Consider the following 286,909-nt stretch of genomic DNA (forward strand, 5'->3'; position numbering starts at 1 on the left):
AAGGCTTTATAGATAATTAATGGAGAGTTGTGAGTCAGCCTCAACCCAAATCACCACCTCTGCCGATAAATGAGCATACTTTATCATCAATAAAGTATGGTAAGGACAATAAAAAATTAATGTTAGATGGAACATGTTCAAGACTATGAACAAATCAAAAAGTAAATATTAATTAATTGATCCATGCAACAAACACGTGTAGAAGTGCACACACACAACAGCACTTCACAACACACACACCTGGTGCTATCCAGTGAAATGAAACCTAACGTTGAACTAACGTTGAAACAGCCATGAAGTGCTGAGCGAAGTCCAAAATTTGACCCAGTTACTGATGAGCCATCAAGTCTGAAAACAGTAAGAGGTGTGTGTGTGTGTGTGTGTGTGTGTGTGTGTGTGTGTGTGTGTGTGTGTGTCTTGTTGTGTAAGTATTTACAGTCAGGAAGTTAAAGTACTGTGAGCTCTCGTCTGTCAGCTGCTCGTCACCGCCTCAGGTTCGTCAGCATGCAGTTCTCAGCTGACTGGTTTCTTGTGAAGGAATCGTAAATCACTGACTAAGCAGAGCGCGCTCAACAACATCTCCTCCCTCTGCCATTGTTAACAGGCCGAGGATCACGCTGCGCCTGCGAAGCTCCCAGTCAATACTTTAGAAAGACGTGAAAAAGAGGAAAGCATTAACATATCAAAGCCCAACATCTGACACGGCCCTGCCTGCTCCAACCTACAGTAAGTGGGGTGCAGAGGGGGGACGAGGGTTTCATCGCTGCTCGTCAGTCTGCACCCACAAGGACGAGATTAGGAGGGATATGAGGAGGCTGTGTTCAGAGAGGAGAGCTCTGCTTTCTGATTAAACCCAACACACACACACACACACACACGTTTTCAGTGTGAAAGGTCAAAGGTCAAAAGTGGAAGGTGATAAAACAGCTCAGTATCTTCACAACTTAAACATTAAAGATAAATTTGAATATTTCATATCGCACGTTCTTCACAGAACAAACATAAAATAATAATGAAACTAAATAAACAAATGGGATTCAAACATTTAAGAACCAGCACATAGAATCCAATGAGAACTTTAGCAAGAACTAAAAACTGCAGAAGAAAAACTCATCATGACACATTCATACAGATTCTTATAGCCTCGTAGTTTTGCAGTCACAGACTTGACATGATGACAGTGAACGCGTCACAGTGTGAGGGCTGATGCTGGATTCAGCCTTGAAAAGGTCAACAGACGAGTGAGGTGGTGATCTCTGATTCATAACGAAGCATCAACCTGTCACCTGTCAGCGACAACATGCAGGACCGATAAAAAACAGCCTGTTTGTATCATCAGTGTCAAACACTGCACGCTGGGACATCTCTCGTATTTGGTTTACCTTTGCAATACATCACTCATGCAGAGCAGTTCAGTGAAATGAGGGCGTTAACCGTTTTCTTTTGTATTATTGCAGCTACTTTATCATAAAGAAATGAAGAGCTGAGAGGCAGCAGGCAGGTGACAGCGTATACGGCATGCAGTTCAACAGGTGCTGTGGTAAAAGGCAGCACTGACAGGAAGAGAGATGAATGTGTGGTGTCAAATCCTCCTCTGGCTTCTGTCCGCTGTCAATGAGGTGAAGACAAGCAGAAGAGAGCAGAACAGTGAAGAGAGAAAATACAGAGGAAAGAGGAAAAAAAGATTCTTGGCCGGGATGCAGGACACACTGTATTACATCTGTATTTAATAAAAGGCACAGCAGCATTGATCCGAGTGGGGAGAATTTCTCCAAACATCCTGCAGAGCTAAAAGGCCGACGGGATCTCAGTGCTGCTCTGATTGAGGGCTTCCTGTTTTAAGCATTTAATGGGGAACTGGGGAGAAATGTAACTTCCAGGTGTCCCAGCTTGGACGCGTTCCTGCAAATAATAAAGAAACTTTTTTTTTTTTTTTTCCTGTCTGATCCCAACATTTACCTGCCACCGCTACGTTTGTAAAAACGTGATTTTTAAAGCTGCTTTGATAGATTTTGGCCACTAGGGGGAGAGGACCTCCAAACACACCCTGACAGACACACAGCGCTGACAGGTGATGAAGCAAATGACTTACACCTGCAGCACACACACAGCAACATTAACACTGCACTGCCTCCAGGTTAATGTTAGTCTAATATTTGATCTCAACAGCTCCTGAGACAAATATCTGGGATAGCTGCTGGAAGGAATAATGCATGTTTTAAATGCAAATACTAATCTAAGAATAATAACGATTCATCTGTATCTATGCTAATGTTGCTTATCCTTTCCTAGAAGCTGATAATCTGGTCTAATCTGGTACTCACTGTTCATTTTCATCAGGGTGGAGCAGATCTGTTTCTTCGTTAGCTACCATGACAACAACAGTAGCTTCTCGTCCACAGAGACAGGGGTGCCGTATAGGGGGAAAGTTAGGACAATTCCAAAAAACATGTAAACACCAATATAAAATGATTAAACCATCATCACTGAGTATATACATTTCAAATATAATCATGAAATGAATGATCTCTTTGTTTTTACGTGTTCTGGGCAGTAAAAGTTAAATAAAAATGAACTTTAGCACATTTTTAATCATCAAACAGTGAACTGCACTGCAGACTGTATGTAGACTGTATGCAGACTGTATGTAGACTGTATGCAGACTGTATGCAGACTGTATGTAGACTGTATGCAGACTGTACTGTAGACTGTATGCAGACTGTATGTAGACTGCATGCAGACTGCATGCAGACTGTATGCAGACTGTATGCAGACTGTATGTAGACTGTATGCAGACTGTATGCAGACTGTATGCAGACTGTATGTAGACTGTATGCAGACTGTATGCAGACTGTATGTATACTGTATGCATGTACAAATCAGCAGCAGTAAATATTGTGCTAGTCCTAGTATTGAACTACAAGATGCAAAACAGTTGCAAGCCTTTAATTAGAGTTCTGTAAAGCTTTTGATGGGATAGTTCAGTCCTAGAGATGTGGTGACAACAGCTGCACAGAGGGGCCCAGTTTGATTTTGTTGTCATGGGGCCCAAAGTTCCTGGCGGCGCCCCTGCACAGAGGGTCCACGTAAACATGTTGTATAAACAATATGTCAATTAAAATGAAATACTATAGGAACGCTGAGATAAAACATAATGAAAAACTGGCTCGTAGCTACACATAACTAAAATAATCGACAAACCGCAAACAAAGCAGGATTTTTGTTGTGAGTTAATAAAACGTTTCTGCATTTGGAGTAAAAGTATTTAAATGACTTACAAAGCCCGGTTTGCCCTTGAGGTGTTGATTGTGCGTCACCTCAGTTACAGATTCATTTTCTCCACAAGGTTTTCGTAACTAACTCATCCATCTCTGTCTCTCTGCGTCACCTTAAGGCCAGGAAGGTGCCTCCCTAATAAGCTTAAAGACAGATATTTGTATTATACGTGCTGATTATCTTTTAATTAGATGCGCTGGTAAAGTAAATGCTGCTGTCTTTTCACCAGCTCTCTTCACTGTGTATTAATTGTGTGTTAACTTATTAAAAATAAAATCAATAAAGTTAATTCTTATCTGTTAGGTGTGCAGTGGAACTGTGGAGTAGGCTGCACAGCTACACACCTGGCAAACATAATGTAAGAAAAATGTAAGATTGACATTTATTGTTCCTACAATATTCATATGCACTGTACAACAAATCCATAACTACAAATATGCTAAATATAAACAATAACCTACAACAATACAATTTAACTTAGCTCATAGGTGCAGTGTGTTGGAGTCAGTGACATCTAACCGTGAGGTTGAAGATGGCAACCAATTGAATACCACTCGCCTCATGTTTGCCATCCTAGTGTGAAGGAGAAACTACAGTAGTCTGTACAGAGCCAGTGTCTGATTCTTCATTCAGTTTCCTGCAGTCCAGTCACAAGAAACGAAACTTAGCCTTCGCTCTTCGTTGCACCCGGGTCAATGCAAATTAAGATCCTGGTTTTACAATGTGTGCTTATCTAATCTGTTATTTACTTTGCACCTCAGTGACTATAAACCGACATCCTGCGTCAACACTTTTGCTTCTCGAACGTCGGGGCAGTTAGGTTTCGCTTCCAGCTGATATAAATTGGCTGCAAGTCGCTCCTGTTTTCATTCGATAAGCGAAGAACTGAAGATATGGCTCCAACACTGGTGAGTCTCTGCTGCTGAGCTCTGCTGTCACTCTGCTGTCCCTTCGAGCTAATACAAGATTATATTCTTTTGAACTGGTATTCAGTATTCATGGATTACAATGCTTAACAAAGAACAGTGGCTCCTGCAGACTTTACTTTGGCTGCTTTAAAGCAACGTGTTAAACTACATAACTGAAGTAATTCTGCATTGAAACGTGTCTTTATAATTACTCTTCATGCATTAGACGGGACAGAGTGACACAATAAATACATAATACATCATACACAACTCTACATTGCTGGTATTGACTAGTTTGGGTTGTATCTGGGTACGTACCTTTGTTCCATAACCACAGCAAGTTTCTCAGTAAACTGGGCGTTCCTTTGCGTGCGTCCTGATAGGATTCATGCTCCGACACATTAATTGTTTTATATGCATAATGTCAGGTAGATAAAAGAAGAGACAGAGACAAAAATGTCCTACAGTATGTGACTACTGACGACATATAAAATATTTAGTGGACGAGATGTGTATCACATCACCTGTGTGCTCAAACAGACAGTATCTTTAAGTACTGACCATTTACACTGATAACATGTAAAATGTATTGAAATAAATTTGATCTATATTTGATTGTTTTTCTCTTTTAGTTTTCCGACGGTGCAAAACCCGGGGACCTGATCCAGATCTTCCGTGGGACCTACACGCACTGGGCTGTCTACATCGGTGGAGATGAAGTCGTCCATTTGATTCCTCCATGTTAGTGAAGTGTTACATCTACTGCATTGTTAGTTAGTTCCTCAAACACAGGGCAGCTTTTTGGAGATGATCTCAGTCTACACCTCTTTTCTTTGTCACTTTCTTCTAACTTCTTTCCCGTCTGTCTCTTCTGTAAAACACACACAGGTTCTGATTCAGACATGTTCAATAACCTGCTGATGCTCGTGGATAGCCCCAAAGCAACAGTGAGGCGTCAGAAGATCTGGGACGTGGTCCGCTCCAACCGTTTCAGAGTCAACAACCTTCTGGATGACGAGTACGAGCCTCGTCAACGGCGCGTCATCGTGAGAGAGGCGTGTTCGTTGGTGGGCTGGGAGATGCCGTACTGTCTCGCTACTAACAACTGTGAGCACTTTGTCACAAAGCTACGGTACGGCAAGCCGGAGTCTCGCCAGGTGGGTTTGATGTGAAATCTCAGTTACATAATAAAAACAATACACAGGTCTAGTACAGTCTATTTCAGTTGATAAGAAGCAGATGTGATGGTAAATAGATTGTGATTAACAAGCTGATTGAAGAACTCAGCCACCTTCACTTTGTTTTAACAACATACACTTCAACACAGCGTAATAGAGAATGCAGCATCTAACATGGCTGGGTGTGAGAACCATTCACTCCCTTTCGATAGATAAGATAAGATATGATTTTATTAAATGTCTTCACATTGCACAAAGAGTTGGAAGTTAGGAGCAGCCTCTGTGATGAACAGAGTTACCGTGGTACTAGAAAGAGAGCAGCAACAATTGAGGACTTTAATGTGAGGGTCAGTGGATCAGTGAATTCACACCAAACTCAATCATTTGAGTCGTGTTGTTGAGGGCAGAGGATTCGCTGTTTCCAATAAGAGATTGCAACAATTAAAGGACGTAAAGCAGTGACATAATTCTCCTTTATGGCTTTATCTTTGAAGCATGGTGGGCTGCAAACATAATAAACTTTGTTCTATGTTCACATTTTGTATGGTTAAAGCTTTCCCGCAGCCTCGACCTTCATCTTGCCACTCATCTGTCTCCTGCAGGTTAAAGATGCAGCTCTGATCGGAGGCGCAGCGTTAGCAGGTGTAGGCATCATAGCTTTGGGAGCCGCTCTGATCGCCTTGCTCAAAGATGACGACGAAGGAAACACGTCCGACTGACGGCAAAAAGAGAAGGAAAGATGCTGCCATTGTTTCAGTCAGTTCACCTGCCACTGACAATGTGAATAAACTATTGCACATGCACAAACTGTCAACACACAATACAGCTGTGGATCAGACAAGACGAGCTGCTGAACATGGAGTCTGTTGTTTTAGATCCAGCAGATGTTTGTATATTTTTTATTTATCACAAAAGACAGTGAAGTCATCTTACTTTAAGACAGTAAACTGTACAATCAAATGTAAATGTATAAAGTAATGTAATAAAAATATTTGTTTAGAGAACATTTTGTGTGCTAGTCATCTGTACTTTGCAGGATGTTTACATTTTTATTCATATTTTCCAGATTTAAAAAGTGTTGCGCCTCAGAATCCAAACAAACACTGGATGTGATTAATATTCCCGTTTTCCTGGCAGCAATCCTGACTGACAGAGAAGCACTGAGTGTAAAATCAGAGGGCATGATGGTGAAAAGGGAGACAGGCAGCAGCTCAGGGGAACACTGTAATGTTTTTCTTACGGCCTAGTTATGAGCTTAAAGGGTGTTTATCCGCCGTCGTGTCTGTGCCAACATTGTGCTGCATCACAATCTACCACTGTTCACATGTGGACCCCCGTTACAGCCCAGGCAGGTGGGGAAGAGCAGATCCACACGAGACTGTGTGTGTGTGTGTGTGTGGACTGACAGCTGAGTGAAGGATCACCATAACCCTGCTACACACACACACACACACACACACACACACACACACACACATTCTTCTTATGAGGCTCCTCCTCGCCCAGCTGGATGCCCATCAGACAGGCCAGTCCTGCAAAAAATAAATCTTCATTTTCTTAATAGTTTGAATTCATTGAAACATTTAAATTCTCAGTTTGTCCTAAACAGAAAAGTTGAACACGTCTGCACAGAAGCCACGTATGCATCCTTTTTTTTTGTTGAAAATCTGAAACTAAAGTTGATTTTGTAACTTTTAGAGGTTTCAACAAGTACAGACAGTACCTGCAGTAAATCACTCTGACTAATGAAATCCCCAGATTCTTCTTTGCTTCATCAATCAAATGAACGTTGAAGCTTTGTAACTAAATATGAGCGAGATATCACTTGAAAATCATTAACACCAAAATAAAAGCTGATCATATTTTTTGCAGTGTAGAAACAGGCCTTGGGGCCCATGGCCAGGCCAGTAAAGCTGCTAGCAGGTGGGGGCAGTTGGGCCCGCCTGGTCCCCAGAATCAGCACAGCACCCCACATTGTTCCTGAGGTCACCGCCTCAGAGCTCCATGAAATCCAGAGTGGGCTGCAGAGCCTCGGGCCGTGGGACCGGCTCCAGAAATAATAAAATCTCATACTCTCATACATTTTGGGAGTCAGAGAAGATGGCTTATCATGGCTGATCATTAGGCTCAGAAATAATCACCATGCATAACGAATGTGCAGCGATGTCAGATGGAGGCTCTGATAGAGAGATGTACTGACATTACGCAGCATTTTTATTTAGCCACTATTTAACCAGGAAATTCCATTCAGATCTCTTTTTCAAGGGGCTCCTCGCCAAGATGAGGACATGTTAGTGCAAAAACTGTGACAGTTGTGGAGGGGGACAGATGTGTCATGTCCAGTTGTAGAGGACAGATGTGTCATGTCCAGCTGTAGAGGACAGATGTGTCATGTCCAGCTGTTGGTAGTGTTGTAGAGGAGGTCCTCTCTGCAGAGCTGGAGGTCTTCAGGAGGTCTGTGAAGGTAGAGAGGGACGCCCCTGATCTGTAGGAGCTGGTAGGACGTTCCACCAACGGGGAACAACAGACAGAAAAGTTTGGACTGTCCTGAGAGGACAGGTGGCAGAGCCAGGAGGAGGGAACATCTGTCTGTGTGAGGACATTTATAGGAAGTTTAAATTTAATGTGGTGGACAGGTAGCCAGTGGAGCTCGACCAAGGCGACATGATTATCTATTATCCAGGTCTTTCAAAATGGATTTAAAAGCATGCAAAGAAATCAGATCAGAACTTCCTGTCTAGTCTAAGCATGTGTACTTTCCTGTTAAACATAATAAATAAATTCCCTTGATGAATACTGTCCATCACACTTTCGAGTACATAGATAGATTAATCCAAGAATTGCCTTAAGTAAACCAGCGTGTGCACCCGGGGGTAAAGCTTGCAGTCAATGACGCTTTAGAGTTCATGATGAATCTAATGAAAGACCAGCTCTCTGTCATATGCAATGTCTGAGCAGGGGACACATGAATAAACCATCCCCATAATTTCATACAGCTAAAATCTTTCTTCTAAAAGTCTTTTTTACATTAAAGGTAGATTCTGGTGGTCCATCTCTATCTTCTTTGAACTTTCACAGCTGTCGACTGTAGCATCTTTTTCTTTGGAGAGTCTAATCAAAAAGTTTTGCTAAATACAAATCAGGGCTGACTCGACGACAGTGCAGGTGGTTGCAGTAATGGAAGACTGAGTTTAGTTTCAATAAGTTATTTATCAGGGCTCTCACACTGGTGGTCATCAGATTAACACTACACTACAGCAGATCAGTGCGCCTTTCACATGATTATTTTATTATTCAGTGATAGTTTCATTAAACATTTTGCTGTTTATCAAACCATGGAAATGGCTTTTTCCAGAGATGACTTGAGTCATTGTCACTTGAGACTTGAGTGGACTGATGGGTGATAATGATAGCTAACGTTATCACTAATCAACCCATTAGTTAACCACGTATACGCTGAATCTCGATCTCCATTAAAGTGGCTGTTATCATCACGTTCTATGTTGTGACAGCACAGGGTGAAAAAAGACGTAATGGTTTGGGTCTAAATACCGGATGTGTTCAAAAACACGACCAGACAACAGAGTTGAAGACTCGGATCCTTGTGAGGACGAGAGAATAACTGACACATCTGATACCAACGTAGGTAGAAAAAGAAACAGAAAGTTGGAAAGCGTCCCAGTGGACATAAATCTGGGAGAGTGTCCTAAAAAAGCTGCCTGCCAACGCAGGAAATCACTTTCTTGCCATTTCAGCATCTGACTGCCCAGCAGCACATGTTCCACCAGCACCTGTGATTCTAAGCTGGCGATGAAGTCAGAGCCAGAACTCGATCAATAAGAAACTAATATGCTCTCTTAATTTACAATTTACATACAATGTTGCAGATTATTGCTTCTGCTCCAAGGCTGACATGTCTCCCCTGGTTAACAGGAAGATGCTTCACCATGGAGATCCCCGGTCTATAGAAGAGTTCATGCATTTTGCTGTAAAGTTACGAAACAGGACTTGCTATTGTGAGTTTTCATTGTGAACAGAGCTTAGAGGCAACACAGCACCAACATGAGTTACTACAGCCAGTAAAAGACCAGAGCAGCCTGTGATAAAAGAAGCGTGACAGGCAGCCGTGGAAGCCAAAAACCAACTACCTTTGGTGTCTGTGTCATTCAGGATATATGGTTTCCCCCTCTGCGGCCTGTCACCGCTAACTTCTCACGTTCCCCCCCAAAGGCAGGAGAGGGGGTGCATGGCCCGGGCCAGGAGTGCTGTCAGACCCCCAAACTTCTTCCATTTGGTACAAAGATGTCATTGAGCCTTGTCTTTGCACCTGCTCAAGTAGTGGAGGAGATGGCAAAGACTCTTTCTGTGTGTCTGGAGGAGGGGGAGGAGGACAACGGTCCGCCGCCTCCCTGCTGCAAAACAAGCCAAACAAACGGTGTTTAAAGCGAACTGCTGCCATGCCAGGCAAGTCAACAAATGAGGGCCAGTGAAACTTTGTTCGTCGTGTGAGGGTCTTTTCTGTGAGAGAGGGGAGGGAGAGGAATGGTGGGAGGTGGGAATCAGTACCACCGCATAAAGATGAGAGCCAAGAGGACGTGGTTTTTGGAGATGGCAGGTCGGACCACCCCAAATGTAAAGTTTTCTGGACGTGCACGCCTGCTCAGGTGGCTGAGGCAGCGAGCAACCTCACCACCTCCATCCCATCCCACCCCCTCCCAGCCCTGCTCGGGGCTCACAATGAGGAAACTGTTTGGACGAGACCAGGGCTCTGCCTCCGAGGCCGCTGACAGAGAGAGATTAGAATAACAATGGCCTGGGTTAATGATGTTTGTGCCGTTAAAGACACAAAGTCGTTACTAAAAAAGCCATTAGGCCCCGAAGTCAAAGAGAATGAAAGGAGTGTGTTTTTTCACACTGATTACTTGCAGCGAATCCTAAACAGAACAGTGATCAACACGCAGAACACCAGCGGCTCAATGTCCCGTTTCATGGTGGCGTCTCAGTATTTTTCATGCTGCTATAACTCCTTTTTAGTTTGTGAGATAGTGGCTTGTTTCTTGAATTAGCTGCAGTTCCTTTCAGGCTCCTCACCCGACTTCTTCACTCATCATGTGGAGGCAGCAGGCACAGCAGAGCTGGAGCTGGCAGAAGGGGCCAGAAAATAAAAAAAGAGAAGCCAAAGGAGGGGGTAAAAAAAGAAAAGAAAGAAAAGAGAAGAAGGCTTTGAAGAAGACTGAGCTTGCAAAGCTGTATTTTAAAGTTGGATGGCACATCAGAGGCACGAGCAGCTACAGCTCTGCCTTTTTAAGGGATATATACGCTCGTACAGCAGCGTTCTGTTTAAAGCCTGAGCAGAGACCAAACATCCACCGTGCTCGCCACGCTCCGAGGCCTAATTATCCTTTGGATCGCAAACAGTGAGCTGCTTTCAGAGGAGCAGGGATGAGCAAAGAATGGGGATATCTGAAAATAATTCAATGTGACATGAGTTCAGCTGTTATTTACATTCCCATTATAGGTTGAGACGATCATTCAGAGTGACTTAGAACACTTGAATATCTCTCGTTTCCTTCCTTGAAGCTCATGTTTAATACATGATAGGCCAAACGAAGAGCCTCCATGTCACCAAATGTCATCCTGAATGTTTTGTGTTCGGGTGTGCAGATAACTCAGTCAGTTCAGGCAGCTGGTGTTTCCTTGAAGCTCAGTAATCGTCTCCTTATAGAAAGCTCTCAGCTCACCATGGCTGCCTGCTCTCTGTCCAACAGAATGTAATTACAGTGATTGCACCACAGTCGTCGGTAATGAGACAAAGCAAAGTAGAAGTTACCTGAATGTAACTCCAGTTCATCACACTGGATCACAAAGTAGCTGCATGAGAATGTTTCTGTTTAAAGCACACACACGTTTGTGTCGTGATGTTGTGGTCGTGTCAAGGACGGTGTTAAACTATTGATCAAACCTACAGCATAGATATCCACAGCTGGACTCCCATTACAGATATAAATGCACAGATATAAATCCTGGGTATTGTCTGAAGTTTGGCTGTTGTAAATTGTGCACATGTAACTAGGACTAAGTACTTCTAGCTTCCAAACAATGCTGCAGTGGAATAAACTGAAACTCCTTCGTGTTGAGGGACTGAAGCGAGCAGTAGTGAGCAGCATAAAGGTCAAAGCAAACAATGGATGCACCACATATTCTCCTTCAAATATTTAGATTTGATTGAATTCCCAAATGTCTAACATTACACTAAATCAGCATTCAGAGTAAATAAGACAGTTTCAGAGGTCGGCTGCATGAATCCAGACAATAAGATGGAACAAACAGTCGGGCTGGGTGAAGAAACAGGAGCCAGGTGGTGAAAGAGGTTTGCGATAGAATGTATGCAAAGGAGGAAGAGAAATGTGGATGCCTGTTTCTGAAAATGATGAAGTGTGACATGTGCTCGGCCCTCGTCTGACGCTCACCGCCTCCCTCCCACAGAGGCTTGGAGAGGTGACTGGGGAGAGGGGGACTGAGGAAATGCCTGTGGCTGAGCCTCTTATTTTTCCATGGCAGCGTTATAAACATATAGAGCAATAACATCTCCTGTACGTCCCCTCTCTGCCCACAGAACTGTGGCTGGCCTCTCAAAAGCAGCACTATGTTATTACCGCCTGCGATGAATGCCTTCTGTGTGTACATACGTGTTCTTATCTGTCTTCTGCTGTGCTCCCGCGTATGTCTGTGCATGTGTTTGCTCCCGAGAAGCATGCAACATATAATAAGTGCAAATGTTTATTTCCAAAGACTTCCTGTGTAAATTCCCCCGCTGCCCCAAACACAGGTAGATTCACGGAGCCTGACACGTTGGCGTAAATATGTCACAGAAATAGACTGGAGGTAAATGGTGGAGATTGTGCGTCAGCTGAATGGCCCCGACTGTCTCGGAAACAGGAATAAATAAGTCTTTGCATGCGCAGATCTGCAGCTCAGCCTCAACCTTTAACCAGGAGTGGTGGAGCAGTAAAGCCTGACAGGTTTACCTGTTTATGTACATGAAGTTTTTATTGATTATATACAGTATAAATCACTACCATACATTCATTATTCAATATTTGTGGAACAGCAAGTTTCCAACAGTGTTGCTGTCTGTTGTTGTTGGTGGTTCAGCGTCTGTCCTTGAAGAAATATGATAATTGATTTAAATGTTTTTCCTGCAATTATTTTATTTGACTACTTTGATTACTTGGACCACTTTTAAGACTTCTGACCTCTCCTCGCACTCATCCAACAAGTTTCCACAGCTAAATGACAAAATAGCTCAACGATCTACAAACTAACATTTACGTTTTCACTTGGTTTCCAGTTTATTAGATATGGTCAAAATAATCCTGACTGCAATAAATCTTCATCTAATATTTGGTCTTTAATCACAGATATAAACGAGGTGGACAAATAGAAAGCGTGACAGTTTGCAAAATAACTTTCATGAACAGAATTTATCTTTGTGTTGCTGTAAGAGATAATATTAGATATCTTGACTTTTTATTTTATCACTTTTTTTATGCTGCACAAGGAGAAAACTTCTGGACAACGAGAAGCTAATGATATTCCATATTTTCCAAATATTTCAATATGAAATAAATGTTCTTTTTTTGTTTGTAAACAATACGACATCACCATAGCAACACATTGTCATGAATGTTTTGTTTTGCCATCGTGCTGACCAGAAGATGCTGTCCGCCTGCCTCCGTCTAACATCAGCCTGAATCTGTGTGAACGCTGCATTAGTCTGTTTCACTTGGCACCAAACCAAAGTTCCCTTTGGAGACAATTAAGTTACATTTCAAGTTGAACTCGAGGTTGAAACAGCACTTAGTGCACAAGTACCTGTAGTACTTGTTTTCAAGGCAACTATACCACAATTTGGCAAGACCCTCAAAATGATTAAAAGAGAAAAACTTTGTTAACAATTCAACTCATTTTGTAGCAGCATAAGAACAGATACTTCTGAAGATACTGAATGAGTTATTTCAAGCTTTTTTAACCAACGATCAAACAGGAAGTTTCTATGTTAGGCATCACTACACCTGTCAATACTGTATTACACCTTCAAATACTCAAACACCTGCTGATGAAATCACAGGCCTCAGTTTGTCTTTTAAACACAGATGAACTGAAAGACAGATTAATGCATCCATCCTCTTTCCCCTGGACAAAGACATGTGGAGAGAACGGATTGTAAATCTGTGAAATGCTACTTTAAGTGTATATATGTACGATGAGAGCTCAGTCATTCTCCTGCCTAAGCCTGGAAATCCCCCCGTACTATAAGCATAAGAGTACATAAGAGTACACGGAGTACAACTCTGACAAACACGGTGGGTGGCAAAAACACAAAGCAGGCTAAAAGTAGTGCATTATGGGACAGTGTATCATGTTTTCAGTCTGTAATCATACACTGTCAAATATTGTCAACATACTGTGCCGTCCGTCTGCTTCTTATTTAGTACTTGTTTGTGATTTCCAGACTGTTTTTAACAAATTAAAATACTTCAGTGTTTTTGCATTCTCCCCGCCTCATCATCTTTGTGTCTTTTTGTGTCTTTGTGAAATTAAAGTTTTTTGTCGTATGATTTATCAGTCTGTAACCAGCCGGAAAATATAATCTATAATCAGAAATACACAACAAAACAATCTAAAATTCTGTTGCTTGTCATTTGTAAGATTTATTTTTGTCTCTTGTGTTTGTCTCATGAACATACCATCCATACCATATGTGTGTTTGTGTGGGTTCCTGCTTTAAGAACTTTAAAACGACCTTTTTATTAAAAAAACACATTCGATCTGAAATGAATTGTTTGGACAGAAACTCCAAATCAGGGCTCGAGTAAGAACCCTGCACATTTTTCTTTATTTATGCATTCCACTCATCTTGAAGCGTTTTTTTTTTTTTTTGTGGATTCTCCAGTGAAATTCTTTGAACAGGATTTTGATGCTGATTTTTGATTAAGATGCACCAGCTGGGCGAGGGCAGAGCTCACAGTCTGCGTCTCGTTTCACATCCTGCCTCTCGTTATAGCAGCGTCCTCGTAAAGTTTAAAGAGTAAGAGTTGTCATGTCACACATGCACAAACAAACAGCCGAGCTGTAGACCTGAAGGACATTGAATAAAGGTGGTGGAGAACAATATATTAGTCCGTCACACCATTCTGTTCCACCTCCTCCTTTTCTGTTCAGCTCCTTTAAATTTCAGGCCTGATGTAAAACTGTATCACTTTCAGAAATGACAGCATAATTTCTGCTTTTCCACCCTTTGGGTCTCTCACTCAGAAGTCACAAACTCAAGCTGCTTTAAAAGAGTCTGCTGACAGTAGCTTCAGAGCCAGAGAGTCTTCCCTTTTCCGCAATCTCAGATTCTCATACATACATGTGAGTTTGTGAAACAGTTTTGGCGACGCACAATGAGCCCCGGGGATTATTGTCATAGCCAACCCCGATATTATAGAATTACAGTCAGACAGAGTGACTCCTGGTGCTGCGCGGACAATTACTCTGCGGCCTGGATCTCAGTGGAAAAGCTGCATTAGAGAAGAAAACCTCAGTCTATCAGATGCTAAAAAACAGGGAAGTGTTGGCAGATAATGTGTCAATACCAACCAAAGTAATCACAGCGGGGCTCAGAGGGGGTCCGACTCCGCTTTATTAGAAAGTTCCTCTCCAAGAAGAAATGCAACACCGGTGGGTTCTTTGCTAAATGCAGACAGGATTTGGCCACAGAAAGGTTTATATGAAGTGTTTGTCTTTGTTATTTGCACTATTCTAAGGCTGAGGCTTACTCTGGGCTTCCTGGGTTGGAATAAGCTTTAATGTTGTCAAAAAGCATATTTTGACTTCTTCAAAGACTTTCTCAATCTGCAGGAGCTGTCACGGTCAAACCGCACGTTCATATTAGATTTCTGAGGCAAAAACATCCAAAAGTTTGATGGATCTTTGGCGTCTTCATCCAGACACACACAGCAGTGTTGAGCTCCCTGACGTGGATGCTTCATGATCTGCACCGTCAGCTCAGACTCCACACTGAGCAGGGAGCTGCCTCCATCTTGTGGTGAGTTTTATATCCTACATGAAAAGAAACCTGAATATTTTTGAGGATAACGGGCCAGTTGGGATTTGCCACGGAAGAAACAGGCGGCTCAAGGTGGCAGTGTGCCTCCATGAGTGACTCCTTTCTAAAATATCTGAGACACCAAAGAACAGACACTGTCCTCGTTTTGCATTTGTGCTCTTTATATTTAAGAATGCTGAAGTGTTTGCAGCCCTGATTCCAAGTCATTCTGGTAATTCTACATTATGATTAATTAGAATCTAATTCATTAACTCGTCTAGTTAATTTGATCAGGATATAAATTGTAGATGTAACAAGACACTTACGGACAATATAAGTAAAAAAACATAAAAAATTATGAACATATAATATAATTCATAAAGACTAAACAGCATTCATCATGACAGCAGCAGGTGACGAGTGAGTTTGTTAACTTTACGTTAACACGTTGTTGCAGGTCACTGGTAGGTGGAGCTGTTTGTATGTGCTGGTTTCATTAACAATGCTTCACGCTTTAGGTGTTTTAAAAAAAAGATTTGTTCATGTTTTTCCCATGATGCTGTGCAGCCAAACTTTATTCAGTCCAACAGAACTTTATTCTAAACTCGAGGAGGCCCGAGCCTTCCTAATAAATATGTCAGGCTGCATTTTGGGAAGAAATTTGATGTCGTATATCATTCATATTTCTGATTTTATTCCTAAACACATGGAAGAATTGATTTTTTTGTGGCTGTTGACAGTGTTATATAATGATATGAAGAAAAAAAAACTGACTGTAATCAACTGTAAACATTCATGGTGGTATTAACTGGTACATAAATATTTCCCCTGTAGTCTTCCCATTCAGAGTTGCAACAGTGTGATAAACGATGTGACACTATACACAGTGTGGATTTAAACTCACTGAAAGCTAATTTATGAGAAATGAAATAAAATGCTGCTGTGAGGACGTTACTGAACACGTTTTGTTATTTATGCATCACTTGGGTAGGAAGGCAAACAGTCAGAATAAATACTAAATCATTAAAATGTTAATTATGTGTAATTATTTGACAGGTGCATAAACTTCACCCATGAGATGTGTGAGCTAATAAAAGGAGCTGGAGTCGATTTTATGTCAAACTTTGATTTACAGAAATCAGAAATGAATATTTATACAATACTGTTCAAGATAACAGTGACAGAAGAACATACCTTATTAATTTATGCACACATATGAAGTGACTTAGTTTTGTAATAGATTACAGTTGATTTTTATCGAGGCGATCTCTCCGTTTAAGAAATGCCTTGATGTTTTCTCCAGACAACTTAATTAGCCAGAAAACTCTTCAAAGACTGATTTCCTATTCGTGGCCTCAGGATACGTAACGATCTGAGCACGTCTGGATTGTCTGGCAGTTTTCAGATGAGACCTTTTGACAGATTACACTATAAATACATGTAATTGACTCGCAGCCTTTAGAATTTAATGCATGCAAACAAAAACAAGTTCAGATAATTCTGATGTTTCAGCTTCACAGTGCGTGTCATCATTTAGGTTCATAATCTATTATTTCATATAAGTTCCGTCATAAAACCAGATTTCAAAATAAAGTTTATTAACATGTGAACGAAGAATGAAGGATGATAACTTTGTATGTCTGTGATTGTTGGATTCATCAAGTATCTTTAAGTCAATGCATTGTCCTCACAAGTGCAATTACACATACTGTTTATGTGTGTGTGCCCCTGTGCTTCCATCTTTGTGAGGACCAAAGCGAGTTTAAGGACGCCTGTTTGAGCAAGAACTGGTTTTAGGTTTAAGATCAGTTAGTTTTGGTTAGTCTGTGTATTTGTGTCCAGAAACGTGTAACCTGTCAGTGACTCTTAATATACTGTGAAATGAAACAAACGTACAATGACATTAATATTCAATACTCAGTGTGAAGAGCTGAAATAATCAGCCAGGTAATTATCTGTAGTCACCTTCATTTTAATTAGCAGCCTGGACAGATGAAATCAAATATTAACGTCAGCTAATTGTCTGTCAGTTATTGTTGGTTCAGGCTCTTTAACTTTAATCTACAGATTCATTTAATAATCCACAAACTTTACGTGAAGATCATTTAGGCACCAATCACAATATGAAATCAATAAACGTTTCTATCTATTTATTTTGGATTCATAAATTTGGTTAATCCGTCTAAAGAATATAATATGAATGATGAAAACTTTAATACCACAGACTGACTGTTTATTCTTATTCTGGCATTACTATAACCGTTCAATCATTTCTTCAGATTTACTAGAAACTGTTTAGTTTGGTGATGAATGAAGATGAAGAGTGTTCAGGTCACTGAAGTCTGAGCTGCTGGTTTCAGTTTTAAAACTTCAAATCACCTGTCATCAGTCCCCTCATGGAGTGATGTGTTTGGGATTATTGGTGGTGGAGTCACTTCATTCTTCGCTGTGCAGCTGGTTGTTGGTTCACAGCTCTGAGCTCAGGTTTAGCACATTTAGTGAGTTAATATCAGAACAACGAGAATTCATTTGACTGAATTAACTTGTATTGAATTAAACTGATTTATATCGCCTCAATTAAACATCTATAAAGCACTCAGATACAGATACAGATCTGATTCAGATCTGATGAATACTGTTATAATGTAATAATGAGCATTTATCACTGTAATTAAGAGTCTGTGATCTGATAAAGTATCAAAGTGAGATGCAGCAGATGAAGTCACTGTGAACCTGATGATGGTTTGTTGTTTGTTGCCTCAGTTACATAATCAGCGCCCCTCGGAGAAGCAGCGAGCCCAGCAGCAGCCTGTTGTGTCTCTGCAGGAGGTTTTGCCAGGGGAAACATTTGGGAACCAGTGACCCGCTCTCTGCTGATCGAGGTGGAACATGACCACACCCCCTGTTCCTGTGTGTGTGTCTATTGGCTGCTGGGAGCGCTCTTGTCTCTGGATGTGGCTGCTGTCAAAGGGTTTATACTATTAAAACTCCCCGAACTCCTCCATCCTCCCTGACACTTGTTGCTGCTGCCTGCGCACCGCCGGGAGAGGCCACCTGAACCGCTTCAGCATTTCCTTTGGGATTTCCCGCGGGGAGTGATGAACTCCATCGACCCTCAGTCCCATCACCAGCACCACCAACACACCTCTCCGACCGTCGGCTCTCTCCCACCTAAAGGCGCCCAGGAGGCCCCGGACATGGCCGCTGTCTACTGCGACAACTTCAGCAGCATGTACCACCAGCAGAGCCTCCAGGGCGCACAGAGACCCGCCGGCTACGGCCTCGGAGATTACGCATCGTCTCCAAACCCGTACCTGTGGCTCAACGGACCGGGCGTCAACTCCTCTGCATCCTACCTGCACGGCAACAACCCGGCGTCGTTCATCCCGCCCTCCTACGGCTCTCAGCGCCAGTTCCTAACAAACTCACCTGGCTTCGGTGGGCCCGACCTGGGCTGGCTGTCCATCGCCAGCCAGGAGGAGCTGCTGAAGCTGGTCCGGCCGCCCTACTCCTACTCCGCGCTCATAGCCATGGCCATCCAGAACGCGCACGAGAAGAAGCTGACCCTGAGTCAGATTTATCAATACGTCGCCGACAACTTCCCCTTTTATAAGAAAAGCAAAGCCGGCTGGCAGAACTCGATCCGGCACAACCTGTCTCTGAACGACTGCTTCAAGAAAGTGCCGAGGGACGAGGACGATCCAGGTACCGTGAACGCACCAGAGAAAATGTTATGTGAATAATAATAATGTAGCATTCAGGTGCAGTTCACTCACCTGGAGTGAAGTTACATTAGATGTTCAAGTATGAAAAAGAGAAAAAGTTCATATAGTTCTAAAAACCCAGTAAATCACTCAGTGAGTCCGAGTCAGTGATACATGTGTCTGTTCATTTATTATTTATTATGTAGCAGCTGTACTGTACACAGCAAATTAACATGAGGCGATAAGGTGAGATACAGATATGTATGAGAGTATTTCAAAGACTGACTGTTTAATCCTAACCTCGAATGACAAAGTGTTTTTTCTTATTGTTCGCTCAGACTGCAGAAAATGTTCAGAGGAGAAAGAAAAATGAATATGAAAAATAAAAAACATTTAAAAATATGGAGTGAATGCATCGATCTGTAAAAGACTGAAACACAGTTAATTTAAAAAGAATGTTCTTTTAATCATTTTTCATTCAGACCACATGTAACTCACAGATGTAGATTTATCTGTATCAAGTCATTCATTTGTTCTCATGTGTCTTATCTTCAATTCCAGGAAAGGGGAACTACTGGACTTTGGACCCAAACTGTGAAAAGATGTTTGACAACGGAAATTTCCGCAGGAAAAGGAAAAGACGGTCAGATCCGAGCAGCGCAGGAGGAGCGGCGGCTGCAGCAGCTGGGGCCACAAAAGTGGAGGACGGCAGGCCGGTGGTGGGGGCCTCATTGAAGCCTTCAGACAGTCCTCAGCTCCTGGGGCCGTCCTCGCCAGAGATGGAGGCGATGAACGAGAACCACAAGAGCTCGTTGTCTTCATCGCCGTCCGGACTGGCCTCCGCTGCTCCGTGTTTTAATAACTTTTACAGCAGCATGTCGACGCTCAACTCGGGGGCCCCCAGCCGGCAGGGGTCCCTGGGACTGGTGAACGAGCTGTCAAACAGGAACATTACGGCCCTGAGCCCTTACCACCTCAACCACGGTGGGCAGGACACGGGGACGTCAGAGCACGGCGAGGGCTTGCATTTCAACCGTGGAGTGTACTACAACACGTTTGGCAGCGGGCAGGGCGGACAGTTCAACAGCCACTTCTACAACAGCTTCAGCGTCAACAGCTTGATCTATCCCAGGGAAGGGGCAGAGCTATAGGAGCTGATTTACCACAACTAAACACTGTTTAGGGACTCGCTGCTCGGTGAATCCCTCTGAAACACACACACACACCTGCAGAGAGGTCAGAGGGCAGCAGCCCCTCTCCGTCACTGATCAGTTCACTGGAGATTAGAACCAGACTCAACCTGACAAACACTCAACCTGCGGAAAGAAAGAAATGAGCACTTATCTTTTTACTCTTCTTTTAATCACTGTATCAAAGCTCCCTTTGCTCTTAATGCTCAAATATACCTAAAGTGAGACGACCATTGAACACTTGTGTCTTTTGTAAAACATTTCTTTGACTTTTCTTTTTTGGCAGTTTCAACATAAACTCTCAGAAACCAACTCTGTCACGTTTAAGATGTAAATGTACGTTTCAAACTCTTCCATTTGATTCCATATGTTGAAACTGTTTGACTCAAATCAGCCAAAGTTGCCTTTGTGAGACCGCCGTTACCTCAAAACGACAATCAGACATGATGAGATGAGAGCTGCCCTGCTGTATGTTCAGACAGCTCCATGCAGTAACAATTGATTTAACACGATCCGAGGAAGGGCTCGCCTTATTTTTGTATCCTTCACGTCGACTGAACCCACAGCACTTCAGCTCATGTAAACACACGGGGACTTTATAAATGTGTATTTTTGTAAATTATAAAGATAGTTTGTGACTATTTATGCTATTTATGCTCATAGGCATTGTTTACTACTGTGGTCTGAACATAGTTTGATTAAAGCAGAAGTGAATGATATCAGCTTACAAAAGGCGCCGAAAACAGTATCACTAAAACCCAGATGTCATAAATATAAATATATATTAAATACTATATATCATGGTTTCTCTCAGGATTCAGTGGGACAATCATTGAATGGCTTTTGTATCTATAATTGTCTTTTTTTTATCTTTATACAGTGCATACAGCTCACAGGCAGTTTCAACTGTGACTATTAATAAATATCATGTGGTCTCTATTGTATTGTCATGCATCATTTTCAAACAGGGCATCAGTGTATTCAGGGCGTCATTATCATCTGAATGCATACCCATCAATGTACTTTAATCTCATATTTAATTACTTCTACTCCATTTCAGCTCAATGCAGCCTCTTTCTGTCTGCATGAGTTTGTTCTTCTTTACCGTGACCTTGTTCTTCAGTTATGTCTGTGCTCTGAACTATATCCAAAGAGTCTTATACATTTTATAAATTCATAATCAGTCCATGGCACTAATTCTTCAATAGGTTTTGTGTCTCTCACACTGCATCAGTTAAACTTTTCATGACGGTGATTAAAGATCGAGTTCCCATCCAACTAAAACACAGTTAATCTCTTTTCTTCCTGTTGGATCAGTGATCAGTGTTTGATGAGTGAAGTTAATCTCAGAAGACAATCTTGATTCTGAAAAACATTTACATTTCATCTCGCTTAGTTTTTATTTTATTTCTGGTGATTCCGGTGAGTGGGAACGTTGCCAGCTTACTCTGGACGTGCCCCCAAACCGATTAATCTGTTTGTTACCGCCGAGACTTTTCTCGTTTGACCTGTGCAGGTCAAAAAAGAGAAATAATGAGGAAATGAATTAACAGCTCAAATCATTTGGAAATCACCTCCGATTAGTTCCAAGCTTCATTGCATAATTGCGGAGTTTTTTAGTGAGCACGTGGTCACCTCAACCTGAAAATGTGAAATATTCCTACAGGAAAATATATAATTCAACATTTATGGAAAATGTAATAATTTAAGGTTTAAAAGGAGCTTTTCTTTATAATTAAGATGTCTACATTGTGAAATTATTTATTTTTTAGTGCATTTATTAAACATATACAGATTACATAATCCAAAATGTTTCAGAACATTAAGACGAGTAATCTTTCTCAGCGTGTGTCACATTTTTTAAAATGTGTTTATTGATTCAGGCTTAAAAAAATAAAGAATAAATCACAGCTGTTGCACTCCGACACGTCTTCCAGTGCCACGGGCGGAGACGAAGTTTCGGCAAAAATCAAAAGAGAAAGTTCAAGTTTGGAGGCGAGCCAAGCTGCCTGCAAAGACACCGCAGTTGACAGACGTCTTGATTCAGAAAACAGTGAAACAATAGAGGTATTGTCCTCGGCCCTTCACGCCGATCCCCATGTATCAATTAGGGCCTCTGAACAGAAGTGAAGATATCCCCCTCAGACCGACGGGGCTTTAAGCATCTCTTTTGTCTCCGTTCTCCGGCAGTGTTTGCCCCAAATTGAGTGGAGGCCATCTTGCTTTGTTCTTGCTAAGAAACAACGCATCAAGAAATTCCCTCTGCAGATATTTGCCACCCATTGTGCAGATTAAGCACAATGATTTATGATTTGATGATTTATTCAGGTTTCACTCTTTCACGCATGGATTCAACGTGCTTCAGAGTTATGCCGTGAAATTGATATAATCGTATTGTCCATTATGTCCCTCCGTGAATACAAACAGTCTATAATTACAGGAATAACTGCAAAGTGAATAGCTGGTGATAAAGTGAAGGCAGCTTTGCTTCTGTCTGCAGGATCTAAATAGTTAAAGAGTTAAAAAAAAACATAATTGTCGTATCATAGTGATAAAACATTGTCAGACATATTTCCCCTCATGTCATGCACTTGTGTGGCCCATGTTTAATTAATCGATTTGACTTACTAACAATAATTTAGCTCCTCATGAACACATCTATGATCTAATGTGCAGAAGCACCCTGATACAGCGTGCACAGCACGGACCACTCTGTCGGTATAAATGTGAGTTTCCTCTCTAATGCCATCATGACTCCTGAACCACAATCTGATGACCCGGATCTGACTGCAGAGGTCAAACTCGGCTGTATGCGTCGCGCAGGCGGCCTAAAACTTTTCCACTCTGCCAGACTGCACTAGCGCTGCCTGCCGAATGAAGACCCCCACTGCCAAGTGTGAACTTCTCAATTAGAAGGGGATCCACTGACCCAGGCTCTGTTTGATCACTTTCTGTTGCACATGGAACATCAGGCACCTCGTCCTCATTTGGCACCCACACAGCTCTATTGGGTGACATTTGAAAAGCACCATTGTTGGACCGGCTGGGAAGCAGGTTGAACATGGGACCGTGGATGCTATTTCGATGGGCGACTGTATACTGTAGGCTCGTGTCCTAAAGCAACCCCTCAGGACCCCTAACCCAAACTGTACAGATAATGGACTGTGTGCTCTGATCTGCATGTTTCATGCAAAGGTCCGTGAGGGTCAGCTTCATCAACAATCTGTCTGTGCTGTTAAATAAGGACAGGCGAGGGATGTGATCATCAAACCAGGACAAGACAGATCTTCATCAGTTTGTTGTTTAGAGATTTTTACATCAAGCATATGCAGAAGACACTGAACAAAAACTTAAATAATATTCTCATGGTGAATAACCATCCAGGCAAACCTTAAATCAAGGTGGTTCAAAACGAGCCAAGAGGTAACGGTTACCCATGTGCCTCGTGGAGCTTTGTGGAGCCTGATGTTAAATTAAATTTGACATTGTAGTGTCTTTTATGCTTATTTAATTTAAATATTTGTACTATTTGTTAACCTTACAATAAGAAACTATAAATTTTCTGAATGACCCCAAATAAAATCTGACGTGGCACTGTACAGAAACATTTCTGAATGTGGCAGAAATTGAGACAATGATATATGTATATTAAAATTAGCTGTGCTGTCATTTGCTGGTGTAGTTTCCGCTGATGGGGAGCAGGGTGAAGCGGTATCATTTCCTAACAGGTGCTTCATTGTTTTGGGACACGACAGAAAGTCATATTTTTGCAAAAACAAGATGGCAGAAGCAAAGGTGTTACAGTTTGTTTTGTTGTGTTGTCGGGGCAGTGAGAACCAGTTCACCTCTGCTTGATCTGCCCCTCTGTTTACCCCCCCCACAACCCCCTCAATGTTCTGCGAGCCAGGACATGGGCGTCCAGGGCTCCGAGGTCCAGGCGGTAACAATAGTTAGAATGTGATGTCCCGAGTCCCAGTCCCACACAATGACCATGTCCATGTCGATTAGCGTGGGGTGCTGGCGGAGCCCGGTCCGGTTGGGGCTAATAGCTTATTACGCAGTGTAAAGTGACAGTGTGATCTGGAGAGGTGCCAGAGAACGGGCCCAATTAAAGGAGAAAAGAGAGGAGGAGGGTGTGTGTGTGTGTGTGTGTGTGTGGTGGGGGGGAGGACAAGGGCAGCAACGTGCATTCCTCTGAGCTTCGGTCTAGTTCGCCCATGACGGGTTCCCTGCAGACTGACACCCTCCTTCGTCAGGAAACTTTGACTATCCTGCTGCTGCTGTATCACAACACATCTGAAACAAACCACACACACACTCGCAGGCTGCGTTACCGCTGCACAGTTATGGGTAAACAACGCTGTTTACTTGTTGGTACAGTTTGAGAAATGGGACATGGAGAATATGGGACAATAATATCCTTATTTACAAAATACAGCAGAGTACAGCACAGACAGTACGGCCGCGCAGGGAAGGACATTTAGGTTTAAGCTGACACGATCAGATCACACTAATAAAGCAGAATAAGCTTTAAGGGCCGTGCTGCTTCAGTCCATTAACCACAAACCACATCGTGCACAAGTGACTTTTTTTTTACCATCCAAGCAGTCGTTGGTTTATTGGAGCAGCCGTTTCCTACCTGACGTATGCATACAGATTCTCAGTGTCTTATTAGGACTGACGGAGCTATTCGCCTTCCCTAACTTCTTGTGACGCGCTGCTCTAATGAATTATTGTGAAGCAAACGTACAGTGTGAGCGCTGATCGCTCAAAGATGAATCACATCTTCTCCCGTGAGTCATTAAGTTACTAGATGACTGTCTGAACACTCATTAACTTTTCATTCATTCTCTTCAGCAGTGACAGAAATGACTCCAGATGTTTGCACCTGTATCGTTCTTTCACTTTATTGACTTCTGTTAAATTATGTTGAAGTGAAGCTACAGATCTAAATACTGCAGCTTGGCATCATCGACCCAAAACAGGTTTGAATGCCAAGTGGGGATGCGGGCGTTCTGACATGAGCAAACCAATGATTGCGCCTGCATTGAACTCACCAGGGGATTGAAAAAAAAGTGTATCTGGAACACTGTAGTTTGGTGAAAATGTGACTTTCTGGGAAATACTGCTGGTGGAAGATGAAGTTTCTATTGGACCATAAAAACTTTGTCTCTTATTGGTTCGACCATGTACAGCAACGTCCCTGCTTTGCATTTCCTGTAATCTCTAAACTGTCTATCCAAAAATACGCCTAAAAGAATACCTGTCATAACAATGAATGTAAGGTGATCACGGCCTCCATTGTGCCTAACGAGCCTAAATACAAACGTCACAGCTACTGTTCAGGTCTGCAGGACTGTGCGATACTCAAACATCAGATTTTTGGATGACTTTGACTTTAAGATCCTGGTGATTACTCGTAGAGCTCTCTGTGTCCGGACACCTGACTCATTTATTGGCTGTGTCTTAAGGCACTTAATTATAAACTGAACAGTTGTAGTATTAAGTTTAGTATGAAGGTCTGAAAGTCCTTTTGTGCTTTTTCGACTTTTCTTACTAACTTGCCTCGGTAGTTTGTGCGCTCAAAGAGTAAAACCCCTCAGCCAAAGTTTAGACTTCACTTCATCACACAGTCTCACAGTGGAGATGCAATTCTTCCCCACTGGTCGTTAAACCGGAGTAAAGCTGTTGTAACAAAGTGTTACCAGGATTTTTTTCTCAATGGGATGTAGAGTCTGTCAGTTCGATGTTTAAGCTCCAGGAGGAACAACAACAGAAGGGGTTAATGTAATCCATTTCATTGGTGGGGGACTCTAATAACTGGTCTCTCCCTGCGTCTCCATTGGCCCGCAGAGTTTCCATTGTGCTGGCCGGTGCAGGTGTGGGACATGCTTTGTTGATCATAATCCCCCAGGCAAGGGAAGAGGCTTTGAGTGTGTTTGACGTACCCCACCGGCAGGCCCTTTGCTCCTCGGCCGCCGAGCAGCCACCGTCTCCAGCGGCCGCTCATGGGATCCGACAGGCGGAAAAATAATGAACAACACCTCAACCCGGAGCTGACCTGGCTCCAATTCACCAGCTCCACACGAGGGGTAAACGAACCACTTAATTGAGCCTTCCAGGATCAAATCGTACTCAGGACCCCCCCCAAGCCACCCCGCGATCAACCCTCCCCACACCACCACACTACTGCAACCTCCTTCCCGGACACAACCCATCAAGATGTTTTCCTCCAGCACACACTCTCAGTTTGTACACACCAAACACAGGCTGAGCGCACATAAACGTCTGATACATTTAACATTCCCTCCATGCAGTCATCTCAATTTATTATACAATACAAGCTTCAAAAGCATGGAGTGTAACTAAGTACATTTACTCAAGTACTGTGATTAGGTTTACAACTGAGGTCATTTAACTTTTCTGTGTGCAAAATGATACTTTTTATTCTCCTACATTTGTCTCTGGGCTATAGTTACTAGTTACTGTTACTTTATATGATTTTAAAAACAAACTATATGATGAGTCTATGAACTATGATGCATTCTTTATAGAATAAACAGACTGCGACCAGCTCCACCTCGACCAACTACAAGATGAATGCTGCTTACACATACACACAATATACACAATACACAATGCATGAGTGCTAATGATACAAGAAAGGAGAAGCAGAAGTCTTTGTCCTGAGCCAGTGATAAGTTTGTCTGCTCTGAGCCACTGTAGAGACACGGCGGTCCTGTTGTAAACCTCTGACTCTTATTACCGCTCATACATTTGCACATTTCTGCTCTTTTGTTTTAGAAGATGTTGTATGTATATTTATATTATTTATATGTTTTAATATAAAGTTTTTGACTTTCTGTTTATTCTGCACCGTCAAATTCACTGTAAGTGCAAACCCACTCAACAATAAATCTGATTCTGATTGTGACACGTTAACGGTGTATAGATTCAAATGTGTTTATTATGAGTTCAGCTTTGCTCTGCATGATGCGACTGAGGAGAGAACCTTCCTAAACCATTTTACATCTCTTGAACAAGTCCCAACACCTCCAGGCCGAAAATTAAGGGGTTAGACGAGGCCTGTCTGAGGAGCTAATACTTGCACACCGCCTTGGCAGGGAGGGAGCTGTATTTTATGTTGGGGATGTACAGACTTCACATTCATCACTGAGTGTCAATCTCTCATTTGTCACCAGGAGGAGATTCTGAACTGCAGGATTAATATGCAGCACAGGACAGGCACATAAATCAAACCTGAGGAAGTCTGTTGATAGGAACAGTGCTTAATTACCCCGCTGGAAACCCAAATAGTGAAGTCTTTTTTCGGGTTTTGTGTTTCGGGATATCAAAGATGTTCATGTGTGTTTGGAGGAATGCTGCAGGGGAAGGAGGGCAGGCTGGGACAGGGCTGGGAACAGGTGCATGGTGGGGTGGGAGTCCAGGGAGGAGCCCCTGTGGTTCAGCATGAGATTGACAGTGGGTGTGTGCGTGTGGTTGGATTTTGTGGTGGGAGGTCGAGGGGTCTTTACTTCCACAACGTGAAGTAGACTCGCAAGTTCCTTCACCATCTATCTATCTATCTATCTATCTATCTATCTATCTATCTATCTAGTACACACACACACACACACACACACACACACACACACACCGACCCTTCCTGCCTCCACCCTCTAATCCAGCCCCCTCTGAGCTCAGGGTCCCGGGGAAAGGTTCATCCAGAGGGCGGAATCAGCCTCCATGGCAAAGTAAGAGATGAGGGGGTGGGTGGGCATTCAGTAGGGTGGTGTGTGTGTGTGTGTGTGTGTGTGTGTGTGTGTGTGTGTGTGAAGGGTGGGGGTGTATGAGTTTTTATGTGTGTGTCTTTTGAGGAGAAGGGTTGGGGAGCGAGTGAAACAGAGCATCATTCCTGATCATTCTGGGTACGCACGATGGTAGGGTTACTGTGTGTGTGTGTGTGTGTGTGTGTGTGTGTGTGTGTGTGTGTGGAGGTTCACTGGTTCTGAGGTTCTTCACCCACATTTATCTGGGTTCACTGCTCTGAGTGTGTAGCGCTGCTGATTGTGGAGGGAAAGAAGACGTCGAAGTGGAGCGCAGTCGTCTGAAGAAACGCGACAAGTCCAAGATTTTAGAAACACAGAGCTTTCACTCAGACGGGTACTTGTAATAATAACTTTTAGGATTAGTACATCACTGGTTTATAAATTATAAGGTCAAACTAATGAAACATCTTGAATCCGACCACAGCGTGGTAATGTTCGGGTAAAGAGAGCAGCCTGTGGTTTGTTTCATCCTTCTTTTTGAATTTGGTTTGAATCAGTTTCATGTCGTCTGACTCACTGGATGTAGATTGTAGGTATAAGCCTCCCATTGGCCACGTTCTCCTCCCCTTCCGCTATCTGGATGTCATCGCTTACAAAATCCCCTTCGCTACGGGAAACAAGAACAATAACCTCGGAGCCTGAACGATGAAAGTTGACCTAACGCCGGCCTGGTCGATAACAGCATGAACCGAAACAAGCAGCAGCTGTTACCTGTTCTGTGGAAGTGTAACTTTAATAACAGTGCTTACCTTCCATGTGCAAAACAAGTTCAGCCCCCGGCACTTTGCAGGGGCACCATGCTGCATCCTGAGCGATGTGGATGGTTCAGAGTAATAAGAAAAGATGGAGGGGACTTTTCTATAGCAGATCAGACATGAAACTTACTGGAGACGGATGATTGTCTTTTATTAATTAACAGTTATACTAATTATTATTATTATTAGATAATAAAGTTCAGCATGTGAACTTCTAAAGTAGTTTGGACATTAAAGGATGATTCTCAGCTAAGCTACAGTCTGTTCACTGAAAATCAAACCACGTCTTAAAGAACCAAATGAAAATGTTTTTTATGCATTTAAAAAAGTTGCCGGCTAAAATCAGAATTCAAATGTCTGTGACATTTCAGTCAGTGTGGGTTCTCTTGCTCAAGGGCACCACAGTGATGGAAAAGAGAGTGAGTGCAAACTCTGCTCAAAGACAGAACAGGAAGGGGAGTGTGTGTGTGTGTGTGTGTGTGTGTGTGTGTGTGTGTGTGAGTGAGGGCGTGTGTGTATTGTTGACAGTTTACACAGCAGCACACTGGCAGAGCATCAAAACCATGTTTCTTTTTGTCATGATGTAAACATAACCCCCAACCCCGACGCAGCGCCAGGACAAACAGCAAAACCCCCGACGATACCCCGACGCTCCACACCTCGCACCCAGAGAGAGAGTCATAAAGTCCAGATCATACCTGTCTACAATCATAGTGAAGAACTTAAAGATGGATATTTCAGATTGTCCACTGTGAACGAACCAGGATCAGATGCTTTGTTGTTTGTGTCTCACTGGTCAAGGCTTGATCAGATTGTTCAACTTTTTGAAGGTCTCACGTTTGTCCTCATTCTTACTTGGTCTTGTATTCTGGATTTAATTTAATAAATGTAAATGTAAATATAAATGTATTTTATCTATACAGCCCTTTACAACAGTCCTTTCAGTGTACCAAAGTGTTTTACAGCAGATAATAAATACAGAGAACAATAAGTAAAAACAATAAAATACAACAAAATCGAATAAGATAAAAGTGTCATCATACTACTGGGTATTTTAAGCCATCCTAAACAGGTAGGTTTTTATCCTGGATTTAAAAAGGCCCAGGTCGGAAACAAGACGCATCTCAACGGGGAGTTTATTCCAGAGCCTGGGGGCGGCAACAGAAAAGGCTCGGTCACCCCAGTGTTTGTATTTTGACCTGGGCACTTCCAGCAAAAGTTGATTTGTAGACCTCAGAGCTCTACCAGGATTGTGGACAGTTAAAAGTTCAGATAAATACGATAATAATAATAACATAGTAGTCAAGAAATAAAGTGTAGGAAAATCAATAAACTGCAAACAGAAATCCTTCCCGCCTCATTCACTGGTACGCCCAATCAGAAAGAGGTAACTTCACATAAGGACTACACTCATCAGCTGAAGACCACACAAGACATTTCTCCAAACATGTGTTCTCTACCACGGCTTCAATCCACCCTGTGAGATGCTTATAACGTTAGGTCAGTGGTTCTTAACCTTGTTGGAGGTACCGAACCCCACCAGTTTCATATGCTCATTCACCGAACCCTTCTTTAGTAAAAAATAAAATATGATTTTTTTACTGGTGCACAAAATGAACCGTGCATTAACATCACCTTGTTCAAATAACAAAACCAACACAGTGCATGAACTCACAACAACTTACCTCAGCGTGACTTCTGCTGTTGCCTTTGAGAGACCAGTTCAGATATGCGTGGCTTCACCTTGGCAAGTGCCAGTCTCATGTCATTTTCACAGCAGAGTCTGTTCCTTTTCTTAGTTTTTATGTCCAGCATCCTCGAAAACGATTGCTCACAAAGATATGTTGTAACAAATGGTATAAAAAAATCCAGGGCGGAGGCTCCACCGAACCCCTGGGGTTCGATCGAACCCAGGTTAAGAACCACTGCGTTAGGTAGTTCAGTGCTAACATTATCATGTGTGTGTAAGTAATGTCATTCCCACCTGGAAGTTTTGTCCACCTGTCATTGTCATGACCGGGCTCCACTTTGTGCACACGTCCTCTTCTCAGTGGACAATGTGGACTTTTATCCTTGATGTGGACACAACACCAGGATCTCGCTGGCTCTTCTCTTCATATATAAATATTTCATAAAGTCATAGAGTCAGAAACAACAGCAGTTACCTGGAAAAGGATCCAACATGCAAAGAAGATTAAATCCTGTCCTGAACCTGACTGGCCCAGACATGCCATATTAATTGTGATAATATTTAATTTATTATTCATTGTAATTTTGTGATTAAGATATAATTACATATAATTTGAGTTATGATTAAAGAAACAGGTTTTTCTTTATTCTGTGTGGTTATTAGTTTTACATTATTATGATCATCATGATTATGGGTTGTATGACCAGACAGCTGCACTGAAATACAGTGTCGTAAAACTCAAAGCGACCACACTCGTATTGTTTCAGCTCCACTTTAATGTCACATTTTTCAGAGTGCAGTTTTCTTCAATGACTCATGTTGACGCGACTTGCTGTAACAGGTCATCGAATTCTCAAATTATGTTCGAATATGAAGAGGAAAGCCCAGAAATATGTTTCTGTTTCCATGAAGCCATCGGATCTGGCATCGCCGACGAGACGGTTAGAAAGCTACACAACAGGTACACAGAACTCCAATCACTTCCTTGTCATAATTTTCCAGTCCAATGGAAACACATGGTTTCATTTTGTTGAATATTTATAAGGTCTGAAGAGAATTCCACATCCCCTCTCTTCTGTTTTCACTTCAGTTCAGCAGGTTACAGCCGCTGGAGTCTTGGTGAATTTGTAGGCCACCTGATTGAAACCCACAGAGAGGAAGAGGGTTCTGGTCTGGGGGTTTGTGTGTGTGCATGTGTGTGTGCACGCCAACTGAAGAGGGGGAAGAGCTGGAAAGCCCCCGGTGCAGGTGCAATCCAGGGCCATCCGCGACGCTCCGTCAGCTTCGCGCCGGGCCAGCGAGGGGTTCAGACAGGGCAGGGGGAGGTGGAGGGTGAGAGCTTCTCACCCCGCTGGCCTTCTTCTGCGAAGCGGAGCTGGTAATTTGGACAGAAAACTGGATTTATGCCCAGCGAAGCCTGGGCAGTGAAGCAGCCCGGGGCCGGGTCTCACAGCGGGGGAGATGGGCTGAACTCAGGATGACCAATATGTTTTCCTCCTCTCTCACTGTACTGATCCACTGCTCTGTGATCAGCTTAGGCCGCCTTGACTCCTCCAGATGCTTCATCGACTCCTTTGTTAACAGTGCATACCAGAGCATACTTAAAGACTTAATACACTTGGAAAAGGATAAAAACATTTTAAATACACAATACTAAATGCTCATATCAATCAGTATCAATCATATTTAGAATAACATTACTGTCTGTAATGTTTTATTAGGATTATTAGTTTCATGATAGTAAATCATTTGCACATTTGCAACCGGTTAGAGTTAACTACTCAGCATCTGCAGTAACGTTAGTAACTTTATAAATCAGTCCACAGGCTCACAGAGAAAGCTGTGAAAGGGAAGTTACAAGCCATTCACCAATTAGCAATAAAACAGAATTCAAGCATTAAATTAACATGCAAATTTACACATTTATTACAGAAACATGATTACAAAGAAACTAAATACAGAATAAAAACATTGTTTCTAAGTGTAGATTTAGCGCAAAGTTAAATTAAAACATCTCAGAGTCTGCTCCACAGTAATGTAATGTTACAAGCAAGCAGGATTTATAATTTATGAAGGTAATAAAACAACACTGCAGATCATTCTTAGACTGGGGCTTCATTTACTTTATTTTATATTTAATATCTGCACTGAGTAACTGATTTGAGCACAACAGACCATCAGTGTATTGGCTGCAGAATTCTCAGTGGTAGCTGGTCAGTTCATTTGTCTGCAGTTAGTTGCTTCTTTGGCAGAAATCATTGAGTTTTTCATCAAGGTGATGAGGGACCAAGATCCAAATGCTGTGTCACCGAAACAATGAGCTAAAAGACCCTAAAAGGCACATCCAATCCACTGAGCGCCTCTGTTTATCCGTGTCCGTCACTAAACTGTGACTGGAGTATTTGTGTCAGCTTCAGGCTGCTGTAAACTGTGGTCTGCCAGTGTTGTTGGAATCAACAAGTCACGGATTACGTAATCCTCCTTGCTCTTTTGGTGCTTCTTTTTTTCTTCACTCGAACAGAAAAGCCGTCTCTGAGATTCACCTGCCAAGTTCTGTTAGTCAGTGTGAGGTCTGCATCTGCCAAGGCAGGCACAGCAAGGTAAGAGAAGGCAATAAAGTACCCCGTAATAGAGCATCGCAGAGGAGGAGGTAATTACAGTGAGGGCTGCCTTTTAAAGGCTTGTTTGTAATGATTCATGGTTGCACAAATGCAATTTTCATTGTCACTCCCCTCTCATCACTCACTGCTGCTCGCCTGGATCTACAGGTAACCTTCCTCTAACCCCTGCGAGGAGCATCTTTACTGCAGCAGACGAGTTAAACGGCTCAAACTCAAAAAAAACTTTCCATTCATTCAGCTAATGTTCATTCTAATGGCTTCTCCACGCAGCTTCTGGTAGCACCGTAGCTTCCAGCGTCAAAACAGCTCCGGCTGTGAATATTATTATTTGCTGCACGAGCTGGATGATTCGAATGTACGAGCCATTCACTTCCAGTGATTAACAGACTCTATCATTATTAGTATCATTTGATGAAACACACCAATAAGAGGGAGGAAAGAAAGTCATTTTATTGTGGACAGTACTTCCTGTAGCTAGGGGAAGATCTGACAAATGTCATTTAATAAAACAGAAACTTATAATAATAATAATTCATAAGTTACATGAATAACTTCCTTTTTAAAAACAGAAACACAAATTTAAGTCACAAAATACTCATAGTTCACTTTCAGGTTTTTCAGCTCTTCTCGTGGGCTTTTGACCAAATCACTTGGTCTTCCTTAGTGAATTGAACTTGCTCATGAGCTGAGAACAGGGAGATCCCCTGTAGACTTCCCAGAGAAGGGTGGGATGTGGTCAAAAGCTGTGCAGAAAAGCTAGTAAGTGAACCTTTATAATATTTTATACAGATGATATATGAGATAATACTGACTCAACAAGCCTCGCTCGGGATATTCCACAGTCATGCATTGCTGATCAAAGACTTCAGAGTAATAGTAAAAACTGTGAGAGAGTGTCTGTCCTTTTTTGAAATTCCAGAAAAGTTCATGGTCGACTTTTTGTGTGGTTTTCATGTGTTTTAGGTCCTCATGTGTGTCCCTGACTCATCTCTGATCCCTCTGTCTCTTCTTGACAACTCTATAGGCCTATTTGTCACCACAAGAAAAGCTTCTCAGCAGCCCGTGGAACCCCCCTCTTCTTCTTTAATAACCTGGGTTCGCATGAGACGTCATTCATGTTTCTGAAAACCGCTCAGGCAGGCTGGAAGAGACTCGCGGCGGAGCATGCAGCAGCACACACCGCCACCGTCTCTTCCCTCCGCATCCTGGCCCCAACCGAGACCCAGACATCAAAGGCAGGTGGAGTGAAACCATGAAATTACAGGTAAGGTGTCAATTACCCTTTGAAACCAAGCACTCTCCAAATCCAGGCAAGACCCAGCCGGTCCCTGGAATTAGAACAAATAAAGAGGAACTGAAGGGAGAATGGCAGAGAAGTGGGGAGGGGTGAGGCGGCGGTGGTGGTGGGGAGTGGAGGAGGAGGTTTTACGGGCCGTGTTGACAATATAGCATCAGTATAAAAGGTCCTAATTCAGCTTTTAAATTACAGCCCTGTCCTCCTCTACTCGCTGTGTACAACCACCGCCTGTTTGGGTGTGTGAGAGTGTCTTGTCTGGGAAATAGGAGGAGAAAGGACTGGTTGCAGGTAAAAATCTGCATCTACACAATTGTTTTTACTCACGTCGACTTTCTCCAGCAAGAGTTTTTGCTGGAAAAGCAATACTTTTCTACCCAATTACATCCCTGCTGTCACTCGCCTACCCCCAGTACCTCCTCTCCAACATCCGAGGCAAATTTCAGCATGTAATGGAGGGAAAATCCAATTTATACACCTTCTAATTTACAGGTTCTTTTTTATGAGAGACATAAAAATCTTTATATTACGTAGCGTAAGTAGCGTCAAATTATTGTTCATTATTCAGGTTTACAATCTTTTCAGAAGGGAAGTCACAAAATGAAGATTTTTTGTTTATATTTGTGAAATTATTTCACAGTTTTAAACTACTGAAACAAAAAATGCTGCAGTTAGCAGCTTTACTGCACAAGCACTGAAATATCATATTTCTCCAGTTACACCTGATTTATCATTTCCTCGTAAAGAAAACTGTCACTGTGGGAATTAATTGAATTAATTATTGTTCTCTCTTGCCCTCTCTCTCTCTGTCTTTCTCTCTGCGTGCCATGAAGCCAGTTGACAGCTCATGTGGGAAAAAAAATCCAACCACAGCTTTGGGTTACACAACCCGCCTGCCGAGCCACAGACAGCCGCGCTCGCCCGGTCCAGCCCAGACTCTGCAGAACACCCACAAAGCTTCCCCGCCCCTGGCCTGCCTTCCTCTGCCAGGTGGCCTTCACCGAGCCTGCCTCTGAACCATGTGGAAGACGGTGAGGATGACCTGGGAGGAGGGAAACTCTTCGCTGTACAAAGAATCTGTTTACGGTATATTCACGTAGATCCAGGAATATAGGATGCATCTGAAAAAAAAAAAACAATCAATATATTTATGTAAAACATCATTTAAAATATATATATATATTTTCCATTTGTATTGGGTTTTTTTTTAATTTTCTGACATGAGAAAAATATTTTACTTGTGATGATTAGTGATGACTCCTGTGTACAATTCTATTTTCCATATATTTATGTCATTGTTTTGTTTACAGCAGGGGGTCCGCTAAATTTTTGTCATAAAAATTGACAATTTTCACCAAAATAATGGTCCAAAGTCATAAAAATTGACAATTTTCACCAAAATAATGGTCCAAAGACAAACAACTCTTGACATTAAATAATAATTATGCATGACCTTTTTATCAATCATAAACACATAATATAAATGTGATATATGGTGAAAAAAAAAGCTAAATTAGGTCAATATTATTATAGGCCAGGCTTAAAATATGAATCACACGTGGGGGTCACTGTTCTGTTGGTCTCTTGTCCAAGCGGTCCTTGGGCTGAAAAAGGTTGAAGGCTGGTTTTAAATTCTTTAATTAAGCAGCTTGTTTTCATATTTCTGACAACTTTCCATTGAAATGGGTCGCTCATAGTGATGAAGACAATTATCGACCGACTCTGAATTTCCCCTCAGCTCTGCTGACATTTCAGGTCAGTGTCTGTTATGGATCATCCTTGGGGATTACTTATTATTCCGAAACCCCAACAGTCCGAAAATGTCCCACTGGACCGAATGCCCATTTGTCCAACAGCCTGTTAACCCAGAACCAAAGCCCCGCTGCTCAGATGGCCTATTTCTCTGAAAAGACTCTCCCTGGAGTATTCTGCTCCTAATATCTTTGGACAAAGTCACGTGACCTTCATCAGGTGACCTTCCACAGTTTCTTTAGGTATTAAAACTACTTGCTTAGATGTAGGTTTGGGTTAAAATAAGCATGTTAGTTACATCAGTTAAGTTACATGTAAGCTGGTGATACCGAGCATCTATTTTTGGAGCAATGGGACAAATGGGCTTTCAGACCAACAGGTCTGTCGGGAGTTTGAAATAATTGGACATCAGAAAAATGGCATGGCACCTCATTCTCACCACTCTCATAGTGTCCTTACAGCAAAACTGCTGTGATAAACCCCCAGCAGCTAGTGAACAAAGTACTCTTATGAGTACTTGAGTACTATGAGTACTATGAGTATTTCCCAGCTAGATTTTGCTCAGTTGGTGGAAACCAAAAAGTAGAGTAAACTTTGAATGTTGGCCAGAAACATGACAAACATGAGAAACAGTTATGCTGTCATATACAGGCAGTGTATTACAAGATGTTGTACTAACAATACACAATATACACAGTCCTTATCATGAACAGAATATTCTTCTCATTGACAACAGAACTTCCTTCCTTTCAAGCTCTGTGTTTTTGTTTCGTCTGCTGCCAAACTCTACGCCCCGTCTGCGCTGTATGTGGGGTCCTCTCATTTAGTTTTTTCATGCATTGTCTAACTGTCTTGTAATGTGCCAGCACCAATTAATTAAGTCAAATTCCTGGTGCACCGCTTGGACTTGGCACATCAGCGTGATCCTGACACCGAGCAACAGTAAACAGGTTAAAGTCTCGTTCAAAATCTCAATCAGCGTTTCTTTGCTTTGCTTTCTGTGTGTCGCAGACAAACTTTTGACAGTTGCTAGGGGAACCACAGAGTGCATCATGATGATGCATCTAATGAAGTGAGCAGAATGTGTCTTGCCTCTGCAGAAGAGTCAGAGGACTTGGAGGGTTGGATTACAGCAGCGTTTCCATTACTAACGTTCGGTGTTCAGACCTCCCAAACTACAGTGTATCAGGTTGCACCATTAAAACATAAGAATACTTCAGTAATGTGCAAACCATCGGCAGGAATGATTGGAGGTAGGGTGGCATCCAATCAAAAGCAATCAACTAAATAAACAAGCAGTTACCATAATGTCGCCTATAACATAACTTTGTACTGTGTGTATTATTGCATATCATGTAATACAGTTCACATGCATGGTGTGTTTCAGGGTTAATACTCTAATCTTAGAATTACTGAGAAATGTCTGATCACGTCAGCTCGTTAACATTATTTACCCATTAAGAATAATTAGACTGAGTGAGATGTAATTAAAAATCTTCATGTCATCATCAGTGTTTCCTGCAAGATTCTTCAAACCCTCGAGGGTTGTGCAGGCTCTTAAATGCATCCACACCTTTGAGAGCAATGATAGTTATTATTTATTAAGAGATTTAATCAATAGTCAGTGTGAATTTGTTGCTTTCCATCTTGACTGAGAGACTAGATAATCATTGTCCTCCATCATCACATCCATATATTCAGGACTGGCCCGACAGAGGTTGCTGTTGGAAAGTGTGAATTTTCCGTATGCACATATGAACACGTGTGTAACATGGTTATTTAGTCAAAGCTACAATCGTGGAGATGCACTGCAAGCTGTTATATACTGTACAGCTCTCTGTGGTCAAACCTGGAGAGGAGAGAGCAAAGTTTACTTTTCCCGTAATGCACTCTCAGTTCTCACGTCTCTTCTTGTGAGCAGAAGGATTGTTCATATTGACACACGGGGCGGTTGTGGCTCAGAGGTACAGCGGGTCGTCCGCTAATTGAAAGATCTGTGGTTTGATCCGTGGCTCCCTCCAGTCCGCATGTTGATACTAAACTCCAGAGCTCTGTTTCATGCGAATGTGTGTGTGTGTGTGATTATTTTACATGCCGGCTTCTGTCCATGTACATGTGTGAGCGTGTGATCGGCTGGGGCGGGAGTAAAAGATCATTTAAAAACACAAACGCTGTAGATCTCATTTGTTTTCACGAGAAGTGTAAAAATATTTTCGGGGTCATTATGAAATTGTGGCAGGACGAATTAGACTGCGGCGGGCAGTTAATTACCGAGCTTATCCGCCTAGTTAATTACCACGTTCTAGGTAATTAGTGGAAATGGGATTATTAAACAGCATTTTAAGTGTCAGCCATGTTTCACATGGGCTGTTTTACTCTAAGTGGGTCACACGTTAGCAAGCTTACACTGACAGCTCACTCAGTCACTGTTAACTCTGCCACAGAAGGGGAAATATTAGGACTGAGTTTACCTACAATTACAATCAGTTATTATAAGCATGTAGGGTGTTTACAAATCGTTCAGATAATTAATTGACTGCTTGTTTCCTAATGAATGATGCAGCATGCCTGTAAACAGGCTCACAGAGAGGGAGAGGCAGACAGAGCAGACAGCTCATCTGTCAGCGGTCTGATGACAATAATCAGTCATCTACCTTTTCGGCTGATAAACAGCTTCCCATTATTAAAGACTGCTGTGATTCATTGTGGGTTGCGGTCTGCAGTCGTCTCAGCCAAGTGTTTTATGCATGTTGTGTGTGTGGGGCATAGATCCCGGGCCAAACATCTGTCAATTCATCTTACACTTCCTAATGAACTTTTAGGCTGAGACTCTTTCATCGTCTGGTGTTTGTGCCTCGCCTTGGACACTGCTGGCTCAGTGCTGGGCAAGGGTCCTGCCCAAACTACGCTGCATATGATCAGTGGGGACATGAGTGGGTGGGGTGTCCTCCAGCTAAACATTTCAAGATTCTACACATGGTAAATTATCACTAATGGCTGCTTGAAACCAGACATAGTAAAGTTTAATTAAATCAAAGAATGTTTGGGCGTATGTCTGCTGTCACTGACAGGTTTGTCTTTACATGTCAATCACTTATTGGACCAGTTGTGGACGCGTGGGTGGTTCTGAGCTCTCCTGTTTACGTCTGCCTCACATGTTTCCACAGAGCCGAATCAAAGATGGGAATTTTTACAGGACTCACCTGTTCAAATCATATTAAGGCTTAAAGTTATGTAGAATTAAGTGTGGACGCTTTGATTGACAGGTGGGTGACATAACAGGCGTCATTGGGCCCGCCTCAGCTCCAACGTCTTTTCCCGATTCTTACATTACCCAGAGCGGTACAGACTGCCAAGATGGAACCAGAGCCACCACACCCGTTTTTGTTTTTTATTTATTTAAGAAAAGATGTCAGTGTGTCAGCACCTAATTCAATTCTAAGGTGTGTTGTAATGGTTTATTTTTAAAAGGGACCTCATTGGCTGAAATAACCTTTAGTGGGTGGAGTCACATAGCACCTGGAAAACCGAACCGAAACCCAAACTGCATCGGAGAACTCAAAATACAAATTAAGAACGTGAATGTGATTTATTTTGTATTTGTTTTCATTTAATTTAACTAATTTCAGGCTCAAGTTGTTTATCCTACAAAACTCTGCTCCTACTATGACTCCGCCCACTGACAATTAGCAGCACCCATTAGGGTTAATTAGGTTTTAAAATGTGTCTCTGCTACATTATCACACATGCATCATCTTTAACACACGAGTGAGTGTCGTGCCTTTACCTTCGCGTCAGACGGAGCTCGCCGAGCTTTCAAACGACGTGTTAACTCACCTTTGTCAGAGCCGCACAGGTAACGACAAGTGAGTGACACTTTTTGTCTGAGTCTGCCTCAGAGGGAGGAAGTGATGCAACGTCGAGCCAGGAGATTCAAAAACAACACAGAGCTGAATGAAAGAGGCCGAGATGCCTGCTCAAACGAGCCGCCCGGCGACGCTGACAGACGAGGCGCTGCAGCGAAGCAGCCGTGAAAAAAGTCTTAAGTCTCTCAGCTTGATGTCACTACTCTGGTGTCACTCTCTCACTCACACACTCACACACACACATTCAGATGTGTCTCAAAATGGCTTCGGTGTTGATATCTTACCAAAGCTTCTGGGCGAATGTGAACACGCTCCCCAGCTGCTTGCCTACGTAAGTGTCTGTGTGTGGTGGATTTCCATTTTGTGACTCAAACATAAATTATAGATCGAGATTACAAAACATCACATCACTCAAGGTTTGGTGAGTAAAATGTAGCTGACACACGTGTTACGACAGATAAAGCCAACATCATCAAGCGTTAGAACACAGTATATGAATATTTTCGCTCTCTGGAGGTCTGTTGTTGTTGCTCAGCTGGGACAAGACAGCTGGCCCCCGCGCTGTGCCCTTACATCGGATCCCCCTTATTACAGAGAATGCCAGCAGTAATGGAAATAACCTGTCGTTCTGGGCCAGGTAGCTCGACAGGCCCATAAATCAAACCGGTGTTTGGGGAGGCGGGAGAATGGGCAGAAGAGAAAAAGTAGGGTAAAGAGAAGCAGGGAGGAGTTTCCTGTGCTTGTTGACAGGCTCAAACGAGGCTTGAGCAAACAGGCTCTTCAAGGTGTGAGGAGCTCAGACAGACGAGCAGGTAGACAGGTAAGTCGGCAGACAGGTTAGAAGCAGGGAGACTGGCTGAGAAACTTTAAAGTAGTTCATGGAGATGAAAAATACCCTAGCAACAGCAGCGTAAAATGGATCCAGTCACGTTTCTCTTTTTTTTTCTTGATACTTCTCTTTCTTTACTGTGGGTGGAGTTTGACTTCATCAAAGTGGTTCAGGTGATGCTGTTCACAGAAAGCAGAGATTATTGCAAAGTGTGTGAAAATAAGTTTAGCATGCAGCATGACGGACAGCCAGAGCCCGCCCAAAACAAATCCATGCTCAGTCTGACAGGTAACAGGCTCTGCAGTTATTGATGCAACACATTTAAATGTTTTGCATACTGAAGTGAATCATTTGCACACTGCTGCATGAACGTCTGAACAGAAGTAGTTGTTGAGATGTTTCAGTCTGCACAGATCTGATCCCCATGTGTGTGTGTGTGTGTGTGTGTGTGTGAAAGCAGCCTGCATGCAGTTCACCATCCAGCTCACTAACCTCAGAGCTTTTGCAAATTGTTTGGTTGCTCATAATTAGCATACACACACACACACATACACCTCAGTGGTTTGCTTTGAAACAATTTGTCAAAGAGTCTTGTGGCATCACAATAATCAAAAGCCGATCTTGGATTTGTTTGACTCGGTCGGGATTTCGGTGATCTGCCTCTGTAAAGGGGTTAAATTCCTTGTGGTGTGTTGCTGAACAATCCTGCCACTGTTCTTCCTGCTGAGTTATGATTGGGTGACTATTATGATCTTGCAAACTAAAGGGAGGTGGAATCTCTCTGATCTCTTTGGTTTTATGTTGATTAGCTATTATGATGCGTCATCGCTGTGTAATGAGAGAACAAAATGAGTTTGAATCCTGAACTGTTTTAATCTTAGTGACACAAACTGCTGGAGACCCTGAATCACACATCTCACATTGTACCCTCAACACTACCATGCAGAAGATTCAAACAAAGTTCCCTGCACCATAATCCAAATCACCCCTCTGCACCTCCTCGCTATCGTACGTGCAGCTAAGAGAAAAGAATTTTACTCTGATTTCAAATAACGAGGCACAGAAGAAAGTTCGAACAAAGCGGCAGAGCCGTGCACTAAAAGAGTAGATGACAAAACGTACAACATAATTTATGCTGAAGCACATTTTAAATGGAAGTCAATGTTTTACTTTACGTCTCAGTGAAAAAGTGTAACGCTGAATCCAGCTGTGAGGACGATCTGGCATGTTGTGTTTGAGAGAGGGAAGCCGTTTACAGAGTCGTATTTATCACTCCCATTAGTAAAAACCACTGAGAAACCCCCGACCAGCACCGAGCACAATGGCACAATTGTTTTTCTGAGGTAAGGGAGGTTATATTAAGTGCTTTTAATATGCACATACAGTATATCTGTTACCAGTTTGGATTGCAGGAGGGCCTGTTCAGCACAGAGCCCTGGGGGGAACAGGTGGATTTTGGGTGCGTCCTCTTGCTGGGCCTGCACAAACCCACACACACCAGGAGACAGCATCGCAGAATGGATGGCATAGTTCAAATGGTTTTGATTAGCTCGTGATAATGCCTGTGTGTCCTTGATCTGCGTCATTAGCATACCTCATGAGTCGGAAAAGGGCGATTATGTTCCATCATGCCACCCATCGATGTTTTCTTTGGGCATGCACTGCGATGTGTGCTTGGCAGGGGTGCCAGTCCATTTCAACACAAAGCATTTTGTTTTAGTGCTAATTACACGGCAGGCAGAGGCAGATGGGCCCGCTTCCTCCTCCCCTCTGTGGGTGACAGTTATTGACAATCGGCCCAGTCTAGCCATAATACGCCAGAGGCAGTCAATCAACCACTTCCAACGTAAACATCGCAGGGAGAGGAGCTTCAGATTTTACCCTGACAACTGTAACTATGTTCAACAAATTAGTCCCAGAATCCCTTGTGTTTACACTCCTTGAAATGAAAGAGATTGCCTTTCCTCTGACTGACAGTAGGGATCCTTCAGATTTGGTCTTTTGTTTTCATTGCCGCAGTCGTGAATGAGCACAGCGGATGACTCCCACTCCAAGATGGCCGTCTGATTCTCCAGAACTGATGCATGTGTGTGTGTGTGTGTGTGTGTGTGTGTGGGTGGGTGAATGTGTGCGATCGCCAGAGGGTTGAACTGTATTTGCAAACGGTTCTTGGCATTTGTCGCAGCCTGTATCACGTTCCAGGTTTACTGCAGTGTCAGGTCGGCTGCCGATTACATCAAATTATCTTAAAAGTTTATTTTTTTAAACCATTTTTCCATGAACAGTTTAATCTTCTGTCACTCACTGAATATTCCCAATCTGTCATAAGGTGTGTTGGTGTTTGTGAAGCCAGGATCAAAGATCAGCAGCACAGGTCTGTTTCCTCCCGGAGGTTTAGTCGGTGTCTTTCCTCGCTGAGTGACTCTCGATGGTGTGTGAAAGCGGTTGGAGGGGTCAGCGCCTGCGAGTGACCCTCAGCTATTTCCTCGCTCCTCTGATTGTCCCACGTCTGCATCCTACACTTAGTCCCACCGGCTTCAAAGGACGGAGCCGTCACACCCGGCACATCAAAGACAGGCCGTCCACATCGATGCCACTCAAACTGTACAAGTGAGGGAATCAAACGCACCCTGTAAAAGGACCCACAGAGGTCGCGTCCCACAAAATAGACCAAATGTGACATCGACAATGTTGCATTTGAAACAAGCTGCTACAAACCTGCTAAGTGTTTTTATGGTTTTATCAGAGGGTGGACAGAGACAGGAAGACATGGACACCACAACACAAACCAGCTTCATTCATTTCATTCATTTGTTCAAACTGAACAAGTTCCTGTCTGCCTGGCATGAAGGGCCATTTATATTGAAGTGTTTAGATAAGAAACAATGCAGCAGCACGTTCAAGTGCAGGCAGAGTATTTGGAAATCACCTCAGAAGAAAGCACAATGCAGTGAAAGTCTTTATCGGTCGTCATTAAAGGTCATTAAAGTATTTGACGCTGCTGTACAGATTAGTACGAGGCCACTCAGCTATGTAAATGAAGAACTCAGGTCTACATTTCAGCTGAGCACAAACACTGATTTTGTCGTGTCGTTACGCGTCCAAAGAGGACACTGATCACCACAGTTTACCGTAAACACAGACTTACTGCAGTATTGACAGCTCACACAATGCTTCAGACGACAGAAGGTGAAAAGAAGAAAGAGTTCAACTGTTTACACTCAAGTAATGTTTTTAAAATTAAAACACAGAGTCAGATTTTTTATTTAATGTTACAATCTCAGCAGATAAATGAGCAAAAAATCAAACTACAGTCAAACAGATTGTGTCTTGACTGCAGCACAGCCCGTCTAATAACGTCCTGGTTAAAGCGGCTCTGCATCTATTTATCAGTGCATTCAAAGGAACAGTGTGCAGGATTTAGTGGCTACAGCTTGTAGCAGCTTCACCCTCTGCTTGCTGGTTTGATGGACACCAAATGTGTGGAAAAACATGAACGGCCCGATCAGCAGAAACATGGTGGACTCTGTGGAAGTGTTATATTGTATTTTCAGGTGATTATTCTGTTTCTATATTCTGCTACTCTCACTCACTGGACCTGTAAATGAAGTTGGGGCCCTCAAAGATGCAGAGCAGTGTACTAAAGCCTGTGTGGACACGTGACAGGTCTCTTACCCCAAATTCCACCGGACGCGGATGCACCGCGTTGTGTGTCGCCTCAGTGATATGTGGCCGATCTAGTCAATCCCAGAATCGGCTTCTGCTCGGCTCCGTGTTCAATACGACAGACGATGGAGCAGAGAGCAGCTGGAACTGACAGGAAGCCAGACACAGACACAGCATAGAGAATCCAGTGGATTGTTATGACAGATTAGTTTTCTATTATTTTGTTTTTATTATTTTTATTTATTTAAATTCCGGATCCACTCCGGCACATTTTAAAATTTGTCCTCTAAAAAGTGATGATTGGAAATCTAGTGATGTGTGTGTGACTTAGTATATTAATTAGTTAATACAAATTCTGAGAAAACTATATGAAACTATGATGTGTGTGTAGTTTTGGATGGAGCACAAAGACTGTGGCGGGGCCACCATGAACACCTGACAATAGGTGTTTTATTGTAAGGTAACACCAACATTATATAGGGTGCATTCATATCACTTGAGGATTTGGCAGACATTCATGCCATATATAATTCGACTTGCAGCTTTCTCTGTAAACCCTTTATCTTCTCTGTAATCTGGTCCTTAAACCCAAAAGCCCAAAAATCCGAAAGCAGGACAAGAAAATAAAAGGAGGCAAAGAAACGAGGAGGGAGACAGACGGAGGAGAAACAGTGACTCGATCAACAGCTGCCACGATTAAAGCATTGACAGCTTCCAATAGATTCATCTTGCTTAGCACTGACAGCGGCTTTAAACTCTGAGAATACCTCCAGGCTGAGATGCACACACATGTTCACCCAAACACAGTGGAGGTGTCAGGCTGTCAGAGCTGTTTCTGGCCTCAGATCTCACGCTTTAGTAAAACACCGGTTTTCTCGCTTCGCTCTCAGGAGTTTGGAAGTTGCTCACATGAGTTGGAGTGCAGGTGGTCCGATATTCTGCCAAAGTGATCTGAATCTGAATCTGCGTAAATTACAGCGTCTGAAAACCTCACTTTCACGACATGTTCAGACGAGATCTCTCTCTCTCTCTCTCTTTGTCTGTGTGCTCATGTTTTCTTTGTTTCCCTCCTTTTTTTTGTCTTTCTACTTTTGCTCCGTCTCTTTCTGTCTTCTCTCTACACTCCTTATTTTTCTGCAGTCTTTCAGAGAAATAGTCCAAGTTATGTAAATCATTCAGATTCAAATAAAATGTTTTGAAAGTTGAAAGTTTTATTTCCAACTTTATTTCCACATTGAGGACATTTCTTTATGAAATATTGCTGTTGCCTTTGGAAACATTTCACTGTAACTTGCCAAAATATGGATAGTTTCTTTCTTTTATTATTATTTTATCAATTTCAAATCAAATCAATTTTATTTGTATAGCCCAAAGTCACAAAGTACATTTGCCTCAGAGGGCTTTACAATCTGTACAGTTTTATATTAGTTTTAAAATATAATTTCTTAAATTAAAACAAGAATAGATCGAATAGAAAAGATACTTTTAAACCCTCGTGGGGAAATTCTTTTTTTCACTTTCAAGTTTTTTTTACCTGCATATTTACCTGAAATACAACCACACACACACACACAAAGGGCTCATAGACACGCAAATGTGGTGAGAGATCGTGGACTGATTGGTTTGGGGGTTCAGTGCCTTGCTCAAGGGCACCAGGAGGTGAACTGACACCTCTCCAGCTACCAGTCCACCTTATTGGACTTAACCCTTAACCCTAACCCACCCTCCGGTTCCCAAGCCAAATCCCTACAGAGTGAGCTACTGCTGCCCCTAATAAATAAAATGTTAACATCATTAATGGTTAGTTTATCTGTGACTGTCCCAGATATTCAACAATGAACACAACATGTTTTATTTCTATGAATCTGTGCTTTTAGTTTCTAAAGCAGAAGATGTGTTTGGACAGAGAAATAAAGGTGGGAAATTTTTTTCTCAACCTTTTTCTGTTCCCAAGTCAAATCTTGGACCTTGACATATTTCCCTGCAACCTCTGGGATTCGTTTTTTATTCCCTCGGGGTAATTACAGACACATCTCGTCTTATTTTCTTAATGAACGTGCTCTGGACTCACTCGTTATGGGAATGTGAGCAGCCGGTTTTCAGGTTTGTGGGACTGTCGCATGTTCTCACCCCGCTCTCTGGATGTACAAACAAACTGAGCGCTGTGCGCAGATGGGGACAAAAGGCAGGCTTATGGGCGAGGCGAGGAGGAGTCAGGTGGATCAAGGAGAGATGTGGGAAAGGTGGAATCTCCCGGCGATCCTCCTGGGACCACCACCAGGAAGAGAACTGTCAGATTTACAGGATTCAGTGTTCTCCTGGGAAACAAGGAGGCTTTGACGCACTCATGTACAGTGCAAGCGTTCACACACATTCACTGGGGAAAAAATGGAATAACCAACAGTACGTAGATGCTTTTAAACTTTTTGCCATTCCTGAGAAAACGAGTTGATGGATTTCACACAAGTTCACTTCCACGACTCCTTGAAGATCTGGCTGGAATAGCCGACACGCTGCAGGCATATGATTATGCAAATGCACAAACACACACATTCATGCAAACAAAGTCAGATTACAGGATTCACCTGTGATGGGAAAATGGTACAAAACTCACTCACACATGCACATGAGCGTGCCTAGGATGCTAAAGTTACACGTATGAATTCAAAGAACATTCTCAGGTGAACATTTGAATTTTTAATTTGTATTCTGGCTTCAGGTGCATGAATATTTTTAAGCTGCCGTACATGTGAGTCATGTTCACTCGTGTCAGGTTCCTTTCTTCTTCTTTAAATTTGTTTTAATTCTATTTTGTCACATATATCAGTCTCTCATATTCTGTCTGGATGATTGCATTATTAATATATTGTATTTTTTGTCCTGTTCCTGAAGATTTATCATTGTTCTTCCAGCACAATAATTATGTTTTACAGTTTCCCACTTGGACAAAAACAAATAAACACGCACACCTTCAAAAAAAGAAGTTGCCTGTGTTTTCCAAGCTGAAAATACAGGCTGTCATGTTTTCCAAATGGCTGTGGGAGAGGTATGAGCGTGAGGATGGCAGGTCTGTGGGACCCCGGCCTGAAGTAAGAAGAGAGATTAGAGAGATTACAGTTAAAGAGCATCTCGTCCTGTGGAGCCCCTTCTAAACACCAGCTCCCATCAGATGGGCCTGGACTGATGGAGGAAACAGCAGAGATTATACCCGTTTAACAGTAATCCCCCCTCATCTGGAGCAACGCCAGCGCGGAGCAGAAGACCACCACTCGACTGGAGAGACAAAGAGAGACGCAGAGGGAGACAGACAGAGGTGGAGAGTCCACATCTTCAACCAGATTCAAACTTTTACAACAGTTAATAATAGTTTCTGTTGTTCAGCATGTTAAAGCTGAATGTTACATTTCTCTTCACCTCTAACAGAACATGTTTGAAAGTTTGCTTTGTGGAGTTTTCACATGATCTGACTGAAGGGTGTGAGAATGAAGGATGGTGTGTGTGTTATGTGGATTTGTAGATGGATAACTGAAGCAGTCACAGGCCTGAGCCGTCGCTCAAAGGGAAAAACCGAGATCCTGATTGTGCTTCTGTTTCTAAAGACCAGCATGTAGGTTTTAGTGGCATCTAGTGGTTTAGTTGCTGATTGCAGCTCCCTCACCTCATCCTCTCCTTCTTATTGTTGTTTGAACATGTGGCATCTGATAAAAGTCTCATTCTGAAGTAACGAAAACATAAAGATTCTTATTTTTTCTAAATCTAAATCTGACACACCTGACCTTTAATATTGAAGGTGCTGGCATCTTTCTGTGTGTGTGTTCCTGTTAATCTGACAGCAGAACCTGAGAGTCCTGGTTCACCTGTGAAATGTCAAACGTGCAGACTGGAGCCGAACATGGCTGTGGCCCATCAGTACGCTCTGTAATGCAGCTGCTGATCCTTACAACAGGAAATGTAACTGTAACATGACTGAAGTCTAAAATGAATCATTGATACTCGTATATGAGGCTGCACGTGGAGTGAAGCTTTATTTATTTACTGACAAATACTGTGTGTCAAAATGTTTCACTTAAATATGTGTTTCTGTGTGACGGATAACTCTCTACACAAGTGAGTCATGCTGAGGAGCAGTTAGAAAAACATCCTGGATTATTAATCGGAGCAGATTTAAGACTGGAAGAAATATATTCAGATTATGGATCGAACCTTTAATGGGGATCAGACAGTGTTCTTACATTCTTACTGTTTATTTTTCTATCTCATTTTCTTTCAGATGCAGAGAGTTGGTTTAAAATCACAGAATGAAAAACAAAAGTCTTCAACAGGCCGAGACCGAGCAGAGATCAGGGACGTAAACAGACAAACCGAATGATTGATCGATGGATTGAAAGCCTGCCAGACAGACTGACAGACCCGCTGACTCAGTGTCTGAGAATGAGAGTCAGAGGCTGGAATGAGAGAGCGAGGGAGAGAGAGACATGGAGAGAGAGAGAGAGAGAGAGAGAGAGAGAGAGAGAGAGAGCAATGAAACATTTAGGAAACATAAAGTGGAAAATGACTCGGTTAACTCTGATAACTGGTTCAGTGCCAGACCACACACATGGATGAACAGATATGGATGGCTGCACACACACACACACACAAACACATGTAACAGATAAACATACACACACACACACACACACACACACACACACGCACACACACTGCATACCTGGCTGGGTGGGCTTGGTTGCTTGAGGCTACAGTTGCAGTTGTAACTCGTCTCCGTAGCAACAACAACGCTCAGGTGACAATCAGATGTCTGATACAGAGCAGCAGAGCAATTATAAGACTAATTATCAACACATGCAGTCATTTCTCCTGCTGTGCTCCAGCTGCGGCTGCACACAGTGAGAATATAACATGGATAAACTCATAATATCCCGGTCAGCTGGTGAAGATGCTGGATCTTCCATTTTACAGCAGATTTCTGCAGCTGAATGAACTCATCATCATCACGGTGGATACAGATGTCTTTGTCAGTTTGAACATATAATTTCTAACCATTATATTCTTCCTAACTTGTAATTGTGAGTTTATGAGTCATGACTTAATTGTCGAGGAGTTGGAAAATGTTATAAAGAGATAACTCGTATTATTTCCCCACTTTACAGTAATGTGACCACATGATCACTGTTAGGTCAGACCCCTGAGTCATTAGCAGAGGAAGAGCTTAGTAACTTTAATTTTCATAATTGGTCCTATTTCTGGGAAAATAGCTGTACTGATATAAATCTGCCATCAATATACTGTAACACTTTTTAACACAGCAACATGTTTGTACTCATTCAACAGCATCAAAACGTTTTTATGATCTATAAGTCAGTGTTGGGTGTTAAAGCAGCAGTTAACTTCTTCATGAACATTAATGAGCTTGTTTGTTTTTCCTGAAATATGCACATTCATGTTTGTACCTGCAGAGGGCAGTGCAGGTCTACAATTAGGAAGTGTCAGAGCTCAGAAACACACGCCACAACTTCCTTTACCTCAGGATACTTAATTAACTTAACTTAACTTAACTTAACTTAACTTACCTTAACTTAACTTAACTTAACTTAACTTAACTTAACTTAACTTACTTAATCCACAAAATACACCACACACCTGACAATAAGCTTTATCTGACCTTGTAACTGTTTATTAAGTCAACAAACTAAAACCTGTCTGAAAGTAACAGAAATAACATAAAATTATATTATATAAATATTATTTCAAATCATACTAAATTAGGGATCCATAAAATAAGGCATGAACAAGTTTCAGATATTTTACCACAATGTGTTTCTAAAAATATATAATTTATTTTTGTTCTTTGTAGCCACGCTGAAGTCCGAACACTAAAAACAATCCTACAGTTCCTTTACATCGGGGGTCTTCAACCGGGAGTCCATGACCCGTAGGGGGTCCGCAGAGGTACTACAGGGGTCTGCCAACTTTTTTCTCATATTAATTGACAATTTTCACCAAAATCATGGAGGCTGTGACGGTGCAGATAACTGAGAAACTCCGAATGGATGAATCAGTGGACAAAGACGCACAGCTCTTGTCATTAAATAACCAATAATAATTATGCATGAACTTTTTTATCAGTCATAAACACATATAGGCTAATAACCCAGTATATGTGAATACGGTGAAATAAAAGTTGAATATAAAAGTTATTTTAGGCCAGTTTTAAAATGTGACACATTTTTAAAAATGTAATTACATGTGGGGTCTTTGTTCTGTTTGAGTCCTTGGGCTGAGAAACATTGAAGACCCCTGCTGTACATTCAGATTAGTGACAAGCTGCATAAAGTCAGAACAGTTACATTCATATCACACTGACCCTGAAGATTTTTTTAAGATTTGGACACATTTGTGCTTCCGAACATGTGACCTTCTGATTACAGGCTTGTCTCCAACCCCCCCAGAAACATGTGTTTATGTCTTTCTCATGCTTAATTACTGATGTGGGCTGTAAAGCTACAACATGTTCATTAGGAGCACAGAGGAGGATTTTTTTTGAAAGTGTTATCATTAGAGCAAAGCAACACAGAGGCTTATCACATGTATCTATACACAGTCCACTGAAAGGCTCAGGTACAAGCTGCACAATGTGAAAAACAACCTATATAAAGTAATCGCCAGGTGCGTCAGACCTCTACTGAAACAAAACAGCATTGGTATACCTCCCTGGATAAAATATGACTTCTAAATCTCCTGGAAGGCCTTCCTCCCCCCTGCACCAGCACCTCCACCCCAAATCTAATCAGCCTAACAGAAATTTTCCCAAAGCGAGGGCAATACTTCTTTACAAGTTCCCAGAAGGATTATTCTGTCCAAACAGCAGCCGAGGAGCCAAAGAGTTTCAGTTAAACAAACATTTCTCAGAGCTGCTCTGGAAGCAGAGACAAATCCTCAGGTTGAGCTCTGTGCAAGGAGCAGAGTTTGTCTGGACAAGTAACATCAAACTGGTGCCAGGTTAAAAGACAAAAGGTAAAGACAGGTGGAAGTAAGGGTGTAATATTTAATTCAAGACATAGAGGGAATTGTGCGCGGCACTACAATTATAGTCTTTACCGATGTGAGCGCTTAGACGCTGCCTATAAAACCCTTTGGCGAGTGACATCCTGACCTGAAACAGACGTGTTAGCAGTTGTGCCTCAGCTGAGTTGAGAGCTTTATGAGTTGAATCATCTCTGACACAGAGAATAATTAGATACTGTTGCACGTCAGCATCACGTTTGAAGAATATGTTTCATCTGGCTCTGTGTGTTCCTCGTGGCTTCAGATGAGGAGGATGAGGTTCCCTCTCTGAGATGTTCCGAGGTCCCGGTGTTAGAAGTTATCAATCCTTTGTCACCTTCCCAACAAAGCCAACAAAGCCACATACAGTGTCTCTGCTCAGGTGCTGCTGCCTCTGCCACAGTCAGACTGCTACAACACAGATACTTGCTTTTATCTTTTTATGATGTGTGTATGTATACTGGTGTATTTTATCTTCACTGTCCTTATCTCCGATTGTCTTCCCCTTACCGTCTTCTTCAACCTTTATTTTGTCTGGCTCTCTGTGTATCCTGTTTGTGGTGCTATATAAATAAATTTATTATAGTATTATCATTATTATACCATGTTGCTCTGCACCTCCATGACTTTTAGAATGAAAGAACAGATTAAGATAATCTAATAAAACTGTCCTCTGCACAACTCCCACATTTGTTTTAGTACACCGTCAAAGATGTTTCATCCTTTAATGCAGCATATATGTTATAGATTTAAATCCCATGTATTCATATTGCATTGCTGCAGTGCGTTTTGCAGAAGAATACTAAGAGGAACCATGAATGGATGCTGAAATGTTTAATAAACACGATTTTTCCCTTTTTGTAAAACTATGCTCTTCTATCCTCGTGACACTCTTAGTGTTTTTGAGTTTGTACAATGTAATATTTGAGCATGAGCTTTTTGTTGGATGATATTTTGTGACCTGCTGTGATTGCAAAATATGCCGAATGTACTTACTTCTTCCAGATTGGCTGTAATTTATGTTTTCCTGCTGGATTTACGGGAAGAAGACTTCTTCTTCTTCTGGGAGTTTGTTTAAGTACACAAGGTCACGTTATGTAACTGTAATTTAAGTCGATGAACCACATAAAAGTGTGTTTTTCATCCCCAAAGTGAGTGATGTCTAAAAATGAATGAATGTGTTGAGTTGTCTGCAATTAAAGACAATCTGACAAGGATCACAGCTGTCAAAAAAAATATATGAAGTATCAGAATTTGGGCTGAAGAAAGTATCTATCACAGTAAAGCTGCCAGTGAACTTTTGGTTGCTTTCCTGTGTTTTATTCCAGGAAACGGGAGGGTTGTAAAACTCCCACTTGTGTCTTGCACCATCTCCTCTTGATTTGTGATTCCTTTCTTTCGAGTGGGAGCCTTTATAACTCCACATTTGCTGCTTTTCGCTCAGTTGAGCCGACATCATGGTGTCAGAGAAGGACGTTCTGGTGGCTGCTGCTCTCGTCTTTGCCCTCATTTCACACAGTAAGTTTATGTTGACATTGTTTGCTTCGATTCATCTGTTTAGATTGTGTTTAGGTGCATGCATGTTCTTTAAATGTTACAGTATACTTTATTATTTGCTGCATGACACATAGCTGACTTACCAATAACTTTTGAAATGCTAAAATGCCCTTCAACCCTCTCACACTCTTTGTGTGTATGTTCCTGAGTCTTTCTTTGGTGGCCCGTGTGTTTTGATGATTTCAGGTGAGGGAATAATCGGCGGCAGAGAGGCAGCGCCACACTCTCGGCCCTACATGGCCTCCATCCAGGTGCAAGAAGGAGAGAATCTGAAACACGAGTGTGGAGGGTCTGTGATTGCAGATCAGTGGGTGATGACTGCAACACATTGTCTGCTATCAGGGTGAGGCAGCCGGCCTACAACCATGATGAATGTGGTTTGTTATGTGGGAGAGAGAAAGTGAAAGATAACGAATGATGTTTTCCGTATGACATATACATATTATTATTTATTCAGTTGTCTTGAACTATTTCTTGAACAACTCTTCATAATTAATGTATTAATTATGTAGGACTATGTGTCATTTTTGTAAAGTGTTGGATACCTTATAATGTAGAACAAAACACGTCCGCCCCTTTTTCAGTGATTCTAAGGTTTTTACTTTAGCCAATCATGGGTGGCTGTTCAGGCCCCAGAGGGTTGATAAGAGGAAATATGTGTTGTCATATAACAGAATATTCAACATTACAGTATTAATGTGCTCTTTTCACAGGTCAGCAGGAAGGAAAGTAGTGCTGGGTGTCCATTCTCTGAGTGAACCTGAAGAGACAAAGCAGACGTTTGATATTTTGGAATATTACAATCACCCAGACTTCAATGTGTTGAATTATGATAATGACATAGCTTTAATTAAGGTAAATGTATATGTTTATGTGTAAATTTATGATCTTGTTCTTTTTGTGGGGCACAAAACCAACAACAGCGTTCTAAGATTTAGAGCTGAAGCCTGTCAAAAAGTAACTCTTGGTGTGATTTTTGCAGTTGGATCGTCCATTCAATGCATCTGAGGCTGTTGCAGCCGTGGAATACCTGCGGACAGGTGGCACAAACCCCGCCCTGGGTGTAGAAGTTGAGGCAGCCGGCTGGGGATCCCTCAATAACTTGGGGTCCAGACCAGACAAGCTCAAAGAGGTGGTCATAGAAGTGTTCAGCTCAAGTCGGTGCAAGCGCAGCGACTACTATGGCAAACTGTTCACCACCAACATGATGTGTGCACATAAATTATGCCCAGAGCCGTGCAATCAACCGCAGAAGAAAGAAGACACGTGTGACGTAAGATTTAGTTCTCTCTCTTTTACTTAATATAAATGGGACAGACTCCTCAACAGCAGTCACTGATCTGTGTCCAGGTCATTTATAATGTTAACATGCTAACTTGTGTTTCATCATATGTAGGATTAAATACTGCACCCTCATGTTCTCTGCTTGTATTTTGCTCTCAGGGTGACTCTGGAGGTCCTCTGCTCTACAACGGCACTGTAGTGGGGATCACCTCCTACGGAGGGAAGAAGTGTGGCCAAATTAGAAAGCCTGGAATTTACACCATTGTGTCCCATTACACTGAGTGGATTGACAACACCATGGCCCTGCAGCAGCCCGATGCAGCACCAGACCAGAGCAGTTAAATCACAACCATGTTAGTGCCATGTTAGTCCTGCTTCTATTCAGTCACTGCTGCTAATGTGTTTATATGCTGTGTGTGTGTAAGTGTTCCTTTCTCATTTTCAGCTAATGCATGGCTCTAGAGATTGATCTCCAGTTTAACAAATAACCACTTGTACAAAGTCAGATTAGCCTAGAATCATATATTTCATATATATCATATCACTTTATAAATGAATGAATAAAATACGACTGATCACACTCAGATGTCACGACTGTCTTGTTTAGTATCTTGTGCAACGAGTATCAGCTGCAGTACAAAAAGAAAGAGAGATGAAACATCAACACAGAAGGTTTCTTAAAGTGTGAGTACAAAGATGAACTGTACATAACAAATAAAAACATTATTCATGTGTTATAGTTTTAATAACCTTTAATAAGTCATCCGAAACAGAAACCATTTAAGAGTTACACAATAACCAAAATCTAAACAACTTTAACATTAGTCTTGTTTTCGAGCAGTTCTTTGAGTTTGCTGACAGCGTTCCAGGAGGTAATTGTTATGCAATCAAGATATCAACAAGTAAATCTCATGAGCTTGTCAGACAAGGTCTCTGCAGCTGAGCTTCTTTTCCTCGTCTCTCTGCTCAGCACAGACAAACAAAGTATGTGTGTGTTCTGCTCTTCACCACCACCACCATTACGAATTTGTTTTATTCACAAAATGTAATAATCATGTATGATTTGCTAACCAACCTTGATTGGCTGTGTTGGTTGGGCATAAATTTCCTGAGAGTTGAATGTCTGTTATAAATATATAGAAAGCTAATTCCCTCTGAAGTCGAGCGTGTGGCGATTTTCTTCAAACAAACCATAAAAAATATATAAAAGACATTTAAAACATATGCAACATAAGTCATAATTCCCACAGGTCTGATCCCACTTGGTTGAATAAACTCTTCTCTAACAAAAATAAATTCATGATATTAAATTCAGGTCTGTTGCATTAATTGTGTTCACCCCCTGCCTGTGAGTATACAGTACAAATCAAGCATCTCTCAGTAAAGAGTTCACTTCCAAAGCTCCGTCCTTCCCCTCCTCAATCACTTTCTTCCTCTCCTGGAGCTCCTGCACAGAAAATCTCTTCACTGCGTGGGGGCGGCCTCCATGTGAAGCGACCAGTTTGTTGATTCCTGAGAGGAGGTCTTTCACCTGAGGATAGCTCAGAGCATTCTGGGACGTTGTGACATTCAGCTCATAATAACGGCTCCCACACTTCTGGATGAGACCCTGCAGGGCTGCATGGGCCCCGGCCACATAGTCGTTGATCTTTTGAGGCCTGTGCTGGTTGCCATCAAAGCGAACGAAGAGGACGACTGCGTGCTCGGCGAAGTCTCGTCCAAAGCTCTTCAGCAGGTACCCGAGCATTTCACACTCCCCCTGGGTGAAGCGTCCCATTTGGAGCACCAGCAGGTAGACATGAGGTCCAGGTAAGGACAAAGCCAAGCAGTCCTTAACCAGCTCCAGATATTCCACCCCGTCCTCGTCCCACAGCTCAGGAGTATCCACCAGGATGAGTTTCCTTCCTGCTGCAAACACCTCCTTTCTCTCACAAGACAAGGTGGACTGAGGGGGTTCATGACCAGACTCATTAATTGAGTATTGATTACCCGCTCTCTCTAGAATTAGATTCAGAGCAGAAGACTTCCCACTGCCAGAGAGACCCAGCAGGATCAGTGATATCTTGTTTGTGTCATCATCTTAAAGCCAAAAAAGAAAGAAACTGATTGTGAGAAAGCATTTTCAGAAAGATCCAAGCATGAAATATTTAAACAGAAGGCAGAAAGCACCTGTAAACAGACATCTGGCCATACTTATTACTGAATTTACAACCTTTAATGTGTCATTTGATGTTAAAGGGTGAGTATTTATTTTACCATTTTGTATGACATGTAAGACTGAATATTAGATACTGATTATGAGTGATGAATGTTCAGATCAATGTGTAACTCTATCACCCCCTAGTGATGAAGTTGCTGCATCCAAATGTCTCAAAGTTTTGTTTTAAAGTAATGTTTGGAGTACAGGAAAGAGATGGATCTGCTTTAAATTCAGATTTTAAAATATGGATTGATTGATTTTATTCATGTGGCCTTAGACAAAAAATCTCCTTATCATCTCAACAAATCACCTTCAGACAACCAGAACAATCAGGCTTACCATCAGTGGCACTCATCTGGAGGTGCAGCATGGCTCTGTGGCTTATCACAGCTTCCTCCAGGCCCTCTCTTTTTGTCTCATATTGTTTTTTTTCAGCTGCTTCCTTCTTCCTTTCCTCAGCATGTTTTGCCTTCAGCTCCTCCATTTCTTTAGCTCGCCTCTCCTCGTGTAGTTTAACCAGCTCCTCGAAGGCCTGCTCCTTCTCGGCGGCCTCCTGCACCTTCTGTCTCAGAATGCTCATGGCTGAGTCTTCTGTGTTCCTTTTTCTGGCCTTGGCCAGCATGTTTTCCGTGTAGCCGGTCACACCGTTCTCACTCAGCATGTAGTCGACCATCTCGAGCAGAGCTTGCAGTTTGTCGCCTGCTGCAGATGATGGGATTCGGCAGTATCTTCCATCACACATGTTTATCAAATCCAGTAGGCTGTCATCCAGTGTGTCAGCAATATTTCCATCTTCCAAAGAAAGCACCACCAGGTATTTTAAAGCTTCAGCTCCAAAGTGTGCCTGCAGTATCTCTATCATTCTTCTTTCCCTCTTTGTGTAATATCCACCTTGGATCAGCAGCAGAAATGTACTGATTCCATCTGTGCAAGACTTAAAGCAGCCTTCTAGTGCCTGGCTGATGCCTTCCTCTGTCATGTCTTGTTTTAAATCTGCATAGTGCAAGCTGATCAAGCGGCCATCCACTGTCAAGTCGCAGACTTGAATTGATCCCAGAGAACTAAAGGTTAACTGGGAGTGTTTCTCCTCAGAGGTATGCTGTGGCAGAGATTTCAAAGAGAACCATTGCTCCACTGTGGATATGACCACCATCAGCTGCTTCGTGGTAGTTAAGCTGCCTGCCAAACAACAGAGCAATGACTTGTGAACATTATCGCCAAGTAATAATAAGAGTTTGTGTAACTGTTCTAATATTTGTGATAAACTAACTGCAACCCAGCTACAAAGCATTGAATATGTAAGAAAACAGACATTTGACTTACTGTGTGACATGTCTTTGCAGGTGCTCTCACAAGCACAAGAGATCCTTGTCAGCTCAAGACAGCAGCAGAAACTGGATCATCTGGCTCTCAAATAAACTGAGCTGCTTCCTGATCACAGCCTTTCACATGTCACCGGCAGCTTTGTTGTCAAGGAAGTGCATTCCACAGCCCAACCTGTAATGAACGAGATGCTAATCACATGCATCTTACCTGTTCTTCATGTCATGCTTGAGCTGTGTGAAAAAGGCTTCCCTTTCCCCCACAAGCACAAATACGTTTGTGCACTTGAAATCAATTCTGCAGCATGTATCCATGCTAACAACATAAAGCTCACATAAAGTCACATTAAAGTGATTCCCTGGAGACTTACCCTGACATAAACCAACCACTACAAGTCTAACACCAAGCCTAACTCTCACCTTAACCAGAAACCACATTCACTTTAATGGTAATCTTACAGGAACCAGCCTTCATATAATGTGACCGTGAAGATATTTCTGTCCCCATATGTTTGTGTTGATTTGTTCTGTACACGTGACATCTATTGCGCGTCTGTCTGTCCTGGGAGAGGGATCCCTCCTCTGTGGCTCTTCCTGAGGTTTCTTCCACCTTTTTTCCCTGTTAAAGGTTTTTGTGGGCAAGTTTTTCCTCACTGGAACCGAGGGTCTAAGGACAGAGGGGGGCACTCCCTGTACAGATTGTAAAGCCTCAGAGGAAAATGGACTTTGTGACTTTGGGCTATACAAATAAAATCTGATCTGATTTGATTTGATTTGATTTGATAATGTGAATACAGTATTTTTGTTCTTGTTTGTTTTGTTTTTTGTTTTTTGTTGTTGTTGTTTTTAAGTTTATGTTCTACCTTAGTACTTGTTTTGTAAATCTGCACATTCTTAAATCTGCACATTCTACTTTAGTACTTTTTGTAAATATGTACACTTGTGTTTTCCCTCCTTGATTCTATTTTTCGCTGCTGTAAACAAGTGAATTTCCTCGTTGTGGGATAAATAAAGTATTATCCAATCTAATCTATTTCAAAAGGTCATATCAGAGGTGAACATTTTAAACTGAACCATGATGGAAATGTGCAAACTCTTAGTCTGTTGGCCTGGTTTCCTTTTCCTACATGACCCTATCCAGCTGCTGCCCTCTGCACAATAAAGCCAGTCTGATGGGCATCCTGTGATTGTTTGTGTGAATGCTGAATCAGCCTCGCTGCAGATAGACAGCACAGTATATCTGACATGCAAGATAAAATGTGGACATAAAGGGAACATTTGCAATAATTTTTAGTATGTTAAATCATTTATTTAACAGTGTCACAGTATGTGAAGGATCCCTTCATGCACACAGCTGACATTACTGACGGATTGCACCATCTCCAAAACAAGGCGGCACTACAGCGTGACACGGGGGGAACCGTAAAACAAACATACATTCCGTTTTGTTAATCGGATGATTTCTGCCAATATATAAATATATAAAAATGCCATATATGCTAAATATTCTGGAAATAGTAATAATAATTTAGATTGTTTACTGTTACCACCCCTCAGATTATCATTCTTCTGTCCCGCCCCCCCCCTGCTCATGAGATGGTTCGCTCCGTTGCTATGCTATCTTGTGTGGACGTTCTCCGGGTGATGGAGAAGATGTAGCTGATCCTTAACGGACAAACACGGTGAACACGGTGGACACGGTGTCCGGTTTGAACCGTTTCGAGCTGTGACTGTAACAAAACACAATGTCCGGTATCAGGAGAGTGAACGGGAAGCTATCGGGAGTGAACCCGGCTGTCAGGTAACCGGCAACGTCGAGTTATGTCGCTGCAGCTAGGCCGGCGGAGCTAACGCGGCTAACGTTAGCTCCAGCCGTTACTCGCTCAAACGTCGTTAATTAACGGTAACTGTAACGGTGACGGTAACTGTAACGTTAGCGAAGTGTGTATCCGGCTACACACCGTGACTCTGCTGACGCTGGTTCAGCTACGTCGGTGTTGTAGCTTGAAAGCCCAAAAAAACCCAACATAAAACATAAAGCGAACGTTACTTAACGTTAATGGAACGTTCAGGACTTTAAACTGAGCTAGTTCATAATTAACGTTTGTTAATTATCTCATAACTGATTCCAACCGATGAAACGGCTGTAAAACTTTATTACCAGGACCTGTCCTCACCAGGTGTTCAGATTATATATCTGACAATCATCGTACATATTTAGATAGATTAGATTAGATAGATACTTTATTTATTTACCACACCACGGGGAAATTCAGTTAAACAGACAGAAGTATCTATAACTGCACAATAACCACGAAAACAAACCATAACAAGTACCGAGGATAAAAGTGGCCTGATATATAAAAAAGAGTATTGTACTGTAAAAGTGACCATAGTGTGAGAAATACTGCAAAGAAAGTGACCATGATATAAATAATATTACAAAAATAAGTGACCATGATATAAATAGTATTACAAAAATAAGTGACCATGATATAAATAAGAACTGCAAGGTATAAGTGGAATAAAATTAAAATAAAAAAGAAACAAAAATTGCAATTTTATTATTTTATTTAATCCATTTATTCTCACTTGTAAACTGCAGCTGAAGTTTGACACACATGAAATAGTTCAGATGTCCTGATCATACAAACTCAAGCTCAACATGCATCTACATAGAGAGACAGACAGACAGACAGATAGATAGATAGATAGATAGATAGATAGATAGATAGATAGATAGATAGATAGATAGATAGATAGATAGATCCAGAAGCAGCATGCAAACATACACTATGGAATATAACTAACCTATAACACAGTATCCACACGTTAAGAGTAACCTGAAATAGATCTAAATTGAAATATGCACAGAGAAATTAAACATGTGCATAGGATTTAAATATGCAAATGTGCAGAGGAGTTAAAAATGTGCAGGAGTTAAACATTTGCATAGAAGATAAATGTATAACTGTGTTAAGAAGTGAACCCGTTCTGAACATCTATACAAAAACTATATAACAAGTAGAAAGTGACTGTGATAGTTATTAACGTTTCTGAGGTTAAAGTTAATAACTGTGATTCCATGTATGTTTTTATTGTTCCGTTTCCAGTTGCTGTCGCCTGCGGCAGGTCCAGTCTCTGCTCTGTGAGGGCGGCACTGCCTCGCCCGATGGCATCCTGTGCTCTCTCGGTATGTCCACGTTGTTATTTTTAACCTTTATTTCTTCATGTGAGCCGCACACATGCGACGGACAGATGCTGAATAAAACAATTTATGTGGTCGTTCCGACACAGCTGAGGAATATTAATGTTGTCCGTGTGTTTCAGGGATTGACAGCAGATATAACGAGGGCTGCACGGAGCTGGCCAAATACCTGTTCTATGGACTGTATGGAAGAAATCAGCTGAATCTGGAACATGCCCTGCTTGAGGAGTTCCCTGAAGAAATGCTGGACGGTGAGTTCTGAATCATATTATTATTATTGTGCCTGCTTTAGTTTCTACTTTCTCTGACACATCACTTGTCTGCTCTTCAGATGTGATCTTGCTGATCAAGGCGGAGTGTGTTCATCTGTACTGCAACCCAATGAACTACAGTTACCTTCTGCCCTACGTGTCCCACTGGAGGAACCTGCATCTCTACTGCATGACCGAGGCAGAGGTTAAAAGCCCCAGGCCTATCATTCCTGTTAAATACACTTTCTGTATGCGTAAAATAGAAGTAGGGACTTTATCACGATTATTTAGGCATGTTGACTGACAACCTGGCTGCAGTTTTAACCCTTGCAGGTTACTATCAACCATTTAAATATTACACCTTATTTGCACTGGCTGTACAGTGAACGCATCAATATCACCGTATGTTCTAGTTTTTAGTGTACCTGCAACATGTGCACAGGTGGCTCTGTCTTTTTCAGCACTAGTTAACAGATCTGTATCATTGCTAAAATTTCTAAATATGACCATGTGTATCGTGATTGTTATGCCTCTCTAATTTTCCCTCCTCCACTCACAGTATGAAGACGAGGAAGCAGCAGAGGAATTCAAAATCTCCAGTTTTGTTACAATGGTGCAGGACTGCTATCGTATCGGAGTACCCTACAGCGCCCAGGGTACATGTCATCGCATTTTAATCTCCACATTACACACGTGTTAAAGAGTTGGTCACACTACATGTCAGTAAGCCAGAATACAATGTAGTTACACTAGTTTCATCAACTTGACAGCGTGCGTTCACTGAGTAATTACACCAGCAACACAAGTAGTGATACCTGCTCTGCTGTTATTTTTAGGACACGTCCAGAGGTTTGATATGTTTATGGTGGAAAAGTGGCCCCTCATTCAAGCGTTTGCCCTGGAAGGCATCGGCGGAGGAAGCTTTTTTACCATGAAATACAAGGTAACTCTTGTTACAAAGTTAAAATATAACTCATGTAAAGCTGTTAGTGTACTGTACTGTACTTTGCTTTTCCAGCTAATGGACATGAGTGAGAAGCTGTGGCAGGTTTACAGCAGACTCGACCCAGTCTCACTGGATACTGTCTTCACTGAGGTAACACTGAGTTTCTTTCTTCATCAGCTGTTCAGACTTTGACTCTGTCACTTCTAGACTTGTTTTAGTCACTCATAAACGATGATGGCTGATGAAAAGTCATATTTAGTATATGAACATGACTGTTACATCCTCTGACCTTGGTGATGTTTGCTGTATTTTTAGGACTTGGTTAACTTTGAGAAGCAGTGGAGTAGCTTCTTCTCCAGTATGGACCTGGAGAGCCACCTCTCCATCTTGGAACTCTCTGAAGCACAAGCAGGAGAAGTACGTTATTATTACGTTATCAGTTATATTTCTACCAAATGAAAACGGTCTCAGAACAATAAGAATCATATTCTGATGTAGTAATTATTAACTGTGTGTTTAACGTGTGTCCTCATCAATCCACAGGCATTCCGCACTTATTACTCTCACGGACTGATCTCAAGCAACATCACAGATAAAAGGTATTCTTTATTGTCAACAATGTCTAAATAGTGAAATCATGTTCACTTACAGTCTCATACTATTGTTTAATCAAATGTTTGTTTTTCTTTATTTCAGTAAAAGTCAGCAGCCCTTTGTGTTGTTTGGGAAGCATTCTTCTCTCGAGGATTTGGAGAGTTATTCCTTCAACTTTCCCTCAGAGAGTCATCAGGTCCGCAACACAGGGCCACGAGGTTCTACAGCCAGACACATGGTGAGATTAAAAAAAAAAAAACATTGACGTAGCTAACACCATAAACTACTTTAGTTACTGTAGCATCAGTATTAATGTCTGGGAACCTGCCAACATTAAGCACTGAATCAGGGCTACAGGTCCCAATTTCTTTTACTCAGGGGGGCAAAGTCATGACATACTCGTTGCCTACATTGGAATATCTCAGCAAAAACAAAACTTTTGCATTTAGGTTAAAGAGCAGAACTGGCCTGCAGCACCACCTAAAGTAATCTGACATAATCATTGAACAGTGACGTGCAGATCATCGTGCTAGGAAACATGTCTCCTTAAATATGAGACTTAGGTTCATTTTGCATTACTTGTCTGTGTCTTTTGTGAAGTAGAAACACGGGATTGAATGTAACACTCAGAAGAACCTTATTTTGTTCACTAGGTTCTGCAATGTGTGGCTCCCAAAGGACCTCTAGCCTGCTCTCGAACCTATTTCTTTGGGACCACCCACACTCCATACATTGGTGAGGTTTTACTTTGTGACTTACGATGTTTAATATTGATCTACTGCATTGATCTGAGTGTTTACCTTTTTATTACCTTGGTGTTACATTGCAGGGATCTTAATAATCCAGAGCTTAAAGCGGTGTTTACTAACCCTCTGTCAGAAATGCCAGTGTGTCATGGAGTTAAATGCAGGCACAGAGCAGTCTTAGCTGCTCTGGGTTTAAGTGCAATATGAGAAAGCCTGATTTGTTTCATGAGTATCTAATTTGTTTACACTTGCTGTGTTTCGCCCACAGGAAATGAAAAGAACGCTGTGCAGAAGAAAACACAAGTTTTGTAAGTGATTTCATTTTGGATCTCATAATTATTATTTTCCCTGTGAGCTGTTGTAGCCATTGTTAATTGTTTTAAAAAAAGTCTGAATCAAAGACTTTTTTTTTTTTTCAGACTTTTGTCGGAGATTTATTCAGCTGCTGTTCAAGCTGTCCTTTCAGGAATCAAATGCTACTCCTGTACCACAAGCGCTACCAAGGTAAAAAGAAAAGAACTATTTTAAAATTCATCTTTCAGCGTGTACTGTAGCACTGTTACTCATTAATAAATGTTTATTATTGAAGGCTAAGGATGTGGCAGAGAACACCTTTCTTTTGGCTTTGGACTCGATGAATTTGAGTCAGTATCGCAGTTCTCTCAGGTAAGATTGATTCTGGCTTTCAGTCAGGCCTGAAATGAAATGTGTCGTTTGAATCGGTTTGATTGTGTGTTTTCTCTCCTCAGGTCCAAATGTGAATTCAACATTCAAGCAGTGAATAAGCAAGGACGGTAAGTGGTAACTAGTCCTCTTTGGTGATTTGCAAGTGATTTCTTGACACACCTCCTTGATTTATTATTATTTATGATTTCAGGATCATTCCTCTGACTGATGAAGAAAGCCGCTATGTTGTGAAAACAGTACGTGAGATGAGCATTTTTCTTTTTTTTGTTTGACCAAAGAAAGAATTTTTCCTTGTACAGTTTTCCTTTTTTATCTGAACTAACTGTACGTGTTTGGTTTTCAGGCCTCCATGACCATCCATGACATTCCAGACCTGCAGTGGGACGGCGGGGATCTGGGCTCAGTGGTCTTCTCTGAATCCTTCTTGGAGTCCAGCATCAACATTCAACAGAAAGGTACAATATTGATTAGATTAAGTCTAATTAGAATGGATTGCTGATTGATTACAGAGAGGAAATTTGATTTAAATAATAAGCAGGACGAATCCACAGGTCAGTTTTGAAGCAACAGAGCACTAGTCTGAAAATAGACTATTTCCTGCCCTGAGCATCATATTGGTGATCCGTCTCGTCATGTTTGTCATTCTTCTGGCTCATTTGTCGACGCTTAATTTAGTAAAATGTCCTTTTCTTCTCCTGCAGATGGCACTGTGTCCTCAGACAGCTGCTACACCATCCTGACTACAACCGTGCCTCGCTATGCATGCTGGCTGGTACGTCCCCGCATGAAAATCAATATCAGATTAATGTGATAAATAGAATGTTTGCAGACAGACGTAATTAGTCTAAATTTCTTTCATAGTTAAGAATAAAACATGTGTCATCCTTAGTTTACAGAATAAATCCCGTTTCCAACATTGTTAAATTTTATTGTTTCAATGTTTTTAGATGGAAGCTGATGTCAAGCAATCCGAGCAGGCCCAGCATCTTGCTAAGGTGAGTTCAGAAGCCTGATGTATCCCCTGCGGTGTATGAATACATATTTACGTATGTATGAGCATGTGACCCCAACATGTGTGTGTCCTCAGCAGAAAGAAGAAAGCACTTGTTTGGGAACTGCTCTGACTGTAGCCGATGCAGCATACGTGTTCTCCAGCAGCCAGCTCTCCACGCCTGAAGAAGGTGACACAGTAACTGCAGTCTGATCATTGATTATGTTTTATTTCAGTCCTAGTTAAATGTGACAGTACATTTATTTTTCATATATATATTCTGGTCAGTGTCAGAGTTGCAATTCTGCATAATTTAAAAAATGTCTTCAAATGTTGCTCTTAGGGAAAATCATGTTCTTCTCTGAGGGACTCCTGTTTATCCATTCTCAATATGGAAGCTTCACCCTGTCCAAGGATCACATCAGTGCCATCAAGTTCTATGATCCGGTAATATTTACAGTTGCACCATGTGATATGTCATGATGTTTTGTTGTTACTTAGTACATTAATTATTGCAAAGACCACTCTTTGCTTGCTTCCCTATAAAACAATGGGAAAACATGTAATATGAATCCATATGCAGTTGAAATTCTGGTACCACTTTGTGTATGACTTGTGTGTCCTCTCATCACCAGGACTCCAGCGCTGTGGCGTCTGTCTTTGTGGAGTATGAGAGCAGCCTGCTCCCCCACCTTCCGTTCCCTCTCCACAGCTCTGACCAGTGTCTGGTCTTTGCTCTGCAGCCCCGGTCTAAGAGCCACAGGGCTTTCTATTCCAAGGTAAGACCTTTAGCCTGTGACACTTCTGACAGGCTTTGAGACTGAAGACACACATGGGCCGTCTGTGAGTGGCTGATTCAGTTTCATGCCAATGTAACATTCATGTAAGGATTTCTTTATAGCAATGGTAAACACAGTCAATACTATAATAGTTACTACAGTATTATCAGTCTAGTTATATTTCCTAAGTGTGTTCCTCACTTGGTTTCAGGTTCTGTCCGTGTGGCAAAACTCTGAATCTGGACTCACTCTGCAAATGGTGGACCATCAGCACCTGACCTGGAACCAGAAAAACATGTAAGATCTCCGAAGATAGTTGTCTGTATGCTAGACTCCAGTTTGTGAAATATTCATTAATTCACTAACATCTTATTTGATGAAATCAATTAAAAGCAATTACATTTGAAAACACATCAGTGTGTTTTACCAAGCTGTGTGATATGTATCACTGCCTTCGTTAACATAGTTTGTGATTGTGTTAGATAATGAATCAGTCTCAGATGTTATATAAGGTGGATAATCAAGGTTAACTCAGGACTCATTTTCTCTCAGGCACACCAGACTGCAGAAGCTGCACGACAGTCAGGAGCCACCGGTGGCCAAACGCAGAGGCAGTCTGAAGACGTCATACTCCCAGCTGCCAGAGCAGGACATGTTAGTACACACTCCAGTCGCTCCATAGAGTGCTTCTCAGTTGGACCAAACTCGTAATAAAACTTGAGCATGTCACGCTGAGAGGAAGTATGTAAGATTATGTAGCTTCGTTATCTGGACCAAAATAAACAGTGCACACATGCTTTGTTTCCTGCCATTATACCTTTAAAAAAGAAGAGGACTACAGGCGAGGATAACTCGGCATGTTTTGGCACCTTCCTGAATCTGTCACCTGGACATCCAGCTGTTTTAAGCAATTGCACCCAAAATAAACATACTGCTTATCAAATGATGAACTTAAAAAATGAGTCACTCTCTTTGCACAATTTCTGCATCATCAGTCTGTGTTGTAATTTCTCTGTTCCAGCAGAGATGAAAACTGAATTTGTGTTTTTATATAAGATCAACTGAAAAAAAATGGAGCAAATACAAAAAGTAATGAGAATGAAACATGACTCGTTATTTATTCTGCTTTATTCCAGGTTTCTTCAGCACTTTGCTTTGAGTAGCATTGGTCAGGAGCCCATTCTGTATGACCATCTGGGGGTGCTCTTCCCCTCTGCAGAGCTGAGGAATCCAGCCAGCAGTCAGGGAGACAAGGTGAGCACATATACAATATATTGTGAATATATAAAGTTTCTTGTTCCTTCAAGCAGTGCTGCTGTCACCTCTGTCGTCCTAAGTTTAGCTGAAACCATTCAGGTCTGATGTGAGCTTTGTATTGTGTGAGCAGGTCGTCATTACCGTCATCACCGGACTGCCACGAAGCCACAAGAAGAGACTCTGCGACTTCCTGGTCCAGTTAAACAAAGAGCATGGAAGGTGAGAGAGATTTCATCCAGCAAGGTTTCTTTGTATAATTATTATTATTATTATTATTATTATACAATTCCATCTCATCATCTGTAGGTGGGTGGTGTACAAGCCTGGCCCTGACAGCTGTGACAGCTTCTCAGCCTCTCACCTGCAGCAGTATTTGTCCAGCTTCCTGGAGAGCCAGAGAGGCCCGGGAGGCAAGCCCCGTCTGTTGGTGCTCTCCCCTGGGTAAGAAAGCCCGCTGATCAGCTTGATACAGCTGGGAACCCGAGAAGTCAAGACTCATCAAGGGCTCAGAGCTGAGCTGAGCTGATTGGAAGCTTTCATTTTCACAGCAATGTGAAAATAATGTTATCTGATGTTCAGTGTCATGAATACTAACAGATACAAAAACACAGTATTTGAAGAAATTAGAAAAAGAAATAATTGATTTATTGTTCTCTGTCAGTTATTCATTTATTTTCCTACTTTTACAGATATACAGATGTTCTGGATGTGGTCCAGGCTGTGCTTTTCCACCCTGACCCAGTTGTCCAAGCATGTTTCACCATCGGGGCTGTAACTGCTTGTGTGGACCCCCTCTCCTCCTGCATGGAGCACAGGTGAAACTCCTTCCTCTAATAGAGGTCTCCACTCTACTGTTGTTAAAAGGAAACAACCAAAACAGGCTTCAACTGCCGTAACGTAATGTATATCAGAGAAATTCATCTCCATTAACACCAATCTACTGCTGCTTCTGAGTTGGTAGTTAACAAAACTCCACAATATGTAACTGAAGTAAACTGGAAAAAATGTTTTCATACACTAAAAACTAGATGTGATGGATGGAGACCAAACAAAGACGTCAGTGTACAATTCAAGGTTTGCTGTTTTGTTTACTGTACTGCATAGATATATTTTGAACTTCACTGTTACATAATAAAAACAGTATATCTTGTTCTGATCCACGTTGTGACTCAGTTACACAAACTAAACACTTCAGGATGTGACACAATCCTGCAGCTGCTTCACGTAAAATGACCTTGGTTGCCAGTGTCAATGTTTTTATCAGATTCTTGTATTACGGCTGCACAGTTAATCAAAACATTCTTGAATTTTCAATTATGGGTATTGCCAAGTTGCCAAGAAGCTGCACTGTAACAGCAGCATTGTGAAGTACTGTACAGATGCTCTGACCTACAAATCTCTCCAGATGTTTGTTTGGTACAGACCCCAACAAATGTCACATCATCAATCATTCATCATAGTTGTGTTTGCAAAAATGATCATTCCTCCTAAACATGAATCATTTCACAATCATAATACGTCAAAAATAATCACAATATAATGATGTTATTCGATATATTTTTGCCATAGCATGCAGCCCTAACAGCCTCTTCAAGAATACTTCACCAAAAGCAGAAAATACTCAGCACCTGTAGGTGTGAAACGTGGCTCAGAGAAGTGTGCCGCTTGTTCCAGAGAACAGCGGTTCAGTCAGGCAGGATTCTCTGCAGTTACAATGGATTCAGTGACCCAGATTCACAACAAAAAAACTACTCCAATCACTCCTGCAGCACAATCTGCTATTCTGCTATCTGCATGCTCAACACATACATGTGTTTGGAACATACCATAAATATACCTGCTTAGATTTCTGGTTAAAGCAGTTAAATGAGCTAAAACACAGCAGTGACGATCAAGTTAAGAGTTTCATGTTTTCATGTGATATATGGACAGACCAGGTGATGACAGACACGGCCAGACCTTAATAAATTGTTGAAGCTCTGGAGATTTCCAGGACGAGGTCAAGGCAGAGTCCCTTTTACAGAGAGGATCACTCCTACATTTAATCTCACTCTGCCTTTGTTACAGGCTTTAGATGTAGCTTACTGAGCAGTCGTAGAGTGACTGAGCTGCTCCACACAATATGACCTATCACTCCGGTTAATAGGCCGGTGTTGGCCAGTGAGACTCACATACAGATGAAGCCAGTCAAGACAAAATAACAACTGCTACCATCTTTCTTCGCCACATATTTAACTGAAAGATGTTACTGGTAACTTGGATGAAGTATAATAATAAGTCACATTCATCAGTAAGCATGAGAAAACTCCCACAGTCCTTCAGACGAGATGATTGTCTAGTGAGCTAACCTTTAAAAATAAATCTTAAATGTCTTCTGGATCCTGTGCTATAAATTGTGATGATCCTCCAGTCAAAGCCCGACAAGCCTCGCTTGGCTCAGCAGTGGAAAAATGTATAATAAAAGGTTTAGTTAACAATGTGGTTAGCACTGACTTCCATTTGAGGCATCTTCAACAAGCCCCCCATCACTGTCTGATGCCGTAGTTTGTATGGAGGTCTACTATGGTGCTAATTGGGTGTGGTTAGCCCAGCTTAGGCTTGACCTGCCTGTCAACCCCCTCAGTATAGCCCCCCAAATCCCCCAGGTCCACATGCGAGACCAACACGCCCTCCTTAGTGAAGCTCATCAGTCAGCCATGATCCATTCTTTGTGATGAATGTAGACAGTTCATTACATCAGGACAGGAAAGATAAATGCCTTTCAAATTGCTGATGCCTCAGCCTGCAGGCTAAGAGCTGAGGGGAGGGTCCGCGGTGGCTGCTGGGGGACTTGGCTCAGAACAGTCATTCAGAAAGTGGCATATAACACTGATCGATTCAAAAACTCAGGATAAATTATGTTAAGATTAAATTACAGAAAGCTTTTACATTGGGCAGTTGCCAGTCACAGTCATGATGTCATCCTATGAAAAGAGCCTCACGATTGATAGCCAGATCGCTAGCCGAGGGCCATAACATGGAATTAGCCTGTTTATTGGTGTACAACTTTGGCAAGCACTCATTAGTCATGAATAGAGTTATTGTTAGTGATGATACTGTGGCAGGTTCAAATAAAGAAGTCTTGTTAACTAAATAAATGAAAACAGCTCTTGTATGTGCAAAAATCATTTTCAAAACAATTACTGAATTCAATGGCAGTCCGTCCTCATCCTGACTTCTCGGTATATTTATCTTTGTGTCCTTCTGTCTTTCTGCACTTTAGGTTTGCTTTCCCGAAGCTGTTGGAGCAGTGCAGCCAAGGTAACTTACATTATGAGATCTGAGGAAACACCATATTTATATTCATTGATATTGATTTTTTTCAGGAGTGTATTGCTCTTTTGGAAGCTGTTCAACACAGCCAGTCCAAACATGTATGTCATGCTGTCAGGTGGTGTAGTCTAACCATTAAAGGTCGAGAAATGTTTGATTTTATCAAACTAAGTCAGAGAAGTGACAGAAAATCTGCTGATTGTGATCTATGGAGACACCTTGAGACATCCCTCATTGCAAGAGCATTGCAGCATTTGGAGGTTTGTTACACAGAACTCACTGTGATGGTGATCAAAACATCACCCACTCCAACACTATTGTAGGAGCTCCACGATAGGTTCAACACCCCATTACCGCACACATTCATGTTCCTTTGTGCATTATGAAGTGGTTTTTGTTTGAGTTTATTGCCATGTTTGTTACTGGAACCAGATAAATCCAAATGTGGGCAGCGGGGAGAAAGTCTGGCTGGGTGGAGATGAGATTGGATGAGCGAGGGATAACTACCCGAGTTAAATCTGTCACAGGATTTCTTATTATGCCTTTTATATCTTACCAATCGTTTCCCCAGAAATTCAGCCTGCAGGCAAATCGCAGCAGCAGCAGCAGCAGCAGCAATGCCAGTAAATCAAACCTAGTGTAAAATATGCTATTTCTGCAGCGGCTACACAGACGTGGTTTTGTATTTTCAGAAAGGCGAGCCAGTTTTTTTTCCTGAAATCCTTTCTGTGCCTTGTTTTATGTCAGGTATTGTGAGTACAGTGGTGTTCACTGGGCTGACAGCAGAGCAGAAGCACCCTCTCATGCAGCATGTTCAGCAGTTGGTACGCTCTGCCAACCCCACCGCAGCCTTCATACTGGCAGAGAAAGGAGCTGTCACCAGGTAGGCGCCCGCTGAATTGTGATCAATGCCGCAAACAGTCATTTAACTGCTTTTATCTGGGCTGAAATATTCACTCTAGGCTGCTTTATAATTCTGCTGTGCGAGCGCATGACTGAGCCTGTCGGGTCAGAGCGCTGCTTGGTTAGCACAGTAAAGTGTCATGAACATTTCTCAAAGCATTCTGTGCTAATAAAAAAAAAACATTATGGACAATTTTATAATTAGTTATGTGGTCATATTTGCATGTTTAATACACACATGTATTTCTTCTTGTTTTTGTTTTATCAATTAGGAACGAAGATGTGAATCTGATATTTTCAGAGAGCAGCTTCAATGAGCCACAGATGCTGAGAGCACGTTATGTCCTGTACCCTGGATGGTAAGACCCTCATCCTGTCCCCTCTGCTGGTTATGACCCCCGTGTGTCCACACTCAGCCCTTGGCCGCTGAGCGACAGATTGGGGTTGATTCCTGCTTTTGCGTTCCTCTGTCCTGCCTTGCCACCCTCCCTGCGGTTTAATTGCCACTCGGCTGCAGCGGTGAGGGTATCGGCCACTGATTGCTGTAAAGCCCCTCAGGGCATCTTGTGTTCTATCACCAGCTGCCTCCTGGCAGCACAGTAACAAGCTGTTGGTCATGCAGTTGCCATGTATACAGAGGGGGTCTCCTTCCCTTTGGACCTGGTCCAGTCGGCCTCCATGACACAGTAGTCAGCCTAATATGAACCTCAGCTAAATCCTCCCATCAGATCATACACCGGATATCTGGCCAGAGTCTTTAGATTGTGTGTGTGTTTGGGATGCTTCCTCTGACACGTCCGCAACTCTTTGACCAAGACAGAAATCTTCTTCACCTGCTGATCAGAGTTTCTGCATTAACAGATTCATCATCCGCTTCCACAGTGTACCAGCAGATCACACTCACTGGCCTCCTTCCTGTGGGCAGCTGGTAGAGTCAACAGCTTTCCAGCCAAAGACAAAATGTAGCACAAACATTTGGCTTGCTCTAGATTTAACTTTCTCACCATTTGTGTAATGTGCATGTGTTCTGTGTTTCAGGTGCAAAGGCCGCTTCTTCTCTGGTTCGGGCTCTTTGGTCCTGACCCAGCAGCGTGTCGCTTTCAACCGCCCCCTAGAGAGGCCTCTATTTGTCGCTCGCTGTAAAGGTGAGATGGAAAAGAATTCTCCCCCCTTTTTGACTCTCACACATGACAGAAGCTCCAGATATGAGCTGGCAGCGTTTGAGGATGATTACATAAGCCGCCTTTCCCTCCAAATATGGAGACAACTGAGCTCTCAAAGTAATTGTCTGCAGTTGTTGTAGAATAATCTGTATTTTCTCCTAATGATGTTTTCTTTTCAGGAACATTTGAACAGTTTGTTTCACAATGTTAAACTTTTAAACTTTCATCATTTCTCTGTAGCGTTCAAGTCATCAGTGAGGCCGAGCCCCTTCCGAGGAAACGTGTACAACGTTTGGGGGAAAGTCAAATTTTCTGGTAGGAGTTGCATATTCCCATTTTATTTTTGTCTTTTGAAATTCATTGACACGTTTGCTAACTCTTCAGATTAGATTTTGAATTCCAGCTGTTGTTAAGCATCACTAAACACATGTGACTTCTTTCCCTGGTATATATTTGATCTGTATTTGCATTTCCCAGTTTTGGGAATTTATTAGAGAAAAGGTTGCCCTCAGAGGCAGGCAAGAAGCTCCCAACGGTAGGAATATTGCTCGGTTGTTGCTCTGGTGTCTGGTGTTTAGAATTCAGCTCATAGTCCACTGGTTTGGTTTCCTCCACATAGTTTTCTCACTCTTTTTTCATTTAAAGACCTTTGTAGAGTCGTTGCATGAGGAGAGAGTGCAGGTGCCTGTGAGGAGATGTGCAGAGAGCGTGCAGATATTTGTAGAAGGGAAGAAACAGACGTGTGGAACGAGTGTGGAGACTGGACTGTATGATTCTTATCCTCACATTCCCCTAGTGTGTATCTCAGTCACCGTCTGTAGGGCAGTGTATCATTTACATCACTTTATATTTATATTTTACTTTATTTTAATTTTTCTGTCAGCTGTTGCACTTTCAGTACATATTTTACATCGAGTGAAGTTTCCTCTTGTTTGTTTACCACACACGTGAGTGCTGTGAGCCATTTTGGGAACAGAGAGGTTGTATGGATGTTCTAACATTAACACCCCGCCAACACCATGCTGTTACCATATGAAGCTGCCGTAGAAGGTGTTACACAAGGTGTGAACGGTATGTGTGACTTGGATGTGAGCCCCTTCATCTCTGGAACCTCCAGACTCAGACCAACTGATGGAGGTGAGCTACAACACAGTGAGCGGGAGCCTGAGCATTGTCCCAATCCAGAGCGCTGACCCTCTGACCCCGGGCCCCAAAGAGACCGACACCTCCTGTTTCCTGATCTTTGATGGCGTTGGCCTCACCGAGGACGGACTCAAGGACTGGCTGAGACTGTGCGCCAAGCAGGTCGACCTCTTAATATTTAAATGGTGTAAATTGTGTATAATACTATTGTTGTGGGTATAAAGAAAGGAACTGTTGTTTCTGTTCGGTGTTTACAGCGACAGTTAAAGAAGCCGAGGAAGACTAAAAATACCCTTTCACCACAAGAAATCAAGCTCATACACGTGAGTGTGTTTATATGATAATATTTGGATAAAACGTCTTTTTATATTTACCAAGGGTGACATTTTGTGCAGCTGGAACCGTGTTACAGGTCCAGTTGTAGGATTACAACCAACTGAATACAGCGCAGCGAACACAAACCCAGCATGAAACCTGAAGAGCCGATCAAATAAAAACATTCTAAATGAATGAATACATACTCGTGAATTTCATATTTCATTTCTGCCAATAGATCCTCATAAATGTCGCACACCAGACTTTAAAGCCACTCTGTGGCGTTGACTAGGAGCAATGTTTTTATGAGTTGGCACCTGCTTTGTTTGTGCCTATATTGAATTACTAGCATGCACGCAATGCACAAATGCACTTCCCCCGCTGGTAGTTTGAAGCTCGGTGGCTGAAATTCAGCATTGTGCCAACAAAAACAGAGAAGAAGAAAACCTCTAATGATGTCAGCAAGGATATAAAAATGCACTTTTGAAAGGGCTACCCTTTAAGTTTATTGTCAATAAATGTGACTGCAAGATGTTTGATACGTCCTTACCAGACCTATGCTGATGGTCTGATGGTTTGTTTGGAGCTCTTCCTTATCTTCTAAGAGTGCTTTGGCCTTTTTCAGTCAGTAACCTCAACTGAACTTGATATTCTATGTTTCTGTTTAGATCACCAGACACTTGGACCCACTGCCACCAGGCTACTTCTACAACGGTTATCTATATGTCGACATCTTTGGAGAGAAAAGGACCCTTCATCCCAGTATCCTTTTCATAGTGCTTACTGTCTCATGTAGAGCCTCATCTACTTCACTGGAGAGTTCCTGTTTGAAGAGCCGGTACACTTAAAATCAGTTTAATCGACTATTACTAAAGATAAACTATCGTCTGATCATGAATCACGCAGGTCTGCCTGCGTCTGTGTAGCCGTGTGCTGACCGTGCTGCTGTTCGCCTTACATTGCTGTCACTGCAGACATGGAAGAGTTCATTAAAGACTACATCACAGAGGCCAACAAAGAGATCGAGCTATTCAACCGTCAGCTGGAGCTGCAGGCACAGCCCGACCTGTTTGATCCATGATGGAATCTGTCTGTATGCCCACTGCCTCCATTTGTCTTATTCAAGGGAACCACTGTGGGAGGGACAGGGAGGGCTCAGGGGTCATGTACCAAACACTCCACTAGAATGGTCAATGTGTGTTCACACCACATGTGTCTGCAGGAACCGCTGCATCCATTCATTGTCTATGTACTATGTCACTTTGATTCCTGATTCGGTGAGTCCAGGTGAGCTTTTAAACAATGACATCACGCCTCCAAAGCCAGTCACGTCACGGCTGTTTGCCTCACTTGCCACACCGCAGCCTGCACAGTTAACTCTGTGCTGAGCTGGGTGTCATTTATCAAATAAAAGTGGCAATCTGATGCGGTCATTCAAATGAAGACACGTTTGTGAAGAGATGAGACAAATCTGAAACATAACGTAACATAAGACTGCGTCTATAAACCGATGTGATTACGCCACTAAGCCTGCAAGCTATGAGACTTTCACAATCGAAGGGAATTTCCATCCGCACACTCCTACAGCTTGTGCGTTTCTGTTTATCACAGTTGGCAAATTAATGCCTCTATTTCTGGACAGGCATGGATAGCCGTGTGATTCTGGTGGGCTCCCTGGTGGGGTTTCTCAAGAATCGCTCCTCCTCTGTTGTCACCCAATCCGTGGCCCACCTGTTATCTTGTCTGCATGCCACGCTGCAGCAGAGGGAGCGCTTGGCCATAGAGCTGTAAACATTGGACAGGCTGTTGGCTGCAGACAACTGATGAATGATGCCATTAATCACATAGCTAAACGCCGTCCCAGTGCTTTATTTTAAGACTCCTAAAGTGAGTCTAATGAAGGTGCAATAAAGCAGACTTCAGTCCCCGCAGCAAGGAGTTGTAAAACAGCCGAGGCCATCAAGAAACACAGAATCACTGAGGTTACACGTCCACCAGAAGCTCTGTGCTCTGTCCATTCTAACGCTGCTAGTCCACAGTGAGAAACTCGCAGACACTAATTGAAGCTCAGCCTCACTGCAGTCAGGTGTGGATCACTCATTTCACCATTTTGGTCAAAATGTTCCCGTGTTGTTCCAAGAAGTCCGAACATTCCCACGTTTGATGTTTTTTCATGTTTGGGGTCGCTGTTTTCGGGTTGGACGAGGGGAAACGATAGAAAACTTAGTTTAGGTTTGGGTAACCATGAGTAGAGCCTTTAGTGAAGGTCTAAGGCTTCGTATCGATGGTGTGATGTTGCAGAGATTCAGACTTTGTGTCTCGTTACGTTATTCTACTGCCTGCTCTGCGATCGTGTGTCACACTGATGTTCTATGCATGTCTTCCTCTCATCAGGGTTCCTACACTGGAAAAGTTCTATAACAAAGAAAATGTTGTCATTGGTCATCACGGCTGCATATTCTCAATTATAATATTGAACCAAACGAGCATTTCAAAGTAAAAAAACGTGTAGGAACCCTGGTACAATCCCTGGATTTGATGGCTTTCATTCATTATGGGGTCAGCAGTGTACCACGCAGACTAATTACCAATCTTTGGACGCTACGTTTGTCCGACAAAGGAACTTCTTATTTATCGCACACAGAAACGTGCACGTTCTGCTGCTACTGCAATGATCCCAGATATCACATTAGCCTTTGTACGCTGCTCTAAAAGAAGCGGCTGTATTCAACATTAAGTACTGTGAGACTCTGAGCCTGTTTCTGCTCAGAGCAGACTTTAAGTACTCTGATTTCTGAGCAGGAGGGGGATGCTTGCTGACGAGGTGAACACTTATTCATTGTTGTTAGATCCAGATATTTTTAGATTAGCGGTGACCTCAATGTATTTTGGGTTGCCATTCACAGCTGTCAACAGCCAGTAAAAGTGAAAGAATCAATAATTTAGTTTTGAGCTGGCAGACAAACGGACAGTGATAACATTGTTAGCAAGTTATTTTCCCTCAGATGACTCGTCAGTATCCGGGCAGATTCAGGTTGACACTGCTGGCCCCATCCGTCCACTCTGATCTGAACAAGCCATACCATCTTATGCTAGATGTGCCACTGTCTTATACATGATTAATACGATGCATAGAATAGCACATAGCATAGCATTGAAGTAATGCCTCTAACATGTATTACAGAGGGTTCACATGGAGAGGAGGAGCTCGCCCCAAGTTACTCATTCCATCAGCTCCTCTCTCGCTGTCCTCCTCCTAATCTAGAAAAGAAGTGCAATTGTACCTTGTGTTTTTCTATATTCCACTTACAGTACCCTCCAGTAACTCTTTAAGGACAAAGCCGAGCAAACAAATGAGCTGCTAAATTCTCCGTCTCTCACAGTTTGTGCTCTGTGCTCTGCTGGATTCAGTCTTCACGACAACTGAAGGGTTTTGTTTCAAAACGAGGAAGCAGGACAACATGGAACATAAATCCTCTGCTGATCTTGTTTAGGCTGGATCCTCCGTCAGAGTTTCAGAGATGCACTCAAAGCCGTCTGCAACAGTTGCTGTCGTTCTGTAGTTATGTAATACTGCAGAGAGTTACCTTGATTGACAGTAAAATAGTTGTGAGGCTGACGTATGGAAGCCCGACTTTAAAACCTGTGAGACGTGTCAAAGAGGAACGGACGCTGTAATTGGCCGAGATATCAAAAGGTAGTCCTTAAAGAGGCGAGGGTTATGTAAGATGTTTGTGATATTTAGATGAAATTACCACTAACGTATACACACACACGTACACGACTACTACTACTACTAAGTACGTCTACACTATTTTGCATGTGTTGAGATGTCATGTGAATGATATGACATATATTCTGACAACATTGCCTTTCACCAAACTGGTACAGCAAAGAGAAATAATCACATTTATTTTACATATCTGCTATCAGAATTTGAATTACCTCGAAGCGACAAATAGTATTTTTGTAAGAAAGTGAATTGAACACTAGATGCAAGCAAAACGTTTCCTCGCACAAGCTGCAAAAAGCAAAAAGCAGATGCAATTTTTTTTTCTTTTGTAAAAAACTCGAAGAGAATCTGATCGGCTGTGAGACTTCAGGTTTTCTCTGATCCAGCAGTGCCTTAGCTACGGCTAAGAAAAGCAGAGATTAAAGCTGCATTCAGAGCTCCATCCCTCCCCGTCACAGGGGGGGAGGACGTGTTGTCAGGCAAGGATCCGTCCTTCAACAGTGTTGGTGAAAGGAATCCATGGAGTCGTTCTTTAAAGCAATGTGTTTTTACTAAGCCAGAGGGTAAAGTAGGCGAGGTCACACGGGCGGCGGCAGCTGGAGGGCTCTGAATGATTCAGGTATTTTTGCAAACTAACCAAAAAGATGTTGGAGTATGGGCTGGGCACAGTTCAGATGTTTTTATGTTCACAGTGAGTAACATTCAAATCCAGCTGCTTTCTTTCATAAAAACACAAACACACGAGCAAAGCTGCATCTTTGTCCACGGTGACGAGCGAACATGATATTAAAAACGTTTCTCTTTTTTTATGCCCAGCCCTGGTTGGGTTTGATACAGAGCTTCAAAGTTTTGGATCAAAGTACGAACAAAAAAATAGGATTGAGTTTGTGACTAAAGTTGGGTGACCCCTACTTATTGCACATTGGGGGCCCAAAGAGCCCTCCACAACCTCTCAGTGTGACTGCTACGCAGCTCTCTGGCAGACGAGCACCCTGGTGTCTTCATCCTGTATGTGGAGGCTAGCCGTTTTGTAGCTGAAGTTATAGGACAAAAACAAAGTTTGGTGTTAATTGGTTTTCTATGAACGGGGGGCGTTCTGCAGAGTGACACCGCAGCGTGGGAGGTTTTTGTTCTTTTCTAGTTTTCAGGATTGGCTCCAACGTTCACACGGGGCCAACGGTGTGGAATGTATGCACTTATTGAAGAAGTGGATATTTTTATGGTATTTTTGTGCTTATTGGAGACGGCGACTCGGAAATCCAAATATTTCTCCGGCCTCAGGGGACTGTTGTACTAATTGTTTGGGCTGTTCCGTCCTATCAAGGTTTAAAAGGGAATCACGGGCTCTTCACTGCAGTCCTCACAGACAGCGGGAAGAATATTTGCTCAGGTGTTATTTCCTTACCTGAGATTACATATTTGTGCTATCGAACCCAAAAAGTGTTCCAGAAGAAGATGGGGGTGAAATTGTGGGTTAATATCTTTTGTCTGTAGACACACACACAGTGACAGTAACGATTGGAGTTAAGAGCTTTTTGATGTCGCGATGGTAAAATTAGAAAAGTGAAGGGCTCAGTTCTTCTCCCCTTTCTACAGGCCGTCCAAAGTAAAAGAAAAAATAACTTCTATGAATAACTTATTGTCTCGATTGTGATGAGAAGCAAGAAAAAAACAGCTGACTTCAAAAGTGCCAAACTGACGTCCACGTTGAGTTTGAGGGTGTTCACACAGTGTGAGCAGAACTGAACTGCATTTGCACAAAACTACTGTAACTTCTGTTTTTTTCCTGTGACTGATGCTTTTATAATATAATTGTTGTTTTTATTGCACCACGTAATCCATTAAATATTTATATGGTTGATCAATATTTGATCTGTCGTCTCTTTGTGCAACACTCGGTCAACTTAAAGACCGACAACATTCTGCTGTTGTCGAGCTGCGAGTGTGCGCTGACTGTTGCTCTCGGATGTCAGCAGCCAGTTCAGCATAGTCGTGGATTTGTCACTTGGTGAGACAACATGGATTCACTCTGTGCATCCAAACCCTGTATCAGCACCAACTGTGTGTGTGTGTGTGTGTGTGTGTGTGTGTGTGTGTGTGTCTTGTTGTTGAGCTATTAACACACTTCGTTTAAGAGAAACAGCAGCTGAAATAGTGCTGAGAGAGGAAGGAGGAATCCTGCTCCCCTCCATTTCCTCATGCTGTGTGTGTGTGTGTGTGTGTGTTTTTAAAAGAAAGGAAGATAGTGTGTGTGTGTGTGTGTGTGTGTGTGTGTGTGTGTCCTTGTGTTGTTGCCAGGCAGATACAGTCCTCCACATGGCTAACCTCTGACATCAGCGTTTCCTCGCCTCTCCACCAACGCGCCGCCAGTTTCTCCCCAGCGACTCAAGGCAGGACCCCCCCACCCCTCCACCTTCCCTCAGATACTGTTAGCGCACTTAAAACACACTCTTACCGTATCGCTTCCATCATTAACCGCCCTTCTTTCTCCTCCCTGCCCCACTATTGTTGTATTTTTACTGAGGCAGTGAGCTGGAGCTATTTGTGGCCTATTATGACAGCCACATGTAAACACTCATCACTCTCACTGGCGTCTGCCAAAGCCTGCTGAGTGGGTCCAGGTCACTGCAACAATAGTGCACACTGTACACTGCTTCATTTTGTGGGAAGTTTTATTCTTGTAAACGGAGGATAATAAGGTGACGTGTGTCATGTGATGGAGGGATGTAAAGGAAGGTGTCACCAGCTGCATGGGACGTCCATGTTGTTCACCATGACGTGCATTCAGATGTAGTGATGCAGCTCCTGCAGTAAATCCAACATGTCTAAAGGTTAGAACAACAGCTCAAAGTGTTTTAGAGAGATGTTCATTCAACTGCACGGCCTTTTCAGAGGCTGTAGTTTGTGGTGCTGTTAAAATTTTATTGCGTTGTACTGACAGGTGTTTATATTATTTTGTCCTCTCCATTTATAACATTGATGGCGAGATGAATAAAAGTAATACCTCTGAGTATAATCAAAAATAACTCAGCATCACCACAACCTGCTTGATTGTTCTATTAGAGTCTAAATCATTTAAGTTTATTTTCAAATATTGATTTGATTTTTGAAGGTGTTTTTTCACACTGGACTTCTAAGAAAATTTCAAATATGTAGTGTGTAAATAATGAACCCTATTGTTACATATTCAGTATTCAGCTTCTTACAGCTGTGAATAAATAGTCTTTATGTATTTATTAAACTCTTTTAAAATTGTATATGGATTTAAAGAAAAGTTTTACTCTTGTGTTTCTCTGTGCGGCTCCAAGGTCACAGATCATTTGATATCTTCATCATTTGTATAAAGTAGAAAAGTACATTGATATCTTACTAACTTCAAAATATGAAAATTAGGATGTAGTCCATACATAGTACTATCAAAGTATTGATCAGTCTCCATTAAGTCCCCATGTCCAAATGTCCAACTTCACAGCAGAAATAAACATGTTTACAGCCTGGTACAAAAAACAGTTTTGGTCTCTGTAGCTAATTTCCCCGTTCATGACAACTGTACTGAGGGTGAATTTATATACAACTCACCTGTTCACATTATATTAAGGCTTAAATTGACAGGTGGGTGTGGTTACAGGTGACTTCTTTGAGTTATTCAGCCGCTTCAGGTCCGCTGATGATCTTTGCTGATGTTTACATTAGCTGGGAGGAAGAGGGGCGCCATCCATGCACCGTCCATTCTTTATAGTCGTGGTTGGGAGCCAGTGATAACAGTTCAGGTTAACCCTCAGTCTGCAGAGATTACCAACATTGTAACAAAGTTATATTTGATCATTGTCCCATGATTGACACTCCTGCAGAGACTGCTGGAAATAAAAACTTCTGATTTACATATTTCCACAGTGTGTTTTTATTGCACGCCTTTTGACAACCGTCATTTCATAATGCAGATTTCTTTTGACATAATAGCAATGCACAGATGCACAAATCTTGATCGGTATGACGTCACGGCTGCGCACCATAGCTGAGCACCATTGTCAACTGAATACCACTTCCATCAAAGAAGAGCTTTGAAAAAACGTCACTTCAATGCTACAGAGTTCACAGACTCATATCACAAAGTCCATTTTATACATCTTATTATGACTGGCACTGACCTGGCTCCATCTGTGTTCTGCTGATGAAGTTAAACCTGAAAGATTATGGCTCACAGTTGCAAATATTTTCAACCCAGTCTGATCTGTATCTCAGTCCAGGAAATTCATACGGCAGCTATATTGAGAGAACTCTCCATCTGGTCTCTCTGACAGCTCTTTTAATTTCACACTTCTCTCTCCAACTGCTTGATGTCAAAGATCATCAAAACAGCCATCTCACTGGACTCCCCCGAGGCGGCGGCCAGTTTAAGTTGTTGGAGACCGTTTCCAGTATCAGCCTCGCCCTCCCAAACTCGGCTCTTGTTCAGTTTCAGATCAGTTCGCGTCTCCCCCACCACGCTCACCCTCTGGGCCCCAGGGACCCTCACCCTGAAGCGGACCCATGTGAGGGGCTCCAGCAGGCCCACGCGAGGCTCAAAGAGCACGCAGCCTTTCCTCCAGGCTGAGTAGACACAGGGGAACGGAGGCCCCGGCTGATCACAGCTGTTCCTCAGAACAAAGTCACACATGGGGTTGAAATCTCCACCGGGGACGAGCCGAGCGTACAGGCCCAGCCGATACACCCCAGCATCGGGGAGGCTGACGCTCACCGTCACCTTGGTGTCTGTGTACGTGCAGAAAAGTTGGCGTGAAAGCGGCACGGCTGCTGTTTTGCTCTCCTCTCTGCTGAGCACAGTGTGAAGCTCCAGGTCCCGCTGGTTGTGGAAGGTGATGTTACATTTGCCTTGCTGGGTGCTCACTAGCGCTGTCGTGTGGCTGAATTTGGACAGCCCAGCCTCAGACGTGCGGGTCCCGGGCCCACATGCAGAGCCCAGGCTAGGAGGAAAGAGCTCATCCGGACCGACCACTTTCCCTTTGCAATGCAGCAGGAAGTTTGCAGCATTCTGGAACTTGACTTCTGTTTTCTCGTAGTCCCGCACAAACACCGTCAGCCGGTAGAAACCACGCAGAGGGCACAGAACGTGACAGGTCAGGGCGCTCGGTTCAATCTGAGTTGCCAGGCACCGCTTGGCTACTGCAGCTTCCAGCTCTGGGTGGACTAGTTCACACAGCACCATCAGAGGCCTGGACGTCTTCAACGCCAATTCGAAGACGCCTTCTTCCACCTCTGCGACGTCACTGCCCTGGCTGCTGCCCGTCACACCCAGAGATGCTGAAACAGGCTGCAGGCCCCAGGACAAGAAGGGGTTCTCTGGAATCTCCTCCATGGCCTTGGGGGTCGGACACTCGACCGTGAACGAGCAGACCCAAATCAGGGGAGTGGTGGCCGATTCCGGTCTGGCAAACACCTTTACGTCATACACACCGCTTGCAGGAGGCAGGAGCTGTAGCTTCATGCTTCGGTGGGACACTGTGAGGAGGCCGTGGGAGGAGTTGCTGGACTCTTTCTGCTCTGATGCTCCACAGTGGAGAAGGTCCTGGTGCTGTGTCATCTCATAGGTAAAAGTCGCTGGCCTGGAGAAGCCGAGGGACACGTTGGCCTCGCCATCATCTGAGGAGAAAATTCAAATGCAGTCGTGTAAATTACATTTCAGATCAGGAGGATTAATACAAAAGCATCTTGTTGTAAAATCAACAAAACTGTGGGCGGACCTGTGACGATGTGAGCGTGATGAGGCTGGATCAGCCTGAGACCCATGGAGAAGAAAGCTGAGGTCTTGAAGACCTTCCTCTCGAACTCCTCCAGGGTGATGGGCGTGTCCAGGAGCTGCCATTTCTCCTCATCGGGGAAATGTGAATCTATGAACTCCTCTGGGTCCGTTAGGAAATAGAAATCATCGAACCTTGGAGGCAACAGATGGAGACAGCAGGCTGGGTGAGACTCGACTCGTATCAAAATAAACAAAAGAGACATCTTGTCTACAACTGCACCACCACCAAACGGTGAATGGTGCCATTATTTAGTCCCTCTCCCCTTTTTAAACCTTTTGACAAAGCTTTCATGTTTCACATCTACTCGTCCTGCTCCCCAGCAGGCGTCCAGCAGGAACCACTGTCCTCCCAGGAGCACAGCGTTCCACAGGTGATCCGATTTCACATTCTTGAGGCTCTGGCCCTGACGGTACCCGATGCCCTTACTGTGGCCTGGCACTTCTTGGCACTCGATGCCCACTTCTCTGTGAACACACAAAGCAAACCGAGCACGCTCAGCATTTTGTTTTTACATCTCGTGTCCTTAGACTCAGGTTCAAGGTTGATGTTTGTGCTGTGGAGTGCAAAACAAAACTGAACACGTGTTCTGACAGGTAGGTGTTTTTTTATAGTGAACACAGTGTTAAACTTTACAAGTTGTGTTATTGTGCTATTGCAGGTGTTTAACTTGTGTTTACCTGCACATCTCTGTGCAGAGGTTGGAGTAGCCGCAGCACACACCCCGACCGGCCGCGATCACCTCCTCCGGGGAGCTCAGCTTCTCTGAGCGGCCGAGGTATCCACTCACATCATACTCTGTGAAGACAGGATGTAAATATAACATATTCATAATATAATGTTAGAGAATGTGAAGACGTATGGTAGCATGTTGTTTGTATAGTTTTGGTAATATACCCACCAATGTTGTGGCACAGCCAGACCCAGATGGCACGAAGCCGCTCCAGCTCATTCCTGGCTCCTTGTGAGATGCGTTGCACTATCGTCTTTATATCATACACACACTTTTCCTTCAGCTGCAACACACACACACACACCCACACACAAGAGATTTTCTCTGTTATGTAGGTTTTTATAGATTATATATATAGACGATGTTTTTACATTCAGCCAGCATCAAAAACTGCGTCATTGCTTCATTCATCCTACAGCATCATTCAGTGTCATTCAGTGCATTGAACAAACCAGGTTACCGTCCACGCTCAAGGGTGTGAGTGCTGCCTGAGAGCTGCGGTGTTTATTTATTATGGTATTATTGCAGCAGATGAGGAGAGGTTATCATCCTGCAGAGCGTTTTGTTAGCTGTGCTTCTGTTTTAAACAGCTGCTTCTGTGAAACAGTAAAACTAAAATGTTGTACTAGGATGGGCTGTTTGTGTCGTCACCTCCGCTCCCGTCCTGATGACGTGCGAGTCAACCCTGTGGAAGACCTCAGCGTTGGTGAAGAGGTCTCTCCGCCGCCTCCTCTTCCCTGCCGCCGCAGCACACAGTGACGTCCTCTGTCCCAGGACTGCTTTGGGTTTCAGCTGCTTCTGTTCCTCAGCCTCCTTCCTCACTGCGCTCTTCTTCACCACGGTGATGGTCCTGGCAGCGCTCTCAGACGACAGCTGCCTCTTCGCCGCTGGACGTTGATCTTCGCTTTCAACTGCCAGTTTCTCAAACACGCACTGCCTCGAGAGCACTGCACTCTGGGAAGCTCCGGCACAGACCAGGACCTGTGCAGGTGCCACATCTCCAAGAGAAGCCTTTGCACTCTTCTGGGCATTGTTCTCATCGTGCACCAGAGCTCCTATAACTGCAACAGGGCTTGGTTTGCCCAAGATTGGATTCTCCTGCAGATCATGAAGTGCCGCGGCCTGTACGCATCCTTTCTGGGGCATCTCATCTTGCTGAGAAAGGCGCACAGCACAGGAGAAGGGGAAGGAAAACTTCTGAGCTGCAACTGTAGCTGACATTATGCTGGAAGCATGGCGCCCTAACCGGAGAGAAGATAATATTTAAAAGACAGCAGCCATTTTCTTTGAGCTATTATTAAGTAATGTTCTTAATCTTGCACAATAAGAGTTTCAGTACTATGTGTTATACACTCATCAACTCTTCTTCTATTGCACATCCTGCACTGAGTGAAGCAGATGGTATGCTCTATACAGTACATTCTGTGTAAGACAGTGATGAAGTGGCAATTATATCATGTCTATTCATGACCAGAAATTAACGCAAAGGTTGGGATCATTCGTCACTGTCAGCACCAAGAAAGTCACCGGTCTTTACCGGATCAGTACGACCTCATAACATCCTACATACGATGATCCTGCAGCTCGACGGCCATATTCAACATGTGTGAACATATTTTGGCTGAAACTTGATCGACCTGTTGAAACAGTGGAAACACTGACCGTCCTTCAACCAGATGACCCGGGCTTGTAGCCCCGTGTTGGCAAGTTTCTGCCCAGCTCAAGTGTCCTTCAGTGGGCCACCAAGTCCGACCATCTCTGTGGCACTTTGCTGCAGCTGACCCTGACCCCTAACCTTCCTGAAGTGAAGCTCCCAAAGGATTTCGTTGGAGTAAATCCAAACCCAACCATGAAATGAAATCAGCTGTTTTCAGAATTTTAGCATCGCTGATGCTTCCTTCAGTGTTTAATGAAACTTCGGTTAGGTTTAACTATCGCGACATCCCTGAAAGTCACGGAGGCTTCTACTCACCCTGAGAGGATTTGAAATGCCTGCTGGATGTTTGCTGGAGTGTCGGGCAGAGATGTTTCCACTGTGTGTTCTCAGTGGTCATCAGTTGCAGGGGGAGGCTTATATACTCTCCCCGTGGCCTGCCAGGACAGGCCCCAGAATAACAGGCCTAAAAATACTACAAAGCAGTTAAGACCAGCCAATGGAGTAAGCCCCAACTCAGGAGTGTGACGTCTGCGTGTGTGTGTGTGTATCTCTAAGTGTGTGTGTGTGGCTTATAGATGTATGTTCTGATGTGCTTGTGTGAGCTCTGTACATGCACCGCTAATCAGCACATACACACTGCAGCATATCTGAGCACACGAGCGAGTGTGAATGTCTGTGTGTCAGCATGTGTGCATGGGGATTGCAAGTGTGAGTGTTTGTAATGGCGTTGATGGGCGGGTGAGAAGATTGGCCCATGAGCACATGTGGGGTGCGGGCCGGGTCGGGTTCAGCGAAGACTTGGTTGTTCAAAGAACAGGACAGAAGGTTCATGAAGGGCCTGGCACGCGATAACGACCACATCAACCTCAAACATGCACTCAGTCACCTCGTTACGTCACACACACACAAATACACATCTGAATCCATCTCAGATGCATTTCACAACACAGCAGTCTGAATCTCTGCTGAGGATTGTTATTAGATTAGAGATCTACAGATTAATTGCCATGTTTGCCAGACAAACACTCACTCTGCTGTTGGCTTCTACCAGGGTGCCATGATGCAGTGCCAGCTGGAGCTTTCTGTGTGGACTCTGCATGTCGTCCACGCTGGTTCTCTCAGGGTACCCCAGCTTCTAACAGCCTAGAGACATGCAGGTTTAACAGGTTAATGGGTGACTGTGAATTGTCCCTGTGCAGCCAACTCTTGCCTCATGTCAGTTGGGATCTGCTCCAACAACCCCCCCACGACCCTGATAAGGATAAGCAGTTATGGAAAATGGACGGATGAATGTTCTCGACCAACTCCTGAGAAACATTTCGAGCTCTTAAAGGGGAAGTACCAATTTGACGCCTCAGATTTGACACATCTCAGGTTCATCAGACCTCTGTACTCATCTGCTGCTTGAGGCTACACCAAGCACATGCTCTTATGACACTATGGATATATAAAGAGAACTGTATACAGCATTGGAGGCTGGGCTCCATTCAGTCTGGCATCAACCCAAAAAAGTTCAATTTGTGCTAGGCAGGTAGTGTACTGCTGGTTTATGGCTTCAGAACAGCTGCGAAACTTCACCATGAGACCAGCAACACTCAACCAGAACAGAGAAATCTGAGCCAGAAAACTAAAACAATGAGCTGAAACAAAAAACCTGCAGAGCCGAGGGAGCCACTCACATCACTGTCATTATTAAGGATCCTCTTCCTCACATGGTTGTGCAAAACACAGATTACAGAAAAGATATAATGTTCAGAAAACTAAACAACCAACAGGAAATATAGGACAAACGTTTGACTATGGATAAAGATGCAAGTTTGTACCTCGGCACAGTGGAGACATGCAGGAGGAGCAATGACAGTGACACAGTGACACAATGCATCATATTTTGTTCATTGGGTGCTTTAAACTTCTTAATCTCAACCAAATCAACTCAGAACTGGAACTGTGTCATCTCCAGCAGGTTTCTGTATGTGCACACAAAGCAAAGCGCATCCTGAATCCAGCTTTTGTGAAACTGAACCGCCACGAAAATGAAGAGAACGAAGGAGAAGTTATTGGGTGATCACCGTAACATATCACCCCGCAGATCCAGTATTACATAACGCTGCCATATGGTAGTGTTGATGTTGATGTGTGGGCTCGGCGGAGGGACAGCCACCTCCGCCGGTGGTGGATCCTGAGCCAGCTGACTGTGAAACCGTGGAGTAATAATGCCATCTGGAACAGCTGTCAGCCAAGGAATCTCGCTCTGGTTTATTAGGGAAAGCAGAGGAGGTGGAGGGAGGGGAGGAGGTTCTCTCCAACGAAAGGAGGTGAAACACACGGAGGGGAGATGTGAAGCGTCGATATGGCCAAGAAATGAGAAGAATCACTGCAGGCTGGAAAAGAGGCATTTTAATCAGCTTCCAGGCACGTGAATCTCTTACAGTGAGAACATTTTTGAACACAACTGAATTACCCATGAGGCAGTGCAGGTTCTTAATTTTAGATCATTTATATTATTCACGTTAATTCACACAGTGTGAGTTCAAAATACACGTCCAAAAAAGTAGTCATAGTTTGGACCAACTCCTTTTAAACAGGGCCAGATGCCCGGGGGCCAATACTAATATTTTAAAAATGAAAAAAATTATCAATACAAGTTTCATTAATCACATAAATGTTCTGTATGTCACAATTATCTTTTTTTTTTTTAATGACAGCGTCACCAAATCTAAACCAATCAGGCGTGAACAAATCTAAAAGCAGTTCTTCCTTCCTGTCACATCTGGAGTCGGATCACAAAGAATAAATTGTATGAACACGTTAAACTGAATCTGAACCTCATGATTTATTATGAGTAATGCAAAGTCTGTTCACATTTCAGTTTGAGACGTTTCACTCTGTCTCTTCTCTTTAACAAAATCATCCATAAAATAAAATAATACTTGGTGTCACATCTACAGATATAACAGCTGAATGTATCTTTACCGTGTTTGCTTATGACTACAGGCGCAAAACCTGTTTCGCTGAGATCTAAGAGCCCAGCTGGGTTTATATTCTTCAAACATATCAGAAACATTCTGCCCTCTGGCTTATATGTGAGCTATAAGCACTTTGAAATGCATTCAGTCAGTAACCTGGCTGCAGCAGCAGCATCAGAATGTGCTGCAGTCGTCTTTTTGGAGACGATCAAGAAGAAGAGTGCGATGCACCCTGCTGGAGATGAAGGCATGAATCAGTTCCTCTCAGTCTCACGTGGACACCACACCTCTGATGCTCGCTATTTTTAGATGATGAAAAGCTGATGAAGTCATTACTAAGGCAGATGAGACAGCTGGAGCTGGAAGATTTTAAAACAAAGGTGAGAAAACATAAGAAAGTTTCAGTGTGACTGCTGTGATCATCTACAGATACAGAAACAAGCTTCATCTGTAGTACGTGATACAGTTTTTGTAAAAGTATTCTAAAGATGTGTGTCATGAAGAAAATCGACCTAAAGCACGGCTGTGAGGATCCAGAGCTACCGACACAGCTGAGAAGTCACTGCTGCACATCTGACCCTTGATGGGTTAATGCATCAGAATCTGCATTGCAGCAGTGCTGCCCTGTGACCTGTTTAATGTAACTCTGGATTATTTGGAAATGGTTCAGTCCATTTTGAATAGAAGATCATAAAATGAGCAGCAGACAGGTGTTAGTGACCCACACTGTGGATAAAAGCTGAAGATGGATCATGTCATGGTTGTACTTTAGTATCGTTTCAGACATAAATTGGTTTCTAAGCCTAAACTTAACTCTTCATATCAACAGGTCTGGTCCTCTGCAGTCACCTATCGTGCACCGACAAAAGAAAGAAAGTGCGTTGTGTGTTCATCGGTGAGGTCAGTCATCTGCGTCTGAAACAAACCCTGCAACATTACAAACATTGCTGCTCCAGCCTCTCTGGGCTCACCATGGAGCGAAGGATTTCCTCAAGCATGGTCATATTGTTCAGCAGCATCATTAACTCAAAGGAGCCAACGTTTCTACTGGAGCAAATAGTTTGCTGTAAAAACACAATCACAACCTGAGACCGGCTGATCAGGGTCATGATGTGGGAGCAGTGCACTGAAAGTACAGCGAACTGGTTCAGCCCAACCTGCAAAAGAAATGGTACTATCATATTTTTAACGATGTTTCCTGTATTTTAATTGTTTGCTTTAAAATGAAACGTTAGTCTGTGAATCTTTGACCGTGTCGACTCCTCTGAGCAGACTGAGACTCTGGTAGAAACCTGCATTGACTCTGTGGTGGTCGTCTGCACAGACGCAGGTCCAGCTCTGTCCTGGACTGCCCCCTAGACTCCACAGAGGAAGTGATGCTGACCTCCATCATGAACAGCTCCTCTCACCTCCTGCAGGAGACTGGAGGCCTGAGACTGCTGCTCCCACCATGGAGGAAGGAGATCTACCACAGCTCCTTCTCTAACACCAGCATGACTTCATGACGTTTCTATAGATTCGTGATTCATGATCATTAAAGAAGTTCACCTGTGACTCCATTCTTCTGTATTGTCCATTAAAATCTGCATCACTAGTTTCATATTTGTTTTGTTGTTAAACCTTACAGTGACAAATCAAACAATATTATTATTAATAATTATTATATTCACTTTATTTATACTGCACCTTTAAAAACAGAGAGATGAGATTTAAGAACATGATGGAAAAAGACAATATGAAGCAATTCAAAATGTATATAAATAGATCAAATGAATACTACTTAATAACTCATAATAATAAGTAGTAATATAATAAATAAGACAACACTAAAATACTATAAATAAAAATTCATAACAAACTTTAGAAAACTCTAGAAAACTTTATTCGGATGACGTCAGAGCAGCTTTCAGTCACGGATTGGACCGGTACCTGTCGCTGACGTCACGTGCCGTGGACACTTTGTGACGGTTTGGACAAATCAGCTGGTCTCGTGCCTGCAGCGCGCGCGGTCGGTGGGCGGGGTCACCGCTCCTGGGGGCACTCGTTGGGCGCGTGCTGTCATGAACACCTGCTGATTACTTCATGACATACACGTTACTTTGACATACACGTTACTTTTTGTTTTCTTTTAAAAACAAAGTGAGCGCGTGCGTTTGGACTCGTGTCGTTTGGACAGAGAGAGGACAGCCGGTGACCGGAGACAGTCGGTAACACCGGGGACATGAAGCGCGTCAGAGACGATGGAGAGGTGAGCGGACTGTCAGTCACCACAGGTAGGACACACACACACACACACACACAAACTGTCACACAAAACAATGATTAAAGCACTGTGTGTGTGTGTGTGTGTGTGTGTGTGTGTGTGTGTGTGTGAGGCACAGATAAAGACAGATGGAGACAGAGAGAGTCTCCTTAATTAAATGGGACACACACACACACACACACACTGCACCAGAGGAGGGCCAATTTACTAAAGAGGAAAATTAGGCAGTGTGGAGCTTCATCCAGTGGAGCTCCATGACGGAGCAGAAGCAGCTCCGTCATGGAGCTCCACTGCTGAGGCTGTGGAGCTCCATGACGGAGCTGCTCCTGCTCCACGACGGAGCTGCTCCTGCTCCGTCATGGAGCTCCACAGTGTTTGTGCTTCAGATTTCTCAGCTGAAGAATCCAGTTTGTTGTTAGACAGACGCTGCTGAACTCAGACAATGAGACAAGAAGCTGGATAACTTTATTCTATGACAGGGCATGTTGAAGTTCTGCTGCAGGTCTCTGTGCACCCTGCAGTCCCTGCACAGATACTGTAAGTCCTGCAGATTAGTTCTGATGTGTCGGGATGTGTGGCGAATGCAGAAGAAGTCATTATGCATGGATAACACGGTAAACAGTGTGGCCTGTGCCCGAGCACACGCATGTAAACACGCAGCTTTAAATCGAACAAACAGTGAAATGTGGCATCGTGAAGCGTCCATGCTCTCCACTGTTTGCTTCACATTTACATTTTGAGAGGCTGAAACAGTGAAACAAGAGTTCAGTCCACAGACAGTGGCTGTGATCCAGTGACAGCTTAGAAGAAGAAGAGGAGGAACGCCGTGTTAAATGTGACTCCTCATTCTGACAGAGCAAGAAACACGTTTTACACAGATAAGCAGCACGTTTATCTATGAATCTATGAAAGTTAATATATTCATGTAATTATGTGCAAACGACAAACTGACTTTTGACTCTGTGACATCTTATGATAGATATAATAAAGAGTAATCTAATAAGCACGCTGTTATAGGAATCAGTGGAAAAAACGATAAGTCAATTAATCAAATACGGGTCACCAGAAAAGTGATTAGGCGCAATTTCCACATTCAGTTAATCATTCAAGTCTTTGTTAAGCACAAGCTACAGATGTGTTGGTTTAGGATGTGCTGCCTTTACGTCTCTGTGGATCAACAAATAGTTCATCACAAGAATGAAAAGTATCAGAAACCCTGTAAAATGTTCAGAAGTTTTCCGTTTTGCTTCATGCTGTAGATTTTTGACGTCTTTATTTAACGGCCACTCTCTGTATTCAAATGAAATCAAGGTGCTTGTCATTGAAAGACACTCTATTAGCCTTCTGAACCTTCCTCTGCCTTATCTTGGATTTTTAATTGCTTGTAAAACAGACGCTTTATAATCCTGAATCCTTGCAAAGTTCAGAACCTCGCTTCTTCCTGCGACCTTGAATTTCCCCAAACAAGCACTTTTTTTTTTCACACCTCATCCATCGTGCATTGTGTGACTGCCTCGTTCAGGATTACCTCTTTTTTTATTTGCCGTTCGGCGGGCACTTTCATCCCGAGCTGCGTACGTGTTGTTGTGATCCGGGGGGAGTCGAGCCTCCATCTCTGACGCTGTTAACACCGTGTTCCACATGTCGACCCGCTCCGGGGAAAACAGCCATGACCCTGCAACGTTAAGTGGAATTACAATATAACCTGCGTAGAACTTCACACTTAAAGGTAATCGTCATGTCGTTCTTCTGGAAAAACTTTGACTTTCTGTTGTTTAACACTTTCTGTTTGTGTGCTGACGCTCTGTGCACGACGTGAAATGGACGAATGTTCAGTGTTTCCCACGGGGACTACAACACTCTGCATTCAAGCCTTAAGGTTCAGTCTAAAACAAACTGGTTGCCTTGGCAACAGTCAACTAAATCTGCTGATCAGCTGTTTGATGATGATCTGGCTCCAACATGTACATCCTGTCAAACAAGTAAACAAATGAAAAAGTTAGCATGAAACAAATAAAATCATTGAACAAAACAAAGAAAATCTAAACTACAAATCACCAAACCGTATGAAGGCTAAGAATAAATTAAAACCAGTATAACTGAAGAGCACAGTCCAGCCCACAGGTGGTCTCATGCCTTCACTCAAAATAGAACTGCTTGAAATTTAATGGGGGCGTCTGAAAACATCCAACATAAGGAGCATAACACAGAAAGTAACACATTTAAATCAGTGGGCAGTACATATGAAGACACTATATGTTATATAATCTCAGTTGGCACCTTTTCTGGTGTTTCATTGTTTTCACAGATATCACTCAATCCTTTAACTTCTTTAACTGAACAATTGATTAATCAAGAAAATAATTCAGCTTATTTGATCATTAAAATAATCAATAAACAGTAATTCTATTTATTTAGCAACGAAAGGACAAATCAGATGATTCCATGTTTTGTCTTCATATTTGTTACTTTTTGACAAAGTGTGCAAAGATTTCATCTAAGAGAAGAATCAAAGAATCAGAGATCTAATATTTTCGATGTGCCATTTCATGGTTTTGGTTTCTTAGTAGAACGTAACAAAAAATAAAGAAAAACCATTGGAGGAAAAAGTGTGTTCAAAAATGAGTCAGTGGCTAACTCAAGGTCTTCTGTGTATTCAGGATTTCATAACGTGTGAAGATATAAAAGCATATTCAGTGTTTTTCTGAGTACCTGGAGTTCAGCTCGCCTGCCTTGAATAACGGTGTCAGTGGTGCGTTCGTGGACACGTGGGAATTCAGTTCAACGTGTTAATTGTTTGTTAAGTGTCATTCATTAAGTGCTGTCTGCAGGAGAATCAAGCAGCTGTAAAGACATTAATCAATCAGCGCCTCACTGAGCTCCATCAGTCCTGCTTTGTTTGCCAAGTCAAATACATCTTTGGGTTAAAGTGACATAAGCATAATAAAAAGATTAAAGTTTAAACACACACACGTTTATCTGCTGTCGCTTCTTTTGTCCAGCTGCAGTACACGCTCCACTCTCCCCCTAACAAACGCACTTTGGTCAAACGTATGTTTTGACCAACACTTGTTTCAGTTTGCTGGATGAAGTTCACTGTCGCGCTGGCAGGTTTCATGTTGTATGACTCAACATAAAGAACCATAACGTGGAGCTCAAAGAGGCGCAGACAGATTGCTCAACATGTTTGTTTACTGAATTATAATTTACAACATATAACGACATGCAATCCATGTTGCAGGGAGAGTATTTGCGTTGCTTGACAAGCCGCTGTGACTTATTGTCAGCTCACACGGGCTCGCTGATGGACTGACAAACAAGACAGGTCACAGCAGGGAGCCGCACACAGGGAGAACATACAGCTGATAGCAGCATCCTGCAGTAAGTGACACCTCAGGTCACCTTGGCTTTAAAAGTGAATGTCAGCCTCTTAATAACAAGTCATTCAACAGTCCATTGTGATTTGGTAAAGTAGCTTTGAATGTGATTTCACAGAATCAGTCTGATGTGTATCAGCAGTCAGTGGCATCACACTGGCTCTTTATGATTTGTTGCTTCAGGAGAGTTCAGGTGCTGCAGTCGGCACGTGAGCATCCTTCTGAAAATCATCACGTTTGGAGATTGGATGATTGTACTTGTTGGTTATTTGCAGATGGAAGGAGTTGGAGATGTAGGTTCAAACTGGGCTGACCACGTCACACATACCTTTACAACATGTGGTAGGAGCAGCTTCACGCTGAAATGGAATCATCATGTCGTTCTTCTGAAAAGAGGATTATGTCACAGTTGAAGCAACTCGTCACTCGTGATTGTTTGAGTTAGTTTTAAAGCAAACATGCAGCTTTTGTATCATTTCAAACTGTTTATCATCGACTTTCTTCTGGACTGACGGTCAGGCAGAACATTTGAAGACGTCAGCCTGAACTCTGCGAAACATTTTTTAAACTTTTCTGCACAAAATGATTCATCAACACTTGGCAGAATAATCAATGAGAATAATCCTCAGTTGCCACCTTGGATTATGTAAATTCGACACAGATTCAGCCCTCCATGTTTACGGCCTATGGAGGACACTGCAGATTATTTTGTGATGTATGTTGAGTCATTAGCTAATGCATCGATGTTTGTGTTGGTTACGGGTAAACCGGCCACTGGTCTGGTCTCATGTTTGAGTGTGTGCGTGTGAGCGGAAGCATGCATTCTGTTTGAATTTGTATGCGTGTGTTTATCTGCGGTTTCATGACAGGCACATTTTGTTATTCTCCTTGGCAAGCGGCAACTTGGCCTGCATCTGAAAATGGACAATGCAAGGCAGGAGCCAGTCAGGAGGAGAGGAAATCCCACCCAGTGTTTGTCCACTAACTGTGTCTTTGCTGTCTTCCTGCTCGAGCACAATACAACAAGGTGCCCTTCGCAGTTTATTGCAGCGGCTTTAATGCTCTGTGGCTGCACAGAATTTTAAAGCTCGCTCCAGAGTGACATTTGTTTTTTTCAGAAGCAGTTCTCTCCAAGCAAAGGGGAAGGCAGCTTAATCAATTTTGATAATAGTGACATGCACTCTTGCATAAATATTAATAGCACAGAGTAAGAGGCTGTTTTTTTTTTTTCTGGCCGATACAATGAAACACTTCTGCAGCCTGGATCCTGAATGATGAACATCAGGAAATTATAATTTTCTCCAAAAGAGATGGGGAGAGATTTCAAAATGAATTCTTTAACCACACATCAGATAAAGTAGAGGAGGACATGCCGTGTTATTGGATTTACCGTGACCATTAATCTACAATAATTCTGACAAAATGTTGAGGATAGAGTGAAATATGACCCAGTCTGCCGCTTACCAACGTCCACAGCGTCTGTTCATAGACGCTTTGGAAGATTTGACAAATGTTTTGGCTTCAGCGTCTGTTTGTCAACTTTCATATCAGGATTGAATTTGAATTAAGTTTGAATTGTTGACATGAACATAGACCCGAGCAGGCAGATGACCACCATGACATGTTGTAGAGTGATTTACAGTGAGGGAAGAGGAGGCAGGATGATCCGGCTGCTGATGTGACCCATTCACTCACTTGAAAGTTAAAAGTGTGTGTGTCAGCATCGCTTCCCCGCGAGGGCTTTTGGAAATGTAAAGACAACAAACATTTCCTGTGGAGTGGTGTGTGTGTGTGTGTGTGTGTGTGTGTGTGTGTGTGTGTGGAGGGTATCACACTGAAAAAGGGAAACCATGTCGGGGAAACTGGGGGTCAAAGGACACGGCCACTATCTTCTATTCAATGCTGCGTCTACACACACATTGCTGTATCTGACCAATCCAAGATTAGACAGACTCATTGAGATAAAGCAGCCTGTTGTTTCTTTGAGCTGACTTACTGTACTTTACAGCCATTATTAATAGATGTAGACCCAAATGTTCTGCTCAGAATTCTGTCCGTAGAAGAAAAAGGTTCATATATTTGATAGATTTGTCAAATTTACAGTTGTGTACCTGTTTTGAGCCTGTGTAGTTTCCAGCAGAGGGCAGTGTGTAGGCGTCTCTGTCTCCCTGCACGACATCATTTATCTTATTGGATGTGCTTGTAATGATTTTCGAGATCTTGTGCCTAGAAACCCTTAGTCATCGGGAAGATCTTCATCTGCATTGCCGTCTGTGAGCGGCTGCACTCAGCCTCATAGCATGAGAATTTAATGTAAACCTCCAGAGGCTCATAGTTACTGTGTCTGCACAGGACAGTGAATTATTGATCTGCACATCTGCAGGCTGTATATCAGCAATCATCCAACTTTTACAATTATAGAGAAACCTTACATTTGCATCAAAGAGACATTTATGCTATAATGTCATTTTTTATTTGTCGTTTGTCAGCTTACTTTGTTTCCCCTCGGGGAATAATAAAGTCCATTCTTATCACATTTTTATTTGGACATTGTGAGGAATATTTATGGGGCAGCACCAGCCGAGAGGTTGGAGAAGTGTCTTTGGAAAGTTGCTGATTCAGATGCGAGAGCCTGCGGGAAGAGCCGGGCAGAGAAAGTGAACAGGAATCGGTAACGTGCCCTCGAGCAACAAGACTGTTGCACATCTGGGGAAGTTTCTCCATGTGAACCAATGACTGTCAGAGAGTGTGTGCACGTTTAGATGAGGGTTGAACATTCCCCACCATGCTCGCTGCATTGCAGTTCTCAGGCCGTTGTGTGATGCAGGTTTCTCGGGCGGCTGAGCAGGTTTGATTTACTGCGCGGTGCTTCGCTGGGGCACGCGGCTTTTATTGCACACGTGAGGATTGATTCCATCAAACTCGAGGCCGCCCTGGCATCCATGATTTGAACGGCAAACAAAAAAGTTAACCAAGACAAACAGCAGTAATTTATGACAGGATGCTCCCACACTGTGCTCACCTGTCTGTGGCCAGTGAAGGTGGGTGTAAGGCGTTTGGAGGACTGACCCATCTGTAGCAAAGTGAAATCATCTTTAAATTCTCCTCCGTGTTAGGATGATTATGTAAAGGTAACATCACATGCTGATGTATTTCAGAGGTCAGCTTAACGCATTAACAGAGAATAAGAAATGCTGCAGTGTCTTTTTATTCAATGCATTATTGCACTAACTGAACCTCAGTTTATTTCTGTTCTGACTGAATTTCTTTGATACTAACAGTTAGCAAATAATGCTTCGTCATTCAAGGAGTAAAAATCTCTTCAGTGAGCCAGTTAGCATGCACCAAGCTTGCTGGTGATTGGCTGTCTGTGTGTCTACATGTCGCTCAGATGGAGCTCGCTCTTTGTCTGTTTGTTTGGTGCGGCTTCTCCTCTCCACCATGGAGATGGTAAGTTATGGCAGATGGCAGTTAACATTTGTTCTCAGTGTTTCTCAGTCGTCAGTGACTTCAAGAATAACAAGTCCAAGTTGAAGCTTACAAAAAATAAAAATGCTGCCTGGTCTGTGAATAAGATTTGCAGGCTTAGGCTCGATTTTATTCATCAGAAACAGCAAGAAGGTTCCTGGTTGGAACCTCAGCTGCAGTTTGCATGTTCTCCCCGTGTCTGCATTAGTCCTATCCGGGACGAGAAGCTTAACAGGTTAACTGGTGACTCTAAATTGTCCGTAGGGTTGAATGTGAGTGTGAATGGTTTACATGGAGCTTTTCTTTGTAGATGTAGATTTGTCTCCGAGTGGTGGAGTTCTGGAGATCTCTGTCCTCTCTGGTGCTGGCAGATTTAGGCACACCTCTGACCTCAGTAAATGTCTCGCCCAACAGATTCACCAGCGCAGACTCTGGCTCTGGCTGCCTCAGCCTCATCTGACCTCACCTCTTCCTGCACAAAAAGTCAGCGATCATATCAATTCTAGAGTACCTTATGCTGAGATGTAATGGCATGGATGTCCGGCTGTTCTCCTTTAGCAAAGAGAGGCTGCTTTAAATCTGGATCTGGATCGAGATGTGTGAGGAATGCTCCTGCTCTGCACACTCGTGGGTGTTTCTCCTGCAGATCTTTGTGGGTCTCCAGCCTGACTTCACAGGCAGCCGCAGGCCTGTAATAATATTCAGCCTCAGTGAAATGATTGGCCGGGCTACCTGCCCGTGCACTCATTGTGCATGGAAATGTGTTTTGGTGCTCAGTCTCTTTCTAGTCTCTCCAACATTACCTGCCTGTGTAGCCTGAAGCCTCTAGCTTCAAGCACAGATGAGGAGGTCTGCTGAACTTCTTAACCGGATAGGGCTGGTTTTAATTATTTAATTTAATGATACTGAACACATTTTCTAGAAAATGAATTACTCTTTGACGGGTTGTCACAGTATCATCCTGTTGCCACTCTGCAAAACAACACAGAAGAAGATGTAAATGATGTTATACTCTACAAATTAACTATATCATCATCCAGTTAGGAAATATTGGAAAACTTGAGGCACGATGGATAATAAACAGTCGATGGTCGCCTCGTGTCTGTAGGTTGACTCGTGCTCAGCTTCAGTTAAAAACAGGGTGATAGGAAGTTGCCAATAATTGTTTGTAGAAGTGAGCTGCTGTGCGAGCGCGTTTCCTGTTGTCTCAGCGTGCTGAAGCAGCCAACTTCAGGACAATGGAAGGTCACAGAGGTCAAAGATGCCTGGCACCAGAAGATAAAACACCAGAAACATGCTGCGCTTTCTGCCCACGGTGTGACACAGAAAGAGAGTTTATCACAATATTAAATATATGTCGTGTTTTCCTTAAAAGGTTAGAACATCCTCTGAGGTAATTCTTTATGAGGGCTGAAATAAAATGAAATGACTTTACCCTCACAAAGAAAGATTCAGGAATAAAAGCACGTCACGTCTTCTGTTGAAAAAGTGCTAAATGGGAATTTTCATCTTTTTCCAAACTGTTCAGAAATCAGATTTTGTTTGTTTTACATGTGAAGATTTTCACCTGGAAACAACAAGTAGTGTACGGGCGTGCAGAGCCACTGTTCTCCTAGAAACAGAAAAACCACGTGGTGTCATGTCGGCCTTGAATGTTATTCTCTGTTCATATGTCAGTGCGGCGTTTTATGACTTCTGTTTGTCTCGCTAACAATGAAGGAATGTCACTAACCATGTTATCATGACATGAGCGCGTACCTGTTCGTAGAAAGCCTGCAAGACTGCAGCGCCACTGAAGCCAACGCCACACGGGTTTGAAAAAAGTTGGATTATTCCCAAATAGTGTCCTTAGATAAAAGACACACACACACACACACACACACACACACACACGTATGTTACGTCCCTGCACTGATGTGTGTGTTCACCTGTGTCATGCAGTTAAATTTCCCTGAGCCGTTTTTGCCTGAGAGAACATAATCAAGTTGTTCTTCTCCAAATTAAATCTGTAGCTAGTTTGTGACCTGAAATATGCCCCCATCCCTTTGGCAATACTTACAGCTCGACACTAAACGCACACACACACACACACACACACACACACACACACACACACATCCATACCCATACAGGGGAATTGTGAGAGGCTATATTCTGATAGCTCCTGCAGTGATGTGTGGGGGCAGCAGAGTAACAAGAACCAGCTGCTCCCCTCATCCTCCTCCTCCTCTTCCTCCTCTTCCTCTTCCTTCTCCTCCTCCTCCTCCTCCTCTTCCTCCTCTTCCTCTTCCTTCTCCTCCTCTTCCTCTCCTTCCTCCTCCCCTCCTTGCCTTCATCTCCCCTTTCTCCTCTATTCCGGAGTGTTATTATGATGATCACTGTGCCTCTCTCTCTTCCTGTGCGGAGTACAGCATAGACAACAACAACAACAACAAAGACGACGCTGAAGGAAAAAAAAGACAGACTTTTCTCAATACACACACACACACACACACACACACACACACACACACACACGCACACACATGTGCGCACACACATGTAAACTGAAACTGACAGGCACACACAAGCTTACAGACACACAAACGCAAAGACAAAATAGACGCAGGCACATTGACAGAAAGACGAGATAGACGCCTACACATGCAGACACCGGGGTGTACACACACACACACACACACACGCACACACACACACACACACACACACAGTATACAGTATAGACACACACACACACTCTGCTGCTAATGAAGGTTGTTCCCAGTCAAAAGGAGGGAGCAGGATTCCCTCACTGATTGATGACTCATTGAGGCAATAGCTGTCGCTGTTTGTGCATCATTACTGCTCTGCTGTGTTACCGTTAATGCTCCTCCACTGCAGCTACCTCAGGAGCCCCGTGGCTTCTTAAAACAGCTTTAAAATCACCGAGTGAAAAGTCTTCACACTGGCGCAGAGGCATGTTGGCATCCGAATGAGTTGTACACCGCATCCTGACATCTGGCACAAGGACAAAAGGACACCACACACACTGCAGCAGCACAGCCCTGCACAATACCAGACTACAAATCAGTTAAATCACATAATTTCCACAGGTCTCTACGCAGCAAAGGGATCATGTTTGCTGAAGGACCATGCTCATAAAGACGGCCACCTAAAGTTCAGGATTTATTCTGTTTTTGACAAACGGAAGATTACAGAGCACAGAACAACACACGTATTCATCCAGCTCCAAACCCAAACTGCTCATTTAAACTTGATTATCTGCAGCCTGATAACGGTCACTGTCCGTCCTGCCACCATTGCTGCATCCTGCAACAGTCAGCAGCCGAAGCTGCCCAGTACTGCTGGTTTATAAGTGTCGCAGCTGCTGGCCTGCTGCTGCCTCTTATCCCCAGCTGAGCGGAGCAGCCTCGCCAACCTGTAACCTTCAGATCCTACACTAACTAACACTTTATGATCTGTCTGTGCAAAAAGTAACAAAGTTATGAAAATGAATTAGTCAACAGCTTCTTAAAAAACTCCTGATCTTGCTTTGCTTCTTAGAAAATTGTGCAAAATTACTCAAGTCATCAATAAATGGAGTAGTACTGTAGATTTGGCTCATTATGACAATAACCTTGGATGCATATATCTCTGTCCTAGATTTCCTCAGGCCAGTTTTCATCATGTATGAACTCAGCAGCAATAACAATCACTAACTTCTCCTTTATTGCCACCAGTGACACATTCAGGCCGAGCCCTGTCCCGACATTCACTAAAAACCAAAGTTTAGGTAAGTCTTCACTTCTAGCTGTAGTTTGTAATCTGCTGGCAGCAGCACTTTCACATTCCTCGGTCATGTTTCATTTGACTGCAGGAACAACGAGGACGAGCTCGCAGCGAGCTGACCTGATGAAACTGATTGAAAGCTCAGGCCACAGAGGTGGAGAGCTGACATGAGGAGGTGTTTGTGCCATCCTGGTGAATGTTACACGTCTAAACGGGACAGTGCTAATTCTCCTGATTTGTTGCAGTCGGTTTACGTTACACTGAAAGTTGTAAGTGGCAGGAACAACACTGCGAGTGCATGTTTTAGTTTTCTATGTATAAATCATCATTATGATCATTAATTGCCTCAGAGTAGACGAAGCCGTATCGCGGATCACCTGTGATCTTTGTCTCCTCCCTGAGGAGTGCCGGACCTTTCTAGGATCAGTCGAATCAGTCGAACAGTTGATGAAATAATCACCAGATTTATTGATAATAGAAAAAATGAGTTAATTGCAGTACATGTGTATCTTTTCATTTACATAGGCCAGTAGATAATGGAGCTAATTAAATGAAATAAATGAAATAATGATAATAATCTGCCTTGTCTGCTCACATTTAAATGTTTCTACACTGAGGTCTAACTTTAGTTTGAAGCTCCGGCTCTCTGTCTGACTGTATTCTACATTCTTCTCATTAATTTTATGACTTGCTTTTGATTAATGGTTGATTAGTTCGTTTCTCTGATAGCTGCTTTAGTGATGAAGGACTGCAGGAGCCTTCCATGTGCAGCCGTGTGAGTGTTACACCCTCTCACATATAAACGCTTACTTTATATTTTCTGGCTATTTATGGAAACAGCGGGAGAAATGGGAGAGGGAGAGATACGTGCACAGTATGGATGGTTCTGGTTCTGGCAGGACTCAATCCCAGGCCAGCAGGGGGTTACATGCGCTTCCAGAGGCGGGGGTCCTAACTGCTAAACTCTCTGTGCACCTGATTGCTTTTTAGTGGTTAAGGCGGTTCACAAATGGTGATTCATCACTCACTAACACACACACACACCAAGCTGTGAGCTTTCTGGAGGCTATTCCCACCTCCAGTCTCATAGCACCCAGTGATGACGAGCCGCAGAGGAGCCGCAGGGTCACTGCAGACGCCTCCCTGTGCTCTCAGCATCATCCAGAAGTGAAACGATATCTGTGTTTTTAACACACGAGGCTCTCGGTCCAGGCATGTGGTAGAACTACCTTTGGAGGCCAATTAGCTGGAGAGAGCGAGGAAAATGTTTTTACTCCATGTGTCGCTCTGAACAGAAACAAGAAGCAGACCTGTCTTCACGCCCTCAGCTGGAGTCTGAGGCATGATGGGATTTTTCTTGAGGGTGGAAGCTGACAGCGTCTCTCAGGCTAACATTACAAGATACCAGAGAAATGGTATGTGTCCACACAAAACAAAAGTTATCCACTCACAAATGCAGAAAATCCCGTAATGCAAAGTCTGGCCTGAACATCCACCGGTGCACGACGTGACAGAGTCAGCAGCCCTGTTGCTGTGTGTGCTGTCAGGCATTCCCTTCCCCTCGAGCTTGGCAGGCTGCTGCTAGTTTAGGAATGTAGTAACCTATCGGGAATTGACATTTTCTGATAGAGTCACACAGCTTTAGGCAATTATCGCAACACAAACAAGGCAGACATCGGTCCAAACCACAGCAGAGCTCTATAACAACAGCACGGCGGCATGGTCGACCCCATCAGCGCATCAGCTGTTTATCAAGAGCACCTGCCTGTGTGTGATACCTTTTAGAGCCAGCAGGTATCACACATAACATTACAGTGGTCATGCTGATGTGGAAGTAAAAGATCAGCTCACTCATGGTTCACTGAGGGATGAAGGATTGTACGTTTTATTAAGCAGCTGATTCTTTGCAGCTCAAACTAGAGTCTGACTGAAAATGTATTTTTAAAGATGGTGACGCTTGATAAACAGTCATGTACAGAGGTTAGCAGAGTCATGAACATAATGTTTGAGTTATCATTCAGCCCTGCAGAGACTGAAGTCTTTCAGTGCATGGACCCATAACAACCACAAACATCCAGGCAACAAGAAGCACAAAACACACGAGAACCTGAAATCCTCCTTTGTGTGTGATACAGCCAGAGCTCAATACAAAACCCACAGTTCACATATCTTTAAAAAAAAAAGAAAATAAAACCAAGTGATGCCTCTCGTCTCAGAAATAAGTTTAGTGAATAAAAAATATGAATTACCGACTTACCGAGAAGGCAAGCTAATCGAAGACGGATGATTCCATAATTTAAAGTGCCAGCATCGGTATACTCGAGTCGACCTGTGTGTGAGACACAGAGGCATGTGCACCAATCACTGATCGACATGTCGTTATCCTGCTGGCAGAGGCCGCACAGCCATCCGATTAATCAATTCATTTATTGACCTTTCCACAGTAACACCCTAAAGGTAAAGATAATGCTGTGCAGGAGAGTGAAAGGTGGCTTCATTTAGAATTTAATTGCAGCTGTGGAGCTAATCAAAGCCTGGAACTATAACAGTAACTTATATTATCAATGAACATATCCTTTTTTTAATTGTTTAGTTCACAGAATGTCTTCAAATGTAAAGAAAGCCTCGAGGATGTTTTTACCTGATTCGACAATTCAACAAGAAAGCTGCAAATTCTCATTTGGACTCCAGGAGCTGGAAGCTGAATTGTTGCTTAACTGAAAATATTCTGAAAATATTAACAGGACTCCCTGGTAGCTCATCTGGTAGAGCATGCACCCCAAGAATGAAGGCTGAACACATGTTGATTTAACAAGCCTCCTTTAGCACACTTTAGCACACTTTTTTAATAGATCTGCCACAAATTCTACTTTTTTTTTAATGTTGTCATTGTCATAGAAATATTAATTAACTATATATAGTCCTCTACACCACAGTCCATGTTGTGGATTACATGCCGAGACATGAGTAAACCTGAGTTAACCTCTAATCACATTAAAACTGACACATTAGTCGTAGATGTGACATTGAAGAGACAAAACTCGACGTACATGAAAGGCGTGGCGGTGTGTGTGTGTGTGTGTGTGTGTGTGTGTGTGTGTGTGTGTGTGTGTGTGTGTGTGTGTCAGCTGAAGCCACGTGTACTGTGTGCTTAGCGCTGTGGAAAAAACAGCTCAGACTGCTCACACTTTGTCCTGTTTGCACAGAAAACACATTTAACATATATAATCCTATTTTTCCAGGAACAAGGGGCTTTGAGGCATCCTCTTTTTTGATGGGAGATTTCTTCAGGCAGCGTGAGAATCAAACACGGTTGTATAATTATATTATACCAGCAGTACTAGTTACATTAAAGAGGTACAGTTACATTCAGGATTTTGTGTTTGCATACTAACGGAAAAAACGGTCCATGCGTCCTCTTTCCAAAGTTCCAAAGTCACTGCATGAGAAGGTCGACTCATGAAGAACTTAGGGCCATAGTCTTCATGTAACTAGTGGAAGCACATTTTTTAAAAACAAAGTTACAAAAAAATGATAAAAATAAAAAAACAGGTAGAAGATTAAAATAAGGAAACCGAAACAAAAAAAATCTTTTAAAATGAAGTTCAGGGAACACCTTTATATTTATATCAGTGACTCAGCGCTTATTTAAGTGACTCAGCACTTCAAATAGAATTGAGACTTCAAACTGTGTCAACGTTCAGAAAAAGTGTTTTAAAGGAAGATGAAGAGCTCGCCAGTCTGAGCTCAGAGAGTTGGGCCCCTGGCAGCTAGTAGAGCTTTGCCTGAGGACCTCGAGATGTTGGCATGTACTGGGTCATAATATCTGAGATTTACAGGCCTTAAAATCAATTCTAAGATTGACTGGAATTACAGGGAACCAATAAAAAGAAGCTGAAATGGGAGTCATGTGTTGGACAGGTGCATTTAAGAGAGTTACAGCAGTCAGAATGAAAGGGGCTAACAAAGCAGATGTGACAGTCTCTCGACTTCTACAGGATGAAATTAATATTTGAATAAAACTGGACTGAGCTGTGTTAACATGTTTGTTCAAGCTGGGCTTGTTTTTAGAAACGACACCAAGATCTTTGCAGCTTTTGGGCGATGTTCTGAGACGGAGAGCCCAGATGATTTCAAGTGTGACCATTAAGGGCCAATGATAATAGAGCAGCCATAGTTCTGTTATTACTATCAGTATCATAAACAGTCATAGAACGTCTGCTCCATTGATTTGCTGGGCCAGTCACAGGGACTGAGGGGAAATGACACAAAGTTCAAGTTATTTTAAAAACCTATGGCAGCTTTTACGAAAACATTCAGGGCTGCAGCACAAGAAAGCAAAAACCCAGCCGACTGCTCTGCAGTGCTGTGATCTGAACTGGGCAGCTTCCACAATATGCAACGTACGTTTGTGTTATTTAACCAACAGGAAACACTATGCTTTATGTTTTTAGTGCAGTCAAAGAAGGTTGGCAGTGGAACAAGGATTGTAAGAGACGACATGTTGTAGCTGCACAAATGTGGCCTGCTTGGGGAAGGTGTATTGTTCAGCATGGTGGGGAGCAGCTTAAAGACTTACTGCACCTTCCCTGAGCACTGAAAACTGCTGAAAGCATTGAACACCAACAAACAAACGTCAAACAAAAAGATGTGCTTCTCTTCCCTGATGCATTTAGTCAAATGAAAGTGGAACAGAAACCTTTGTTCCACAGTGACTTAAAGTCAGGAGACAGAGAGGGTTCAGTGTCAGGCACAGTTGAACATATGGCCGTGACAGCTCATGTGAAACCTCTCCGGTCCTCCTGTTCGCCCTGCTCTAAACCCATCTCATAGGAAAATGCTTGTGTTTGTGTTTTCCGTAACCTAAGACGGAGTTCTGGTGAAATATCGGTGTGGCTGAAATTAGCAGTTGTAGATGAGGTAATAGAAGCTTATCCCTGTTCAGACATGGTAGCTGCTCTGCTTCTAACAGATGTGTTGTGCTGCAGTCTGCTTCCTGGCAGCTATAATTAGAGTAAAACATGAGTGAAATATTTCTGTTTACATAACGCCCCTTTCCCCTTTCTCATGATATTCTGACAGTAACAGTCTCCCCATGGCTCAGACTAAAACAATATTATCCAGCATGAAAACAAATACGTGCATATCATTGTTAATAAAGCCCCAGCAGTTTAACTATTTAAACTATTTATTAAACTTATACTCAGTAAAAGTATTTTCAACTAAATGTACTTCAACTTAAAGTATACTGTTTAGTTTAGTTTCATGGAGTATGAAGTAGGATAAAAATACAATTACAAGTTCTGTAACTTTCCACTGATGACTGAGAGGGAATAAAAAAAACAGACATGCTGCCCGTGCGGTCATTCACTCGCCATACGTTTATTTTTCAACTGTAAAATATCAGACGTGTATTTGTTTCAGTTACATTCGTTTAAAGTGGCTACAATCAATATTATGGAAGCTGAACCTGCAGAGATGTTTTACCTGAACCTCAAACTTTGCTCAGCTCACAACGTTGAAGACTCAACTCAGTGTTTACTCACCGCACACTTCCCGAGGGCGTTTCCTGAGGGTGTACTACGAAGCCAGGTTAATGGATCAGTGAGGTACGTTTAGCCTAAAGCTGAGATAACCATGGAAACTTATTCTGCACACCTAACCGGCTCTGTGTGTTCAAACCAGCTGATTCTTTTCCTGACCATAATCTGTAAAAACGTTCTGTATGAAAACATTTAGAGCCAAACAAAGCTGTGCAGTTAATCACAGGAGAGCAAACTGGAGCATCCCCAGAAATGACTTTTGTATATTAACTAAATCGTTTTCATAATCACGTTGTTATCGTGAAGTAATCACGTCCTGGATTACGTTCAGTTTGCTTCAGGTGCACTTTAAATGTTCCACAGCGTATCGTCCATACACCAAAGGAAAAATGAAGGCACAGCAGCAACACAACACTTTGGATGATGCATAATGTTAAATCAATGTAATTAATTTCACTCTGATTCAGCCACTAAAGTTATTATACGTCTTCTGTATTATGGGACAGTGGATGCAGTTCTTGACTATGATGTTCCGTGTGTCAAGTTTAAAGTTTAAGAGCTCTCTAATGTGCAGTTGTTACAGAGTAGAAATAAACGGGAGGCATTGAGAGTGCATTGACTTGATTAGCAATTCTCTGCCAGCATTCCACTCATACTTTATTTTCAGCAGCAGCGATGCTTTTTGTTCTATTAACTGATCCTGAAGAGTCAAACGACTCCAAACGTCCCATTTTATGGGAACATCCAGCCGGCTCCACGTGAATGAGTCTGTCGGTGAACTGCAGGCTGCTTTTCTGTCCACGCATCACGTCTGAGAAGTGTTTTAAATAAGGACTCATTACTTCTTAGCAGAACCATCAAGTTCACAGCTCACAGCGAACATTTAGGAAGATTGGGAAGATTCATTTAAGCTTTTTCACTGAAATATAGAAAGACGCGAGTGCAAGTGAGCAAACAGCATTGATGCTCATACTGTAGCATGACTTCAGCTGGTAGGACAGGTCTGACATCTTGACCTCTGTCAGTCTAGTGTCGGATGCCTGCAGGTGCTGAACTCATCCTCCACATCACACAGGTCGAAACGTAAGAATGTAAGAACTAAAGTAATGTTTGAGGAAAATGTAAAAATAAAAGAAGGACTAACCCGGCTGAACTGTTGGTACTTCAAAGATTCTTTAGTTTCAGTTCACGCTGGCTAATTTTATTTTTTCCATTTTCTCTCTATTGAGCTCCGTCACCATGTTAATGAGATTTGACTTGCACTGGCTCCAAAGATGAAAACAAGTGTAATCCAAGCCCGCGGCGTCAGGCGTCACTGTAAGCACCTATAGGTGGCAGACACCGCGGCCAGGTTGTCGACTCTTATTGACATTTACCAAGAAGACACGCTGGAAAACAGCCGCGGCGTTCGGTGTTCGCACCCTCCGTGTCACCCGTTAGGTTGCAGGTTTGTTGTTGGTGGGTGAGAACTCTTGAATTATCCTCCGGGGAGAGAATGCGCCCCGGCTCACTGAGTGACGCATTTGCCCTCACAGCGCGTAACTGTTCGTATGCAAAGCAGACCCACTGGCCATACCACACACAGTGATGTTATAGCTGGCTTATGCAAATAAGTGACCTTTCACAGAGCATTTACATCAGGGTGGGAAATGAACTTTTTGATCCAGTAGCCTCTGCGCCTGCTAGATTTATAAACTGCTCATTATTACATTAAAAGAACTTTATGAGGGAAACTTTTACCTGTGTAAAAAGTTTGAACCAAATATGCAAATGTGAGTTTTAATCTTATTGAACAAAATGTAAGTGTATGTTGAATGAATATGTTTAAGGTTTAATGCTTTAAAATGCAAAAAGAAAACACTCAAACCAAACCTGCAAAACTGATCATGACTTTTAAATATTGCAAGTGACGGATGACAGAAGAAGCAGCGTACTGCTACGGTAAAGATCTTCAAGTGACAGGAGATCACTTCTCGTTGGTGGATCTATTTTTAGTGGATCAGTATTCCTCGCAGCGGGTGGTGTGGTGGTGCCGTGGTTAGCACCGTCGCTTCACAGCAAGAAGATTCAAAATACGACTGCGGCCTTTCTGAGTGGAGTTTGTTCTCTCAGGTGCTTCGGCTTCCACCCAGTGACTAAAGACATGCAGGTGAATTGGTGACTGTAAATTGCCAAAGGTGTGAGTGTGGATGGTTGTTTGTCTTGCGACTTGTCCAGGGTGTACCCCGCCTCTGGCCCAAGGCCAGCTGGGATGGCTCCATGATCCTGATGAGTAAACACTGTAACAGAAAGCATTGTGAGTACAGTTAAAAAAAAAAAAGGATATTTAATGCAACGACTCCAACATTCAAATCATGTTCCTATGTTCACCGCCTTTAACAAGCCTCAAGGTCAACAAGCTCATCTGATGTAAAGGCTGGTGACAGAACCTCTGTGGTGGTAGCGTATATGATCAAGAAGACTTTATTCTAGTGCCTGAAGTCATCAAGGGGAGTCCTGTTTATGTTCTCCAGGGTTAAAACCTTTGTCAGAACAATGTTCTCTGAACTTATATTGCCAGACGATGCCTGATAGAGGTCATAGCAAAGATACAGATGCACATAGTGTCTCATACATTGTCAGCTATATTATGATTTATTTCAGTTTCTAAGGTTTCTATTTCAGGTGACGTGGATTCATTCAGTCTGTGTGTCGTGTGTGTCATACATCGCTGCATGTGTGGTGGAGACGAGTTTTTTCTATTTGTGTGTGTTTGTATGAGTTCACACTGAATATAATGAAAGCACAGTCACATGCTCTCAGCGGGAGCTTGTTTGGAAAGAGTTGAAGTTACCTGTCATCATGCACGACTGGAGATCTTGGCAGTCCCAGTCTCTGTCTCTTTAGCTTGGCATGATGGACTTTGCCATATTTTACACCCTCTGGTGTCAGTTAAAGACGATGCACATTAGCTGAAATGAGCAGAACGTCTGACTGTGGTTTACTCTTGAAATATTTAGCTCTGCTTTGCTTTCTTTTCTGCCTGTCAGCTACTATATCAACAATTCTTTGCCATCATGTTCATCCAACATCAAGGCTCAGCTTGAAGTCAGTTTGGATCAGCTCAAAGATCATTTTATTTAAGACTTGAGAGTATAGATAGAGACAGCAAACACGGGCTGAGAGACGATGGGTATGACATGCAACAAAGGTCGACGTTGCAGCCGTATGAAAAACCCACAAACATCTGTCTGACTTATAGATCGGTCTCTTGTTTATCTTGTTTCTGTGTGTGTAAAACAAAATCACCAATTTCCAGATCCCGAGGTGATAATTTTAAATTTTGTCTGTTCAAAACTGTTTTCAAATTAAATACAACCAAGAAGTAGCAAATCCTCAAATCTGAGGAGATGGAGAGAGACCAAGAGTCCGAGCAGCATGCCAGCATCTGTGTGTTTATGTCTGTGTGAGAGAGAAAAGAAGAAAGATAAAGTCAGAATTAGTTCAGCTTTATGATCCTCTTCACAATATTTTGCAGTGAAAGACAAAGCATTCGTTTTGGCGTATATGCACGGATGCTGAAATGATCTGCAGCATGTTAAGCTCACACTCTTTGTTTGACGTTGTCCAAACACAAGCCAGAAGGAGTGTGTGCAAATATGTGGGAGAGAGATGAGCCAACATTCACGGTGAAACTAGTTTGGTCAGTTGGAGCCATCGGACGGCCAGGTGAGCCGACATGGCTGACAACAAGTGGCCATGTTGCATGTTGAGAGAAGTGTGTTGGGGAGGTGTGTCCTGACGTGGGGTCTGCCTCGCTGCATGCTGCTCTACCATAGGCTGCTGACTGGTGAGCTGGGATAGTGCAGCGGAGGGGTGAAAAGAGAAGGTACTAGGACCCAGCAGTGAGGCAGTGAACAGGCAGGCAGAGCGGGGCTGAGTCACTGCATGTGTCTGAGAGGCAGTCAGAAACAGAGCAGAGCAAGGGAGCAGAGGTGATCTCACACTCATCAGCACAGGATAACACAACCATGATGGGTTGACTTGGGGGGGGAGGCGGTTGGAGAGAGGAAGTGTGCGTTCGCCACCACTTGCTCAGCCATGGAGACCAACAAAGTTCTTCATTTTGTGCCTTCGGGTAAGTGGATCCAAGCTCTCGGAGCTGCTCCTCAGCTGAGCACGACACAGCGTTCACTGGGAGAACCTTGGGGTTCCCTACCTAGTGAAACCTGAGAACCCCCTGTGAAAAACATGTGCAGCCCACCTCCACTTCCACTCTGAGACACGACAGATGTTTGGGTGCATGTGTTCTACTGTACATACTTAGTGTTTTTTCTGTGTGTGTGTGTGTGTGTGTGTGTGTGCGCTCTCTCTGTGTAGTTAAGCAATGTTCTGTTTGTGACAGAAATCCTGTTTGTGTTTTTGTCGTTTCCAGAGGAGGTGTGGTTGTAGGAGCGCTGTGGTGCTTACAGAAATGCAGATGTTTTGGGGGTTTTGGGTTGTATGAGTATGCGTTTGCCTTTTTTCTTTTTTTTTTTTCCTCTTTTTTTCCCTCTCCCTCTTGTTTATGGTCTGTTCTGCGGCACGAGAGCTCCCTGCGTTGTATTTCCTCAGTTCAGGAACTGAACCTTGTGAAACGTTTGCGTTGCAGACCCTCACAGAGAAAACCAGTATACCTGTCGAGCAGGAACAGCTGGAATGCAGAGGAGGGAAGCCTGGGCTCATAATGCACTTTTTCATGTGTTGCACTAACGGACACGGAGAAGGATCGCCACGGCACGAGAAACTGTGCGCGTGTGAATGTGCACATGGATCTGTGTACACTGTACGTGTGCATGAGGAAAAAAAAGATGTGTACTTCCGTATATTGGTGTGTGTGCGTGTGTGTGTGTGTGTGTGTGTGTGTGTGTGTGTGTGTGTGTGAGATGGAGAAACACAGACAGATTAGTGTTGGTGACAGCCACAGGAGAGAAGCGAGTTCTCCCCTCACTGAAAGTCCTCTGAGAGACCAGAGCCCATTTGGAGGTGTGATGCGGCTGCCTCACTTTCATTTTGTCTGAGAAGGCAGAGCGGGATACTGCGTCTGTGTGTGTGTGTGCATGTGTGTGTGCGTGTGTGTGTGCGTGTGCGTGTGTGGGAATATTATCTGAGTGTGTGTGCACGAGTGTGTTTTCTTCATAGTACACTAACCCTTTCCGTGTAGGATAATATGCAGAGATGTATCTGTGTCTGCACATTTTTGTGTGTACGTATTTGTCAGAGTTCAGTCGTGTTCTCATGAGATGTGTAAGAGTGTGTGTGAGTGTGTGTGTGTGTGTCTGCGTGAGCGTCATGCACTGTGCACACTAACTACATCTCAGAGTGTGTGTCGGGGCGTGATGGACACTGCTGTGTCTCGTCCTCCGAAGACTAATTTGCATTCATTTGCTTAGTGCTGATTAGAGGCGGAGAAGGCAGGTTTGATCCTTGCAGCAGAACACAAAGGCATTCCAAAGATTTCTCACCAATCACAGGAAAGCTTGAAAAGGTTTGATCCAGTCATATCAAATATTCCATCCACTGGTTTTTAATATTCTGTATCGTGTAGTTTAACCTTTGCTTTGATTGCACATATTAATATTTTGCTGCCCAGTGAAGAAAATGACAGAAACATTGTGTATCTGCAGGAATCCGATGGAGTTATTGATCACCACCAGTGACTCAACAATTACTTTGCCACAGGATTAGATTTCTCGCTTTCCAAACTCACTTTGCTGCTTCTGGTTTTCCAAATGAAGCAGAGCCAGTTCCTCTGCGCAGCACCTTCAGCATACGTAGCAGGGATGTGTTGTCCGTCACAGTGTCACAGAAACTGTTTCTTTTTTATTGCTGTTGTCATCCACGAGCATTAGCAAACCCTCATTGCAGCATATTGCGAGGCAGTCTTCCAGATCGTGTCATTATCAGTAGCGACCTGCTGACAGGTGAAGGAGCAGCTGGCTCTGTGGGAGGAGGTCAGGAGATATGGGCTTCACTTCATGGAGCTGTAAATTAGCACAGAGCTTTACCGTGTGATTACACGATGTGATAATCCTGCAGCGAGTTTGTGATCGAACACGGAGCCGGAGATTCATTTTCCTTTTCTGATTCTGCTTCCTCAAAATGGACATCAGCAAATGACTGCAGCTCGTCACAACGCAGTGTGGAGACGTGTGACCACGGTTAGGTAGAAAGGGGTAATTGAGATATGTAATCAGATTACAAAAAAGTAATAGTAAGTAACTATAATCAACCCAGATTACATTTGAAAACAATTACTTGATCACATTTCATATTGAAATCATGTTCAAACAGATTTGATGTCTTGTAATGGTTGTAGCGCCCCCTGTTGGGATGAGCTCGCTGTGCTGGTCTTTTAATGAAACTTTTTTTCAGCACCAGTTTTATTAATGTTACCAATAAATTCATGAAAAGCGAGGCTGGTCTCACATACTGCTTCCTTGGATCAGTGCTCCACTTTGAGATGAACCGGCTGGAGAAAAAAACTAAAACGGTGATGAGTCAAGATGGAAGGCTGGAGCTTCAGCAGGCCGTCCTGAAACAACAGTAACAAAACATCACGTCATCCATCTGATTTCAAAAATGTTCCACACAAGAACGTCGATTGTTTGATTCTGACGGCATTCTAATTTCAAAAAATGGATTCCTGACACGAGTTTCATAGTAATCAGACTCTTTCGTATAATGACTTTTCCCCTGATAGATTAATAAAAAGGTGACATGGATGATAATCCATCATACTTTCTTGTCTTTAAAACGCTGTGCAGCGTTAGCAGGACGTTTTAAAAAGGAACTGAAACACAAAGCTCGCCTGTTTGTGGGTGTAGAAAAGCGCTTTACAAATAAGATGTTGTTATTATTATTAGTATGAGTATGATTAATTATTATTATAATTATTATTATTATTATTACAGTTTCTTAAAGCCCAACTTATTCAAACTTTTGTCTGGGTGCTGGTCTCAGAAATATTCACTTCACTCAAAAAGCAGCAAATTCTCACATTCAGGAAGCTGGAATCAGGAAATGTTTGAGGTTTTTTAAATAATTTATATTTCCAAAATCTGACTTCATCGATCATCAGACAGATCCATTTCCTGTCCACGGACGTCTCCATTAGATTCTTTTGTAGAGTCTCTTCCAGCTACAAGCTGAGTGTGTCCTGAGAGATGAAGCTCAGTTAAAAACACAGAATTGTAACAGTTATTAATCCAGCCACTCAAACCAAATCCACATTTTCTTTAAACAGCTCTGATTAAATCTCATAATCAGAACATGAAATTGAAATCTCTCAGCGTCGTGCTAGCAGGGTGTCAATCTTCAGTTGTGACAGACAGCCTGGTAATCAGTGTCGCAGCCGTGACCTGCAGAGCCAGAAAATATCAGCATGGAGGACACATAGTGGCTGTGTAAATTAGTAGTTCGACCATGTGGAAGTGGAGGTGTGTGTGAGTGAGGATGGATGACGTGTTCCTTTCCGTGTGTGTGTGTGTGTGTGTGTGTGCGTGTCCTGTAGATGTGACAGTGATCTCTGATCAGTATTCACCGCTGGCAACAGATCTCAGACGCTCCAGCCTCTGAGCACAGCCATCTGGGCAGAGGAGAAACGCACATCGACACACACACATACAAATTATTATACAATACCACACACACACACACACATACAGATACACACTAGCACTGAAATTTCACAAAAACAAGTCCGTGCAAGACACGACAAGACAGCCACACACGGACGGAGTGAATTCACACGGCATCACACTCGCTCTCTCACAGAAATTGTCCGTACACACTCCACGTAATTATATACACAATTCATTCTATCTACATAATTTGTTGGTTTACACACACGCCAGACAATTATGTAGATGTGTCAACACAGACACTCATCATGCACAGTTCAAGAAACAGAGAATTAAGACCACACATTCATTACGATCCCAACACACACACACACACACACACACACACACACACACACACACTACTTCATGTTTGTTTTCGTTCTTCTTCTGCCACACACACATTTACATACACACACATCTCTAAGCTGCATATTTAAATCCATAAATTACACACACACACACACACACACACACACACACACACACACAGATGGGTGTTTGTGTATTTAGGGGTGAAAGGTCACACAGACAGAAGTTCGTGCTTCAGTGTGTCTCAAGTAGCTGAAGCTGCATCAGAGTGCGACGAACACACTTCCTGTCATCAGTACAGGCTGTTATTATTATTATTATTATTATTATTATTATTATTATTATTATTCTGATCTATTGATCTTCGTCATAACCACGACGTGTCTAATCACCTTGCGTAGCAGAAATGGAGAGTGATCAGTCAACGAGAGTTTCTGAACTCTGTGCCACTTCGTATCACTTCATGTTTCTTGTAACGTTTCGTGTCAGTGCTGAAGGATTTGTGACTAATCCAATGTCCACCGATATGAACTGTACAATGCTGAACTGTTGGAAAATCATTTTTGGCGTTGACGTCAGTGTTCTTAAATTAAGAGAGTGAGTGTGAGAAACATCAGGGCTCTGTTCAAAGCCGCTGATTCCCACAGTAACGCAGCTGTTTGGTGTTTTGACAACTATGTTTATCATTCATATACAAATCTATCTAATCTCCAGCCCCAAACAGTGAGTTACAGAGCTGCTTTACAGAAGAAGCTATTCATTATCCAGTCACATCTTTCACACTCGGTGAATTGAGGAATTTCCCTCCATATTTTATGGTATCTGGCCTTTTTTTGGTAGCAAATTTGATTTCTGGAAGGAAAGATATTGAGAGAGGTTTTACAGCCGCTAACAGATGATCAGAAGGTTTTTTGGGTTTTTCCAATTTCTATGTTTAGCTTGAAGAGAGGAAGAAGTATATGTTTATGCACACATTGCTCTGTCCTATTGACATGAGTCCACTGCTGAATATTCACACTCTGCATGTCTGCAAAGGCCAGTCTGACCTCTGGTCAGTACGTTAAAGGAAATTATGTAATTAATTGGTCACTCACCCACATATAATTTATTACAGAAGATTTTATTTCTTCTCACAGAGTTTCTACGTTCCTCCATGTGAGCGTTGCACCTCAGGCCATGAAAATAAATAAATGAATGGGCATGGCGCTCTTGAATAAACTTCACGCCCAGAGGCTGTTACTGTTCACTCCTGACGTAGATTTCTTGATGTCGGCGTGCTGCCCCGCCTGTTCCTGTGCAGTTTGTGACACGTAGTAATGCTCACTCGGCACAAAAATGTCAAACTTTTGCAGGATCCATGTGAAGATTTGATACTTTTCTTTGTTATGCATGATAATAAACCAACGTTTGAGTGACTAATAACAAACAAACATACAAACGGTGCAGCTTAATCTGATCATATTTCCTCCTCCTTGTGTTATTGTGAGTGAGTTTTCACAGTAAATCCTCTGAATGTGTTTGAGAGGAGCAGACAGACACTGACTTTAGTCACCACTGCACATTAAACATGGCACAAGTATTAGAGTGATTTATAATTTACCTTCACTGATGGATTTCTAGATCTTTCTTATACAAATAAAATTCATAAGCAATAAAAGACGGATTACACATAATTAATCGCGACAGATTGAATAACTTTCCTTAACGTGATTTCCTGTTTTGTTTTACCAATTCAAATTAGTCTAACTGGATCACGACTAAATATTTTTGCCTTTTAACTTCAAAAGAGGTTAAGACCAAGAACAATTGACCGACTCATTCTTAAACAGTCATAAGTTACACTTTAAACTGATTTATTTCCAAAGAAAGAATCAGTGTCTGGCCAGGAGAGAGAAGTTTATGTACTAACACAAGCTTTGCTGTCTTCCCTTCAACATCCAAATTAAATCAATCACAGACTTCTTTTTTTATTTTTGGTCTTCACGGTAGGCAGAACATTCAAAATGAAGGGTTTGGGAATGACTGAAATTTATTCTGAATTACTCCTTAATGTGGAATTTACAGCCTATTTAAGCAGCCCGTCCCTATTTGCAGCATGCACAGAAATAGCTCTATAGTTCCAACGTGGTATTTACCATGTTACGTTTTAAACCTTTTAATTCTGCACGTCTTCATTGCTTTACAGCAGCCGTATAAAAAGCATCTATTGTTGTGAGGATGAATGCAAAAACTGTTTTCAGATAAAAACGGGGTTTGAATAGTGGGGTGTTGCATCCTGGGAGAACAACTAATAATCATAAATCAAGTTAAATTGGATGCACAGTTATTTTTAACCCGGATTATAAAGGCAGAGATTGTCACAGTCATTAGCAATTAATGGGGAGTTCCTTTTTTTATTCACACAACTGGACGTATAGCTCTCGTTTCTCCACAGTTTTTCCAGTCTGTTTTCTAGCCTGGATCTTTGAGGATTGAAGCAGTTTTAAAAGATGAGAAACTGATGCTGGTATAGATTTGATCCACTTTGACTCCACACAGAGGTCACGTCTTAATCTCATTGAAAATACAACAGATGCTTTTAGCTCAGAAGTAAAGCAGATTGTTGGCTGCTGCTGTCTGTAGATTTAAAGTTGAGGATAATTCACTGAGTCAAGCAGAAGCATGCGGACACGGACACGCACATCATGTCGTACATGCATGCACACACACATGAACATGAGATTGATGTAGCTACTTTTACACTCATAAATACATGTTTGGAAAATGAAAAAAACAAACACACACACACAGTGTTGGTGGTCCTCCCCCGTCTTTGGTCATGACAGCTGCTCTGCTTTGGCGTTGTGTAATTAGACTTCAGTTTACCGCCACCCTGCAGCACGTACACGCCCATTCGCTGTAGATTAAAGCTCACGCTACAGGTCCCAGCACAGGAAGCAGTCCTGTGCACAGGCGAGGTGTGTGTTTCAGTTCCTTTTTAATATTGCTCTTGTATGGTCTGCTAAGGCTGCACAGCGTTTCCAGCACAGAACAATTTGTACTGTGCAGAGTACTTTCTCCTGTGCGCTGAATTTAATTTAAAACCAACAAACAGAACACAACTGAGTGGTCGACATGGCGCTTTGCTGCTCCCCTCTTCTCGATACGTACACTCCCTCCCCAACATAGTAATTATTCCAAGATGTCTTGAGGATGCTCGTGTCAATGAATTCCCAAACCTTGATTGTAAAGCTTCCCTTTCCGTGTGACTGAGCAGAAATATCAATGTGCTGAACAGAGTGTGGCAGCATGTATAGCAGGTCACACTTTATTATAATGTCACAAACACACACACATGTATGACCCACGCAGTTTAAACAAGATGCGTTCTGACCTGCAGGAACAAGTTGCATCACGTAGTGCGATGAGTCCTGCACACGTTTCCTCCTTCCCACTCAAACTGAGGTTATTTATACCAGGCTGCTGTTTTCATACAGCTGTTGACTGCTGGCTTTGCATACATAGCATGTGTGATGTTTTTCAGGGTTCCTCCGCTCGGTGTCCTTTGTGTCCTTGTCGCATGTCGTGACACTGAGATTTCCATCATCCATGTGCTGCAGCACCAAAGTTGCGTCCATAGTCTGGCTTGGTTCGTGCAGTTAATATTTAATCTGTGGTTAAGGCCTGTCTGTCCTATGGTGTTATACAATAAATGTAAAGTAGAGAGTTAGTAGGTACCTCCGGTGCAGAGAGACATCAGAGCAGCACAGCTGACACTGAGCGACGTAGAAGGGCAAAAAGATCTCACCTGCAGCGTAAAGAGAAGGCTCGAGACACTGCACAGACAGAAGACTTGGCTCTGTATCCAGTGTCAGGTGGAGGATTAAACAAGTAAGACATACTGTAGGAAGATAAGCTGGAGACTAGTACGTAACCAAGGTTGCTTCATTTAAATTCTGTCAGTGTGCAGTGGGATACAACTAAGCTAAGCAAAGAGACAGCTACAGCACAGGGCAGGGCAGTGACACTGCTGAGGCCAGCGGTCTGAGGCTCACCGGGGGCCCCGCACACTCAAACAGCCAGCTCTGATTAAAACAGCCAATAAATTTCAGATTTTCATCTCGTTTAAAATGCCACGTCCTCTGTGCGCTGCAGGAACGTGTTAACGTTGAAGCATTAGGACGTATTTTACTGTAAGAACATGCACAGTGTATAAAGACTTCACATCAGCCTGACAGATTTACAGTAGACCAGATTTCGCCGGCATTTTCTCTCCTGCTGCCTCGCATCGATTCAGCTGAAACTAGAGCTCGAGGAAGAGGCAAATGTGCAACCAATTAGCAGGAAACCCCTCGCACTGCTGCTTTGTTTTGTTTTTTTCGCCCCCCACTTCTTTGAAAATCCAGGCAGCCAATTTCTTGCGAGCGGCGGTTGGCTGGTGTGTGCGTGCACATGTGTAGCTGAACAACAGTCACTCACTCCCTAACTCATCTACTGCCTGACGCGCTCACTACGAACACACACACACACACACACACACACACACACACACACACACAGCAGAGCATCCCTGCTGCAGCACCTGAGTAATCCCATACCTGTGTGTGACTGTTAGAGATTTAGAAAGGGCAAAATAGCAGGAACAGAAAGAAGGAGAGAAGAAAGAGAATGTGGAGGAAAGATGTGAATATTGAAAATGAGATATGGAGAGAACACAGAACAGAAAGAAGGGGTGAGAATATGATGAAGCACGGGGGGTGGAGGGGTTTAAATTGGAGCATGTTCCTGCTACCCTCAGTCACGATGCCTCGTCTCGCCGCGCCGCAGACAGGGCAGGATTCATCTGTGAACTCGACAGTAGCCAGCTCACTATAACTATCAATCCCTCTCAGGTGAAAGGACCAGAGGATTACTGCAGAGCTTTTCAGTGCACAGACCCGACGCCAAGAGACGGATCTAACACTAAAAAAAAACAGAGTGGGACTCAGAAACGCTGCAGGATGGAATTTCTGCACAAATTTAAATTCTCAATTAGACAGTTATTCAGAACATTAAGGGAGGATTCATGTTTGTTCTTTGATTCATTGCATAGCTGCCACAGTGTGAAATATTCTCGCATTAGTTCTTTCATCTGCGACTGCAGCGTTGGTTTGGTCAGGTCCTTTGAACACGCCGCCTGAAGCCGCTCTGCTGTCTGTCATATCCTTTGACACATTCGCATAAACGTGAAGCACAAACGCCGCACGTGTTAAAAGTCATCTCCCCTTATGAACAGATTATACACATTGTAGTATGAAGGCATAAAAACACACTCCCACACACACAAACCAACCACATATGGCTCAGTGCACACACACACACACACACACACACACACACACACTCAGTCCGCCTGCTTGCCAGACTCTCTTCGCTCGTAGCCAGCCTCGTGGTCAAGGCTCTGCTGTGACATCATCGACGTCAAACGCCAGCCCGGGGACGCAGCTGTCTGCTCTTCAAACAAACAATCAACCCAAATCACATTTCCATGTTTCTAATATTTAGGAAAGGAGCTCCGCCAGCATCTCTTTCCGAGGATGTAAATATGAGCAAAGAGAAAAATGTCATTAATAAAACAAACGTGTCATGGAGGAGGAGACCTCCAGTTTAATTGTGATATTTTGAGTTTGAATCATTATTTTTGTCACGACGTCACAAACTTTGTTTCTCTACATTTCTACCCTTGAGTCTGAATAAGGATTTCTACCAATCTGCTTCAGGGGAACTGAAGGACAGACAGATTCTTTTCTTCTTCTTCGATCTGACTCATTGTATTAAAGCGTCCATCAAATAATGCTGCTGCCTCAGATGGCTGGCTGGAGTTTATTTTAGTGCAAAACATATTGATAACCTACAGATAATAAATACAGCACTGTATAGTGAGAAGTGTGAGTGACATGGTGTAAATATGTTTAGTCATGAAATAACTGACATGAATTCAAAGGCTTTTATTAAATCTCTTTAAAATCATGTGTGATAAATGATGGTGGGATAGAAAAAGGGCTGCAAAACAAAGATGAATTAGATTTCATTTTCTCAATTAATTGTTTATTCGTTCGGTCTGAACATTGGCAAATGACTAAAGCCCAATGTGATGTCACAGAAACCAAAGACAAACAGTTTAGTATCACATAAATAGGATCATTCACAATGTTTGATTATAAAATAATGATTAATTGATTTTCAAAATAGTTTAGGATTAACTTTTGTCAATGAACTTATGAATGAATCGACTAGTAGCTCCAGAAAGTGTTTTATTTTGAAGGTGCTCTGTCATCTGGATCACTTTGGATTGTATAATGATTTCTCCACTTTGAAATACTGATTTAAAATGGAGGTTCAGTAAATACACTGTACGTGCTGTGTCTGGAAACTGACTGTTCTATATCTGAGTTTAACGTTCAGACTGAATCAGCATCAGATTAAGTATAAAAAGTAAAAGTGAGCTGTAGGAAGGCTTTTGCTGGAGCGGACAAACAAGTGGCAAATTGCAGTGAACGTGTGAGACTGTGAGGACGTGATGAAGGACCAGCAAAGACTCGCCCCGATGGAGCGGGGACCGTGACCTCGTGAGGTTATGACGAGTTTACGAATCAAGCTAAATCATGTTTTCTCACATATTACATCATCCAAACCGGATCGGGCTTGAAACTCCTCACGGATGTGGTTCAGCAGCTCCGTGGTTACTGCACAAACACACCGAGGTGCCTTCCCACCTGAGCAATCAATCCAGTTTTTTATCTAGAACAAGATTATAGAGGAGAGTCTTTCACCACCGGCTCCTGAAGAGGCTTTCCCAGACCAGCGCGATGTGGATTTCCCCTCACCTGGTGATGGGAAGGATAAGATCTCGAATACGAGCAGTTGCACTTGTACGCCTTCATCGTCGAGTCGAGGAGTTCTCTTGGAGATAGGATAATGATCGGAGAGCTTGGAGTGGAGCAGTTGCTGTTGGCCGTGACCCAAGACGTTAAAGTGGAGGCGTGAGGCCTGGAACAGTTTGTGTGTCCGTTGTTATTGTTGAAGTTCACATTCACAACTTCGTTCAGCTCTGCGGGGTTTAATATATTATTTTTATTATGGATTAAACAGCTGATTATTTTTCCATGGAGTTGGTATTTATTATGGATTAAACAGCTGATTATTTTTCCATGGAGTTGGTAATCTTGCTCTCATGTTTTGACTTTCCCTCATTTCCAAATCAGACATTGTGCGATTTCCATCCCAGACGTCTGTCTAATAAACTCGAGTCTACATGACGAGTAATGAGTTCAGTTTGCGATGAACCTGAATTAATGAAATGCATCAAAGTAAATGTGTTCAGCATGGTTCAGACCTGGAAAACAAAGCACGCAGGCACGTCCTCTCTGCTGACTTCAGGCATCAGCATGCCCCTATGCCTCTTGGGAAATACCATGCGAAAACATACTGTAAATTGCCATTTACAATGTGTGTGTAATTAGCATGCCGACTGAAGTTCTTTAAAATTCCTGTGGAATAAAAAGAAGACAAATGTGGGCCTGCTGTTTAAAACATGCACACGAGCAGACCGAGCAGAGCATCGGGAGGAATTCCCTCTCCGCCTGGGCTCTCTGTCTGCGACCACAGCTCCAGAGAGGACGGGTGCCAAGAAAGCCTGTGGGCACAATTAGCCAACAAAAGGCCCGGCCTCCTCCTCCTCGGTGCTGGCCCGGCCCTCGTAGATTCTCCTACAAACGCAGCAGGAACACCTTTTAATCTCTTGCCCTCTTCACTTCTCAGCCACACCTCTCCCTTAAATTCCAGGGTTCGTCCCTCCTGGGGGTTCTGGCATCTGTTCTGCATGTACCTGCAGCACAATGCCCGACAATAGATCAGCGTGCATGGGGAGGAAGGTTGGCTCCGGTTCAACCTGGCTGGTTTATATACAAACCAAGGGTCGTATAAGTTGACTTCCTGTTGTCTTGGAGCATTTAAATACACATCAGAACACGTTTTTTTGTTAATGCAATTAAGGCAGAGTCTGCACTGGGTTAGGGTAATGAGTGACTCTTACCAATAAAGTTATCCACAGCTGCTTGTAGAATGTATAAGGTCCTTCCCTTTGACTTGATTAAAATACCTTCAGCCATTAAACAGCAGCAGGAATGTCGTATTACGTGTGCTGTCTTTAAACAACGCACACATTAAACAAAGGTCAAACATTGTGGGTACCTACATCCATAACTGTGTCTTTTTATTGATTCATTTTGCTCTAGCACAATAGACAGATCTGTGCTCTCTGTACTTTAGTGAATATGAAGCACACTCAGGGCCCAGCTGATTTATTATTCAGCCTTTCAAAAAAAAAAAAAAAGAAAGCATATATTGGTGAGCTGTTTTTAAAGATTTACATCCTGCTGCAGACAGGCTGTGGACGTGGAAAGAGTTGGACCACCACACTGTTGGTTTTGGACTTTTTTCTTGACAATCACAAAAAATATCTTCAGCCTTATCCTTTAAGCTGAATGACATCAGTTCCTGCTGCTTTTAAAGGGGATTAGAGGTGATGGCCATTATTTAAGCTCCACCCCGCTGATACTGTACTTCTACTAAAAATACATCCACCCTGCTTTAGCCTCTTCTAGATTACCAGGACTGTATTTGTGCATGTGGTCACCAAAATTGCTAAACGGCTGCTTCCATCCACATGCTTCTGTGCCCAGAGTTGAGACTTGTGATTACACTTTGCACCCAGCTAGGAACTTGGAATATAAAAACATGTGCTTATAATCTTTTTATGGTCCCATTATCTTCTTTAAATGAGTGGAGAGCGTTTATAGTCCGTCACAGAGAGTTCTCGCTTTGCTTTGTTGACTGAAACAAGCTGCTGCTAACAGTTTTGTTCTCTGTATGACTGTCAGGTCAGGTAGGGACGGACCAGGTTCCTGCAGTGTTTAGCTGTAATGGCGGTAAAAAGAGGTAGTAAATCATATGAAACGCTTACGGGACCCCGCGTGGGCTTCATCTCAATCTTTGCCTGGGGCATCCAGATCTCTAAAACTATCCCTGAATGTTCTTTGTACAGAGATATTTTTTCTTAAGAACTGTAGGAAGTCATGCTCCCTTCACTTTTTTTCTCTTTTGAGAACACAAGCATCAAAAAGCAGAATTCAAAGCAGAGGGAAGGGTCGGCTGGTGATTCAGAACCACTGAGGTATTTGTGGTTCATTTCTCAGGTAACATTGTCACTGCTGAACCCCTCTGTCTGTCTGTCTTTGTCAAACAGCTGTTACTCGCCGCGTTGCTGCTTGCTAGATGCAAAAACCACAACCACTGCAAAGGCGACGAGCAGCTGCCTGCAGAGAACTCGTATCAGATGGAGGTTTAGGTTTATCAGGAAGAAAGAGTTTGTCATGTGACTTATACTGACACTGCATCGAGCAGGTGCTGCTTCATTTGAAGCTTTGTGACATGATGCAAACTGACTGACTGACAGATATTTCCCTCATGTATATGTTGGGCAACGATGAAAAGACTGAGTCAAAGAGATGCACATGCATGCACATACATGCACATACATGCACATACATGCACATACATGTGCCACACACAGCAGATCAGTGATGTGATGAGACACATGTGAGATGGTATTCGATGCAGTTCTGACTTCCTGTTAACAAGTAGACAGCTTCCTCTTTCTGCAGAAAGTTATCATACATCTGTTTTTTTCAAGAGTCACTTTCTGCGACAGCTTCCTCCCCACTTGTCACCTCTGTTCAACCACTGTTTGTATTTATTTCTTCATAAACTGAGAGCGAGGGCTCAGTAGCTGAATAACCTCAAGTGGCTTTTAACACTCACCCCAGAAGGAAATTAAACACAGAGCACCCTGAAGTTTCTGCTTTACAGAAGCTTTGTCATTTGAAGTTGTGAGATAAGCCACACTGTGTCAGTGCTTTACAAGAAGCATGAGGAAGTTCATGTTGCACTTTACTGAAGAAGTAGTATTTGTTTGTCATAATCAAAGACCAGGTCCAGATCTGTGTGCATTCTTTGCACGAGATTCATACAGAGTATAAATGTGTGTTCTGCACATTTATCCATAAATGAATGCAGACACACCGTTTACCGTTTACTCTTTCACTTCAACGTACAGGACAGTGAGCTGCACTATTTCATAAATTGTGTTGCATCAGCAAAGTTGCGCATCATCATGCCCTCACCGTGCATGTAGGTGTGCACATTTCCGACAGCGGTAGAAGTCAGTAGTCGGTCTCGAGGCAACAGTGAAACTGTGGATGACAAATTCAGTGATTACGAAGCAGCAGCAGAGCACAGTGAAATATTCAGAACGTCACATCAGCAACTAGTACAGCTGGTTACAGTAACAGTAAAAAAACAGAAGGACACCCACAGATAATGCTCCAGCGGGGGCATCAGGGGCACGGTAGATAAATGTGTCTGTCAATATTTTTTGTCGCAGATCTGACAAAATGATAAATGAAACAACATTTGTTGAGCAGCAACAGCTATTGAAGTGTGTCAGCCAATAGCAACTGAAAACAGCTGCTGCCCACAGTAGTGACTGTTTACACGTATCTGACCTGTCTCAGGATTTATTCAGCACAGTTAACCATCAAGAACAGACTAACAGGATATAAACAAAGGTCAAGAAAAATCACAAAATTAAACATACAATGATAATTTATTGTAATATTCAACCACATTTGCAAATGATCTAAAAGAAACGTCAAAGTCTTTAATTGTTGTTCACCTCTCTGGAAAAAACATGCACCATGAATATATAAAATATAATAAAAAAATAAATATATAAATGTCAGTTTATGTGTGGGAAATGGTGGATGCATCATTTTTGTGCCTGCTCATCATCTGGTTATTAAGAATTCTCACTAAAAATGAAATGTAGGCTTTCTTTCATTTTCTAATTTAGTCTGAGCTTTCTGTCCCAGAGGCGGACCTTTTGCAAACGCTTATGAAGCAGCTCGTTAATTGATGTTTAATTTAACGGTGAAATGGGGCCTTAATAAAAGATCTTGCAGCATTAAAAAAATCCTTAATCCATAAATAGGTCAAATAAAAAATGAATATGCAGAAAAAAAATCAATGAAGTCATGTTGAAGACGGCCAATAGGAAACAGATCTGGAGCGAGTTTATTCACAGAGGGCACGATGTCGGAGCACACTGCGTTACCTGCTTGTCATTACGTCCTCTGCTATGATGTAACTGTGGCTTGTGCACAGATCTGACTTCTGTTTCTTAAAAATATGTCCGTGTCCGTGATGTCATGTTCAAAAGGCGACAAAAAGACAAAGCAGCAGACAAACACACTTTCTTTCATGCACAGAAAGTAAAATTGATTTAGATTTTTGTTGAACCTTTAAACTCAGTTTTTAATCTACTCCAACCTTTATTCAACATTATGACATTGTCACCTGTGACGTCGACACATCAGATCATTTCAATTGGTTTGATTTGAGATTTACAGAGTGAAGTTCAGATTTCTTTGTTGAAGAAGTATGAATGTAATATGTCCCGGCCGCGTACAGGGGCAGGTGTCCTTGAACCTTTTGGTTTCCACTGACTCTTCTGGATGTCTTAATTCGCACAGTTTAAATGAATGTGCTTTTGATTTCACAACAGAGTAGCCTTCATGACTGCTAATGAGCCTGTCTCCAAAAGACCATCAGAGCGTGAACTATGTAAAGGTCCTTAATCAGCTCTGTCTAACAATTATGTGCATGTGTGTGCAGCCCGGTATAGCAGACAGAGACGGAGTGTATTAACTCATAACAGAAACAAATAGTGCAGTCTGACCTGCAGCTCATTTAACAGTCTGTCCTAACTGAAAATGAAAAGTTCAGTCTAATTTAGGAGTTTATGGTGTGCAGAGCTGCTGAAGGATGTACCAGGTTACTCCCTCACACAAGATAAAACTTTTATTCATTTCACTCGACTTAATGGCACTTTATCTGGGTGCTTAAATTTAGAACAAAGCTCTTTATTTGGTCATAAAATGAAGCTCGGCGTCTCACAACAGAGAAACATTCCTGCTGTATTTTCATTGATCTGGCAAAGCCAGTACACGGATAACATGCAGTCCCCTCCAATCCTTCTAAATCTCTCACTGCATCTGTCAGTGCCAAACGGCTCAATACAAGCAGAGCACATGAATCTTCATGATGCCGCTCCTGATCACGGCACTCAAACTAAGACGCAGTTCAGAGGAAGCTCAGCGTCCGGAGGAAGCTGCCACGATGTGCCACATAAATAAATGAGAAGAGCCCGTCCAGGATACAGAAGGAAACGCTGTTGTTGACAATAGATTAATCTGCAGTGGTTTGATAACCAGTTTATTGTTTGAGTCTTTTTTCATTATAAACATTTGAGGATTTTGGACGTTTGGTCCAACAAACTGGACGTAACGTTTTCTTTGAGCTCGAGGAAATGGGCAAAGAACCGAAAAGAATTGGCATTAATTGATAATAAAACTGATTATTAGCAGCTGTAAACATTTTTGGTGCAGGATACAAATCGACGGTCGCTGCTCTCTCACAGTGAATGTCCCAATAAATGTTTTCATAAACCTCATTATTTATTAGACTGAGGACTGTGGCCTATTTTACAACGCCCGAGGAGACTTTAAATTTAATTCTTCTTTGCGATGAAGTGTTGTTGCTGGATAGTCTTAATGTCGTCCATGCGGATGTCATGAATGAAATTAGAAATATAGAGAGTGTTGGTATTATTACAGCTTTAATGATTAGCTGATCAATAATTCAATTATCAGAAATTGAATCATCAGATTTTTCGATCTGCTGCTTTTCTTTGTCATGTATGACACTAAATGAAATAACTTGAAAATAATATTTTCTTCCGTATAAATGTGCGTATACAAGTTAGTGTTGTGTATTTATGTGCACCACCTCCCCCACGCTGCATGCCAGGAGAAACACAACTGTACACTTGGCTTCCTCAGTGTTTTGTGGTTTGTTTGACTGATGCATCAGAGAGTTGCAGTGCTCTTAATAAGGCGGAACATGACATGCATTTAATCTCTCGCTTTATTTGACCTCGTGCTGCTGCTGCAGCCTTTACGTTAATGTGACAGCGCGGAAATGTTACCAGACCCGACCAAGCAAGATTGGTTACGTGTACGAGTCGTGTACATATTTAGACATGAGACTAACTCACAATCGATCATGTCTGTTAAGACATGCAAAAGCAAAAAAAACCTTGAAGGCACAAGAACCGTGAGCGACTATTTAGTTTATTTAGCTGCACATATAAAAATGAGCAGAAAACTAGATTGAGTTGTTGAGGTAAAATAACCCAGGGCATGCAGAAAAGTATCCTTCTGTTTATCCATTATGTCCTAATGTAGCTGAGTGCTTGCGCTCTGAGAGACATGTTTAATGCAGCAGCTGCAGGTAAGCAGACTGCATGGCAGGAATGTGATCGACCTGTGTGTGCTGTGTAGGCAGGTGGAGGTAAAATTTATGTTTATGTGCAGTAATACAGAAGCAGTGGAGGGTGTCGGAGAAATGTCCCTACATGCTCGTGTTAACAACTCAGATGAGGGAAACTGATTTGTATTTTTTTATTTTTGATACTCGACAAAGCCGACGGGAGGCGGGAGAAAACACAGGGGGAGTTTTATTTGACTAAAATGATTCTGCTGCCATAAACCACAAAAAAACAAAACAAAGTCTGACCTGGTAGCATTTCCTCATGTGTAGTTATTCTGTAAACCAGCGACTTCATGGAAATAATGTGAGTATTACCAGAATAACCAGGTCAAATTAAAGGTCTCCAACATTCACACCTTTCCATCAGTAACCAATCAGACTGATGATCTCGAAGGTCGTTACACTGGGTTCATATGTAAGGCGTAGGCGGGGAGGATGCTGTGAACTCCAACTAACAACACAGACAACGACAAAGCAGCATAGTCGAGTCAAGTATGTACAGGAGACAATGAAACAATGTTTCTGTTAACAGTGACAGTGTTTCCCCGTGGACCATGGTGCTACAGAGCTACATTAAAGTTAAATAAAACTTTAATGATTTAAACTTTTAAATAATTAGACAAATCTTTCCTTTGCACAAACATTGCGCTCTCATCATGAAACAGCATTTAAAGAAACAGAATATTTCCTTTAAAGACAGTCCATCAGATCTGAAGCTGGAGCCAGGAGATGCTCAGCTCAGTGTAAAGACTGGAAATAAAAAACTTTCCATCTTATCTGAGTTTCTCTGACATATCTGCAGTTTGGAGAAAATCTGTCTTATCTGAAGATAGGAATGTATCTGTTACTGACCAACATAACTGAAGAATTTCCCAAGTTAATTCAAAATAACTGGCAGTGAAATCGATCCACTTCATGCTAAGTATGACCATGAACACAAAGAGAGGTGTGTGCTCATGTGGAAACTGACTTCACATTAATAACTCAGTGTGCTCGTTACACTAAGCCAGGGAGAAGTGAAGTGAGGCAGCCGCTCACAAGACGTTCACCAAACTTCCCGATACAGCCGTGACGGGACGAGTGCTGATTACAGAGCCGGGCTTACTGCTCCTGTTAGGATTTCTTCAGATAAGACAGGAGGAGGTCTGAGACAGGAGAGAACACGTTCAAATCGGACAAACGGGACACTTTGTGTTTCACTAATTAACGCTTTAGATGTTTAATATGCACTAAAGTCAAACTGTAAATACAACAAGTGTTAAAAAGGTCGTGTCCTGAAGGATTTCTTGGCTGTGCGATGAATTCCTGAAGTCTTCATCACTGCTCCAAGAAATGTTTAGGCACATAACCAACCTTGAAACTCCCAATTTGTCATTTGTAGACTTGTCTACATATTAAACAAACAAGGTTTAAAGTGTTAACGTGTTAATGTGTTCGCTGTAGAGGTGCCAGATCCAGACTAACTGCCCCCCTTTCCAATCCCTGTGCTCGGCTCACCAGCTCCTGGTGGTATCTTCGTTTTATACGGCACAGACAGAGAAAGCAAACATGAATATTTCTCAAAATGTCCTTTAAAATGGTCTGCGTTCCACAGGGAGAGAGGATTTAAAAATACATGAACATCAACATGAGTCAGTGACAGAGGGGGCAATGCAAATATGTATTACAGACCCGAGCAGCTCCGTCATTACCTGTGTAGATTAAAAAAGCTAATTGTTGTGGGATAAATGAATCCCCAGTTCTTTCACTCTTGAGTTGTTTTCTCGTCTCTTCGTTCAACCTCAAGACTGAAGAACATTTAGTATAATTGAAATTGTATTTAGTATTTGTATGCTTTGTCACATCCAGGAATGCTTTGAGGAGGAGAGCTCGTGTTCATCTTGACATCTCGTCAGACGTTCTCTTGGTTTCAGAGGACTCGGAGTGTGTATGTGCTCGTGCAGGTGTTTCTGCCCTTTGTGTGGCATGGCTGTGATTTTAGCAGTCAAGTCAGGGAAATGTCCGCGAGGCATGCTGTTGATCTTTGGTTATAGGATGAATATGTAAACATATTGGCTTAATGCTCAAGAAAAGCCTCACAGAAATCTGGTCGTGCAGCAGCTCCCTCCTCCCTCCTCCCTCCTCCCTCCTCCCTTCCTTCAGCCCACAATGTCTCAATAACCTTCAAAGTATCCCCTCCCCATATCTGCTCCGTCTTTCTGCCATCCGCATGCTGCACGCATCCACAGCGCCGCGTGACAAACACTCTAAAATGTTGTACTCTGAATTCCCTCCCTGTGTGTTTGTAGTGGAGCTCTTCAACCAGATTAAGTTTAATTCCAAAATGAGATAGCCGCCATTTTAAAAGCTGCACCCCACCATTGCAAAACGATTTTCCTGCCTGGAAGCAAAAACTCGCTGTGGATTATCACTGAATGCACGAGCAGAGTCGAGACCTTTGCTGATGAAAAGAGTGTGTTGAATATAATCATGGCCTGTTAACGTCTCTGCGACCTAATGAACATGTTGGGAGCGAAGCCCTCCTCTGAATTTTTCTTTTCACCTTCCGGTTGAACTACAGGATTGCCCAGTTTGTCACACACACTCGCTCAGAGTGTGTGTCCCCGCTTCACTTACCAAACCTGTATTCCACAGTCTGATCAGTCTATTCAGTGTTTACCAGCTCTCGTCTTTCTCTCTCTCTGTTGGCAAATCTTCACAAATCTCTGTCGAGTTGATCAGACTGAGATAAGTCAGGCAGCACTCGAGGGTGTCTCTGCCTCTTTGCATTATTTAGACATTCAAATCAATCAAAGCAACAGGTTGAGCAATGCACTCCTGACAGTCAGCCATTTCGGTTTGTCTTTTATTCAGAGGCATTTCAAATCTGACGTGCTTCATCTTCATCATCATCATCACATACGACTAATGACAACAGGTGTCTGGATTCTGTGCATTGCTGCTGTGTGCTGTAGTAACATAGAAGACAGAACAACATTGATGTAACATATAACAACAGCACGAGCAACAGATGTTGATGTTCAGTCACAAAGACCTCTAGTGGTCACAGGAATCATTAGTCTTATTCAAGCCACAAAATGGCAGACTGCAGTTTGCGTGACTTTCCGTGTACGGGTCATAATTGAAGACTGGGACTCGGTCACAGGCCGGGGGGAGCTTAGTGCATCATGCAGTAATACGGACACATGAGATCCACACAGGCTCACCTCCTGTGTCAGTCTCTGTTCTCAGAGTCAGCTTTGTTTGGGGGCTTTAATGTCACTGTGCGTTCATGCACTGACCGCTGATCAGTGTGTCAATACACATGAAGCAGCGAGGGGAGCGGGTGCTGCACAGGTCGTGATCAATGACAGTATCTTGACCTGTGTGGCCGCTGTTGCAGTGTATTGTGGGATTTGTAGTACAAGCAGTGGGAGTGCGATTTACCGACGGGCCATTAATAACAGACGGATGAAATGATCTTGCAGCCTGAGTCCGACCTTGAGTTTGACAGATCTGGTCTAGATAGTTGTGATCCGACTAAGTCCAGCATGAAACCACAGTGTCGTGTGTGGACTGGAACACTGTAAACTATTTAATGGTGTGTGAAATGTCTCCTCGTGTTTCCTGATGGCCATCAGGGGTCAGATACTTTTATCATGAGTGAGTGATGAATGAATAATATTGACTTCCTTGGTCCATGAGATGTTTTAAATGTGCTGATCTTGAACATCAGCATTAAATGAGCAACAAACCACCTGCCATACCAACAGTTACTGTATAAAAATAACAAATAATCTGATTACCAAATGGAAGCGGCTCCCTGCGGGGCCACTTACCGGTGCCCGGTTTCACATCACTGATTCTTTCTCTGTTTGCTCTCTCCTGCAGAGGCGCCTCCCTCTGGGATGTCCAAGAATGGATACTTCTTTCAAGAAATGGGTGAGTCTGAGCCACCACCAGAACACATGAATGCACCGCACACTAAATTATCATCATTAGCCAGTTTTCCAAGACAGAAAACAAGGCAACCAATAATAAGGGATCCACGAGCTGAAGACGGAGTGAGAACAAAAAAGTGTGATGCTCTCATCATGATGGGAAAAGAGGTGTCGGGATTTTTAAAAATGTAAACACTGCCCATAATGTGTGTTGTGCAGTATAGAAGATGTGAATTAAAGATTGGAGCTGCAGGACAGACACAGAAAACTCTCCCAGCCCTCACACTCGACTGCATTTGGATATAAATAATGAACTTTGCTCCGGCTGTTATGATAACGGCAGTTTCATTACCTTCAAGCCAAGGAGAGGCACCCAATTAGTATGTGCAGCACAAGCAATCTGGACAGAATATGCTTGCATTGGATCTCCCTGTCTCCCCCAGCCAATTATTCCTCTCCTGCAACATGCAGACCCCCTGCTGCAGATAAACATAACTGTCTTTATAAGGCAACCTTTTATCCTGACATAAATGCAATTACATTATTGTTGGCAAGTAAGCATTATCCAGCATTGTCATGTCGGAGGTTCATTAGTGAAGGTTGGTCTGGAAGTCAAACGCTCCGTTGTACGTTCTGCCCTGCAGAAGTCGACTTCTTATATTCTTCATCAGTTGATAAGTCAACGAGACTATTAATGTGTGAGTGACTGAAAAAACTACAACATGCGATGTGTGCAGAAAACAAATGAGACATAAAAAGAAAAGTAAAAATAATTCTGTATGCACTGAACTGTTTGTAGTGTAGCACTCTCTGAAGTGATTTATTGTGCTACAGGTTGTTTATCAAGGTGAACTTGTAGATTTTAATTCAAGGATTCCCAGAGGAAAGTGTTCAGCAGAGGTGATAGAGGAAATCCTCCAGCAGCCTGAATTTACCATGTGAAGTATCACCTCTGCTCCTTTCCATGAAGTTTAATGTCTGACTTTATGGGAGCTTATTCATTTTAATCAGTGGACCTGACTCCAAAACCTAAACATATGAAGTAATGCAATAAAAATAAAAATGAGACAACTGAAGTTTGTAAGTTTCACAAAAAATGACAAAAACAATCAACAAACGACTTTTTTTGTCATTCAGTTAATTGATTAATAATTGACCAATCTTTATTGGCGTTTTAAAGACAGTTAATCCGAAGACAAACCCACAGATGAATCTGTGAACACTGCAGTTTGTTGCAGCCTTCTCCTTCACAGCAGTTGTGTATCTTCTTCGAGTGATTCTCGGAACACAGAGCATAAAAGTTTCAAACATCTTTAATGATGCAAACATACTGTTTGTAACACCGTAGTGTTTTTCTATGTCAAAGGCTGCTGCAGAACATTGCACACGGATTGAAAACACATCAAATATTCAATGTTTTCATATCGAACATCCCTCATTCCTTCTACATGTTGCATGTTCGTATTGACTGCTCACAGTTACTGAGCGTCTGAATTTAAATGCTGCAGATCTGATTCAGTTTATTATTGTGCAGATTGTGATTTTTCACACAATAAGACTGATCCTAAATGGTGAATTGCATATTTGGAGTTAAATACATAAAATAAATCGATAGGTGAGCAATACAGATTCAAAAAGTTTTCCTAGAATTCATAGCGTCGGGGTAACGCCGTCGTTTTGTTCCTCCTGCTCTGCAGCCGCTGTTCTCTCTCTCAAGGTGATTTGAAAGTCAGAGCCCAGCCGGTGAGTCTGAGGCACGGAGGGATGCAGGCGAGGCGACGACACAGCAAGGTTCAAATAATGTTAAGTGCTGAGGGATGATCCTGATGCAAGACAAACTGAATGAACTGAAATTGGGGGCCCCTCACAGATAAGGTCAGCAGATAAAGAGCATGAGTATGAGATATTGTTCTCGTCGCATCAAGCCGATTGCTGGATGATATTTGGGAACCCACTAGTTACTGTAGGATTGGATTTAAGGGGCTGCTGTGTCAGGAGGAGAGAACGGGATGAGTCATAGCAACCAGGCTTCAGGCTGGGCTCTGAAATCACGTCCAGGACACGGTGAAGAACCTGCTAACATCATGCCTACCTGCTGACTCATGAAACAGTCCAAGTTTTCAGCTTATAGCTAATTATTCCTTTGAGGTTATTAACGAATATCTCTCAGGTCAATCAATGAAATGAGCTAATGAAGAATAGCTGTTTCTATTTAATTCATCAGACATCAAAATAAAAATGTCTTAAATCAACATACAGTAAAAAAGGGTAGAGTGAGAGAGGGGATGACACAGCACACATACTCTACCATATGTTGAGATTTAATGATGTATCTTGTCTTGTATGAAGCTGAGTATCTTTAACTTTAACCTGTGTGGTTTATTTACAGACTGCAGGCGTCATACTTAACCAAACTCTATCTTGTAAAGTGACATAAAAAATGTGAGTGTGTATTTGACAAGTAAGCCTCCTCATGACATCCTCCAGGTGACACTGCAGCAACATTTGCATATCATTTTGAGGGCTCTTTGTTTTAAGCACCAGGTGTTTATTACGGCGTCAGGATGCTTCGCTGACTGTCAGATAAGCTGTCACAGAAAATCCTAATTTCTTGTAATAATATGTGGCTGCTGTCTAAACTGTGTCGAGCACTATGCTGACAGGATTTCACTGCAGGGGCTCCTGTAATGGGACATGTTGTGTTTGTTCAAGGATACAATTAAAGTGGAATGAAAATGGATCTGCTGGCAGTGAAACCTTTCTGCTATATAGTTGAAAAGTAATTATAAAAAACTCGAGCTCACTGATGAAACGACATACAGTAAGTACCTGCTGAGTTCCTGGACGTGACAGCAGCTTGGCTGAAGATGATGATAACAATAAAAGTGAGTTTGCTGCCCTGCCCGGGAGCCAGCGAGGTCCAGGAGGTGACCCTGTGCTGTTGTGTCCCCAGAGCAGAGGGAGGTGGAGCAGGAGGAGGGCAGCGAGGGCCGAGAGGAGGGACAGGACTCGCCGATCGCCTGCGGAGATGACATCCACCTCTATGACAACCAGATCAGCCCTGGGCCAGGTCAGTACACAGAGTAAGACAGAGACAGAGAGAGAGTGAAAGGGCGGTGGAGGTTAGAGTGTGTGGTGGGGATAAAGAGGGAGGAGAAGAGACTGAGACGGTGACGGGAAACTACACTTATAAAATAATAATTAATGACTCAATCAGCAAAGTTAAACCTACGCTAACATTAAATTTGGTGAGGCAGTAAATTCAATGTCATGTTTCAGTGTTAAGTGGCTCTTTAAGGACGCTGTAATCAATATTTTTATACTCACAATGGATCAAATGACTACTTGTACATGAAAGGGATCACACTCATCCACAGAACTATCACCTGACTTTGCAGCTCCACAGAAACGAAAAAAAAAAGTACAGCTCTCATGAAAATTTACAAGCACAGCAGCGTGGGTTCTTACGTCATGGTCCATCTCCATAAACTTCACCAAAGCTCTCCTGTAAAGTCAATTTTTCTAATCTTTTAGTTGTAATCTCCGCCGTCTGAAACTTTTACAGCATTCGCTCGTCTCTGTCCTGCTGCTTTTACGGCACGTCTGAATTAACCGCAGACCCTCGACTCGCAGATGGACTGCAGGCCGTCTGATGAGCTCTGATGATCATTGAAAACACGTTCTTACAAAAACGTTTGGTGCCAGTTCTCTTGCAGTCTATGGGAGATAAATGGAGAAATGCATTAAAAACCAAACATATCCACATCATATGACCCTGGATGAAGAAATCCCCCTCCCAAATGAGAGAACACACTTCAGAGAGCAGATGTTTCTAAATGTGTGTATGTGTTAATTTGCTTCTGGTCTGAAAATAGCATCTAAACACGATTAGAGGTTCACTTCACACGGCTCAAGGTGATTTAAAATAAAACACTAACTGTGGCAGACTTAAAAAAGTGTAAGTGTTCCAGGAAAATGTTGAATTTAGGATAATTCAATAACAGAATCTCTGCTCCTCATTCCTGCAGGCTGCTGTTCAATGATTCGCAGGGCTAATAATAGATAATTTTATGGGAAAACTACATATTCAAATGAATTGTACAAACCTCTGATTATTATTAAGGCAGGGTATCCTGCAGAATACACTGTGTAACATTGAATAAGAGGCTCTTTAGTCAGTGTTATCACATTTGAGCTAGTCTAACCTGAATCATTAATTTAACAACATTAGCATTCATATCAAACTAAATGCACCTTTACTTGCTAAATTATAACCAAATTACCATCACCCACACTCTAACTGCACCGAGAGCTTTCGAGTGTGTTCACGTGCTGCACACTGTTCCTGTTAGTTTCCTTGAACAGAACCAGGGAGGTCCAGTTTGCTCTCTGTGCAGGAATCCCTCAAGGTGAAGAGGCAGAATGCTGCTGTGCATGTGAAGGTGTCTCACTGCAGCCTCTGCATTGGTCTTATTTAAAGTTAGAATGTGTCACAGTCGGCTCGTCCACATATGAAACCGCTGAAATACAAACTGACCAGCTGCCTCTCTGAATATGCCTCTGCCAATCAATAATCTCCTCTGCTGTTCAGCAGTCTGATCAATATCACTGTTTTTTCTGTCTCTCTTTTTGCTCCTTGTACTTTCCCGGCTGTGCCTTTTTGGAGATGTTTCATATCATAACATGAGACACATTCCTCTTCAAAGGGAGCGTGTCTCTCTCCGAGGCATCATTCACCAAGAAGAAAGCAAAAAACAGAAAATCCTCAAAACAACTTTCAACTCATTTCTGTGGAGGTCTGAGTCCGTCCACGGCCCCGACGGCAGGTGTTGACTTGACGGACAGCTCCTCAAGCTGCAGGTGCACACGATTTTGACCCCATCGCCAGAAACCCCACAAGTCAACAGGTTACCGTTGCCACGGCAACAGTCACAGGTGCACCAAAGGGGAGAGAAGGCAAGAGAGAGAGAGAGAGATGTGACAGGTGACCATGTCACTTGGGCTGATTCTCCATACATAGTAACACTTAAGGCGTCTGACAGGAGAGCTGAAGTGGTGCAAGCTGGGAACAAGTTAGAGGAAGAAACTCAGACAGGTGAACGTCAGGTCTCAAATAAGAGAGTGTGTAAACTGTCATAACAGAACACATTATACAGACAATGCCCATCACCATAACTGTTGACTTCTGTGACACAGCTGAGGGCATATTCACACACCTTTCATACGTCAGGTATGACAGACAGGTGCTGAACTTCTAACATTTGAAATAAATGCAGCATCTTTATTCTTAACAAGCTGCTTGACCATCGAAGAGTTCAAGAGCTTCCAGACTTTACAAATTCTTTCAGTTTCAGCTTGTTGTTCCACTGTTGGTGATATTTAGTGACAATTGTGGAACTACGAAGAACAAAATCACAAAATATGAACTCATATTCTCACGTTCTGCAGACAAAAAATAGAAAGAAGCCTCCAACCGACTACAGCTACAGAGGTGGAGCAGGAGTTTATTGATTTAAGTAAATGACACATTGATTTTAAATCATGCACATATAATGTATTTAGTGTGCTTAAAGACAAACAAGTCAACCAACTTTACCTTTCGCAGCGATCAAATTCAATCAAAGTGGCGTTGTAACAGCTTCCAGTACTGCTGCTGCCAATGTCACAACTCTTATAACTTATTCTTATTTCATAATGTTTTTTTGTTTTAGAATAATTAGACAATGAAGATACTTTTACATAATTATTTTAGTGAATATCCATCGAGTTAAAGAATTTAACAGGACGAAATGTAAATCACGTCTTCATCACATTGATGTAAAAGAAAAAGAACAAATCCAACACTGCCCAAAACAACATAATAAATCCAGAAATATGAAAACCACTTGTATCATCTCATGCTGTATAATGGCCGTATCCCTCACCTCTAATTATCAGCCATTGATTCACCCGTCTAGCTTGAGTTTGAGCTGAACCCGTAAACCTGGCAGTGTTTTACAACACTCATCTCCGTCCATACAGCTGTAAAATGTTGAATTCTCGCTCTCGCCCGCAGGTGCAGAATGTTTGTCATGCCCAGCAGTGTCTGTTCCCAGATTTTCGGTGCATTATTCATTGACAGCACAGCTGAATGTTGATTAGTGTGTTTTGTTTGTATCCTCCAGGTCGAGTTGTCACATACATTTGATCCCAGTGTCATTAGCTGTTTGCGTGCCTCTTTCTGCTTTTAATTTATGTCACTAATTATAGGGTTATTTTATTATTCCACATCGGCAGACTGCTATGGAATATGTCCACCATATCAAATCAATGTAAGACTCTGAACAGGGCTTTTAATCACATCCTGTCTGGCTACATACGCAGTGGTTTGGAAGAGCACATAGCGCAGTGATTACATCAGACCCAGAGACAGCGGCTCCTACCTCAATCTGAATCCAGGAACATCTGTGTGTTATCGTTAATTAGAGAAGATGTATCTGTGTTTTTAGAATACTGTCCAGGGTTTCTGCGACTGCATCCAGTCTTGATTTTTATGATATTGTGCCTGTTGGATATTAAACCGCTCCATTGTAAAGATACATTTTATAATGGCCTCCAACATTTGAAATGTGTAAAGAGCATTTTTAATTTAACGTCCTAAATACGAGCTCAGCCTCCTCGAAGTGCTGCAGTAGTTTTCTTTTTACCACCATGCCATCGTCATCCAGAGAAAATTCATCTTTGAAAAACCCAATTCATGTTTTCTATGTCGGTAATGTTAAAACTATTTTTACATGATTTAAATGAAACTTAAAGGTCGAGTGTGTCAGATTTAGGGGGATCTGTTTACAGACTCTATACGTCCTTTTGCATTTTTCTCCTTCACGTCAGGAAGAAGAAAGTCCTTTAAGCTGTCCATGTTCATCTCCAAAGTCTGCATATGCATGCAAAAAAACAAGCAAAGGCAAACTACAGCTTCATAAAATAAGACAAGCAGAGACACATTATAATGAAATAAATAAAGTGTATTATAGTGGCTATGAATCTGTCCCTCAGAAACAACAGCAGCACACAGGAGACGAGGTTTGTCATCACTGTCGGAATAAAGGACAAATTGTGACAGCTTCAATAAGAGGAGACAGAAAACGTGAATTGTAACATCAGTAGTAAATGATCCATTTACAGCAAAACACTTTGAAACAACTATTGGCAATGTACCGTGCATTTCCAGGTACATTTTGTTTTCTTAGTTTGTTTAGTGCAGCTGCAACGTTCAATAGGACAAAAACACTTTCTGAAAGTGCTGAGAGAGTTTTGCTGGAACGAGGTCGTCTCTCTTTTCTTTCGCTGACTTTGACCTTAAGTCATGAGGAAATCCATTACAAACAGAAACATATGCAACAGGTCATAAATAAAGTCAAATTACTTTGTGTAAGGGTCCTGACACTTCTCTGCACTGGACTGCCTAATGCTGTTGCTGTTGCTTTCCTTGAATGTAACTACATGTAACACTAACAGTTAGTTGGATTCCACAGCAGTGGAAATGCCTTAAAGCACTTAAGTTCATGTCAGCCTGTGGTGTGATCAAAGCAAAGTAAGTTTGAGCGTCCAGCCCCGAAATCCAGCTCATAATTACCCAGAAAGTCAGAAGAAAGAAAGTCATCTGTTATAACATTACTGCTCTAAAACCATTCAGCCATGCGAGCAGCTTCATGTTGGTCTGTTGGTCAGTCATCCCACGACTGTGCAGGCTGAAATATCTCAACAAGGGTCTGACTTGAGAGTAAAGATGCTCGTGATTAGGCCTGTGTTGAAAAAATCGATTTTCCAATTCTGAATCGATTTGCATATTAATTCCTTAAGATCGATTCGTACATCCTAAGATCGATTTAATAAGTCATTGAATTGAAACAGGCGTGCACCTGTTTAAACTACGGCGTCTCACACATGCGAGGTGCGTTCAATGGCTGTCGGAATGACTATGATGCGTTCAGAACATGGGAAAAATGGAAATTCACCGAAATATAATAAAACTACAGACAACAGAACACCCAAGGAAAACTCTGCAACTACCAGCCACTTCTGTACGTTCTCTTAAAATAACTGAGGCGATTGCGAGTTACATCTGCAAAGATATGCGCCTGTATTCCATTGTTGAAAACGAGGACTTCAGGCGACCAAAAAAATGGTTTCTAATAACACTAACCCGAATCGAGATCGGATCGGATTATAATAATCGATTCTCAGTCTTGAGAATCTGAATCGAATCGATTCTTGGAAATTGAATTGATACCCAGCCCTACTCCCAAGGAGCTTATGATGAAGGCTGATCCCCTGACGTTTCCTCTGGTGCTACCATGAGGTTAATATTTAGTAAAAATGTCTCTCCAACTATTAGATGGAGTCCAACAAAATGTATTACTGTATATATACTGTACACCCATAGTGCCGAGAGGATGAATGCTACAGACTTTGGTACTCTGCTGAATTTTTTAGCATCTACCTGACAGGTGACTCTGGAAATTCGTGTTTCTCAGAAGATGCACTCTCATGATTTTGGTGTTCATCTAGCACCACCATGAGATTTTACATTTCTTGTTTCGAGTGAAATACAGCAATGCTGTGATTCCTAACCATCATAAAACTCCAAGTAAACTAAGATTGTAACCTCCCAAATCTTGTCTGGCTGCCTGACAAACCTGGAAGCACCATCCACTCGTTCCACTCCCACACAGGGTTCTGCAGAGCGCTCAGCATCCTCGTGTGAGGGCTGCAGTCGGTAACAGATTGTGCTCAGTGTTGGTGTATAAGTGGCACCAGGCAAAGATCAAACCAAGTGATTGATGGCAGTTATTCAAGTGAGTGTTGAAGATTAGTCCTGTCAGATGATAATAAAAGCATGTTGTTGTTTGTTGTCTCTGTTTTTTTTAGCGTCTTGACATGATCGTATTCATTCTTCTCTCCTCGGAGAACTTTGTCATAAAGCTGTCAAACGCTGTCCATAAATAGAATTGATTCCACGATTATATTTCTGCCAGCTCGCGGCTCAGTTCCATTTCAGTTCAATCAATTTTGCTGAATATTGGAAAGTGGGAAAGTCACGATGAAGGGCAGTGAGAGTCTTTCTCACTGTGGAAACTTAAGAATATAGACTTTGACCAAGGTCAGGACTCGACCTTGAAAACTGAACATACAGCATGAAGTTTATATCATGAGTCATCAAGCTTTTAATTTACATTTACACTGAAAGAATGAGATTCCACGCTGAGATAATACATCTCATCTGGCAGTGTAGGGGGACGTCTTGACTACCTCTCTCACCCTGGAGAAGCAGCAGAAGATGTTTGGATGAAGTGAAGTCTGAGTAAAGGGTCGGCAGACACCTCTCTGTTAGTCTGAACTGGAGGGTTTATGTGATAATTCCACTTTTCTTGACTCATGAACAGGCAGTTTTACAGTAAGCAGCATTAAGTTATTCCGTATCTTTCTGACACACGTGCAGAGATGATTTACAGAATGCTCCTCAGTGATAAACAGCTGCCCCAGAAACTGATTTCTCAAATATTAACATAGTTGCGAGGCCGTGGGTTTGCTGAGGTCAAGGTTTGTGTTTTTCAGTCTGAACTGAATTATTTTGTGCAGGACAATGTGGTGTTAAAACATTCTGCCAGTGCACGCTGGTCTTATTCAATATAATGATTTTCAGGAGAGCCTTTAAAAATAATAACAGCTATAACACCTCCTCAGTCACTTCCTGTGGGCGTGTCTATACCTGCTGAATGTAACCGCTGTGAACCAATCAGGAAATAACGTTTTATTTCTCTGATTAATTATGATTTATGGAGGCCGGTGCTCGCTCTGTGTTGTTACTCTATGTCTCTCTACCAAAGCGCTCTCTCTCTCTCTCTTTAATCATCAGACACAAATCTATTTAAACTTCTTTGTGTCATTATGTTTTGTGGTGTTTAGAAGCTGGTACAAGAAATAAACAAAGTCAGAACACACAGGTAGATGATCAGAGTTCAGTCCATGAATCCACCTGGATAGTCTCAGAGACGGTCTCAGAGACGGTCTCAGAGACAGTCTCAGAGACGGTCTCTGAGACATTTCAGACTGTCTGTGGAGGTTTGACCGATCTGAGCGTCTGATTGGCGGCCGAGGCGTTACGTGGGGCTCTGGTTTCCCAAAAGTTGAATCTGGCTCAACTTCTCTCCCAGAAACACGACCTCCACTGAAATGAACTGAAAAACGGCGCCGGTGTCCGGTTTGCCTGTCCCTGTGTGAACGCCGCTTAAAGTGAGACATCATGCAATCTGCATCTCTTTATGAACGAGAGCAAAGAAACATTTTAGATATAACATCGATCCAGAAGTCCTCACACGATCTGAGCACGTTGATGATGAATGTGTTCTTAGTGCTGTTCTCTACACGACCAAACCAATTATTCTTCATTTCAAACACATATTTGAGATGCATGTACTGTTTGAAAAACACTGCACATCCCCGGCCCAAGGACTCTCTCTCTCTCTCAGTAATTCAGCCATTCTCAGTCAGCACCCTGCAAACCTTAATGACTAAAATAATACAACACTCCACTCTGAGATTACATAACACTTGTGGCGGACTGAATATAATCAACGGATGTAGTGCCACATTGATCAAATAAGAAACCGAGTAGGGAAACAAGCCAATGTCACATTTTCACACTTCCTAATCCCTAAACCCGGGATTACTTTAAACCACAGTATATTGAGACATCCAGAGGCCATTAGACAGAGGTGATCATTGGGGAAGAGGTAATCTTATATGAATATATGAATATCTCCTTAAGGCTGCAGCCTGACAGCAATTAGAGCCGCGGCTCCCTCTTCCCTCTGGGAGCGAATAAGCCCAGCCGTGTGCTTTTTGATTGTGAGGCTTTGATGAACCAAATCCACTGCACACGACACGTGCCCCCCGCCACAGTCTCATCATAGAGGTATGGACTGGGGCGCTCTTTCCTCCTGCACTGCCTGCAGGGTTTCATGATGGCAAGGTGTTTGGCGATCAAAGCCCCACACCCCCACCCCGTTTTCCTGCAGACTCACACTCAAACATGTTCACTTGTGGCTGGATTATTGATATTATGATATCCTGGTGCTTTCCTGAGACTTATTGGCTTGTTAAAGGGGGTTTTCTTACATTTCCATCACTGGAGGGAGGAGTTAAGCTCTGATTGATTTCCAGACGGAGCTGACATCGTGCATCACGCGGAGCAGAGGAGGAAAGCCCATGGTAACCTAATAACGTCCTCCCCACAGTAAACGGCGATAACTGCGTTATGTAACGCGGTGACGGACTGTTTATGAGAGTCAGCAGGGTACTGACAGTCTGCTAGTTAAGGGACTGAAGTGTGGTGAATACCTCATTCCCTCAGTTTGTCCCCGTATTGTTTTCCAACATAAAAGCTTTTTTCCTTTCCAGCACTGGGAAAATCCAGACCTTTGTACTTTATCTGAGCACTCGCCTCGGCTCCACAGACGTGTGTATTAAAGCCTTATCAGCAGAGAACTTCCAATCCCTGTTCAATGAGAGCGTTTAGAGACTCGCCTCTTGACATTTTCATCACTGTGAGTCTCAGCCGCTTTTCTATACAGGCTGAGTGCTCGTTACTCCTGATCTTTATTTCAGAAGTCAGTAATGAGCCTCTGTTGCTTTTCAATGCAAATACAAAACATGATAATTACCAAGTCACTGCAGATTTGCATTCAAACATGAAGCTGTTTAACTTGTAATATTCAGATTCAACAAAAGCAAACGCTTACATATTGTTTAAAAACTGGAGTCATGAGGTGACCTTGTGGTGGCGGTTATAACTCCCCATGTCTCTCTCTCTCTCATTTTGTGTCATAGCACGAATATATATGTGAAACATTTCAGTGTAAAGCTGAATATATTCTCTGCAGACGCTCTGAATGTCTAATTTCCGCAAACCTCTAACTGTTTTGTTCTTCCTCAGACGCTGACGACTCCGGTTGCGTGTTACTGAACACATCAAGAAAGGTAAGCATAAATATTCTTTCACTTAAATGCAATGAAATATTACTTAAAGGAAAATGTGATGTTTGGCAGTAAAGATAGGAGATTTAAAGATCATACAAACAAGATGCAAACGAAGCCCACAGCATTGAATTAGTTAAAAGTTAGTTCTAACATTTAGTTGATTTTAAACTAATGCACACAGGAAGAGCCTCGTTAAGCAGCCATCCACCAATAGGCAGCTGGCTTCTTGCACTGTATGTTTATCGTAGAGAAATTAGTTTCGGTAAAAGTAGAAGTGATTGAGCAGGAGCCGTAAACGACAGACTAGAAAGAATATTTCTGTAAATGAAGTCGTCAAGCTTCATTACATCAAGATTCATGCAATGCAGACTCCTGTTTTTCCCAATATGCTGTAATAGCCCACAGCCCCATATGCACAGTGAGGTTTGTAAATCCAGTCCAGTTTCTATAAGACACGGCTCTGCTGTCCATCTGCTGCTGGTCATCTTTGTTCCATCTGAGAAGCTTGTCGTGTTTTAGCAAAGGCACGCTGCTTAAAAATATACAATAAATACATATTTTATTCATGTAGCAGCCTTCATACAGAGGCTGTATCTCAGCGGGGTTTTACAAAAGTGAAAACAAGTAAATACAAGAACAGATATACTCGGATAAAAACACGTAGTTAAAGGTAGAACTGAAAGTTATTTATTTATTCACAGAGCTTCCATCTCTTGAGTTTCATAGTTTTGCTGCATGTTAAAAAAAAGTTTTTTTTTGTGTGGTTGTTGGTATTTAAAAAATCATAGCAGAAGATCTAAGAGGGCTGCTCCCAAACCATGAAGAGTTAAACCAGTAGTAAAACAAACTGGGAGCTTGCTGCAGGTTTGATAAGAGCTGCCTGGCAGCTTGTTTTGGAAGAGTTACATTCTAATCTTCTTGAAATAAACGCATGAATGAGTTGGAACGACCTTTGAAATATGAAAGAAAGCAGCTTCTTTATGTGGGATTTAAAACACTGACGATATGTATACAGCAGCTGTAAAGTGAAGCATGAGAATTTGATCAGTACTAATAAATCTGATCAATTAAAATGTCCCTGAATCAGGCTGACGTGGATCTTACAGACAGAGCCGTGCACTGTGTGCGAACAAACACAATAGCTGCTGATTTCATTGATTGTTCCATGTTGGCAGAAATCACGGCTTTGTTCCGTGTTTATTTGTATTTCACACGATAAATTACAGACATACGAAGTGATAAAACAAATATAAATAAAATAAATAAAGGTCAAATGAATCCAAACAAGATGAAAAATACAATAAGAATAATTAAAAGGATCGCTTCAAGTTTAAAACTGTTTGCAGATCCTGACTTCCTCTTACTCGTGGCCTGGAGTGTCAGAGGAACACAGCAGACTCTCAGGCCATGCTTTGAATCAGTAAGGTGTAATGTGTCCTCTGCCTCTGGACCGGGTCAGCACACACCTGCTGCTGCATTTTAGATCATGTGCATCTCTTTGCAGGGCAGACCAGACAAGAGAGAGTTACAGTAATCAAGCCTGCAGTGAGGAAGGCGTGCAGACGATACAGTGAAAGTACAAAATTCAAACTGACGCGCTGCTTCTCTCTCTGGGCATTTACACCAATAATTGCAACTTTTATCTTCAGCTATAGTACATTGTATGAAATCTGACAAGATCCATACAGTGCACCAGTTCATCAATAGGACTTATACTGATGTGTCATATGGAGCTGCAGCTGCGTATGATCTGCATACGGGAGCTTTGTAAATCAATCCCAAGGTCTCCGAGTATATTTCCCTGTGGGAGCATGTAAAGGCTGAACAACACAAGGGAGCATGAAAGCCAGACTGAAATAGGATGATGTAGTCTACAAGAGGAATATAAATCATCTCTAACATGTTAGTGTTGCCAAAAGAAATCATTCACATTTAATAAAACATCCAAGAAATGACCAAAAAAGGTTAAAAGTGGGAGTCATATTATCAGACTCCTGTGTGTGCACAGCAAAGCATCTCTCACGCTGCTGATAAATGGATGTTGCTCTACCTCCACAGTTCAAGGAGTTTAAAGCAGCACCCAGAGGGCATCGGTTTGAGCGGGTGACCGAGGCTGTCAGCCTTCCTCAGTACGAGCCTGTCAGAGATCTCACTTTGTTGTGCCGCGTTCCTGCCAACAGCTTGCCTGCTTCTTTCACTAATCTCCCCGTTCTGTATTACATTTCTGTTTGTTTGCTCTCTCCTTCTGTTTTTTTTTTTATCATTTTCACATGGTCACATCCTCCCTTCCTCGCCAAGAACTTTGTTTTGGATCTGTTTATTTGCAGTGTTCTATAAATAGAGTGAATTTTGGTTATGTTTCTGCCAACGCTGCGCACTTTTCACTCAGCTCATGACATTCAGTTTGAAAAATCAATGAGAGATTTATTCAGTTTTGTAACCTTTTAATCACTTGACCTGAGGTGGAAAAGACCTGAGCTCTGAGAGATTTGTACAGACAACAAATTAAATTTAGTTCTACGAATAACTCATGGACATGGACTTCCTCCTCGGCGCTTGTTTTATTTTGAAAGGAACAGCAGGGGGTCCATTCATCTTCAGAACCTCTGTCAATCACGCGATCGATGGCATCGAGGACTGGTGGGCGTCTGGGCTCTTAATCGAGCTGTGTTCATCTCTCTGTCCATCTCGTCTTTCAGGTGATTCTCAGACACCACTGGTCCAAGTTTGACGGACCGTAGAGAGGCGTAGTCTCTGCTGTTTGAAACGCTACACTGTTTGTCTCAGAGGGGGTGGCATGCAGGGATATTTTAAGGTCAGATCTTTAGGACATTTGTGTTGGTGCATATAAATGCTTTTGTTTGGAACCCACGGATCCTAAGTTTCAGTCTTGGTGATTTTGGCTCCAGGCCCCTGAATAACACATCTTCATTTAGGGTCTGATGCCATGCCAGCTGAGAGCTGTGTTGAGAAACAGCCATCTCTCTGCAAAGGGCTCAGAGGCATGTCACAGCTGAATTAAACTGCACTGCTGTGTTAACTCACACTTGTGTTTAAATCAGCCACAGCATGTAAAATACTGCTTCAGTAATATTAACACGCTCGTATCTGAAGTGATACTTTAACATGAGACATGCACGGACTGTAGATCTGCTCAAACGGCCAGACAGCAGACAAGCATCCAATCACATGACAGACAGATCTGTCAATCATTCAGGTATCGTGACCCCCGTCAAACTACAACTATCTGCAAAACATATAATAAATCCATGCCCACTTTTATAGAAATAAAATCTATTTGATTGTCCTGAAAAAATACACTGACTAACACTGATCAACAGAAAAACTGAAGATGAGATACAGCTCGCTGAGCAAGGACGCTTGTGTTGTCTTTTAGTTTCACAAATGCAAATCCGACATCATCGCCGTATAAATACCTTGGCTTGTTTGGGATATTTTTCAGCTTAGAAATATATCTGAGATGCTAATTATGTTGCCAGACCAAACTGGATACAAGCAAACAACTTTATAAAATGACTAATGTGCCTTGGGTCTTTTCTCCACAAACTAGGGTGGAAGCATCTTATTCCGGTTTCACTGAACGCTGTCCAACTTTGAAAGAATGCAATCTTCTCCACAGTATGTGAAGCTGATGAACTTTGAGGAGGAAGTCCGGGCACACCGGGACCTGGACGGCTTCCTGGCCAGGGCCACTATCCTGCTGGATGAGACGGCTGCCTCTCTGGACGACGTCCTGAAGAGAATGTTGCACCACGTAGGCCAGGACAGCCATACGTCCGAGCCCAGCTGCAACTTCGAGGAGGTGATGAGCATGCTTTTCACAGATGCAGGAGCGCAGGAGGTCAACGGTAAGCAGAAAATCTGTAGACGTGCAAAATAAGACTTGTACCAAGTGTATCCAGAAAAGTCTGACACCTGACCTAGAAACATCTGACATCTGCACGCCAACACCGACCTCAGGCTCGGGAGCAGAATTGTCAGATAGACTTGAGAATGGTTCAAGAAGCTTTTAAGACCCGGAGGAAAGTTTGTTTGTTCATTTGCCCCGCAGCTTTTTTTAAGTGGACAAAGCTCAATGTGCTGGATCGTGTTGGCAAACATTTACATGTTCAGACAAACATCTCCCAGGAGAACTGCACAAAGTAGAAGTTACCATACACAGAATTCACTGTTTGTTATTGACCACAGCCACAAAGAATAAAATCTCTCTCGCTTCTATTCATGGTCAAGTAGTAGTTCAATATTTTTCAGATAATTGGAAATGCTTTTGTAAACATTTTGGTTGATTCTTTTCAGCACTGCAACCTGCTGCCATTTAAATCACTGCCACTTTTCCTGTTTTTACACTGAAATATTAAAATAAAATGTTAAACATTTTAATTTAATATTTCAGGGTAAATTCTTTCCTTTCCTTTGGACCTGAAAATCATAGATTTATTGTACCGGAAAAACTGTGCGATATGCTCGCTTTATGCACACCTTACTCTCCTCTAATGCATAAATTCATTTCTGAAATGCACCATAGTTTCCCCAGGTTTGTCCCATTTGTCGGCTTACAGATCCCTGTCACATTAGTTCAGTCCCTCCAGCACAGGTCCTTTTGGCTGAGTAGCAAAGCCTCTTGGTTAAGGCGAATCTCCTCCTCAGCCCATTAGAGCAGGAGAAATCCGCCTTCTTACATAACTGTATGTACCCATTGTTGAAGCCCCGCTCTGCCTGCAAGCTGTACTGAACGCTGCATTCACAAAAGTAATTATTTGGCAAATCAAAAGATGTCACAAGAAAAAAAAATCGAAAAAGACATGTTTTATATTTTTCAGTCCATCAATGTTGCCGGGCTGTTTTCTGAAGGCTTAAGGAAGCTGTGAAAACATGAGACGGGTTTTCTCAGCACTGCATGTGGAGGTAATGGCAGCGTAAAGTCTGCCTGTCATGTTCTCCAGTGTTTTCCTGTCTGGCTGGGCTGGTGTCCGCAGTTGTTGATGGTTAGTCAGAGGTGGGTGGTGGTGGTGGTGGTGATGCTCACCCTGCACAGCCGCCTCTGACAGATCCGTGAGGTGATAATTGACTTCTGTCATCGATCACTCACTTAGCTTTTCAAATGGCGCTCTGAGACTCTCGACAAGATGTTGGAGACTGCTGCTGCTCCTCGACTGTTTGTCTCTGAGAAAACCCACGAAGGCGCTGCCATCTTAACAAAAAGCCTTCCTGCTTCTGTTTGAACATTCAGGAGCTTCACTGAATTTTAAAATCACACAAAGCAACATAAGAAAATCTTTTTAAATCAGTTATACTGGTGTTGCTTTGATTATTATATCAAATCAGTGCTTATCAGACCTTAGCAGTCTTACTCATATCGAAGTTATACCTCACAAACAGTATACATGATTTTATTTTAATATTATGCAACAAAAAGTAGTGTTAGAACTTGAGTTATCACTCTGGGGATTTGCATTAGTTACAGCAGAGATGAGAATTGGCTGATAATTAGTTGCACAGAGCAATGATGTAACAATTGCACAATTATGCAACAAATAAAGATGACAAAGATTTACAGTTTAACATGAGCAGCACGACTGTACTGTAGCTATCACATTATATCGACATATAGTGGATTTCAGTGAATAATTCAATAAGAATACGCAGCACTCCAGAAGGTGAATTTCTTTTCTGACATGTTTCTCTTCAGTATCTTGTTTTGCAATAAATTCCCTTCACTCCGTGTTAGAATCCCCGCGATGCACGTAGGATCACTAAATTAAAATCACGAACATTCACACGCCAAAACACTCACTGCTGCCGTGAGGGGGAAATATCTCCGGGGGAGGAACAAAGGCTCTTCCTGGGGGAATACATTCATATTGCATGTTAAGTATGTTATCAATGGCACATATCTCTTCAGGTATTAATTTCTGCCATATCTACGCTCACTCTGCCACAGCGGTGTGATACGTTTGGCGAGCCGACCAGCTCATTTGGAGTATAATACTGTACAGCTGTGAGATAAAGAGGACAGGGCGAGATTATAACGGGCACAGAAAGAACAGAGAATTACAGAAATGAAAAAGATGAAAGCCCACAGAGATAATTAGTCCTGCTCCAACTTGTACAGAGAGACGAGTCGATTTTTAGAGGCCAACTTGTTTTTTTGTTCACTTCTCTCCTGGGATTTGCACAATACACACACAGAGGGGTAATGAACAGCAGATGATGACGCAATGCATTGATAATAATATCACGTCAGCCACTGTAAACACTAAACATGCCTCTATTGATTAAAAAACACTTTGTCCTTCAAGATAGTCCAAGTATTTAAACCGATAAATGGCTGGAGGATGCAGAAGATGATGACAGTGCTTACAGCAGTGATGAGCGGCTGCCACAGAATGACTAATTGTCAATATTTTGAGTAATGATGTATTGTATAATTGTATTTTCCTTTCTTCCTCCATGATTCTGTTCGCAGCAGCAGCGCTCGGTTGCAATATGCGCCGCTGATTGTGTGCCCTATTTGTGATGACTGTACCATAATTTCTCCCTAAATTGCTGTCACCTTTGATCGATCTCGCCGGCTCTCCACTTCGTCTCAATTTGCATAATCCCCCTGTGTTTTTTTTATTTATTTTTTGATTTGCCAGCTCAAATCAAACTGAATAACAGTTACACATTCTTCATTTTTAATTCTGGGACGTCTTTTAAAACAAGATGCTCATGGGATCAAAAGGTCTTCAGAAGAAATGCACACAGCATCCCTGACAACATGTTTAATGAATTCAAAAATACATGAGCATCTGTTAAAGCAGGGGGATTATTACTCATCTCTATTTCTGTATTTCTAAACAACATATTTGCAGATACATGTTTATTTTCTGACAGCAGGCGCTGTAAGTATCCTGCATGTGATTAACTGTGTTCGACAGGAAAGCTGCTGTGTATTTTTGAATCAACCGTCTATCCGTTATAATAATAATAATAATATATCTTTTCCAGGCCGGCGGCGTGACTTTTCACTGTGAAAATCTCTGTAACGCTCTGCAGGAATGATCAGAATACTAAACTGGAAGCATTAATTCAAGCTCTTTAGCACATGGAGAAAAAAAGAAAACGGTGGCCGTACATGTCATTTTTCTCATCTTGATCTCTTCATTGACGGTTTCTTTGCACACATAACTGCTATCAGTGATAAAATCCAATTTTTTGGTAATAGCCTGTAGACGGTAATCATGATAAGATCTCTCTGCGCCCAACAAAGACGAGACATTGAGGGATTTTCTCTGGAAAATGATATTTAATATGCATGAGGTAAAGGAGGGCAGGAAATGAAGCTTCTGTTCAGCAGAGATATTTATGTGCGCGCCTGTTAACCAGAAAGTGTGTCTATATATATATGTGTGTGTGTGTGTGTGTGTGTGTGTGTTCTTTGTTTGTATGAAATCTAAGAAAGTCTCGCCTGTTGATCAGGAAAGCTGATGACTGAACTGACTCTCTGGTTTCTCCTCTTGGTTTTTTTTCTCTCCACATGCAGACAAGTCTCAAAGTTTCGTTTTCTTTGATGACGGTAAGCCGTGCTAATTGGGTGAAAATGTCAGCATCAGCCGCCACGAGGCTGCAATCAGTGGTTTTTGCTTCTGTACCAATCACCATCAGTATGCCATTTGTGTTCCTCTCCACGCTCGGGACTGGGTCGATCCATTGAGTCATCAAATGATTACAGACACCAGCAATCCCTCCCGTGTCACAGATATCGACGGCTCTTCAGCTGCCCCTCAAATCAACGCCCTCTCCGTCCAGCGGACTCATTGTCCAATATTGTTATTAGCTCTTTTTGTAAAGGGGAAAAAAAAGAAAAGAAGAAGAAGCTCCTGCTTCTTTGAGTTAAAATTGACAAAATTAATAAGTCCGTTTGATTGAGCTGGAAGGGATCAAATCTGAATAATTCAATCAGCGTGTTTGGCGTTGGAGTCATGCCCTTGGTAGAAAAAATGTTTTGATTTATATTCAGGTGCGTTGTTTTTCAGACTGGTTACATAATTGGACTTTAGCCGGTGATGTATGCGGCACTTCACTTTGAATCCGTATCCGTGTAGGACGTCGGTGTATTTACCATTAATGTAATTTGTTTCATGTAAGCGAGTAGAAGATTATTGACAAGCTCTCAAGATAACAAGGTGTCACCATTGACCCAGTCCTAGTGGTCCTCTCATCACCATGTGATATCACAGCGTCTGTGTCCTGCATGGTGATTGGCTGTGATGGAGCTAATATACAGTAAGTGTTTCATCCTCCGCCGCTGTATGGAGCCCCTCCTGTGTTTTAATCATCTCCTTCAACGTGCCCTCCACAACCCACAGGTTGGTTTGAAGGAAACCAATCATCTCCCTCGTGTGCGTGCGTGCATGTGTTTATGAGTGTGTGTGTGTGTGCGTGATTTCGCTGACAGCTCGACCAGTGGTTGAGACCACAGTTAATCTTTAAGGCAGCATAAGATCAGGAGGTTTTATTGAGGTCACCTCTGAGCATAATGTAAGGAGTCTCCTTGCCAAAAGGACTTTCACATCTCATCTCTGCTGCTGATGTTAGAAACATGAACATCACTGTTTTCTGACTGCTTTAGCATATTTATTGATCTGTGATGGACTGCCCTCACGTGATTTCTAGAAACTGTGAGAATGCCGTGAAACAATTCACCAAGAACAGATCAAAGAGGGAAGAACATCCAGCTCTGCCTCCTTCTCATTTTTTTGAAGTCACATTTGATATGCAGCGCGTGAGCATCTGTAGGTTTTTTTTCATTTTGCATACTGACGAAACCATGCAGAAATCTGAACACAGCTGACAAATGTATATGCTGCACGTCCTAATTATTCAACCTGAGTCAGGTTTGATCACCTCAGCTGGTGAGGGCGGATGGAGGGAACGCTGTGGTCAGCTTTCCATTAACCTAAAGAAATAACTCAAAAATGTGATTTGACATTTGCTATTAAATCAGCAGATCCTAATTATTATTCCAAACAGGAAATGTTTCTTTGTCTTGTGTCTCGAGGGGACCTTTAAGTAAATGCACATCAGAATAATGTATGCAGCAGAGAGGAGCGGCTGCTTGATTAGAAGCTAATATCTCATTTTGTAGAAGAATAGTGAAATGTGAACGCGGACACGTGATGCTGACAGCAGCTCTCACATGTCTGCTGGTATGGAGGACCACAGACGCCACATGAAGACTCGTCGTCTCTGCGTCTGCCTCGTCTTCACTTGCCTCTTTCTCGTCCTCTCTTTATCTTTGAATCTTTCTTTTGTTCTGTTTGCATCTCTCTCTTTTCTGTCTCTCCCCTCTTCTCCTCCCTGACGTCAATGAGAAATTGGATGGTTTTTGATTATTACATGGCTGTCAGGCTTACTGCTATTAATTGAATTGAATCCCAGTCCACCTACTTCACTTCTCCGTCCCTCCCTCCCTCTGTCTCCCTCCCTCTGTCTCCCTCCCTGTCTCCCTCCCTCTGTCTCCCTCCCGCGCTTCTTTTCATCTTGTCTCACTCTCATTTTCCGTCCTGTTTGTCACGTTCTTTGTTTTTTGCTGTGATTTATTTATTTCATTCCCTTGGTCCTTCTTTGCTCCTGTTTCTCTTGCATTTTATTTTTCTCCCTCTGTGGCTCCCCTGTTTCTCCTCTTCCTCCCGTCTCCCCCCCTCTCTTCCTCGTCATTCTTTCTCTCTCCAGGCCTCTTTTCTTTCTCTCTTCCCTTCTTACTCTTTATCTACATGCTCTCTGTCTCACTCTCTCTCTTATTTCTCTGTCTCTCTTGTCTGCGACCCCCCTCTATCTCTCTCTCTCTCTCACTCTCTCTCTCTCTCCCTTCCTGACTCTCTCACTCCTTGAGCACTGTGATACTGTTGTCATGGTGACGGCCATCATTTTCTGGCATGAATGGAGGATACTTTATTGATGAGACGGCATGGCAGAGAGAGAGAAAAGGAGAGTGATGGAGAGAAAGACAAAGACTGGCAGAAAAAAAAGGGAGAAACCACTGGCAGGGAAAATCAGAATGATATGGAAATGATCGTCCCCGCTGCTTACGATACAAAACATTTCCACCCTGTAATTTGCTCAGTGCTGATGAGTCGAAGAGGACGTTGCAAGCCAATGCACGCTGAATGTTCTTGAGGGGTTTGGGATAGTCTGCTGTAGAATATCCCCCAAAACACGATTATTCATCACTCGCAGCGTGAGGAGACGGAAAGGGAGATTCCTCTTATTAGGAAGCAGTGAGCCGGGCTCAGCAGAGACCCCGGTTTCACATTTTTAATGATTTGTTCTGTGTAAACACGGAAACATAATGAAATGTGTTTTTTTAATCTGCAAACATGAGCGTCGGGGCTTTCTGGGGTTGGATGGACATCGTTATTAGCATGTGGCGGTGTGGTGTTTGCACACAGTGCAGACTGGCATCGCTGTCCAAAGCAGAAGGCGAGCTTGTTAGGCACTTCTGATGTAGACGTCACATCGAGAAGCTTGGCACAGCTTTAGGTTTCTATTGAACGTTTCAGGCTGACGAGTTAAAGATGTTAGAGTCAGGTTTTATTTTTAAATGTTCGGATCTGATGAATATGAATAACGAACATGTGAGCGTGCATCATAGGCTGCAGGCAGCTGCAGTGCAGGGATGACATGCATTGTTGGTGTGTGAGTGTGTGTGTGTGAGGATCAAACTGGACATGAGGTCGGTCTCAGTTAACTTGTGTGTGTTTGACCTCTGACCTTTCCCCTCACAGTCCACCTGCTGTCAGAGACCATCCAGGGGGTGACAGCCACCGCCACCGGGGTCCAGTACCAACAGTCCTGGCTCTGCATCCTGTAAGTCATGACCTGTGCATGAATGTGTGTCTGAATTATTTCTATCCATTCATTGATTGTTGGAGAAATATCTTTCCTCAATACATAACTGTATGTTACATGCTCCAACACTGACCATGGTCAGGTGTTTGTTATGTTTATTACTGTTACCATGACGACAAAAAGGGTTACCAAGACCTAAAAAGTCAGATTTAGGGGCTTTATTCACAGAATATGAATATATTAAATCTGTGATGATTAGATAATTAGATTACCTCAGAATGAGACTTTTATATCTACAGACGCTGGACGAACTAAACTCTCACCATAGTTTCTCCATCATGCTAGGAAGCAACTACACCACTAGATGTCACTGAGTCACACACCGGCCCTTTAATTGTATGAAGTTCAAAATATGAGAAACGTGTTTTTTTATTTGTCAAAAGGAAATAAATCCAACCCAAAAGAGAGAGAGGGGTTAATCTAGTGAAATGAAGGTTGCTGTCGCCGAGGTGAGGTGTTGACATTTATGAAACCTCCTTCTCTTCCCTCTCTCCGCTCCAGCTGCAACGTGAAGCATCTCCAGAGGCGTCACGTGTGCATCTCCCGCCTGGAGAGGCCGCAAAACTGGGGGGAGAACTGCTGCGAGGTCCGCTATGTCATCCTGATCCTGGCCCCGCTCAAAATGGTAACTGCTACCCCCACAGGGAGGAAACGATGTGCAGGATTCATCTGACTTTGGTGGATCACTGACGCATTTGTAGACATGGTTGTTTGTTACATTTACTGTTCATGCTGAAATCGATGTAACAAAAATATTCCTCCTACTTTCTAATCCCTCGTCTTTGCTTAAAGCTAAAAGTCATTGAAGGCGTGTGAGCTGCAGGTGTACGAGTTAGTAAAGTCCAACTCACCATATGATCAGTGGAAGCATCCTGCTGCTGAAGCACAACTAATTGATCATTTGCATAACCCTCCTGCTCTGCTTTTAGCTGCTATATTTAAAAGGAAAAGTATATTAAGTTCACAACAGTTAAAACTTTGTTTTAATTAGTCTGCTCTTGGAAATTCGCTCTCAGTGACCTGTCACAAGTCCAATTAAGTTTGGATTTCATAAAAGCGAGTTCAGTTCTGGGTGAAACTATAGAACGAATCATTTCATACTTTTACATATTTTTTTACCTCAAAAGTTCTCAGATTTAAAAAAACCTGTCGTGTTTCCTCCTGCAGGAAGACACCGATCACCACACGTGTTACAGGAATTTTAAAGAAAAACCCTTAAATAAGGAGGATCGAATTCAAAGCATCAAAGTTTAAGTTGAATTTATTGTTCTTGTACAAGAGGAGCGTTTCACAGTGCAACACACTAAAGAGGTTACAGAGAAAAAGGCTCCCTGAGGAGCTCTAACAGTTGGTTCTTATACATTTTCCTGAAGATGGGCTGTCTCAACCCCTGTAAATTGTTAACAGTCAATTTGCATATAATGCCTTTAAACATCTTATCACCTAATGAGTAGCCAGGATGTCCCCAATCTTGATGTCATCTCCCTGACTCATTCTGTTCTCAAATTCCTCTATTTATACGTTAACCTGGACTTTACCTTACCCTGCCAGTCTGAGTAAAACATCAATAAGTGCAAGGGAAGTGCCCTAAGAACATATAATGTAAGAACAGACATTGTATAAGTTAAAACATCCAACTAGCTGTGTAACCCTAATTTTTATAACAACACGTAACGGTAAAAACAAGATGACAGGCCAGAAAATGTTGATGGTAAAAACACAAATGAGCTTCTGATTATGTGGCTCAATAATTAAAGTGAAATAAACACTTACACAGAGTGTTTGGGCCTTAAAATAGAATCTCCTCTTACATTTTATCATTTGGTTTTCGAAATAAAAACAACTTTTCCCTAAAATGTAAGATGCTGGCAGGCTAGCTGCAAAGCTGCCAAACGTCTGCTGAGCTGAGTCCAGTCAGAGAGCCTCGGTACCGTGCGTGGGCCCGAGTGTTCCTGTTGGCTGAACCTTTCGGGTCACTGTTGTGCAGGATTGCTGTTTTCCTTCAGCTCTGATGAGCGAGCTGTAGCCGATGGAGAGTGCTGCAGATCCTGTAATACCCACCGTTCCATCAAAGCATGAACTCTTTCTGCTTCTCATCAAACCACTCAGCCCCACACACACACCTGCACATACACACTTACATGGAGACTCTCTTGTCTTTGAATAGCTCTGATTGTTGCCCCCACTCCAGATGCAAAACCACACAAACCCTGTTTCTGCTGAGGAAAGGGGGATTCCTTCATGCCTGTTCCTAGTTCCCCGAAAAGAACACGATGTCCACCAACCCACCATCAAACTGCAGAACCACCAATCAGCGATGCCTCAGCTCACTGCATCATGTGCAGTGTGCCCTCTGCAATGCTCCCAGCGCCCTCCATGCCAGTCTTTGAGGCAGCAATCACAACCACTAATGGCATTATCAGAGACATTAATCTAAGCCCCAAGTAAACAGAACGCACTATTATGTCTCAATTATCCTTGATGGTGACTGCTTCTGCAAGAAGGAATCTTTGAAGGAGCATGATGATGATGATAATGGGAATTCCTTTGGTTGGTAAATGTATGTAATCTAGCATGTGTCAGGGTGGACCGTTTCCATCAGCCACCACTTACAGAGCTTTACAGCGTCTGTGGCTTTTCTTTCTGAATGTGCTGAACAGACATGACCTTTCTTCAAAATGTTCTGTTTCTCATTCACTCAGTTAAACACATACCTGAAAGCGCCTGTCAACACATTCATGTACGCTCGCCCTCAAACTCCTCGAGCTCTTTTTGCTACTTTTGCTGAGCTGCCCTCCGTCTGTGATGTGGATGACACTTTGTTACACACTTCCTGCACCCACATGTTCCCCGCCGGCCCTGGTTAATCAAACTAGTGACCTTCAAAACTTAAATAAATCCCACAATGGAAAACTCAAATGATGAGTATGAAATGCTCTCAGACTGGTCAGGTGTCTCCAAAGTGTGTGTAGCTCCGTCCTTTATGGAGGACGGCAGCTGTAGTTAACTTAGATTCACAGCAGAAGCAGAAGGTTACTCAGGGTCACGGGGAAATGTATCAGGACTGCATCTGCAGCATCGTCCATCCTCCGGCATTAATCCATAAGTTCACTGTGTTAGTACACGACCTCTGTGTCAGAACTCCAGAACTAGTTTCTGTGGAAACTGTAAAATCTTTAGCCTTCCTTCCTTCCTTCCTTCCTTCCTTCCTTCCTTCCTTCCTTCCTCTTTCCTCTGGTTAAATGGTCCCGAGAGGATAAACCCCACTGACTTCCATGCACCTCTTTGACCTTTCCTCCTGCACATTGTTCAGTTATCCAGTGAAATGTTTTATAGCCCTGATGGATTGGCACATATTTATATATTTTTTGGGTCCCAGCAGATGCATCCTAATGACTTTGGTGACTTTGCTGACTTTTCCTGCGGTGCCAACAAGAGGTTGACATTTTTGGGTTTTGAGTGAAATATTTTCGCGGTAAAGTATTTGATAAATGTCCAATTAAATTAAGCACAGAAATCTTTAGAGAGATGAGTTGTAATCGCTGTCTGGGGGGGGAACCAGCTTGCAGCTGCTACCTTTAGCCATTTTAATGCAGGCCCGACTCCCCCACATGCAGATGAACTGCTCTCTGTGTCCTTACTGGACTCTTTGTATCTCACCTTTTAATCCAAGCCTCTGTGACTCTGTGAGCCTTTGATTCTTGTGAGTGAGATTTTGATGTTTTGTTGCTTTAAATCTGAAGCTATAGTCTGACTGAAGGTGAGGGATCCTGTGCCTTCACGCAGAAAGAGAGCCGTCAGATTAATCAGGATCCATTCTGTCGGCTCTTTCAGCTCCGGTTGAAATTCAGTTACCACTGAGAAAAAGCTTAAAGGCTTTAGTTATTCTGTTTACTGCAGCTGCTGCTGTACGCACTGAGCACGGCTATGTTGGTATCATCACCACCTGGCTAACAAGGCTTCCCTGGCACCGCACTGTCTCGGAGCCTGCCAGGACATTATTACCATCACTCTGTGACTTGTGACAGCGTTATTTGTAACAGATGTGGGATTATTGAGAAAATCCCAACAAAACGCCTGGCTCTAAACCCACCACCTACCAAACCCACCTTTCAGATGTAGCAGCCCTTAAGATCAAGACCAGATTTAGATCTCTAGTCCTGTATTTGACGGTTTTATAAAAGATGCAGCTGAGAAACAAATGAGTTCCAGTGACTTTCATATTGTAATGTTATTACATTTTCTCCGAATTTAATTTAGAGGCAGTTTATACATAAATTCAGCAGATGAGAAGATCTGCTTATGGCTAATAAAGTGAATGAAATATCAGATAAATGAAGGTGTTTTATCAGGTAATGTCATTTTATTTATTTATTGTCTCATGGTATGCATTACAGTTTACTGTGGCATCACCCAAACACTTAAATCAGCAGTAATTAACATTTCTACATTAACGATGGGATGAGTAATGTGAACAAGATCAATTGTAGTGACACTATCAGAGAATTATACAGAGCATTTTAGCTTCTTTCAGCTTCTTGTTCTGTTGTTTTGATTCACACTTAGTGGTTAGTTAGAGCTGAAGATATTTCCTTTCAGGTGGTGGAGACTGAAAACAGGAATAATCTGCCTCCAGATTATTTTTGTCATCGTGTTTTAGTGCCTGAACATTTAGAAACGTTTCTCTCAGCTGATGAGCTGTTGAAATGTTGCAAATATAAACTATCCAAATAAAGAGTTACAGGAGAATGAATGTTCATTAGTTTGACGAGTGCTGATGTTGCTACATGTCTGATAGTATGTGTCGTATTTAATGCAAAGAGGTCATTGATTCTCATTATTCTAATGCACGCCCACTTCCGTACGCTCTTCTGCAGAAAAGCACCAAGACAGCGATGGAGCTGGGCCGGACGTTCGCCACCCTGTTCTCTGACATCTCCTTCAGGCAGAAGCTGCTGGAGACGAAGACGCAGGAGGAGTTTAAGGAGGCGCTGGTGTTCCAGAGGCACCAGCTGACAGCGACCAACCAGCAGCCCACCGCTCTGGGGAAGGAGGAGACCGACCCCCGCAGCCACAAACCCCTCAAGGTGGGCAGCAGCATCTATGTGTGTGTGTGTTAATGTGCGAGAAGCAAATCTGGTGTGTACAACCTGAAGCGATCAGGCACATTCACACACTCTCTGAAGCAGCGTGTTTTCATAAGAGGCATTATGAGTCACTGCCAGTGCCCTGATGAGGAGCCCGCTGATTGGCTAACATGTCAGACTGGAGGTATTTTCCCAAAGCCTCCCGTCCTGTCTTCCTCCCTCACCCCTCACTTACTTTCCGTCATCTCATTTTCTCTGCAGGGTTCTGTAGAGAAATGAAACTATGCACATTCATTTACACATTTCAACCTTCCATTTCCTCCCTCCCCTCCTCACCTCCTCCTCTTCCTCCTCTTCGCTCGGCCGGCTTGACTCTTCCATCTTTTCTCTCCCCCTAATCAATCAGCATCAACTCCTGCCAGGCCTCCTCAGTGGGTAAATGACCTTACATCTCTCACAGTACTGTCAGAGCTCCCCACCCCTTAGCTACACGTGCATGTACACGCACACACACACACACACACACACACACACACACACACACACCTCCAGAGGGGGCTCTGCTCAATGCCATGGACCAACATCTCCTCCTAATGTTGCGGTTGACAGGCCAGGGCTCCCAGACATTTCCCCTTGTATTTCTTTTTTTTTTTATAGTGGAGGATTTTGTTAGGTGTTTATCCCAGGGCTTGAAAGGCTCAGTGCCACTCAGTGAAAGAGGGATATATGGAGGAAGACAGACGGAGAGAAACAGGGGAAGAAGGGATGGTCGAAGAGGAGAGAGAGAAGGAGAGCGAGCAGGTGAAATCAAGAGGAAACAGAAAATGATGAAATGAGAGAAAAGACGGGAAAAAGAGAGACCAGCCTCCTTCTCCGTCTCTGTCCACGTCCACAAGAACACAGCACTTTGCTTTACTTTAAGAAACGAGGCCAGCTCGTCCTCGTGTTTTTATGTTTCCCCGTCTCTATCGACCGCGCACAGCGAATGGCAAACAGGTGGACGGTAATTCCTCTCTGAGACTTTTGTTTATCGAACCTGAGCCAAGAGCTGGTGATCAGGCTCCACACACACACACACACACACACACACACACACAGTGTACACACAGTATACACACACAAACACACACACACACAGTATACACACACACTGTGTGTGTGTATACTGTGTGTGTGTGTGTGTGTGTGTGTGTGTGTGGCTTCATAAAAGCAGTCAGCCTGCTCAGAGAGAAAAAATGAAATGTTGATGCTGAGCTTGTTTACGTCGAGGTGAATCGGTTTGTTCTGCCAAAAAAACGTCAAAACTTTTTTTAGATGACAAATCGAGGCAGGAATGAGTTTCCCGAGGGCTTTTCCTGCTCACACACACACACACACACACACACACACACACACACACACCCTCGTCAATCGTTTAATTACGTAATACTATGTTCAACAAGAAAATAAACCTGATTGGATAATTGAGTTAATAAGTCAGTCAGGTCGTTTACGCCCGATCTTCTCGTCTTTTTAAGAAGTGTCTCTCTCTTTGAGTCATGTGGCTCTTTGCCTCTTGACTTCTTCTCTATAAATACACTAAATCTTCTCTCCCTCGCTGTTGCTGTCGTCTCTCTGTCATTCCTGATCACTCTGGGGACATGGGGATCTTTATTAAATGTACATCTAACTGCAGTCCTGCTGATCTGCTCACTGTGTTTTGGATTACACAATCGAAGCTTTCCTCGGCTCGATCTCGTTAAATTTGATGATTCAAATCAGCTTTCAGAGAGCCCCGCCTGTGGAATCACCAGTGTCTTAGCTGAGTCATCACATTTTTAATTTAAATGTGTCATTGTCCACAGCACAGCGCAGGATGAAAGTAAATGTATGAGTTGGATCCAGCCCCGGGCTCTATTGTGCTGTTTTTGTGCGTTTCTTTTTTTTTTTTTGGAAGACATCAAGGATGAATTAGAAAATTGCCCAAAAGCAAAATGTAAAAAAAGAAAAACATCAATAAGCAACAAAAACAAGTTTTTATAGTTTTAGTTAAAGTACCTGAAGGGCTTGAAGTCACTGTGTGCCCCCTACAGGCAAGAGAAGTAACTGCAGCTACAGGTTTCCACACTGCCACCTGCAGGCAAAGAGAGGCACAACTGTGAATTTATCTTATTGCACTACAGGTATTAAAATATTGTGCAGGTTTTTATTATTTTTAACTTTTTAAGACAGAACTTAGTCTTGGCTGATTTTCTTATTGTTGTTCTTGTTGCTGTTATTAGTCATATCCAGTCTGGTGAACGCCTTCAGTACAAAAACTGTAAAATCTAAAGTGTCAAACACACAAACAGCATCTATTTTATTACTCTGATTACTCTCCTTGCCTGTAGATGGCGCACACTGGCGCGTCCACAGCGTGCTGCTGTTACCAGGCTGCGTCCTGGTTGGAAGTCTAACCTCTTCCCTTCTGTCCACAGTGTAAAGATTTCTTCAAAGCCGGCCGGGGGATTTATGAGGACTTGTGCCGCAGGCTGCCTTTCTACCCCTCTGACTTCACAGATGGTAGGCTGGACCTGGACTTGTAGTGAAAGTGAATCATCTTCCTTATTATGCCGCACCGGGGGGTGCCTCTGGCAGCTCCTCATTTGTCTGTCACCTTTCGCCTCAGATACATCTGTGCTGCATCTGTGTCACATCTCGAGCTGTATCCTGCTAAAATGACCGTCTCAGATGTCTCGCTGCTCCCATATGTTCCCGTATGGCCGATGTTATTGTAATTTCCCAAATCATCAGGCCGTATACATTCCCATTGCAGTCTCAGCAGACTGGTGGTTTTATTGACTCATCAAATCATTCTTTTTCTCAACAAATGTATAAAAGGCTTTCTGCCCAGTCAAGCTGAGGTACACGTGAAAAATAAGACCTGAAGAGTGAGTAACGTGGAGCACAGTGCGTCTGAGGTGAACAGGATTCTCCTTCTTGGCTGCTCTCTCTCATTCCTTTCTTGTTTCATCATATCCAAGCACATTCATCGGGCTGTAACAAAATCAAGATATTTCTGTCTTGTGAGTGTCATCAGATAGCCGTCATCTGATGAAGGTCACAGGACCAAAATCATTGTGATCACATTAGAGCCCAATTAAAATGTTTGATTCCAAAGTGAGTTATCCATCATTTGGATAACAGTGATAACTGTTCTCACAGAATGATGGATGACACAAATTCAAACAGATTACATGTACTTAAAAAAAAAAAAGCTTTCGTGGAATAGTGTTACTGTACGTACTGGATGTTCCAGGTCGTGGAGGCATTGAACGATGAACTCTGTTAATGTTTTTGTCGTTTTGAAATTAAAGTGTTGAGCCTCCTCCGCTCCATTATGAGTTGGAAATTACTCATATGTTTGTGTCTGTCTCCCCTCAGGTATCGTCGGCAGTAATAAAACCCTGCTGAAGTACATGACCACAGCCATCTTCCTCTACATCGCCATCCTCCTCCCCGCCATCGCTTTCGGCTCCCTCAATGACGAAAGCACTCGTGGCGAGATAGGTACGAATGTCGAAGACTGTCACATCAGATCAGAGAGGATAAACTACTAATCCCATAGTGCACTATGAGTGATGTTAATTGGTCTCCACAGCTAGCAAATAGAATTCATGTGAGTGCAGAGACTGTGACGAGGACGAAACTTTATTTTTACAGTTCTTTACAGAGGATGTGTTAAAGAAGGAAGGCTCGCCTCGTAGAGCTCTAACCATGGATCACGTCAGGAAAGGAAAGTCTATGATCCAAAAGTTTTAAAGACTAGTTTAATGACATCATGAAGTAGCTTGGGATCATGGGAGTTGTTGTCCTCATTGTAAAGCAACCACAGTTGCTGATGAAAGTCTGATGTGACTCACAGGTGAGGTCACGTGTTAACGTGAAACACTGGGTGTCTCTGGGCTTGACAACTAAATCTATAATATAGGTCTCATGTTTTAGACATTTTAATGAGCAAATGTTCAAATCCTTTATTTAAAATCAGTTTGTTTTAATGATGTGCACCTCCTCTCTGTTCTAACATGCCATAAAAACAAAAGCTAAAAGAAGCAGCTCCATAGAGACGTCATGTCATTCATTAGTGATCATTGAGCGTTAAGGTCTAGAATAAAAGTCTTTTCCGTCATATTAACGTCCCCTGTTTGAAAAATGAATTGGAGATTCACTTCAGCTGCTCAGCTCTGCAGACGAAGCTCGCAGACATAATTAGCACACATCGGTCCGTCCTGCTGAGAGTTCTCTGTGTGTGTCCTCTCCATCCAGATGTTCGGAAGACCATCATCGGCCAAAGCATCGGCGGGGTCATCTACTCGTTGTTCGCCGGCTCTCCTCTGGTCATCCCTCTAACCACGGCTCCCCTCGCCATCTTCATCAGCGGTAGGCTTTCCCTCCTTCATTCAGCTCAGCTCTGCCAAGACACACTTATCTGTTCACAGTTTCTGCCGACGGCCGGTTTGAAGAGGAGGCTGGGGGGTGGGTGGAGTGCTAAGAAGATTACGTCAAAATCAAGAGAAGGAGGCACCCAACCGTGTTAGACCAGCAGCTAGAAAGTCCTGCGTCCTCGTCTGCTCTCTCTCTCTCCTTTAAAAGCACTGTTGGAGTCATTTAGCTGTTTGTTCACACATGTGCCCTGAAATGTTCCTGATGCAGTCAAGCAAAAAGCACATCTCTCTAGAAACTCTCGTTTTTTAGGAATGAAGAAAATAACTTCTTTTCTTTCTTCTCACTGATGTTACGTAACGGTTGGTTTCAGGGGAAACTCCATCATCACACACAAACATGTAAACTTTTTACTCAGTTCAGACAGAGAGCAGCTACAAACTGTGCTCAGGGTTTTGTTGGTTGGAATTTAAACGATGTGGACGTCTGGAAGCTGCAGAACGAGGCGGTGATGAGGAGAAGGCAGCGGCTCCGATGCCAGGATGTAGTTTTAATACCAGAGCTGTTTGTTGGGTTTGTGGTGTGATGATCTTTGAAGTAAATGGGTTAGAATTGTGCTAAGCACATTCTCATGGGGATAATTATGCTGCATTTCCAGCAGCCTGTCTGAGCAGAACAATGGGCTTGTTTGTAAAGTTGTAACTCATCTGCGCACAAATCTGCTCAAGATTACAACCCGATTGTTACGGTCCTAACAAACCCATTACGATTCCTTTGTCCGTGTGTGTGTGTGTGTGCTGATGTAGAAATCTCTAATAAAGTTCTTCTCCAGTGTTTCACTTATAGCAGGAGCATAAAAAGTCTTTTCTGCTGTTTTATTATTATTTTATGAGCGTGTGTATTTACAGAGAGAGGATCGATTCTCTTCTTATTAACCCAGTTTGCTTTTTATTTTATTGATTAAATCAGCATCGATCCGTCTCCTCCTGTCGGCTCATTGTTTGCGTGTTTGTTTGTCACATAGAATTTCTCACACAGGCACAACCGATTGAATTTGGAACGTTCAAAGACATTCGTGCGTCTTGTTCTTTATATTCTGGAAGTCTGTGCACATTAAAAAACCAACGTGACATGCGAGTGGAGAGGCGACATGTTTACTGTCGCCTCATTTGCATGAGCAGAGAAGAACCCGTCAGTCAGCAAACACAAACACAAACAGTCCTGAGCACATTGCTAATAAACTCATGTTTTATGATCTCTGTTCATTTTTCTGTGGATGTGTGTTTGCCTGCGCGCAGTGATCCGAGGAATCTGTGACGACTACAACCTGGACTTCCCGGCTTTCTACGCCTGCATCGGTTTGTGGAACTGTCTCTTCCTCATCCTGGGAGGCGTCTTCAACGTCAGTCTGCTCATGAAGCTCTTCAAAAGGTATTTCTCTGCCCTCACGCTTCCAAACTGAACTCACTTCAATTGTTTTCGTCCAATTTATTGAAGCAATTGTTGCGTTTTCTTTTATCTGCTGCTGCGCGTCCTTCTCTGTCAAGCAGAAAAATGTTTTAAATTGGCCGATCGTGCCGACGTTTGCAGCTGAATCATCGGCACAGAAAAGTTTGTTTTGTACACAAAGGTTTTCTTATCGAAGGAGTCTGTGCGACAGCTCGGCTCCGTGTTTCCACACATCTTTCCTTCTGGTTCCTTTTTAGCCAAAACCAGCAGACATTAAGTCCTCTCGTATTCTTTGTCCTCTCTCAACTAACAGGAGCAAATAAAAATAATGTTACTAAAATCCACGGTATTCTCTCTCATGAATTTATATGTTAAATACTATCTTTAACTTTGTGTTACTTTATATTTCTATTTATATCTGCACTGCAGGGTCCAAAATGAATCAAACTTTTTGGTCCGTCTGCCATTGGCAGGTAAAAATATTTTCCTGGCCATTAAACTGCATCATAAATTATGTTACTAAGAATAATCACTTCAAGTTTTTAGTATGCAAACTCATCTCAGTTATGATTTGAAGTTTTTCAATAAAAATCATTCACATTATTGCACTTACACTCGTACTGTTACTGTTCAGACCTGCGTGACTTTTCTTTTTCTTGCTTTGACATCATCTCTAATAACTTGTGACACAGCTTAAACGTAGTCGGAGCCAGTAACTCCCTCTGCGCTGCGATTTCGAGAGACCAAACCCAGAATGTTCTGGGTTCGGTTCACTTCGGGAGCTTTGTGCTTCTGTTTCATGGCTGCACAATCAATCCTGGGACGGAAGTGAATGGTTGAATTTTGTTTGGTTCTATGAATTATTTTCTGATTTCAAAAGATTTCATTAAAACACAAACATGCAAACTATAATTTGACACAGCTTGTTTTTATTAAATATAAGTTTGTTGGTTGTCTGTGGGTCTGGTTCTGTGTCTTTGATCAACAAAACTATAATTAAAAAACAAAACTCTGAACTTCTTTTGGTACAAAAAAGTCACGTACGCATTTTTAATAATCTTAATAGTGATTGCCATTATTAAATATCTTTCCTACCTTTCAGCCCTGCAGTTTATTTATGTCACTATTAATGCTTTTTATATAATTTCTTTTTTCTTTAACATTGCTTTACTTGTGAACACTTAAAGGATTTAAAGGATAAATGAAACTGTGTTTTCTATCTATGCTGCCTTCAAAGCAAAAACAAACAAACAAAATTAAAGTGTTAACATTAAAATCAATAATCAATAACACAAACTAACTCCTTATTCTGTGAGGTGAAAATACTGTTGTTGTCAAGAGAGTCTGGTGGCTGCGGAGAATGAAATAAAAGGAGCTAAAGCAATAAAAATATTCAAAATATAGCGCACACTTAAACTGATACTGACTTTTTTAGGTCAGCTGTGGAGCCTCGGGTTAAAAAATTATTGTAGATCTGTTTTTTTCTGTTGATAATTCATGGAGATTAATGTTATTGATACTTTTGACAACCTTGGTACAATGATTCAAACAGATTCATGTTGTCAACAATAACTTATTCTTTATGTCACTTCATTTACTCTGTAAGTGACGCGGTGCTGTGTTTTAATTATTGTGACGTTCTCTGTGTTTTTCCAGGTCGACAGAGGAAGTCATCGCCCTGTTCATCTCCATTGCATTCGTGGTAGACGCAGTGAAGGGCACAGTCAAAAGTAAGTTGGTGACGCACACACACACACACACACACACACACACACACACACACACACACACACACACACGCAGATGTCTCTTTTTTTCTTGTTTACATCACTCTTCTCTTCCTGCCACATCACTGAGCAGTGCTAACAGTAGCATCACACCTGCTGTCGGTCCTGTCAGCCTCGAACCTCACGTCTGATTTTTAAGCAGCCAATTACACACACGAGACATGACGTCTTCAGATCCATGAAAGAATCTGAATCTACACAGTATGATGGCTGATTCTTTCAGATTATAATTTAAGTGTGCAGCTCAGTAATTAGTACGGCTGTCCTCAACTGTGGCATCCTTTGTTGGCTGATTGTCATAAGATCTCTCAAACTAATCATTTAGTCCATTTAATTAACAACCTCTTTCTGTATTATTGTCCTTCTGCAGATAAACGAAGTCATTCAGAAGAATCCTTTCAAAAAATAGTGCTTATTAAAGATAAAACCATATTTTTGAATATTGTTGGGATGCCAGATGAGCTGTTAATTCCCTGAAATAAACAGTTGATTAGTGAACTGATCTCATTCAGATCCATTGCAGGCCAAACCTCTAACGAGTGAGCGTTTCGTCTGTCCAAGATTAAGAAGCGCAGCATCAGTTCCTCTGTAACTCTGCAGACTGAGCGGCTGAGGCAGATACTATGCACTAAATTAATCATATTCCACCAGCCCTGCCTTTACCGCACACCCGTCTTAGTGTATCATAAATATTCTACACAATTTAATTTCTAAAAACTGAGATGACGATAGCAGAGTGTAATTTATTCTGAATGCGATGTTCTCTCCTGTTTTGGAGATTGCCGGTGCAGTCGTCCCATTTTCAGAAATCATTTGTAAAATACGCTCCCAGCTCATGTGCCATTACCATAACATTAACCTATGCCAGTGTGTTGACACTTTTCATCCAAAATATTTTGCAGTAACATGAATGAATGCATTCTGTGTGTGTGTGTGTGTGTGTGTGTGTGTGTGTGTGTGTGTACAGTCCATTGTACAACTTTGCTTGCCACATAACTTTCTCCTGGTTTGATAAAGAGGCATGCAGCGTTTGAGGGAGCAGCACACAGGTGGTGTCATGATGATAGAAATGATTTCTGTGGATAAACGGGGTCGTGTCATTCTTCTCATTTAAAATAGCTCTACAGAGTTTAACGTGCCACCCTGCAGCATGATGCTCGCTGAAGGGGCAGGCACGCATTGTGAGATCTGAAACACGTGTCAGGAGTCGAGTACGAACAAAGATCAGTGCAGAGAAAAGAGAGGAGCCTCCACCCGAACAAACACAGTGACCACACAGAACATATATTAATCAGCAAAAACACATAATAATCCAGAAGAAGCATGTATTAATCACGTCTGGTACAGCTGCATTGATCAGATGATGCAGTGTTGTGTTTAAGGACTCGAATCGTTTGACCTTTGATTCTGTCGCTGCCCGTCATTTTCATTAAGATGATTTAAACATATTTAATTTTCACTGTGTGAGACGATGGACAAACTAATACCGTGTACCTCGAGTGATTTTTATTTTATTACTCAGCTGAGGTTTATCTCAGATTTATGATTTGTTGGTTTGTGTTGCTCAGTCAAATTTAGGATTTAGGACAAAGACAAGAGCTCATTTAAAAAGAGCAAAGGTTGACCCAGCGTGATAACTGAGTGTGCTCTGATGACTCTGTTCTTCGTATGTGCTCATTTCTGCCCGTTAAGACTCTGGCAGGTTATCCAGCCGTGCATATCACTAAACTCATTATGATTCATCCTCTGGGCACCATGAATGTCTGCTTCTGTTTCTGGATGTAGCAGTTATTTGCATTGTTTCTCATCTTTGCTGTGATCTCAGTCTTTCACAGGTATTACCACTCCCCGACGCTGGCTAACAGAAGCATAGAGGACTTTCCTCCGGGTGGAGACCTGCTCGGGGGAAACAGGAGCGAGGTGGCAGCTAACTTGGCCCTCAACGCCCTCCCTGAAACCCTGATCCAGTGCACTCGAGAGAGGCCCGTCCTCTGCCTCCTGCTGATGCTCGGGACGTTATGGATGGGCTACACCCTCTACCAGTTCAAAAGGAGGTACGTGGAGCACTGCAGCGCTGCAGCACTCTTAAGATAAATCACTGGAGAAGTTTAAATTGTGTTTGGATGGGAGCACTGCCGGCGATACGAATACTGCTGAGTTGGCCCTCGACTCTAAAGATTGTCAGGAGTGACGGAGCCTGCAGGAACTTTCCAGACGGACTCCTGCAACGCTTCCTCTTCTGTGGAAGCTTCTGTTCCAACCTGTGATTTAATAAGTATTAATATTCTACTTCTGATTGCTCCCGGTAATCAAATCAACCTCAAAGCCGGATTCAATTGTGTAAGCAAAAGGCGAACCGAGGTACTTAAGCAGTGTCAGGATTGCAGCCATTGTCCTTGTCTTGTCCACAGTAATTGTATTCTCCATCTCTCTCTCTCTCTCACTCTCTCTCCCTCTCTCTCTCTCTCTCTCTCTCTCTCTCTCTCTCTGTCTCTCTCTCTGTCTCTCCCTCTGTCTGTCTCTCTCTCTGTCTCTCTGTCTCTCTCTCTCTCTCTGTCTCTCTCTCTGTGTCTCTCTCTCTGTCTGTCTCTCTCTCTCTGTCTCTCTCTCTCTCTCTCTCTCTCTGTCTCTCTGTCTCTCCCTCTGTCTGTCTCTCTCTCTCTCCCTCTGTCTGTCTCTCTCTCTGTCTCTCTCTCTACATCTCTCTCTCTCCTTCCTCCCCTCCCTCCGTTCGACTCTCCCCCTCTTCTCTCTCTCTCTCTCTCTCTCTCTCTCTTTCAGTCCATTCCTGCATGCCAAAGTGAGGGAGGTGCTGTCGGACTGCGCCCTGCCGATCTCCGTGCTGTTGTTCTCCTTCATCGGCTCGTACCTCTTCAGTGACATTGAGCGTTAGTATAATTTGTTGCTTCAGCAGACAGCGCGTTTTATTTATATATTAAATTATAAAATTGTAAATGATACGGTCTAACGGGCAACAAATCACATTAATGTTTTATTTTTTCGTAGATTGTAAATACACTTTAATGTCAAAGGTTTCTTTACTCGTTATTTAATTATGACAGTTCATCATCCTAAAATTACAACAACACTTGTTGAATTTTATGGTAAAATCATTTTTAATTAGCACGATGTTTCTGACACGAGCTGCAGTGAAGGTAAACCTGTGTGTGCATCCAGCTTTTATTTTGGTATTTTAGATTTGGAAACGTAAACATCAGAGATATAAAGTTAAAGTTTATCAGTGACTTTATGACCATGATCTGTAATGACACAGAACCTTGATATCAAACAGAAATATTTTCTACAGAATATTTTTCCCACCCTGAAAATTTATTCTTTTGAATAATTTAATGATAGCGTGGATTTATGTCGCTGACATCAGCTTTAATTTTCTCAGCTCTTCATAAAAAATCTTTCTAAATACTCTGATGTGAGTCAGAGGAGCGAATCAGCACTAAGGCAAATCAAAAACGCTTTGTTGTTGCAATTTGGAACCAAACGGCACGCCGGGGTCGACGGATTCATCCAAAAAATGAGTCAGGACAAAGAACCGATTTAAGCTGCAGATTGTATTCTCAGCGTTTTGGATGATTGGATGTTTCTCATGGGATGAACCAAAGATTTTAACACGGCAGCTCATTTTTGTACCGATGACGATTTAACCAGAGTTTCATGTGCAAAGACTGGACATGCTGCAGCTGTCCTCCATCATCAGTGTCTGTGCAGAAGATGTGCAGAACTTTAATTTCAGGACGTCCTCCCACACGGTAACACATGCATGCACAGGCGTGTGTGTTTTCTCACAGCTTTATAATGAATGACGAACTGATTAGCACTGTGTGTCTGTGCAAGCGTTCAAATACTTCCAGCCACAGTGCTTGAACATTGTATTAAATATGAAACATGAAGGATCGTGCTGATGCTTGTGTGTCAGTGTTTTGGTCCAAACCTGCTGCAGGGCTCAAACTTAACGCCTGTTTACTTCCAAGACCTGCTGTCTGACTGTGGGGGCTCCCTTATTTTGTAGCTTTATTGTCTTTTTATGTTTCTTAATCAAGGCACAGGCCAGCACACATCGGAGATTCTCTGTTTTTATCCTCTATTGTTTAGCATCATTTTGAATCTCCATTCATTGTTGCCAAGGCAGCAGCTGTTCTCCAGGGGTCGACACAGAAACACAGAGACAGGCGCCAAACCCTCAAGTGAATTTAAATTTAAGTGCCTGGCCAATTTTCTGTTCCTTTACCTCCACAGACAATAAGTCATAAGATAATAGGCCCATTATTGTATTGTCATTTCTTCCCAAATTTAACCAACTGCACTTAATTTAGCCGCATTTTGAGGGGATGCAGTTTCTAAATGAGTTATCCAGCACACGACAAACACCCAGACGCTCTTAGAAAGCTGGTTGGTGTGAAAACATGAGTCATCACAACAGTTTGAGAGACAGTTTTGTTTGTGAGGATGGAATCTGATGAGTTTGGAGAGCAGTGTGACAGTGAATGTGATGTTAGCATTTAAAGATGACACTGATGTTTATTATGGAGATGTAATGGAGGAGCTGCAGTCGTCTAACACAGTTTAAAGACAGTAAAGGGAAGGTTCTGATTCATTTCCTGTTACTGTTGTTAGTTATTGGTTCTTTAACAAATTCTTTCAGCTCCAGTTCTGACTTCTTCTCTTCTTCTTCTTTGAGCAGTGCCGGTCTTTAAAGTTCATAACCGGCCCGTTTTCAACGTGGCCCCCTTTGAGAGGCTGTCAGCCATGAACGTGGTCAGCGCCATGGGCCTCGGCTTCCTCCTGGCCCTCCTCATCTTCATCGACCAGAACATCGTCGTCTCTCTGACCAATGCTCCAGAGAACAGGTAGAGTCTCACTCATGATTTTATTCACAATGACAAAACTTTCTAAACTGTAGGCAGAGACATTATTAGTGACCTGGGATATTAATTCTTGCACATTATCCGGCCGCCTCGACTCTTTCTATTACCCATCAAAAAGCCACCAAGGACCTTTGGGGATCCGCTGACCTCACTTTGGGATCTGCTGAAACCAGATATTTGCCGGTCTATTAGGGAGGGAAGATTAACTGAGCCAAAGACATCTGAGTCAAACCGTCACAGTCGGAGAGCTCTGAAGAAGCCTCCGAGCCAAAACACGACGTTGAGCTTTTACCCTGTTCATCTAGAAAATCTGCATCAGACCAAGTCATGAACCGGCCTGACAGTGAAAATCTATAACGATGGAATTTCAACACTTATCTGCATTTTGTTGGGCAGATCTAAATGTCACTGAAAGGCTGCTGCATCATAAAAAAGTGATTTCCAAGCGTATCGACCTGTCCAGCACCTTCTATAAATGATGCTATTGTGATCTTATTTACTCTGCACCAAAAAAATCTTACAGAAAAAATCTAATGATCCTGTTAGTGAACACCAATAAAACAGCGGTAAACACAGTTTGTGTTATTAAATCTTCACAGAAGCTGAAAAACGTTTTTCTGTCTTTTGAATCTTTCATCTCGTTTCATCTGCTCCACATCGAGTCGTTTTTTTTAAAACACTGCACAGGTATTTTATCGTGTTTCTTTTTTGTTTTCTGTCATGGTTTATTTATTTATTTTATTATTAATTCAAAAGTCTTATTGAACACTCAGCCTTTATTTTATAACAAGAATATTCAGCAACACAAAGAAAAGAAACAAACAGACAGACGTGATTAAAGAATGTGATTTAAATGTGCTGTGTCAAAGCAGTTTGTCCTCATGTATTCACTGACGCTGTCCCATTGTTCTGTGTCTCAACTGTTAAACCGGGAGTTAATCAAGCGTTTTGTCTGTGAGAAAACAGTGTGCTGGTTTCAATGCCATGCTCAAGGGCACGTCAGCAGGACACTGTCTGACAGCGTCTGGAGATCAGTGTGACACCAGTCGTTTTTTTTAACATTTGAGTGTAGCCTGCCGACACACACAACCTATTCACAGTTTTAGAAACAGACGTAAACAGAGGCACACACACACACACACACACACACACACACACACTGCACTCCCGCAGAGCCGGCTGCAGAGGCAGGGAAGACGCACAGCAGTGATCCTTCACTAACATCTGCAGAAAAAACTGTTGTCTGGCATCATAAAGGTCGCTGTCACCCGTTTCATGTAAATTTACTGTAACGTCATGCTCGGCTCACGTTGTCATGGTCGGTGACATATTGATTCAGGCTTTGCTTCGTATGAAAACACACAACATGTCAGGATTTCCTTGGATACTGAGTGAGGAGAAGTGAAACGTGAGCGAGTTTCTTCAGGTGCTGTTGAAGGGCACGGCTCACCTTAGGAGAATGATGCCCTTTGTAGTGTGTGCATGAGTGTGTGGTTTGACTGCTGTCAGTGCAGATCTTCTCTTTACAAGTCAGTGTGTGTGCATGTTTTCATCTGTCCTCTCTGTGTGCTTCTGCTGAGTTGTTGTGTTGCAGTAACGGTTGTGTTGCTCCGCAGGTTGCTGAAGGGCACGGCGTATCACTGGGACCTGATGCTCTCTGGACTCATTAACATACTGATGTCGGTGCTGGGGTTGCCCTGGATGCACGCCGCCTTCCCCCACTCCACCCTCCATGTGCGCCAGCTGGCTTTCGTGGAGCAACGCGTGGAGGGGGGGCACCTCTATGAGACGTGAGTTACCCGCCTTCTCATCGCCGGCGCTAATCAGGCGCTCAATTAAAGGTCGTCTTCAGAGCATGTGGTGACTGTAATTTTGTGTCGCAGGCTACTGTATCCTGCTCTGCCCTGATTACATGATTACTATGTAACTAACCATTTTCTCTCCGGGTGGAAGAGGTGAGGGAGCTTTTAGGAGATGAGAGGATTAAGTTCATCTTCCAGCCACGCAGATATGTGCAAAGTTGTAGTTAGCATATTGAGGATTTGTTGTCAAGTGTGTTAAATGGGGCCAGTGTGGGAGCAAATAAGACTCTAATTACAGAGACTGGCTGTAGAAAAGTATGCAGAGCTGATGAGAGTATTTGTATGTCTGCAAATTAATATTCCAGATTGCTTTTTAAAAGCAGTTTTCTATCATTACAGTGTAGGTAGTATATGCAAATGAGCAGGAAGCTCTGGGTGCAGGCAGCATGGAGGGAAGCTTCTTTTGTTCTTTTGCATAATACTATCCGCGATGTAATGACATCAAGCTGGTTGAACATTGGCAACGTTTCCCTTCAAGTCCAAAAAGAGAGAGAGAGTTTCAGGAAGGAGGAACGACCTCAAAAGCAGCGTCTGCTTTTTAGTTTTTAAAGCCCGAAGACGGAGAAGTACACACACACACACACACACACACACACACACACACACACTGCAGTGTGGTATATAAACAGTCAATACAAAGAAGATGAGAAGACATATGGCCAGAGATCATAATTCATGTCAGAGGAAGTGAAGCGGCGCTATGAATTTCTGTATTTATGAAGACTCTGTGTGTTCTCTTTATCTGTGTGTTAAAAACTAATCTCCCCGTGGAACGATGAACTCTAAAAGTCCGTTTCTTTCAAACTCTGAAATTTGTTCTGGAAAATTGAGACTTTTTCAAATGGAAAATGTGCAGCAACACTGATAAGAAAACCCTGGAAAAAATGTTGTCTGTTGTATTGTGTAGAACAATTGTGTGCTTTCCAGTGACCATGCGTTTGTGTGTGTGTGTGTTATTGTGTGTGTGTGTCCCCAGTATCGTCCAGGTGAAGGAGACCCGGCTGACGTCTCTGACTGCCAACATCTTCATCGGCGTGTCGGTGCTGCTGCTGCCACTCCCGCTGCAGTGGATCCCCAAACCCGTCCTATACGGCCTCTTCCTCTACATCGCCCTCACCTCCATCGACGGAAACCAGATGTGCGACCGCATGGCTCTCCTCCTCAAGGAGCAGGTGAGCTAGAGAGAGTGTGTGTGTGTGTGTGTGTGCATGACCATATGTCACCTGCAGGGCTCTGCAGATCAAACGGCTGACTGGGTGCCCGGTGCTGGAGGATCAGACCTGAGTCAAATAATATTTGCAAATCAAATTTTTTGTTTGTTTTAATCTAGTCAGGATACCCGGTGGGTCGGGTTCAGTGAATTAAGACAGATCAGACAATAAATGAACATAAACACTGAACGTAAAGATACTTTCTAACACCCTTCTTCAGTGCTGAACCCGCTAACAGCTCCAGTCAGATTAAAACAAACTCTTTGCTGCTGTCTCTGCTCCCGAGTGTCCGATTTAACCTTCCAACTGGGAGCCAGACGTTTTCCTCTATCTTCACACACTAGCGCCTCCAAAAGGCAGTGAGAGGTAACTGTTCCAAAAATAATAATAATAATAATAATAAAGCCCCCTCCTCCACTCGAACATGTTTCACTTCTTCTCATTTATTTAACATTATTTTAACACACGTTTATTTAAAGTGTGTGTACCAGCAGGATTTTTTGACTCGTGCACACACACACACAGACGGCTCTTTACAATAACGTAGGAGATGTCCTGTGTCAAATGTCTTAAATGGAATATATTTGCACATTCATAGATTTTGGATTTTGGAGCAGGAGACTTTTGTTGTTGTTGATTGAAATCTAACAACCTTCTAGTCTGACAGCACGGTGTGAACAGCCCAGACATTCAAGACCAAAGAATCTTTCTATGAAAACCAAATCTATAGTGCGTTATCAAAGCATTCATTGTGAATTATAAAGCACCCCGATTGATTTAAGACTACACTCATAGACACACATAATGCCCAATGATATTATAGATGTGACTTACAATGCTCAGCTGTAGTGAGGACTCCATGTTTCAGTGCTGCTGCAGGATTCTGTGTCTCACTTCTGTGCGTTGAAATTATTTTTATCTTGAATTTTATCTCAGCGTCACAAAATTCAACATGAAAGCAGCTCATCACACACACACACACACACACACACACACACACACGACCTGAACAAGAAGCTTCACTTTTATGACACGTGAAGTTTATTTTGTTAGTTAAACAGATTTGCCGGTAGTGATTAAGATTGTGACATAGATTTATTGACAGAGGTATCTGCTGATTTATTAAGGAGATTAGTTTGTTTTGGTTGCAGCTTCACCTGAACTGGGAAGTCAGGTATATTTTTATATTAATATCTTAGCACATTAATATCAACAGCACTGTACCCCCCCTCACACACTGACACACACAGGAGACCACTTATACTATAAGTACACTCATTGCTCTTCATAAGAAAACATCCACTGAAAGCAAAATGTTATTTATGATCTGAACAGTGCAGTGCACGTCTCCGAGGTGTGTGGGCTGTCCACTTTCCTGAGTCATTTCTTTAAGACTGCAGGAGACTTGAGGACAGTGAGGAAAAAAGAACCTCGGGGTAGATTGTATTTTAATCTGTCCTGATCCTCTCACCTCCTGCAGACGTCTTACCCGCCTACCCACTACATCCGCAAAGTGCCCCAGAGAAAGATCCACTACTTCACCTTCCTGCAGATGATGCAGCTGCTGGTGCTGTGTACGTTTGGCATGTACCCGATACCGTACATGAAGATGATCTTCCCTCTGATCATGATCCTGCTAATTCCAATCAGGTACGTCTGCCGCACTTTTGTCTCAGAAAAAGAATTTCTCGAGTGCTTTAAACCAGGATGACATCCAGGTAAGGAGCGCTGCGTCTGACCTGAATCTGCCACACGATATCTGCGAACACGTTTCTTTTGTTGTCAGAAGCACGAATCTTTCGAAGCAGCATCCTGCTGGGGAGGAGAATAGGCAATAATTAATTACAGTTTGAGTTATATAATGTGTTTCAGCTGGAAACATCTGGCGGTTCAGTGGAGGTACAAACATTTTGTCTTATTAAACATAATGTGTGAAAACAGAGGCTGCGGCACTGACAGCAGATGGATGTGATACATTATATATGATATTTGTAAATTCACCGTTGCTGCATTAAACCTGGATTATGACAAAAAATAACTTTATTGATCTAGCACTTTTCTAGTTTAACTTCCCATTGTTCTGCAGTCTATGAAGCATTTGGGACTTTTTTGAGTTTTATCAAAGCATCATTAGTTTTTAAAAGATTCCTAACTACACCAGCTCAAGACAAGACATCTCTTGTTCTCCATAATCCCGCCTCTGGATGTCCGAGCTCCTCGCTCCATCCCTGCAGTGGAAACTCATTTCAGCCTCTTTTATCTGCGATCTCATTCTTTCAGTCACTGCCTGAAGCTCATGGCTGTAGGTGAGGTGTAGGTCGACTGGTAAATTGAGAGTTTTGATCTGGTACAGAGGACCAGTCTGCGAGCAGCCATCACTCCTGTGGTGAAAAGCACAGGGTGGTGGCTCCGTGTTATTGTGTTGGGTCAAGCCCGACCACATGCACTTCAGAAATGGGCCTCGGTTTCCCTTCCCTGGACGTGGTGCTGCAGCTCCTTCTCAGCAGGTTCATTAAGGGTCTGTGATGCTGAAGGGAGCTGCACAGTCTGTGTGTTCATCACCTTTCACACTCACACTGTTCATCTGAAAACAGAGCAGCTGCCACTGTTGCTGCAATTGTAATTTTACTGTATCATTTTCTACTCGATGTATAACATCCGCAGCATTTTCCCACGTGAGCTGTAATGCCATTATGCACACGCACATACTCGTACATCAGCCAGCACTGTAGACTGTTGATTTGCTCTCTTGTTCACTGATACTACTGAGAAGGAAGTGATAAATCACGCCTGATAAGATCCGACAGTTTGATGGCGTCTTGTTTTTTTTTGTTTTCTCTCTGACATAAACTCTGTGTGCTCTGTGTTTAGGAACAACGTACTTCCTCATATCATTGAGGCCAAATACTTGGACATAATGGACGCCCAACACATGTAGCTACAGCTGAAGACGAGTTCTGGATCCACAAAAAAGACGTCTAGAATTTAAAAAGAAAAAAAAAAAGAAAAAATTAAAATGAGGATTTAAAAAAACAACAACGTATTTTTCAATGCAAAACTGTACGGAAGCAAAAAAAAAAGGAAGGAGGAAACACCGACTGTTTTGATTTTTGTATCCGATAAGAACATTCTTACAGGTGAAGCACTGGAAATGTGGGAAGTCGTGTGAGGAGGAGAGATGAGAGCCGTAGGAAATGTTTTTCCAAACATGGACTGACAGCATCTCTCTGGGTTAAAGTTCTACCAAAAAAACTGGACCGCCCAGAACTCCCTGTTTCACCTGCGTTTGACCCTGTCAGATCGTTCAGTGCCATATACCTCCATGTCCTCCTCTCACACCTTTACATTTTATGGTAACATTTTATCCTTACTGCAGTGTATTCATCTGTGTGTTAAGCTAAAACTGTGTAAGGAATTCAAATGCTGCCGGTGTACATTGTAGAGTACTTAGAAAGGTGTAATGGCACAATGTAAGTATGAACAATACCTTTTTTGACACTTTGCACTCACATTGTGTTTTTACACTGTCATCCGGGTAAATTTTACATACTTACACTGTGTTCATAAGTACTTAAATACTTTTTTCCATGGGTGAATTAACTGGTAAGAACACTGCGTTTAGGCCACTGCAGAGTAAATCTTTACCTTTTGTATTGCTGTCGTCGTGCAGTGTTGAAATCTTCTACATTCCTGCACCTTTTAGCTGTGATCGCCCTTTTTTCTACGAAGGACGCCCGCGTTCGTACATATTTAGTTTCTGAGTCATTCCAACAAATGTCCGTGTTCATTAAGGAGAGGAAAGAGGTGTGTGCGTTTGTGTGTGTGTGTGTGTGTGAGTGTGTGTCCCTCATCTAGCTTCCTGTCAACCTCATTTTAAAAGTGGAATTTAAGTGCTCAGCTGAATAAAAACATACATTCCACAGGTAAATATATTATATGTAATTATTTAGAACGACAGCACAAACCAAAACATATAGTGAAATCTTTATCAAATTATGAATATATTAGAATATATTATGGCAATATACAAAAAGTATTTTAGGTTAAATTCAAATAGAATATTTATTTATCATGATGACAGTTTATCTTTTGTGTGTTTAGCCCAAACTGGAAAGTAATCTGTAACTCTCTGTTTGCTCCTCGACATTCCACAGTTCCTCATTCTTGTATTTTGAGTGTTTTGTCTTACATCCGGCTTTTGCCGCAGTGTTTACATGTCGGAGTCCCTCAGATTTCATGTCAAAGTCTAACACAGTTCTGGTGCATTGCTAGTAAAGAGGAAAGTCAGGTAAAGGTGAAAAATAAGCTGGAAAAAAGTATCTGTGGGTTTTGGGTTCAACAAAATGCATCCCTTTGTTTTCTTTTTCTTTTGGTGAACAAGTGTTCAGAGATGAGTTTTAGAATAATCTGGTCTTGTTTTCTATTTAGATGTTATGATTAGATCAATGCTTGCAAATGTTGTCATGTAATAATCCAGACGTCTGGAGAAATTATCTTGTTATCTACAGTACAAAAAGAAAAAAAAAAGACAATTTCTAGGCACTGGTTTGCGTTAAAGCATGACTCATCTGGGTTTTTGATACAATGTGATGCCAATGGTCATGTATCCTACACAAGAAGAAAAAAAAGTAGCAAGTCAAACAGTAACTTCTCAATAAACCGAATGCAATGCTCAATATTCAGCAATACTGTGTATAAAAACAGAACTTCACTGGTGAGTTTCCCGTGCAGCTAAGGTGGACACATCAGTGAAGCAGACAGGCCAGCTGTATTTTTTAAGACAGCAACTTTTCAGTCCATCCACATGGTACTGCTGCTCTGTGCTGATTCAATTATTGCACACATCAAGGAGAGGAAAAAAAAAAAGTTTGCCTGTCAACAAGGCATTCTCAGTGCCGGGTTTTATTACGGTTTAGTTGCTTTCCCAATGTCCAAATGGCAGCTCCCTCATGAGTTCTGTTCAAACTTTGTCTTACAGATGTGGGAAAGATGTCCAATTTAAGCAGATGTCTCATGCCGGCATAGCAAGGCATGAAAGGAAAGCTCTGAAGTATTTACATAATCCTTGGACTAAGGCTTAAGACAGCACTAGTGAGAGAACAGAGAGATTGTGAGGTATGAAGTAATATGTACAGTTTGCAATGCAAAGTTTAGTTTCTATCAACTATCCATTATAATCCATGGCAAGGTATTAGTTTCTAACTTTGGACCGAGTACAGAGATTTAACCATTCTTCTTATGTGACAGTATTGTTGTTGTTCCTTGATATCTTCTCTGTACTGATGATTTTGGAATAGCAGCAAATTTCTCTCAGATGACTTAACGTCGGATTCAGAGTGAAAGACATATTACTCTGTTTGTGAAACCTTGACTTCCCTCCTCCTGATTGGATTCGTTTGAAAATTGCGTACTGTGGTGTTTTGTTTTTTTCCTTTTTCTTTTCCTGATTTCATATAGCCTACTTTTTCTAATCATGAATGTAAGATGTGTGGATTTTTATATAGCATACTAATTTAGGTGTCAAACAGAATCTGTAATTTTGTCAAAAAGATCAGCTATATTTGTAAGCTGTAATATGTAAAAATGAGAAAAAAATGGTTATCAAACAGAATGTGTTGGTTTACTATAGTATATATATACTGTACACTGAAAAAGAGAGACTATCTCAAGCTGTTTGCCAAATAAAAAGTAGTAGTGATGTAATACCTTGTGTGTGCTTGTGTTCATTGAACCAACATGAATGTCTGATATTTATATTTCTGGCTTTCTTGTAAAGTTACGGACCCCACGACCGTTTTCCCGAGTGCCGGCCATCAGGTCGACGCTTTGTTCCTTTATCAAATCAAATCAGATTTTATTTGTACAGCCCAAAGTCACAAAGTCCATTTTCCTCTGAGGCTTTACAATCTGTACAGGGAGTGACACCCTCTGTCCTTAGACCCTCGGTTCCAGTGAGGAAAAACTTGCCCACAAAAACCCTTTTAACAGGGAAAAAAGGTGGAAGAAACCTCAGGAAGAGCCACAGAGGAGGGATCCCTCTCCCAGGACGGACAGACGTGCAATAGATGTCACGTGTACAGGACAAATCAACACAAACATATTGTACAATTACAATGAATGATAAAATGACAATGAATTACAATGACTGATAAAATGACAATGAATTACAATGACTGATAAAATGATTACAGTAGCAGATATGGCAGCAATAATGACAGTAGTAATATGTGTAGTGGACGTCATGCAGGACCACAGCAGCAGCCACGATCCACGAGAACCTGCTGGACGACAGAGACAGAAGCTCCGGGGGTGGGCTGGGTTCACATTGAATTAATGGTCTTTAACCTGAGTACATGAAGTTATAATGGGTCAGCTGGAAGTTTATCACTCTAATTGAAGCCCGTCTAATTGCTTTACAAATCCAATAAAGTCATCCCATGTCTTATGAAACAGTAAACCTGATCTTTTCTAACTTCAGATTACACATGATGCTCTTGATGAGATGTGTGTGGGTGGGTGGAGCAGCCATAGCCCTGCGCTGACAGGAGGTCATAGATATGTTTTCTGAGGTTACACCAGAAATGGCAATAAGTGGGCAGAGAGTAACACTTTTTAAAATATTTCAGAGAATAAATCAAAGAAAGAGAACCGATCCAATTCAGGGCAACCCCAGAACATATGATACAAAGTCGCAGGAAGCATTTTGCACACGGGGTCAATGTGTGGGTAGATTTTTGTCAGGGCAGTCTTACAATAATGTAGGTGGAATACCTTGAACTGGATAAGGCTGCATCCCAAATGTCATCCAAGAAGTCAAAGCCAAGCTCCTCTTCCCAGTGCTGTTTTATAACAGTTAAAGAGGGCATATTAATCAAAGTAATGTATTCGTAAACTTTGGCCAGCCTCCCGTTTGACAGTGTAAAAGCGTGTTAATAATATGATCAAGATGGGTTTTAGGTGGGAGGGAGGGAAAATCTGGGAACTTCTTCCTAATAAAATCCCTCACCTGCAAAACTGAAAAGAGAAGACCATGGCAGATCAAATATTTCTTGGAGTTGTGTGAAACTGGTGAAGACGCCATCTATGTACAAGTGCTCCAGTTTTTGGATGGCCTTGGCATGCCAGATTTTAAAAACCGAGGAGTAGCTAGAGGGGGGGAATAAGGGGTTGTAAGAGAGCGGGGAGAAGAGAGAGATGCTCTGAAGGCCGAAGGAAAGTTTCAATTGTTTCAGCATTCTTAAAGAATGCCACACGGCAACATTATGTTTGGGGATTGAAACTGAGAGCTGGAGCGATGCCCCTAAGAGAGCAGAGAGAGAGTACGGATGGCAAAGGGAGGCCTCGATATTGACCCATGCTGGACAGTTTACGCTGTCAGAAGACAGAAGCCAGAAAGACATGCTGGTCAAGTTCGACGTTGGAAATTAGAGGCAGAAAGGAACTCTTTACGTATGCGTGCATGTTTAGTCAGAAAGAATCAGCCAGTAATAAGAATGAGGAGACACTGAAATAAACGAAGACATTTAGGCAGAATGTTCATCTTCAGCCCGTCGCAGCATCCTGACAGACTTCATTCGTGTCAGGTCACATTTTTAACCTGTTTATCTAATTGGTCACATAGCTCCTGAATTTTTCTATTTTTGTAAATTGCATTTATTTATTTTTTTTGACGAAATGTCACATTTGTCCTTTTCAATTAAAACAGTCTTGTTTTTTTTAGACAAACATCAAAGTGAGGTATTTGTTTAGTATCAGTGCTGAAACTTCGTCATCAGACTGACTCTAAAAACCGTCCCATTAATAACACATGACCCTCTCCAGACTCTTAATTGTCGTGTCTGCACCGGATCTCAGTCGATGTCTCCCAAAGTCGAAATGACAACTACACCCTTTGTTGTACATTAAAAATAATCTAAATCTAATTGGCAGATTGATTAAATTCTGTGCTGATTTCCTGCTTTAACCAGCGGTGGAATCTACATCTATAGTACATTTTCTCAAGGACAAATTCAAGGGAGTTTCCAGGAATATATGCAGCTTTACACGTCATACTCCACCACAGCTCAGAGGCTGGAAGTTATTTCATCCTTCCTGTCCAGGAAAAATGTATTTCCAGTTTGGTGATTGTGAATTTGAATGTTCTGATAAACTGAAGCATGAAGTGTCGCTTCATCTAAAACCTTCTTAGATGAGTTGATGTAAAACTGGCAGGAAAAGTTTGACTCTTCAAGGACGTGTGATTCTCAAACATCTTATAGACTAAGATGCATTGCTGTAGATTAAATCACATAAATTAAAATGAGCTCATCATCAGTGCAGCAGCATATTCATCCAAAAACATCAGATTTAATAATAAAACACTGACACAATGAGTACTGTTACTTTTTAATACTTTAAATAAATGTTGCTGATGATACTTTTAGTTAAAGACTTTTCTGATGATGCTCCCAAGAGGATGAACCTCAACATGTCTGTTTAACCTCATGGCTTCTCCTCTGGCGCCACCTTCAGGACAAACGTCACACTGTCAGTCACACTGAACACATGATCTGTAACATATGATCAGATGTAAACAGACCTCAGCTGATATTTATTTATTTATTACTCTGACTATAGACTGTAAACAAACAGGTGAGATCTGCACATGCGCAGAAGGGCGGAGGCCTGTCTCCGGGTCTTGTGGGCCTGTCTGCCTGCCTGTCTGTCTGTCTGCCTGTCTGTCTGCCTGTCTCCGGGTCTTGTGGGCCTGTCTGTCTGCCTGTCTGCCTGTCTGCCTGTCTCCGGGTCTTGTGGGTCTGTCTGCCTGTCTGTCTGTCTGTCTGTCTGTCTGCCTGTCTCCGGGTCTCGTGTTCCGGGTCATGAGACTCTGGAGGTGTGTCTCCCTCAGACAGCTCGCGCCTGGACTCCTGTGTGCAGCGTCCCGGAGGCACGTGCGCTCGGTGTCCCGGTGTGTTCCGGTGTTCAGGTGTGTTCCGGTGTGTCCCGGTGTTCCGGTCGTCATGGCGGAGGAGGCGAAGAAGCTGGCCGCGTGCGCCGCGGTGGATAACCACGTGCAGGTAGCAGCTGTTAGCCTGTTAGCTCCGTGCTACGTCAGCCCATACTAACAGATGGGAAGCTGTGTAGCTTAGCGTGCTAACTCATGACTGCTAACTCGGTTAGTGAGGTTAGCTCAGTGTAACCGTGCCTGACCCGGGATAAGGACTAAACACGCTCTGTGTATACAGACCTGTGTGTATTATATGTGTTATAATGCGTTATTAGACAGCTGAGCTGACATGCTGTAACACAATGATTCAGTCTGCAGCAGGTTGTGCACAGTCAGCACGTGACTCAGCAGAAGTTTGAATCAGACCTGCAGCACGTGACACCCTGCACAGCCTGAAACATGAAGCTGACCCTCCTGCAAAACAAAGCCATGCATACAAGGTGCACAGGTGTGTGACAGGTGTGCTGCTCCGTTAGATACACCTGTGCAATGACACACTGTGACTGACACTGACTGTGTCTTCTGCAGAAACATCAGAGGCTCGTGATATTAGAAACACCGCTCAGTAATTAAGTGAAGTATTATTAACAGAACTTAAACTCAGCTGCTGCTTTGGACTGAACTCTGTTCTCTTCTGTCTCTCACAGAACAACCAGGTGGTCGGAGTCGGCAGCGGATCGACCATCGTCTACGCCGTGGACAGATTAGGTGAGTGACGGCAGAATACAAAGCACAGGGCTGAGCCGTGAGGTCAGACATGTAGCTCATGGTGTGTGTGTGTGCGTGTGTGTGTGTGTGTGTGTGTGTGTGTGTGTGTTGTCTCTTCCAGCTGAGCGAGTGCGTCAGGAGAAACTCAACATTGTGTGTGTGCCCACGTCCTTCCAGGTTTGAGACGCACGTTCTTCCTTAAACACAGACACGCCTCATCCTGGTGTCTTCACGCTGTTTGGCAACGTTGTGGCTTTGAATGCAGCTCGTTACCACACACACACCGTCTCTTCTTTGTTGTCTAGAAATGACACATTTTCACAGAGTGAATCATTAATAATAACTGCACAGATTAAACGTGGTGTCACAGCTTCTCCTCTGTCTTTTGTCTTCTTCTTCTTCTTCTGCTGTTTTGCGGCTCCTCGTCCTCCCACAGGCTCGTCAGCTGATTCTGCAGCACGGCCTCACGCTGTCGGATCTGGACAGGCACCCAGAGGTATGATGAGCGCTTTACAAATTAATCTGAAAGTCTTGGAAATGAGGAAGAGCCTCAATATGTTGGTGCTCAAACGCTGTCACCTTGTGATGGAGCGCTGCAGCTGCACATTTAAAAAAAGCTGACTGTCTCAGGTTCTGTGAGGATTATACCTTTAACTTTGTTTGTCTACACACAGCTGGATGTTGCGATTGATGGAGCGGACGAGGTGGATGTCGATCTCACGCTGATAAAAGGTGGAGGGTGAGTGCAGCTCGGCGCAGGCAGCAGGATTAAACGGCGTCTCCCGTGATTTCTGTCTCAAACTCGTCCTCTCTTTGTCTCACAGCGGCTGCCTGACGCAGGAGAAGATCGTAGCCGGCTGCGCTAAACATTTCGTTGTCATCGCCGACTTCAGGTTTGTATTTGTCAGTTCAGCTCGAGCGCGGAAGTGATGTTGTTGCGTTAGCTGGTGGAGCGGCTGTTCTGTCTCCTGTGTGGCAGAAAACTTTGATTTCATCTTTGTGTTAGATTGCAGATTGTGTTAGTAGACTTGTTGTTGTGCTGCTTTCACACAGCTGGAAATATCACCTACTCTCCGTTTGTTAGAATATTTTTACCTGGCTGCCTTTTCCTCATCAGCTGTCGCTCGCACCATCAGATCTGTGTACCTGAGGATAAGCGCTTATCGAACTGGATGTGGTTAATGTGTCCATGTGTCTAATTCCCTTCATACTGTTTCCTCTCCTGCCAGGAAGGACTCCAAGGCTCTTGGCCAGCAGTGGAAGAAGGGAGTTCCCATTGAGGTGATCCCCATGGCGTACATTCCTGTCTCTAGGACCATAGCCAGACGCTTCGGAGGGGAAGCCAACCTTCGGATGGCTGTCAGTAAAGCAGTAAGTGGAGGACTGGCTTGACGCAGCTTTGCTTTGTGCTGCTTGGGGCCTCACCCCACACGCTCTGGGCGAAGTTAAAGATGCATTTAGTTTATTAAAACATGTAGGAAACATTCCATCATCTTTGTTAATGCCCTCAGTGCTTTTCATGCAGGATCTTACTGAAGTCATGTGACATTTCTATAATGAAATCGAATGTAACTCCATTTTTCTGGACTTGTGTGTCAGCTGTAGAGTTTTTGACCTCTGTGGTGCTACAGAGATGTTTTTCACGAGCGGGTCCACGCTTTGTTTGTCGAGCGTGCATGTGCACGAATCTACAGGTGCCATGATACGCAATCTGCAATCTGCCAGCAAAGACCAGAAGGAAGAACTAAAAACTAGTAGACATGGATGAAAAAAATGCTTTATGTTCAACACACTCACACACACACACACACACACACACACACACACAAATGTAAACATAACTTTAGTTTGTTGATGAGAAAAGTCCACAGGCCAAAGTTCACACTGCACACACAGATGACACCTCCACATGAACTGTGCACTCATTTTAATGACTTTCCTCCTACTCATTATTATTTAACTCGACAGCGTCCGGAAAGAGACAGAAGTTTGTTTGTTACTTTAGTTTGTAGAAGAAGAAGATTGACTTTGTTGATCCCTCGGTGGGAAATTCTTTTTTCACTCAAGTTTTTACATGTACAGCTCTGAGACACACACACACATTTTTTTCACACGTGTTGGAAAAGCCTCAGTTCACATTATCACAACATTCTGGTCAGGTTGACTCGGCCATGTCTGAACTCTGACTCTGTCTGTCTGGCTCTCAGGGTCCTGTCGTCACTGACAACAGCAACTTCATCCTGGACTGGAAGTTTGAGCACGCTCAGAACTGGAAAGAAGTCAACACCGCAATCAAGATGATTCCAGGTGAGGAGCTGACGGAGGACGGTGCACTTTGGGTTTGGTGATGGTGTATCCTGCCACCCAATCATCATCATCACACATGGTCTCCATCAAAACGCTGAGTGTGTCTTCATGTGTCCTCCTCAGGTGTGGTGGAGACGGGGCTTTTTGTCGGCATGGCTGAACGAGCCTACTTCGGGATGGAGGACGGAAGCGTGCAGGTTCGAGATCCTCCGGTCAACTGAGGAGTTTGCCATAATCACCGTCTCTCTCTCTCGCCTCTTGAAAATGACCTCACCCCCTCCCGCAAGTGCCGTGTTCACGATTTACACCCGGTTTCAGACTGTGTTTGGACGGAGCTGCACCACCTGCAGAACTAGACAAAGATGTAGCAGGTCTCAGAACCTGATCCACGTCAGGAGCACTTGGTATTTTTCTCATCCTGCAGATGGTGCTTCTGAGTCTGACAGTTTTAAAGTGCCTGATGAGTAAAAAAAAACAAGTGCATCTGATTTCCATAGTGTTTCTTTTCTCACTCTGTTGTTTGGCTGCCTGGTCTCTGGGAATGTTGGCTCGTCCTGTAATTGGCGGGTTTGACTGAATGTCTGCAGTGCTGTGGTGAATCACTGCAGTGCTACAGAATGAAACTAAGGTGTGCTTTGAGATTGTATTAAACAATTCTGCTATTAAAGTCGCATTTAAAATGCTCATGAACATACATCAAACTATTGGCATCCGCCGGGCTGCTGCAAAAAGTCCACTAGTCAAGTTAAACAGTCGGAAAGCTGATATGCCTCAAAGTCATTTTAATTAGATCACAGAAGGGGGAGTGATACGAGCTGTATACGACAACATAAAGAAGTTTTTTTTCTTTCTTCAAGAAATTAATTTCTCTAATTAATATGCTAATTTAAACAGCAAAAGGCTCCAAAAATTAATGAGATCCTTGATAATTTTGGGAAACCCTGTGGTGCAGGTATGAAGCTTCCATTATTTGACATGTTCCGCTGTGATAATCGTGTGTGTGTGTGTGTGTGTGTGTGTGTGTGTGTGTGTGTGAGAGAGACTTAAACAGTCACAACAAATGGTTTGAAATATACGACTAGGAGCAAATAACTGGTCCTCAGAGCAGAAAAGAAGCATTCAGTCTCTGCAGGCAAAAGGTTTTGAGAATCCTCACACTCAAGGTCAAATCATCTTATCACTGTGAGTGTGTATCCTCTCACACTGTGGAGGCAGCAGCAGCTTCACCTTTCATTTTGTGTTGTGCTCTGTGATCTGCAGCAGCACTCTGTTTGTTTTGTCTAATTTTGAGACCATTCAGCCAAACTCACTGACTCATGTTCATCCTCTTAAAGTAAAGCTGAAATTGTTGAACTTGTTCTGAAGTCTTCCGGATAACTGTACAGGTTAGACAGGTGTGCGTTTCAGGATTGTGTCACATGAGACGAACATTTTGGTTGTTGAATGAGTCACTGTAGCCGTGGACCAATGATCTTGGTTCCTGCTCTGGGTGGACAGTGGAAACCTTCTGGGGTATTCTTTCAGTTTCAACAGAAACTCCTGTAGAGTTAAACTCAGCAGGTCAGAGTCCACGTGCTCTCTCGCTCAATGTGTTTACTTTCATGCATGCACCTCCTCCCTCTTGTTGTTTGTGCCTGTACTTGCATTGACAGTTTCTTATTCCTGTACACAAGCCATCCGGTCACATGGAGCCTTGTGCCATAAACTTCATAACAACTATAGAAAGAACATTTTGAGGTGACTGGTCATAATTAATGCTGAACTGTTGTAGCTCAAATCTGAACCAACAGCGCTTACTATGTGCCTTGGCATGCCAAAGCAATAGAACACACTTTTTATTAAAAAGTACAGATTATGTAGCCGGCCATATCGTTGGAACAACTGCCGCTTTAAAAGCTGTTATCAGGTTTTTACAGAAGACATTTCAATATATCAGTGTATCAAAGATGCAAAAGACAAAAGATGAAACTCAAAGGTTTGATTTAGTTTGAACATATTTCATGTTTGGTCAGTTTGTTTCACACGGTCCCCTGAAGATCTTGCACTCAGTGTGCAGCAGCAGGTTTCAGTGAGAGAAGGTCACCATTCTTTTCAAGTTGTCTCTTTACACTGAGGATGAGACACGTCACTGTCCACAACAACCATCACTGGTTTGAAAATTGTGATAGTTTGTCATTTTTTTCTTTATAAGTGATATCTTTTATCTTGGAAAGCAGCTTTTCGCTCACTGTTTCTGGCTCACGATGCCTTACACTGGGTTTGTTTTTGTATGTTTTTGTACGTACAGCTCAGAGACTGAAGAACATCAAGCCTGGGAAATGTAATAAAATCATGCAGTTAGTTAGCTCACATGTTTGTCTACAAGTCATTTTACAGAGCACGGGAACATCCGATTCTGTTCCAGCCTAATCCTGCTCATGTACACAAAGTGTGAGTTAACTTTGACTGAGAATACGTGGCCTGGTTTGGGTCCGGTACAAGTCGTGCACCATGTTAGATGTTTTTGCACCAGCAGTTCTTTTTTTCTTTTCTTTACCAATTGACTGTGATAATGATTTTTTGCTGTGAAGGTACTATTTTCTCTGTCAACCAATACAGGACCAAACTGATAACAGCACGTCTCCTTGTTTTCTTTTTGCTGATTCCATGAAAACTTCATTCTGTGCATTCTTACATAGATAGATAAATAGAGAGAGACACACACACAGATGCACAGCAGCAGCAAATCATTAACTAACTATAAGTTACTGTAGTGGTAACAATAATGACAGTAATAATATGTGTAGTGGACGTCATGCAGGACCACAGCAGCAGCCACGATCTACGAGAACCTGCTGGACGAAATAGAAAGAAACTCCAGGGAAGAAGTTTAAGAAGAAGAAGAGATACTTTATTAACCCCGAACACACATACAGTACAAGTACAAGGCTCATAAACATGCAAACGTGTAGAGAGATGGGCAGCCAGCCAGAGCAGCGCCCTGCGAGCAGTTGGGGGGGTTCGGTGCCTTGCTCAAAAGCACCTCTCCCAGGACGGACAGACGTGCAATGGATCCTGCATGAGTTTAGTTAGTGACATGCACTCACATGCATTATGCGTTGATCATCGTGGGACCTGTAATGTTTACCTTTATCACAAATAGATGATTTCAATACTTGCAGACGTCAGTGAGGAGGTTTATATATTTTCATGTACTTTCCAACCAGAAGTGACTTCAGAGGTGCAGTTCTTCTCTGTGGCCACTTGAGGACGCTGGAAAAAAACAAGCTGCTCGCTCTCCTGCAAGCTGTTCACTTATTGCACAAGACAAGTGTTACAGTGACAGTGACCTCAGATCCTGATAACACAGATCCCACATGCAGTGAACAGCAGTCTGCACCGTGCAGTGCACCTTTTAACTGTCAGCTGATATTTGTATGGACGCATGAGGAAGGAACTTATTTATTATTTTTATCATTAAAAATGATTTTTAATCTTAGTGTGAGTGTTTTTCAGGCGTGACGTCACGCCCGTGTTTGTTTACCCTAAAATCAGGAGACATAACTCGTGATCAGGAACAGGAAACGCAGCCGTCATGTACAGCGAAGCCACGTTGATGCTTTAACGCTGTCTTGACAACTGCTCATGAACGACAGCTGACACATCCAATCAGAACTCGCGTTTCGTCAGCGGTGGCAAAAATCGACCAATAGCGACGCTGCTTATGGGCCCCTTCCCTCTCATTGGACGGACGATGACACATCCCACCAATCAGCTTCGCGCTACAGGACTCGCCATCGGGGACTTTTTTGCGTCACTTTTAACTCCGGGTTTGTGCCAGCCGCTAGTGCGCATGCGTCGTTATGACAGACAGCGGATTAGCCAATGATGTGCAGTGTTTGGGGGGCTGGAACGTTCTAAACCCGCCTTTTTGAGTGACAGCCGCCTGACCCAATCGCTTTCTGCTTAGTATGCGAGTATGCTTGATTGACAGGAGACGGTCCAATGAGAAGCGGGTATATTGTTTTGGGACAAACGTAGGCATTTCACTGTCCAATCCCAGTGTAGCAACAAGGCGGGAGTCCGCGTTACCAAGGCAAGACTTGAGGTAAGTATAAAGGGAATAACATGGAGTCCCAGTGGCTGTTTATGTTTACTTAAAGCACGGACTGGAAGGGCGTCCCGCCTCACACCGCGGACTTTTCTCTGGAGTTACACTTTGTTTCACTTTAAGTTGTTTATGTCAAGATTTACAAGGCCAGTGGCGTGTAAATCTCATATTTCACTAATGTGCCAGTCTTACAAATGGAAAGGGGGCTTCACTTTGGAAACGTGAGCATTTCCCTGGTGCTCCTGCTGCTGCTCAAAGCGCTGCTCGGATTTGGGACTTCGCAAACTCAGGGCTCCGCCGCCGCCATCGGGAAGGAGCCGCAGTCCTCCCGGGGTTCAGGTCCGACCTCGGAGGAAGATGTTGCGAGAGTCATGGAGCGGGGCTTGGGGAACGTAGGCGCCCCGGTGATCGTGGCGGACGTTACCGTGGAGGACGACGACAACGGGTCGGCGGGGGAGGCCGACGAGTCACACGGAGAGAGTAACGGAAACGTCCGACCGACCAGGTAATCTCTAAAACGCCGTTAGTTAGTTAGTTAGACGGTGTAACACACCTGTGTACCGCCAGGTGAGCTGAAATCAACAGAAACAAACTAACTGTGATTAAACTAACGGCGGTTTACCGAGTAACTGACGGCTCGCGCTTGTTGAGTATCACTCCGCCTGAGCGCGCGCTGCTGAAAACTTGTCATAACCCGGGATAACACACGTTATAACCCGGGATAACACGCGTTATAACGCGTGTTATCCCGGGTTATAACGCGTGTTATCCCGGGTTATAACGCGTGTTATCCCGGGTCACCTCTCTGCTGTTCTTCAGGAGTGTTAAGCGAGCTGTCAGAGCACAAAAACACCGAGAACACGAACCGGTCTGACCTCCAGAGTTCGGCTGGATACCGGGTGTTTGCGGTTAACTAGACCCGGTGTTTGCGGTCTATATAACGCACTGATGATCGTGGAAGTTCAGGGCTCCGGTTGCTGGGGGAGAAAGTTTGAGAGCCGAGTCCTCCTGCGCGGGATGGACCAAAGTTTGCACCGTGAAGCTGCAGCATGATGAACCTCAGCCTGTTGTCTTGCACATGCAAACAAAGCTGTCACTGCAAGATGCAGTATTAAATAATCAGCTTGTGTTATAATGTGATGTGCTCCGCTCTCCTCTCCAGGGGCTCTTGTCAGGTTTAATCTCCTCATTCAGTCTCAGAGTTAATTTGCTTCCCATTTATTATCACACCAAAATCACATTACATGAAGGGAAGCAGTCCTAAGCACCTGACAACAAGAGATACCTCCATCCTCTGTTGATCCACCTTATCTCCTCCTGTCAGCAGGTACGCTGCTTCTTATGCTGCTGCTGCTGCCGCTGAGGAAAGTTGAAAGAAGGTCTGAGTCTGCTTATTTAATTAACCCCAGTTAATGGCAACTTTAGTGCAAGAAACAAGCTGATGTCTGAGGTCATTTAAAGCAGGATGAAGTGACTGTTTGAGAGCTGTTGTTATTTAAGCGCTTAAAGATGCATATTATGGTCCCAGTCGAGGAGTTTGACAAACTGAGAGCAGTTGCTATGCCTGAAGAGCAGACACTTGCTGGGCACGGTACAAATCAAACATGACAAGTTCATGTTTTCATGCTCCGACAGACTGTCGTGCAGAGGCATGTCACTCAGCCGAGAACATCCCTACCAATCCTGCCAGTCAAAAGTTTATGGCTTCACGCAGTCCACAGGTTTACGAGCCCTGTTCAGACCTGCTGCTGCTGCTGCTGCGGCTGCTGCCCAAAGTGAGATGCAGTTCTTGGCGCAGTGGGTAGGGCATTGATTTCGTCTTACTCGGTAAACAGTAGGTTTGACGCCCACCTTAGACGTTTGGCGCAGTATGTTCTTCACGATGTTACTCCTCTCTGCCATGTTATTCTCTTTTTTCACCAAGATACTTTTGGCAGTAAGACAGCTCCTACAGTCACTCTTGGTACATTGTAGAAGTCCAGTCCACTGAATTATTCTCTGTGTAGTTTTATACATGTGCTTTTCACGGGGTGGATCAAAGTCAGCCATGAAACTGAAAAACCTCAGTCGAACCTTTTCGACGGCTTTTGGTGATGTTTCATGTCTTAATTCTAAAACTTGCTCCTTCTGTATCACCTCGGCGTTTCCTATTTGCCATCAACTTTTTTTAAAATCTCGACGCTCACGTAAAAGCGTCTTGAAAACCCCCAAAGCATCGAGTGTTGTTTGCAGTGATTTGGAGTGCCACACAAACCCAGTTTTGTCACAACAAGGATGCACTGAGCACGCCGTGCAGTCGGCCCCATGGAGCTCAAGTCAAGAGCAATAGGTGTGATGAGATGTTGTTTTGAATTATTTTGTAAGACGGAGTGAAAAAGATGTTTTCACGGGAATAAAACCTTTTTGTACACTGCTGTTTACACCACCAAGGACACAAACTTATCAGGATGAAAGTGACTGTGATGCACGATGGATGAGAGCTCTGTCTGTCATCTGCAGTACAGTACCAAGAGGAAATCGAACGTAATTAGCTGAGCAGTTTCTCTGTGATATAGAAGCAGACTATTCCCCTGCCAGGCACCTCAGCTGCTGCAGGAAAAACTCCTGAGTGTCATCCTGCTGCTGGTCACACCCTGCCACCGCTCGCTTCCACTCCTGCGTCTATTCCTATACCCTAAACCTCCCCGAGTCTTTTTCCTGTCACTTCTGCTGCGTCCTCCTGTCCTTCCTCACTCTGTCACAGCCTGCCTCTGCCGCTCGCTCTCTTCTGCTTTCCATATTCAGTTATAATAATGTGTTTAGAATATATTGTCAATAGTAATGAAAGTTTAAAGTGTTAAAATATTCTCTGGCATGTTGTTGAAATAGGGAGCTCACATTTTTGTGCGTTGTGTAATGAACTAAATAATAACGTTGGCTAAGTTTTAACCCTGATATGTAAAGTCAATAAGATAAAGATTAACAAAGATACAGCACGAACGAACAAGTGAGTTATTCATTTCAGACAACAACAGATGTGAAACATGACAGATTGAGCTGAAATCAGAAAATAATGAACTCGAAGACGGTTTTCTCTTCAAGTGTCAAACACGGGAAGATCCACGATCACACCGTGTCTCCTCTTTGTGTCTCGCTCTCGTATTTACTCTCTCTCTCTCATCTTCCACTTGCTCCTTCCCTAACGCTCTCCCTTACCTTCACACGTACACGTAGCTTTCTAATGTCGCCCCTCGGGTATATACTCTACTCCACGCTCGTTTTCCATCCATCTGTCAGGAGAATTGTGGTTGAACTTTAGAAACGTCTCAAGAAATGAAACTGAATTTTTAGACGGGCCAATTTAAAGAAAATGTTTTCAAATGTCAGAAAACTTGTTTAAAACCAAGTTATTGTTGAAGCATTTCAGCAGTATTTGTTCCATAAGGGAGAAGTGTGTGGATGATTTTAAACATTGAAGGTCATGACGGTCAACTTGGACTTCAGTCCGATTATTGAAGACTTTTGGGAAGTAATCATCGTCATTAACGAGGTCAGCTTTTTGTCACGCTTGCTCCTGCGACCTTCACCTGCAGCTGCTGCTGTTCTTAAACACACCAGGTGATAAGAAGTGCCGCCCTGTGACAATAACCAGGATAACACACCCATGACCAGTTTGGCTAAGAGAAACTAGACAAGGAAGTTTTTCATGTTTGTTCACGACACATAACTCAAACCATTGAAGCACTTCTTCTTTTACTTTGGAAGGATCCTGGAAACTTCAGTGCTTTGCTTTCACAGCCGTTGTGCCTCTTAAAGAGATTGGACTTCCAGTGAAGCCTCTTTTATTTTCTTCCAAATGATATTTTGGAGTGGAGCACTTCAAACACAAACTCTTGAGAACAGTCTACGCTCAGGTGTCAACATTTTGAAGTTTCCGTCAGTCACTGTTGTTTTTTTATTTTATTCCTTCTCCCTCCTCCTCCGCCCTCGTATCCTGTAATCTATAAATATTGTAGATGTTGTCTTTGATCCGGCCTTCAGTGTGTGACGAGCGCTGCTGTCATGTCGGCTGATGGCTGTCACCTCACCTTAATGTTGTCATCTATAGGTTAGAAACTCTCCTCTGGAGACTTGGTGTTTACATCTGTCTCAGTGCATGTGTGTGTGTGTGTGTACATTTAAAGGCTTTTGTATGTGTGTGTGAATCATGCATGTGACGGTGCTGCCAGGTTTGATGCCTCCGCCAGCGAGCGTCCGTCGGGGCCTCCAGCACCTCGGGGAGCACTTGGAGGTGAGAGGAGAGAGGACAGCAGCTTTGTTTGAACCTACTACCCCCACCACCACCACCACCACCACCTACCTACCTACCCTCGGTAACCCTCCCCACCCCCCACCACCACCCTCAGGGCTCTGTAACGGCAACAGCTCTACTGGGCCGCCGTGCTTGCCGGCTGGCTCCCACCAGCCTACTGCTTAGCAACAGCCAATCGGCCAAGCCGGGCGACTTGTTGGCCAATTGCATCGGAGAGACGGGCTAGTGCTCAGAATTTGAGTTGGCCGCATGGGTCTGGCTATAGTTAGGTAAAGGAGGAGGAGGCGGAGGAGATTTTTTTATTTTTTTTTTAAGAGGGGAGAGTTCATTTCCTTGTTTTTTTCCTCCTCACTTTGTTTCAGTAGTCTGCTCTCTGTAACCAGGGAGATGTTGTGGGGTGTATTAATAGAAACTGTCCCCAAAATAACAAGTCAGGACGGAGATGATTGAACTCCCTCTGGGAACTTTGAATTGAACATTTAGAAATCAGTTGTTGAACCTCCGTCCATGTCCGGCTGTTTGTTTCACATCAGAGAGGTCTGAATGTAAAACTCACCTCAAACGACCTTATATCATCTGCATTTCATCCTCATTGTCTCATTATGTAAGCATGTTTTTATGTCTTATTGCTCTCTCTAATAATGTCAGATTGTTGTTCAGTGTGCAGCTGACGTTGAGATGTGATGACCTTTCCCGACACTGATTTCTTGACTCGGTCTGAAGTGCTCCACATGTTTTTTTTCCGGCTGTTTCATAATTTTCGGTGTAGTGACAGAAATAGAAACCCCATTCTGCATAAATGTGATTGCTAAACAATACTGGCTGTGAATATGATTATCAGGAGGAGTGGATTTATTGGGTCAGTGGCTATTTTGGTAAGTCGGTGAGGACCCATCCTGCAGCACTGCAGTATGGGTGGGGCAGAGGCAAAAAGGTGGGATACTCTAAGAGAGAGAGAGAGAGTCAGGAAGGGAGGGAGAAGAGGATGAAAACAAGGAGTTAGCTGGTACTTAGTAGGACCACGCTGTCTTGTTTTCACTCCCGATAGCTCCTCACTGCTTAGCAACAACGAATCAGATCCTCGGGATGGAGCTGCAGCCCAGCCAATCCTGCAGCAGGAGCGTGGCGCCATAGAGTTTGGATTTTACCACGTGTGAGATGATACGGTTTGGAAAGGGGAGCGTGCTTATGCAGGAGGAGAGAGAGTGTGATGGCAGTGCTTTTTCTTAATGCTCTGTGTGTGTGTGTGTGTGTGTGTTATGTTAGTGTAAGTTTTTTTTAACAACCACGCCCTTTGCTCTCTGATGCGGTGGTCTGCTGCAGCGACCCTGACGGATGCGAGGCCGGTTTAACTCGGGTCCGTCTCTCGCCGGGCGTCAGCTGCTGCGACAAAGACATAAAAAAGTGATCACGTGTTTATTTAACAGTTATATAAACCACAGCGCTGCTGTCTCATGTCTCTTCAGGGTTTAGTTCAGTCACCTCTGTGACACGTGACCGATGATACTCTAGTCTTACTGTGGGAGTTTATTTGTGTTAGGTGTTGTTAGGCATGTTAATAGTTGTGGTTTGCTGCCTGCAGGTTCTTAAGCTCTAAAAGATCTTGTATTGAATTATGGGATTAGCACAATTAAAAGGCTTACAGGGCTCTCACTTTCTCTGTGTGGTAACAAACATTTGTGATCACTCGATTGTTTTTCTCTTTATGCGTGTGTGAAATATTCATTCTGACTCTGAATAAATAATCTCAGATTAAATGTTTAAAGCCTCGCCCCCCTCTGCGGCTCACTTCCTTCAGAATGCTCAAAGTTTAAAGGAATCCATTTGACTCTCTTCCCCTCCTGCTGGTGCAGCTGGTGGTGCTGGGCGCGGCCGGCTCACAGCCGCATCCATAACTTTCTCCCCACGTGCTCCCCATGCTCTCGTATTTTCGCTCTGGCTCTCGGTGGCTGCGCGGCAGGCTGAGTGGCAGCTGCGCGGCAGCAGAACTCCACACTCCAGCGTGCATTCAGGCTGCTCGCTGTTGCATGGTTACAGGCAGCTCTGCCTCGCCATTGGCTCGGAGTCTGCAGAGCTGCTCGCGCATTGGCCGAGCGAGTAGAAAAACACTGCTCCCATTGGCCGCCGCAAAGTCGCAGGCTGTTGCGATTGGTCCGACTCAGTGTCTCCCGCTCCTTAGAGACTCAGCCTGTGTAAACATCCTGGTTGTTTCTTTCAATGGAGTGTGTTTACCAGCAGCTCGGTTTTGCCGGTGTGTGCAGACTGAGGCTGAGTGTCTCTGAGGAGCACAGAGTCTGGTGAGAGCGAGGCTAATTGGCTCCCTGCTCCGCCGTACGCTTTGTGATTGAAGAAGCACTCTGCACTATTATGACACTTTGACAGCATTACAGGCGAGGACGCTAACAACCCTCAGTCTGCTGGCAGCCTCGCTGCTCTTCCTCTTTCTCCATCCACATCCTCCACTCCAACGTCTTCTTCAGGGTCTCCGCCGCCGCCTGCATCTGTCACATCGGCGGCGGCGGCAGCAGCCCCACAGGCTACATGATCTCCCTTTGGTGACGAGCAGAGCGGCGGTGTCTCGGGGCTCAGACATGGAAAATAAATTGCCCCGAGTTCTACATGATGCAGTCAGGCTGTTTGTTTTGTTGGAGTTGTTTTTATTGTTCGGTTTAGTGCGGCTCGTTTTCTCCATTACCATCATGTTACCTAAGTTGTAGAGTTAAGAGCCCCCCTCCCCCACCCGACCTCCCCCCTCGGCTCCTCTTTATCTGGAGTACAAAGAGTCCATGAAGCCTTTCATCCCCCCGCTCCCAGTGAAACTCTTCTATCTCTCGCTCGCTCTCCATCTCTAAAGTTGAACTCGCTGTTCTCAGTCACCTCGTCCTCGGTTGTACATTCACAGCATGACTTGGAGGGGGGAGGCGGGGCCAGCTGAGCGAAGGCCGCCAAAGCTTCCACCCTCTCAGAGAGCCGACTGCTTAGCAACAACCAATCAGCCTAATATTTTTGGCAGAGTCTAGCAGCCAATGGAGAGGGTGAGAGCGGGCTTTAGCACTCTGTTTTTATTGGTGGCTCAGTGGAAAAACAATGTTTTTCTTAGCGCTCCACACTTCAGTGCTAGTGGCGATGCTGATCATGCTTGGAGCAGATTTGGGGAGATAATCTTGGCTTTGATGGGCCTGAAAGACACATGGCTCATTACTGTTAAGTGATCCTATTTGCATTTTTATGCAAACTTCCAGCTCCAGTTGAGCTGAAACAACTGATCTGGTCCTGAGCAGCAGTTGTAACTCACTGTGAATGTGTAAGTGGCTACAGTGAAACATAAGAGAAAGTTTCCTCGCATCGATTTGGCGCCGTCTGAAACAATCAATGTCTTAGTTGTCCGAAGGCTTAAACATCCTTGAACACGCTCCTACTCCTTCGTGACTGATTGGGGAAATCAATAAGGGATTATAGCTCGTCAATAGCAATTCACCTGCTCAGCCTCAATGATGGATAGCGCAGGTGATGGCAATATTAAACACACTCAGCCCTGTTAACTCAGAGTGTACATAAATAAAGATGATGGATGATGACGGCTCCGTTTTTTCTTTATTTCCTATTTCCCTTCAGTCAGAGCTGGGAAGACGAACAAGTGTAACACTGTCCCTCCCTTTTGCAACTGCTGTCTAGTTGCCCTCGTGGGAGGCAGTTAAAGCCCCATATGCCCCCACCGGCCAACAGAGGGAAGCCGGTCGGGTCCCAGCTGTGCGGATGCAAAGCAGTGGGTGCTCAGAGACGGCGTGTGTGCCTATCCGACCCTCGCCGGTTAAATAAAGCTAAAAGCCCCGTTGACAGCGTCTCCTCTCGACAGATACAAATCAATAGTCAGGAGGTGGCCCCTGCCGGAGCTCAGGACAGGATTGACAAGCAATGCGGCAGAAGCTTTAAGAGTCAGACGAAGACGGGTGGGGCTGGTTGTCTCGATTAATTCAAGTCAGTTAGGCTGTTTTTAGCTTGGAGTTAGTAGACGAGCGAGAGAGAGAGAGAGAGAGAGAGGAACTTCACAAATCCTGCTGTGTTGGCACATGAAGAGGAATAAAACTCATTTCTGCTTCACTACTGATGGAGAAAACCCTTCACTAAGGATACCTTTCGAATTAATTGGGGAGGAAAAACCTGAAATGCAAGAATCCATCACCACAATCACCCCCACCTCCCCCCTTAAAAACATTCTCAGAGGTGAGGCGAGCCGGTGCTGTGAGGAATCCTGAGCCCATACATCATCTAAGGGAAAACACTTTCACCCCCTGCATCTTATTTTCCTCCTGCGTCTTATTTTTAGCCACTCACTGTGTCTCTGCCAACAAAGCTCCTGAATGAAGGATGTGAAAAATATGTCCACTATATTTTTTCTGAATAGTATTCTGAAAACAGTTTTTCAGGAATCAGATAATATTTTCCAGGTGGAGCGTTGTATCAGACACGCAGAGCTCTGACTGCAGCAGGACTCTGCTGCTCTGTTGTCTCTGTCACAGTAATGTTTTTCCACTAATGGCCAAGCATCTTTCATTACATCCAACAGGCTTAGGACAGAGTTTCATCCGTCTTGTTGTTAAACTCACAAAGATCTGAAAGTGAAACGATGCCAGCGTCTGAGCGCTTTGCTTGTTTTCTCCTGCTCTGAGCTGTCATCGTGGGCAGCCGAGCCAATGTTTGTGAACACTCATTTCCCTGCCAATGCTGGAGAGCCGAGACCAATCAGAAATGTGGCCGATCGAATCCATCAAAATCGAAATAAGAGACGCTCACGTCCACACGTGAAAACATTAATGTGAGGCTGATTTTACTAATAACAGTTTTAAGCCTGAGAGAAGTAACCGTGTCAAATCCCTCCTGTGTGCTCTCGACAGTCGCTGCTACCATCTGTTTCAGAGCATCATCTGTGTCTTCTTCCCGTACCTGGCGTGCGGCAGACTCTTCTGTCTTTCTTTAAACGGGGAGAACAATGAGGTTGACGGTCATAATAGAAGAAGTTACTTTCAGCACTCGTAGAATCAACTCCCCTGCCTGCCAGCTTTGTTTTTCATGTTAGTCGCAGTCAAGGTTAAAATGGTGTGATGTGCTCTGAGTGTACTTTTAATTCATCCACGTTTCACAAAGTTCACTCAGCTTCAGCTCTCTCAGTCCTCGTATCACCCCTGTTTCTGTTTGATGCTTTCACGTGGTGTAGATGAACGAGGCGTCTCTCCGATGGATCATTTAGTATTTTTCTTTATGGAAATATGTTTGTGTGTGTGGGATGTCCGGTCAGGTTTTAATAATCCTCGGGTCTGCTCACATGTCTTTAATCAACATGCCACCCAGACCTGCTGACAGGATGGGGTTTGTCATGGCACAGGTGTGCTGCTGGCTGCAGTTGAAGGTCACCCTGATTGCTAAACAAGGGGTGAGGAGCAGAGAGAGAAAGACAACATCTGCACCGCCACTGAAAAATCCTTCGCCCTTGTGTGTCTTGTGTGTGATGGCGTTAAACCCCCACAGTGAAGATGGCATTAAAGGACAACACTTTATTTGTCATGTTTGCAGAGACTGCCCTGAAAAGTGGAAGACATTGTTAATAATGAGGTGTCTATAGATCCTTATTAGAGAGTGTCTTTGTGTTCTGTCCACAGGTCTCTTGTGATCATCAGCACCCTGGATGGACGGATCTCAGCTCTGGATCCTCACAACCAGGGCAGGAAGCAGTGGGACCTCGATGTGGCCTCAGGGTGTCTGGTGTCCTCCAGCCTCAGCAAACCTGAGGTAGACCAACACCTGTGTTTCCTTTTGTATTTCTATATCTATTAAAAAAAAGACTAGTAATGCAGCAGACGTCTTCTAAACATGATGACCCGTGTTTCTCAGTCAGGTTAAACAGACATCGCCCAGCTGATTAAGATGAAACCGTCAGTTTGCTCAGTCCTGACGTGTCAGCGTGAGGTTAAGGATGCAGGCTCTTCTGAGTGCGTGCCTCCAAACAAACACTGTCCCTCCTGGATTTCTTTCTGTAGACAGCGAGGCCAATAATTGAGCTCAGTGCACTTTGAACAGTAAACCAAGCGTTGCTGTTGCTTACATTCATTTCATGTACACATAAACAAACACACACACACACACATCATACAAAATGTACAGCAGACATACTGCACACCCCCACATGAATCTGAGAGGAGCTGTTTCGCCTGGAGGATTAGCCTCTTTGTTGACTGTGGTGGTTTACACATACGAGCACAGCGAGACCCTCGTCTGTGCATGTACACAGAAGCTTAAACCGCCCACACCGACATGCTGGAAGTGAAGTGTAGCCCGGAGCGAGACCAGAGCGCTGCTTTCCCAGATACATACGAGAGACGTGCTCGTAGTTTACTTTGATGTGGACTCGCTCTGTGTGTGTGTGTGTGTGTGTGTGTGTGTGTGTGTGAGTGTGTGTGTGTGTGTGTGTGTGTGTGTGTGAGTTTTGCCTTAGGGAAAAGCCTCTGATACAAACAAGGGTCTGGGTGGCTGCTGAGATCAGTGCTGGTAAGTCTGTGGCTCTGTCATAGAAGAGAATCTTGTTTATTAGGCTGATATGACAATAAAAATCAACAACTCATGAAGTTTACCACCTTCTGACAGGTGTGGTTCTCCCAGAAAACACCTGTCTTATAGGTCGTGATGCATGTTTTGCTTCCTATAGAGGAAAAAGTCAGCCCAGGCGGTTTGATTGACACCAAATGAAATAATGGGAAATGAACACTTAGCACAAAAGATAAGGATGTGCATAAAAAAAAAAGCAGCTTCAGCTTCAACAACCCAAATATAGCAACGTCGGGGTTCCTCGTCACAGAAGAATCTCCTTCAGTGTTTAAGAACCTCTCGTGTTAGTGGGTGAAGTGGCTCTCAAGTATGTGCAGCTCAGCCTGCGAGATCTGAGAGGTTCACCGGTTAACAAGCCTGCAATTAGGAGGAGGGAACTAATCGCTGGAGTCAGCTGCTGCACTGAGGATCTAACTTGTTCTGGATCTCACGGTGGAGAAGCGCTGTGTGTTCATGGTGTTATGATGAGGAAAAACTCCTGAAGGTTCCTCGAAGCACTTAAAGTTTGTACAATATGTCGACGACAAACAGCTTCTAAAAAAAAGTCTTTAATATGTTTGTTAAATAATATTTCACAGTGTTTAAACTTCTGTTTGAATCTTTAACTTCAAAACACCAACCCGGTATTTACAATAAGATTTCTGCTTTCTTTACATTTAATGACAGAAAAATAATGGATAATAATGGATTATGGATGGATAATCATAAGTGTAACATATTATTTATGAGTTAAAATAAATAGTTTACCTGGTAACAGCAGACACCTGACAACATCAGTAATAACCGGAAACCAGCTGGAACAGGCTGCAGTGAAAGTGTGTTTGAGTTTAAGGGACTTAAAATACTTTAAATATTCAGTCATGAGCTTCAGAGTTTGTCGCGTGTGCCGTGAATTTAAAGGCTCTGGCTCCGAGATCACTCTGAGGACATCAGCTGTGTTGTAAAAAAAGAAATGATGTCAGCAGGAACGGGCCAAGCGAACACTTTTTTTCCTCCAGCTGCTGAGTGGAGCTCATCTCATCAACAATGACCTGAAGAACCTGTGCCGCTGACAGCCAACCTTCATATTTTTATGTCTGTCTGTAGATGGGGTTGTGGCATTGGCAGATATGTGCTCTGCTACAGAAGCAGGAGATCTTTACAAATCTTTAATTATCTTTTATTATGGTACGGAGTGACCGGACTGTCACCCATCCCATGTCTCCAAGTGCACCCACAGAGCTCTGTCATCGCGCTGAAGCCCTGCAGAGATGGTGCTGTGCCCGTCTGACATGTGCTTTCTTATCCTTTGATGCCAGGACACACACATGACTTGAAGCGGCACACATGCTTGAGAAAGACGTCCTCGTGGTGTTGGCTGTGTTTACAAAGAGAGGACGATATCAGACCAAATGTAGGAGCCTGTGGGACTGCAGATGGAGTTCAGCGAAGGGTTTAACGAACACACGCCTCTGCTGTTTGTTTCTTTCTGACTAAATCTTTTCTGCTTGGCAGTGAGCGGCTGTTCTCATCAACAGAGGAAGTCAACAGCTATCTGTTCTCTTGTTGATTTGCTCCCTTCACTTTCAGAATTTGCCGTTTGAGTCTCAGTCTCGCACATTTTTAATTTTTCAGAGTGTCTTTTTCATTTCACTTTGCTCTCTCTCTTTGCTGCATTTAATATGACCGCTTGCTTCTCTCTGTGGCGTTGAGGATGCTGAACATCTAAACTGACAATATTCTCTCTGTCAGTGTTGACATGTTTGGGTGAAGTTGTATCCATGGACTCAGGTGTGGAGTTCCTTCCCCTGTGCTTCCATCATTGCCTCGCTCTGTTTTGGCTGATGGACGATGGACGAGGCTTCGCCTCCTCTGATATCTAAAAAACATGAGAACTAATAAACGGGAATATTCCCATTTACAATCTGAAAGGTCTGACTACTGTATAAAAGTAATAACTGCAAAATATCCTGTTATCCAAGATGTATTGCTTCTCATTTTGAATGCACTCCCTGTGTCGCGCTGATTTCTGTTTACTTGATCGTGTCGTCTAAAATGATTCATCATTATGATGAAAAAGCATCTTTACCTCAGACTAATAAATCTGAGCTTAACATGATTTATTCCATACAGTAACGTTTATTGTTGCTGTGCCACCCAAACAGGTGTCTACTGTTTTTAGTGTTACACCTGACATGGAGCCTGTCTGCTAGTTGTAGCTGTTCTCAGTATTTTTAGAGAGACGTACAAACCTTTATCCGGGTCCTCTTCGTGATGCAATATCCTGTTTACTGACTTATAAAAATAAAGTGTGGTTTATTTCAAATCAAATCAAATCAGGTTTATTTATATAGTCCTTTACAATAGCCAGAGTGCTTTACAACAAAGCCGTAGAAACAATACATACATACGTACATAGATAAATAAATACAGTTAAATTAAAATACAGTTAATAAATAAAAAATAAATAATTTGTAAAGGTTTCAACGATAAAATGATGCCACAGTGTTTTAATCTGAATAATTGTATCTCAGTAAAAGTAAAAAAAAACTGCATTATTTTAATGTACAGAAAACTAAACAGGTGTTATAGAATAAAGTGATTCATGAGGTGATGGCATTAATTCACAGCAGACACTATGTGAGTGCAGCAGAGCTTCTCTGCTCCATGCATCAGCATGTCAATTTGACCTTGAGTATAAAGTTGCACTCTACAATATTCTCATATGGGAACTGCAGTAATAAATGATGAATGATGAAATTCTTCAGCATGCTTATGAATAAAAAAAAAAGTGTTTTGACTCCTCAGGTGTGTTTTCCCACACTTCAGTAAAAACAGAGACTCCTTTCTGCACAGTAACTCAGTTCATTATTTGTAAGTTATGTATCAGTATGAAAATATTTAGTAAGTAATCCAAAAAGTTTAAATTTTGTCAGAAAGATCTGAAAATAAATAAATTGTGTTTGATCAGTTCTTAACTTGAACTTATTCTCTTCAGAAAACTACTAAAAACTATAATTTCCCCCTGGGATTATGAAAGTATTTCTGATTCTGATGAAAGTAGTGAACGTGTCCAGAAGCAGAGTACTCGGACTGTAACAAAGTATTTGTCTGGCACTACTTGTCACAGCTGCTTTCGAGTCTCCGGGGACGTCACATTGTTTCGCTTGCCTTTACATCTGTGTTCAGCGCGTGAGGCTTCACAGGAAGTGTCAAGAAACAGTTCAACAGACACACATGTAACACACTCCTGTCATCGTCCTGTGTCCTGTGTGTGTCTGTGTGTTCATGTTGTGACAGTGGATGCTCACTCTGTGTGTGTGTGTGTTGGACTCACTCTGTTTGTGTGTGTGTGTGTGTGTGTGTTTGTTGGACTCACTCTGTCTGTGTGTGTTTTCACCTGTTGGCTTTCATTTGGCCGACAGAGCAGAAGAGACACCTATCAGCCCCGAACCCAGCGACTTGCCATGACGTCATTTGTTTTGATCCCACAGTGCACTGTGGTGTTTTGTTTTGTTTGTGTACTTTATGTAAGCTCATATCCAGCCTTGCCCTGGCTGCCCTCGGTAACCTGGGATGCCTTTTTGCTCTGTGTTTATGTCGGAGGCCGCCGCTGGCTCCTACCCCCGCCACCCTAACGCCTCCTGAGCGCTTAGCAACGGTTTCATTGGTGCATGCCGGGTCCCTGAGACACCAGTCTGCTCGGTGATTAGAGGCTAGGGGGGGTCTGCCGCCGTGCCATTGGCTGGCCTCGACACGCCGGGGAGGAAGCAGCCAGTCACCTGCTGCATCCTGCAGAGTGTGTGTGTCTGTGTGTGTATATTTCATGTGTGTGTGTGTGTGTGTGTGTGATGAGGGACAGCAGAGCTACAAACAGCATTGTCTGCAGAAAAAGAAGCCATCACTTCAGAAAGCCAGGAGTTGCATGGGGGGTGGGCGTATGGAGTGGGTGGTGGGGGTACCAGCGTGGAGTGAGTCATGCTGGCGTTGGGTGGAGGCGGCGTGGGGTTAAAGGGATGAAGAAGAGGGGGGAGGTTGGGTGATCAGGGGGAGGTGAGGTAATGCCACAGAGCAGAGATGATGTCATCACAGACGAGACAATACACACACACACACACACACTCGAGTAGCTCTGCCGGCATGCAGCGTGAATGAATGGATGAAGAGAGGATTTGATTGATGGCCACACAATGACTAACGATTGAACGCCTGGCTGTGACTAATGTGACCGGCAATAATTCTTCCAGCGTGGCAGAGGAGATGAAAAAAGGCCAGGCGGACGATATTTTTTGGCAGAAAGTCGATCTCTGTTCCGGCCCGCCTCGATCCGGTTCGGATTGTTTCTGTGTGCGTCTTTTGTTTTCTTCTGCTCGAGCCACCAGAGTTACTCGGTCTCACGCTGTCTGCCACCTTTAAGTGGAGCAGCAGCCTTGTGGGCCAACAGTGGCACATTAGGCGAGTGAGAGCTGAAACTGTTTGACAGGGTTGCTGGAGCGTCAGCACACACACACACACACACACACACACACACACACACACACTGAACCAGCCCAGCCCCCACAAAAGTGGAATAAAGTGACATGATTAGTAATATCAAACAAAAATCACTGACATAGAATTTTAAAGTAGTGTTAAGCACGAGGAGGAGGAAAACGTTCGTGCTGAGATGGCAGGTTTTGAAATAATTAGAATATTTTTTAAGTGATCGACTTATTGGAATCTTTTCTTTTATTTATTATTATTATTTTTTTTAAAGTATATTTTTTTGGCCTTTTTATGCCTTTAATGATAGGACAGCCGAAGATAGACAGGAAGCAGGGGGCAGAGAGAGGGGGAATGACACGCAGCAAATGGCCGTCCGATGCGGGATTCGAACCGGGGCCAGCTGCAGCGAGGACTATAGCCTCTTACACACGAGGCGGCCGCTTAACCCACTATGCCACCGACCGCCCCGGAATCTTTTCTTTTATTAATCAGAAGTCAGAAAAAAATAAAATGAAACACAACATAAAGGAAACAGAGTGGGGGTGAGACTTTGATCATAATTTCATCCTCAGTTCATCAAAGGATACCCTTTATTTGCTTTGATTGTTTTTCCTCCTAATTAAAAAACAGGGCTTCCACATCATCCTCCCCCTTTTTTTTTAAATGCTTTGGAGCTAAAAACAAAACATGTTAATGGAAGACATGTGTTTAGCTTCATGGCATCATTTGTAAATGTACCCAACAGACATATATCAGGATCCAGTGGGAAAGCAGTAACACCTCAGACAGAGCTCTGCAAGGCTGATGCCAAAAGTCATAAAGGTCTGTGACACAGTGAGACAGATAGTTCGAACTTTCCCTCATGTAAAACACACGAGCAGCAGAGATGAGAAAAAGGGTCAATTAAAAAAATATAATCGGATGAACGTTTATCTGAAGTAACAGCACTTCTACATAAAATATATTTTTTGTCAATAATAATAATAATAATAATAATAATAATAATAATAATAATAATAATAATAATAAATAATCTTATAATAATTATTTTATTATTATTATTATTTATATATTATAATTAACAAAATAAATAATACTAATAATAATAATTAATAACAAAATAATAAATAATTTGTATATTATTATTATTATTATTATTTACGATGGCAAAAACAAACAACTAATAATAATAATAATAATAATAATTTATGATAACAATAATAATAATATTACAGAAATATTTTTAAAGCGCTGTCATAACGGGGAACACAGAAAGTCCTTCAGCTGTAACTAACTCTGGCTCCTCTTGCCTCAGACATGTTTAATCACCATACTTTGATGACTTCCATATAGGCAGACTGCTTTTAATCACCATACTTTGATGACTTCCATATAGGCAGACTGCTTTGCTGTCAAAATATGTCAAAGTGAATCATCACGTCATCCGAGCCTCTTCTAACTCAGCTGTGCTGAGATAAAACTGTTGTCAGGGCTCTGTAACTCACTACAACAGAGAGTGTGTTAGTATTTACTGTAATAAACACCAACATTTGATTATCTGATGTGAGGATACATTTCCACTTCTTGCTGATCCAGGGTAATCGGTGTCAGAACACCGGATCAGAAACCTGGATTAAGGCATCAGGAGGAGGATGACTCATCCACCGCTCTGAGAAGTTCCCCTCTGCTGTAAACCTCTTGGCCGCCCCCTTTCAGCAGAGCCGGCATGGTGTGATGTGATGGTCAGATTGTTAACCCCTCCTTCTTTCACTTGCTAAATTTATCCTCATCTTGTCGACCTCCTCCTTCTTCTTAAAAAGATGACATCACCTCTGCTCTTGGCTCTGCTCTCCAGTAAATCATTCTGCCACACATCTCTCCCTCCTGGCATTTTTCAATCCACCACAGAGCAGCTGCATTGTTTTAAAGTCTGATGGGATCAAAGATACTTGTCAGGTCTCAGGTTCGACCCCAGCGACACATAATGAGCCCGTCCCAGAGTCCCTGACTGGTCCAAAGTAGCTGTTACTAAACAGACATCCAAATCAACTTCTGATGACGTCATGAATGAATGAATAAAGTGCTGGATTAAAACAGTTGTCGTCACACCCCCTGATGAGTTAAACCTGTGAAGGTTAAATCAGGATTAGGCTCAGGTTTTTGTAATGATGTCATGCTTGTGAGCATCTAATAGCACACACACACACACACACATTACCCATGGCCACACACTTTTATAAAGATCCAGGTTAATTACTTAGGCTCTTAGATGTGTAATGATCCCGAGCCTGTGGATTGAGTCCATGGTGCTGCTGCTGCTGCTGCTGTGTGGGCAGCCCGTGTTGTCTGTGTGGGCAGATGTTTCTGTCTGAGCTGAAAACCACTTTTACAAACTGTGAAAGATATTCCAGGAGGTTTGATGTGCTGTTGCATCAGACAGGAGTAAGACTGATTTATTTTTTATTTTTTTATCATCGTGTCTTTGTAGCAGGAGATCCAAGCTGCTGTGGGGCTGAACCACTGTAGAGCCTAACGGGTGATCTCAGGGTTACATTATGAATCTTAAGTACTCTGTTAATGATAAAATTGTGATTGGACTAGTGGCAGTTAATGTTACTAACCTCAAACGATGCTGTCTTTACCGTGATGCCTCGGACATGAAGTGTAGTGGCCATCCATGGAATTTCAGCTTGTTATGTATTGATGAAGAAACGATCCCTCTTTCTTCTGCCCTTTTCCATCAACATCAGTTTGTCGTCAGTCAAAGCAGACACTCTAAAACCGGCCTGTTTGTTCCTGCAGGTGTTTGGCAATAAGCTCGTCATCCCTTCACTGGACGGTGCCTTGTTTCAGTGGAACCGGGACCGGGAGAGTATGGAGGCAGTGCCTTTCAGCGTGGAGTCCCTGCTGGAGTCGTCCTACCGGATCGGAGAGGACACTGTCCTGGTTGGGGGCAAATCCCTCACTACCTATGGCCTCGGGGCGTACAGCGGCAAGGTCAGTAAAACCGCTTCAGTTAAAGCTTAGAGTGTGTTTTAGTTTGTGTTTTAGAAAGAGTCAACATAACATCACCACATGAACACAGTAAAATAAATAACCCTCTATGAACCTCGTCTCGTGTTGTTTGCTTCAGCTTCGGTACATCTGCTCTGCGGTGGGCTGCAGTCGATGGGGGGACGATGAGCTGGAGCCTGAAGATATGCTCCTGCTGCAAAGGACTCAGAAGACTGTGCGAGCCATCCGGCCCCGATCAGGGATGGAGAAGTGAGTTTTATTTAATCAGTCAATCGATCCGTCGCTGTCGCTGTCAGTCAGCGTGAGTCACGAAGCAGCTGCTGTACCCTGTGTGCTTTTTTATAAAGTGTCAGGTGACTTTCCGTCAATGCTTTTAAATGTCAGTTCATTTCTCAGGGTAAACACTAGCACACCTTCTTTTCATCGCTCCTCACACTAGGTGGAACTTCAGCGTTGGAAACTTTGAGCTGAAGCTCGTTCCCGAGATGCCGTCTGGAATCAACTTCCTGGAGGGAGAAGTTGCGAACGGCGAGGCCTGGAGGGAGAGTCAGCGGGTCATCACCGACGAACCAAAAGAGACTGAGCAGATGGAGAATGAGCCAAACCAGAACCAGCATCTGGACCTCGTCATCAAAGTGTCTGTTCCCGACTGGAAGGTCATGGCCTTCAGTACTGATCCCGATGGACAGCTGGTCTGGGAACGTCAGGTAAGACGACACTAATTTACTTTTACATTTGTCATGTTTCCAGGTTTATTTACACTGGACTCACTCTGTATCACCTGTGTTCTGCAGTTCTGCACCCCCATCGCTTCAGCTTGGCTGGTGGGCGGGGGTAAAGTCACACCGATTGCCCTGTTTGACGACAACGGCTACAGCAACCAGTCAGAAACCGATGATGAGGAAGACGACGACGATACGGCGAAGGCCAGAGATGCCGCAGAGTCCAGTGTTTACCTTGGTAAATTCATTCACACAGAGACCCTCATGCTGCATGCCTTCCTCTCTGTATTCTATGAGGTACGAGTGAATCTTTGGCCTTGCTTTATCAGGGATGTTCCAGGGACAGCTCTACCTCCAGTCCTCTGTGAGGATCACTGAAAAGTTTCCTTCCAAAGCTATCGGATCGGAAAAGGACATCATTCCACTGCCCACTGTCAAATGGAAGCCTCTAATCCGTAAGTCCACGTCTCATGATGAGTTCTCTTTAGTTAGTCAGGGCAAACATTGGGGTGAGCAAAGACGGACACAACTTAAAGTTTTGTCTGTTGCTCTGAGCTTCATTCCTCTTAATGTTTGACTGTCTTTTAAATGTTATTCCAACTCTGCTCATCCGTTTTTCTATGTCTGTCTTCATCGTTGACACAGATTCCCCGTCTCGGACACCAGCTCTAGTCGGCTCTGATGAGTTTGACAAGTGTCTGAATAACGATAAGTTCTCCCATGAAGAATACAGCAACGGAGCCCTGTCCGTCCTTCAGTATCCATATGGTAAGATCCTGATCCTGGACACAGGCTGTAAAAGAGCACAAGTCTTGTCTTGTTTACAACTGTCTGATTTCTGCGTTTCCTCTCTGTAGACAACGGCTACTTCCCCTACAGCAAGCTCTACAGGGGGAAACGTGACAGTGCTGTGAGCCTGATAAAGGGACACGGGGCAGGAGGTGAGAGCCGCAGGAGAAAGGACCCCGTGCTGCTGCTGCCCTGGTGGAAGGAGATCCTCGGCACCATCGTCTTCTGCATCGCTGCCACCACCTACATCGTCCGCAAGTTCTTCCACCCCCCTGCCCCTGTGGCCTATGTGAGGGTAAGACCACAGCCCGGGGCGAACAGCACCACACAGAAGTTCATCTCGCTTTTATAAATCTAAAACTGTGCATTCACTTCCTCGTGTTTCTCTTCCTGTCCCTCAAAGCAACGCAAAGAGTCGGAGACACAGTGCCAGACGGACTCCAAGTTTGACCTTGAGGTTGTGGAATCCAAAGAACCGGTTGCTATGGAGACCCGTTCCAGCGAATATGTGTCCAGGTACACCGTTAACACACGTGTGTGAAGCTGAGGCAGAATATGCTCCGTCTCTAAGTGTGTGTGTGTGTGTGTGTGTTTTGTCATGACTCAGGAGAACTTCATGTAACACTGTTGCTGTGTGGGGAATTGTTATCCTCACACACAAAAGTCTCACTCTTTCAAGGTGTAGCTACAGATTCAGCGCTGTTACCATGGTGACCACTGGTCTTCCAGCCTGCTTTGATAGGACAAGGCAGGGATGGGAGATGCGAGTCGTAGTAGTGCATGATTGGATAACTCAGCTGTTTGCCATCAAATGAAAATGACCTTGGCCCCCGCAGACCCCACCCTACCCAGCAGCATCTGCCACGGGGTCGCAGTGTCACTTTACATCACTGTCAGCACATTGTCAAGTTTTTCTTTTGGTTATTTTCAGACATCCTAAATATGATCAGTAGCCATAATTTATGGGCTGTCACTGACCTCCCGTCGTCTGATCGATGGCGGCTGCATGTTTATATTTGTTCAGTGAAAATCTGGCTCTAATCCCCAGAAGTATTTGATTAAACTGCAGGTTTTTTCCCTCCTCTTTCTCCTGCTGTCATCACATGCACATTCTCTGCTTTTGATCCACCCTAAACTGACAAACACTCCACCCGCCCCTTCCCATTAAAGCTGCTGCTGCTGCTGCAATCCATACAAATCACTTTTGCCGAAGAAGTTTCCCTAAATAACTCCGGTGGCTGTTGCAGCAGCTGAAGCGGGCATGAGTTGGGATCATTAGGAGGGAGGCTAGAGATCAGGAAACAAGACCTGGATCACATGTGCCTGCACATTTTCAGTCCCCGAAGGAGTCTGAGCAGGAATGCTTTGACTGGGTGTAGAAGAGAGTAAGTGGGGGCAGTGTGTGATGATTGTGTGTGAGCACTGTCACAACTTTATACAACAAATTACATTAAGATCATCGGCCACAGAAATGTTACGTTACACATTTCTTCTCTGCAGTTTGTCAGACTTTGTAAACATCTGTCTAACCAGAGTCTTCACCTGGTGACAGCCGAGCGTTTTCCTTCCAGCACATTTGTTTGAATTCATGATACTGTTAAGCTGGTAGTTGGTTACGTGCCAGTACAGCAGCCACAGCCGGCCCTGACAGGGATTTGGCTGCTAGTAATTCCTTCCCTGATAACCGCCCTCTACAACTTAATACGCCTCCTTGACCACAGTTGAGCAGCATGAGCCCCGCTCTGTGAAATATGTAGACACGAACGTGATAACACACTTTTCACACACAGCTTCCTTTCTTCTGCCGGAGCTTTGCATAATAACAACCAAAGCGTCTTCTCCCCAGGTACCTGACTGACTTTGAGCCCGTGCAGTGCCTTGGCCGCGGGGGGTTCGGTGTCGTGTTTGAAGCCCGCAACAAAGTGGACGACTGCAACTACGCCATCAAAAGAATCCGTCTGCCCAACAGGTAGCGCCTCTCGCTGGTCACACCACGCGCTTCCTTGCTGGAGGCTATTAGCTCGTCCTTTATCTGTTTTCTTTTAATGCTGCTCTGCCGAGTTACGTAAGCAGCAACCTTCTTTTTTTTTAAACTGACATTTTGATACAAATATTAGCCAAGCATGGAAATGAAGTCATGAGCTCTGCATGCATGTTTATTTGAGCTCCGTTGTTGCTTGGTGCATCACGCAGTGCATAACAAACACGTCTGTTAGTTAGTTTGATGCCCAGTGTTTTTGTTGAAGCTCTTATTGAGCCTTCGGTGTATCATGACTGGGCTCATGTGAGCGTCATTACAGTCAGGCAGTGTCATGGAAACAATCCAGAGTCCAGATTTTGGTTTTGGCACAGTCCTGCCTGCGTTCAGTCAGCAGTGAATCGAGTGTGTGAGCAGGAATACTAAACACAAATAGTCCTGAGCATTTGAGACTCAACAACAGAAACTTAGTGTTGCCCTGAATGTGGATTAAAGCGTAACCTAACCCTCGGTTTTTACGTCATTCAGAGAGCTGGCCCGTGAGAAGGTGATGCGAGAGGTGAAGGCCCTGGCCAAGCTGGAGCACCCGGGGATTATCCGCTACTTCAACGCCTGGCAGGAGAGCCCGCCTGAGGGCTGGCAGGAGGAGATGGACCAGAGGTGGCTGAAAGACGCCAGGTGAGCCGGGGCTTTCAAACCTGTTATCTTGTACGGCTCAGCAGGTCGAGCATGGCACGAGCGCTACCGAGGGCTCCGTTGACCAGAGACGGCATCCTTGCAAAGAAATGTAACGCTCCCCTCAGGACAACATGGGACATTTATTCCCCCACAGACTTCTTATCGCTCGCCTCACTTCACTGGTTGATTAAGACAGATGTTTAAATGCCAGGGGATGGAAACTTCTTTACACAGCAGTGAACTGAACGTCTGCTGTGTTTACTCCTTTCTTTTAGTTTGTTTGGGCAGATTCGAGATAAAAGTAGAACCAGATAACCACGCAGAGACTCGAGACAGTAAATGTTTCACATCAAATCAAATGTATTTTCTCTCTTTCAGTACCACCGACTGGCCCATGAGCTTCCTTGACCACATGGAGGCGCTGTCCGTCAAAGTCCCAGTGTCCAGCTCAGTGTCACCTGTCTCTGGGCCTGAAGGAGACAGTCTGGAGGCCTCTGTGGATGCGCGGGCCCTGCTCTCCAGCAGTACCGGTGGTGCTGGAGGTTTTGGCGACATCAGAACACTGTCCTTCCACCCGCTACTGGGCCACGACAGCCTGATGTCTGAGAGGGACAGCCAGGCCGACCCCGACGCCTCCGACACCCCTCATTCCTTTGAGCTCTGTCCTCCACGCGGCCCCAGCGACTGCACCTCTTCTTCCTTCGACATCGTGTTCGAGGACTCGGGCTGCGATCGAGACGCCGACGCCGACACAGACTCGGCTTCCGGCGCAGCCAGTCCGCGCACGACGACGGAGAAGAACAGCTCGTCTTCCTCGCACACCAGACGACAGGAATCTGTCCCTGCTTCCTCTTCCTCACCCCCCCGGCCAACCTCACTCACCCTGGCTCTCCCCACAACTCCTCCAACACAGCGAGTCCAGCCGTCTCCCAAGGTCAGTCAATCATTCACTGAGTTCACTGTAAATAAGAATCTTGGTTCACCTTGTTGAGGTTTATTTTGGCCCTTTATTGTTAAAGCTTCAGGCAGGATTTTAATACCTGGACATCTGTAGTTTAATTTAGCAACTGAAGTAATGAGAATATTCATTATTAAACCAAAATTTATTTTTAATGGTAGCCTTGTGGCTCTATCTGAAACTCTATCTACAGTACTTTAATAAGAAAAAGAGCCATTTCTAGTTTTGAATGATTGAACACAGACAGCAGAAATTAAATATTATTTTTCACTTTGAGTCGTAACATACTGAAACCTCCTTCCCCCGCCTGCAGGTGTATCTGTACATCCAGATGCAGCTCTGTCGGAAAGAGAACCTGAAGGACTGGATGGCTCAGCGCTGCCTCCCGGAGCAGAGGGAGCACAACCAGTGTCTGGATATCTTCCTCCAGATCGCAGAGGCCGTCGACTTCCTGCACAGCAAGGGGCTCATGCACAGGGACCTCAAGGTGAACACACGCACCACACGCTGTCAGCTAAAGTTACCTGTGCAGTTTTTTAAATGTCAAACAATCCGAACTGTCCTGACACTATTCTGACTGCAGCTTCAGTCAGAAGAAGAAAAATCCTGCTAAAGTTGGAAGCTGCCTGGTTTTGGGTTCATCTTTAGATTTGATGTTCGCCTGTATTTGGAATAATAATGTCATCATCACTCCCCCAGCCCTCCAACATCTTCTTCACTATGGACGACGTGGTGAAGGTGGGAGACTTTGGCCTGGTGACGGCCATGGACCAGGAGGAGGACGAGGACGAGCCGAGCGCCCTGACGCCCGCTCCACTCCTGACACGGCACACGGGCCAGGTCGGCACCAAGCTCTACATGAGCCCGGAGCAGGTAGGCAAGAAGGTTTTCAAAATAAAATTCCTCCATGGTTAAGAAATGAAATTAATTTCTCACTTTCTGTCCTCTGCTCTTTGTCCTCACAGCTCTCTGGAAACTCGTACTCTCACAAAGTGGACATTTACTCTCTGGGTCTGATCCTGTTTGAGCTGCTGTATCCTTTCAGGACGCAGATGGAGAGAGTGAGGGTGAGTCAGCAAGCACGCCAACACACTTTGTGATTTCATTCCCAACAGGGTCGTTATCCAGCAATAAATCACCCTGTAACTCATTATCATTATTTATTTGTGTTTTCCTGTTTTATAACACGCGGTGTTTTCAGTGTATGTTACTAATTGGTTTGTGAAACGTTAAATGAAAACACAAGTGACGACAAAACTGATTTATCAGACGAAAATCTGGAGCAATTAAAATGTTCAGATCAATTCAAACTGACGGGTCACCGCTGATAAAGACTTTAATTATAGCGATTATAAAGATTAATATGGGAATGATGTGATCTCATTTTTTGGCTTCAGTCAGAATTCTTGCTGCTGCAACGAGAGAAGAGAGACGTTGTATCTCTGTGTCTCTTCTTTTATTCACTTCATTATTTTATTTTGTGTGTTTGAAAGCTCTGTGGGGAAACTTGAACACATAATCACTGTTGTCATTTCAAAGATCACTGTCGTCAGTGTAATTGGTGGATTTTCTTTGCCCTTGTGTGCGCGATCGACCGCGACGTCTTTGTCTCAGTAACAAAGGGCCTGATTAGCCATTAGCACGCTCCTCCACTCACAGGTGTTTACATCCCTTCTCTTCCTCCAGACGCTGACAGAGGTGAGAGCGCTGCGCTTCCCGGAGGTGTTCTCCAAAAACAACGTTCAGGAGGTGAGTGGCCGTCTGCTGCCACCAAGTGGCCGCGAGCTCAACTGCGTCCAAACTCGGAAAAAGAAAACAAGTAGAACAAGCGTTAGGAAACGAACAAAGTGGGACATCCAGAGCTGTGAGAGTTCATTCTCATCATGCAGCCTGTCACAGATTTAAATTACCTGTCCACACTATATTCCCCTGGTGAGTCAAACCTGCTGAGCTAATCCAATTAGGAGGTGTTAGTTGGATTATTTAGCTCCCAAATCAGAATATGAAGTTAAATATTGTGCAGATATCATCAGTTTACACACCAAAACATAAAGCGAACCAACAAGAGCCGCACTTCTGTCTGAGACAGCTGTGTCAACATGATTCTTGAGAATAATTTGTCTCCATACTCCCATTAGAATCAATGATCCGTATGTTCAAATAATCAACAACATATGTTGTTCAGTGCGACACCAGGCGCCGTCCAACAGTTTGGTGTAGGGCTTGTTTACCTGTCTGTAATGAGATTAACATAATCCCAAAGCATAATCTGTGATTCTCCATCACTGGAAATCCCCTCGCCCTGTTAGCCCAGTATCCCACTTTACTAGTGTGCACTGTTCTATTTTAAGACGTCCCTGCATGTGTCTGTGTGTGCTCAAACTATTTGTGCTGCTTCTGCTGTGCTACACGAGCATTAAGCATTAATGACTGATGATATTAGCGGAAGAATTATTGTAACATTGTATGTTTTCTCTGTGTGCAGCTGAGTATGGTGCACAGCATGCTGTCGTGGAGCCCCAGCGAGCGCCCCGAGGCGGCAGAGATCATAGGGACCCCCCTCTTCCAGGAGCTGGAGCTGGAGATGCCTTGCCGACTCGCCATGAGGCAGCGCTCCCGCACCTACAGCGCGTCGTCCATGGGCCGCCCCTCTCGCCAGACCTCGTCTACCTGAAAATCCTGTGACGCAATATATAGCTCCCCAACCCGCAATTTCCACCTTCCACCACCCCATACTGGTCTGCCGCCCACCTCAGCCCCGCGCCATCAGACACTGCCTCAGGCAGGATCACTTTATGAACGCCGTGTACGACAAACATCGGGAATTTGTGTCTGTGGCTTTAGAGCAGTGAGACAAAGTCCGGCACAGTTACTCTTCTCGGCAAATCCACATGCCGTTACATATTTGCACACCATTACGTTCCCAATTCTAATCACACTAAACAAGTGAAAGAATATTTTAAAAGCGACAGCCGCTCTGTAATGTTCGCGACCAGACTTGGCTCAAATGCTGCTTGCAAATAATTCTTAGTGGTCACTTGAAATGGCTCTGAGTACCAGATGGACAGTGTTTACTGCAGCCAGTCAGCTCAGTGCGGACAAAGCTGAACAAACAACAAGTCTATCATCAGGTACTCTGAGATAAGAACAGACACGCTAAGAACTGTTGTAGATCAGATTTGATCCGGTCTGGTCCCAACACGCTGCTTGCTCATCACATTCAGCCAGTGTTCACTCACCCGCACCACACCTCAGGTATCAAAACCAAGAGGACACTCCAAAGGGGCCTTTGATCATCCTATCTACTAGTGACTAGTACTGATCACTGGTGCAAGCACTAACTGGTGTTCCGACACCTGATATGCCTGATTTGGGAGACCAAAAAAAAAAAAAGACCATCTTTTTTCCTATGTGTTTTTGTAATGAGAGAAGGTGATGATGTATTGTGTAGAGAAGAAGTCATCAGATATGATTTGCCTTTAGAAAGGGGCCCGTGGCCCCCTCTGGATGAATGCAGAGCCTCCTGGCTCCTGTCTTTTTTGCATGTACCTGAAGGAAGTGAAGGGGTGAGTGTGAGTTTGTTATCTTGAAGCCAGTACTTGGAAGCAGTTTTTCTGTGTGTACATTTACACAATGACTCTGAGGTGCTCAATCATTTTCTAACACCTCCTCTTTGCTCCGTGTACATAATCGAAGGAAGAAAAAAAAAATCTGTTTATATCTTTTTCTTGAATTCTAAAGATATCTTTGATCAATCCTGTACATATTGTAAGGCGCCTTTGCTTGTAAATGGCTTTTTCATGAGGCGACTGTAAGATAGTGTGACATACTGTGGGAGAGGGGAACAAAGAGGAGACGCTCTCTGCCGTTAACGCATAGCTGAATGTTACAGTGTGACCTCCGCAGACAGACAGACCACGGCGGTCACCTCCTTCTTGCTGTTGGAAATTATTCCCAGTGTTTGTTTATCACATGTTTGGGGGGGAGTTTGTCCTGCTTCGAGCACCGGAGGAGAACCCGCAGAACCAGAGTGCCATTTGAAAAGTCAGTTAAGTGTACTTTCCCATAACTGATCTCTCACCTCACGTTTTTGGAATTGTGCTACTGTGCTCCGACCCCATCCAGCCGGTGTTTCCCATGAAGAACACGCGAATACCGAGGTCTGCCGCTCTCCCGCGATGCAGCAGAAATAGCATTTAGTCGAGATGATACTGTTTTATCCCCTCCGCGCTGTGCACCGGGGACCTGGACCTGGACCTGATGCTGGTCATGTGATCCACATGAGCATTGTTTTATGTACATAAAGAAGTGCTAGGAGAGTCACATGACCTGTTTGTAACTACACACACACAAACTGCTAATTGTAATGTGCTTTCGATGATTGTACTTTTCTAAGGATCTTCTCCTTTTCTTTTTTTTTTTTAAATAAGCGTTTCTTTGATTATTCTGCAGGGTTTTTTCTGATTACTGTAAAGTCTTGACTGCGTCTGATGCAGGAAGTCAAACTGATGTTCGTTTGTTGGTTCATCCTCTCAGCCCACTGGAGATGAGTCACTCTTGATGTAAAAAAAGGATCAATTCTCTCTTCAGAGTTTAAAAACAGACTGTACTCCCACCACGACGAAGGGTGGAGGCTGCAGTTACTCAGCCATAATGACATCCTCAAGTTCATGCCACAAATTCAAACAAAGGTTTCTTTATAAATCAGTTTTATAGAATTAATATTTGATAACGATGATGAATCCATGAAATTAACTTAAAGGATGTTTTGTCCTCCGTTTTCTAGATTCCTGAGTGAACTGTGATATAAAGAGAAGTCTGAAGGAAATCACCCACAGTAGTAAATAACTTCAACGATCAAACAGCATTACTGACAACAGTGTATTATCAGAGGTTCTAGGATTTTTCTTCTTTTCACACAAACCGAGAAAATGTGATTATACTGTAGGATCTTCAAGCGTCGTTGAATTGTGTTCACTCCTTTTCCTGAGGCCAGTCGAGCTGACGAGTCGAACCTTTCCCTCCTTCTCGGTCTCTGTCCGGAGATGTAGTTGCGTGTTCTTGTGCACAAACCCCATTTCTCTGTCCCATGTTGAATTGTAAATATGTTTATTTGCTTTATTTATGTTTCGATGACGTGATCAATCCTTTTTGGGTTGGTGTTATTATGAATGCGCTTCATGCGATGGAGCGCGTTGGAATATGATGACTTCTTACAAGTCTAAATTTAATAAACTGTTCTATACCGTTTGTACAGTTTGGTGTCCTTGGTTCTGATTTATTTGTTCTGATGTTCATCACCTGGACAAAACCAGGACTGTGTCTGTCTTTGTGCTCTATTCATTTCTACATGTTAGACCAGCAGCATGAAACACATTATGTGATGCATAGGAAGTTTGATCCACTGTCACACAGCGAGAAACAAAATGACACATTAACAATCACGAGAATGAAAATACTGCAACAAACCTGTGAAGGATTAGATTAATATCACCATTATATCATCATAATCACTATGAACCTGGACAAAAATACCACGCCGTCCTAATGTTGAAGGCAGGGAAGCACACCTACACCTACCTGCCCATCTGGTGTGTAAATACATTTATTAAAGGACGTGCACACTCACACAGGTCCTTCCAGTTATTCTGGTTTATCATGAAGGAGTTGACAGCTGAGAAGTTACTGCACTGCATTTTAATAAATGACAGCCGGTACACACGCCTGAGGAGAACATCACTGCATCTGATACTTCTATCTGACACTTTTATCATCACTTGACTTTTTCTGTTCAACACCAGGTCCACTGAACAGACTTTCAAGCACATCTCATGGCCTTCATCAGGTCTTTAAAGGTCCAGTGTGTAGAATTTTAGTTGCATCCAGTGGTGAAATCACTGCATTGCAGTCTCCTCACGTCACCCTCACCTTCCTGGTGTGAAGAAGAAACAACGCTTGAAAGGCCAGAGTCTGGAGTCTGTGAACGAGGACCGGAGAATTTTAAAGTAACAAAAATAAAAAGATTCTTATTTCCAGGTGATTAGACCTGGAGACAGTTATGAATATTATGAAAATAAAGTCTCCAAATCTGCCACACTAAGTGGCACCTTAAGATCAATATTTAGTTTGTTTTATTATAATAATAATGAAACATATAAATGAATACTGTATGTCCACACTGGACCTTTAAGTTGAACCTCCTCCATGTTTGCACTGTGACAGGATGAAGCTGAAAGCTCCAAAGAAAAGTCAGTAAGTGGCCCTTGATTATTAATTAGCTCATTATAATTGGTGCCCAATTAAAGCACAGCTTCTGATTTTTTTTTATTCATGTCAATATATAAAGATAATATTATTATTATTATTAAATATTGGGGTTAGATGATGACGTGCTGGCTCGTGAGGTTGTCTGTGTTTTCAAAATAAAACTTCAAAGCCGTGCGCGCGCGCGCCCCGCGCCCCCTCCCGGTTGCGCATTTCCGTTCCCGTCACGTCACTTCTGGATGTCAATATGCGGCTCGGTGCGGCGCTGGGAGACGGAGCCTGCACGGGGAAGATGTAAACCGAGCGAGCACCGAACAGCAGCACGAACCGAGCACACGCACCGAGCGTCACCTCCAGGGGACCCCGCGCCGCGCCGCTCCTCGGGGCCGACACACGGAGCCGCGCACACGGACACCGACCTGCTCCGCGGACCGTCTGCGGACACAGCAGCCATCTTTTGTGCGAGAATGTACGGGGCGACACGGCGGGCCTGCTCGGGCTCCGGCCGGGGCCGGGGCCGGAGCCTGCTGATGCTGACAACCGCGCTGCTGCTGTCGGTGGCCGGGCTGCTCACCGGGCTGCCCGGCGGCACCGAGGCGAAGGAATGCGACAAACCGTGCATGAACGGACAGTGCAACCCCGCCACCGGCAGCTGTGTCTGCTTCCCCGGCTGGGTCGGGGACCAATGCCAGCACTGCGGAGGGCGATTCAGGTACGGTGGACACACACACACACACACACACACACACACACACACACACACAATAAAGTGTGTGTGTGTTTGCTTTGTGCTACATGTCTACACAGCCCAGATTCAAGAGCAGTGAACGCACCTGAGGCGTTTAAAGACCCGTTACTACCACTACTACTCCCACACACACACACACACACACACACACTCATGCATGCTGCACACACAAACACACACACACACACACACACCTGTCCTCTGCATGATTACAGTTTACACCTTTAATTTTCATTATGACCCATAATGTCCCTCAGTGTCCAGGTGTGTCCATCACTGCAGGTGGACTTTGATCAGCTGGAGGATTGTTGACATGCTGCTGTGCTGTTATGATGTCAGAGGTGATGTCACAGTGCTCGTCCCCTCTTTAGAAAAGCTGTTTTTACTTTCTGTGCTCTCACGTCAGCGTCTCTGGTTGTTTGAGAGGACGATGAGCTGCTGCGTGTCCTCCTGTCAGGCCGTGTGTCCTCCTGTCAGGCCGTGTGTCCTCCTGTCAGGCCGTGTGTCCTCCTGTCAGGCCGTGTGTCCTCCTGTCAGGCCGTGTGTCCTCCTGTCAGGCCGTGTGTCCTCCTGTCAGGCCGTGTGTCCTCCTGTCAGGCCGTGTGTCCTCCTGTCAGGCCGTGTGTCCTCCTGTCAGGCCGTGTGTCCTCCTGTCAGGCCGTGTGTCCTCCTGTCAGGCCGTGTGTCCTCCTGTCAGGCCGTGTGTCCTCCTGTCAGGCCGTGTGTCCTCCTGTCAGGCCGTGTGTCCTCCTGTCAGGCCGTGTGTCCTCCTGTCAGGCCGTGTGTCCTCCTGTCAGGCCGTGTGTCCTCCTGTCAGGCCGTGTGTCCTCCTGTCAGGCCGTGTGTCCTCCTGTCAGGCCGTGTGTCCTCCTGTCAGGCCGTGTGTCCTCCTGTCAGGCCGTGTGTCCTCCTGTCAGGCCGTGTGTCCTCCTGTCAGGCCGTGTGTCCTCCTGTCAGGCCGTGTGTCCTCCTGTCAGGCCGTGTGTCCTCCTGTCAGGCCGTGTGTCCTCCTGTCAGGCCGTGTGTCCTGTCAGGGTGCTAGATGTTGGAAATCTCAGCAGGGTGCACAGACGAGGGTACAGGTGTTGTTTTGTGTTGTTCAGCTTCACAGGACGGTCAGCGTAGCTCTGAACCAAAGGACCGGACCACGTCTGACCCACTCACGGGTTGACCACCTGACATACACTCACCTGGTTCACCTGAAAGAAGCTGAGGAGGATGTAACCTTACTCTGTGTCTGCACACATGTTGTGTGTAGGCGCTCGCCCTGAGTTAAACAAAGGGTAGTGACACTACACGCCGCTCAGAGGTGTCAGATGTCGATAAGAGTATTCAGACAATCGGTGCTGCACATCTCGTTTAAAGTGTCACCGACTTGTGTATCAGTGATGTCCTGCTGAGACAGACCGTCCTTGATGACACGTTAATTGAATCACGCCGTGCCCTTAACGATAACAGGCGCTCATTAGAAAAGCAACTTTTCACCCAAACGCTCCTGGAGGAGCTCAGACACCGACACGAGCATTGTGATGAGCGAGCAGGTCCGACCCGTCTGAAGTGTTTTAAAGATTATATTCGGTGTCATGCTGCCTCAGCTCGTGAGCGTGTGTCAGGTTCTGAAGTTCTGCTTCCTCTGACTCGGGCCTGGTCCGAGGAACAGACGTGTGCATTAACAGGTAGGATGGAGGCCGGGCGGCTCTAAGGTTTCAGCGCTGAGTGCTCTCTGCATGGACCTGCTCGTCTTGGTCGTGGTCACAGACCGGGAGCCCGTCTGCACTCAATCGAAGCGGTCTGACTACCAGCTGCATGCTGGGTAAGTGAGTTCAGAGTTCAAGCGGACTGAAGGTCTGCTATGAACGGTGATATTACATCACTCAGCCACGTAATGATCGCTTTCTCTGATTGGTTCATAAAAACTAATTCATAAAACTATCTGTCTCCTCCTCCTCTGCTTATTTTGTTGGAAAAACTTCACACATGAAGGAGAAACTGCAAATTTCACATCGGACAAGCTGGAAACTAATGAACATCTGGGTGGTCGTTAATCGTGGGGTTGGTCCTTGAACGAGAAGCTGAACGTGCGCTCTCTGCAGGGTTGTTGGACAGAAACTCTGCAAACTACAGGAGTAGTTGATTAATTATTCGTTTATTAGCAAAATATTTGACTGATTAAATAATGGTTCAGCCTCTGAAATGTGACGATTGGTTGCTGTTTGCTTTCTATGACTGTGAACTGAATATTTGGTCTGTGTGTTCTGTCACGATGAGCTCTGGAAAATGCTGATTATTACTTTCTTGATCTAAGAAGTCTGTGTTCATTCATTGATAATGAAGCTCCTCGGAGTGTATCCGCGTACACGTTTGTTGCACTTGACCAAGTTACCGGCCCCTAAAGCTCCGGTTTAGTTCCCGGGCGCTGGCTGAGCACTGACCAGGGCTGAACGCAGAGGATGAGGGTCCCTGTGGAGATTATTAAAGTTGAAGTGAGCTGCTAAGTTTGTCTTTTAAAAGCAGCAGAGCAGAATTTAATGGTGAGTTTCTATGCTGAAAGTTTATGGTGGAGGAAAGTGGAGCCCGCTCTCGTCTCCTCTGTCAGACTGTCACAGAGAAGAAGTGATGGTCCGACCCTGAACTTCACTAATCACACAGCAGGCCGCTGACTTCCAGCATGAAGTTAACGCTTCACACTCCTGTGACACGGTGCACAGGCTCATTATCATTAAATGGACGGTAATCTCTCTCTGCTCCGTGATCCCACATTCAGGAATCGGGGCCGTGTTGTTTTGTTAATGCGGTCAAAGGGCCCATAGTTTTTCGGGGAGAGCCTGTGGTCTGAGGGCCGTGTTTAGCATACAGACAATGCTGCCATACAAGCGGCTGAATGCTGCTTAAAGCAGCTTTCTGTGGCAGCGCCGGGCCAAGATGGAGACCCGGCTCGCCGTGAGGGCAAATCTACAAAAAGTGTCTTTAATTGTTTTTATTAAATCTGTCTCCATGCAGGGTGGAACTCTGTCCCATGGGACGTGAGGACAGTATGTTTGATATCTCAATATTCATACGGATACTTCCTGATGCATGCAAATAAAAGCATGACTTATGTATGCAAAATGACATGGAGCTAATGTTCAGTCAGATGAATCTCAGTCCTTCAAAATAAAAGCACCAGATGATCTTCCTGCCGTGAAGGTTTCTGTGGTTTGATTTGTCGAGCTGCAGACGATGCTCAGACCTCATGGAAACTTTTTCTTTGTGCTCTGTGAGAGTTACAGTGAAGAACTGACAGGAAGTGTTGTGAGAGAGCTGCAGAGAGATTCGAACAGCTTGTAGTCGGTTCTTTCGTCATCAAGAACTCCGTCAATGGAGACAGAAATCAACCCAGAAGCTCTCTCTGCACCCACCTGCTTGAACGTCCTCATACAGACAGATGTTCCCTCCTCCTGGCTCTGCCACCTGTCCTCTCAGGACAGTCCAAACTTTTCTGTCTGTTGTTCCTGTTGGTGGAACGTCCTACCAGCTCCTACAGATCAGGGGCGTCCCTCTCCCTCGCAGAGCGGCGGTCCGGCCTCTGGATCAGTCTAATACCTGCTCGTTTAAGGTTAATGATACGTCTGCTGGCTGTCGGCATTGTTGATCCTCAGGAAACAGTAACACGGCAGTTGTACACTTTCTGCATTAACGTGAGAAGCTTCTTTTATCGAGTTCACTCCAGCGTGGCTGTAACTGTTGCTCGTAATGTTGATGAGTGTTGCCGTAGGCTCGAACTCTGTGTGATATTCACGCTGATCAGATTAGAGCTACGAAAGCCGGCTCCATGCTTCTTGGCACCGAGAGTCCCGAAGAGGCGTGACTGTACTTTTTTTATTATGAAATGGAGCTTTTGCTGAAATGAGTTTGTATTTGTGACTTACAGTACGAGCCAGCTTTCCTGCTGAATAAACGCCTTCATGCCTCAGAGCCACTTTCAGCTGCGTGTCCGTGTCCTTGCACCAACTCTGACTCCCCCGATCTCCAATCAGACGTGGTCGTGTCACTGTCCTGACGTGCTCTGCACTCTTTATGTTTTTATGTGTACACATTCACACGATGGACTCATGGTAACTCGTGTGCATTGTCCCATTCTCATTTAAATAAACAGAATTTATGTGCAACCCTTTTAAAGTCTGCTGGATGATGAGTGTTTACAGTTAGCAGTGTTCTTTGTCTCTCACTGCGTTACCCAACGTCTGGAAATATATTTCATCATAACACTGTGGATGTGCACAGTCTGCACTGTTGGTTCCTGGTTCGAACCTCTCTCTGGGTTCTTTCCGGGTCCAAAGACAAGTTAACTGATGACTCTGTGTGACCGGCTGTCCGGCCTGCGATGAGCTGGTGCATCCTCGCCTCTCGCCTGACCCCGATGAGGAGAAGCAGTGGAGATGTTAACATCTCATCTCTCTGCACTGCTCTCACACATTCGTCCTGACCTCAGAGTAACTTTGAGTTTTTGGTTATTTTCATTTTCACGGCTCGCCGCTTTGTTTTGCCGTCTCGTGTCGGCTGCATATTAGTCCACATTCATCCTGGGGCGTTCTCTGGACCTGTTTGAAGGCTGACCTCACTTTGCTAAAGGCCCCGCTGTGCGAGCCCGCCTGCCCTCTGCACAGACTAATGGTCCCCACTGCTCTGCTACTGATTTATTCTTTTTCCAGCTTACTGATGCACAGGCACAGAAATGTCCCGGTCCCTTCCACAGCCACCCGGAGCCAAAGATGGAGTTTAGGGAGTTTAGCTGGCAGTTTGCATACTGTGCAGAAAGGCCATGGTGGCCGTGAGTTAACTACATGTGACGTCCTGTAAGGTGGCCTCAGTTAACTGCATCCAGCTCGTCTGTGATGCTGGATCTGAAAGGATGGAGTCTGTTTGAGCGTCTGGGTGGAGGCGGGATGCATTTTAAGGCTGTTCATTAAAAAGCTCTCAGAGTCGGACTGTAAAACACTGAGGTGTGAAACCACGGTGACGTGAAAAACAGCCGGTGCTAAGAAAAAATGTATCAAATATTTATGACACAATAGAACTGACTTAAAGCTCCATGAGCATTTTTTGGGCATGCAGCCGTTGTGGATTTGTTGTGGACTGCTGCTTGTCTCATGCCACGTTCAACACGCGAGGATTGCATATTAATCATTAATTTTACACTCCACCCTAAACTCCATATGAGCCTTGCACTGGGCCACAGAATAAGAAAAGAAATCACAGAAATATTTTTCATATTGAGTACATTCCTCTATTGGAATATTAAAGTGTACTTTCCCTCCAAAATCTTCCTTCATTGATTTAAAAAGTCATATCTGTAAAACCTGAGCATGCTCTTCTCGTTCTCATCCAGGCTGCCACTGAACCGACTGCTGTGGCCTTTTGAATGAGCGATGGTGTTTGCTCAGCTCTCACACTGCAGCACTTTGCCCACCATGTGCAGACCACTTGGCTCTGCTGCAGAGACGGTGTCTGCACGGGGAGGGTGCACAGTGACGTCCACCAGCATCCTCCCCGTGCAGACACCAATGAAGTTTTGCATTTGCTGTTTTTGGATGCCTTTGCATGTGTGTGTGCATAAATCACATGAACTTTACGGTACCGTTGACGCTTCAAGACAGATTTACTGACCTAGTTCTAACAGCAGACCCAGCAGCAGCTGATCTCACTGCCTAGTCCAGCAGCAGTCAGCCCAGCTCGGCGTCTGTCTTTCAGCCTTTTATTTCACCAAGCTCTCACCAACCACTAAAAGTCAGTCCCACATTTACTCTTGTCCGGCGGCTTCTTGCTCGCTCACTCTCTCCTTTTCTCTTCTTAGCTTCCTCCGTCAGCGTCCTCTTCACTCTCTTCTCCTCTGCCATCATGTCCATAGAAGCTGCTGAGCCTGGGAGCAGGCGGGCATGTACAAACTATGATCCAGTTTCACCAGAATCAGTGAAATAGTTGTTGGTGTGTGACTCAGTGCCGTAAAGCGAACAGACTTTGAGACTTCTGCGTGTAAAAACTTCATGGACCTCAGTACTTCCCTCTTATTCTGAGTAACAGACATTGTTCCAGAAAGAAAGAGGAAGAAAAGAAACGGCTGAGTCATCTTTAATCGCTCTGAGCTCGACAGAAGAAATTCAGTTTACCTCCATCGTGTTGGGATGGCAGCTCTTTCTTTCTTTGCGTCCCTGTTAGTGGTTTCATGCTTTCTGTCAACTCGGCCTTTATTTGTTCTTTAAACGCTCACTGCTGATGAAAATGTGAATTCTGGATCTTTCTCTGTGTTTCAGGGGATGTTTGTGTCCGTGTGGTACCCGTGCACTTGGAGTTCGCTTTGAGCTGCTGTGTTGCCTTCAGGAGAGTCTCTCATCCTCTGAGGCCGCTGTGTTTTTCTGCTGTCTGGCCGCGTCCCTGCAGACCCTGCACACCTCTGCTGTATTAGCATTGAGAGAGCAGTAATTACAGCGTCGTGTACTCGTTAGTGAACCGCTGAGAGCCACCTGGTGAAAAAGGCTCGGCACAAACAGTGAGCACGGCGCGGCCTCCTGTGTGCAGGTTAAATAGTTTCCCTGCATTGATGACCTCTTATCTGTGCGGTTATCTCCCGTCGCCCCTCGCAGCGATAGCAGAAGAACATTCAGAACATCGAGTCATGTGTTTGGCCTGTAAAGTTGTCGTGAAGTTAACAACACCCTTGGCCTGGGACCTTGAGCCGCCCAGCCCACACAGCTGCAAGTTTTCAACAACAGCACTTGTTGCCTGGGTGCAAATAAAACCCACAGACTTCTGTACGAACACATGTGGTCCGCCGTGTGCTGAGTTCTGAACAGAACCGCGTCTTGTCTTTGTAATAATGAATGCTTTAGAACGTCATGCATTGGGTTTTTGGTGCGGGCTGCTGTAGCCGAGCCGCGGACGCCTGCGTTCTCTGCAGACGTTGCTCTGAAACGCTGTGAGACTGTTTGTGACTGGGTGTGTTAGCACAGTCATCGCACCCTGAGACCTACATCAGTAATGATACAATGTCTGACTGCTCTAAGTGTCCCCTGTGTAACTCAGCTCCTCTCTGCTGCTGCTGCTGTGTCATCAGGCATCGATCAGGCAGTAACACGGCCCAGGCGCCGTACTGTACCATTAGAGTGTTTGTGGCGTGGAGTTGGCCTCAGATTATAATTTGCTGAGAGCTTTAATCAGCTGTCCTGCTTGCTGCTTGTCCAACCGCAGCAGCATGAACTGAAAGTGAAGTTAGTGTTTACCTGCGTTCTCTGGCTCTGCACGCTTTGTGTCATCATTTCTGTCCTTGCAGAACATTCATAGAAATGATAAGTGCCATCTGAATATTTGCATTAAAGACGTGAAACAGCAGCAGTCAGAGTTTGGAAGCTGAAACTGACTTTAATCATTCACGTGACATTCTGATGGTTAATCACTGATCAAGATGAGTTATCAGTTTAAGAATAAATAAAACAATAAAAAGTCTGCAGCCATCATCAGAGCTGAGCTGATGCTCGTTACAGTGCCAGGTAGACTTGAAACTTTAGGTTCAGTCCTTTTTGTTCTGAATCTAGAAAATAACGACTAAGTGTTTTGATGCGACCATGATTGGCAGTTGCAGCTACATGAAGTCTGTGGCAGTTCGGTAGTTATGGCTTTGTTCTGCTAACATGCACATTAAAGATGCAGTGTGTCAGATTTGGGTCCTTTCATTTCAGAATAGGGCAGAGATGTAATATAATATTTCTAAGTCTGTTTTCATGCATGTTAATCACCTGAAAATAAGAATCTTTGGTTACTTTAAATTTTATGTCTCAGCCTTTCTGAGTGTTGTTTAGCTTCTACACACTGGAGCTTTAACAGTCTCTGATGTGGAGTTTGACTTTTGAATCTGATGACAATGGAGGAAACGTTACGGCATCACCTGAGGTGACACGTGACGTGAAGGTTTGATGACGATCCGTCTAATAGTTGTTGAGATATTTCAGGCTGGACTGAAAGAACATTTCTGTTGGCACGGCTGAAAGAACGTGTCTTCTCTCTTTACTCAACCAATTCCTGTCACTTGTGATTAAAAATGTAAATGTTCCGCACAGTCAGACAGTTATTGGCACATCTTTCGTCCTCCTTCGTCCTCTTTCGTCCTCTTTCATCGTCTTTTGTCACATGTGCACTCAAACCTGTTAATTCGCGTGTCGTAGGATTCTCTTGGTGATCTTTGCTGTGGGTCAGAGATAAAGGTCGACTGTTGTTTCAGGATTTCAGCTTCTTTAAAAATACGAATGAAATAAAGAATGACGTCTTGATGTGTAACCTTCCTCCTCTTACTTTCTTTCAGGTTGACGGGGCCCTCTGGTTATCTGACTGACGGTCCAGGAAACTACAAGTACAAGACCAAGTGCACCTGGCTGATCGAGGGACAGTAAGTACACAAGCTGCTCGTCCAGCACAAGAGACAAACAGCAGATCTGTAGAAGACACTCATTCCTTCATTAGTTCAGAAAATATGTGCGTGCGTCTTGAACGGCACCAGAAAATGGTACAACTAATTCAATCTTCTCTAATAAAGTTAGTGACTGTCTGATTCTGTCCTGTATACATTTTTATCCAAAAGTGACTTAAATAGATTTGTCAGAAAATCTTTTGAGGTGGTCAGACGTCTTTGTTGCACATGTGGTCCTGGACAAAAAGCCGTAGACACGCTGCAGGAAACCCGTCGCCTCTTATTGACTTCATCTGTTAAATCAGCGCCTGACGTTATGAGAAGGGACTAAAACCTCGAGACTGCTGAGAGATGGATCGCCAAAAGCCGGGGGTGCCACTCAATACTTGAAGTGCGCTCGTAATGATTGTTATATACACAGACTGCACTGCAGTCCTTCATCCAGACGCATCCAGCAGGAGGAATTTACAGTATCCACAAGATGATGGATGGAAATGAACGGCAAAGTAACTGTGAGAAATTCAATACTCCTTCTCTATTGTTTTAGTCAGCATAACCACGCCACAGAATATCGATTTCAGAGCCATGATTCTTCATTTTTTGGCCGTCAGCTCGTCCCAGCCATAAACTCTTTGATTACATTTGCATTTCAGGCATTTAGCCAGCGCTCTCATTCACGGGGATTAACCACGGGTGACTCGAGAGGTCACACTCGTCTTCTCCTCCACGGGAGCGAGTAGACGTTACAGGGGTTTGAACCCGTGACCTTCCTGTTCCTGGAGGGCTCCTGTAATCACCAGACCACCCCGTCGTCCAGCGTTCTCATTCCATGCTAATGGTGCTTTTATATGCTGCCTGGAGACCTCGGCCTGCCTTTTAACAGGAGGTTAATGCAGTGACACGCACGACACCATCAGAATGACAAGAAGGACCTGAGAGTGGTTGGACGTGTTCACCTGAAGCTCTCTCTGCAGTGAAGTGACTCACTCAGAGGACGTGGAACGATGAGCTACCAGGGTTTGGACAAAGTCTGGAAAGTTTGGCTCATTTGAATTTAAAAATCTCTGAACATTTCCAATCAAACGAGCCTCGTTAATCACACTGACAGTGTAACGAAGGGTCAGCGCGTGTGTGACGCCACACACAGGTTCCTGAAAAGTTACTGCGAAGCTCAAAATATGCAGCGCTGTCAATCAAAGCCTCCACGCTGCATTCAGTCCGCCTCAGGTCTGCAGACCATCCAGGCTGGTCTCTGACCACACAGACGCTGTCCATCGTTCTGGAGCCAGCCTCAGGCGGACATTTGAGGAACTGCAGTTTTTTACTTGTGCTACCTTCAGCACATTCGAGTCTGGAGACACTGTGGTCTGTTTATGTCAATGGAACGTCAGCGGCAAGTTTTCTGTTATGTCTAGGAAGGCAACATAAGGTCTCTTCGACACCTGCTGTCCTCAAACAAAGCCAAACATCTACTACTGCCGAGGACCTCAAGGCCCACACGTGACCCGGTGTCACCTGAGGACAGAACATGCCAGAACAGTTCCTAAAAAGTGCTTAAGTCTGACTTAATCAGATCTGGGACATGGGACGTCATCACAAGCCTTCTTTGATGGTCGGACCTCGGGCTGCTGTTTATTTATCTGCGTGTGGACGGAGGACGAATCTCAGCTTCACTCCGATAAATAAAAATGTGGCTGTTCATAACGTTTCCTGTACATCTCATGCCCTGATCGTAGACGCTCTAAATGGACCTTTGTGCTCGTCTTCTTCGTTTGAATGATTTCATTTTGCCATGTTAACTAAATTTAGAGCAGAGACAGTTCTCATGAATGTCTCCAATCAAAAACTGATTAAACCAGATTGTTTCTTCCTGTTTGGCCATCCGCTGTCCTTCACTGTAAAAACATGAACTGCTGTTAGACGATACAGTGCAGAATGTTTCTGCCATATCACTGGTTAATTATCCACCTTTCTGTGCTCTTAAAAACAATTCATGCTGCTCACGTGGCGACAGTGGCTGTTTGATTTTGCAATCGGCCTCCTCAGCTAGTGAAACAGTAACTTTGAAAACTTTTGTGCAGCTCTGCTGAATGAACAAGCGTTTGTTAGAAATCTTAAAGTGGATTAGTCATGAAGAGATCGTTAAGTTTTTAAATACAGAGCGTGATATTCACAATCCAGTTTGTGGAACGCTGTTTTCTTGGAAGGTTGTTAAGGCCGCCAAACATTCACACGCACAATGAGCCGTCGCATTGGCAGCAGCATTCTGACTTTGTGTTTAAAAAAAACAAAACTTCACACCATGTTTGGCTGGAAAAGTTCAGTTTGTGATGGGAAGAAATGCTTGTCAGACGAGTCACAGAACATCAGTCGACGGTAATGTTTGAGTTTACTCTGATGCAATGACAGCTCAGAAATCTGTTTAGAGGTGGTTGTAGTATTAAAGGGAAGGCCAACAAGTTTGTCTGTGTGTGTGTTCCAGGCCCAACACCATACTCCGATTAAGATTCAACCACTTTGCCACTGAGTGCAGCTGGGACCACCTGTACGTCTACGACGGAGACTCCATCTACGCTCCCCTCCTCGCTGCTTTCAGGTGCGTCTGCTGTGTGTGTGTGAAGGTCATTTTAGTTATTAAACTGAAAAGATTTTGTGTATTTTCCACAAATTAAAATAAACATAAGCATGAACGGTCTTTGTGGTGACTGAACAAGCAGCCTGAGCATCAGATCATCTCAGTCCAGGTTTAAGATCTGTACAAATGTTAAACTCATGTCATCTGTCATCGTTGCAGTGGTCTAATTGTTCCTGAGCGTTACGGGAACGAGACGGTTCCTGAGGTGGTGTCTCAGTCCGGCTACGCCCTGCTGCACTTCTTCAGCGATGCCGCTTACAACCTGACCGGCTTCAACATTTCCTACAGGTGAGAGACACACGACGTAAAAACCAGCTTCAGTGGATCTGCACATCGTTCAGCGATGTGCGAGAATATGAAGAGATCTTTAACAGAACGTGGTGAAATAAAAGATAAAGGTGTGTGTTAATGTGCTTTAATGTACAGGTAATGTAACGTGTTGGTGTTGTGGGTGTAAGGTGAGAGTCATTGTAGATGTCAGATGTGAGGTTCTGGTTCTGATGGGCCACAGCCTCCTGCAGGTGGGCTGGGTCAGCCTGAGAGTCCTGGAGGAGTCCAGGTCCTGAAGAGACAGAAGACTCCTCAGCAGAATGAATGACATGCTGCAGATGGAGGTGGAGGAGGTGAAGATGGAGGGGTCCAAATGCAGGTTGAACTTCTTCATCCTCTGCTGATGTTCAGATGATGGTTTCCAGGAAGCCTCCACAGTGTTGACTGGAGAGTCGTGCAGGATGATGGAGGCATCTCCACTGTCTGTAGAACGTCGAGCTCCATGTTGTTGTGGCTGCAGCAGGTCTCCCACCTGTAGGCAGACTGGAGGTGTAGCTGTTGGTGTGCAGGGAGAAGAGCAGAGGAGAAAGAACGTCCAGGCTTCTGTTACCACTTTACATGTTATGTTCTGTTTCTGTTCTAGAATCAAATCATCTGTCCAGATCAAACTTAACGAGATGAGGTCGTTTGTCTTGAATGATATTTTCAGGCCTTTCTTTTATTTTGAAATCACAGCTGGTATGTCAGCTTCCACATATCGGATTGCTCATAATCCTGTGCAGCTGGGTGTGGAGCTGCCAGGCCTCAGGGGTCCACACATCTCTCAGGGTCCACGCATGCATTCATGATGGTGTCAGTCACTGGATAAAAGGATCTGCTGAGCGAAGCTCCGTCCACATCATTTCTGTTTTACTGCCTGTTGAGATTTATTTAGGTGGAGGGCCCACTTCACACCCTTCCTTGGGACATAATGACGCATATAAAGCTATCATTTTCTGCATGATTCAGCCTGAGTGCTGGCACGGCTGCTCGACAGCATTCAGAGGATCATGTCAGGCTGGTGCCGTCCATTTGCTGCATCATCTACCAGTGACATGACCGTAAGAATCAGGATATTATTATTCTGACCTGTGTTTTATTGAATAAATAAGTGAACACGTCACTGAACCACTGAATCCTTCATGTTGAAATTTAAAGGTCCAAGTTTGTGAGATTTAGTTTCCACAGCATGTTTAATGTTTCAGAAAGTTTTTAAAAAGCATTTTCACATCTCAACATTTCAACTCAAGTGAAATCATCAAGCACAAAAAACAAAATGAGAACTTGAAACTTCAGTTTCACAATTAGAAATTAAATAGATCCTAAACTTTGAGTTGTTACAGCCTCTGCTCTCGTACACTGTCATTACTTTCTTGTCTTCGTGGGTTTTCCATGTACCACAGAGCAGTAATGACCGTACGGTCACAGTCTGGTACTCACACTCTATCCTGTGGGTCCATGTGGATGCACTGTACGGTCTAAACGCATAAAATCTAAATCAGCTGCAACAAGCTGCTGATGTTAAATAGAGAGAGATAATAACTGTAATTATAAAGTTTAATGGCAATGTGACTGAAGGTAGTAATAATAATATTAATAATGTTAAATGTTGTGGACGTCAGAACCCAAAACAGGAGCTTGTTCCACAGAAGAGGAGCTTGATCGCTGAACGCTCTGACTCCCGTTCTACGTTTGGAGACTACAGGAACCACGAGGAACCACGAGGAACCACGAGGAACCACAAGGAACCACAAGGAACCACGAGGAACCCAGCATACTGAGAGCGCAGTGTTCTAGAGTGGTACTAAAGTGCTATGAGCTCTGATTGTGCCTGGCCATGAAGAACTTTGTAGGTAAACCGAAGTGGGAGAGACATGATCTCTGATCCTGGTCCCTGTCAGGGGTAACAGAGTAACAAATGTGTGGACGAGTTTTTCTGCGTCCTCTTCAGACAGGATGCGTCTGATCTCTGAACGTTTCTCTTCCTCGTTGTTTTGAACTCAGGTTTAATGACCAACCTCGCAGCTTCAGTGCAGCTTCTCTTTCCTCATTCGTCGTCTGTTTCCTGCATTTTTGTTTTGTTATGAACTGTTCAGAGACCGTCCGGGGCCTCGATGCTCGGCCCTCGTTATCCCATTATATGATGCTTGCTCACATCTGCAGTATAAACACAGAAAACTTCATTAAGTCCTGTGTTTATACAACAAACTCCCACACGGAGACAAAAATGCGATCTCATTTATTTTCTATACAAAGCATCAACAAATCAGAACAGGACACCCACAGAGAAACTTCACACCCGTCAGAAAGATCCAGAACTGTCAGAGCCTGTCCATTACAAACATCTGCAAAGGACAATGGACCTCTGCCTTTCGCCCTCGCTCATTGGTGCTGTCGCCATAGCAATGGGTTTAAAGTTGGGGCTGAGAAACCTGGAGTTGGATGAAAGCGAGGTGCCCACCCGGGGCCCCGGGTCTTTGGTTCTGAGAGAGGTGGAGGAGCCGAAACATCAAACCATCAGACTGATGAAGGAACATGAAAGGACGGCGAGGTCCTTTGTGTCGTCTGTCTGCTCCCAAACATGTTTGTCTTCAGGAAGAAGAACCTGGAACGTTTCTGATGGATGACGCTCTGAGAGCAAAGCAGCACTGACACTGACTTCTTCACTCCTGTTATAAAACAACACACTGACTGTTTTTCATATTAAAGGATGAGTCTGGGGTTTGATGGTACTCCAATGACTAAATGTTCAGCAGAGCTCAAATGACTGTTGATGATTTAAATTCACACCATGTTACGACATTGAGCTATTTTTAGTTTTGGAAGTACACAATATTTGTTTTTGTGTTTAACACAGTGTCATGTTGCCATGGAGCCAGTTGCTGCTGTGTCCCAGTTCCACACAACATACGAAGTGTGCACTGTGTGTACTATAGATGTGTCATGTCACTGTTTCTGCATTTAGTATTGAACTAAAGGAATCAATGCACTTTTCCCTTTTTATACGAACAGGCCAGTCGTACTGTGTGTGCCACAGTCTGACTGTCAGTTAAAATACGATGACGGGCTCTTTTTAAAAATAATTCCTGCTCATATTTCTCGTTAGTTAGAGGATGTTTCTGTTTGTGTGCTCTGATCTGACGGAGGTGTGACGGAGGTTTGGTTCTTGGCACAGAATGTGTGAGCCCGGTGCGAACAGAAAAGCTGCATGTGCAACAGAAAGGACCTGTTGCTGTCTCGCTGCAGATTAAACCGTGTTTACCATCTGCTCCTCGGCGCCTGCTGCCACTTTATGTCTGCTGGTCCCTGCAGCCTCGAGCTCGATGCTGCTGTACAGATGAGTGACACCTGTTGAGGCAGGTGCTTGACCGACTGACGAGGGAGGACGATGTCAATAACATCTCATGCTGTCTGAAGGGGAATGTTGCATATTTTATCTTGAAGCTCAGAGCCAACTGAAAGAAGCTGGATCATTGAAAGATGTTCCTGATGTTTTATTCAGAGTCTGTATCAGGCGTGATTTAAATACCACTTCCCTCCGTCTTTCCTCCCTCCCAGGGTGAACACATGTCCCAACAACTGCTCCGGCCGTGGCGAGTGTCGCGTGGGGAATTCCACCGGTTCGGTGTACTGCGAGTGCGAGGCCAACTGGAAAGGGGAAGCCTGTGACGTCCCCTACTGCCTGGCTGACTGCGGCTCCCCCGAACGAGGTCACTGCCAGGGCAAGTCCTGCGTCTGCAAGACCGGATGGCAAGGTGAGCTGGCACTGCGGCAGCACGGCCTCGGCTGCCAGTGACCTCATTGTCTGGGATGGTTTGAATAACCACAGTGTCACCAGGGCGGCTTCAGCGGGCCCTCAGTGACTTCAACGAGCTTCTCAGCAGGTCGACGCTCTCTGTACAAACAGGGCTGGGTAAATCATAAATCTAACTGTCAGGACTCATTTTAACACACACACTCAGTTTTATGGAGCAGGTGCGTTCAGTAGTAAAGAAAATGAAAAATGGATCCAACAACAACAGCTCGGTGTTTTTCTTCATACAGAGCTGCTGGATCACAGTTAGAGGATAATAATGATGTGAAACACAGACCAGCCTGGTTCCAGACCCGGCATCACCGCCCGATTCAGTGATGATTATAAAGCTCATATCACCGAGGTGGTTAAATAATCTAAACGTGGGTCCGGTGTACCACCTGCTTAGACTGGCTCCTATAATCAGGTCAAAAAACCTATAATCGAGTGACAGACAGGCTGTGTTTAGGTTTTATGAAGGAGTGCACATTATTTGACTTGGCTTCCTGCCGGCTGATGACACAACCAGTTCAGTAGATACAGGAAGTTTCCATATGAGAGTTTAGGCTAAGTCAGTTTATCTTCTCTGTCATGGATGCCGTATACAATAACAATAGTGTAATATTATGGAGGCTCTTTTCTCTTCAGCGGTAAATGAAAAACAAACCTTCCAAGTGAAGATGAGCTGCAGCTGAGCACCGAGCGGCTCCAGTGGAGCAGTTGGAGGTTTACTGACTTTATCCGTCCAGATTTTTGCCTGTTTATCTGCTGATTCAACCCAGCGCCTCTTCAGGCTTTTTCATCTGCTGGAACCTGACGGACTTCAGATCAACTTTTCGCAGGATCAGCTTCCTCATCTTCATGAATATTCTGTTTTTACGTGCAGATGATCTCACACTCGCTTGTTTGTTTTAGCCGCTCTGTTAGTTCTTAAATGGCTCCGCGCCAGTTTGCACAAGCAGAGACAATGGTTTAATTTAACTGCAGTTATATCAGCAGCTCAGTGTGCTCACGATCTAATCACCAAAGCTGAGGGAGTTGAGAAGCAGACTGGCATTTTCTTCAGCCTTTATTACCCTGTCATGGGGTGTTAGCTGAGGAATAGCACTCTGAGTGTACTATCTGCTGCCAGGCCCTAAATGAACTCATTTTCTGCACCAGACCAGTGAAAGAGCAGAGCCCGATGCATGTTTAGTCAAGCCAGCCCAGCATTTAATCTCTCTTTCACAGCCTTCAACAGATTCTGCCTCGAAGGGAGCTTTGTTTTTATTTATGGAAATGCCACCAAGGTGCAAAGGTAATTCAGTTTGCTGGAGTCGGATTGAAGAATATGAAGCAGTGCAGGGGGAAGGGGCTTTGTTTAGTTCCCCACTAAACACAAAGGAGACGGCTGAAGCAGCCTCGATGGTTGCAGTGAATCACAGCACTGCCTTTCCTGTCACGTGGCCACTTGTGCAGTTTTGATAATGATCAGTCAGGAAAGTAACATCCTGTTTCTGCTGTGAGATGAAGTCACAGCACTAAAATAAATATATCACTGTGAAAGATGGACAGACAGACGACACCACGTCTTTGTCCACAACGCCTGAAAAGCTTGTCAGGACACAGACGATGTTTCTGTTTCTGCCTGGCAGCTCTTTGCCAAAAACCCTCATCAGCATCTTTTCCCTTCATTCACAAGTTGTTCCGGTTTGTGCTGCTGTTATTGTTCTGCTCCGGTAACAGGGGAAGGCAGCTCACGCCCCGTAAAGCTTTAACAGTTATTGTTTCATGTGTCTCCATGTTCAGTCTTTCACCTCTCGACTCAGTTTCATAATTCAAGAGATGAAATCAATCACGGGTCATGTGTTAGTGGGTTCGTAGGAAGCAGATGGCCCCTCTCTTCCACACACTGCTCAACTGCAGGACATTAAAATGATGTAATGAAGCCTGTGAGCGTTTAATCCTCCACTGATGCCCGAGCTTTCTCACGAGCTGAAACTTTCTCGTCTTGTTTCTGTGCTGCTCATTTCGTTGGTATGTTTTATCTCTCAGAGCTTGTTCGTGGTGTTTATCGTATATTTAACTGCATCATTTCATCTCCTGCTGACGTCCTGACTTTGTGGTTTCCGTCCCTCCTCAGGTCCAGACTGCTCCGTCTCAGTGCCTGCCAACTCCTCCTTCTGGAGTCGGGAGGAGTACACCCAGGCCGGACTAACCAGGGCTTCCCACAAGGCCGTGGTGGAGCAGGGCATCATGTGGGTCATTGGAGGCTACGTCTTCAACGCCTCTGACTATCACATGGTCAAAGCGTAAGTAGCCTCCCCTGTGAGCAGCCAGCTCGGGGTTTTGGGCATTTGGCTGCACGCTTTCATCCAAGAGAGCTGCGAGACATGAGCCCTGCTGTTGCTATGCGACCGTAGGGAATGTTCTTTTGAAACGCTGTGTCTCTGCTGCAAAAAATTTCAATATTTTTAACTCGCATGCCTGTTACACCGAGTGCTAAAGTAATACTTGGCTGCCAGCGCTGTCAGGAAGAAGCCACAGGACTTCCCGTCTGTTGGAAAATCAACAAGAGGAGCTGAGCTCGGCACAGACTGAAGGATGTAATTAAAACCATCAAATTACAGGATAGGCTGATGCTCCTCACCCTGAACTCCACCCAGGAAGGTCACACTTATTCCCTCGGCTCATATTTTGGTTTCATGGCTTTCCAGCCAGGCCCGTCTTGTTATCTGCTCATGGCTTCATACGAGGCTGTAAAGGAGCGTTCTGCCAACTCTACACAAACTACTTGTTGTGTGTAAATGTTTAGCTTGGTCCTGACGTGGTTGCATTGTAACAGATATTTTAGGAGCAGCGCTGCAGCTCAGGCATTTCCTTTTTTTTTCCCCTTTTGATGTTCAGATGTTTTAGACTTTGGACGGTTCTTGCTGACCTCGTTACAACAGTTTGGGTGTGGAGGCAGTTAGCACATCAGATTGTAGATTTGCAAACACCTCGCGAGGGACTGTGGTTGAAAATTAGCCAGCCGGCTGAGAGGCTCATTTTTACAGAAATGTGTGTGCATGTGTCCTTTAATGTAAAAGAATGAAATAAGATCGATGCCGCTGCCACGTCTTTCTGTCTGTTAAATAAAAAGCTGGAGAGCAGTTTTTTGGACACACCACGCTCGTCAATCCTTACTACTCGTGCCGTGTGATGTTTTATATTCCAGTATGTCTGAATATCAGGTCTTTTATTGGCTGCAGTGTTTCTTCACTGCCGTTTAAGAGACCGTTTAGATTTTCCAGTCCAAGTTTAAACATCACATCCGTGGTGTGAGCTGCTGCGACATGTGTGGACTCTGAGTGCTGTATCCACGGGCGGCCGTGGCTCAGTGGTAGAGTTGTCCAATAACCCGAAAGTTGGAGGTTCGATCCCGCTCTGACTGCTCGAAGATTGGAAAGGTGAACTGACAGCTGCCTTGCCACGGCCGAGGTGCTCTTGAGCAAGGCACCGTACCCCCCCCAGTTACCTAACGTTATGTGAACGTTCCCCTACATCTTACTGACTTTTATTGGAAGATAGACGAAGTTACGAGTTCCCCGCAGGCTCCGTCTGTGTCTGTCTGGGTTAAGGGAATCTTGACTGAACAGTTTTTAAAAAGTATTTTGACATAAAGTGATCAGGATGTACTCGTATACATAAATCTTCCCTGCAGAGTGTCTCTCATCATCGTCACCCCTCTCTGTTCTCTCTCTGCAGGTATAACCTCGGTAACAAGAGCTGGCTGAGCCTCGACCCGTCCGTCAACACTGTCACACCACGATATGGCCACTCACTGGCTCTGCATGAGGTACGTGAAGAGAAATGCAGCTCTGCTATGAATATTTACAGAGAACTTCCCAGGCATCTTAGTTTCTGCCATCTCAGTGTGATATAAACAAAACTAACAAAGACACAGACACCGGCAGAAACATTCAGAACTGTCTGTGTGTTGTCTGGAACCAATATATACATCTGTGGGTTTTGATGTGCTGCAGTGCAAGTGATGAAGCAGTTTCTTCTCAGCCAGAAAGACTGTTAGGAGCCGCTGATGGAATAATAAATGAGAGCGAAGAGGATTCAGAGGAAGACGCACTCTGTCTGCTCAGCTCTGCGGTTTGGGAGAACCCGGTTTGTGCATTACAAACACTCTGCAGCTCAAATTGCATCAGAGCCCACGAATGTGTCTTGTAAGTCAATGTGGCGCTCGCAAGACGAATCTGAAATCAAATCAGAGCTGAACAGAACTGATGTAAGTCTCCTTCATGGTTTATGAACGCTGAAAATCCGTCTGTCATCCTGGAAATGAAGCATTTATGAAACAAAGCTGTCTCTGTATCTTACATGGATCCAGAAAATTCATTTTTTTTATTATGTTTTGAGTTAAGATCCAGAAGTCGAGTACACAGCGTGCAAACACAGGCTGAGATACCCACAATGCCACATGACAGACAATGACGAGGGCAGCTCTGTACATAATAAATACACATAACTGATGTTATTCACACGACGATGGTAAACCGTTCATGGATTTGACTGCAGACACAGCAGTATGTTCAGTTTTCTGCAGGTTTGTTGACAGTGAAGACCTCAGTCATGTTCTCAGGTGTCTCTTGTACAGGTGATTTTTAATCTCACTGCAGCTTCTCCTGATAAATTAAATAATTCTATCTGTGTTGAGCTTGCGAGCCCGCTTCTCGCCCAAAGTCAGCTGGGATACGCTCCAGCCCACCGTGACCCTGACGGAGATAATGGATGGATAATTATGTATTCTGCTTATATTATGAAGTGCACAAGGGAATTCTCCATCTTCCTGCTTCAATATGAAATCAAGACAACAGGAAGGATGGGTTCTTAATATCAGGAGATGTTTTTCTGTCTGACCTCCACGTCGTCTTCGGCTCTTTCAGCGGTCGTAATAAAGCGCTGTTATTAAACTCAAGGACAGACCGAAGGTCATCGGCACTCAGGATTTTATTCCTCCGATAATCCCCATGTGTGTTTTTTAGCTTTTCATTAGACTGCTGCTTTGTGATGACCACAGGGTAGCTGCAGCAGGCTGGTCCTCCTCTGGACCAACATGGACCAATCACGTTCAACGATTCAAACTTTTTGAAACGTTTTTAGCCTGTTTACTTATTTCATCAATGTTCTGGGAGAATCTCATCCTGCCTGTCTTTGTTTTTTCTAGGGGAAGATCTACATGTACGGAGGAAAGATCGACTCCACTGGAAACGTGTCCAGCCAGCTGTGGGTTTTCCACATCCAGAACCAGACCTGGGTCCTCCTGAGCCCCCGGGCCAAGGAGCAGTACGCTGTGGTGGGACACTCGGCCCACATTGTCCCTCCCGTCCAGGAGGGGGCCAGTCCCATCATGCTGGTTCTGTTCGGACACTGTCCTCTGTACGGTTACATCAGCCAGGTGCAGGAGTACAACATCGGTACGTTGTAGAGAGACGGATCACACGTGTCTTTGAGCGATGCCTCCGACCTTTAGCTGCTCCCTTTTAACTGATCACTTGTCCTGGGTGTTAGTGCCTAAGCCTATCAGTTTATAACAATGGGAAATTAACACTGGCCACTAAGATGACGCTAATGAGCTTCAGACTCTGGTGGTGTGTTCATCTAATCCGCCGACCTCGTTGGCGTGCGGCCAAACCTAATTTAGAGGTCTCATTGTCTTCGAAAAGCCAATCAGTCCGGGAAAATGGGATGAATTAACCTGCTGGACGAGAGTGCATCTCCTATTTGCTCACAAATGGAAGTAATTTGGTTATTATCATTTCCTGAATGATGGCCACTAAAGTCCGAGGCTGCTTTTGTACTGGTAATGCATTCTAGGAACAATAACACAAAGCTTGGTATCGGCTCTCTGACTAATAAAACGCTGTAAACTGAGTTAAGCTGTAATTGCCTCCTCTACATCCCGCTGGGACTGAAAACTAAACTCTGCAAAAACACCTTGAGACCTTCGTTGATGTAACTGTGCTTCCCCTGCATGTTCTTGTGATATAATGAAACACCTCTCAGGAAGTGAAGCCAGCTAAAACCTGTTTGTGTGCCTCTCCACAGCCAAGAACACGTGGAACATGGTGTCCACAGACGGGGCTCTGGTCCAGGGCGGATACGGACACAGCAGTGTTTTCGACCCCGGAACCAGAGCCATCTACATCCACGGTGGCTACAAGGCCTTCAGTGCCAACAAGTATGGCCTGGCTGGAGACCTGTACAAGTTCGACGTGGACAAGAGGAAATGGTGAGGCGGGCTTTACTGCTCGTGTCTGGTGACTGATTTGTTTCTACGATAGGAAGTTAACAAAAGACCTCCTGCTGCGCTGTGGAGTCATTACCTGGAACATAAGAATATTTCTATGTCTCCATGCATCAGTCATTCAGTTAATAGTGTTCCCAGTATAGTTTTAGAATGATCCATAGAACACAGTTCAAATCTCAAGTCACTGAAAAATGTTGCATTATCCCAGTTTGGGGCATAAACAGGCAGACTCCAGCGTTAAATGAAATAAATGTCCTGGAACAATATAAATAGCCGTCTCCTGATGAATGAAAAGCAAACCTCTTAAGTCTGGAGTGATCCTTGTTCAGCAGGTGTGCTTCAGTTGAGAATGCGTCTTAAACCCTTCAGGTGTTCCAGTTTGTACATTCAGTGTTTCGGGGCAGTTTACTGCTGCTGGGATATTGTGCAGCGTCAGTTGATGAAATATCAAAATACAGTGTTTAAGTTTTTAGTTACATACAGTTTTTCTAAATATCTTCAAAATTAAGAACTAGAAAATCAGTTTGTTTTGCCCGTCGACCTGCACACTGTGATGAACACTTTGGCTGCATGGATGAAAAATACGTTGGGAAACTGATTTATGACGTTTATGTCACTAAAACTGAACTCTGATCTGTTTTAAAGTCGGACACACGCTGCATTAAGAGGTCACAAGCAAGAAGAGTGTCATAGCTCATTAACAAAATGCTGAACTCCTCACTGTCTCACTGACAAATCATTGACAGCATGATTTGATAAAGCAGTAACTAACTCTCAGAGTCGACTGTGAACATTTCAAAAAGATTTAGACTTTGATTTTATCAGATCAGCTGACAAAAAGGAGTTCGACCTGTGTGTGTGTGTGTGCGTGTGTGTGTGTGTTTGTGTGTGCGTGTGTGTGTGTGTGTGTGTTTGTGTGTTTGTGTGTGTGTGTGTGTGCAGGACTGTTCTGAGAGACAGCGGCTTCTTCCGTTACCTCCACACAGCGGTGATAGTGAGCGGGACGATGCTGGTGTTCGGAGGAAACACCCACAACGACACATCAATGAGCAACGGTGCCAAGTGCTTCTCCTCAGACTTCCTGGCCTACAGTCTGGGTCAGTAACACACACACACACACACACAGTCTGGGAGCAGCAGCAGCAGCTCCTGCAGTTTGCTTTCTCAGCCTCACTCAGGGTTTTTCTGCTAAGCATGCACCTTCTTTTCTTTTTTTCCTCCACCGAGCTACTTTGCATTCACACACTCTCACACACACACACACACACACACACACACACTCACACACACACCTGGGAGCTGCTCAGTACAACTGCAGTGTTTTGTTGTCGGACACTGAGCTGCTCGAACGGAGCAAGAGAAGGTCAAATGTCACAACTCGATGTACACAAGCGGTAAACTGCAGCTTCTTTTCATGCATAATACTCCGAGTAATACCGCCTTAAATCTTCCAGCAGCAGCGCGGCAGTTTGCATCCTCACATTTGTAATATTTCCATACAGAACACATTCAATATGTCTCAGCATTTCCCTGGATAGAAGATGTGAAGCGCAGTGTTTGTCTGTTGGAAGCTTCTTGTTTTTGTTATTCATGGCTCATCTCTGTGCATAGTAATCTTCTTTGCTGGAAAGCTGCTCGCTCGTGTTTGTCTGCAGAGATGAATCCAGATCACTGACCTGGAGTTTGGAATGACGCTCCAACACAAACCCAACTGGAGTTAATCAAAACTCCAGTTCAGTTCCAGTTTGGATTCAAGCCCACCCATCATACAAAACACACACAGAGCATGGTCAGAAGTGTGTGGACAACCGGGACCTTCGTTCCAATTAATGGAAATCTTAATGCTGCAGCATGTCATGATATTTGAAACTAGTCTCTGACTTTTCAGAAACTAGTTTCAGTGACAAATAAGTGATCATTTTAGTTTTTGGGACTAAAGAGTCACTGTTGGTCTCTCGGTGATTCAGAAGATTTTGTTTATTTTTTACGACCTGACGTCCAATCAGCGTCGCCTGACCTGCAATCTGCGAACTTAATGCACGACAGTTTGGACCGTCCAGAGCGCTGTCTTTGCTTTTCTCTCTCCCCGCCCACAGATCTCTGCTAAATGAACAGATGAATTGTTCTTTATTATTGTATAGCAGCAAAGCGAGGATCATTAAAGATATCTGTGTGTGAAGGCCGGTCCAATATTTCTCCTAGTTCTGTGTTAAAGCACCTGACTGAACGTCAATACTGATAATCTGTGTGAATCCCTGCAGAACTCGTCGAGATGTGTGACGTGTGGAGCTTATAGCAGCAGGTTAATGCCAGCGGGTTCTGGGATGAGATGTTCAGGTGTTCGGTGCTGCTGTCAGCAAGTCATGGCATGAAGCGCGTCCCAGAATAGTACCAACCGTCTGTGTTTTCTTCACACTCGTTCCATGAAAGAGTCGGTTCTTCAGGGGGGATTGACAGTGGAACATCCCCTCGAGCTGCACGGCTTCACCTGACTCCTCCTCGAGGATGTCGGGGTGAAGATGGCTGCAGAGTGATCAAAGCTCAGCCACACTGGTGTGTCTCATGTTTATTCTTGTGCTCTCCTTCTTTTGCACCATTAAACAACATACTCAGTTTGTGTTACGTAGCTGCTCGACAGCAGAGAGCCTCCCCCATGTGATGAAGAAGCACAGCGTGGGACAGAAAACACTTTCTCTGTCTCTGTTTGTAAGTTAAATATGACAGAAAGCTGATTGTCATGATTCTAATTATAATCTCGTGTCTGATGTGTCTGATAGAAGCTTCGTCAGACGCCATACTGACGTCCCCGTCCTGCAAACGTTGTTGTAAATGGAGTCGGCCTCCTTCCTGTCGCTGTCGTAAGCTGCTCATTAATGGGAGGCTTCAGTCTGTCTGGATGGGAGGGAGAATTCCCTACAGGCCACAGAACGGCCCCAGGATATTCACTTTTTCTGTGTCATTACCGAGATGATTGACAGGCAGTGAAATTACAATCTCAGGGGCACAGGCGCCCCCAACCCTCCCCTCTCCTGTGCAACCAGCTTTTGTTCATGAGAATTTCATGTTGGGGCTGAAACCAGCTTATTGGAGCCGTGTCAGGGACAGATGTTGGTGCAGCAACATATAGAGGTGCCACGTGTCCCATTTATACATTTACCTTCACTTGATTGGCACAACGAGACTCGTCTCACGCTCCCGCCGCTGGAAACAAATTGTTTTCATGATTTCCCCGGAGAGTTTCCATCTTTTGGAAATTAAAGTTTTTGTTTTTCCCTCCCTCAGCGCTGACCTCACTCCCTCCTCCTCGTCCTCTATATGATTTTGTGATTGGACAGAAAAGACTAGTAGTTCCTCACCACCCCTCCACCCCTCCACACACACACACACACACACACACACACACAGCAGCCAGCTGCAGGGTCGGTGTCAGCAGCAGCAGCTCTGTAATTGTCTGGTAATTACAGTCTAGATGGGCTGCGCGTCGAGGACTAATCGCCCCTCCTTAACAAGCTGAACTCAATTAGAGCGTAGAATTTAAGGGCCGTCCGCCGTCCTGACATTGGAAGATGGTGTCATAATAAATCCTCGCAGCCTGCAGTGCCGCCGCACGGCAGCAGAGGGCAGCGTCTGCCCGTGAACGTGGCGCTCCCTCTCTCTCGCTCAGACGCCGCTCCTCTCCTCGGGGAGGTCGTGATGACTTGCACTGCATTGTTCTGACTGAAGGTGATGTACTGCAGTCTCTGCTGTGTGCTCCAGCTGATTTGACTTTCAGCTTCACAGTTCTGTTGTTGCTGTTTGTTTGGGTTGTTGGTACACACTCCTGACGGTGTAAGCTGTCACACACTGCTGGAGCAGGAATCCATCAGCACGTCCAGTGTGTTCATCTCTTCACTCAGTCAGCTTTGACTGCATGGTTTAGAGGTCACCACATCCTGACATCTGGGTCACATGTCGACTGGATTTAAGCTCTTATGTTTACCCATTGAACTGGCATTGGAACAATGATAACGTCAGGAGTCCACAGGGCTCCCAGGAGAATAAAATACAACAAACCTCCAACCTCACAGAGCATTAAACACCCCAACAGCTGTAATGTGAGCGAACCCGGTCCGTACTGAACCCCTGTCCTCTGAAGTCTCCCATCAAACGTTCAGCTTTTAACATTTGCAGATAACCAAACTAAATAAAACACGACGACATCATCTGTAGTCAGTCACACAGGCCACAGGTCGACATCCAGCCCGGGGCCTGCCTACACGTCAGTCTAATGAACGCTGAGAAGCTGTATGACAGCCTGAAAATGAGATCAACAGAGCAGATTAACCTCACTTTTCAGGAGGTACCTGCTGTGAACGCTGAAGGCCACACATGAAATCACACATTACAGCTGCGCGTGCTGTATTTCTTCACGTCACAGACACGCGTGCCTGGCTGCGTTTTTCCCGGGCGGTGATTGACGCTCCTGTAGCTGTCAGGCGCTCGCTTTTCTCGGACAAGGACACCTTCCCGGCTGACTCACTGATTGACACAAGGATATGAGCTGTTAAAGGTCTCGCTTAACCACCCGTGGCATGTCAGCCGAATTTGCAGCAGCTGATATGATTGAATATGTGGGAGCAGGTCAACACTTTGACCTCTGTGTCTTCTTCTCATTGCAGCATGCGACGAGTGGACAGTGCTGCCTCGCCCGGACCTCTACCATGACGTCAATCGCTTCGGACACTCGGCAGTATTCCACGACAGGTACGAACTTTTCTTTGTTTCAGACGTGTAACTGTGTAACTGCTGCGCTGACGTGTAATCAGGTGAGTGCTCAGCTCAGAGCATCAGGGGGAGCCAGTGTTTGCACCACAGACGAAGAGGAGGAGGATGTTTTCAGGCCCAGCTCACATCCAAAGAGAAACCAGACTGAAGCCACCTCCACCATCAAAACACCACATGAGGGAAGAATGGCGGCTCCACAGGAGCAGCACTTATCCTGTCCTCCGTCCATATATCACCACTGTTGGAGTACGTGCCGTTACAGCAGAGCACAGAGACATGTTCAGATTGTCTTAACCTGATTTCTCTGGGTAACCTTGTTTCTCAAGTGCATGCAAACCAGAGTGGCAGATTTTATTCCCCCCGGGGCCCACACACCTTTAATTATGCACGCATGGTATTTAAAGACACATTGAAATGGAATATGTCATACAAACATGCTCTGTGTGTTTCCGCATCAGATGAATTGAATAGGTTTTACATTATGGGACCTTTTGGAGTGTTTCTTTTATTCATGATCACATCCCGAGTGTAGAACCAGTCTGCAAGCTGCACACACACGCACAGACTATAATCACATCTGAGAAAGTAAACCCTAACAGTCTGTGAGCTCAGAGCACTGAGCACATGGAAGTGTCAGGGTTGGGCCCAAACCAGAGTCGGGCAAGCAGGCCATGTACCCGGGCTGGAGCAGAGAGTGAAGAGGACGCTGACGGAGGAAGCTAAGAAGAGAAAAGGAGAGAGTGAGCGAGCAAGAAGCCGCCGGACAAGAGTAAATGTGGGACTGACTTTTAGTGGTTGGTGAGAGCTTGGTGAAATAAAAGGCTGAAAGACAGACGCCGAGCTGGGCTGACTGCTGCTGGACTAGGCAGTGAGATCAGCTGCTGCTGGGACCTGGATGATGTCGATGATATTAAACTAAACTGAAGTGAAGCTCATCATGGAGGGCTAAAGTAAAAATCTAAAACTCAAGGCTGAGACTAGAATAAGATAAAATGAAAATCGACGTCTACATGCTGCGATCTTTATGATTTTCAAACTTTATAGCGCTCATCAGTTTTGATTAAACTTCATGATCGACTGTTGCATGAATCATTTTATAAAACAGAATATAGATCAAGACGAGAAATCACCACGCTGAGCTGAGGAGAAAAAAAATCTTACTATAAATATTCTAAAGTAAATGTCAGCAGCACTCGGAGTGGAGCACAGCTGACAGAGGAGCACCATCGCTGACAGAAAGCCAAACCTGGTTACCTCAGAAAATAATCTTTTGTGCATTCATACATGACATTTCATTATTAGTCTGCGATACGAGTAGATCGTGATGGGGACGGTGCTGCGACCAGAAGGGATGACTCATCTGTAAGTATTATCTGCACCGGCAGCAGAGCAAGACACAGCGATCCATATTAAATTATACATCCTGTTGTAGAGAACGCATAAAATCTAAACATGAATCACCGGCCCTGTTTGAGTCAATCCTCCACTGATGATGACTCCTGTTCCCGAGGAGCAATTAAGAGTCCGTTCATGCATTGATCCGATTCAGATTCAACGAGCTTAGAGGAGCGATGCCGAGCTTTATTTTCACACTTTCAAATGAAAAAAATAAGAACAAACAAAACAGAAAATAAGACAAAAACACGCTCAGGAGTTCTTCAGACGGCCGCAGTGATGGAAGAAGGTTGAGCTGTGGGTGAGTTTTAGTTTGAACGTTGCAAAAGTAAACATTCATAAATAAATGAGAATCACCCGCAGTACTGTGACCCCGATTATACCCTCTTTGCATCGGCCTCTGGGTGATTTTAGAATTGATTTTTAAGGTTTCAGACTTTTAAAGCGCTCCAAGGTCTGACTTTAACATTGATTTTTTCATGTGTACCGAAAAGCAGCCTCAGATGCTGCTACAAATCTCTGCCAGTAATCCTCTGGTCTAGACTTAAAACTAAAGAAGAGAGAGAGGAGTGTGTTTGCTGTCAGGGCCTCCCAGAATGTGGAGCAGTCTTCCTTTTTTGAATTCGCCTCGACTCCTGTGCGACTTTCTTCACATCTCTACCAAAAGTTTCTGCATTTCTGCATCAAAGGGACCTGAGACACTTCAAAACACCTAAACTATCCTTTAAGTGATTCTTCTGTGCCGTGCTATAAGTTATTTTTTAAGGTTTTTTCTATAATTATCATTTTCAGAACTCATCCACTCATCTGTTCTCTCGTTCATCATTGTTTCTGTATTAATTACAGTTTGATTTGATTGACAGATCCAGTGTACACAGACAAACAGCTTAGAGGAGGCTGTCTCTGTCTGTCTCTTTTCATTTGAAGAAGTCTCCATGGAAACTGCTCATAGCATATTTATTCTTTCTGGGAAAACATTTTTTAATGTAATAATAATATAATAATGTTTTCTTTCCATAAAAAGCATTCCATTCTCGTCTGTATATTAACAGACGCAGACTTCAAAACGACGATTTTAGAAGAGAAAAAAAATCATTTTTCTTTTCAGCGTCTCAGATCTTTTCATGTGCTCTCTCTCATTCTCCTCGTCGTCCTGCTGCTCCGTGTGCTCAGCAGGACGTCCAGAGCGAACGGTTTGAAGTGTGCCCTCTGTGATCCGAGGCGACTCTCGATCAGACCGCTGCAAATTACCCATCCACCCCGCTCAGCCGCCGCCAGCAGCCGCACACGCACACATTAATCCCAGCAGCTGAACAGAGGCCAGCGGAGAAAGATGTTCAGAAATGCCCTCGACCCTTGCACACACACACACACACACACACACAGCGAGGGTCTGTCAGGTCCGTCCACACAGGAAGAGGGCGCTTGTTGAGGGTTTAGCAGACTCGTGAGGCTGAAGTCCGGAGTCGAGGAAAGCTCTCGGACTAAGCCTCTCTGGGCTGAAGTCCGGAGTCGAGGAAAGCTCTCGGACTAAGCCTCTCTGGCTCTCACTAAAGGTCGAGGCAGAAATCGCCTCGTCTTACTTCCTCAATCCCTTCCCTCCTGTCACACCTTTCCCCCGCGGCCCTCTGACATCTTCTTTCCTCTGTCTTACAGTGTGATGTACGTGTTCGGCGGCTTCAACAGCCTGCTGCTTAGTGACGTCCTCATGTACACCTCGCCCAGCTGCTCGGCCTTCTCCAGCCCGGCCTCCTGCAACCAGGCCTGGCCCGGGATCCAGTGCGTCTGGAACAGCAGCCAGGCGACCTGCCTGCCCTGGGAGAGCAACGCTGTGGGAAGCGAACCGCAGCAGCTGTCGGCGTCCTGTAACACACGATCATGTAGGTGACACCGCCGTCTCTGCAGAGCTCCTTTGTGTTTGTGGCACTCTGAGGTCTCCTGGTCTGCAAACAGAACTGTTAGTGAAGTTTTAAACAGAATCTGTGTACGTCAAGAGAACCTGCCCGCTGCTGTCGCTTCTGTATGTGTGTGAGAAAGTTCGACCTTGTTCTTTAATTTTCAAGGTTTTTCTAAACAGAAATGATGAAATAATTGATCCAAATGTGCAGCAGATGAATCAATAATGAAAATAGTTGAAGCTCTGAAATGTTGGCGTTCAGTGCCCAGAGACAAAAAAGGACAAAAAAAGGACACCTTTCCTGTGCCGGTGTCATCGGCGAATCGATATTTGTTTCCAGAAACAGCTTGATGATTGTTGGCTGCAGCCTTTACATGACAGCTGAGTGTGTGTGTGTGTGTGTGTGTGTGTGTGTGTGTGTGTGTGTGTGTGTGTGCTGCATCAGTGTGTCCTATAAAAAGATTTCACTATATTTTACAAGTTAGTATTTTTTCTTTTTTTTTAAATCCCAGTCTGACCCAGTTCTCAAGTCCTACTGCCCTCTGAGAGTGTGTGTGTGTGTGTGTGTGTGTGTGTGTGTGTGTGTGTGTGTGTGTGTGTGTGTGTGTGTGTCAGAGGACAGGGAGTGGTAATCATCGGGGGCAGTTCATGCAGGTCTCTCTGCTTCCCGCTGAGGATTCTCTTCTGTTTGCCGCTCGCCATTTGTCACAAAAAGATTCTCCATCGCGGCCGGTCTCATTTTCCAGTGTCGGCGTCTGCAGAAGCGCCCTGGAATTTCTTTCAGGCACATTTAGTAGCAGCTCCACTGCTGTCTGCACTCACCCTGCCCCAGTTTCCCCAGAAGAAAAGCTCGAGTCCAGCTAGACTGATCTGCAGTGCACGGCAGTTTTAGGATGACTTCAGCTGCCATATAAGAAATACACACTGAGGTGCTCATCGCTGATTGCAGAGCTCCAAAGATCGCTCGATGCACTGCATCAGTTTTCTCTTAGAAATCTCTGTTTTGGATCAGGCCATGCTCTTTGAACGTCAGATAAATTCACTCACCCGTTCTTGAAACATCGCCAAACAAACAAGAACAGTTACATCACAACCTGAACTATAAATGATAATTCACACTTTTATATCTTTATTATTGTAGCTCCCTGCTCACCTGCCTCAGTCAGGCCACTCCTGTGTTTTCTGCTTTGCACTGGCTTCACATCAAGTTCTTGTTGTCACGTGCAGAGCTCTGCAGGGTCAGACACCAGAATACATCTGTGATATGCTCTGCCCGTACATCACAGAGGTCACTAAAGGGCTTACTGGCTGTCCCTCGTACACGACTGAAGACTGAAGGTGATCATGCCTTTGAAATGTCGGAGCGCTCCTGCTGTAGATCAACGTTCTGCAGGGTCTGTTGTAGCCGCTGTATCACGTCTTCATGTTCTGTTATTGCTCATGTTTTATTGTTGTGTTCCTGTTCTCCTTCTTAGAAGTGAAGAACTGAATAAATCCTCTGTGCTTTCATTTTAGGCATTAACGTTAAATTGTGAGGAGTGTGTCTTCTCTTTGATAACATGTATTGACTGTGCATGACTCTGACTTGTACGGGAGTTATTTTCACAGTGTGCTGTTGTCCAAAAATGTGTTGCAGACGCTGATAACGAGAGGTGTGACCAGTACACGGACTGCTACAGCTGCACGGCCAACACCAACGGCTGCCAGTGGTGTTCAGGCCAGTGTGTGTCTCTGGGAAGCAACTGCACCTCTGCTGCGGTGAGACGACAACCTGACCCCGCTGACCATGCTGAGTTAGAATGGTCGTTGATTATTAAGATTTCAAATCAAAGGGAGACTAAAGTTTGGCTTAGCTGCATATGCAGACGTCACCACCTCTGTTTGCCTCCGTCCTGATGGAGTACAGTAGTTTAAAAAGTTCTGATGCTCTGCAACAAAACAGACCAGTGCATAACTTTTTCTCATCATGTAAGTTGGAATGTAATTTTAAGACTTATTATGACTCATGAATAATTAGTCTCCTTGTAATTTTGAACAGCCATGGGCTCTTTGGAGCAGAGCATGATGAATGCTCAGACACCGTCGGTTCCTGTAGCCGTTTCCAGTGCAGCAAACATTGTTGTGATTAACCTTCCTTTCATTTCCTCCCTGAGTTATTGCACCTTATAAATCGGGACATGTCAAATTTGAGGAATGATTAGATGAAGTACTGATGAGGCATGTTCTTGTTTCCGACACGCATCTGATTTGTCAATCTGTGATTAAATCTCTGCTTATTTAGATGCAGTCTGACACCCAGAGACAGTTCGTGTGTCTCCTCCAGCCTTTTATCTCCACTTGTCTCTAAAATATTTCGTTAATAAGGGTCAGTCTGTGTGACTGTAATTATTTGCTAATCTCATACTCGTGATCAAATCTTTTTTTCTCATTTTGTGCGCAAACACGTTTTCAATCTTTTCCAGTGAAAATCTCGTTGCTGCGTCCTCTTTATAAAATTCTGTTCAGAATTAAATATGCAGCATAAAATGTAAAAATAAAAAAATGTCGCCTGTTATTTTCAGGGGTCCATCGGGGAGTTCGAAGCTTGTCCCAAGGACAACCCGTCCTACGTGTGCAACAAGAAAACCAGCTGCAAGAGCTGCGCCGTGGACCAGAACTGTCAGTGGGAACCTCGCAACCAGGAATGCATCTCACTGCCGGGTAACTGTGCTGCACATAAAACCATCCATCCACCTAGTATCTGTAACCGCCTCAGGGTCACGGAAATAAAACCATTACACACTCATCGCACATCAACTACATACACAGGAAAACTTAATTTGGTCATCTATCTTATTAATTGTAACAATTTGCTCACACATTTCTGATGCATTGGCAGTAAATCATGCACCAAATATTGATGGAAAAGCACGGACTCTGCACATCACTGATCCCTGGACTTTGTCGTTATATACTCTCTTCTGTAACTTCATGTCGCTGTGATGTTTTGTTCGCTCGGTTGTCGGAAATCAAATGCTGCAGGCGCTTGACCTTTAGATTCATCCACCCTCTTGACCCTCCAACATCTTCTGCTCCATCCATCCATTCCAGAAAACGTGTGCGGTGAAAGTTGGCATCTGGTGGGCAACTCCTGCCTCAAGTTCATCACGGCAAAGGACTCGTACGACAACGCCAAGCTGGCCTGCAGGAGCCACAACGCCGTCCTGGCCTCGCTGACCACGCAGAAGAAGGTGGACTTTGTGCTGAAGGAGCTGCAGATTATGAGCGTGCTGGTGAGTACGAGGACAAGTGTGGAGGACGGGGGAGGACGGGGGAGTGGGGTGGTCTGTTCTGGGAATTAATTATCAGATTAGAGAAACTTGAATCTTCTCCTCGGGGAAATTGGGTCGTCACACCAGCAACAAAAAAGATATTGATAACACTTGAGATACACACAGAGTGGTGGAGATAAACTTGATGATTACAACATGAAGATCACATCAAGACTGAAGATTATGAAGCAGCTAAATGAATACTGATAAACTGTTCTCTGACAGATGTTCAGAGCTTCATTTGTTCAGATAAAACAGAATCCAGCAAGACCTGACACTGATCCGAGGAAGAAAACTACAACTGTGCACAAAGAAACCGTCTTTGTCTGATTTATGAACAGAAACTCGACTGTAGTGCACCTCGTCTTTGTTTTGTGCTGCCCTCTTTTCAGACATTGGATCTTTTTTGTCTGTAATATTTGGCCCAGCGAGCGTGAAGCCAATCTTCCATTAACCGAATCTTTCCTCAGCGCTCAGACATCTCTTACTCGCTCCATTAGAGCAAATACGCAGAAATCTATCCCAGCAATCGACTAACCACCACAAAGCCGCTCTTTAGATCATCAGATGCAGGTCACATATCTACAGGTTAGACGTGTGAGTGATGGCGACGTTACAGTGATGGCTTTAATCCTCGCTTCGTACAACATGCACAGTAAATGCACCGTTTGTACGTCTGGACTGGTTCTGAGAGGAGCTGCGGGAATCCTGAATACATTTGTTTTTGAAGATGTTGTGACCCAACATGAGCTTATACATGTGTGCATTAGTTCAAATATTAATGTAGTAACAGTCTGAATTAAACCTAAAAGATGATCAGATGGTTTGTTTGGCGTCATTAAGTCCACCTGAGGTCCAACGATGATCCAGGTCTTTGCTGATTTATTCATATATTCTTCATAAACCTGTGGGTGACGTCACGCATACACCGTCCGTTCTTTATACTGTCTGTCAGCGCCTGCTTATATTTTATGCACTAAACAATAGACACAAATGAAATCAGCAACACTCTAATGGGTAATAAAATGCAGCCCTGATGGCCTCCACAAAAACTACAAACTTTTGCTGAGAAAGACGCAGTCTCTATTTTTCAAGCTGATGGGGGAAAAATGTTTTTAGGAGCCAGGTTATCGCCTGATCACAGCTAAATGTGTCTAAATATTTCAGCATGTGTCTGAACCGGAGTTCACTGAAGAGCGTTACATAACCCCGAATGTGTCAAAAGCACTGCGAGAGAGCGCAGCTCCCGTCTGCACTTAAATGAAACATGGAGTCATCTCCAGCTGCAGTCCTGCTTTAGTGTTTGTGTAGATCACCCAGGAGGCAGAAAAACACTGTCATCCCTCACTGAAAGCATCCATGCACAAAATATAAGCCACTTATGGTGCTACAAAGAGCCTGGAGTCACTGCGTGGTGTTTGTAATGTTGGAGACAAAAACATTTGCCGGGCTGTAAACGCAGAGTGTCCATCCACACTAATGAATTTGTTCATTTCCCCAGTCGGTCTGAATTCAGTTGGTCAGTTTGTGCTCAGAGCTAAAGAAGAAATAAAACCTGTATTCAAACGGATCAACGATAAAATGCTGAAACACGCTCCACGCGTCTCCCTGCCGTGTTATATCGACACTGTTTGTGCTGTTTAGCAGTTCCAACTATTTCCAGACAGGATCAATCCATCCAAGAAATGCAATTAAATCTCGATGGAGCGGCGATTCGACCCACGTCTGCGAGAGATCGAGCTCTCTTTGTTTACTACCGCTGCAACAGCATGGCCATTGATTAGAGATGGGATGGATAACAGAGCCTCCCGAATCAAGTGACGTAAAGCTGCTTTTATTGCCGCTCAGTCAGCCCGGGCGATTTTACGTCTGTGCACATTAAATATTGTTCTTTTTTGTCGCTTACAACCAGAAAAAGTTGATTTCTTCCAAAAACCAGATCAAGATCTTAACCTGACCACACCCCACCCAGTTCATAAGTGTTTTTCTTTTATTATCACGGATGATTGAAAGGAAACTAATATATTTTTCAACCTGGGTACGATACAGAGCTCAGAGTCATGTTACAGTGCAGTAAGACGGTTTACAGCTGGTTAGTTTGATATTTAAAGGTTTCCCTTTTATAAGGCTGATTTACAGAAAAAACAACGTGTGAAGTCCTTGTCTTGACTTTGACACACTGCTGTGTGTGTGTGTGTGTGTGTGTGTGTGTGTGTGTGTGTGTGTGTGTTTGCAGTACAAAACCATGGTGACGCCCTGGGTGGGACTCCGGAAAATCAACGTGTCGTACTGGTGCTGGGAGGACATGTCGCCCTTCACCAACACCACCCTGCAGTGGCTGCCCGGCGAGCCGAGTGACGCCGGGTTCTGCGGTTACCTGGCCGAGCCGGCGTCCAGCGGGCTGAAAGCACAGACCTGCATCAACCCGGTGAACGGCAGCCTGTGTGAACGACCGGGTGGGTTCACAATGCCATTAACCATTTACCATTAACCTGTAGAAAAGAAAGTTATCTCACAATGTGTTGAATGTTAATTTTCAGCCCCTACAGTACAAACTCACCTGAATACATGAGCACCAAACAGTAAGTACATGAAAGTGAAGGCCAGGGTCAGTTTCTAAACGAGCAGCATTTGTAATTATCTCCTGTGCTTCCTCCAATCGAAGCTTTTACAAACTTCTGACGCTGAGATCAAACTCGATTTCTGTCTTTTGATTTTGTCACCGTCCGATTAGGTGATCTTAAATTCCTGCCTTGAGCTGGATCAGAGAAATGTCAGACTCCACTTTGAACGCTGAAAAATCTTTCATGACATGCAAAGGTAACGTGGCAAAAGGAGCCAAAGACAGAAACAGAAAAACATCCGCACCGCGGCATCGTCGAGCGAAGAAGTAAAATATTTAGACGTGTTCTGTCCCGACCTCGTGAGAAATTCTCTCTGCACAGTTTTCTGCTTTCAGTTCCACTGCTCGCTGATCTGATCTGGTCTGGTCTGGTCTGAGGTCAGTTCAGTGAAGATTTGGCTGACGTTAAAGGAGCAGTCCATCAGTTTTAATGTAACAGTGACCAGTTTACAGCAGACACATCTTTTCCTAATTCTGTGAAGCTTCTCAGTCATACAGATCGTCTTTCTCCAGAAGGTTTAAGTCTGGGGCAGCTGGACTGTTTGTGGAACTCTTCCTCAGTCACTAAATAAACTTCAGGTTTATTATGCAACCTAATAAAAATGTTGCCTCAGACTTTCAGCTGCATGGCATCAGAACTCTTCAGAAGTTTACATGAAGTATTTGAGGATAAACTTTGTGACCCTCTTTTTCTTGCATGAGCTGTAGTACTGTCTTGTTTGTTGTGGTCGAACACCACCAGAGGAGGCTCCACTCCTCCTGACAGACAGCTGCTGGAAATCTGAGCGTTCGTACTTGGAAATGACTGAATGAATGTCGAATGTGTTCCTCAGCCAATCACAGCGCTAAGCAGTGCCGGACGCCGTGCGCCATGAGAAGCACCTGCAGCGAGTGCACCAGCAGCAGCTCCGAGTGTATGTGGTGCAGCAACATGAAGCAGTGCGTCGACTCCAACGCCTACGTCGCCTCCTTCCCCTTCGGACAGTGCATGGAGTGGTACACCATGAACACATGTCCACGTAAGACTCTGTTCATTATATTCATCTCTATCCAAAACAAAAGGTATTCAGCGCTTGCAGGAGTGTGTAGACTGAAATTAACAGATTTAAAAATCCTGAGGAGTTTATGGTTACACAAGTGTTGCAATCTAAAGTATGTGAGATGATCTCTGGGATCGCAGACCTTGAAAACCCAGAAAAACTTTTTCTTTTTCAGAGAGGTCTTGGAAAAAATCTATAATTTGGTAATTTCAGGGAAAGCTGAGCCTGAGATTCGTTTCTATTTTTAGTCAGGGGCGCTGCACATAAAGTGAAACTTATCTTCATATATGGAGGATTAAGTTTCCAATAATGAAATGAAGCTTTTCTTTCAGGACACGCTCTATAATTAGAACTAAATGATATACTCGCTTTCAAGGAAACTTCCTGGGAAGTTATGGAGCAGTAAAACAAGTCGTTTCCCTCTTCTCCTGCCGACAAGTTGATGTCTGGAATTCTTCTAAATCTATAATCACACCTCGGTGTAAAGACCTTTCTGTTGAAACTCGTTGATTATACATGAAATGTTGACTTTTGAGTGTGCACAGATCTCCTGCAGCATTTCTCATGACACGTCGCCGATTTATTCCAAACAAATTGCTGCTGCTGCCGCAGAAAAACACTTTGTGCCTGGAAGTGTTGCAGCGTGCTTTTCAAACCTCTGATGAAGTTGCAGCAGCTTCACAGGAAGGGTTCATCAGCTTCAGCCTGTGGAAGGAAGCATAAATCTGAAGTCGGCTCACGCCGTGCTCAAACACTTGGAGTGATCTTCAACAGACTTAAACCGGCAACATTTAAAATAAGTGATGAGAATCTTTAAATGTTTTTTTTTCTCACCTTATTTAGCCGCGCGCGTTAAGCTGTGGCCCTGCAGTAAATGAGACTGGGATTAATAATCTGGTTTAGCAGTTTGATAACTCGGTCTCCGGCTGGTGCTTTGTTTTCGTACGGCGCAGCAGAGAACAATTTTCATTTATTTAACCTGGCAGGTCAATTAAGTACAAATTGTTGCTTACAGCCATACGCAGGGAAACCCCTCGAGGGGCTTTAAAATACAGGCAAATATCTACGGAGAGCAGGTGGAGACAACCGAGGCTCAGGAATGAGCTCCATTTACTGCTGAGGTGTTGTGGGTGTTATTAATTAAAACGTTTGGACCTTACTGACTAAAATCAAACTCACTCTTCAATATTTATGAATGTGCAGCATTAACATTTGTACTCGGGTTTCACAGAACAGTTTATTTGATTAATTGAAAACTTTAGTTCCACACGGGGAAACGCGTGTTTCTCACAGGCGTGTAACAAGATGTAGATATGTGATAAAACACATTACAGGTCACATGACGCAGATGGACGAAGAATAGTCTGCAGGGGACGCAGGTCGCCTTTTAGCCTTTGTTTCAATCATGCACAAACAGAAATGTTATGGACAGTAATATTTAGTTTTTTAACTGTGTGTTCTGCTGCAGCGGAGAACTGCTCCGGGTACAGAACATGTGGCCAGTGTCTGGACCAGCCGGGCTGCGGTTGGTGCACGGATCCCAGTAACACGGGCAAAGGCCAATGCATCGAGGGCTCGTATCGCGGGCCCTTCCAGACCTCCGTGCCGGCACCGTCCACCCTCCCCGGCCTGCCCGCCAGCCCCCAGCCGGCCCTCAATGCCAGCATGTGCCCCGGCGAGGCCAAATATAACTGGTCGTTCATCCACTGCCCAGGTAAGAGGAAGAATTCTAATCTGAGACGTGATTCATTCGAAAATGCACATGGTGACTTGTCGACTGCTCCAAAAACACAGGATACAACCTCAGACTGCATCTCTGTCAAACACGTGTTCAGCTTCTTAATGCAGGATTTCATGAAACACAAAGAAAAATCTAAAACCTGAGCTGAGACGTCATAACTCTCGTCATGATGAGTGATGCTCCTTCAGTCTGAATGTTTGCACACACACACACACACACACACACACACACACACACACACACACACACACGCTGATGACCTGCAGTTGTTTTGTTTAATAAGTCAGTGTGGTGAATCAGCTGACAGGCCTCCAGAATATCAGACACGTGCAGCACCAACTCATCCTGATCCCAGACTGCAAATCACTTTTTCTATACTTGCAAATTAACATACAAATTCCTTCATGTTTGTGCCCGGGGCTGTTTTTCTTAAAACTAACTTTGTGTACTCTTTGGCAGCTTGTCAGTGTAACGGTCACAGCCAGTGTGTCAACGACAGCGTGTGCGAGAAGTGCGAGGACCTGACGACCGGCCGACACTGCGAGAGCTGCATCTCCGGCTTCTACGGAGATCCCACCAACGGGGGCAACTGCCAGCGTGAGTATCCGCGGGTCGTTAAATCAAGCAGTCGGTCTGTCTGCGCGCGGCTTCGTTTAACCTGTCTAGTGTTTTACAGTTCAGTTTTATATCGGCCATTTCCCTGAATCCTCGGTGCACAGTAAAGCTCCCCGTGGGATATTAAAGATTTACTTCACTCTACGGCTAATACTGACAGTCAGTCAATCGGACAACAAATCAATCGTCCGTTCCTTCGACAGCTTCATTTAGTTTACCAATGTCTTCCAGCCACGCTGTATGTTCTGTGATATGTCTTCTTTTTTTTCCACGTCTCCATCTGGAATATATATTAACTCAGTTCTCCATCAGTGACAGCCAATCAATAAAGCAGCCTCTCTGCATATCTTCATCTTGTCAGTATTATGCATTTGTTGTTTATGCGTCTTATTTTCTGCCTCCTGGCTGCACGGCAAAGTCCCCCCGCGGGGACGTTAACGTGTTTTACGTCACAGCTGATCACGGTGTTCTTTAATTAATCAGTCAGACTCGGGAAGAATTATGAGCGCGAGTGAGAAGAACAAATAATCAAGATAACTCACGTATAGAATTTAAGTTAGAATATGACTCGTCGTTCCACCAGCTGTCCTCAAAAATCACCAACCCTAACAGACGTTTAGCATCTGTTGACGGCCACAGAAACGCTCTCTGGGGACGTTAGAGTCACCTCTGGAGGGGGAAGGAGTCGCATTTAAGTTGGGATCACGTCTGTGCACAGATCTGAGTCTGAAACTAAACTCCGGAACCTTTCTCTGGAGAATGAGCCCGTCGCCTTTGTGCAGTGACAGGATGCATTGAAGAGTCTTGATCTGACGTAGTCCACGTCCGAGCACAGGGCAGGTCACAGGACAAATCGACACATTGGCCAACAACAACAACAACTTTGTGTGTTTTGAACGGAGCAGTCAGCTCGTCACATCGTCACCACGCTGCAGTTTGATGAAGCAATGAGCCCAGATGTTTAGTGAGGTGAACAGGGAACATGTGAGACATTCAGAGCTTCTGTCAGAAATGTGTCGGCGTGCACCAAAGTGTGTTTTTAGTACAAAGATCAAATGTTGAATCAAATGTACTCTGACATTGTTTCATTATTTAAGATGGTGCTTCGTGATGTTCAAATACTTAAAGTTGTTCTACACAGAGCGTCGCTCATTTTAGCTACTGAGACATCATCATCACCGTTTTTAACTGTTTTCATGTTTCTTGTCTTTCGTGCAGCCTGCAAGTGTAACGGCCACGCCAGCATGTGCAACCCCAACAACGGCAAGTGCTTCTGCACCACGAAAGGCATCAAAGGAGATCGCTGCCACCTGTGAGTCTCACTGAACTCTGCCTGCCTTTCTTGTTGCAGTCATATCTCAGCCTCCTACACTGAAGTTCTGTCGATTTATTGTTTATTTAGCAGGGACAATGCACAATACATGTATTGTACTAGATGGTGACATGCAGGTTACAGGGATAGAAGATCAGTTGTAGTAAACCAAAATCTTGAGCTTGTAAAAAACAGACAGCTCTGGAGCTTTACTCGTGTTTCGACCAGAAGAATCTCGTGTAGACTTTTTGAGATGAACCATCTGTCACGGACACAGACAAACAAACGGCGTCTGAGTGACGAGTTCTTTTCAGTGTACGCTAACAGACACAGTGTGTGTGTGTGTGTGTGTGTGTGTGTGTGTGCGTGTTAATTAAATCGTCCTAATTCACTGTCCCTCTTCTTCTTCCTCCTCGTCCTCCTCGTCCTCCTCCCTCTCGCTGTCTCTCTCCCATGTTTCGCCTCATTTCTCTGCCGACCATGTCTCTTGTCTCTTTTCAGGTGTGAAGTGGAGAATCGTTACCAAGGCAACCCCCTCAAAGGAACATGCTACTGTAAGTGGAATTCCAATTACCAGCTTCAGTGAAAGTACGGGGAGGGGGCTCGCATTAAGAAACCACCGTGAGGCCTTCCTCTTCTCACTTGTTCGGGTCAATGCAGAGACAGTTACATGGCTTTTAAATCAAAGTAGGTCTCGAGTAGTTTGATGTTTTAAAGAGCCAGAGGAGGAACTGCTGCTTTTTTTCTTTTCCTAACAAGTTGCAGGTGGAAAGCAGATGAAAGTAAATGTTCAAATAATGCAGCCGAGCTTCTGAAGAACGTCTTTCTCTTTTCCTGCTGCAGTGACGGTCCACCCCGAACATTCATCTCGGCTCGTTATTACTCGTTTGAAATATAATAATAGAGATCGGACTTCCTCGTTATTTCCCAATTCTGATCATTGAAAGAATGTAAAATAAGTCGTACGCGATGGACGACTTTAGAATGACGTCATGACTGACTCGACTCGTGTCGTCTTTGGCCATTAGAAAACACCATCCCAGCCGGGGCCACACTAAATACTGCTATGTCAAACATGAAGAACGTGTCTGAATTTAAAGACCACGGCTGTATCAGAACATATGCTGAGGGTAGCCGGAGCCTGACAGCATCGGATCCACATCAGGATACATCCTGGCAAGCCTACTCCGAGATAGATGGAGCCCGTGGAGCTGAATGTTTTCATCTGACCATGCCGTCTTTTCTGACGCGCCATTCCTATTAACTGTCACTCACGTGTTATTAGTGTTTAGTGCTGACACAGGTTGCGGACTAATTGGTCGACTGATTATCAGAAAATTAAAGAGCAACAAGTTTTAAATCTTGGATTGTTCCAGTTTCTTAAATCTGAGCGTCTGCTGCTGTTGGTCCAAGTAAAACGTGTGAATTATGTTTCATGCTTCAAATCCTTGGTTTGGTATTCACAGTACAGATCTAATGTGAATCTGTGCGATAGATCTGATCGCTTTCCAGTGACGTGAAGGGACGTACAGTTAGAAATCCACCTGTGAGCGTCACACAGCGGTTGGCAGACGTTCTTGTGTGACTTTGAAACCAGACTAATCGAGCTGCTCTTCTTTTTCTTTTGTAATCCCCTCCACACGCTCTCTCACACCGCCGGCTCGATCTCTTCAAACAGACACTCTCCTCATCGACTACCAGTTCACCTTCAGCCTGTCGCAGGAGGACGACCGCTACTACACCGCCATCAACTTCGTGGCCACACCTGAGGAGGTACGTCTGACTGCGAGCGCCCCGCCGTCACAGCAGCTGTCACTTTTATTAGGATTAAAGATTGTACAGTCAGCAGCAGATGACGACGGCTGTTGTCTTCTGAGGACTTTCCCAAACCCATGAAGGAACGCTTCATCGCGCACACACACAAATTCACCGTACACGATTTCCACACACATTAAAGGAAACAATTCGAAGTGGCACTTAAAATGTTTCAGCGTATTGTTTTAAATCTTCAAAGGTAACGAGAGAGATTTTAATGTGAAAGGAAAAACGCTGCAGCGGCTCCATTAGAAGCCGGTTAACGGGAGAGAAACAGCAAACACAACAGCAAACTATTCAGCTCTGCTCTATCATAACCATCATCTTTATTACATAAGGAAAGTCCCATTGAGTCTGAGAGTCCTGAGTACATAAAAGATACATAAAAGTACATCATTAAGAAGTATTACAAGAGGTCAATCAGAGCATGTTATGCAATGACATAAAGATCATTTCTAAATAATAAGACACAAAATAAAACCGGCAAACAAAATGAAACGAGTAAAACAGAACACACTCGTTAACCAGAACTTCACACTCTGGTCCGTAGACGTCGGTCTGCAGTGTGATGTCATCGTGTGAACTCATCACACACTCGCTCACACACACGTTTCATGTCCAGTCCTGTTCACCTGGCTGCAGCATGTGGAGCCTCAACCGAAGCTCAGCGATCGGATCAGACATTCAGATGGTTCCTTTCTCCCCCGTCAAAGCTTTTTTAACTGGGAACAAACTACGACCACGATGCGTCTTTGTATTTTAAATGTTCCCAGTTCAGCCTCTTTAATTTATGAACTGACGCTCAGTCAGTCAGTAAACATTAATTAGGTCTTAATTGACACTATCAAAGCTGATAACACGTTCCAGCTGTACTTACAGTGTTTTGATACATCTCATCTTCATCATCGAGTCCTGTTCAAACATTTGTTTTGCCCGGTCAGCTTCCATTAGCTGTGCATATTTGCTCCAGTCTGCAATACAGTGACTGTTTGTACAGCTGCAAACTGGTTTAAGGCAGCGAAAGAGAAACACACACACACACACACACACACACACACACACACACACAGACATATCTGGTCCATCCTCTTCCCACTTCACGTCTCTATGATGTGTGGAAGCTGTCGATGCATAGACATGATGGTGACTGTCTCTGTCTGTCCACAGCCTAACCGGGATCTCGACATGTTTATAAACGCCTCCAAGAACTTCAACCTGAACATCACCTGGGCCACGAGCTTCACTGGTACGTCCAGACACACCACGGCACTGCTGACACACTCAGAGAAGCTGATGAAGATTTCACAGTTATGAAAAGAAACTTAACAGTGACATGAGGAGGCAGCAGGTGGCAGCTCTCACCCGTCCTGTCCTCAGACGTCCTGTCACGGCGTCTTCACAGCAGAGACACATGAAACAAAGTTCATGTTGACTCCGTAATAACAGTATTAATAAAGTTAGAAGTCCTCTTCCTCTTCCTCGTCCTCCTGCTGTACTTTAATTGTTGGAGAATATCTTCGGTATCCTGAGCTAATCACACACAGCAAGCGCTGTCAGGTTTGATTTGTTTATCTTGTCTGGATGAAAAATGATTCAGTTAAAAGCTTCTTAGAGTTCCTGTGTTACGGAGATAAACCAATGAGCAGTGTGAAGTTATAAAATGTGTAATATAAAATCTTCCTCCCATCTCTGCTCTTTTATCTCCTCCTGCATATTCTTTACTTCTCCTCCTCCTTCTCCTCCTCCTTCTCCTCCTCCTTCTACTCCTGCTTTCTGTCATCCAGCAGGCACGCAGACCGGGGAGGAGATCCCCATCGTCTCTCGGAGCAACATCAAGGAGTTCAAGGACAGCTTCTCCAACGAGAACTTTGACTTCCGCAACAACCCGAACATAACATTCTTTGTCTATGTCAGCAACTTTACGTGGCCCATTAAGATCCAAGTAAGCTTCAGTGCTCCGCACTCCGTTGGTTTTTGGAGCTGGTTCAGCTCGTTCTCTCGGAGACGTCCGCTGTAGTTTGTGCTGCAGTCGAGCGGCACACGTTACTGCATTTATCAATGATTATACGCCGCGCTGAAATAAAGTCGCCTGCTTACATTTACACAGGACACAGCGCCGTTTAAACTGCTTCCTGCTGATGTTATGTTTATCGTCCCATATTCATAATTTACAGTTCAGTTAACACCCCGAGCTGCACTATGGTCGATGCACTTGTATAAAAATCAAGCTATATTTTCCACAACAGAGGATCGACTCTTTCGTGGTCTTAACACAGTGGCTATAACAGAAAAAAGAGATGTGTGACACTCAAACAATAATAACAGGTGTGTATTTGCACTAGTTGGAGCTACTAACCTTGACATGAACTCGGTGAGTCATGCTCCTAATGAGCAAGACTTAATAAGAACATCAAATCTGTATGATTGACTCGAGTACTAACTCCTGTTTACTAACTGCTTAAGCTGAAAATGTGTGTGTTCATACACTTTCAATAAAAGCATCACAAAATAGCACATCAGCTCCCCCAATGTGTTTTCATGTGCAGACTTCCCGTCCAACATTCAGCCTGTGTGCGAATGAATAAACACTTCCACATACACTCACAGAGCCGCAGCAGAACCGCGGTCAATTTTCACTGTGACTGGTCAGCTTGTCTGATTTACAGGCCACTTTTCTGCTCCGTAAACCAACAAGTCGGCTGGTAAAATGGCAAAATGTAAATGGTTGGCTGTCACCAGTAAACTGCGGTCAGTGTGGGGGGAATAACAAAGTTTCCTCCAGTTGGTGCTGAGGAGCTTTTCTCCAGCGTTGATGTGGCTCTCTTGCAGTAGCAGTGAATAGAGCTCTGTGTCTGCTCGCCTGCTCGCCGGCTCTGTGTTTATGCAGCCCAGCTACAATCGGCGCTGCACTCGGTGAACCGCTGCCATGTGGACGCTCAATAGTGCTCTCAGTGTGCGGCGGCAGAGTTGTGTCAGCCTCGGGTTGGTGTTTAACGCCTGTAATAGGTTCATTTGCAGCGCGATGAAAGTCGATTCATTGGAGTCAGGCCGGGTTCTTTCATCGGAAAAAGGCCTTTAATATGTAAAATACGTTTACACCGTGAACATACATCATTCATGTCACTGTGCTCGTTTCTGATTGGCTAGCAGGTGTCCATAAAAATCACACAAAGATCTGTGAGACTCAGTTTGTTAGACATGAGGCAGGATTTAAAGTCTGCTGTCTGAGAATTATTGCATCATGGACATCAGATAGAAAGATGTCCAGTGTGTCAGATTTAGACAGTTTTCATTAATGTATATATAAATATGTTAGAATGAGCTTTTTATATGTAGTCAGCCATGTTTCTACAGGAGCCCAGGACAGTTTATCCTTCCCGTGATGGAGAGAGCGAGGCGTCCTACACACCTTTTTAAATGTGAAGTATTTCCATTTCAAACATTAGGCAGTGAGAGGTCAGAGTAATGTGAGGTATTAATGATGGAAATGAAGGTGGTTTGATTTAAATACAGCCATGTGTGCTAATACTCTGTACAGTCCTGTTATAGACAGTATTGGACTCCGCTGACATGTCACAGACATGTGTTAGTGCCTTTTAAGAAACTGCCGCTCTCTGTAGGGGCTCTGAAAAAGTAGATCTGAGTGAAGAAATGTCACATTATGAATGAGTTTGCAGCCTGAACTACTCACACGTGTTAGTGCCAGTGCTTAGAATAAAAACACAGCATGTATCTTTGAATCTACATCCTTAGATATGTGCAGCAGTCAGTAACTTCTGAGTTTTGATCATATGTGTGTGTGCATAGTCAGTAGGTGTCTTTGCAGGACGGTAAAGGATAGTGTAAGTTTGATGCAGTGAATGGATTTGCTGACAGGACTGGCTGGTACTGGTTTGGGAGCGTGAGCGGCTCTGGGCCTGGCTGTTTGTGCACTGCCTGCCTGCCTGTGTGCCTCCCAGATCAGCTCTGGAAGTGATTTGACTGGCTGCCCTGTGCGAGCTCCTTCCCCCTCTGCCCTCCTCCTGAAGGGGCAGATAAAAAATCCTGCCTCCGTCTTCCATGTCCTGCCTTGTGAGGGCTTTTAGTCCTCCCAGCCTCAGAACTCCAGCCGCTGCCAACCGGCCTCAGGGGGTCTCCAGTGCAGCTCAACAGCTGACTTGAGAGCTCCATCCCCCTCTGTCAGCTTCCTCTGGTCCACCTCACCTTCAGTCTTGGTGGGTGGGATCATACAGAAGATCATCCCTGTCCTTCAAACTAAAACACGTACGTCTGCTGGCGTGTCATTTTTCTTCCTTGCGCTCATGGAGCTTTACCTTCGGCAGCGAGGTAATTTTTGTTTTTTTTCCTCTTTCTGCCACTGCGCCTCGTCGCAAAATATCTATTTACTCTTTCTTCGTAATAACAGCCCGTCCTTTCTCCTTTTGCTGCCTTTTCTCACTCTCCTCGCCTTCAGTGGTGTGCTGCAGTGAGGCATTGGATGTGTGTGTGTGTAATCGTAGGCGGTTGGTCCTCCAGTGTTGGCAGGCAGAGATCGCAGTGTTAGAAAACGCTTCATAAACAGCAGCCGAGAAAGAGCAAGGGCAAAGTGGAATGTTAAGTTGAAACACATGCTGCATTCAGAGCTAAGCCCTCTCTCTCTCTCTCTCTCTCTCTCTCTCCCTGTCTCTCCCTCCTCTGTTTGCTTTCACATGATCAGAAGAGTTTGCAAGCAAGTTCGACTCCACTTGGTGCATTCAGCGCCCGATCCAATGCATCAGATGAGCAGTGCACATTGTAAAGTGAACAGCTACACACTGATGTGATGCATGAATGTACAGAACCTCTGTTCACTGTTCACAGCTGCTGCAGAAGAGAAACAAACCTTTTGATATTTGCCCCAAACTTCTTTCACAATGGTCGTTGTGAACTCGGTGATGACTTCATCACTGTGGAGTCATCAAAGCCGAATCAATCGCTGTGAGATCAGTCAGCGAGGAGTTCTCCCACCTTCTTTTTTTTCCCCGATGAAGAATAGATCTGAATTTAATGATGTTTGTAATGAAACGCAAATCCCAGACTAATTACATTAAAGAGCTGTGATCTCCTGTTCCCTGCCTTAGTGAACATGTCATGATATGGTAGAGATTAGAACAGCCTCCGATTTAATACCCCGCTGTGGAGCAGCAGCAGCTGTAGCTATCAGCTGGCTGGGCCCGCTCTGCGTATCAGTGTGGACTCGTGTACTGTTTATCTGGGCCTTGCATGGCTGCCTGATGGCTGCGCCTTGATACTGATCACAGGGACATTAGGAAGCACAAACAAAACGGATGTGCCAGCTCGCAACAGTGCCGAGTTCAACCTGATGTCAGCCAGTCCCTCACAAAGATGCTGGTATTTATTATTAGTATTGATACAGGCAGTAAATATAAAGTCTGAACTAGAGTCTGCAGCCATACGAGCAGCTGATAGCACATAACATTACCTGAAGTTACCATGCTAACTATGTGGGAACCATAAATGTAGATAAATAGTATCCAATCCTGATGGACTATGGAAAATATTTTAAAATATGCATAATGTTAAAGATTAAATTCCAAAGAAGGCGGATTATTACACCAACAGAGTAAAACAACAAGTTTAAGGAGTCGAAGAATCTTTCTTGCTCACACATTTAAAATTCAGTCTGAGTCTGTCCCGTCGCTTTTCGGTGGAACCTGTTGAGCAGCTCTTCCTCTCTCCCTTCCTCCCTCCCTCCCTCCTTCCCTCCCATTGATAACGGCACTTTCCTTCAAAACTCTGCAGTTGAAGCGGCTGTCAGAAGCCATTAAAGGCAGAATATTTCCAGTCTTAATGCCCGGCGGCAGGCTGACAGGCCCTGCTGCGAGATGCTACGCAGCCCCTAAAGAGTCACCCTCTGCTGGGCACATAACGAGAGCGTCACCCGCGGCCTCCCACAGCCACCATCCGCCTGCCGCTCGGTGACAAAACACCGCACACGGCTGACACTCGAGATTAGCCGCCACAATGACTGTTATCGCACATCTCTGCGAGGCCGCCTGCGATCTGCAGTGATGACACGACGTCAGAGCTCCTGTCATTTGTTTCTGGTGTTGAGGTAGTTAGTGCTGTGCTTGAAGGATGCTATTGTGTGATTAGAGGAGCTTCATGTGTCTGTGATCTCCTCGAGTTAAAGTGTGGCTTTGTTAGGCTGCTGTCACAAAGCGAGCCGGCTGACAAGGCTTCTCTGATAATGTTCAGCTTTGCTCTTAGACTCTCTGCCACTCACACTTTGATTCCATCTCCTCCTCCGTGTCTCTCTCTTTCTTACCTTCCATTTACATTCACGAGCACAGGAAGCAAATCATTTTCTCCTAATTGCGAGTACCTGATTGGTTCTTTTAGAAATGTTTGAAAATTGCTGCAGTGTATTTTAATCCTGCTTCAGATGGAAGTGAGCAGAATCTGTAAAGTGGACCGGCTGCTGTGCTTTTAGACTTAAATATCTGGCCGCTCTCTGTTAATGTCACATTATTATCTCAGCTCTGTGCCCTCCAGTTAAGAATAGTGCTGAGCTCATTAATTGATTAGTTTCACCATTTTTGATAATCACTGAGTCATTTAAGCCATTTGCTGATTCCAGCCTTGAGAATGTGAAGATTTTCTGCATTTGCCTGTTTCATATCACTATAAACTGGACATTAAATGTTGGATATGTTTGAGTATTGAACTGTTAATTGGACAGAATGAGCAAATCTAAAAGTATCGAGTTGAGAACTTGAGTGCACCGGCCAAGAAAGCAGCGATTAAAATGGGATGAATTAGAGTCAAGCCTTTAAATCAGAGTTAAACATGCAGCAGCCTGACTGACATAAGAACTCAGCATGAGTGCCCGACACCTGATCGCTCGTGTTTCCGTTACCTCCTGAGATCCTGATGGCTTTTTAAGAAGTTTTCTCTGGGTGTGCCAGCACCCTGAACTTCTTCACACAATGATCACACTGAGGATTCTGCGCTCAACGGTAATCAACGGCAACACATTAGCAAGCCAGATGGTGCTGACTGCACAAGTAAAATTAGACCCGGGGCCGTTCACAAAGCATGCACACACACACACACACACACACACACACACAGACACACACACACACACACACACACACACACACACCGATGCCTTTGGCCTCTGCATTGTTCTTTTGTAAAGTCACCATTAATACTCATTCACCAGCACCAGTGTCTTATGCAGGTATTGTACTTCTTGATCGCATATTAAGTATTCATAGACTGATCTCACATGCACACATGTTTTTTTTCCCAGCTTTTTTCTTTTTGTTACATTAGAATTGTATGCAAATCAACTCTTTGCAGAGGAATAATTAGCAGGAGTGGTGAGAAGTTCTGGTCCAAGGTGTCAGCTCAGAGAAACGATGTGTGCTGCAGGCAGGAGGAGGTGCAGTGCTCGGATGTTTCCAGAGTGAGGCAGTGTGGCGTCACTGCAGGAGTGTGTTCTGTTTTTTTTTTTTTGATGGGGGCATAAATGTAGGAGGCGGAGGAGGGGGTGGTGAGTTGGTACGACACTGCCAATGTTACCCCTGGCAACCTTGATTAAGACAGGATGTCGTTAGTACAATTGCTCTTGTCATGATTACATAGCGAATATTTCTGCCCACATGTGCAGGAATGATGTTTTCTGTGCAGGCTGTGGGCAGCTGAGCCGAGCCGAGCCGAGCCCGGCTGCTGCCGCGCTGTCACTTTGACAGGCGTGCAGTCTCCAGCACAGATCAGCAGACAGACTGGGAACCTCCCAGTAGCTGAGAGCGATTTAACTTATGGAGCACAAGAGATATCTGCACTACAGTCTTTGTTTCTGCCATTAATATACATATATAATCCACAGAGTGGGATACTGTACATGTGCACTGCACAGGCTCCATCATCTCTGCTGCCTTTAGTCAGATCTACAAGGTCGACTCTGAAGCTTGCATGTTTGAGTGTTTAATGCTGACCTCTTGTTTTCAGATCTCCTCATTAAAGCAGATTTCTGACTGTCTGTCTCCTTTCTTTCCCCCTCACAGATCGCCTTCTCCCAGCACAGTAACTTCATGGATCTGGTGCAGTTCTTTGTCACGTTCTTCAGGTGAGCAGCTCTTCCCTTCCTCCGGTTAGATGATGCTTACAGATGTGTAGCTGTTTAAATGACGCAGTGTGAAACCACAGCGATGGATCCACAGAGCTGCTCTGCTGCGTCCGTGCACCAGCCGTTATTTTGAAGAATCGCTGCAGCTCATTGGCTTATAGGAGCCGGTCGGCGGTCAGCACGCCCAGACAAATGTACACACACTTATTTTACTCACCCACATCATGTACACACAAAGCTCTGCAGAGAAAAACCAAAGTCTCCGACCCCATTGGCTGTCGTCTGATGATGATTTAGCCTCTCTGAGCAGCTGAGGAAACGGATAACTGACTTCATCTACAGTCCGATTAGACGCTTTTCTGTTCATGTCTACAAATAAATATCAGCATATGAATGCAGATAATAGCCACCAATGCGTTCCACCTCTTTTACTCTCCACAGGGACTTTTCTAACTGATCTACAGATTCTGCCTTTATGTACAGATCTGTGTAAAGTTATAGCTATGTTTACTAAAATATCAACATGTGCTGACTTATCTCAGGCTACCTGAGGCACCTATAACCCACTGACAGCGTGTGCGTGACGTCATCCACCGGTTTCCAAAGAGCCGTACTGCCTCTACCGGCTAATCTAAAAATCAGCTGTGGATCATCGGCGGTCCTGAGGCGGTGATGACGCCTGGTTGCTCAATCAAAGCGTCCACGCTCTTAATCCTGCATTACTGAAAGGTTCTGCAGGAGGTTTCTGCTCGCTGTAACCACGCCCATCAGTGATGTCATGCTGTACTGACGCACCCTTACCTGTGCAGTGTGTAATATTCACAGCCCTGATCCCACATGATACCAAGGAGATGGAGAAATGTTTATCTTGCATTACTCTGCGCACATTTCCCCTGTGATTCACCCAACACACAGTTCCTGGAATCTTTAGAGACCTTTTAGGTCGTGATGAGAGTTTAAAATAAATTCCTCACGGCCGCTTTGTGCTGATGGAAACGCTGGTTCTGCCGCCGTGATGAATCCCCGCACCCTGAGTTCTACTTCTTCAGGAACCGCTGTAATGTGTTATCGATTGCAAAAAATGAGGGAGTCCGAAAAAATTGGGTAGACAAGTGTGTTCCATGCATGCTCGACTGCACGTGTGTGTGTGTGTGTGTGTGTGTGTGTGTGTGTGTGTGTGTGTGTGTGTGTGCCTCCTGTGTATCTTGTGTGTTTGTGTGCACTTGCAGCCCAGGGGGAGAACTGCAGGACTTTTTTCAGGTTGCTGTGCTCTCCACAACACTGTGGAAAAAAATTGCTGGCCGTTCCAAGTCATGCTGCTTTTATTGATCCAGCGGCTGTGTACAGGCGGAGAGATTTGATGGGGATTTTGAAAGATTCTTTTTTATTTTCTGCCGATACAGAGACTTTCAATAACCGTGTGTTTCAACATGGACTGAATAAATGGAGCTCCGTGTTGAGGTGTATGTCGGATGGGATTAAAAGCTGCAGGACCAGCGATGCTGCGTGCAGTTAGTCTCTCATGATGCTCTGATGTTTCGTTTGAATATTTGCACGTCAGCGTTCGTGCAGGAAGCATCACAGCAGCATCTCTCCTTTTTTTATCACTTTCTCCTCCTTTCTTTCCTTTTCTGTCCCTCCTCATTTTCACATTCCCCCTCCTTCCTCCTCCCTCGCTCTGCCTCCTGTCCCATCCTCCCTCGTTCCCTCCTCCTCTCATTCTCCTTTCATCTCCAGCTCTCCATCTTTTTTCCCTCCTCTCTTTCTCCCTCTGCCTCCTCTCCTCTCTCTTTATCTATCTCCCTTGTTCCATCCTCTCTCTTCCTCCCTCCCTCCCCTCTGTTTTCTCCCGGCCTCCCACAGCTCCTTCAAACTTGTTCTTAATCCCACAGCTCAGTCTTTTTTTTTTCTTGCTGTGTATTCTGCCACTGATTCAGCACAGATGAGCAGAGACCTAAAGTTAGCGAGCTCGCAGCCTCGTCCCTGTTTCCTCCCGGTTCTTTGGGCGCCACATTGTTTGTGTTGCGTGGGAGGAGAGGGATGCTAATTAACGTAGAAGTTGTTTGCTCTTCTTCACTCAGACTTTCTCTGTCTTAATCTCTCTCTCTCTGTGCCATGTTCCCTTTGGGGACAGATGAAGGTGGCGCCATTCTGTTATCTGCAGCGCCAGCAGAGATAACCCCCAGCAGCGTTCTCCAGCCACAGAGGAGAAGCATTAAACACTGGCGTTAACAACGAGCCTCGTTCACACATTCCCATCCAGCAGCTACCGCTCGTTACGTCGAGTCATGGCTTTGACGCCGTTCTCCTCTCAGTCAGAAACTTTCACGTGTGGAAAACTTTCCCGTGAATGTTTCACAAAGTGAACGTTGTCTCACGTCCTCTTCCAGGCCTGGAAAAGCTCCGCCGAATGTGAACGTTTCCAAAACGTTTTTTTGGAAACGCAATGAAAATGTATTCTTGATCTGTTTTTTTTTTTCTTTCACTCGAGCCGTCGTGTTTTTAATTTAAAACTTGGCTGCTGCTGAAGCGAGCGCCCTTTGAAGTAATAGTGACCTGAATGACAAATTTCTTGGCTACATAAGTCCAAACGGCTGCACGGAGGAAGCTGAGAGAGCGATCATGCAATGCAACTTTTTGACTTCTTCAACATTGCGCACTGAGACGTATTTGTCATGGAAATATTGCTGTGGCTATTTTTAAAGTCTGACTTTATCATCTAGCCTACATTTCTCTCTCACAAAGTTACGAGCTCCTTTAAAAGGGAAAAAAAAGTTAGTTTGTTTATGTGAGTCTGTGTTTATGAAGCCAGCGCGCCAGCATATGAAGGTTAACCCACAGAGGTTACATCTGTGTGCATCTTGGCGGAATTAATGATACTCAAATATATAATTAATAAAATTACATAATCTCTTTAATGTCCGGTTCAGTCAAGCGTTCGTATTTCAGTGCAGAATATAGAAGTTTGCAGCAGAGCGAGGAAAAGCGGAGACATAATGTTTTGAAGGAACTTGAATCCTGGAAAAAGATGGAGGTCATGGCACGGCGATAAAACTGTCAGCAACGTTTCAGCTTCTCCCTCCTGCTGGGGCGTTCCATTCTCTTTGTTGTTGTGGGACTTATTTTTTATCTTTTGGACGGATGCATCAAAGTAACAGAAGGACAACAGTTTCGGAACCGCTGTTCTAGAACACTGAGCAGCACACGCTGGCCCGCTGTGGTGTTTACGTCTTAAAAAACTCGACTTAACCCTCTAATAGTCAGCGTGGCACTGATGCCTGATGTCCCAGAAAATTCTCTTTCCCCTGAGCGTTTGCCTCCCGGGCATATCTGCGCTGCTCGACAGCTAATATTAAAATAACTCGTGCTTCCTGGTGGGCACTTCGATCCAACGAGCGAGCGCTTACATGTATGTTTGTTTTTTTAGTTCATGACTGGTCCCTGTGGGATCTGAAGCCTGATGCTGGCAGTGCTCTGCACCCAGAAGTGTCACTAGTCAAAGATAATTGAGCCTGTTTCTTCTTCAGATTCTGTTTCAGGTTTATTTTAATCCAGGACTCTTTCCATGTGCATGTGTGAGTTCTGCGGTGACGTCGTCCTCATCCCCAAAGTTCACCTGAAGCAAATATGATGCTTCACTGACTTAATATGATGAGGCACATTTCACTTTGTGCTGCAAACTAGTGAGTGAGCACATTAACAGACAACAGCTGAGAGTTTCAACAACTCTGAAAATGAGTTACAGCAGAATACATTTAGCAGTTTTCATAACCAGTGAAACCAGCAGAACACACAACACGCCTTAGAAAATGTAGCGCGAGTGAGAATTTCCTTCCCTGTGTAAAACACCGACACATCGAGGAAGCGTTAATCTTCCCACATCAGTTTGCTGCTTCACAAAATGTGAGAATTTACAGCTTATATCAGTTTCATACATCTTAAATTCAATATTTCAGAGGTTTTACACTGTTGATCAGACAACACAAGTCATTTGAAGATGTCTGTGGAGCCCAAAACCCAAACGGAATCAGTCAAAACTGAGTGCATTAATAAATAATACAGTTAAATGTTCAAAATAAACTCTCCTTAAATCCCATGCAAAGACACACAGACAGTCGTGGTTGGTCTTTTTGGGCTTTCTCTAACGTCACAGTACGTCTACACAGAGCTCATGTGAATCAGCAGCAGGCTGCCTTGGAAAAATGGAGATTAATTATTAAGATTTAAAACACATTTAAAAATCATAATTCACCTCACTTTGTAGCGTGTTATCACGGCTGTGTGTTTAAAATGATTAGTGATTTATATTCCTTTGCCGGCTGTTTGAACAGAGGGGAGACGTAATTTGTTTGGGGCGGACGCATTAAAAGAGCGGGTACCAGCAGGCTGCCCGCCCCGGGCCAAGTCTGGGTGGGTGAGTGGGTGGCTGGGATTTAATGATATGAATGAATCACCCTGCTGCCGTCAAGAAGGCTTAATTCTCTCTTCTGAGAAACAGACAGCTTCCACTGCAGCTTCCGTCTTCTTCTGTTCTGATTCTTTGTTCTCCTGCATATGTTCAGATATTATTTCAAGATATCTAAGTACTGTTATTAAAATCTACCCAATACTTCCTAATCACCACCGGCGGTACCGCGACCACCATCAGCGTGCAGCAGCAGCAGAGAGTGGGCGGCAGAGTTATTCCACTCACCGACCTTTTTCTCAGCCATTTATCTCGTTAAAGCAGAGAGGTGATTAGTGCGCTCACTCCCAGGTCTCTTGAGTCAGCATGTTAGCCATGTATGTCACACTCCTCCTCTGCCCACCTCCCACCGTCAGCTCCCCTTCCACTCCCACAAACACATACCCTGGTGGGGCCTTTAACCCCTTCATGCTGAGGCTGCAGCAGTCCAGCCTGTGCTCAGTGTGTCTCAGTGATTCTGCAGGATTTACACTGATTGCTAATCAGATGATCTGTGGTTCGATTCCCAGCTCCTTGAGCAAAATCCTGCTGGGCCGTTCGGTGTGTGAGTGTGTGTGAATGGTTATCTCCCAAAAACTGATGAGCAGTCGAAGCTTGCATGGCAGCCAGTGCCATCAGTGTATGAGTGTGTGTGTGTGTGTGTGTGTGAATGGGTGAATAAGATACGTAGTGTTAAAGCGCCTCGAGTGGTCAGAAGACTAGAAAGGAGATTACAAGTACAGTCCATCCAACATTTACCAAAAGTGAACATAGTTTCTCCTTCACTCTGGATGGTGAGCTGCATTAGCTGCAAAAACACACACACACACACACACACACACACACACACACACACACACACAGTGAAGTGTTTTCACAATCGGACTTTGCAGACGTCCTTCCTCCGCGTGCAGACGGGCATCGTTTGCGTCAGAGCTTGAGTTTGATTGAAGAGTTGCACATAATGTTGATTAATCATTATGTTCCTTGGACATGTAATAATAGGTTGACCATCTGCTCTCAGACATGAAGGTGCAGACATCACACATGCCCACACACAGTTTGGGTCTGTTTGGGCCACTCATGCATCTTTTGGCAGCTGGAAGTGGCTCGTAACAGAACATAAATAATTCTGTTGTTGTGTTCATCATCTCTCTATTCAGCCTCTCAAACACATCTGCAGGTTTAGACATCGGCACAGGACTTCTATTAAATGCACTTGAACGCACACAAAAACTCTCTTTATTCAAACGTAGGAGGCAGCTGGCCACTCAGTGGTGCTGTGTGATTGTCCTTCACACACACACACTCTCACCAACACACTCTCCTTCTTCTCGTATGTATCTCTAAAGCTTGGCATGCAGCCTGCGGGAGTGCACGTGTCGGGGTCGGCTCAATGCGATCAATTCCAAATGTCAATTTAAATCTCAGCCCGTTTAGTAACGACAGATCATCCCCGTGGAGTTTGTTCTCAGCAGCTTCATCATCGAGCTTTTCTGATCCCTAAATGTGGACAGAGATCCATCACTATGATTGGTCGAAAAGAAAGTTGACATTGACCCCAACTGTGATATGCACATAGAGCGCCGTTACCTCTGTCACACACACACACACACACATTTATTTGTGTTTGCACACAAACATCAGCATCATCGACCACAGCGACGAGACGTGCAGTGACAGTGATTGACAGCAGGACAGAGTGTGGAGGACAACACAAACCGTCGCTGTGATTCCATCCAACTGTCAGCCAAATGATTTTCAAACTTTTGAAACGTTCAGTTGTGTAATCAGATATGAAACACATGGAAGGCTCAAACACGCGTCCTACATTTATTGTCTGTGCTGAGATTCGTGCTCTGTAGGCGGCAATTAGGCAACAATTGACTGGAATGGATTTTATGTGTTTGATTTGATTGACGTCTTTTCACTGGGATTTTTCTCTACGAGCAAAACATGTCAACATAATAACTACAAACATTCTGATTACATATAATTAAAGTCTGAGCATAGCTCTTAGCTGTTTGCCAGTTTCTGGTTTTACATGCTGCAGCGAGTCGTTTGTGGCTTTTCTCACATTTGTATCTTTGTGAATTCTTTTTAGGGATTTGGACTTTTGGAGCTCGAGGGAATTGTGATTTCTTTACACCGTGAAGGAAAAAAACAAACATTGTTCTCTTTGGCTAAATTGTCCTCGTTAAGTAGACTTTGATTGAACACACTTTGGGTCATTGCAAGCAGAGCGATATCACGGGTCAGAGGTGTGTGTTTGGATCTCACTCTGCAAAAACGTCCATCTCCAGAGGACGCACCTGAGGTCCAATTTATTCATTTGTTCCTGCTCCTCCCAACGTCACAGCACAGGTGGAGGCCGACAGTCCTTCACACAATCTGAACAGTTTGGGGGGAGATGAATCTTTGTTGGAGCTCTTGGACTCACAGTGTGCAGTGACAGGTTGCGTCGGTGTTGTTGTGAGGGATCACCAGTTGCAGCTGGTTGAACAGTTGATTAGACATTTTAGTTGCAGCTCTTCTCTTTTCCCACCTTCACCCTCCGTCTCTAAATATTTGTACGGAAACCAGCTGCTTTTTTCACACATTTCGCACATGATTTCACGCAAACACACACTAACGCTTGCACACACTCAGTGTGGTGTTTGCCCTCAGCTTGCTCCTTGTGGTGTTGACTGACAGCACACACACTCTCTCTCTCCCCCCGGGACATCTGGGAGAAGAGAGGAGGGGGAGTCAGGGGCAGAGAGACACTCGGTATACATTGCCTTTCCTGAGGGACGTCCCCGGGCCCTCAGCAGGGACTCCTCCTCCTCTCTAAGCTCTCTGTGGGTCTCTGCCCCCTCTTACTCTCTCCATCGTCATCTGAACCTGCTGCAGCATCGCCGCCTGTCCGTTTAGCTCCCTGCCTTAGTGCGTCCTCTTATGTTTCTCTTTTTCCTCTTTGCTCCCCTCTTGCTCACTTTTCCTTCTTTTTTGTATTCCTCGCACATTTCCCAGCTTCTCTTCATCTCCCTCCCCTGCCTGCCTTCTCTTCTCGTGCTTTTTCTTCTCCCCACCTCTTGCCCCATCCCATTTTTTCTCCTTTGCTCTCCTCTCTTGCATTCTTTAACACTCTCTCTTTGTATCTGACCTCATTGTCAGGTCATCAGAGAGGAGATACAAGTGGAAGATGGAGCAGATAGAGAGAGAGAGAGAGTGCATGAAGCGCCTCACGACTAAACCACCTTCCCCCTAAGATAGGTCTGCGAGGGGCTGAGAGCCGCTCTGCGTCTGATTAATAATAAATGAATCAGATCAGAGCCTCCTCTCCTCCTCCTTCCTCCTGTTCACCTGTAATGAGCAGGGAGGAGGAGAGCAATGGGAACTGGGCCGTAACGCACTCAGAGGGGGAGTCCCGGGAGGGAGTCTTCCATCTTCCCATCCCGTCAGCTCCCTCCCACCACGCCTCACGTGTGCCTCAGGTTCATGCATGTTTGGACTCCTTCCTGCCTGAAACCTGAAGTCTGTTTGTTTTTGGTGTGGAGGCTCAGCTCGCCGTGGTTTTTTCGAAGGAATCTGCTCCTTTTATCCAACAATCATTTTCTATATCCTCGTATTCCCTCGGCTGCTTTGGTGTCTGTTTCACTGCAGCTTTTTTGTTTTTATCCCCGCTGCTGCTGCTGCTTTCTCTACATTACGCCTCAGACAGGCGGTACACACTAACAGCCTCTTTCTGCAGGTTTATATCAGCTCACACATCGCAGCTCCAGCTGCTAAATATACAGTGTAATTCAGTGCATTAGTGCTGCTTGATGATTAATTGTTCTTTTACTCTGGATTTTAAAAAAAGGCAGTTTTCACACCAAAAGAGCTGCAGTTTTAATTAGCTGTAGCCTGTCGTCTTAACAAGTTTTAAGAGGAGAAATGATAACTGTCGGCGTCAAATTTAATTATCTGTAACTAAATAACATCCATGAGTTGGCAGTGGGGGCAAAGCTGTGTACGGCAGCCTGTCCACACTGCAGCAGCATGCTGCTTCAGGGCTGCAGAGCTGCCATATTGCCTCTAAGAAGTTGCCAAATTTGATTTAGCTTTTTTTCCACCAAACATAAAGGAGGGAGTGGAGTCACTTTCCTCAGCTCCCATTGTGCACAGAGTGAGCAAACAAACAGCACAAAGCTGAGGAGATTATACAGAAATCTGTATTCTGCCACATGCTAGGTCCTGCGTCTCTTTCAGGTGGGTTAGACTTATTGGAAGCGTCCCGCCACCCATAGTGCTGCAGGGTTTAGTGTGGCAACAAGTGCCTGGTTAGTGTCTGTGGTTCAGCAGACAAACTTATCAGCCGTAGTGAAAATGAAAAGGCGCTTGGCTGCTGAGCAGGTTTAATTTCCCACCCCACAGTAAAAGCCAGCAGCGGCAGGCAGGCAGGCTGCTGGATTAGTATTCAGCTGGCTGTAGACAACAGAGCCGGTCTGTTGGTGTTTGCCCCGTGGCTGTTGTCTTGCTGTCAGGTTAGCCAATGACACGTCAGAGCTCACCTCTCCGGCCTCGGCAGCTCGTGGCTATAATACACTCGCTGTCCAACTCCCTGCACACTGATACACACTGCTTTCATCATCGGTTTTCCTGTTTTAGGTCGACAAAGGTTTGCTCCACTCGATTTTTTTGTCCACACAGTCACAGTACTTTTACATTGTAATACATTACCTGACTTTGAGCTGCCACAGTGAAAACATTTTTCTGCATATTAGTTGATGTCCAGTTTGATTTTAAAGAGAAAATGAAGCCACTGATTTTAAAGGCTGAGTTTCTTGGCCACTCTGGGTCACCGTAAGCAAATGCACATATATTATGTCACCTCCAGCCGGCGCGCAGCCCAAAGATGGGGTTGACATGATATTTTGTGCAGAGGGAGTAACAGTTGGTGGCAGCAGTGTGGCAATAAAAACATGAAATGAAAAGCTTTGTGAGGTAAGAAGTGCATTCAGCACATTTTTTAGGCCTTGGGGATGCAGACAGGAGGATGTGGAGAGAAGCTTCACATGCAAACAAAGCTGATCGTTTACAGTGAAGAGCTCCACAGGATACCTTCGATTTAAAACACTTCTTTATGGAGCAGGTAGAATGTTTTCACAGCTTATGAGGAAAAATACTCTCCATTAAAGAAAGAATCAATCCAAATGAAGCACTCCGCTCATATTAGGAGTTGTGTTGCTTCACGTCATCAGTCCTTGGATATCGGTTTTTATTTATAACCCGTGCATCTGATAGCACCGTCTGTCTGACACATTTCCTTCAGCCTGACTCCATCACGTCACCGTCTGCTTTCAGTGCATGTGATGCTGTAAGCAGGGCCAGAGCTTCAGACTGCTGCATCATAACAAAGCTGCAGTTACACGTCGCTTCAACCCGCGTGATTTGTTAAGTCATATCTGCCCGCTGCTTAGTTTCATTTGCTTGTTACAAAAGAATAAGACGTGCAGAAAGATGAGCAGAATGTACAGTGCATGTTACGCAACACACACGTGTTTCAGTCTGCAGGTGAGATTCAAAAAATGCAAAAATTCTGTCAAATATGATTTGATAGATTTTTTTTTTTTCTTCTTGATGGTCTGAAGACCAAAACATTGTAAATGAGATGGCTGCAGTTCAGAGACCGTTTCACATGACAGCTGCCTGAGCGCTCCCCCAAAAAATGAAAGTATGTTAAACTTTGGGTGGCAGAGCGAGATCTGTGCACAACAACCCGACAAAACCACTTCTGATGACTCTGAAATCAGAAGTGTGTTACCGCCGGGGTGAGAGCTCCATTATTGAACTTTTGGGAACGCAGTCAGTTTTTTTATTGGAAGGTAAAACTGATCATTTATTTTTGGACTGCCAGTTTTTTGGGGGGGTTTGATCCAGTTATGTTTCATGACAAGTTATCTGATATCTGAGCTGAGGGGAAAACTAAATCACACTTCTCGGCATCTTTTTAAAAAGTAGATTTTGGTGTTTTTGTTTCGTCTGTCTGTCTGTCTGTCTGTCTGTCTGTCTGTCTGTCTGTCTGTCCTGTCTCTCTGTCTGTCTGTCTGTCCTGTCTCTCTGTCTGTCTCTCTGAATGTGCTCAATTACAAGGTGGATTTTAACGGAGACTGATCTCTTTGCAGAGAGCGTTGAGTTTTGCCCTCCGGGCTACATGAAGCAGCTTCTGGCCAGGTATCTGGAACAGTATCTTTGTTGGAGCTGTAAGATCCAATAAACAGATCCATATTTATCTTCTGATGCCGGTCTTTCAACCAGCATGGAAGGATTCAGTTTGTGACTCGGACTCTTTGAAGCTTTCGCCAGCATTCCTTTCATTTATGCTGACGGCTGGAATCCACTGTCAGAGTCAAACAGTTGCTCTGTCTGGAATGGTTCAAAAGAGCTCTGATTTAAACAGTTTTCTCTGGAACGCCCCAGTTGTTTCAGACTTCTGGTGTTTCAGTTAATGTGACGACGGCGCTTCAAACGAGGGCTGAAGTGTGATTGGTGCAGGTGAAGCTCGTTTCTATTCCATGTGAGCGCTGGACCTCGTTGCGGTGTGATGGAGAGGTTGTTGAGGGAGGTGAGAGCTGAAGCTTGACTAACTTGGCCAGCTTCCCTGGTGGAAGTTGAGCTGAAATGAAGCGCAGCGCTCTGTCTGTTTCCATCTGTGTCTTCCTCTCTTTGTGTTTGCGCCCGTCTCTCTGTTGTTGTTCCTTTCTCTACGTTTCTCTTTCAGTCTTCGTCTTTTGGTCTCCGTCTGTGGAAGTGTATTGAACCGCTCAGCTCATGCATGGATTTGTAAGAGCCGGATTAGATCGGTGAGGGAGGATAACAGATGATTTGTGCATGCATGAATTACAAATTATACCGAGAACCTGATGTCCCATCATCATCTCACTGAGGCAAACATGATGTGGGTAACAGGTGGAAGCATGGTGAGGCCACAGAGGACGACACAGGTCGTCTGTTTAGATAAAGGCTCTTTGTCTTGCAGTAGTCCAGCATCCTCTGATCCATAAAAATATGGTGAGATTTCTTTTGTTGGAGGGTCACTAACTCACTAACTCACTAAACGCTGACTGCCTTACCTGATGGAGCGCTCAGCACTTCCCCACTGCCCTCAGTTAATATTTATGAGTGGAATAAAATGATTAAAAATCCATATTTGAAATTTGTTTTGTTTTAATCTTTCGATTAAATCTTCTACTTGGTTATTTGTCTCTTTGTCCATTGTTCTGACCTTACGTCTCCGGCTTTAATGTCAGTTTTCTTTCGTCTCTCCTTCTCCTCCTCCCCTCCTTCCTTTGTCTCCCTCTCCTTTTCCCTCCCCCCTCCTGCTGAGCAGGGAGCCCTTTGGTGCGGTGCTGATATCTGTTCACGCGGGTCATTCATCAGCACCGTGTCGCTCTTTAAGCAGCGAGCAGGAAGCCAGATCAATAAGATGGCTGAACGGATGGATCGCTTAAGAGTCCTCTTCAGCCTGGAGTGATAAGGGAATTTTTTGAATGGCTGGCAGTTTAAAGAGTCACCGAGGGTGGGCAGGCGGGGGGCGGCGGCGGCGTGGGAGTGATGAATAAAGATCTGAATGCATCACAGCCAGTATTAAAATGGGAAAAGGCGTTTAGATTGAAAAGGCAGTAAAAGTCTGGAGAAAAATCTGTGAGGGGTCTCGCTGGAAGGCCCATATGTCTGCAGAAGTTATGCTCCAACTTGAGTTTCTAATTAAATCCACTTCTAACCCCTGAAAGGGAATTCATGTACATTATTCATGTGGTGTTGAACAAAAGACCAAAATCAGCTACGCTTGGAACAATAAAAGGAAAAGGTAGACTTATTCATTTCTATCAAACACTTTTCACTCTCAGCGTGTAAAGAACACAGAGAGCTGCAAACTTAAAACATAACTTTATAAGCATCTGTAACACCTGTCAATCAAAGCGTTTAATCCTGCATAACTTTAAGCCTTAATATAATGTGAACAGGTGAGTTGTATATAAATTCACCCTCAGTACAGTTGTCATGAACGGGGAAATTAGCTACAGAGACCAAAACTGTTTTTTGTACCAGGCTGTAAACATGTTTATTTCTGCTGTGAAGTTGGACATTTGGACATGGGGACTTATGGAGACTGACTCACTTCTGGAGCCAGCCTCAGGTGGACGTTAGAGGAACTGCAGGTTGTGCCACATTGGCTTCACCGTCACCTTCAGATCTCAGTAATTAGTTCAGTGTTTTGTTCATGAGTCAGCAGTCAGTAGGAGGACGTTAATCACCTCCTGGTCTCACTCGTCTCATCTCGCTTTCCCAAAACGTGACAAGATGTTCAGATGCAGCTCGTCACAGGAGGAGTGTGTGTGTGTGTGTGTGTGTGTGTGTGTGTGTGTGTGTGTGTGGCGGCGGCGGCGTGGGAGTGATGAATAAAGATCTGAATGCCTCACAGCCAGTATTAAAATGGGAAAAGGCGTTTAGATTGAAAAGGCAGTAAAAGTCTGGAGAAAAATCTGTGAGGGGTCTCGCTGGAAGGGGCCATATGTCTGCAGAGAAGTTATGCTCCAACTTGAGTTTCTAATTAAAATCCACTTCTAACCCCTGAAAGGGAATTCATGTACATTATTCATGTGGTGTTGAACAAAAGACCAAAATCAGCTACGCTTGGAACAATAAAAGGAAAAGGTGACTTATTCATTTCTATCAAACACTTTTCACTCTCAGCGTGTAAAGAACACAGAGAGCTGCAAACTTTTAAAACATAACTTTATAAGCCATCTGTAACACTGTCATCAAAGCGTCCGCTGCTAATTAAGCCTTAATATAATGTGAACAGGTGAGTTGTATATAAATTCACCTCAGTACAGTTGTCATGAACGGGGAAATTAGCTACAGAGACCAAAACTGTTTTTTGTACCAGCTGTAAACATGTTTATTTCTGCTGTGAAGTTGGACATTTGGACATGGGGACTTATGGAGACTGACTCACTTCTGGAGCCAGCCTCAAGTGGACGTTAGAGGAACTGCAGTTGGTTCTTCACAGACACAGAGGTTTCCTCCTTTGAGACTGTCACATTCACTCTTTGAATCATTATTCTCAGAGTCTCAGAGCGTGTTAATTGTGTGGATGGTGAATAAGATTGTAAACATTACCGTGTGTGTGTGTGTGTG

At 43.8% G+C, this 286,909-nt stretch overlaps 10 protein-coding genes across 16 annotated transcripts in view; 8 read left to right on the plus strand and 2 right to left on the minus strand.

The window, feature by feature from the left end:
• Window positions 1–4,169: 4,169 nt before the first annotated feature.
• LOC104926796 (HRAS-like suppressor 3) lies at window positions 4,170–6,346 on the plus strand. Its single transcript, XM_019260638.2, has 4 exons — window positions 4,170–4,184; window positions 4,817–4,925; window positions 5,073–5,341; window positions 5,965–6,346. Exons 1-4 carry the CDS (start codon window positions 4,170–4,172, stop codon window positions 6,079–6,081), a joined length of 510 nt encoding a protein of 169 aa, XP_019116183.1. The 3' UTR covers window positions 6,082–6,346.
• Window positions 6,347–18,367: 12,021 nt separating this feature from the next.
• foxi2 (forkhead box I2) lies at window positions 18,368–21,507 on the plus strand. The gene is made up of 2 exons (XM_010740730.3): window positions 18,368–19,160; window positions 19,721–21,507. The coding sequence occupies exons 1-2, from the start codon at window positions 18,554–18,556 to the stop codon at window positions 20,308–20,310; spliced, it is 1,197 nt and encodes a 398-aa protein (XP_010739032.1). The 5' UTR covers window positions 18,368–18,553; the 3' UTR covers window positions 20,311–21,507.
• A 31,548-nt stretch (window positions 21,508–53,055) lies between these two features.
• Window positions 53,056–55,123, plus strand: cfd (complement factor D (adipsin)). The gene is made up of 5 exons (XM_010740729.3): window positions 53,056–53,216; window positions 53,442–53,598; window positions 53,969–54,110; window positions 54,238–54,528; window positions 54,699–55,123. Exons 1-5 carry the CDS (start codon window positions 53,156–53,158, stop codon window positions 54,879–54,881), a joined length of 834 nt encoding a protein of 277 aa, XP_010739031.3. The 5' UTR covers window positions 53,056–53,155; the 3' UTR covers window positions 54,882–55,123.
• LOC104926790 (GTPase IMAP family member 7) lies at window positions 54,964–58,226 on the minus strand. The gene is made up of 3 exons (XM_010740727.3): window positions 58,063–58,226; window positions 57,079–57,918; window positions 54,964–56,618 (listed from the first exon to the last, which is right to left on the minus strand). Exons 1-3 carry the CDS (start codon window positions 58,070–58,072, stop codon window positions 55,906–55,908), a joined length of 1,563 nt encoding a protein of 520 aa, XP_010739029.3. The 5' UTR covers window positions 58,073–58,226; the 3' UTR covers window positions 54,964–55,905.
• Window positions 58,227–59,665: 1,439 nt separating this feature from the next.
• dnaaf9 (dynein axonemal assembly factor 9) lies at window positions 59,666–78,963 on the plus strand. 2 transcript variants are annotated; one of them, XM_019260640.2, is made up of 37 exons: window positions 59,666–59,862; window positions 61,175–61,254; window positions 61,392–61,520; window positions 61,601–61,725; window positions 62,080–62,176; window positions 62,357–62,463; window positions 62,539–62,616; window positions 62,782–62,883; window positions 63,010–63,065; window positions 63,163–63,298; window positions 63,714–63,795; window positions 64,075–64,114; window positions 64,226–64,310; window positions 64,396–64,472; window positions 64,556–64,600; window positions 64,684–64,729; window positions 64,837–64,948; window positions 65,195–65,265; window positions 65,441–65,488; window positions 65,581–65,674; window positions 65,828–65,931; window positions 66,120–66,263; window positions 66,475–66,560; window positions 66,816–66,917; window positions 67,400–67,517; window positions 67,651–67,739; window positions 67,827–67,961; window positions 68,210–68,335; window positions 70,783–70,820; window positions 71,580–71,715; window positions 72,008–72,094; window positions 72,774–72,880; window positions 73,139–73,213; window positions 74,016–74,203; window positions 74,299–74,364; window positions 75,025–75,118; window positions 75,331–78,963. In XM_019260640.2, the coding sequence occupies exons 1-37, from the start codon at window positions 59,807–59,809 to the stop codon at window positions 75,435–75,437; spliced, it is 3,468 nt and encodes a 1,155-aa protein (XP_019116185.2). In that variant the 5' UTR covers window positions 59,666–59,806; the 3' UTR covers window positions 75,438–78,963. The 2 variants fall into 2 exon arrangements, with proteins under 2 accessions (XP_019116185.2, XP_019116186.2); XM_019260641.2 differs by having other exon boundaries at window positions 65,584–65,674.
• Window positions 78,964–81,661: 2,698 nt separating this feature from the next.
• Window positions 81,662–86,734, minus strand: ky (kyphoscoliosis peptidase). Its single transcript, XM_010754591.3, has 7 exons — window positions 86,593–86,734; window positions 85,272–85,861; window positions 84,789–84,903; window positions 84,568–84,685; window positions 84,163–84,354; window positions 83,831–84,021; window positions 81,662–83,729 (listed from the first exon to the last, which is right to left on the minus strand). Exons 1-7 carry the CDS (start codon window positions 86,672–86,674, stop codon window positions 82,402–82,404), a joined length of 2,616 nt encoding a protein of 871 aa, XP_010752893.3. The 5' UTR covers window positions 86,675–86,734; the 3' UTR covers window positions 81,662–82,401.
• A 4,567-nt stretch (window positions 86,735–91,301) lies between these two features.
• On the plus strand, window positions 91,302–182,319 carry slc4a11 (solute carrier family 4 member 11). Of its 5 annotated transcripts, none has more exons than XM_027274569.1 (21): window positions 91,302–91,516; window positions 132,952–133,002; window positions 135,955–136,071; window positions 144,979–145,022; window positions 148,663–148,891; window positions 152,569–152,601; window positions 155,813–155,894; window positions 156,438–156,561; window positions 160,814–161,023; window positions 163,480–163,564; window positions 164,426–164,551; window positions 165,308–165,421; window positions 166,723–166,855; window positions 168,530–168,603; window positions 170,486–170,714; window positions 171,442–171,548; window positions 173,360–173,525; window positions 175,160–175,333; window positions 176,382–176,577; window positions 178,097–178,266; window positions 179,488–182,319. In XM_027274569.1, the coding sequence occupies exons 1-21, from the start codon at window positions 91,465–91,467 to the stop codon at window positions 179,552–179,554; spliced, it is 2,583 nt and encodes an 860-aa protein (XP_027130370.1). In that variant the 5' UTR covers window positions 91,302–91,464; the 3' UTR covers window positions 179,555–182,319. The 5 variants fall into 5 exon arrangements, with proteins under 5 accessions (XP_027130370.1, XP_027130372.1, XP_027130374.1 ...); XM_027274573.1 differs by having other exon boundaries at window positions 91,425–91,516; window positions 135,960–136,071; window positions 179,488–179,573; XM_027274570.1 differs by lacking the exon at window positions 91,302–91,516 and adding an exon at window positions 111,535–111,779 and having other exon boundaries at window positions 179,488–179,573.
• A 3,090-nt stretch (window positions 182,320–185,409) lies between these two features.
• rpia (ribose 5-phosphate isomerase A (ribose 5-phosphate epimerase)) lies at window positions 185,410–191,229 on the plus strand. The gene is made up of 9 exons (XM_027274574.1): window positions 185,410–185,672; window positions 186,250–186,310; window positions 186,432–186,487; window positions 186,747–186,806; window positions 186,985–187,049; window positions 187,135–187,203; window positions 187,540–187,681; window positions 188,518–188,617; window positions 188,741–191,229. The coding sequence occupies exons 1-9, from the start codon at window positions 185,475–185,477 to the stop codon at window positions 188,836–188,838; spliced, it is 849 nt and encodes a 282-aa protein (XP_027130375.1). The 5' UTR covers window positions 185,410–185,474; the 3' UTR covers window positions 188,839–191,229.
• A 1,257-nt stretch (window positions 191,230–192,486) lies between these two features.
• Window positions 192,487–221,458, plus strand: eif2ak3 (eukaryotic translation initiation factor 2-alpha kinase 3). Its single transcript, XM_019260653.2, has 18 exons — window positions 192,487–193,212; window positions 202,656–202,785; window positions 210,865–211,059; window positions 211,196–211,326; window positions 211,517–211,784; window positions 211,872–212,037; window positions 212,129–212,254; window positions 212,445–212,567; window positions 212,657–212,883; window positions 212,992–213,104; window positions 214,435–214,557; window positions 215,095–215,244; window positions 215,623–216,178; window positions 216,516–216,689; window positions 216,902–217,075; window positions 217,168–217,269; window positions 217,889–217,951; window positions 218,688–221,458. The coding sequence occupies exons 1-18, from the start codon at window positions 192,902–192,904 to the stop codon at window positions 218,874–218,876; spliced, it is 3,321 nt and encodes a 1,106-aa protein (XP_019116198.1). The 5' UTR covers window positions 192,487–192,901; the 3' UTR covers window positions 218,877–221,458.
• Window positions 221,459–222,671: 1,213 nt separating this feature from the next.
• The window catches only part of atrn (attractin), a 104,093-nt gene continuing 39,855 nt past the window's right edge, over window positions 222,672–286,909 (plus strand). Inside the window, exons 1-25 of one of the 2 annotated variants that reach the window (XM_027274792.1) lie at window positions 222,672–223,178; window positions 231,547–231,630; window positions 234,134–234,247; window positions 234,446–234,574; window positions 238,154–238,350; window positions 240,511–240,679; window positions 242,115–242,205; window positions 243,586–243,835; window positions 244,467–244,650; window positions 245,611–245,765; window positions 249,327–249,411; window positions 252,484–252,707; window positions 254,361–254,482; window positions 255,286–255,424; window positions 255,815–255,996; window positions 258,272–258,491; window positions 259,492–259,677; window positions 261,167–261,412; window positions 261,899–262,036; window positions 263,273–263,366; window positions 263,868–263,920; window positions 265,045–265,139; window positions 266,349–266,427; window positions 266,966–267,123; window positions 273,236–273,297. In XM_027274792.1, the coding sequence (XP_027130593.1) occupies window positions 222,706–223,178; window positions 231,547–231,630; window positions 234,134–234,247; window positions 234,446–234,574; window positions 238,154–238,350; window positions 240,511–240,679; window positions 242,115–242,205; window positions 243,586–243,835; window positions 244,467–244,650; window positions 245,611–245,765; window positions 249,327–249,411; window positions 252,484–252,707; window positions 254,361–254,482; window positions 255,286–255,424; window positions 255,815–255,996; window positions 258,272–258,491; window positions 259,492–259,677; window positions 261,167–261,412; window positions 261,899–262,036; window positions 263,273–263,366; window positions 263,868–263,920; window positions 265,045–265,139; window positions 266,349–266,427; window positions 266,966–267,123; window positions 273,236–273,297 (3,929 nt within the window). In that variant the 5' untranslated portion in view covers window positions 222,672–222,705. The remainder of the gene's footprint in view (window positions 223,179–231,546; window positions 231,631–234,133; window positions 234,248–234,445; window positions 234,575–238,153; window positions 238,351–240,510; window positions 240,680–242,114; window positions 242,206–243,585; window positions 243,836–244,466; window positions 244,651–245,610; window positions 245,766–249,326; window positions 249,412–252,483; window positions 252,708–254,360; window positions 254,483–255,285; window positions 255,425–255,814; window positions 255,997–258,271; window positions 258,492–259,491; window positions 259,678–261,166; window positions 261,413–261,898; window positions 262,037–263,272; window positions 263,367–263,867; window positions 263,921–265,044; window positions 265,140–266,348; window positions 266,428–266,965; window positions 267,124–273,235; window positions 273,298–286,909) is intronic. The other variant, XM_027274791.1, reaches the window with a different exon arrangement.

This window comes from Larimichthys crocea, chromosome XXIV, assembly GCF_000972845.2.
Source record: "Larimichthys crocea isolate SSNF chromosome XXIV, L_crocea_2.0, whole genome shotgun sequence".
NCBI lineage: Eukaryota > Metazoa > Chordata > Actinopteri > Sciaenidae > Larimichthys > Larimichthys crocea.

Coding starts and splice junctions, on each gene's coding strand:
- LOC104926796 (XM_019260638.2), top strand. Junction 4,926..5,072: donor CGTCCATTTGATTCCTCCAT/GTTAGTGAAGTG, acceptor AAACACACACAG/GTTCTGATTCAGACATGTTC. Junction 5,342..5,964: donor GCAAGCCGGAGTCTCGCCAG/GTGGGTTTGATG, acceptor TGTCTCCTGCAG/GTTAAAGATGCAGCTCTGAT.
- foxi2 (XM_010740730.3), top strand. CDS start 18,554: ATGAACTCCATCGACCCTCAGTCCCATCACCAGCACCACCAACACACC. Junction 19,161..19,720: donor GAGGGACGAGGACGATCCAG/GTACCGTGAACG, acceptor CTTCAATTCCAG/GAAAGGGGAACTACTGGACT.
- cfd (XM_010740729.3), top strand. CDS start 53,156: ATGGTGTCAGAGAAGGACGTTCTGGTGGCTGCTGCTCTCGTCTTTGCC. Junction 54,111..54,237: donor ATGACATAGCTTTAATTAAG/GTAAATGTATAT, acceptor TGATTTTTGCAG/TTGGATCGTCCATTCAATGC. Junction 54,529..54,698: donor AGAAAGAAGACACGTGTGAC/GTAAGATTTAGT, acceptor TTTTGCTCTCAG/GGTGACTCTGGAGGTCCTCT.
- LOC104926790 (XM_010740727.3), bottom strand. Junction 56,619..57,078: donor CCAGATGAGTGCCACTGATG/GTAAGCCTGATT, acceptor TTTGGCTTTAAG/ATGATGACACAAACAAGATA.
- dnaaf9 (XM_019260640.2), top strand. CDS start 59,807: ATGTCCGGTATCAGGAGAGTGAACGGGAAGCTATCGGGAGTGAACCCG. Junction 63,066..63,162: donor AGCAACATCACAGATAAAAG/GTATTCTTTATT, acceptor TCTTTATTTCAG/TAAAAGTCAGCAGCCCTTTG. Junction 67,740..67,826: donor TTAAACAAAGAGCATGGAAG/GTGAGAGAGATT, acceptor CATCATCTGTAG/GTGGGTGGTGTACAAGCCTG.
- ky (XM_010754591.3), bottom strand. CDS start 86,674: ATGACCACTGAGAACACACAGTGGAAACATCTCTGCCCGACACTCCAG. Junction 85,862..86,592: donor GCATTTCAAATCCTCTCAGG/GTGAGTAGAAGC, acceptor CTCTCCGGTTAG/GGCGCCATGCTTCCAGCATA. Junction 84,355..84,567: donor CTCTGCACAGAGATGTGCAG/GTAAACACAAGT, acceptor GTGTGTTCACAG/AGAAGTGGGCATCGAGTGCC.
- slc4a11 (XM_027274569.1), top strand. CDS start 91,465: ATGAAGCGCGTCAGAGACGATGGAGAGGTGAGCGGACTGTCAGTCACC. Junction 133,003..135,954: donor ATACTTCTTTCAAGAAATGG/GTGAGTCTGAGC, acceptor TTGTGTCCCCAG/AGCAGAGGGAGGTGGAGCAG. Junction 148,892..152,568: donor AGGAGCGCAGGAGGTCAACG/GTAAGCAGAAAA, acceptor CTCCACATGCAG/ACAAGTCTCAAAGTTTCGTT.
- rpia (XM_027274574.1), top strand. CDS start 185,475: ATGAGACTCTGGAGGTGTGTCTCCCTCAGACAGCTCGCGCCTGGACTC. Junction 186,807..186,984: donor ATCTGGACAGGCACCCAGAG/GTATGATGAGCG, acceptor GTCTACACACAG/CTGGATGTTGCGATTGATGG. Junction 187,204..187,539: donor GTTGTCATCGCCGACTTCAG/GTTTGTATTTGT, acceptor CTCTCCTGCCAG/GAAGGACTCCAAGGCTCTTG.
- eif2ak3 (XM_019260653.2), top strand. CDS start 192,902: ATGGAAAGGGGGCTTCACTTTGGAAACGTGAGCATTTCCCTGGTGCTC. Junction 211,060..211,195: donor TCGGGGCGTACAGCGGCAAG/GTCAGTAAAACC, acceptor TGTTTGCTTCAG/CTTCGGTACATCTGCTCTGC. Junction 217,270..217,888: donor CGCAGATGGAGAGAGTGAGG/GTGAGTCAGCAA, acceptor CTCTTCCTCCAG/ACGCTGACAGAGGTGAGAGC.